General features: G+C 37.6%; 4 protein-coding genes, 2 long non-coding RNA genes and 3 pseudogenes across 13 annotated transcripts; 5 read left to right on the top strand and 4 right to left on the bottom strand.

Moving 5' to 3' along the window:
* Positions 1 to 721: 721 nt before the first annotated feature.
* LOC110194362 (uncharacterized) lies at positions 722 to 3,613 on the top strand. Its single transcript, XR_013487139.1, has 3 exons — positions 722 to 1,332; positions 2,237 to 2,427; positions 3,268 to 3,613. It is a non-coding gene; the product is annotated as an uncharacterized LOC110194362 (long non-coding RNA).
* A 9,216-nt stretch (positions 3,614 to 12,829) lies between these two features.
* Positions 12,830 to 49,868, top strand: TRIM16 (tripartite motif containing 16). Its single transcript, XM_020966611.2, is given in 7 exon segments — positions 12,830 to 13,540; positions 16,862 to 16,957; positions 27,323 to 27,515; positions 27,518 to 27,555; positions 41,295 to 41,463; positions 43,544 to 43,639; positions 47,861 to 49,868. Coding segments are annotated over 7 exon segments (1,755 nt in total). The 5' UTR covers positions 12,830 to 12,982; the 3' UTR covers positions 48,466 to 49,868.
* Positions 20,731 to 21,325, top strand: LOC110194359 (ras-related protein Rab-6A pseudogene; annotated as a pseudogene).
* On the bottom strand, positions 26,767 to 203,007 carry LOC110194357 (uncharacterized). 3 transcript variants are annotated; one of them, XR_013487137.1, is made up of 4 exons: positions 202,812 to 203,007; positions 200,646 to 200,744; positions 153,747 to 153,946; positions 26,767 to 27,415 (listed from the first exon to the last, which is right to left on the bottom strand). It is a non-coding gene; the product is annotated as an uncharacterized LOC110194357 (long non-coding RNA). The 3 variants fall into 3 exon arrangements; XR_013487138.1 differs by lacking the exon at positions 26,767 to 27,415 and adding an exon at positions 88,128 to 91,825; XR_013487136.1 differs by lacking the exon at positions 26,767 to 27,415 and adding an exon at positions 149,834 to 150,501.
* Positions 58,240 to 60,526, bottom strand: LOC144454096 (olfactory receptor 10G3-like; annotated as a pseudogene).
* On the bottom strand, positions 73,436 to 75,019 carry LOC110194372 (olfactory receptor 10G2-like). The gene has a single exon (XM_020966654.2). The coding sequence runs from the start codon at positions 74,414 to 74,416 to the stop codon at positions 73,436 to 73,438; it is 981 nt and encodes a 326-aa protein (XP_020822313.2). The 5' UTR covers positions 74,417 to 75,019.
* On the top strand, positions 104,382 to 196,115 carry FBXW10B (F-box and WD repeat domain containing 10B). Of its 3 annotated transcripts, XM_020966600.2 has the most exons (13): positions 104,382 to 105,058; positions 121,051 to 121,218; positions 135,250 to 135,441; positions 135,546 to 135,673; positions 136,379 to 136,501; positions 140,782 to 140,891; positions 142,314 to 142,514; positions 144,154 to 144,275; positions 161,280 to 161,428; positions 164,060 to 164,202; positions 177,644 to 177,802; positions 180,944 to 181,137; positions 195,240 to 196,115. In XM_020966600.2, the coding sequence occupies exons 1-13, from the start codon at positions 104,554 to 104,556 to the stop codon at positions 196,067 to 196,069; spliced, it is 3,024 nt and encodes a 1,007-aa protein (XP_020822259.1). In that variant the 5' UTR covers positions 104,382 to 104,553; the 3' UTR covers positions 196,070 to 196,115. The 3 variants fall into 3 exon arrangements, 1 of the variants encoding a protein (XP_020822259.1); XR_002320693.1 differs by lacking the exons at positions 104,382 to 105,058; positions 121,051 to 121,218; positions 135,250 to 135,441; ... (7 more) ...; positions 177,644 to 177,802; positions 180,944 to 181,137 and adding an exon at positions 183,528 to 183,602 and having other exon boundaries at positions 195,240 to 195,317; XR_002320694.2 differs by lacking the exons at positions 104,382 to 105,058; positions 121,051 to 121,218; positions 135,250 to 135,441; ... (7 more) ...; positions 177,644 to 177,802; positions 180,944 to 181,137 and adding an exon at positions 183,623 to 183,697 and having other exon boundaries at positions 195,240 to 195,318.
* On the bottom strand, positions 173,269 to 173,369 carry LOC144458026 (U6 spliceosomal RNA; annotated as a pseudogene).
* Positions 203,008 to 203,020: 13 nt separating the features above from the next.
* TVP23C (trans-golgi network vesicle protein 23 homolog C) lies at positions 203,021 to 224,729 on the top strand. 4 transcript variants are annotated; one of them, XM_020966620.2, is made up of 7 exons: positions 203,024 to 203,113; positions 208,702 to 208,787; positions 216,835 to 216,979; positions 220,186 to 220,275; positions 220,882 to 221,013; positions 223,172 to 223,300; positions 224,327 to 224,729. In XM_020966620.2, exons 1-7 carry the CDS (start codon positions 203,102 to 203,104, stop codon positions 224,351 to 224,353), a joined length of 621 nt encoding a protein of 206 aa, XP_020822279.1. In that variant the 5' UTR covers positions 203,024 to 203,101; the 3' UTR covers positions 224,354 to 224,729. The 4 variants fall into 4 exon arrangements, with proteins under 4 accessions (XP_078011859.1, XP_020822279.1, XP_020822280.1 ...); XM_078155733.1 differs by lacking the exon at positions 220,882 to 221,013 and having other exon boundaries at positions 203,021 to 203,113; XM_020966621.2 differs by lacking the exons at positions 203,024 to 203,113; positions 216,835 to 216,979 and adding an exon at positions 203,477 to 203,573.
* Positions 224,730 to 278,302: the final 53,573 nt, after the last annotated feature.

The raw sequence follows: 278,302 nt of genomic DNA on the forward strand, positions 1-278,302 counted from the left end.
CTAAATGCTGCATTCTTTTCACTGGACCATGATCCTGCCCCTAGAATTTCTTGGATTTACTAAAGAAAGCAGGATAATTATGAAATGTTGGGAGAAAAGGCTAAGTGAGAATTAGGGTTTCTGACCCCACCGTGGTGAGAGGACACCCCTTCTAGGACCCGTTCTGACGAGGGGGAGGGAGGGGTGGCTCTTGCACCTATAGGGATTTTTTTTTCCTGAGTTGGCTGAAAAGACTCGAGAGAAGACTCCCACGAGGAGGATGGACAAGAATGTGTTTTGGAGAGCCAGAACAGGGCTTAGGAAGATGAGGGTGGGATCATTCCGTGTGGAAAGCCGCCCTACTCCTGAACTAGAGTGGGCACCAATCCCAGCGAAGGGCCACGGCACAGGCGGACGCCTGAAGCCGACCTTACCACCGAGGTGGGGATTCCTAGAGAAAGCCGGAAGTGGCTCCTGCTCTCCCGGCCCGAAGGTCGGTTGACAGTCTTCCGCCCTGGCTTGTTTCCCCACCCCCCCACCCCACCCCACCCCCTTTGTGTGAGTGTCCGGATCCGAATTCCGAGAGTCCTTAACCGCGAGTCTCGGAGGACTCGCGGCGAGGGAGGCGGGAACAGCAGCGGCCTGGGCGGGGCGTGTGCAGGAACCTCCTCCCCTCCTGTCCCGTTCCGCCCCACCCCCCCTTGTTTGCCGGAAGTATCGCCTTCCCCGCCCCTGAGGCGGAGTGAAGCTGTTGGGCGAGGCTTTCTAGCCTCCCCTGGGTCGGGCCTCCGACAATTAAAAAACTTGTATGCTGTAATAATAATTTCCAAAAGTTTATATTGCCTCGGAGGCGGAGCCATTTATATCGATCACTCCCTTGTTAATTATTAACCCTCATTTGATTTCTAAGACATAAATAATCATTTTCTCCTTAAAGTTGTGTTTCACTTTTTGTATCAGGGCGAATGACCCGACTTTTCACTTTGAATTGACGTATTTATTTAGTATCATAGATTTAGAACCTCAGGCATCTAGTCCAATCTTTCTTTTTAAAGATGAAGAAACTGATGGCCAGAGAATTTGTACCATATCCGTAGTGGACCTGGAATTCAAAACCAGCTCCTCGGACTCTAAAGCAAGCACCTTTTCAAGAGTACACTTGCCTTTACTACCACTTTGGTGCTTTCTTTCTTCCCAACAGTTACTATTTTCAATGAGTGCAAGCCCTCATTTATGTGATAGCAGCCTTTGTCATTTCTGTAAGTTAACACTAATTTTTTTTATTCCCCAGGAGTGATCCTAAAAAAGAACTATTCCGTGGGGACATTATCACCCTGAAGTAGAGGCCTCCAGGTAGAGTGAAGCTTTTTCTGAGCTGTTTCAACTCAGTATGGTGGCAGCCTTAGCCATCAGGACTCACAAGAGCCAGAATGTCCCCTGAAAGTAAAAGAAGACTTTACCTGGGGGCAGGAATATGGACTACAATGGAAAAACCCTTATAATCAGGAGATCTCCCATCAGCACTTCAGACAGCGTGAGGCTCAGAGCCAATTCATGCTGTCAGTGGCTAAAGCCAGAGTTGCACACAAAGGAGCAAATCCTACAGCTGCTAGTGATGGGGTGCTGGGTTGCTTGTACTGGGACCCCAGTTCTAAGAACATATTTCTCCCTAGCCTCAGAAACACTATCCTTGGCAGTTTCCCACCACCCCAAGGACACTGTGCCTAGCAATTACTCATGAGTGGGCCCCAGCAAGACCCTTATTTCTCCCTGGTGCAGTAACACAAAGCTGGGTGAGAGAGTGATAGAGATGCTCAGGCCCCAGACCTAAGCTCATGTCTGTGGACGCCTCCCAATTTCTTAGTAGGCTCCTGTCCTGTGAGAAAATTTTCTCTTGTTGCAGAGCATTCTCTAATCAGGACAGAGAGAGGGGTAACTGGCCCAAGGATTTTTGTCCCTGGCTGACCCAAAGACTCTTCCTCCTGCCAGATCCCCAAAGTCCATGCCTCTGACAATTCCCTCAATGTCTAGTATACTCCCTACACTTTCCCATCCATAGCTCCCAAAGACACCTGGACCTTTAGATGACCTAATTAGTATCCCTAGCATTCCTTTCCTATGCCCTTTTCCATATAAACCCCAGAACCATCCTCAGTCTCTCGCAGGTTCCTTAAAAATCCTTGCCCACTGAAAAGCATAACAATAAATCTTTGCCAACTTGACTTAAAGAATGTTTGAGTCTGTAAATTCATTCCAGACAACCCCATCCTGTATTCCGGTCTTTGAGGGTCTCAACCTCTCAGAGGGCAACACTAATTAGAGCAATTCCTGACCATTCGGCGTGAGGAGCTCCAGACCTGGGTTCTAGAGTATCATCCAGAGAGTGGAGAAGAGGCAGTGACTATTTTGGAAGATTTGGAAAGAAAACTTGATGAACCAAGACAGCAGGTGGAAAGGGGGGAGATGTGATAAATAGTGGGAAAATAGAAGTAGATACCTCCCAGGCTAAGTAACAAACAGTAACACAACAATGGGAGCTTCTGTCTCCTTGTGGCCATGAAGAGGTCTAGAGGTTTGGGGGTGCTACTGGGAACCCCCGAGATTTCAACACTGGGCCCTGTCTGAAAGAATTTAACTCAAATCGTCTTCCAGCCAGAGGAAAAGTTTATTAGTGATAAAACACATAGGCCAGGTGACACCCGTAAGGACGAGCAGGCATGAGAAAGTCTCAGCCTTTTGGGCATGAGAGATTCTCAGCGTCTGAATGGGGGCCAGGGTGGATTTTTTATACACTGAAGTATCTTTGGCTGGCCAGAGAAGGAGGCTGGGAAAAGAGTCTAGGTGAGAATTCAGATTGGAAGGTCTGAGAGATTGAATAGACAATGGGAACAGATAATGAAGGGGACTGGAAGGAAGAGGTTTGAAAGGCATCTGCATAAGATCAAAAGGTGAGGCTAGGGCTTTCAAAGGGAGATAAGGGGAATCAATAAGGAACCTAAAGGTTTAAGGGTTTTCTGGGGCCTGTAGACAAATGGGAACCAGATTCTTTTTAGTTCAAGGGGCTAAGATCTTGGCTTGGGCCCACCCCATCAGCCAGACCTGATATGTCTTTGATTTTAGTTCTCTCTTCCCCTCTGGCCTTTACCTTGGGCAGTGAATGAGACTGACACATTTTTCCTCTTTCCTGTGACCCTAAGAGATGTTCCCTAAGTTGTCTCTTCTGAGGTGTTAACTCTGGTTCCCACAGTTGCTTATTCACAAGCCCAATCATAACCTAATTGTTTCCAGGTCTCATCCTGTGTATGTGGAAATGAATCAAGCTCAGAAGTGCCTTTTGGAGCAGCACCAGAGTTATTGAATAACCCACTTGAGCCCATGAGGAGCCTACTAAAGCATGAATCTTCAGAGTCCAAGCTCATTCAAGAGAGAGGTGAGTATGGAAACTTTATCTCAAGAGAAAGGGAAGAAATTTAACTGTTAGATAGGGCCATACAAAAATCACTGATGCATTTGTCAGTTCAGCATAAGAAGTCAGAAATGCCATATGGAATCAGTTTAATCGTTCATCTTCACCACTGTATCCTATCTCTGACAGTAGTTGTTGTCGTTCATTTGTTCAGTCATGTCCAACTCTTCGTGACCCCGTGGACTATAGAGCATGCCAAGCCCTTCTGTCCTCTGCTATCTCTCGAAGTCTGTCCAAATTCATGTTTGTTGTTTTTATGACACTATCTATCCATCTCATCCTCTGCCATCCTCTTTACTTTTGCCTTCAGTCTTTCCCAATATCAGGGTCTTTTCTAATGAATCCCATCTTCCCATTATGTGGCCAAAGTATTTAAGCTTCAGCTTCAGTATTTGACCTTCCAGTACATACTAAGAGACATTTTGTGTGAGGGCATAATTGTGTCCACATCAGAATATTAGAAATGTGCACCAACTATCTGTAGCTTACTTTAAAAAACTGATGGGTGTGAAGCAGTACCTCAGAGTTGTTTTAATTTATATTTCTCTAATTAATAGTGATTGAGAGCATTTATTCATATGATATCCTTTGAACATTTATCAGTTGGGGAATGATTTGTATCCTTTTTTTTTTGTGAGGCAATCAGGGTTTAACAGTGACTTTCCCAGGGTCACACAGCTAGTAAGTGTTAAGTGTCCAAGGCTGGATTTGAACTCAGGTCTTCCTGACTCCAAGGCCAGAGCTCTATCCACTGTGCCAAATAGCTACCCTGATTTGTATTCTTATAAATTTGTCCCAACTCTCTATATATTTGAGAAATTTGATTTAGTTTTCTACATATTTGAGAAATGAGTCCTTTATCAGAGAAACTCCCAGTTTTCTGCTTTCCTTCTAATTTTGACTGCATTGGTTTTGTTCCTGCAAAACTTTTTAATTGAATATAATTTGGATGCAATCCCATTTGGTGTATATATGTTTAGTACTGATAGTCAACTCATACCATACCCTCTGTCTATGTATACTCCTTCTAACTGTCCTAATAATGATAAAGGTCTTAGTAGTTACAAGGATCTTCCCATGTAGGAATGTAAACAGTTTAACCTTATTGAATTACTTAGAATTTTTTTTTCCTGTTTACTTTTTTTATGCTTCTCTTGTATTTGAAGATCAGATTTTCTATTCAGCTCTGGTCTTTTCATCAGGAATGCTTGAATGTCCTCTATTTCATTAAATGTCCATTCCTTCTACCCCTGACCCCCTCCCCCAAAGGATTATTCTTAGTTTTGCTGGGTAGGTGATTCTTGATTGTAATCCTAGCTCCTTTGCCCTCCAGAATATTACAGACTTTTCCTGCTGACCTCCTAGGTTGTCTTTTATTTTCCATTGCCTCCCTCAATCTGCCCTCCTTTCTATCTGCCCCTTGCCTTTTCTTTCTCTTTTCCCTTACTACTTCTTCCTTCCCTCCTATCTCCCCCCTCTTTTCTTTCCCCTTTCCCTTCCTGCTGCCTATAGGGCAAGTTAGAATTCTATACCTGAGTATGTTATTCCCTCCTTGAGCCAAATCTGATGAGAGTAAGGTTCAAACAATGCTCATCTTCTTTCCTTCTTTCCCTTGACTGTAATAGGTCTTTGTGTCTCTACAATTCGGTAATCAATAATTTTTCCCACATACCTAATTACATACAGGACATTACACATACATATCCATAATACACAGAAATTGATTAAAGTAACAAGCATGGCTAACTAACAAAGCAAAGCTTGTTAGCTGCAACAATACCACTATCAATAGGTCTGTGTACTAAATACGATTTAGCTATAAGCAACAGTACATACGCAAAACAACCAGGACACGCTATAGCATCAACATAGTACACGAACATAGTCAAATGAACATAATAGCAAAATAAAGAAATAAGTATATTCAAACATGCAGTACATGTACAGAAGTAAACATTCAATTACATGCAAGGCCCTCTTCACATGGGCTATCTTTAATATTATCACCTAGATACATGAGCAGCTATGTCTTCAGCTTTACCTGTAATACTCAAACAGCCTGGTCTGATGGACCTAGTCTCCTGTCACTGACTGGTATGTCAGCTCCTATACAACTTAGTATATGGGATGGCTGTCCGGATCACTATGGACTTGTTTGTTTACATCTGGCTTTACAACCATATTAGGTAGGCTATCAGTGTGTTACAGACCTGTGGGTAAATCTGTACCCTAAGAGTCTTTATTATAGTTTTGGGCAAGGTAAGAATGGCCTCTTAGTTTATTTCTTCTGCACCATAATAATACACACAATCTCCTTCACTGATGCATCACTTTTGACATCCTTATCTGCATTGGAAAGTCTTTGTATAGCTAATGGACAGCCTCTTTTCTTCAACCTTTGCATTGAAAGTCCATTAGTTCTCTCTAACTGTTCTTTATAAAGTCCAACTAACTCTCCCTTGGGCAAAAAGTGGGTACAGCAAATAGTCCTAATAGGGCCCTTTGCATTCTCTGGGACTATTTTGTAAACAGGCAATTTGCCCAGTTTCTCAGTAACTTTATATGGGTTAGCTTTCCATTACTCAGCTAACTCATGAGCCCCTGAATAAATGAAAGTAGTATTTTCTTTGTTTCCTCAGACATAGGAATCTGGTAGTATTCATTATGTAAGTCCAAGACTGAAAAAGACTGGCTGCTGAACAGATAATCCAGGGCATTTTGCACTTATGCTATAGCATGTGGGTCTACTTTAGTTCTTTTGTTCACTCTTTAATCTATACACATCTCTTTATCTTTTTGTTTTTCCTAGGCACCACCACTATGGGTGATGTGCAAGGGCCACTGAATTCTATGATGATGCCATTAATCAACATTTTTAAAAAAATGGTTTCTGAGATCCTCCATCATAGAAAGAGAAATCCTCATAGATATTTCTTTGAATGATTGACAATCAGGGAGCTAGATTGTGTGGGTTGTACCTCAAGCACCTCCCACATCTCACTTGTGCAATGAAAACACACTTGTTCTCTTGCTGAGTTCCAGCCTAAACCTATCCTTTCACTTTTATGGTACTGGAAATTTCTCAAAGTCAAATACCTCAAGATCCATATAAGAGAGTTAACAGGCAGGACTCCTGTCGTGTTCAGTAGAACCTATCTCTATCCTCTTGTAAGTCTCTGCATAGCCAGCATGGATGGTCAAAGTATGCAAGTATTGTGTCCTAGCATATTGCCTACATTATTCTGCTAGAATTTTGAAAAGACTAGAATTAGTTCTAATCAATGCTGACACTCTAGTGAGTTTAAGAGGGTCAGACATACAAGAGCCACAATATTTACTTTTTTGTTGATCCAGCAACTTCCTTGAGAAATCCCAAGCTCACCTAGATGTATCCTAAATCTGGATCATCTTTATCACTCAAACCACCAGTTATTTTAAATGGAATTTCTCATTCCGTTTCTTCCTGGTGGGTTTTGTTGGCAGTATATAGAAATGCTGATGATTTATGTGGCTTGATTTTATATCCTGAAACTTTGTTAAAGTTGTTCATCATTTCAACTATTTTTTTTTTAGTTGATTCTAGGGTATACTATCACATACTATATAGTATACTGTACTATCGCATTTGGAAAATATACCATCATATCATCTGAAAAGAGTGATAAAAACTATCGTTGCCTGTTTATATTTCTTCAATTTCTTTTTCTTGTCTTAGTAGCATAGCTATTTGGTTTTAGTATAATACTGAATAATAATTGTAATGATGGACATCCTTGCTTAACCTCTGATCAAGTTTCAAGTTTATCCATATTACAGATAATGCTTGCTCTTGATTTTAGATAGATACTACTTATCATTTTAAGAAAGGCTCCATTTATTTCTATGTTCTAGAGTTTTTAATAGGAATGGATGTTATGTTTTGTCAAGATTTTTCTGCATCTATTGATATAATCATATGATTTAAAATTTTTTGTTATTGATATGATCAATTATGTTTATGGTTTCCTAATATTGAGTCAGCCCTGAAATTCTGATATAACCATCAGCTGGTCATCATGCATGATCTTTGTGATATATTGCTGTCATCTTCTAGCTAGTATTTTAATTAAAATTTTTTATTGATATTAAGGAAATTGGGCTATATTTTTCTTTCTCTGTTTTTGTTCTTCCTGGTTTAAGTATCAAAAACATATTTGTGTGATAGAAAATTGGTACAATTCCTTCTCTGCCTATTTTTTCAAATAGTTTATGTAGTTTGTGATTAATTGTTCCTTACATGTTTGGTAGAATTCACTTGTAAATCCATCTGATCCTGGGGATTTTTTCTTAGGGATCTATGAGATGGATTGTTCAATTTCTTTTTCTAAGATAAGATTATTTAAATATTCTATTTCTTATGTTAATCTGGACAACTTATATTTTTGCAAATATTCATCCATTTCAATTAGATTGTAAGTTTTACTGGCATATATTTGGGCAAAATGACTCCTAATAATTATTAAATTTCATCTTCATTGGTGGAACATTCACCTTTTTCATTGTCAAGACTTGTAATTTTGTTTTCGTTCTTTTCAAATATCAAATTAACCAATTGTTTATTTTATTTTTTTCATAACCAGCTCCTATTTTTATTTATTTATTAGTTTATTATCATTTTTTTACTTTCAATTTTATTAATTTCTCCTTTGAGTTTCAGGATTTCCAGTTTGGTGTTTAATTGGGAATTTTAATTTGTTCTTTTTCTAGTTTGTTTTTTAGTTGCATACCCAATTCATTGATCTGCTTTTTCTTTCTTTTACTGATGTATTTGTTTAGAGATATAAAATTTCCCTTAAATACTGCTTTGGCTTCAATGCACAAATTTTGGTATCTTGTCTCATGGTTGTCATTCTCTTGAATGAAATTGTTGATTGTTTCTATGATTTGTTCTTTGACTCACTCATTCTTTAGGATTAAATTATTCAGTTTCCAATTAATTTTTAACCTATGCTTCCAAGGTCTTTAATTGAATGGAATTTTAATTGCACTATGTTCTGAAAAGGGTGCATTTAATATTTCTAGTTTTTTTACATTTGATTGTGAGATTTTTTATGCCTTAATATATGGTTAATTTTTTTAAAGGTGCCATATACAGCAGAGAAAAAATTATACCCCTTTCTATTCCCATTTAGTTTTCTCCAGAGACCTATCATGCCTAACTTTTTAAAGATTCTATTCATCTCCTTAACTTCTTTCTTGTTTATTTTATGGTTACATTTATCTAACTCTGAGAAGGGAAAATTGAGTTCCCTCATTGGTATTGTTTTACTATCTTTTTTCTCCTGTAACTCATTTAATTTTTCCTTTAAGAATTTGGATGCTGTGCCATTTGGTGCATATATGTTTAGTACTGATATTACTTCATTGTCTACGATCTATCTTTTAGCAAAATGTAGTGTCCCTGCTTATTCCTTTTAACAAAATCTATTTTTGCTTTACTTTGTCTGAAATCAGGATTGCTACCTCTGCCTTTTTTATATCAAATGAAGCATAATAGATTCTACTCAGCCCCTTATTTCAACTCTGTGTGTGTGTCTCTGTTTCAAGTGTGTTTCTTGCAAACAACATATTATTGGATTCTGGTTTCTAATCTATTCTTTTATCTGCTTCCCTTTTATGGGTAATTTTGATGGGGTGTGGGCCCAAGCCAAGATCTTTGCCCCTTGCCCCAAAGGGAATCTGGCTTCCATTTGTCAACAGGCCCCAGCTCCTTATCTCCCTTTAAAAGCCCTAACCCGACCTTTTGATCTTATTCAGATGCCTTTCAAACTTCTTCCTTCCAGTTCCCTTCATTATCCATTCCCATTGTCTATTCAATCTCTTAGACATTCCAATCTGAATTCTCACCCAGACTCTTTTCCCAGCCCCTTCCCTGGTTACCCAAAGTTACTTTAGTGTATATAAGATCCACCCTGGCCCTCATTCAGACGCTGAGAATCACTCATGCCCAAAAGGCTGAGCTTTTTCTCATGTCTGCTCGTCCTTATGGGTGTCACCTGTTCTATATGATTTATCTCTAATAAACCTTTCCTCTGGCTGAAAGAAGATTTGGGTTGAATTCATTGAGACAGGGCCCACGTCATGATCTCAGGGGTCCCAGCACCCCAAACCTCTAGACCTCATCATATCGTTAGGATTTGGTGTTCTCACAGCGGTGGCCCGGGTTCGATCCCCAGTCAGGGAACCATATGGCCACATCTTTTTCAGTGAAATATCTCATTATTTAAGCCCTTTTTCTGTGACTAGGTAAGGCTTTCAAGAATCATTCCCATATGTGTGTGTGTGTACACATATGTGTGTATGTGTATATGTGTGTACATATGTATGCATATATTCTTTTAAAGACCCCAAGATTTCCCTGAACAAAAGCCCATCTTTTGAATACCAATGTTTTTGCAGTGACATTGGATGAGTCATGGAATCCTTCCCTTTTCAAAAAACTGAAATTGACAATCACTGAAAGGGCCATGGAGAGGTACATGGAGCGTGTCTCCAAGCTGCAACACATTACAAACCAGGTGTTGTGTAAAAAAAGTGGTATACAGGCTGTCATTGGAGAGGCAAATCACCAGAAAAAGAGATGGATGTGTTATATCCAGAGCCAGGGGCAACCATAGATATCCACATGGCTTCTGGATCTTCATGCAACATCACAAGAATTTAGGGAATGACATCAGCATGTACCCCTGTGGCAGATTCATGGGAGGGTGTGGACAAGGGTTACCCAGGATGGCTAGAGGGAGCACCCACATGGATAGGATCATGAATTTATTATGGAAGAATAGGCTGGTCTACATTTCAAGTTTTTTAAAAGTTTGCCTTTGACAAGATTTTGTTGTCCATAATTTTTATTTGCTTCCCCACCTACTTTGTATATGCTATTTCAGCTGGTTCACTTACGCTAATGTCAACAGCCCCAGAGACACCCATCCATTATACACTGCATAGATATTAACAACTAGCTGTGTGTGTTTATCTATGGTCGTTGTGCCTCTCTGCACACTTACATCTCTAACATAAAGCAGAAGAAGCCTGAATAGACTGGTGACTGTGACCTTTCTCATCCACAGCCTTTCCTGCTCTAAACAGGAGCATGATCTCCAGAGTGGCCAAGAGCCATAGGGTTTCCATCCACTGGAGTAAGCTCTGGCATACTTCTGTGGCCAGGAAGGAGGCAGAGCCCGGAATCCTGGCAAGGGCCTGCTTGGAGAGAGTGGAGTGGGGGACAGCTCTCTAGTCACAAAATAAGCAGAGTTTGGCCATCACCAGGATTCCTGTTTTTAGACAGCTTAGAATCATTCTAGTTTCTGGAAGTTTTCAGAGGTACATCACTTCCCATCACTGTTGGTTTTTTTTTTAATCAATTAATTAATTATTTAATTCCTCCCCCCTCCCGATTACACATAAAAACTGTTTTTAACATTCCTTTCTTTAAAATGTTGAGTTCCAAATTCTCTCACTCTCCTCTCCACTAATTGAGAAGGCAAGCCATCAAGCTGTTAGCTGAGAAGTTACATTCTGCAAACAAGAGATAGACATATTCATTGGCTGACACATTCAGAAATGAATTCAGAGGGGATTCCACAAAGGGAGAAAAAGACTGCTAAAGCCTGGGAGTACTCCCCCTTTGGTGGGAAAGGAGTGTTTTGTAGCAATTACTTTGGATTTGAGTCAACTTTCCCTAAGGATGGAAATGTATAGAGGGGAGAGTGACTGGCTGTAGTTTTTTCAGTAAATATCCTTTTGTAAAAACTAATTGATACTAATTTGTTAAATGATACTGGATGATATTAATTGACAATAGATACTGAGGAAAACACTCCAGATTGGTAGCTTGTGAGCAATACATTGTCCTAAAAAGTAGCCTTGCTCTGGTGAGCTGAACGGCTAGTTTAAGTAGGCTTTTGAGAGTGAGCCCGCAGCATCTATCCTGCATGGTTTGTTTAGTCATTTACTAAACAATATGCATTTACTTTGTTTCCAGTTCTTAGCTACCACAAAAATTGCTGCTATAAATATTTTGGTGTATATGAGTCCTTTCTTTTTGTCATTATAATCTTCTTTAAGGATACTATATTTCACCACATAATCATTGCAAATTTTATGACAATTTTTTGCAAAAAGTGGAGTGCGACCATTACGTGAAGCTTTAAAAAAATTTTGGCCAGCATTATTTGTCTTTTAGTTTTCATCAATCTCACACCAACTTTTCACTCACTGAAAACTATCTTTATGTAACTCTGTTTCCATGCTGTTCAGTGAACACAATCACTTTCAGCTTGAAGCCCACAGAATAGTTTTTGTAGTTTTACTCATAATCAGAAAGAAATACTTTGCATGTTAATGTATCACTGGCAGATGAACTGTACAGTTTAGCTAGGGCGGGAAGATGCAAGTCTTACCATATTACGTGACTTGTTCATGGCAACTTTGCCTGCCAGCCAGCTCTCCTTGAGCCTACGGTTCTTCACTGGGTTGAGTGATAATACCATTAGTACTGAAGCATTCTAAACAAGCCATGCAAGTTGGCTTTCAAAAATATACTGATGAAAATATATGCTGAGAATTCTAGGCTCTTGGCTAGCAATGTGCAAGCGATAAATGCGTATCCATATGCCACTGGTGAATACATTGCTGCTCTGCTTACATTTTAAGCGGCGTGACAAACAGAATTATACCATCTGATGATTACACAATGAAAGGTTATAAACCAATTTTTGGACTGAAAAAAAAAGGGTGCAACGATTATGCAGTGCCAATGATTATGTAGTGAAATACGGTATGCCTGCTTCCTAATTTATTCTTTATGTTTATTTGGAAAAGGGTTATGTTTGAAGACTTCTCAGGTTCCTTGAACCTCCAGGATTTTGATGTGGTATATCCTGGGATATATATGGGATATATATCCTGGGACATACATACATATATACACATATGGGTGTATGGGGGAAAAAAATCACACACACACACACACACACACACACACACACACACACACACACACAATGAGAACATGTTTCCTCAATCTCCCTGTGTTTGGTACAGGACAACTGAAATCCAGAGGGTGGCTTGTACATGGTGGAACAGTGGAAACTTAGATAAGAACGGAGGATTCTTGAGTCCTGACCAGGGTGACTTTAGGTACTAGAAAACACACTATCTTTGGCAAAGCATCTGGAAAAAAAAAAGAAAAAGAAAGATTACTCTAAAAGTCCTTGAAGTTCCAGCCTGCAGGAGATCTGGCAGGGTTTCAGGGAGGAACACAGGAGAGGCTTGAAACTGAAGAGGAGTGGTTCTGAGCTGCCTTTGACCTATATGCTAAGTAACTTAACCCAAGCAACATATCACTGGCTGTTGGCTCTTGTCCTGGCTAAGAATAATATAATTAGTAAACCGGTTTTCTAGAGGACAGGAAACAGTTAAAGCCCCAGTAGCAGCTGCAATCATCTAGGCGTGGTTTATTTCCTTGATTTCTTGTTCTTCAGTTCCTTCACTGATATGCCGTACAGGGAGATTTCTGTACTGAGACCCTCTCAAATGGCTGAATTAGACACAATACCTCCAGTAGTTCAGTCCACTCCTCAGATACCAGCACTGCGCGATCCTGATATTGAGACAGAAAGCCACGAAGAGAAAGAGGAAAATGAGAACACACGCAGTTCTGGAAGTGAGCCTAGGGGAAGGCTGGAGAAGACAGTGACTGGATCTAAAAGGGAAGGAAGGATTCCAGAGCAGGGGGCTCTTAGTAGTGGGGAGAATGAGATCACTTGTGACTTCTGCCTTGAGGGAAAAGTGAGGGCAGTGAAGTCCTGCTTGACCTGTATGGTGAATTATTGTGAGGATCATGTTCGGCCCCATCAGGAGAACAGCAAGCTGCATAGTCACCAGCTGACCAAGCCAGTAAGGGATACAGACCCACGCAACTGCTCAGCTCACCAGCGCCAACTTACTTGGTTTTGCTGCTTGGAGCAGCAATGCATCTGTGAAGAATGTACCCAGGAAGACCACAGGGGCCACCCTACTCTCTCCCTAGAGGCAGTCAGGAGGGAAAAGCAGGTGAGTTGCTCAGGGCTCTTGGGGTGGGGTCATTTTATATACATAGGGAGGATCAAGAGTAGGGCATGTACTAGGCATCTAGGGCTTTCCACACAGTTCATTTTTGTTCTTGCTTGATTTAAAAAAAAATTTTGTTTTAATTATCTGGGTATTTATCATTTCCTCTACCCTCAGCTATTCTGAAAAAAGGCTTTCTTTATCTATTACCAAGAGCCCTCTTCCATCCCATTTCTCTCATCCGTCATTCATTCAGACTCCAAATGGAAGCCATTTAAATATATCACTAGACTACAATGTGTATCTTTCCTGTAGGATTTGTATCTAACAGTCTGTTATCTTTTTTTATGTATTTTTCTATAAAATGTAGATATATGTGTTAGTAAACAATTCAGAAAGCATGCACTATATAGAGATCACATATATGATAATAGCTCACATTTTTATAGTACTTTAAGGTTTTCAAAGTATTTTTCTCATAACTAATAATAGAAATATTATCCTCATTTTATTGAGGAAATTGAAGCCCAGAGGAATTATATTACTTACCCAAGGTAATAAAACTAGTAAGTGTGGATACCAGGATTCAAACATAGGTTTGACTTTCCTGTATATTATAGAAGAAATATCTCCTTTCTGAGTTCATATGTTAAGCAAGTAACTGCTGATGACATTTATGTACCACAACACAGAAATTATAGAGATAAGTAAAACCTGGATTTTATTATGATGAAGCATAGATTTAAATTCCAGACAAAAAATAAATCTGAAATAAAATTTGGATTTGAATAAGTCATGAGAGAAATGCAGATCAAAACAACTCTGAGGTACCACATCACACCTCTCAGATTGGCTAACATGACAGAACAGGAAAATGATAAATGTTGGAGAAGATGTGGGAAAATTGGAACACTAATGCATTGTTGGTGGAGTTGTGAACTGATCCAATCATTCTGGAGATCAATTTGGAACTATGCCCAAAGGGCTATGAAACTGTGCAATTTTGACCCAGCAATACCACTTCTAGGTCTGTATCCCAAAGAGATCATAAAAATGGCAAAAGGACCCACATGTACAAAAATATTTATAGTAGCTCTTTTTGTGGTGGCCAAGAATTGGAAATTGAAGGGATGCCCATCAATTGGGGAATGGCTGAACAAGTTGTGGTATGTGAATATAATGGAATACTTTTGTGTTATAAGAAATGATGAGCAGGCAGACTTCAGAAAAACCTGGAAAGACTTGTATGAACTGAGGAAATGAGCAGAACCATGAGAATATTGTACACAGTAACAGCCACATTGTGCAATGATTAACTTTCATAGACTTAGCCTTCTCAGCAATGCAAGGATCTAAAACAGCTCCAAAAGACTCATGATAGAAAATGCTGTCCACATCCAGAGAAAGAATCTGGAGTCTGAATGCAAATGGAAGCATACTAGTTGCTCTCTTTTTTTGTTGTTTTGTTTTGTTTCTCATTTCTCATAGTTCCTCCCATTGGTTCTAATTCTTCTTTACATTACATGAGTAATGTGAAAATATGTTTAATATGAGTGTATATGTAGAGCCTGTATCAGATTGCATAACATCTTGGGGAGAGGGGAAGAGAGAGGGGAAGAGAAAATTTAAAACTCAAAAGCTTATGAAAGTGAATGTTGAAACTAAAAAAAAACAAATTAATTTTTAAAAAAAGAAAGGTCCTTGTCCTTGGCATCAAACCTCTAATGACAGGGATTCCAAGTGTTAATGGGAGAAATATCTTGTTTTTGAATACCAATAAATCTATCCCAACACAGAAATAATAGATGTAAAAATCTACCTTTTATTATGTTTAAACAGAGTGTCAGGACATAGAAAAGTAACCTTGAGCCAAAATTTGAGTTTCTGACAAGTCTTTATAGATAAAATTGCACCAGAGAAATAATTTTTTAAACATATAACAATATGGCCTCTTAAAGGTTACACCAGTCTAGTCAAACAGATTCATTATCACATGCTTCCTTCAATTAAGGGTGAACAAATTAAGTGAGAAGAAATTAGTAAACAGACTAATTTACAGATTTAAACACTGATTTTGTAAAAGCCTACATTTATAGAGCTACAAGGCTACATTTTAAAGAAATCACAATGGGCTAATTGATAGGGAAAGATTTTCATGTCACAAAGATAGCCATCGCACAAATTATTTGTGAGTTATGGGAGAGAAGATGGAGGTGACACAGTGGATGTAGGTGAGAAGAAGTAGGAAATATTTTGGGAAATGTAGGCTTTTTTCCCTCTCTCCCTCTCTCAATCTCCTTTGTATACATATAAGGCTAACCATTTCCATACAACATGCGTCCTTCTGACCTCAATGAGGCCTAAAGTATGAAGCTGAGGAAACTGTGTCATTTTCTTCTGTCAATCACTGAGGCTGTTGGTTTTCTCCTAAAGTTCAATGCCTTTGGAAATGATAAGGCATTCCACTCTGAGACTTTCCTGTTTGACTTGCTAGACTTTATAACTCTGCTTGCATATAGTGTCTTTGACAACATTTTCTGGATATAATGGTAGAAAAAAGTTACTTAATTCATTGCCTTTGAATTTCATTAGCACATAATGACCTATAGCAGCTATTAAAAGCTTCTAGGATTATTTTGCTTTTCATCCTCATAGCCCAATGTGATTAAGTTTATTTCAGTTTTTAAGAGCATTTATTACATGTCTACTTATTTTGGGGGGGCATTTCGGGTTAAGTGACTTGCCCAGGGTCACACAGCTAGTAAGTGTCAAGTGTTTGGTCTGAGGCCGGATTTGAACTCAGGTCCTCCTGACTTCAGGGCCCATGCTCTATCCACTGCACTACTTAGCTGCCCCACATGTCTATTATTTGAAAGAAACAGTGGAAGATACAAGTTCAAAACAAAAAAAAGTGGTGAATTTTAAAAGCATTTATCTCTTTCAAATAGCTCAATCCTCTCAATAAGTGATTAATTAACCCTAAGCATGAGATGAAATTGGATGAGGGTCTCCTTTTCAGAAATGCCAAAAAAAGCTTGAGATTCCTTTATGAGTCATTAGACCCAGCTGGGAAATAAAAAAAGGAAAGCTCAGCTCTACCTGATACATTTATTTCTGAACCCTTCTGAATTTGTTCAATTCAGAATTCCAGGTTGTTGGGTCTCAACAAATTCTTTCCACATTTAATTTATAGGAGGGCAACTTACTCAGCTGTGTGACCTTGGTTATTTCCCAGAAATTAAGTTGAGGTTGTTCTTTTCGTGTGAAAAGAGCAGAGTCCACATATTCACCTTTCTTTTCAATAGTCTCTTTATCTTCTAACAGGCTGAACTTCAGCAGATCCAGCTGGACTTTGACAGAAAAATCAAAGCAACTGAAAATGTCATTGCCAGACTACAAGCTAACAACAAATCAATTTTGGTAAGAATGGTTTAAGTGAGCTTGGGTGATAGCTCTGTATAGCAAACTTCTTAAAAGAAGTCCCACTCATATGAGGTCTCAAATAACAGATCACCTCCTTGAGGATGTTGGCAAAGTCCCTAATGGGTAATTTCCATATCCAAGAAAGATTCACTCATTATTCTTAGTATTTCAGGATTATACTAAGTATTACTCAGCTGACAAAAGCAATGGTCTTCAAAGTGGAAGCCAGAGTTCCCTACAGGGATCCCAATCGAGCTCTGACTTGACCCTAAGGAGTGTATGATCAGCCAATCACATTGTGTGAATCAATCAGCCAATCAAAAAATGTGGCAAAAAGTGTTTATTATGATCTTACCATATGCCAGACACTGCTATAGAGTTTAAAATGTTACAAAGAATGAAATAATCCCTAGGTTTCAGGAGTTTATATTGTAACAAGTATGCATACAAATATGCACTGAATAAATATAAAGAAGGATAGGGATGGGATCTGTAACTTTATTAGAAGAAGGAAATGCAGGGTAAAGAAACTCCCGCTACCAATGCAAACCAGAATGTTGCAATTTGTCCAGAGTTACTCAGCCAGCATGGGTCAGGCAAGATTGAACCCAAGTCTTCTTAGTTTCATGGCTGACTTTATGCCATACAAATAACACAAAGTAGTTTAGGAGTGAGGGCACTAGCAATAGGGAATATCAGGGGGGAATGCTTCATGTAGAAGGTGGTACTAGAAAGCATTTTAAAGGAAGAGATGAATTCTGCAAGGTAGAGGTGATGAAGAAGTGTATTCCAAGCATGGAGGAAGCCAGTACAAAGGCAGAGAGAGAGAAAGATGTGGTGTCATGCATGAGGAATAGAGAGAAGGCTAGTTTGGCTGAATTGTAGAGTTTGAAAAGGGAAGTTTTATATGATAAGAGTTCAAATACAGGTTAAGGCCAGGTTGCAAAGGGCTTTAAAAGCCAAACATAAGATTTTCTATTTTATCCTTAGAGGCAATAAAGAACTAATAAAGTTTATTAAGTAAGAGAGTGCTGTGATCAGATCAGTGTTTAAGGAAAATGACTTTGGTAGCAGTGTGAAGAATAGATTGGAGTAGAGAGACACCTGAGGCAGGGACACCAGTTAGGAGGCTATTGCAATAATCTAGGCAGGAGGTTATGAGGCATGAAATAATGTGGTAGCTCTGCAAGTAGAGAGAAAGGATTGGATTAGAGAGATCTTATAAAAGTAGAAATGGTAAGATTGGGCAACTGGATATGTAGAGTAAGGGAGAATGGGGAACCACGGATAATGCCAAGGTTATAAACTTGGGAGACTGGAATGAGAATGATGCCTTCAAGAGACATAGAGAAATGTAGAAGAGGGGAGGGTTTAGGGGCAAAAATTTGGACATGTTGAATTTGAGATATTTATAGGACATGCAGTTTGAAATTTTTGATAGCCAGTTAATGATATGTAACTGAAATTCAATTAAGAAGGAGCTATGAATCTTCTGCATAGGTTCTGCATAGAGTTATTTTGAGGACAAAATAAAGTGACATAAGTAAAGGGCATTGCAAACCTATTGTTAGAGGTGACAATTAAACCTATTAGCTCACCAAGCTAATAGGGTCACCAAGAGAATATAAAGAAAAGAAAGCCTAGGACAGAGCCTTGGGGAATATCTGTGGTTGGTGACATCATCATGATGATGAGTCAGCAAAAAAAAAGTGCCAAGCAGCAATTATTCAGGTAGGAGAATAAAGAGAGAAGTATCACAAAACCACAAAAAGGAGAGAGTAAATAACCAGGAAGAGAGGGTGGTCAGCAGAGTAAAATGCAGCAGATTGGTTGACAAAGGTAAGAACTGAGAAAAGACTATCACATTTGGCAATTGAAAGATCATTAATAATTTTGGAGAGAGTAGTTTTAGTTGAGTGAAGAGGTCAGAAGTTAGTTTGGAAAGGGTTGAGGAGTGAATGAGAGGTTAGGAAGTGGAAGCAATGAGTGCAGACAAGTTTTTATCCATTTATTTATTTACTCATTCATTCATTCATTTATTTTCTAGAAGTCTAAGAATTGGAAGGGAAGTTATGGGAAGTTAGATTGTGTTCCTGCTGTTGTCTTCAGTAGCTTCCCTAGTATAGACCCTTCAAGGTAGTTATAAACCAGCCTAAACCAGACACTTGCAGCAACTACACAAAATCCCTCTTGCCTTCTACCCCACCTCCTCCATATCCTCTGCCATGGTTCACTTCTGGCTCAGGTTTCACTCAGAGGACAGGTTTTGTACTTCTAGTTGGTGGCTGATGTAAGTTTCCACTCCTTTTCCCCACACCACCCCTCTATATACATTTTTCATTAGTCAATGGGTTTTTGTATCCAAATCCATCCTTTTTTCTGATGAGGGTACCACCATTATTCTAACCTCCTAGGTTATCAACCTCCTTATTATCCTTCTCACTCAGTTAAAACTGTTCTCTAATTGTCAAATCATAAGGCCTTTTCTCAATCCTTATTTTTTTGATGAGCATCTGACAAGCTGACCATCCTCTTCTGGATACTTTCTGTTTTCTTTTCCTACATGTTTGACCTCTTATTTTCACTCTTTATTACCTACCCCCTAACTGTGGTTATTTTTCAAGGCTTGTCCTGGGCACCCCCTCTATGTATACTCTCTCACTTGGTGACTTCATCAGTTCCCATCATCTCTATACAAATAACTCACAGATCTATATATCCAGCCCTTTATCTCTCTCCTGAATTTCAGGCCTGTTATCACCAATTGGCTATTGAACATTACAAACTTAATGTTGTATGGCATCGCAAATTCAACGTGTCTAAATCAGAATGTATCTTTCCAACCCATTCTTTTTCTGAATTTCTTGAGTTCTATTGATAGCATCGCCACCCAGACTTCCAACCTAAGCATTATTTTTGACTCTTCACTTTCCATCACCCTACATTTGTCAGTTGACGAGTTTCTTCTTCCATATCTCTCACACCTCCGTTTCCTTCTGGTTACATATTTGGAATCAAAGAAGCATACCAAGAAGGGAGCTTAGAGATTACCTTGTCTAGCCCTATAGTTCCAGGTTTTGTTCTTTTTAAAGAACTGTGATTCATGTCTTTTGTTTTTAATACCACGGTAATTTCCCAGTTTATGTCCCTACTCATTGAACCCTCCCTTTTAACTAAGAAAAATAATTAAATTCTAAGTAACAAATTTGAAAGGCAAATTAAAAGGAATCTAAAGTTCCACCTCATACCCCTCAGACTGACAAAGTTGACAAAAAAGAAAAGTGGCAAGTGCTGAAAGTCTTGTGGGAAAACATATTATGAACTGGTCCAGCCATTCTAGAAAGCGATTTGGAACTGTGCTTAGAAAGTTGTTAAATTTATTCTCCCTTGCCTCAGCTGAGAGGCTCTAGCACTTGAATAATGCCGCCTGCCCGTTCCCTCACCCCCATCAGTCTCCTCTGTAGTCTTTGCAGGAGTGCCCCCTCCTCCTCTCCTCACCCCGACCTCGGGTTTCCTGCAGCAACTCTGTCCTCAGTGTCTGGGGCAGGGGTGGGGAACCTGCAGACTCAAGGCCACGTGTGGCCTCGAAGTCACAGGTTACCCACCCCCTTTAGAAAGCCTGCAGGGCCAGAAGAGAGCCCTGGGCTGAGGTGGTGGCTCCAGCTCCATCCTGTCTGCTGCAGGAGACTTCGAAAACCCCCTGAAGAATTCAGGCTGGCATGGGGTGGGGGAGGGAAGAGCATGCAAAGATATCTTTGATTGCCATATTCATGTACGACAGTTTTGATAACACCTATCTAGTAACAATTGGCATTGCCTTTTTTTTTTTAGTCAAAAACAATGTATTTGGAAGCTAGAACAATCAGGCTGCAGCTGTGGGATCCTGTGAGTCAGGAATGTTTCCATAGCCTCATTCTCAGTAACAGCCAGGATTCCAGTGTACTCATGGTAGTTTATGATATCACGAATGTAAACATTCCAGCAAACCACAAAATGGATTGATAATGTCAGAATGGAAAGGGGCAGTGATGTCATCATTATGCTAGGGGAAAATAATATAGATCTTGCTGGCAAGAGGCAAGTGTTATTGAGGAAAAGGAAAGGAAAGCCAAAGAGCTCAGTGTAATGTTTATTGAAACCAGTGCAAAAGCAGGGTACAGTGTAAAACAGCTTTTCCTACATGTGGCAGCAGCCTTGCCTGGAATAGAGAGCATATTAAGATAAAAGCAGAGAAGATATGATTGACATAAAATTGGAAAAGCTTCAGGAACAGCAAGTTAAGGAAGGAGGCTGTTTCTGCTAATACCAGATGGCTCCTTGAATCCTTACCCAGAATCACTGTTTTTCCTCCCTTATTCTTTATTGATTGCACTATGAATATTGACTTGAACCTTCACCCTTCAGTAATAACGTATTGTAATTCATCATTGCTGGCTGTCTTGTGGAGATGATCTATTAATTTCACAAGCACATACATACAAAGAATGTGTCAGTGTCTTCATTATTTATATAAAAAAGGCAACATATTCCAGCATATTCCAGTGATAACTTTAATTTTCTTAATATTTCTTAATTTTTCAATTAATATTTGTTCTTTTTTAAAAAATATGATAGTATACCTTGAAATCCTGGATACCTGAAAGGTCCGAGTTTGACTTGGTTAAGGAGCAATATGTTTAGAACTTAGCATTTACCTCTCTAGAATTGATCTTTCCCTCTCTCTCCCATTATCGGCTTCCAAAGCAACCTGCCCCTGGTACTTTTACCCTTACCTCGAAAAGCAAATTATAAATAACCCATTAGCAAGCAGTCAAGAATATCTGAGTCGGCCTTTAGCATTAGGGATAACCCAAGCCTCTGTCCTTGGACAAAGATAGATACCATGAACCTTTTTCTAGCTTACTCATGTAATTCCCTTGAGACAAAGCCAACTGGCATTATGGAAAGGACAATGTTTTGTTGAGGGATAGGCTTAGAGGATGATTTTCTTTTTTTTATGAGTCAGTTTAAACAAACGGAAGGGAGGCAGTTAATAGTGACTGCCAAGAATGTTACTTTCTGGCCAAGAGAGATGATTCTCTTCATGTGTGCATACCCAAACACTGCAAACAGCAGCATGTTGCATTTTAAAAAATAATTCTACCCACTCCTTGGAAAGACTTTATGGACACTCCCCTATCAAGGTTTTAAGACTGTGAAGTGGGAGCTGTTACATTATTGATAAACTTTTAATAAACAACAGATCTTTTCCCCCTCTTTTTCTGTCTTTAATACAATTCAGACAAGGCACAACATAAGTATAATACCCCAAAGAAGGCGTAGAGGGATTTCAGGTTTGGCTCTGGTGTAACTGACAGAAAAGGTTGTGGACAGAAAAACAAAAACCCTTGCAAGAATAGCACATTTGTGGGACAGCTAGGTGACTCAGTGGATAGAGCACCGGCCCTGAAGTCAGGAGGACCTGAGTTCAAATGCGGCCTCAGACCAAACACTTGATACTTACTAGCTGTGTGACCCTGGGCAAGTCACTTAACCCCAATTGCCTAAAAGCAAAAAAAAAAAAAAAGAATGGCACGTTTGTGGTCAAGTTGGAGAGGGTAGCACTTTAGAGAGAAGAAGAGAGAAGGAGAGAGAAAGAAAGGAAAGGCAAGATTACACAGGCTTATGTCATTAATTTCTGGCCTTTTTATGTTGGCTCTTCCAAGTTGGTTTGTTGGTTTTTTTTCCCCATTAGATCTGTATAGTTTGGTTAATTAACCAGGAATTTAGTTTTGTATTTAGCTAAACTACAATAATTATACAATTAACAATTTTTTCTTCAGTGATGTTTATTTTCTTGTCTTTGTGCCTTTAAAAAAAGTACTTCCAATCTTTTTGGCTGTTGTGTTAAGGAATTTGTCCAGAGCTTAGTGAGTGTGGTGATATGTAGTACCTCCCCCAACCTCAAACCACCATTTGCCTCCCACCTAGGCCCCAGAAAAATCCAAAAACAAATAAATACTACAAAGAATACATTAGGAGTATGCCATTTTACCCTTTACTAGTTATTGTGAGATTGTTGTGTAAGTCAATAAACATTTGTAAATACATCATTTTTAGAAAGAGAACTGTGGTGTTTGTTATAGTGCAGAATGGCCATTCTGGAATCTGTTGTAAACATTATGTAGTATAATAGAGGTGAAATTTCAATGAAACCCCCTCTGTCCTTTGCCCTTCCAAACTAACTGGGAAAATCCCTACCCACTTCCTTTCCTCCCCAGGCCCTCTTTGTCACCAGGAAATATTCTTCAAGCTCTTGTATCTGAACTAAATGGAAGAGTCCATCTATGGGTTTCAGGACTAGCATTAGTCTACATACCAAATAACTTATGTTAAAATAGCAAATTGGTATAGAAAGTGCTTTTATAATGCAATATTGCTGTGAAAGGTAAGGTTTTTTTGACAAGGCGTGTCCTAAATAAATATTGATTAAATATGAAAAAATTATTAAATTATGCATACCTTTTGACTTAGCAATACTAAATAATACAAATATCTATACCCAAATAGGCAAAAGAAGAAGAGCACTCATATGTACAAATATTTATAGCAGCTTTGTTTGTGTGTTTGCAAAGAACTGGAAACTCAGGGGGTGCTCATCAACTGGGGAATGGCTGAACAAGCTATGGTATGTGAATATAATGGAATACTATTTTGCTGTAAGAAATGATGAAGATGATAGTTTCAGAGAAAATTAGGAAGACTTTGTCGACCTGAAAGTTGGTTAAAGAGGCAACAAGCTGGGTAATAAGTAAATTCGTATTGTTTATTCCCTTAAGTTAGCAGCATGTACATGGAGCCAGAGCTTTAACTCTGACTGACTTAAGCCATTTCAAATAGATTATTTATATTCTTAGAGCAATCCTGATTCAGGATGTCTGTGTCATTCAAAAACATATAACCTCTATATGTTTTTAACATATAGCTGGAGAAAGGAAGTTTCTTAGTTGAATAGGTTGTATATATAATAAGACAAGAGAAGTAACAAAGTGTCAATTGAAATTATAATCCCAGGATATCTGTGTTTCCCCTACATAGCATATGTCCGCAGGATACCAAGATAAGAAAAGTCCCACTATTCAAGATAGTGTCTGGTCCCAGGCATCCTATCCTTAGTGATCATAAACAGGAAGTATGCTGGTCAGTTTCATCTGTTCCTGTAGTTGCTGACACAGAAAGGGCATTTTTAGTTTACTCAGAGAGCAGAGCATGCAAAGCATTATGGTAGATTAAGTCCCAAATTGGCCAAAATTTCTCTCCCTGATTGGCCAATTCAGGTTTTAGGCCTTTCTCAGGTGCTGGGGTTCAAAATGATTTGGAGAGGGGTCTACAACTTAGATGAACTGATACAGAGTGAAGTGAGCAAAACCAGGTGAACAATTTATACAATAACATTATTCTAAAAGCAAACAACTCTGAAAGACTTTAGAACTCTGACCAAAGCAATGCTTAACCATGATTCTATAGTACTCTCGATGAAACATACTATACTTCCCAACCGAGAAGTGATGGACACACAGGGCAGATTGAGAGAATTCTTTTGATGGCCAATTGGAGATTTTGTTTTGTTTGACTATATGTGTTTGTTACAAGAGATTTGTTTTTCTTTCTTTCACAATGGGAAGGAGGGGAGATAGAGTAGGAAGGCAGATTTCCATTAAAAATATAATTAAAAAAGAAAAATAATAAACAACTAATTGGCAAATATATATATATGTGTATATATACACACATTTATATATAATATGCATGTGTAGCATCTCATTCCTGTAAGTTTATTACAGAGGTAGACACTACTAAGACAAAGGAATGTGTTTTATCATTTGTTTTCCTGGACTGAGGTTAATCATTACAATTAATTTACATTTGTATGCTTTTTAGTTTTGTTTTCATTTCGATTTTATGGTCATTGTGTATATTGTCCTCCTGATTCTGTAAATTATACTATACAAAAACTCATATGTCTTCCCTTAGTTCTCTGAATTCCTTGGACTCAATTTTGTAATTGTACAATAATATTCCATCCCATTCCATACTATATTTTATTCCCCAATCAATGAGGAACTTTTTTCTTCCATTTTTGATACCATTATAAAAAACTGCCTTGAATATTTACATCTACCAATAAGGAACTGATGGTGAGGCCAAGACCTTGGGCATTTGTACTGTTTTCCTCTCCCTATGGGCCTCTCTCAACTCTGGACAGAAGCATTTAGTCCAGACAAGGTTTAGTTCTGGGGAGTCTGTCCTTGACAATAGACCCCCTTTTCTCACACTCTTCTGACAGTCACTTCCAAGTCTGCATACATCTACCTCAAGAGTGATGTCTGATCACATATTCATATGCTTATTTGTTTGAGCCTATTCTCCATATCAGAGAGAGAGAGAGAGAGTTCGGAGGAATATCATAGCCTATCCCTCCATGCTAGAAGTAGGAAAATAGGGAATAGAATGGGAAAGATTAGGGACTTGGAAGGAATCACATGGAACCTGAGCCTTGAGAGATGAATGGTGTGGGAGGAGTAGGGACACAGGGAACACTGGCTGCTACAAATCAGATGCCAGACTTCTGTTTGTTTTCAAGCGAATAAGTATTAGTGTGTAGCTGATAAAGATTAAACTATATACAATATTGGGCAACTAGGTGGTGCAGTAGATAGAGTGCCAGGCCTGGAGTCAGGAAGACTCATCCTCCTGAGTTCGAATCTGGCCTCAGCCACTTACTAGCTGTGTGACCTTGGGTGAGTCAGATAACCCTGTTTGCCTTAATTTCTTCATCTATAAAATGAGCTGGAGAAGGAAATGGCAGACCATGCCAGTATCTTTGCCAAGAAAACCCCAAATGGGGTCACAGAGAGTCAGACATGACTAAAAACAACTGAACAACAAGCAACAGAAATTTATCATCACCTAAGGGCAGGAGAAAAGTAGAAAGTTGCTTTGACTGTATAAATGTATAAAGCTAATCCTAATTACAGTCATTCATGACAATTGCTGATCATTTATTTCTTATTATAGTCTGAACAATACCTTTTTTGTGGCGATAAGGAGAAATGGAGTGTCAGGGAAACAGATCTATGATTTCACCAGTGAGGGAAGTTATGAAAAATCCCTCTGCTTATGTAGATAGGCAACTCCTCTCTAATAGTCTTAGAGAAGCCTAAAGCAGTGAAAGGTTAAATGATTAACTCATTGTCACTTAGTATGTGTCAGAGGATAGATTTAAGCACAGGTCTTTTTAAAAGTATTAAACAGTATTAAACTCTGTTCATATCTCATTTAGTCAACTAATTAATTAAATGCCTCCTATGTGACAGACACTATGCTAAGCACTGCTGATACAAAATGAGGCAAAACACAGTCCCTGCCTTCAAGGACCTCACAATATAATGGGGGTGATAATAAGCAAACAAATATGTAAGAACAAGCTATATATAAGATGAAAAGGAAATAGCAGAGGGAATTGGGAGAAGCTAAGAAAGCCTTCCTAATTTTGTTCTTGTTTGTTTATGTTACATGTAGCATGGTTGTTTGCTCATGAAACATGGTTACCTGCTCATACTTTAAAATATTAAAAAGGATATTGTACTATAACTTTTATATTTTTTCTGTTTTTTTCTTATAAATGTAACAATTATCAACAAACACAAAATTCATATCTACAAATTAGAAGAGAAAATAGTAAAAATGTAAATTTCTGTCATATAGTTTGTTTTTAAAAGTATATATTAAATTTAACAAAGTAGGAACAAAAATACTGAAGACAATTAATGTTCAGTTGTATCATTTATTACCAGTTTTTCTATGTGAATCCATCCATTTCCTCAGACCTCTAAACTAACCCCTGAAGGTCAGGCAGTTTTTCTGAAGGGCATAATAGAATATAGTAATTACTCTCAGCCTCCAAAGCTTTAGTTTTTAGTTTTTAGTTCCTTAACTAGTTTGGGTCCTTTGTTCTTGAAGAGGACCAGACATCACAAGAGTGTCTTGTGTATGAATTGAATTTAAGTGAGGCAGAGCTGTGCAAAATCATCAGCCTCACTCTCTCCTCCAACAAGCAGAGTCCAAGTGGCAAAACAAAAGTCAATATGACTGGCAATGGCCTAGCCCATTGATAATGGTCTGTATAGAAATACCTAAATGCATTAAGAAATCTCAATTTTTAAAGGGATTCTGCAAAAAATCCTTGTATAATTCAGACTCCATTTGTATTGCACAAAAAAATAATTCTCAATTGTATTGTTTTGGTGAATTTGCAGTTTTGTTTGTCAAATTTTCTTAAAGGGCAATCTTAAAATGGTTACTTTGTTCTGGTCTCTCCAGGAATCAGTCTCTGAGATGAAAGCTGTGGCAGAAGAGCAATTTGGGGAGCTTCATGTAGCAGTCAGGAAGGCCCAGGAAGATGTACTTCTATTTCTAGAAGAGAAGCAACAGGTTTCCCTGAGTCAGGCCAGTGGCATCAAGAAACACCTGGAAAGCAAGTATGCAGAGTTGGAAAACAGCAGGCATGTGCTGGAAAGATGGCCAACATCACCAATAATGTCCTTTTCTTGGAGGTATTACAGTATGGATGAGACAAAAGGATGAGCAAGTTATTAACCTGCCTTCTTCCCTGTGGGCAATTATGAAAGGCTACGATTAGAGTCCTCTGTTCCTCTATTGAGACAATCATATGATTTCTATTGGTTTTGTTATTAATATGGTAGATCCTACTGATAGTTTTCCAAATATTGAACCAGCCTGCATTCCTGACATAAATACCACCTAATCATAGTATATGACACCTATATTGCTGTAATCTGCTTGCTAATATTTTATTTAAAATTTTTGCATCAATATTCATTAGGGAAGTTAGACTATAATTTTCTTTCTCTGTTTTGGCTCTTTGTGGTTTAGGTATCAGCACCATATTTGTGTCATAAAAGGAACTTGATATAACTCCTTTGCCTATTTTTTCCAAATAGTTTATATATTATTGGAATTAATTGTTCTTTAACTCTTTGGTAGAATTCACTTGTGAATCCATCTGGCCCTAGGGATTTTTTTTTAGGGATTTCCTTGATGGCTTGTTCAATTTCTTTTTCTAAGATAGGGTTATTTAAATATTCTATTTCCTCTTCTGTTAATCTGAGCAATTTATATTTTAAAATTTTTTATCCATTTCACTTAGATTGTCAGATTTACTGGCATACAATTGGGCAAAACAGCTCCTAAAAATTGCTATAATTTCCTCTCCATTGTTGGTGAATTCATCTTTTTCATTTTGGATAGTAATTTGCTTTTCCTCTTTTTAAAAAATCAAATTAGCCAATGTTTTATCTATTTTATTGGTTTTTTTCATAAAACTAGCTCTTAGTTTTATTTATTAATTCAATTTTATTAATTTTTCCTTTGATTTTTAGGATTTCCAATTTGGTGTTTAATTAGGGATTTTTAATTTGTTCTTTTTCTAGGTTTTTTTAAAAGTTGCATGCCCAATTCAAGCGTTTAGAGATATACATTTTCCCCTAAGTACTGCCTTGGCTGCATCACATAAATTTTGGTATGTTGTCTCATGGATGTCATTTTCTATAATGAACTTATTGATTGTTTCTATAGTTTATTCTTTGATCTCATTCTTTAGATTTATTTAGTTTCCAATTAATTGTTAGTCTATGTTTTCATGACCCTTTATTGAATGTAATTTTTGTTGCACTATGATTTGAAAAGGATGCATCTAATATTTCTGCTTTTCTAGATTTGGTTGTGAAGATTTTATCCCCTAATACGTGGTCAATTTTTGTGTAGGTGCCATGTACCACTGAGAAAGAGATATATTCCTTTCTGTTCCAATTCATTTTTCTGCAGAGGTCTATCATATCTAACTTTTTAAAAGTTCTATTCATCTCCTCAACTTCTTTCTTGTTTTTTTTTTGTTAGATTATTTAGTTCTGAGAGGGGAAAGTTGAGGTCTCCCACTAGTTTTACTGTCCATTTCCTACTTTGAGTCATTTAACTTTTCTTTTAAGAATTTGGATGCTGTATCATTTGGTGCATATAGGTTTAGTATTGATATTACTTCATTGTCTATGATACCTTTTAGCAAGATGTAGTTTCCTTACTCATCTCTTTTAATTAGATCTACTTTTGCTTTGTCTGAGATCATGACTGTTGCCCTTGCTTTTTTTTTTAACATGAGCTGAAGCATAATAGATTCTGCTCTAGTCCCTTATTTTAACTTTGTGTGTGTCCATCTGTTTCAAGTGTGTTTCTTATAACCAACATATTGTTGGATTTTGGATTTTAGTCCATTCTCCTCTTTGTTTTTGTTTTATGGGTGAGTTCATCCCATTGACATTAACAGTTATGATTACTAACTATGTATTTCCCTCCATTTTATTTCCCCCTTCTTTATCCTTTTCCTTCTCTCTTCTTTTACCCTGTCCCTCCTCAGAAGTCTGTTTTGCTTCTGACAACCACCTCCCCTAATCTGTCTTCCTTTCTATCACCCTCCCCTCTTATTTAATCCTACTTCCCAGTAGGGGAAGATAGATTTCTTTTTTTTAAATTTTTTTAAACATTTCCCCCCCTTTTTTTAGGCAATTGGGGTTAAGTGACTTGCCCAGGGTCACACAGCTAGTAAGTGTCAAGTGTTTGTCTGAGGCCAGATTTGAACTCAGGTCCTCCTGACTTCAGGGCCGGTGCTCTATCCACTGTTCCACCTAGCTGCCCCTGGGAAGATAGATTTCTGCACCCAACTGAGTATATATATTATTCCCTCTTTGAGTTAATTCCGATGAGAGTAAATTTATTATTATTACCCACCACCTCTCCCCATCTTCCTTTACATTCTAAAAACTCTTCCTTTCATGCCTCTTTTATATGAGATAATTTACCCCATTCTACTTCTCCCTTCCCCTTTATCCCAGTGCTTCCCTCTTTCTCACACCTGTGCCCTCTGTCTATGTATACTCCTTCTGTTTTTATAATGAGAAAGTTCTTAGGAGTTACAAGTATCATCTTACCAGTAGGAAATGTATACAATTTAACCTTTTTTCCCCTAATTTCTAAAATGTATATACATAATAAAAAAGAAAAAGAAACATATTATAAATTTAAATATTAAATAAGAAAAGAAAAAATGTCATGTGCACAACAGAACATAGGAGAGGATTCAGAATATATAGCAGTAACTTTCCATTTTAAGAAAGGGTATATGTTTAAAGTGGATGTATTTATATATAGATATTGATATGTACATGCTCATATACACACATACATACATACACACATACACATACACATATACATATACATATATACTTTCTCTAACAGAGTCTACTCCTAATTGTTGTTTAATGTTTGCGTGTATCTCTTTTTTTTCTATCTCTCCTAACTCCTCTACTTTACTTATACTGCTACCTTGCCCTCCTACTACTTAATCTACCCCCCCAAACAATCCCTCCTTTATCCTCCCCTTCCCATAAATCAGAACACCCTTTTGTATATCCCTGTGACCTATTCCTTTACCCTCCTCTTTAAAGATCCCTTCCTTATTCTCCCCCAAATCCCTCCCTTATCCTCCCATTCCCATAAATTGGAACACCCTTCTATATCCCCTTTTTAACCTATTCTCTCACCCTCCCCTCCTTTATCCTCTTCCCCTTCCCTATCCCCTTAGAGTTTCATTCTTTCTAAATTTAAAAGACTTTTATACTCTTCTAGATGTATATGTATTTTTCCCTCTTGAACCCCATTCCCAATGAAAGTAGGTTTCCAGAACTAACAGTCCCCCTCACCCATCTAATTCCTCTATCTTGGTTCTTCCTCTTGAACCTCATTTGTATAAGATAATTACTTTTAGCTGTTCTTGAATGTTTTACTTTTTGAAATCATCATACTCGGGTCTACCCCAATCTTTCTTATAAGCTACCTAATTACTAATAATAATCTTAGACATATGTTTTACATTTTATATACATAAAAGGTAAATAGTCTATCCTTATTGAGTCCCTTGTAATTAGTCATTGGTATGTACCTTATATTTCTCTGGGCTCTTGCATGTCAAATCTTCTATTAAGATTTTTTTAAAACAAAGTCCTGAAAGCCTGACAGTTCATTAAAAATCCATTTTTTCTTTCATCAGAATTTTGCTTAGCTTTGCTAAGTATGATATTTTTGGCCAGAAGCCAAGTTTTTTTGCTCTTTGATAAATAGTGTTCCAAAACCTGTGATATTTTAATGTCACCACTGCTAGGTCTTGTGTGATTCTAATTGTGGTACTGCTATACATAAATTGTTTTTTTTCTTGTTGATCATAATATTTTGTCCTTGAACTGGGGGTTTTGGAATTTGACTATAATATTTCTGTGGGTTTTCCTTGTAGGATCTCTTTCAGGTGATGATTGGTGGATTTTTTCTATTCCTATTTTCCTCTCTTGTTCTAATGCTTCAGGACAATTTTCTTTAATTATTTCTTGTATTGTTGTATAAAGATTCATTTTTTGATAATAGCTTTCAGGTAGTCCAATTATTCTTATATTTTTCTCTTCTTGATCTGTTCTCCAGATCAGTTGCTTTCTCATGAGGGGTTTCACATTCTCTTCTATTTTTTCATTCTTTATATTTTGCTTTTTTATTTCTTGATCTCTTATAACTTTGCTTCCCCTTGCCCAATTCTGATTTTCAAAGAGTCATTTTCTTTCTTAAGATTCTGGATCTCCTTTTCTAATTAGTTGACTTTCTTTTTATAATCTTTTTGTTTTTCTTGTATTGTTCTTATTTTTCTTTTTAGTTTTTCCTCAGTCTCTCTCATTTGATTTTTAAAGTCTTTTTAAAGTTCTTCAGTGAATTATTTTTGGGCAGGTGACCATTTCACATTACCCTTTGGGGTAGAAGAAGGTTTATTTGTTTCAGTATCCTCCTCTGAAGATGAACCCCAGTATTCTCTGTTCCCATAATAGCTCTCTATGGTTGAATTCTTTCTCCTTTGCCTGTGTATGTATTTTTTGGTAGTAGTTTAATTTTTATAATCACCTCTAGTCCTGTGGTATGGGGAATGGTGCCTCTGGCCTCAGATCCTCTTCAGTTCTCCCCTCTCACCTTGAACTCAAACCAAGACCCCCACCCCCTGTAAGTGTCCACAGCCAGCAGCATTGCACCCCACTGCTTCTGCATTCATTGGGAGTGTGCTGGTTCCTTCTCGCCCCCACTGCATCTCCACAGCAAAGCTGGGTCTGGCATTCTTTGTCAGCAGGGGTTCTCTAAATCTTCCCCAGCTCAGATGCCCAACTCTCCTCACTGTCCAGGGGGTAAAAATTCCTGTGGCTGGGGCTGAGGCAGCCTTCCAGCCCCGCTAACCCTAGGGCTTGATGCTTGTTGTTTAAGTGGTCCCTAGCAAAACCTTGTCCTAGGATTTTTCTTTAGATCTTCTCCAATTGTCCCAGGAGGACCCCTGTTCTACCCCTACTCTTATTTATTTTTACCACTCTATATTCACTCTGAGGTGTTGTTTTATCTATTTTGTGGAGGAAAATCTTGAGAGCTTGAAATTTTCTGATCTACTTTGCCATCTTCCCAGAATCCTCAGTTTAACCTTTTTGAATTCCTTATTAATTCTATTTCATGTTTACCTTTTTATGCTTTTCTTGAATTTTGTATTTGAAAGTCAGATTTTCTATTCAACTATGGTCTCTTCATCAGGAACGCTTGAAAACCCTCTATTTCACTGAATATCCAGTTTTTTCCTCTGCAGCATTATACTCAGTTTTGCTGGGTAGGTGATTCTTGGTTGTAATACTAGCTCCTTTGCCCTCTGGAATATCACATTCTAAGCCCTCTGATCCTACAATGAGGAAGCTGCTAAATCTTGTATTATCCTGACTATGGCTCCATGATATTAGAATTGTTTCTTTGTGGCTGCTTGCAGTATTTTCTCCTTGATCTGGGTGCTCTAGAATTTGGCTATAATATTCGTATTAGTTTTCATTTTGGGATTTCTTTTAGAAGATATTGAGTAGATTCTTTCAATTTCTATTTTATCCGCTGGTTCTAGGATATCAGGGCAGTTTTCTTTGGTATTTTCTTGAAGTATGATGTCTAAGTTCTTTTTTTTTTTTTTATAAATCATGACTTTGTTTTTCCAATGACATATTTCACATTTTCTTTTTCTTCTTATTCTTTTGACTTTGTTTTATTATTTCTTGATGTCTCATGGAGTCATTAGCTTCCCCTTGCCCAATTCCAATTTTTAAGGAGTTATTTTCTTTAATAAGCTTTTGCATCACCTTTTCCATTTGATCAACTCTGATTTTTAAGGAGTTTTTCTTTTCATTGGATTTTTGTGCCTCTTTTACCATTTGGCGAACTCTGTTTTTTTAAGGTGTTATTTTCTCCAGTATTTTTTGTGCCTCCTCCATGAAGCTGTTGACTTTCTTTCCATAATTTTCTTACATCACTCTCATTTCTTTTCTCATTTTTTTCCTACTTCTTATTTGATGTTTAAAATCCTTTTTGAGGTCTTCCAGGATTTTTTTTTAAAACTATGACCAATTCCCATTTTCCTTTGTAGCTTTCTTATAGCTGTTTTGACTTCATTGTCTTCTGAGTTTGTCTTGCTATTCCTTGTAACCACAGTAACTTTCTATGGTCAGATTCTTCTTTTGTTTTTTGCTCAATTTTCCATCCTATTTCTTGATTTATAACTTTATGTTAAAGTTGGGCTCTGCTCCCAGGTTGGATCACTATCCCAAGCTTCAGGTCTTTCTTGTTGCTATTTTCAGTGCTACCTCTGGAGGTCTGTAAGGTTTTTGGTTCTTCTAAGGAGGTATGATTTAAGGAAAGGTGTGGTTACTGCTTTCTTGGCCTGTGCCCTGGTCTGTGAGTGACCACAAGCACTTTTCCCTACCCTAGAAGTGTAACCAGGTCCCCTGCACTCATGGCCTCAGGCACTAGTGAGTAAGTATGCCTCTTAGCTCTAGAATCAGGCAATGTGACAAGGTCCTGCACCCAGGACCAGCAAAGAGTCCCTTGTAATCCTTCTGACCAGTTGTCCTATCCACTTACCATCTGTGAGTTGAGAGCTCCTGAAGCTGCTGCTGCCACTGATGAACTGCCTCCCAAGTCTGTTGCCAGTGGCTTGGCTGCACTGGGCTCCAGGTCTGACCACTACCCTGCTGAGTCAGCCTCTTCCTGCTGACTGGAAAATTGTTTCACTCTGACCTTTTATTGGTTCTGCTGCTCCAGAATTCAATTTCAGGTGGTATTTTGAAGCTTTTTGGAGGGGAGCTTGGGAGAGCTCAGTTGAATCCCTGCCTTTACTCTGCCATCTTGGCTCTTCCTCCTCTACTTTGTATTCTCAACTGAGCCTACTCTCTACTTTCCTTTTTTCTCTTCCAATGTTTGTCTCATTTAGGTCCCTAACACACTGTCATGACACACCTATTATCCACCATATTGTTTCATACAGTCTAAGAGTTTAAAGGTCATGTATTCTAACCCATATTGAAGAAGAAATCATCTCTGTAGTATCTCTCCACCCACTGTAAGTGTCCACAACCAGTAGCATCCCACCCCACTGCTTCTGCACTCATTGGGAGTGTGCTGGTTCCTTCTTGCCCCCACTGCATCTCCACAGCACAGCTGGGTCTGGCCTTCTTTGTCTACTCTACCAAGTAGTTAAGGGAAACTTCAAGGTTTCCCTTAAAGTTTTCCAGTGGTGTTTCCTTTTTAAGTCCCAACTAAAATCCATGTCTACAGGCAGCCTTTCCCAACCCCTCTTGATTTCAATGCCTTCCCTCTGTAATTATTTTCTATTTATCCTGTATATACCTTTTTTGTAGTTATTTGTTTGCATGTTGTCTCCCCCATTACATTGTAAGCTGCTTGAGGGCAGTGACAGTCTTTTGCCTCTTTTTGTATGTCTATCCCTTAGCATCATATCTAGCACATAGTAGGCACTTAATAAATGCTTATTGATTGATTGGTAGGAAACTTGTGCAGTGGAGAGAGTGCTGGTCCTGGAGTCAGTAAGACTTGAGCTCAAATTTGGTCTCAAATACTTACCATCTGTGTGACTCTAGATAAGTCATTAACCTCTGTCTGCCTCAGTTTCCTATAAAATGGGGATCATAATAACACCTACCTCTCAGGGTTGTTGTGAGGATCAAATGAAGTAGTATTTGTAAAGCACAATGCCTGTCATTTAGTAGATGTTTAAGAAATCCTTGCTGCCTTCCCTTTGCCCTTTCCCTCACATCTTAGTTTCCCTCCTCTATATGTAATGCTTACGTCATCCCTAGAACCAGCACCATATACTATCCTCCCCTTTTTCTTGCAGTCCTGTGACACTGGCCTCCTTGTTTTTCTTCCAACAAGGCACTCCATTTCCTGACTGGGCATTTTTACTGGCTGCCTACATGCCCGGAATTCTGTCTTCTCATTTCTGCCTCCTGGTTTTGTTAAATCTCAACTAAAATCCCACTTTCTACATGAAGCCTTTCCTGATTCCCCTTAATTCTAGTGTCCTCCCTCTATTAATTATTTACAATTTATCATGTGTATAGCTTGCTTGTACATAGTTATTTGTATATTGTCTGTGAGTTTCTTGAGAGCAGGAGACTTTTGTCTTTTTTTTTTTTAAATATCCCTAGCATGTAGGTCAGGGCCTGGCACATAGTAGGCACTTAATGTTCATTTATTGACTCACTGGGCACTGTGCTAGGATCTGGGGATTCAAGAATAGAAATGAAGCAGTCTCTTCCTTCAAGGAACTTACATTCTATTGGGGGAGGCAACTTGTAAAAAAAAAAGTATATAAATAAAAAAAATTTTCTCATGGAGAGGGCACTAGCAACTGGAGAAATCAGGAAGGGTTTTATGCAGAAAGTATTGCTTGAATGAATTTTAAAGCAAACAAAGGATTCTCAAAGGTAATGGTGAGATAGGAATGTTGCAGGCATATGGACTGGGGGGAGATCCAAACAAAATACACATAGATTTAAGATCTGTCACGGGTAAGAAACAGCAAAAAATCCACTTGGCTGAATCATGGAATATGGGAAGAAGAGTAATGGAAAGGTATATGGGGCCAGGTTACAAATGACTTTAAAACTAAGCAGAAGAGTTTATATTTGATCCTTGAGGCACTAGTGAATCATTGAGTCTCCATTGATTGGATGTCAGGTGAAGGCAAAGAATAGCTTCAGGAAAGGTAAGACATCTGATGATGCCATGCCTCAGCTTTGTATCACTCCCACCACCTGATGACTTCATTCCTACCAAGTGCTACTGAACCAAGGTAGAAAATTCATGTTAACTGTTCTTATTGAGTCCACTACAGATTTATGTTACACAACTTCAACTGGGCCCTCATTGATTCCAGGCAATTCTTCTACACCTTTCTTATCAACTCTGTATCCCACTCTCCAAAGTGGCTCTTGCAAACCTTTTCATCTCTCTCCAAACTCTCTATAGCTCTTCCTCCCTCTCTCCTCTCAGCTGAGACTCTTGTCTCATACTTTGCTTTAAAAATTGAGGCCATTTATCAAGAGCTCCTTCTTCTTTCTTCCTTCTTTCATATCACTCAGATGTTTTTTGTCACTAATCCCTCTTTTGCTCTTGTCTTACTTGAAGAAATGGCTTACTTCTTGCCAAGGCAAACCCTTCTGCCTACACAAACAAATCTATTCCATCCCATCTCTTCCAACAGATTACCCACTCTGTAATTCCCACTCTCTCACTGATCTTCAATGTCTCCTTTTCTACTGATTGCTCTCCTACTTCCTAAAAACATGCCCAGGTCTTATCCATCCTCAAAAAACTCTTACTTGATCCTTCCATCCCCATTAACTATCATTTTATATCTCTTTATATCTTCGTGGCTAAATTCTTTGAGAAGGTTGTCTACTGTTGGTTGTCTACTATTGTCTACTTTGAGAAGGTTGTCTTTACTTCCTCTCCACTCATTCTCTTCTTAACTTTGCTTCCCTCCTAATCTTGGTTGCATTTATTTTGTTTGTGCAAAACCTTTTCAACTTAATGTAATCAAAATTATCCATTCTACATTTCATAATGTTCTCTGTCTCTTGTTTGATCATAAATTCTTCCATTGCCCATAACTCTGACAGGTAAACTATTCCTTGCTCTCCTGTTTGCTTGTCCAGTGATGATTCTTATCCCAGAAGCTGGGGTCTTTGGGTTTATCAAACAGTAGATTACTGTAGTCATTGACTGCTGTGTCTTGTGTACCTAACCTATTCCACTGATCCACCACTCTATTTCTTAGCCAGTACCAAATAGTTTAGATTGCTGCTTTATAATACAATTCATGATTTGAGATGACTAGGCCACTTTCCCTTGTATTTCTTTTCATTAATTCCCTTGATATTCTGAAGCTTTTTTTCTTCCAGATGAATTTTGTCATTATTTTTTCTAGCTCCATAAATTTTTTTTTGTTAGTTTGATTGGTATGGCCCTGAATAATAAATTAATTTAGGTAAAAGTGTAATTTTTATTATATTAGCTTAGCCTAGCCAGTTATTTAGATCTGACTTTATTTGTGTGAAAAGTGTTTTATAATTGTGTTCATGGGTTTTTTTGGGTTCATATAGTTCCTGGGTTTTTTTTTTGACAGGTAGACTCCCAAATATTTTATAATGTCTACAGTAACTTTAAATGGAATTCCTCTTTCTATCTCTTGATGTTGTCTTTGTTAGTAATACATAGAAATGCTAGTGATTTATGTGAGTTTATTTTATAGCCTCCAACTTTGCTAAAGTTGTTTATTATTTCAAGTAGTTTTTTACTTGATTCTCTAGGATTCTTTAAGTATATCATCATATCATCTGTAAAGAATGATAACTAAGTTTTTTCTTTGCCTGTTCTAATTCCTTCAATTTCTTTTTCTTCTCTTACTGCTTAAAGCTAACATTTCTAGTACAATATTGAATAACAGTGGTGATAATTGACATCCTTGTTTCACCCCTGATCTTATTGGAAATGCTTCTAGCTTATCCCTATTACATATAATGCTTGCTGATGGTTTTAGGTAGATGCTACTTAATCATTTTAAGGAAGGCTCCTTTTATTCCCAAACACTCTTTTTTTTTTAAAGAATATTTTATTTTTAATTTATGGAATAAAACAAGCATTTCTATAACATAGTATAATTTTTAAAAAGATGATTGCATTTGAAACTGCAAGTCTATTATATATAACTTGCTATTCCTTTTAAATATATAATAAAATTATCATGTAAATTTCTTTTTTTTCCCCTTCTCTCCCCCCCATCCCACCCTAGAGATGGCTACCATTAGACACAAATAGGTACACATATGTAAAATTATTCTATAATACTTCTATTTATCAGTTCTTTCTCCGGATGCAGATAGTGTCTTTCTTCATATGTCCTTAATTTTTCATTTATGTATTTATAACAGTCAAAATGACTTAGTCACTCAAAGTGGTTTTTAAAACAATATTGCTGTTACCTTATACAATATTCTTTTGGTTTTGCTCATTTCACTCTTCACTATTTTGTGCAAGTCTTTCCATGCCTTTCTAAGATCGTTGAGCTCATTATTTCTTATAGAACAGTATTATACCATCACAACCATACACCACAACTTATTCAGCCATTCCCCAATTGATGGCGACCCTTGCAATTTCCAGTTCTTTGCCACCACAAAGAGAGCTGCTATAAACATCCCACTTACATTCAACATTATAATTACTATTTGTGAATTTCCCTCCATCTTATTTTTACTATTTTCTTTCTCAGCCTCTCTTTTTACTCTATCTCTGTTACCTTATCTTCTCCCCCCACTTTCCCAATCCCAATCCACATATCCTCCAAAAGTCCCTCCCTCATCCTCTCCCCCCACCACCCTTCCAAATCCCAATCTATACACCCCTCTAAAAGTCCCTTCCCCCATTCTCCCTAGTTTTCTTACCTCTCTGACATGTTCAGAAGACTTCTGCACCCTTCCAGATGTACACACTATTTCTTCTTTGACCCAGATGAAAGTAAGGTTCAAATATTACCAGCCCTCTACCCCTACCTGCTTCCTCTGTATTAGTTCTTCCTTTCACGCCCCATTTTTATAATATAATTGCTCCCTTTTATCTTTTCCTACCCAGTTTTGTTTTTTAGAATCACCCCATCATACACAACTTAGCCCCAATCTTTCTTTCAAACTATAGTGATGACTGTTTTAAGAATACTGATAACATTTTCATATATATATAATAAGTGAACAGTTTGACCTTAATGAGTGCCTTATAATTAGTCTTTAATGTTTTCTTTTTATTTCATGTATCAAATGTTTCACTGAGTTCTGGTCTTTTTGTTGTAAATACCTTAAAGTCTTTCAGTTTGTCAAATGTCCATTTTTCCCCTATTCAGGATTATACTCAACTGGGTAAGTTGGATGCAACTCCAACTCTTTTGCTCTTCGAAATGTAATGTTCCAACACCTACAGTCTTTTAGAGTAGAAGCTGCTAGGTCTTGTGAATCCTGACTGTATTTCTGCAGTATTTAAATTTTGTTGTTGTTGTTGCTTGCAATATTTTCTCCTTAACCTTAGAGTTTTGAAACTTGGCTGTGACATTCTTGTAAGTTTTCCTTCTGAGATCTCTTTCAGGTGGTGAATGGTAGATTTTTTTTTCTATTTCTACTCTACCCTCTTTTTCTAGAACTTCAGGCAATTTTACTTAATAATTTATGGTAACATTGTATCCAGATTCTTTCTATTCCTAATTCTAGTGCTTTTCCTCTAGTATTTCCTATTTATCCTATATATAGCTTGTTGTGCATATTTGCTTGCTTGTTGTTGCCTCCATTAGATTGTGAGCTCCTCACGGGCAGGGACTGTCTTTATTTGTCTTATTTGGTTGGGTTTTTTTTGCAACGTGGCTAATATGACATATATTTTGCATGTCTTCACATACATAATTGATATATTGCTTGCCTTTTCAGTGGGTGGAGGAAGGGCAGGAAGGAGAGAATTTGGACCTCAACATTTAAAAAAAGTCATGTTAATTTTTTAAAAAATGTAATTGAGAAATATTTTAAAAATAAAAAATGTAAATAAGTAAAGTAACTCCAATATTCAAATTTTAAAAAAAAGAGATTGCCCATGAGCATGTCCATTATATGACTGATGCTTGCTCACTCCCATGATGGTCAATATAAATCCTAGAGTGAATCCTGGATATTGAAACTTTTGGTGGTAATTTGATCAAGTAATATGGTATATAACATTTCATTTTGGCAGCTTCAGTAATGTCCGACATTTGACTTTCCTCTGGGAATGCAGTTATGCAAAATGTTTGCTCCAATGTACCTTTGTAACTTAAATGTAATATGGTTTTTTAGAAGTGCTAAACTGATGTAGTAGAAATTTGGAAGGACCGAAGAGGATCAGTACTCACCAAATTGGGTTCTTGAGGGTCAGATGATAGCAGTAAGGAGTCAATTAAAGAGTGAAGCAAGAAGCCTTTATTCTGGCCAGTCAGGGTAGATACCAAGACAGAAGGCTTATACAATGAGCTGGGAGTAAGGGGCTCCTTTTACACAAATTTTTAGGGTAGCATTCATTGTCCATAAAACATAGATGGCCATTCTTTTTTTATGCCAGAAAGAGTAGTGTACTTGTTGAAGAAAAATATATGTTATTAGTTACAGGAGATATATAAGGGCGTTATCATCTTAGCTAGTTTTACTAAATCAAAGAAAACTGCCTGTCAGATTAGACAGGAAGAACTTTCCCAGGGCTCTGGGATCCTCTACCTTTAGCAGCTGAGTTTTTTTGTACTGATAAAAAGAAAAAAGGATACATTGTAGAACACTAGAAGTTGCTGCTGGCCTTGCAGTTCAGTAGGGGTCATTTATTGCAAAATGGTTAATACAGAACAAGATGGAGGTATCATGCCTAAAGCAGGGCTGTTTCTAAGGAACAGAGGGTCTGTGTGTTAGAAACATGTCAGGGAAGTTCATGGTGCAGTCACTGGGTTCGGTAAGACAAGGGCAGCAAGGAGGTTCACCAGAAGCTGTCTTCAGAATATTTGCTGAAGTCAATCTCTGGGGGGTTATCTGGGGAGGGTAATTTTATTTACTTCTCCTACATTTACTACCTGTAGAGGAGTAATAACAGTTGGAAGAGGCTCATAACTATGTAACCAAGTAAAAGTCATTTAACCTTTTTGAGCCTTTATTGCTTCATGTAGATCAACTCTATCCAACTTCTAGAAGTTAAATTCAAGAGGTAATTGAGCCAACACATATTTTGCTTGATCTTTCTTTTGTCCCATCTGTAGGAATATTGTAAATTTAAGAAGAATATTGAGGATAGTCCTTTCCCCATTGTTCATATTGGATTAAAGGAAAAACTTTCTGGCATACAAAAGGCGATCATGGACTGCACAGGACATTTAATCCAACTTCTGCAGAACTACAAGGAAAAACTTGAAGAGTTTGCCAAGGAAGGTAAAATCCCTCCTGACTATGGAGCAATTTAAATGCCATGGACACAACTACAGAGAGAGAGAGAGAGAGAGAGAGAGAGAGAGAGAGAGAGAGAGAGAGAGAGAGAGAGAGAGAGCGCAACAGTGACAGAGGGGGGAAGGGAACAACTAGGAGGAAAAAGGAGAAAGTGGAAAGAGAAAAAGGGAAAGAGGGGTACTAGTCAAGTTATGTCTTTGTCTATAGCACTTCTTAGTCTTCCTGGTATTGTTTTTTGGCCTAGATCAATGATTCTCCCTATAGGGAGAACTCCCAATGTAGAGATAATAGGAAACTCCCTTCACTAATGCAGCTCAGCAACTAGCCTATAATTTACAGCCTTAGAGAATTGCCAGGGCACTGGGATGTTAAATGACTTGCTCATGTTCACATAAGTAACAGTGAAAGTCAGCACATGTTCACAGATTTATATAATTTCGAAACTGAAAGTAACCCTAGAGATCATCCATCTACTCTGACCTTATTTTAATAGAAAAAGAATTATAATGCTTAGCCAACAGTTTTGATTTTCTCGTCACTAATCTAACATTAGATACTACCTCCTCCTCCTCTTACCCTTAAAATAGCAACTTATTAATTAAAGGAATGTTTTCTATGTTGTCTGTTAGCCTAACTAGACTGTACAATCACCCAGATTCAGTTTCCTTGCCAGTTGTGGCTTCCTTACTGAAGTTTCCATTGTATAGGCATTGTATATATTTGTGGGATCAGCACATAATCTTTTTCTTCAAGCTGGCTAGCAACAAAGCATATCACCTGCATAAAAATGTAAATGAAGCCAAAAACAACCACAAAAATATTGTCAGGGGCAGCTAAGTGGTACAGTGGATAGAGCTCCAGCCTTGGAGTCAGGAAGACTAGAGTTCAAATCCAGCCTCAGACACTTGACACTTGCTAGCTGTGTGACCCGGGGCAAGTCACTTAACCCCGGTTGCCTCACCAAAAAGCAAAAAAAAAAAATGTAAATGGAGCAAGAAGAGGTTCAAACCATATTAAGTGTCCTAGTTCCTTCTCCATCTACCTTCTAGGAATTACATTGTTGATATCTCAAGCAAAGCAAAGTATATTTTAATTTACTTATCCTTATAGTTAACTTCAGAGAAAATGCCATATCATTAAAAAATATTGTTCCCATGGCTTGTTATGCCTGATTTTCCTGCTGGGCAATGTGAGACAGAGTTTGATTATCCTATCCCCAAGCACCAGCACCATTTATTGCTATGGTTCTGAACTAAGGCCTTTGACCCACTCCAGCGAAGTCTTGCTTACAGAGAGTGAGTGTGATATATATGCAACAGTGGAAAAATAATCACACACACACACACACACTCACACACACCCCTGTACAAACATCCATTAGGAATTTCAACATGTTTATACAAACCTGATCTTACTGTTACAAGGAAAGGAATCAAACCTACGGACAGCATTCATTTAACATGCCTCAATTCTTCCAAGAAATTTCAAGGATCATTGATATATTAAAAATAGGACCACTTAAATATCAAGATTCCTTTTTTCTTTTAACAAGATGAGGCCCCGGAGAGAAAGGGTTAATCAGTCAAATTCTTGATTCATTGATATTCCTCTTTTTGTTCAGTTCTCCTATTTCCAAAGTGTGGGGAACTCCTACTATGTAATTTTACCAAAGGAGATCTATTATTCATATCAAAATTATAGCTTTATAGAATGGTCCAGGGTTCCTGAGAGGTTAAGTGACTTGCCCTCCATTGCCCAACACTTGCTAAAGCTAACTTCTTAGTTTTCTGATGCCCACCTAATGATATATACCTCAAACAAACTAACCCTCTACTTCATCCAAATCTAAAAACAAAACCCAAAACCCTTTAGGATATTTAGCAAATCACTTTGCTTTGGAGAAAAATATCTCCCCTAAAAGTTACCCACTCAGCCTGCTGGGACATTTGTCCCATTCCATTAAAATATGAGTCATTAGCAGTAGAGGGAAAATAACTGCCCAGGGGGATTAGATTTCTTAGGCTCCCCTGACAATCCAACTAACAGGCCTATATTCATTTTTCAGAAGAGTATGAGATCAGTACTCAAATGTCTGCAGTTGTGCCCCACAAATACTGGACTTCAATACCTGAACCTAGCTGCAGAGTTGATTTTCTCAAATGTAAGTTGTATTGAATAACATGCTTCTCAAATTGTTTAAATCTATAGTTATAATATTGTAAATTAGAACTAGACTGGAAGAATCACATGTAACAGGTGACTTGGCAGAAAAAGGGAACTACAAAAGAGGGGTGGGTTTGAGAAGAAAGATAGTAAGTTCTATAATGTGTATCACAACACATTCATGCCTACTCATCCTGTGAAACTTACTCCATTCGTATCAAAAGCAAAAGGGAGGGGAGTGAGGCTCTTATTCACTGTAAATTGCCTGGGTGTTCAGAGCCAGCCAAGGAGTGCTTGCTATGGCCAAAAGGTCATCAGAATACCAGGCTGTGAGCATGCTGGGGGACGGAGATGATTTTTCAAATAGCAGTTGTGGAGTCCTGAGTCATTATAATCTTCCCAGTGTTGACAACATAAGGGAAGGGGTTGGGAGTTTGGGGAGTAGTATTAGGAGATGACAAAGTGGGGGAATATTGGGTGCTTGTAGCTGAGGTTAGTGAGAGTGTGTTGATCTCACAGTTCTTAGTGCATAATACAGCACTTGGGTATAGAACCTCCTCTTTGGATACCCCTATTCCACCTCACATATTTACCTCAAGAACAGCATGAGATACTTTATGAAAAGCTTCACTTAAATCTGATTAAATTATATATACAACACAAACCTGAACTACCAGTTTAGTAAGTCTGTAAAGGATTTTAAAGTGCCTTCCAGTTCCAAATCCTATGAAGAACTTTTTAACAATTTGAACTGTCTGCTGAGTGAAGTGAGCAGAACCAAGAGGACTTTGTACACAATAACAGCCACGTTATATGATGACTAATATTGTTAAACTGAACACTTCTCGGCATTACAAGGATCTAAGACATCTCCAGAGGCCTCGGGATGGAAAATGCTGTCCACATCCAAAGAAAGAACTATGGAAGTCGAATCACTATCACTTATTTTTATATTCTGTTGAGTTTTGTTTCATCTTTCTGATGGTTCCTCCTATTGGTTTTCATTTTTACTTACAACTTCACTAATGTGAAAATATGTTTAATAGGAATGTAAATGTAAAGCCTATATCAGATTGTGCGCTGTCTTGGGAAGGGGGGGAGAGGAAGGGGGAGAAAAATTTTCAATTCAAAAGCATATGGAAGTGATTGTTGATAAATCAAAATAAATTAATAAAATTTAAAAAAAAAAAGAAGCTTGGAGAAGGAAAATATGAAGGGAGATAGCAAGACACCAAATAGAAATTTCATATAATTTAAAAAAAACCCAACAATTTGAACTGTCAGAAAATGTAATAGACTGTATTATTAGAAAATGAGTTCCTTGTTACTGGGGTAAAGGGAATGTAACCTATACTGCAAAAGGGATTTGTGTTTTGGGCAGTGAGGTATAACTAGGTGACCTTATAGGTCCCTTCTAATTCTGAGGTCATATGGTATTTTTTTTTTAAGAATGAAAGCTAGTCTCTGTGACTTTCACTATGTACAAATGTCATTCTTAGTATCTCTTTATATGTCTGTGTGACTGTGTGTGTCATTTTCTTTGTTCCCCTGTCTTTCCTTCTTCATTTCCTCTGGCTTCTGTAGGTTTATCTTTTTTTCTTTTCTTTTTTTTCTCTTTCTCTTCCCATTCTTTTTACTTCTTTCTTTTCTTCCTCTTTCTTTGTCTTTCCCTAACTGGGACATAATGCTTGAGAGTAGATAAATTTGCTTATTCTCAGTAGTCGTGAGGCAAGTATATTCAGGCAAACAGTAAGTTCTGTCCAGGTAGATCATTCCTTAAGTGAGCCAGACAAGGCTAAAACTGCTTATAATTATATTCATTTCTGGCTATAGGGATCTTCACTTGCAATCAGCTCCCATTGTTGTCTGATATCCAGCCAGGGCCTACTCCTCACCACCGAACTGCAAAGTTCTGAAATTTCCTATGTTCCTTATGATCCTTTAATCTCTTTCCAGATAGGAAAAACTATAAATCCCAGCAGCACTCATTATTGATATGGAGTTACACACATAAAAGTATATATAAAACATATGCAAGGTAATTTCAGAGAGAATAAGAACTGGGGGTGGGGATTGGGTAACATTTGAACTGAGCTTTAAAGGAGAATAGGAATTCTAAAAGGTGAAGATAAGGAGAGGAATGCATTTCAGGCTAGAGGGACAGCTAGTGCAAAGCCTGGAAATTATGTTAGAGGCTGATTGTGAAGGGCTTTAAATGTTAAACAGAAGTGTTTGTATTGATCTTAGGGGTAATAGGGAATCACTAAAGAAAGGGAGCCACCATGTGGCCAACATGTTCATGAGCTTGTCTACACTTAGGCCAGCTCTTAGAGGACTGCCATATTAACCCAAACTCAAAACTTTTAGTTAAGTTTTACCAGAATGTGGAAATAATTTAGGTACTCAGAGATTGGCGAATACCTAAGGAAATTGCACTATATCAATTTAATTGGTTTTTACTGTGCTATAAGAAGTGACAAATGAGCAATGGGATGTGTATTCTAGTCCAAGGTGTAGAGACACTGGAATTTTCAGATGAAGGGTTCACCATGACAGCTTTGACTTGCCAGTGGGGAAGTGGGGTCCACGAACATAGATTGTAGCAAAAAGAATTATTTCAGTGTTATCCAGGAAAGCCTGCTCAGGATGAGGAAGGTGAAATTAAAACTATGCTACATCAGCAAACTTTTAGGAGAGTTTCAACAACTTGTTTTAACTAGAACTTGATGTGGTTGAACCTTAAATGTACTAGCATTGTAAAATAGGAACTATGCCTAGGAGAGTAAGGCTATAGATTCCTCTGGCTGTTCACAGCAGTAAGCAGAAAGAGCAAGAAAAAGGAAACTGAATGTATGACATTGTAATGACCAGATTTGACTCTGGAGGAGAGTTGAAAAAATGTACCCTACCTCCTTCATTACAGAGGTGGAGGACTTTGGATGTGGAATAGTGTGTTTACTGCCAGATATGGTAGATGTATTGCCTGTTTTGCTGATTTTCCCCAAAATTCTTTTAAAATCTTTGTAACAAAATCATGCCTGTAAAGTAGGGGTAAGGAAAAGATATATATATCTGGAATTAATGTGATGTGAAGACAAAAGGAATTATTACAAATAGATGATTTTTTAAACTTAAAGACAGCTAGAGCTTGAACTCTGTTAACTTAGTATTTGAAGAACACTAGTATCAGCTCCATACCATGATAAGGCTTTGGAATCAGATATTAGTAGTACCAACTGTCATATGGAACATATGCACATACAAACATGATTTTATTTATAAAATGAAAAATTTTGCCCCATTCTTAATTTTATTGGATAAATTGCATTTGGTAGTTTTTGCCTTCCAAAGTTAACAAATTATATTTTTTCTTGTATGGCGTCCCTCAATTGATATTTTTTCCAATCTGTGATCAGACCAACATTACTTTTTAATAATGAACCTGTCCAGCCCACTCAGACTTATTAATTGCTTAGTTCTGGGGTTTGCACTCCTGAATTGTTTCCGTTCCAACAAATTAAATCTGTTCCCCCTCTTTTTGCTTTTTTCTCCCTCTCCCTCCCTTTCTTTTTCCTCCCTCCATCTAGTATAAGTTGTGAAGCTTATTTAATAAGGTTATGTCAAGCAATAAGAAAAAAGATTAATTTCTTGTACCTTTTGTAGAAAAAGATTAATTTTTTTCTGAGTAGTGATTGAAATTGATTTAATATAAATACAACCTATTTTGCTAAATATGGTGAATTTCAGGTGTGTTGACTTGAGTCTTAGCAAGCTCTTGGGAAAGGTTTGGCCAATTACTTAATCCTTAAAGTTGATTACTCTCACTGCTCAAAGTCTATTAACTATGGGACTTTTGGGGTACTTGACTCTGTCTCAAAGTTTTAGTAGGGGTCATTCCCATAGCCATCTTTCTTTAAACAAAGGTGACTTGCAGAGTGAAGTCTTTTCCAAGCTTTTCATCAACAAACAGCTGCCAAGCCACTATTCATATTTAACGAATGGCTTAACTGTCAAAAACCTAGAGATTAGGAAGCAAATGAATACTTTTTCATCTTCTACTTTTTCCCTATCCTGTTTGGTGAAACCATAACCTGAGTATGGGCCTGACTAGAGAACAGGGGGGACTTTGTGTTTTATTTATTCCAGCTGTTCTGGAAGATGTATTCCCTTGATTGTTGATGTCTTCTTCATCACTCTCCTTTTTCTTGTGTTTCTTTAGATGCCTACCCCATCACGTTTGATCCTGACACAGCTCATAGGTATCTCAGGCTCCAGGAGGACAACCACAAAGTCACGAATACCTCTCCCTGGCAACACCCATACCCAGACCATCCTAGCAGATTTGAGCACTGGAGACAAGTGCTATCCAAACAGAGTCTGTACTTAAACCAATATTATTTTGAACTGGAGATCAAAGGAGCAGGTGTTTATGTTGGTGTGACTAATAAGAATATAGACCGGAAGGGCTCAGAGAGCAATAGTTGTATCTCAGGGAATAGCTTTTCTTGGAGTATCCACTGGAATGGGAAGGAGTTTAGCGCCTGGCACAGTGGCTCTGAGACTCCACTGGGGGTTGGTCAATTCCAGAGGCTTGGGATTTACCTGAACTATGTAGGGAACATTCTCTCTTTCTATGGGATTGACTTTGATACTATGGTTCTGATTCATAGGTTTAATTGTGATTTTGCTGAGCCAGTCTACCTTGCATTCTGGCTTTCAAAGAAAGATAGTTCAATCCAGATCATAGAATTGAGTGAAAAAGCAGAGATCTTACTTTCTTTCCCAGTAGTTTCTCCTGCTTCCTCAGCAGAAGCTACTTCATAGAATTTAAAGGTCCAAGTCAAATTCCTCTACCAAACAGACTAGAGACAGTGACTTACACTTGAAGAATTATTATGGGACAAATGTTATTGGGGCTGTCCAACATTAGAAATCCTAGAAGTCAGAGAAGAAAAAAAAAAGGGGATATTGGTCTGTTCTACCCTATGCCATGCTGTGTTGTTCTGTACAGCATGTTCTAAGACATTTTCTTAATTTCCCCTTTTGGCATTCTAAAATAGTATTTCCTGAGGGCTCAGTCATATTGCGCTAGGCACTCTGAATGGTTACTAAAACATATGTTAGATTTTGACCTCCAGAAGTCAGTACTTGCTAAAATAGTTCATACAATATAATTGATATGCCTAATATATTATTTCAGACTCTGAAAGGGACCATAAAAGTTTCACATTACACAAAAATCTTCCCTATAGTATCTATGACAGAGATTTTGCTGTCTCACAAGATAGGCCTTGGTTGTTGGATGGCTTTGATTGCTAGAAAGTTCTTCCTTATGTTGAGCCAAAAATCTACCTCCTTGTTAACAAAAGTGGAAACCCATAGACTATATGGAGCTCAAAAAATTCTTCTACCAAACAGCCTTTGAGACCTCTAGAAAGGTTATAGTCAAGTGTGCTTTCTCTGAGACACTCCAGCAAAACTGAAAAAGAAAAAATGCTGGTAAGATCCTTCTTACATCCAAGACTGCACAAGAAATCAGTCAGGAGACTGTGGGTATATTGATAAGGGAGTTTTTCAGTGAAGTCTGAAGCCAGTGTGATAATATTATCGATAAATCCTCTGTTGAAGTCAATGAGATCTGTGATTCTGGCCTAAGTCATAGCAGGAGACAAAGCCAACTTCCAGTAGTTGACTAACCAAGGATATGTACATGGGCCAGAGGCAGTGGAAGACATAGGGCCCTCACAGTACCCTGAAGCAGCAAGATTTCTGATATATAGACTCAAACCAGGGAACAAAGCTAATCCTGATAGGTAACAGTAGAGAATGGAGGTGGAGATAAGGTTGAGGGCAGTGTACTCATGGAACCTCTAGGAAGTTGAGGCAGAGAATAGGGAAAGGGATTGAGGCAGAAGGCAGCCTTGTCAATTCCTAAGCAAGCTTTCTTCCCCAGGCTGGAAAAAAAGCAGGAGGTACTAGGACTCAGCCACTTTATCAAGAATTGTGGCAGGATAGTGGCAGCATCATCCAGAATGCACCAGAGATAGGATCAGGACCCATACCTCTCATCCAAGAGTGTAGGATGGGGCAGAACTTGGCTCTGGCACAAAGTCTTCACTCAGGAACTTAGACTTTCTTTACCAGCTTCATTTCATCTAATAAATTTTTTGTTTGTGCTATGTATTTATTCTAAATCTTTAATAAAAAGAATATGTCATGTCCAAGTATAGAGCCTTGTGACGTGTTATAGTAAAATTCCTTCTAGGTTAATATCAATCCGTTAACTCATGTTCTGTGTACAATGCAAACAGTTATGTATTCATCTAACATGTTTCTTTTCCCTTTAAATCATTCAGACTACAATTCTCTGTCTTATTCCAAGGGTTAATTTTGTTGACTTTTTCTTCTCCCTTTTGTATTCTTTGTTACAGGGGATGGTATTCTGGGTAGGGAAAGTGACTTAGTATTCAAGAAGCAATAGTGATCACATTTGTAGCTATCCTAAGACTTTCCTCACTTGTCTTCCTAAGCATTATGTTTTATTTACACCACAGATTAAATATATTTAACAAAAGAGAAAAAGGTGGCTAAAATATGAGAGAAGCTTGCAATGTGAATCTTTGACAATCAGCACAACTGACAATAATGTGCAATGTGTAACACCTATGATTCTCCCACATTCAGCACTTCAGCTATCAACATTATTGCATTTTATTTTAAATTTACTGGTAGGAAATTCCATTTAACCTATAAGCCAAATGTGTGCATATTTTGGGACGAGAAGGGAAGCAAGTCAAGGACTGCAAGTGGATGGGGACAACATGAACCAAAAGACCCATGAGCTTTGTGAGAAAATGAAGCTATATCCTTAAATTCAAAACACAGAACCCAGTACCTACTAGGTAAAAAGCTGGAGACTGTACAGACTTAGCTGAATGAACAGTTGTGGCTTAAACTTCAAAGTACCACCCAGTAGTTTTCATAGATATAGTAACATGACGCAGCTGCTTCAAGACACTTTGAAAAAAAAAGAAAAACTGTCCACATAGAATGCATTATTGAGTATATACTATGTATTTGGTCTTAGGAGAACAAAAGAGTTATTAGACATAGTTTCAACCCTAGGGGGACAAGGTCAGTTGAGATGGAAAGACAGATCATATGCATAAAAAGGTAAAAAGTAATACAAGCATAAGGGAAGGATTCATAAAATATGCTATTCACAGATGTATTCAAAGAGAGGCAGTGTGGGCTAGTGAACTCAGACATTTATTTACTTGCAGCATGACCCTGAGTAGGTCATTTAACCTTTCTGAGTCTCAGTTTCCTCATCTGTAGAAGAAGATGTTTGGTCTCAATGACTCTTAAGGTCTTTTCCTGTTCTAAATCTATGATTCCCATGAGTCTATGAAGATTTAATGTGTTAAAAAAAAAGTTAGCATCCTGCTATTTGTTTTTGTTTTTGTTTTTTTGGCTAGGCAATAATAGGGTTAAGTAACTTGCCTAGGGTCACACAGCTAGTTAAGTGTCTGAGGCCGGATTTGAACTCGGGTCCTCCTGGCTCTAGGGCTGGTGTTCCATCCACCTAGCTGCCCCCCTGCTATTTGTTTTTAAACACAGTATAAATACCTCTCTGAGTCAAAGGGGAGCAGTGGGAGCAAAAAAATGATCCATGGCCTAGGAGAGCTTCCTAGGGGGTTCATCATCCTGTTCCTAGATCCACAGTGTACCCTAGAACATAGAAGTAGCAGCTGTTCTTTGGAGACTCAAATCCTTTATCAGGAGCAACTCAGAAGGAGAGCTATACAAAGTGAAAAGGTGGTATGAATAATAAATAGTATTGCTATAGGGACTAGAAAGTTAAAGGCTGGTTCAGTAGGGGTACATTTCATGGAGCAAGAAGCAATTGAACTAGACCATAAAGAAAGAATAGGACACTTTTAGATAAACAGAAGAGCAGAAATGATGGGAATGGTTGGGGAGTAGAAGAGGAAAGAATTTCAGGAAGAAAGTATGATGAAAGTATAAATTTATCTGATTCTGTCCTTTAATTATGCTTAACAAGTACTTGTCCATGCTTTTATTGAATTTGAATGTTTCCTAGTTTTCCAAGAAGAAAAAATGGTTCTGTAGCCCTCAGTTAATTTCTTTTCTCCCAATGCATCAGAGGCCCTTAATAGTAAAGTAATTATAGGATCACAGATCTAGAGTTGAAAGGGATCTCAGAGACCATCTAACCCAACACCCTCATATTACAAATTTTGAGAAAACTGAAGACCAAAGATCAGTGACTTGGCTATGGGAGCCATATGGGTAATGTGTCAGATGTAGAATTTGAATCCACGTCCTCTGACTCCAAAGGTACTGTGCTATCCTACTTCCCTAGGCTTTCCCAAACTTGGCTTAAAGTTTCTCAGCCCTCCCAAGCCTATCAAACAGTTGATCATCTATAAAAGAAAGGGAGGAAACCTCTGAAAACACTTTAATGTTTACCAGAGATGCTCAGTATTTAAAAGAACTGAAGATTCTGGGAATCCTGTCAATTTAAGAATTCTTTTATGATATGGCTAAATAATTTCCTAATTATTCCTTTAAAAGTCAGACCTTTTTATGCCCTGGAATTTCATATATTTTTATTTGAAGAACTATATTTAACATTTGATATTTGAAGAATTATAATTTAATATTTGAAGAACTATAGAATATAGCTGAGAATTGGCCATCAGGCAGTGAATTATGTGGCCAAAACAAATAGTCTTCTAAGGGATAAGTTTATGATCTGCATTGTTAGTTGGAAGAATGGTGACTTGAAATATTAAAGTATATAACACAGACTTTTACCTGTGATATTTCTAAGGATCACCATATTATTTCTAGTTTCTTGTCTTTCTCCTGCCCTGTGATCATTTACTGTTTTTATAGTTTTCTTCCTTCTCTACTTTCCCATTAAAGTTTCTCTTTCCCCCTTTCTTTATGCTCTTCTTTCACTTACCTTTCATCTCTCTCTGTATGCTTCTTCTGTATGCTTCCCTACTGCCTACAAACATGCCCATGTCTCCCCTGTCCTCAAAAAAGTCTCATTTGATCCATCCATTCCAGCTAGCTATTGTCTATAAGACAATTTAAATATTGCCTCCTATTTAGATCTTAAAAAAATTTAAAATCTTAAACTACTTAAGATCTCCCACATATCCTTTTCTCTAACTCTCTTTTAGATTGTCTCTAGTCTGGCTTCCATTCGACTGAAACTTCTACCTCCAAAGTTACTAATGCTCTCAACTGCCAAATCTAATGGCCTATTCTCATTTCTCATACTTCTTGACCTCCTGCAGCGTTTGATACTGTCAATCACCCTCTTCTTGATATTCTATTCTCTCTAGGCTCTCCTCCTGCCTGTAGGACACATCCTTATAAGTTTCTTTTGCTGGATCTTCGTCGAGGTCATCACCTTGTGTATACCCCTTAGGATCTGTCCTGGATCCTTTTTTCTTCTTCTCTCTATTTCACTTTTTGATCTCATCAGCTCTTATAGCTTTATCATCTTTATACAGATTCTCAGATCTACCTGTCCAACCCTAACATCTTTTCTGACTTCCAGTCTTATTTCCACCTACTTGTTGGACATGTAGAAATGAATGTCCTGTAGACATCTTAAACTCACTGTGTCCAAAACTGAGCCCATTGTCTTTCCATAAAAGCTTATGCATTTTGCCAAGTTCCCTGTTACTATCAAGGGTACCACCATCCTTCCAGTCAACCAGGCTCATAATCCAGGGGTCATCTTTTATTCTTTGCTTTCTCTCATCACTATCCCCTCCCTCTTATCTGATCAGTGATCAAGTCTTGTCATTTCTACCCTTGTAACATTTCTCATAAATGTTCCTTTCTGTCCTCTGACACTGCAACCATCCTAGTGCAGGCCATCATCGTCTCACACCTGAACTATTGCAATAATCTGCTGATGGTCTCCCTGATTCTAAGAATCTGATTTTTATTATTTAAATTAATCATACTAGAACTCTTTAGCCAATTTGGTCCCCTCACTGTCCCTGGAACCCAATATTTCTAACTTCCCTAAGACTGTTGACAATACCACCATCTTCCTAAGCACATCAATCAAAACCATGCTCCCTCTACTTCCTGCGTATCCTGGAACATCCATCTTTGCCTAGGGCCTCCTCATCCTGGAACAACTACCACAATTTCAAACCACTCACCTCAGACTGTCCCTTTATAAAGACTTACCCAGCTTCTCCCATCCTCAAGAATTTCCATTTTATTGAGGGACTGAAGCTAGAGTGTCATTTTTGTCCTTTCTACCCTGTTCCTTACTTTCTCTGGACTTCATGATCATGCCCACTTCCTTGTCTGCCCCCCCCCACACTTTCCAATTTCTTCTCTGTGTTGTATTCCCCCATTAGAATGTAAGCTACTTGAGGGGAGAGATTTGTTTTTCTCTTTGCTTGTATTTTTATCTTCAGTGCCTGGCACATTTTAAGCACTTGATAAGTTGTTCCTTCCCTCCTTTCTTTTCCTTCTTTCTTGCCTGACTGCCTTACATAGAAATACACTAAAGAAATCTGGTCTTGATTCCTAATTTATTTTTCCTGTTATTATAGATGAGTCATTTAACCTATTTAAGAACTATATCTACAAAATAGGGACACTATCACATCACTCTCTCATAAAGTTGTTTTGAAAAAATCAGTGCTGTTTTACTTGACTGAATTGTCCTCTCTTAGCCTCTCATGCGATCAGAATCTTATTTTTTCCTTCAAGATCCAGCTCAAATCATATCTCTCTCTGAAGCTTGCCCTGGTGTAGTAGAAAGAACACTGAACTTGGAATCCTCTGATTCCTAAATTCGAATCCCATCTCTGCTACTTTCTAGTACCTGTGTGACCGTCAGTAATGACCTACTTCTGGGTTTCTGTTTCTTAATCTGTAACTTAAGAAAGCTTGACCAGATTCTTCTAGCTTATAATGACTAATCAGTTTGAAGTGAGTGACCTGTTATGTGCCTATTATTGTGCTAGGTGATATAAAATGAGACATGAACGTGCCTTTAAGGCATATATCCTGTGAGGCAGGTAAAGTGGAAGAAATACTGGTTATAGGATCATATAAAAATATCTTTAATAAAAGTCATAAAGAGAGGATTAACACAGTTTGAAAACAGTCAATAGGTAATTAGTAAAAAGATATGAACAGATTTTAAAATTACTACAAACTATCAACGATCATCTAAAAAGTGCTCAAAATTGCTAAAAATTAGAGAAAGGTAAATTAAGACTCTGAGATCTCACTTCACACCCTTCAAATTGATTAAAATTGTAAAAGATAGGAAAAAATCAATGTTGGCAGGGACATGGGGAAAAACATGCACACAGATTGATGACTGAAAGAGTTGAAAAATTGTCCTATTTTTTTCCCCTCTTACTCTGAAAACCTCTGAATTTTGGTTTCTGACATTATCACTCAATTGAAATTATCTCCCAAAATTACCAATAACCTCATAATTGCCAAAGTTAATGGTCCTTTATTAGTATTTATCATTTCTCAGCCTTTCTGAAGCATCTGACGGTGTTGGATACCCTCTTCTCCTGGATACTTTTTCCTCTGGGTTTTTATGTTCTCTGTTGGTTCTCCTCCTATCTATATAACTGCTCCTAATTTTCCTTTGTTGGGATTATCCATGCCACACTCTTAACTGTGGGTGTATCCCCCTTTTTGGGAAATCTCATTAAATCCCATGATTTCTTTTATCATCCCTATGCAGATTACTCCCAGATCTCCATAATTGGACCTAGTCTCTCTCTTGAGTTCCAGTCCAGTGTTACCCAATTGCCTTTTGGACATTTTAAATTTGGTGTTTGAATTGCATCTGACACTCAACATGTCCAGAATAGTAGTGTTATATCTTTCCCTTAAAACCTACCCTTCTTCCTAATTTCTCAATTACTGTTGAGTGCCCATTGATCCAGTCACAACTTCAGTGCTATTCTTGACTCCTCACTCACCCACATATCCAATTAATTGCCAGATCTTGTCATCTCTCTTTCCATAACATTTCTTTTCTACTCTGTGCCCCCTCTTCATTCTACCCATACAACCACCACCCTAGTCCTTCATTATTTCTCATCTGGCCTCTTCTTCTACCTTCTGGCTTCCCTGGCTTCCTTCACTTCTCAGCTAAAATCTCATCTTCTTCAGGAAACCTTTCCTAACCTCTTTTAATTCTAGTTCCTTTTCTCTTAATTATTTCCTAATAAACCTATGTATATATATATATATATATATATAGATAGATTGTTTGTACCTATTTGTTTGTTTGTTGTCACCTCCACTAGATTGTGAGATACTTGAGGATGGAGACTTTCTTTTGCTTCTTTTTAGTATCTCCAGTGCTTAGCACAGTGTCTGGCCTATAGCAGGCACTTAATAAATTCTGACTGACTGATTGTACTAGTATTACAAGAGCATGCCAAGTGGTCTCCTACTCCCAAGTCTCTTTCCACTCCAATCCAACCTCCACTTTGCTGCCAAAGCAGTTTTCTTAAAGTTCAATTCTCATCATATTACTCCTATATTGAATAAACTCCAGTAATTTCCTATTATTGGGACAGCTAGGTGATACAGTGGATGGAATGCTGGAATTGAAGTCAGGAAAACTCATCTTCCTGAGTTCAAATCTGCCTTCAAACACTTAATAGCTGTGTGACCCTGGGAAAATCACTTGACCCTGTTTGCCTCAGTTTCCTCATGTGTACAATGAGCTGGAGAAGGAAATGGTAAACCGCTTCACTATCTTTGCCAAGAAAACCCTAAATGTGTCTAAAAAGTCTCTCTAGTGCTAATGTTATTCTCACTTTACATCCCAAGCCAAATTAAATAAAAATATTAAAGTTTCTAATTAGTTCACAAGATTTATTTCTTATGGTACAAAGCATGCTGCACAAATGCCATAATGAAATAGTATTACGGGAAAGGAAAATTGAGAGGGGGAGAGATAAAAAAGAAATAGAAGAAATGTTCCATGACCTTTGGGAACACAAGAAAGACCACAGCCACAATAAAGGGGACATATTTGAAGTAAATGGGGTGGCTATGACCAAGCCAAGAATGTTTATGTGCCCCTTTAAAAAATTATTGATATCTTTTGGTTTTATGTCACCAATGTATCCTTCCCCTACTCCTCAATCCCCAAAGAGCCATTTCTTATAACAAAAAAAAAATTAAAAAGAGAAGGAAAAAACCAGTTCTACAAAATTAACCAACATATTAAAAAAATTGGACATTATATGTGGTGTTCATATTCCCACATCTCTACCTAGAAGGGAGGTGCCATTTCATATTTCCTTTTTGGGGCCAAGCTTGGTTATTATGATTTCACAGCATTTAGTTTTGATCTTTAAAAAAAACACACATTTTCTCCATTTACATTGTTGTGGTTGTGTATGTTTTCTTGGTTCTGATTACCTCATTTTGTATCACTACACATAATTCTTCTTCATGTTTCTGGTTTCATTATTTGTCATTTCTTACAACATAGTAATATTCCATCATATTTATGTATAATGATGAGTCCTCAAAACATGAAGCAGTAACCCTTAATTCCTATTATGTCCTCCCAGTAGGTCAAAACTAAAACTATTAAAATATGGCACATTTTCTGAAACTGTTGAATGGAAATTTAATTTTCACCCAGGCTCTGCACTGCCTGAGCAACTCACTTGAAGTCCATATCTTTTGGCTTGTAGCTCATAGCTTGAACTCATGCTTTTACATGTGATTGTCTTCTTCCAGAAGCTGTTTCAGTGGTCACCTCCTTCTCAGTAACCAGCACCCAGATACAAGAGCTCCTGATTTCTCAAACACATAATGCTGACACCAAGGCTAATCATCACCATCTCAGATCCCTGGGATCTGGGAAAGAAACAGAGCAAGAGAGGCAGCCAGACTTACATCTAATGATGCTAAGTGAAGTGAGCAGAACCAGAAGAACGTTGTACACAGTAACAGCAATATTGCATGATGAAGAACTGTGAATGGCTTAAATCATCATATATATGAGCTGGCCGTGTAACAATAATGAAAGATAATTGATGGATAGCTTAGGTGACCCCAAAATGTTAAATTTGTCTACAAAATATTAAAATATCTAGAGGAAAGTTTCAAGTACATTGGGTGGATTGTCTATGCAGGATTTATGGGAGGGTATAGATAAGAAGACTTGGATGGATTAATTGCAGGAGATAGTAGGGACCATGGAAGGACAGATGTGGAAGTATTTTACAAGACAGAGTCCTAAACAGGAAATTTTCAGCTTCTAACTCTCTGCCAAGTATTACATGAAATTTAAAAGCAAGAGCAAGGTTTATACATTGCACACTTTGTAGATGGTCCCCTGCTAGTAAGTAGACTGCATTAGCAAGAGAGCTCTTTATAAATGATTTATTAAAGAACTTTTTTTTTTCACGGATCATTACATTTTGAACAACATTTAAACCAAAACCACAACAAGGGTTTTAAAATGAACAATTTATATTGCTTCATCATACTGAAAAAAAGCAGTTATAGCATGGTTGTTAAATTGGCTATTAAGTACACTGACCAAACACTATATTTTAATGCCACTTATTGAGCAATATGAAAACTTAACAGAAGGAGAGGCAATTTTGCTTAAAGCTGAAAATGTTTATTTCGTTCCTTTTAGGCTGAAATGTGTATCATAGGTCTCTGATTTTGTATTGGTATGCTTGTCTTCAATAAATTCACTAACACTTAATATTCAAATCTTTGAAATGTGAGTGAGTCTCAAGGAGGACAGAATCATTCAGTTCTTACTCATACCCCTTCCGTCTCCTACCATTCGCTTCAGGGCTAACTTTTTACCTCCTGGTTTCTCAGAGTATAGATTAGGGGATTAAGAAAAGGAGTGATAGCTGTGGGGACCAGAGCAGCTGCTCCATCTAGGGGGCTATTGGCTTCCGGTCTCAGGTAGATAAAAGCACGGGGTACATAGTAAATTGTAACCATAGTCACATGGGCTCCACAGGTGGAGAATGCATGACGTCTCGCATCAGCTGTGTGGATATTTAAGATAGCTCGGATTATATGTATGTAGGAGAGCAGGATTAGAGAGAAGCAACAGGCAACTACCACTCCAATGTCCACAAAAGTCACCAGCTCATTAATGGTTGTGTTAGCACAGGCCAGCCTCAGCACTGCAGGGATCTCATAGAAAAAATAATCTACCTGGTTGGGACCACCGTATGGTAAGCAGAAAATGAGTGTGGTCTGGATAGCACCCTGAATAAAGCCAGCTACCCATGCTCCAGTTACCATCGAGGAACATATCTTCAAGGTCATTTGTACAGGGTAGTGCAGGGGTCGACATATGGCCAACTATTTATCATGGGCCATCAGAGTGTAAAGATAGCATTGGGTGCTGCCCAAGAAGCAGTAGAAATAAAGCTGAGCTACACACCCACCAAATGGGATAGGCTTAATCTCAGCAGTGAAGTTCAATATAAGCCGTGGAACAATGATGGAGCTGATTCCCATGTCAACGATGGACAGGACACCAAGGAAGATATACATAGGGCAGGTGTGGAGTTGGGGGTCCATACAGCCTGTGAGGAAGATGAGTAGATTGCCCATTTGTGTCAGAATGTAGATGACAAGGAAGAATCAAAAGAGGAACATCCTTAGCTTGGGTGGGTAAGGGATCCCTGTCAGGATGAACTCTGCCAATTGAGTGCTGTTAGTTCTCTCCATCCCCTGGAGTAGTCTCACCTGGAGAATGACCAAGACATATAGCAAAGCTGGAGGTGAAGAAGAGTTAGAGAAAGGCGGCAATCGATTCCAACATCAAATCACTGGTTTGGAGGTGAGGCGGAACTAGAGAAAGAAACCATAATGTAAGGATGGGAACTTTAAGGGGAAAGTTTATGTCTTCTCTTAGGCAGGAAGAAAACGATATTCTTTAGGGAGTATTTTTAGAATTACTTTGTCTGAGAGTAGGGTTGTTCCTTACTTCAATTCAATACTTCAAGAACTTGATTTTGTTAGTGCTTGCTCCATTCAAGCACACCACATGCCCCTTCCACTCCACAGGAGATTTTCACTGTGAGTTTCTGTAGCTGAAAACATTCATCACCTGGTGGACAGCTTTCTGATGATATGCCTCTCCAAATTGAGTCAGGTTGGTTCCTCAGAGGAGAGAGAAGCAGTCTGTTGCTGAAGGAATGGAATACACTTGAGACCCTTAGTCTTTGGTTCATTATGACACGAGTGATGGATTGCTAAAACTAAAAATGTCAATTTACTCATTTGCAATGAGGCATATGACTTTCTGGTGACCAGAATATGTGGTGTAGTGGAAAGGTCAGTGATCTTGGAGACTGAAACACCAAGGTTCAAGTCCTAGCTCCTACCCTTACTGTGTGACCCTGGGCAACTCTCCTCAAACATTCTGAGTCACAGTTTTATTATCTGTAAAATGAGAATAATAATACTAACATTAAGTGGCTCCCAAGGTTGTCGTGAGGAAAGCATTATGTAAAACATCCAGTGCTTTGCCCAGTGCTTAACACATTTATTAGGCATTTTATAAATATTCATTGACTGATTGACATTAAAGACTATGTAAATGAGAGTGGGTGCTATTTTTCTTCCAAAAAACCCTATCCTAATAACTTATATTGTGGAGGAGAGACTGGGTTCTTGAAGGTTGTGTTAACAGAACATAAGTTCTGGCAAACTCTATGATGCTAGAAAGGATTTGTATATATTTCTGAATGACCGAGTCTGCTGTCCAAGGCCCAAACTGACTAAATTTGGAGGTGCTCACCATTAGTAGGTTGAGCACTAAATGATGAATTGTTTGGCAATGTCAACCCACTGAAAAAAATATCCCCAGTGCTGTGTGATCTCCCTTTTAAGCTTCCACAGTGATGGTGATACAGCGATGACAAAAGGGGGGCAGAAGGCATTTAGACCATCTGTAAATAGTAATTTAATTTTTGATATTTTATAAGTGAATGAGATCTTTGTGCTCTGACAAAGAAAATGACAATGTCCAATGACATACTATGAACATCAAAATTGCCATTCCCATGATAAATGAAATCAGAAGACAAATACAAGTTTTGTAAAGAGAGCAAATTAAAGGGTGGTTCACAGACTGGAAGTATGAACAAAGGTCTTGGTTTATTATGTCCTTAAAAGGAGTAACAAAAATTGCTTCACGGGACAATCTTGTGCTTATGGTAAGTATAAGCAAAAATAACACCTAACAATAATGATGATAACGATAGCTAGCATCATATAATGCTTTAAGATTTGCACAGCGCTTTGCAAATGTTATCTCATATTAACTTCCCAACTATCCTGAGAGGTAGGTACTATTATGATCATCATGTTACATGTGAGGAAACTCAGAGGTTAAATGACTTGCCCAGGATCGCACAGCTATCTGGTAAATGTCAGAGGCTGTATTTGAACTTAGCTTTTCCTGACTGAAGGTCCAGCACTGCACCACTTAGTTGCAACTTAGATACCAACATCTATTGTAGATGATGGAGCAGTAGAGAAAATCTTTGAAGAACTAGATATGATCTTTCCAATTACATAAAAATAAGCTTTGATACTCAGTGACTTTAATGTGCAGGTGAGCACAGGGGAGAAAGAAAAAAAGCACATTGGAAAACATTGTTCAGGTTTGACAAATAAAAAAGGACAAATGTTTATAGATTAATCAGAAGGCTCATGCTTAAATATCATGAATATTTTCTTTTAGCAGAGAGTCAGAAATGCTAGACTCAGTGAACGCCAATCAACCTCACAAATAAAAGAAATAAAATTGGCTATATCTTGGTTGACACAAGTTACAGTTGTAGCAGATATAGCAGGATTATCTGGTTTTTTTTTTAAAGGCAATGGGGTTAAGTGACTTGCCCAGGGTCACACAGCTAGTAATGTCAAGTATCTGAGTCTGGATTTGAACTCAGGTCCTCCTGACTCCAGGGCTGGTGCTCTGTCCACTGTGCCATCTAGCTGCCCCTGGATTATCTCTTAAAGTAAGGTCAAACCATCAACTGGTTAGATCAAAGCTCAAAATCAACATCAAATTAGAAGAAAGAATAACGACAAAAAGAAGACTCTGGATGTAACTGCAGCAAACAATGTCCTTGCTAAGCCAGGGACAATATTGGTTTATAACACAAATGTCTATACAAAATGGTATGGAGAAGGATGATGGAAGATTACAAACAGTATGGGATTATAAAACAGCAAACAGTATTGAGAGCAAAAACAGGTGTATAGAAATCTTGGCTTACGACTCAGCTGAGCCACATCATCTCAATAATAATAATAATAACTAATATTTTTATAGAGCCTACTATGTGCTAGGTAGTGTGCCAACTTCTTTACAAATGTTACGCCAATTGATCCTCACAAAACACTGGGAGGCACATACTCTTATTATCTCCATTTAGCAGAGGAGGAAAGTGAGGCAAATAGAAGTTGAGTGATGTGCCTGGAGTCACAAAGTTGATAAGTATCTGAGGCTGGATTTGAACTGAAGCCATTCTGACTCTTCTACCCACTGAACTACCTAGCTGTCCTGGTGTTCTAAAGATGAAAATGGCAGAAGGAAAAGTAGATGGAAAATGGAACAGATTTAACCACATTTTTTAATGATCTTTTATCATGAATGAGTGTGGAACCACTTCATTTGAACCATATCACTTAAAAGTAGAAATGTCATCCTAGAATTTAAAATTGAGAAGTAGATCTGTACTAGACCAAGTACAAACAAAGAAAATCCATACAAAATCTTTCACATGGCTTTTGGTAATCACCTGGAAGTGATAACAACTTTGAAAGCATGCAAGGATGGTTTTATAAAATAGGTCGAGGAGAGGAAGGCAACAGATAGCAAAAACGATATTATTATTATTCAACAAAGGCAATCCAAAAGACAGCTATAACAATGTACCATTTATGCTCTCACATCTTCATGCTGATGGTCTCTGTATTTATCAAGTGTGTTATTGATGAAAAAGGAAGTGGCAGGATTTTGCAAAGAATTTTCTGTAGCAAACTATGTTTTCAATTATATAGTTGTCTGAAAGGCATAAAGAATACAAGATCTTGCTGTGTTTATTGCATAGTGATTCTCCAATCACATTTAGCTTGTAGAGCAAAACTCAGTTTAAAAAGACATTCCCCTGACAAAAAAGTCTCTTGTGCATATGTTAAGATCATTCTCTACACTCCATGAAGGTCTCTGCCCGTCTCCCCCTGATTGCATTTTTTTTCAATATTTTAAAATTCACAAGTTTAAGGATTGGATTTCCCCAACTATAACTGAAGTTGGCTGCCTCCTGATGTCAGATAGAAAGACACCTTAATATTATCATGAAACCATCTCTAAACCACATTGTAGGAAACGTTACTTCTGGGAAGATTTTCGGAGAGAGCTAATCCCATACAATCCATCATATGCTGACTTCAGTCATAGGAGGTGGCATTTCCTGACTTTATTCTTCCTCAGTTTGGGAGGGCCTGCAGCCATCTACCCACTGACTGTGGTACTGATTTTATGTGCTAGTGGAAACTCAAATTGACAAGCATTTTAAAAGCATCTACTATGTGTTAGGCACTGTGCTATATGCTGGTGATACAAAGACAAAAATGAGAACGCTCTCTGGCCCTCACAAAACTTATATTCTGCTGCGATGGAAGGAACATGCACACAGATAACTAAATACAAAAACTTTGCATTTATATACGTACAATTTCAGTTTGGGGGAAGGGCATCAAGAAGAGCAGCACTTGAGTTGTTTTGAAAGCACATTGAATTTGGAGTCAGAGGATGTGGATTGAATCATATTTGCCAGCGATGTGACCTTGGGCAAAAACACTTCATCTTTCTGGGCCTCAATTTCCTCATTTTTAAAATAATGTGTTTGGACAATCTGATCTCTAAGGTTCTATATATTATTTAAAACTTGCACCAGCCACGTGGGGTTCTACTCTGTTTAAGCTTTTCTCTCTCTTTTTTTCTTTTTCCTTATTTAATTTCACCCTCCCCAATTAGTTATAAAGACTAACATGAACTTCTTCTATGTACCTATGGAGCTAGTTTTTGTGATAAAGGCACTTTATAAGTAGGATTGAGGATACCTATCCAGAGTAATGTTGGGGATTCCTGGAGGGGACTCAGGCAAAGCAGTGGGGAAGTTAAATGTGAATGGTGAACTCTGTCTTCTAGTATCATCTCCATTGCTGGTCAGGGATTCCATTTTTCTGTATGATAAAAGCTTTATAGAAGTGATGGCCCCTAAAAAATACCTGTTGGGAATCCCTCTTCATGGCAAAAGTGTATAATATCAGCTAGATAAGGCATGGTGTCTTAGCTCTTTCTTGCTCCTTGCCTTCCCAAATGGAAAGAACAAATAATTTGTTTATTGTTGTTCACTCATTTCCACCTCTTTGTGACCCTGTTTGGGGCTGGGTTTTTTGGGTTTTTTTTGGCAAAGATACTACAGTGGTTTGCCATTTCTTTCTCATTTTACGATGAAGAAACTGAGGCAAACAAGGTTAAGTGACTTGCCCAGAGTCACACAGCTAGTAAGTGTCTGAGATTGGATTTGAACTCATGAAGATACATCTTCCTGACTTCAGGCCCAGCACTCTATCCACTATGCCACCTAACTGCCCAATAATTTGTTTACCACCCCCAAACACTTAATAATAAAACACATATTAATATCTAGGTCTTTCCCTGGGAAGTTGGGAGCTCTAGGCCACTCTTTTTTTTTTTTTTGGCTAGGCAATGGAGTTAAGTGACTTGCCCAGGGTCACACAGCTAGTAAGTGTTACGTGTCTGAGGCCGGATTTGAACTCAGGTCCTCCTGAATCCAGGGCCGGTGCTCTATCCACTGTGCCATCTAGCTGCCCCTGCCCTAGGCCACTCTTAAAGGAATGGGGGAAATAAGATAAATTATACTGAATGATCCATGTCCTCAATATTTTTGTACAAATGGAATCACAGATATTAAGTGAATGCTAGAGCTTAGAGAATATTTGTAAACAAGTTTAGGAGGTGTTGGTCAGACTAATGTCCAACACCTTAATTTAAGAGATGGGGAAACTGAGGTCCAGAGAAGGGAAATATTTGTCCAAGGTCAAGCAGGTAGTTTGTGAAACAGCCAAGACCTGATGCAAAATTCAGTATTCTTTTCACTAAGACAAGGGATTCAGGTTAAAATATCTATTTGGAGCCTTGAAGGGAGGAAAGAAATTACAGAAAGGTAATATATAGCCTGAGGAGTGTGTGTGTGTGTGTGTGTGTGTGTGTGTGCGCGTGTGTGTGTAAGGGAGTTAGGAATCTTGGCTCTGCCTCAGTGATAGGGGGTGGTTGGTGAGCTGATTGATGACAGCCTCAGGTTCTTACTAGCACTACGTGGCTTTTAGCTGTGAGAACTGGTCATGGTTGATCTAGACTGTCTGAGTGCCCTCCTTCCCTGATGCTTCTGCCTCCTTTAGTCACTGACCAGTGCCAGTAGCATGGAGCCCCTCAAAGCAGAGTGCCTTAGTTGATTGCCTCATTTTGTATTACCTATGAATGGTGCAGCTTATACCATAGTGAATAAATTCACAAAAGAAAAACACCAGTACTAATAATTAGCATTTAATATAAAAATATGTTATTAAGGTTTGCAAAGAAACTTATAAGTATCATCTCATTTTATCCTATTTATGCTATTAATACCCTTATTTTATAGATGAGGAAACTGAGGCTGACAGAGGTTAAATGACTTGTCTAGGGTCACACAGTATCTGAGTCTGGAGTTACGTAGAAAATGTAGTATTACACAATACTTCAAGTCATTGGTTTTCAAAGTGTGGTCTGAGGACCTCTGGGGGTGCTCAAGACCCTTTCAGGGGATCCATGAGGTCAAAACAATTTTCATAATACCAGTAAAACATTTTTATTTCTCATATGATAAATATTAATAGATATAACCCACATAAACAAAATTCTTTGAAATCCTAAATAATTTTTTAAGCATATAAAGGAATCTTGAGACCCAAATGTTTGAGAATCACTGTTTTAAGTTAGAACTGTTTTAAATCACTGTTTTAAGTTAGAACTTTTGTTGCTCACTGGTAGGCTGGTCAGATTCCAAGAAGTAACATAGCGGGCAGTGTGGGGCCCAGAAGAATGAATTTGACATGAGAAGACCTGGGTTCATCTGCCAGTTGGACATTTACTAGTCATCTGACCATAGGCCAGTCCATCAATGGAAACTAGCTCTTTTCCAGTTAACTATGGAGCAGAAATGTTGGAAGGTGTAACCTGCCACCATTGAAAGACATAGGCTTGGGCAATTCATTTAATCTTTCTGGATCTCAGTTTCTAGATTTGTAAAATGGATATAACACTTAAATAATGTGGGATGAGATAGGTATAGTACTTGTAAAATGTAAAGTGTTATTTATATGTGAGCAATGATGAGGAAGAGGATTAGAAAAAAAACTTTCAACAAGTCTTTCATATTAGATATTAAAATAACCCAAATCTATTTATGGGTTTAGTCCAAGGTCCCTGTTTTTAAAATGGAAGAAAGAACCAGGAAGTGGATTTACCTAGGACAAAATGTTGAATGATCATTTATTCAATTTTACACATTTATGAAACACCTATCATGTTAGAATAGAAGCTCTTTGTGCGTGTTAGAATATAAGCTCTTTCTTGGTATTTGAATCCTCAGTGCCTAAATGTTGATTTATGCTTGTCAATTGATATGTGCAGGGTACTTTGCTAGGGGTTTGGAAAGCAAGAAAATCAGTCGTTGTCTTGAATTTGAATGACTACAGAGCTCCCACTTGCTGGGTTTCCAGCCAGTGGTTAGTGATAGAGCATGCTGGACACCAACCCTGAAGACACCATCACCAAGAAAAGATGGAACCAATGAAGAACATGGGGAAATATAACCCATTATTATTCTAGCCTAAGAAGATTTTGGTAACCTACACTGATGAACTAAGTAGAATGTAGTTGAAAGACATTTTGCTGTGGTACTGGGAGAGTGATACCTAGAAATGGGGAAAATATAGAGGGAGATATTGAGCTATGGAAATGTAGACAGTTATGAGGATGTTTGTAGACATCTGCCTATCTCCTGGAAACTTACTGTGTGATTATCAGTGGCTGTTGTTGAATTCAAGGAGCTTTTCCTTTCTTCTCAGTCCCTCTGATTCATAAGCAAGTCCCTAATCAAAGTTCAGTTCTGGTCATGGGACAGGATGATGGCAGGTAATTCAGGATTCTGAGGATATCAATACAATGAGTTCATAGTAGGATCCCTAATATGCTGTGTTCCTGGAGGGATTTAAAATTATTTTTGGATTCCATGGGGCCAGTGAAGACCCAATTAGTTAACTCTAGAGGGATCACAGTGCAGGAAGTAAAGGACCAAATCAGTGAAGTTATTTACCAGTTCACTTGTAGGTGCTACCTTCCAGCATCTGTGCTCCACAGTAAACTGGGGAACAGTTATGGCTTCTGTTGATGGTATTGTTGAAGGTCTTTACCTTGTTGTATTATTTGCCCCATTATCTTGAAGGCCAATTAGGAAGCTTCAAATCACCAGTTTGGGGATTTTGGCGATTGTCCCACCTGATTGGTTAGAAAATTGGAAGAAACTAAGGGAGTTTTCTAGAAAGTAGGCTGTGGGGAATATTTATGTCCTATACCCAGGGTAGTAGGTGTCAGGGACTTAACAGGGCTTGTTTATCTTTCCTTTTGGTGGTTACTTTTCTTAAACACGATTGATTTGAAAAAGGAAGAGGGGAAAAATCTAATATACCTATTGTTACTCAGCAGGTATATTTCATGACAGAATTTTCCCATTTCTTAAGATGGTTGAAATGACAATAATGCAAGGTCATGAGGATTGATTTTTCTCCTTTGGCTAGGGAATATTTGAAGTTAACCTGAATCTTGAAGGGGTCCCCAAGGGCGGTTCCAGGGAGTGGTGGGGCTATCTAAGCATGGCCAAGTCTGATTTTAACTGCTATGATGATTTTAGGGATTACCTAAAGCCACTGTGATGAAGAGGTAAGTAGAGTAGGCCATCTTGTGAACACAATGTGGCTGCCAAGTGTCTTTCCCATGCTTCTGTTTTACTTCAGCACATAACCAACTGGACTAGAAATAGGAAAGTCTTCCTCCAGTCCATTCTGAGGGTGACTTGTTCCATTAGACTAAGTTCACCAAGAGCAGGAACAATTTTTGTCTTTCTTTGTGTCCCCAGCACTTAGTATTGTGCCAGGTATATAGCAGGCACTTAACAAATACTTGCTGACTTAACTTGATGTTATGTTAACCATTGATGAGCAGAGCCATGCTCTCTTCCTGGGGTATGGAGAATAAGAAGAAATCTGAACTGTACCTACAGCTGATTATAATTACAGTAACTATATTTTCTGAGGCCCAAATCAGGATATATGGGTCAAAGGATATTCCTTTTCCACAGCCTTGTCAAAAGTGTATCTTTCTTAAACTTGAGATGGTCCTAGAATATTTGGGAATACCAATTAATCAACAAGAATTTTTTAAAAATTATTTATTTATTTTTAGTTTTCAACATTCACTTTTATAAGGTTTTGAGATCAATTTCCCCCCCTTCATTCTTCTCCCTCTCCCCAAGATGGCATGCAATCTGACATAGGCTATTTATGTACAATCATATTAAACATATTTCCACATTAGTCACGTTGTGAAAGAAGAATCAGAACCAAAGGGAAAAACCATGAGAAAGAGAAAAAAAAAGAAAATAGTATGCTTTGATCTGCATTTGGACTCCATAGTTTTTTCTCTGGATATGGATAGCATTTTCCTTCATGAGTCTTTTTCAATTAGCTTAGATCATTGTATTGCTGAGAAGAGCAAAGTCTATATAAGTTGATCATCACACAATGTTACTGTTACTGTGTACAATGGTCTCCTGGTTCTGGCTCACTTCACTCAGCATCAGTTCATGTAAGTTTTTCCAGGTTTTTCTGAAATCTGCCTGCTCATCATTTTTTATAGAATAATAGTATTCCATTATATTCATATACCACAGCTCAACAAGAATTTGTTAAGTGCTTACTATGTGCCTGTATTAGGCCCTGGTAAAACAAAAACAAAAACAAAAACAAAGGAGTCCCTGCCTTTAAGAGCCTTATATTCTACAAGAGGAAACACTGTTGTAGTACCTATTTTTTCTGGGCACTAATTTTTTCTGTGCAGTACCATTGAATGAGTTAGGAAAAGAAAGTGAGAAGGGAGTAAAGAAATGGAAATGCCCAGAAAAGAGAGGATATGTCTAGTCATTGAGCATTTTATGATGTCAGTGTACATACTACAATCTTGACACTCTGTATATCACTGTCAGAGGCTCTTATGTGACAGAAAGGGCCAGGACACCCTTTTAAGGGGGGTGTTTCTCATATTTCTTACTAATTCCTCTCACCCAGAAAATATGGAAATTTCACTATATTATACCCTTCATTATTTTCACCAACTTCCCTTGCAAGCGCAGTTCACAGAGCCCAAGGGGAAACAAAACACAGTTCAGAGAAAACAAATAGTGCTTATGAAAAATATCAATATCTGTCAGTGAATAATCTTTCCACAAGACTTATATAGACAGGTAGAGGACAGGCTTCCCAATAGATGTTGCTTCTCCTAGTTCATCAACGTGTGGAATTTGCTTCAGTTCTCAGCCCTCAGTAGAGGACCTCTATTATTTTTCCACCTGCATCTCTCTGCAACCTTCAACAAGTGGTGTCAGCCATTACTTCTACATCCAAATAGATGCCCTATTTTCTCCTGCTGTGTAGCTCCACACTCAAAACTCTGCAGTTTTGCACAGCTACCCAGTAGGTAGCATCACTGACCTTTCTTTCTTCCTCTTTCTAGGGGAAAAGCCTTCCTGCTGCAGCTTCATTGTCACGACATGAGACAGAAGTAATCTCTCTATATAGTTCAAATGCAGCTTTTGATTAGGTTGTCTCTACTCTGAAGCCTCTCCTTCTTGCTATGGTTCTGGCAAAACTTTGGCTTTAAAAAAGGTTATTTAGAAACCAGGAACACAAAACCTATTTCTTTCTTCTTCAAAGAGTTCTCAGGTTGGGTAAGGGTGTGTCTGTCTTGATCTCTCCTTTTTTTCTGGACATTGTGTTTCTCACTTAAGTGAGTCCTTCCTGTGTATCTAGAAGCTTGATGAGATGCCTTAATTTCTCCCCCAAATCTCTCAAGTCTTGAGTATTCTTCTGGGGCCATGTGGCAGGGTCGTTATGTCAAATGGGATTCCTTCCCCAACCTCTCTGGTGGGTTAGAGTAACTAAGTCCTTACTGGGCCAAGACAGTGGATGGGAGGAAAATCTGAAGTCCCCAATATATTTGATTCAGTACTTCAAGTATATATAATTTCATTGCTATGGGTTAAACCCTTCACTGACATAGATAGCAATAATAGCTAAAATTCATATAGTACTTTAAGGTTTATAAAATACTTATCATGTGCAATAATAATGATGAGATTATTTATTAAATTAATTAATGAGTTAATATTATATGTCAACCAGTTTGATCCTTACCAAAACCTTTTGATAGAGGTACTATGTGAAAGACAGCTTGGTATAGCAGATAGAGAATGGGACTAGAAAGCAGGAAGACCTATGTTTAAACACTGAATTTCACAAGTATTAGCTATGTTATTATCGACTTATTATTTAACCTGTCTGTGACCCAGGCAACTTTCTAAGGGTACAAGTTGCTGAGAAGGTACCAACCTACATTGATAAAAAGAGTTTCCTCATCTGGACATTCCCTATATGAATGAAAATTTAGGTTAATATATCTTATAGGCATTATAAGTATTATTATTCTCACTCTATAGATGAGGAAACAGACTCAGGTTAAGATAGAGCTGTGGTCACATAACTAGAGAGTGGCAGAATTAGGATCTGAACACAGGTACTTATTAACTCCAAGTCCAGCACTTGTTTCATTGTAACACAACCCATGGATGTCTTTAGTAAATGGTATATATTAATTGTTTTAGCCAAAAGAAAAAAAAAACTCAAACCCATCATCACTTGGTGACTAGTCTTGCAGTGATGAGTTATTGTGAATTTAGCTTGGCTGGTCTTCAGACAATAGATATAGAGTCCATTACTGGCCTACACTCAGAGTCTTTTCAACTTGTTAGGACATGCCAGAGCTTGTGCTTCATTGCTGTGACTTTGAAGATCCTGAATCATCTCTGAGGCATCAAAGTAGGATTACTGGAGGTTCTATATATTATTTTACTTTATTTAACTTTTCTCCTTAAATTCCTTAAAGGAAGAAAAATTAGATGTTATCCCACCAGGAGACTCAGGGTGGGGATTCTATTTCTTTCAGGGCTTAGTCCTGGTGGTGGCAGGACCAATGAGAAAAAGAAACTCTTTATTAGCAAATAGCAATAAAAATTCAAATTTCTGTAGTTCTTCATGGTTTACAAGTGCTTTGCTCACAACAATCCTATAAGGTAGGGAATAAAAGCATTACTATGCCCATTTAAAATAAGAGAAAACTGAGGCTCAGAGAAGTGAAGTGACATGTCCAAGGTCAAAGTTTGCAAATGGTGAAGTTTGGATAGGAACCCAGAGATAATTTTGTCTCGTTTCTGCCTTATATTTATAACTTTAATCTTTTATTGAAATGGCGAGCAATTCTATGATTGTAAAATAATAGAGAGGTGAGAGGGCATCCTTATTTTACCCCTGTTTGGAGTAGGAAAACTTTCTAGTATTTATTTGTTACAAATGTAGTAGCCCCTTTGGAATATTCCACCAGCTGGCACTCACATTTTACATGTGATTAGCTTGTTCTGCTAGGCCCACGGAAGAGAGGGCACTGTGTCCATTTCCTCTCTCTAAGGTGATCCTCTGCTCTGGACCCATGAATATATCTAAACTGAGTTCACTCCTAGGGGACCCTGGAATCCAATAAGAGGATCATTCTGAAGCTAGGCTCCATTTTCTTAAATGTTTCAGCTAGTTAAATCCCCATCCTGGTGCACTGGGGAACAATTATTTGAAGCTTAGTTTTTGGCTCATGTTTATGTCTTCCAAAAATGGCGGTGTAGAAAAGTTCTTGATGTATAATATGAATTAGCTATGGGAAAGGTATTTATTTATTCCCTCTATACAAAAGAAATGCTAATGGACACAAAAGACCCATAGCACACATTTACAGGACAATTTAAAACAGGATTCAATAACAACTTATAATTACAGTACTATTACACTTTTATGGGAGGCTGGTACTTAAACTACTTGCTCCTTTAGTATTCAAACAATTCCATGTTGGCCTCATTCATCTTTGATGAAGAAACTTATGGCAACCGGTCAGCTATACCCTATGGACCTCTGGAAATCACAAGGTTGCTTCCAAGATGGATGTATCCATCTGGAGAACAATATCTTATCTATCCAGAATAGGAAGTACAAAGCAGAAAAAGCATCTGGGGTCTAGGTGCAAGCTCTCCTAGTTGACTCCATGATCTATGTTGGAGAAATGGTGAGGTAAGGACTATAGTACAGGCTATTCACTCCCCCACTTCTCTTTCTTTCTCCCAAACTCTTCATCATTTCAAAGGCCCACATTTTTCAGCCCTAAAACAACCACATGCCTGGAACAGTTAAGGAATTTATCATCTCCTTCTCACTCAAGGGCTGAGATAACACAGGATTTCAGTTAGACTCAGGAAGGGCAACTTAGTACAAGTTCCATGGAATAGCCTCTGTTACATACATATTGTTATCATCATCATTATGTTTAACAACTTATCCTGAACCTATTGATTACTTTGTTTCTCTTTTCCTCTGGCCTGTACCCTCTCTAATTATTATTGTCATTCTGGGTTACATTTATTCAATTATCCTGTCTTTCGAAGGACTATGTCATTTTTTTATCTTTGATCCCTTCCCCTAGCATCTAGCACAGTGCTTGACATGTAGTAGGCCTTTAATAAATGTTTGTTGATTGATTCAATAGCTATTAAGCACCTACTATGTGCAGAGTGATGTACTTTGCATTGGGGAACATATAAATATTAAACAAGATATATATTCCTGTCTTCATGGAACTACATGTGTTTTAAGTAAAGAACAGAGGGCTTTGGTATGGGTAGGGGTAGGCATGATATCTGTCTTCAGGCATTTAAAAGGCTATCATGGGAATGAGGGATTAGCAATGATCTCCTAGGGCAGAATGTAGGTGAATATGTGCAAACTACAGAGAAATATTTAAACTCGATAAAAAGAAAAAAATGTCTTGACAATTAGAGCTCTTCTGAAATTGAATGGGTTTCTTGGTGAGGCAATGACATAATCTGTTACTGAGAATATTCAAGCTAAGGCTGGATGACCACTTGTCACAGATACTTCAGATTAGGGTTGGACTCTATCAATCTTTCAACAGGCATTTATTAAGTGCATACTATATGCTAGGTATTTGGAATATAAAGAAAGGGAAACATATAGTCCATGCCCTCAAGGAGTTTATATTTTAATAGAAGAGATAACATGTCAATAGCTATGTACATATAAGATAATTACAGTGTAAATGGGAACTCTAAAGATTGAGATTCTCTGAGAAAAAAACTAACCCACAGTTGAAAATTTTCTCATGAATAGAAAAGTTAGAGAGTTGTATGGATAGGATAGTTATCTGTTCCTATTTAATGGCCCATCCACCCCCTGCTAGCTTTCTCAAGGCTGACTTCACTTCTTTGTTCCTTGGTATGTAAATTAGGGGGTTCAACAATGGAGTGACAACTGTGTAAAACAGAGCCAATTCGCCATCCAAGGGGCTTTTGGAGTCAGGTAGGAGGTAGATGAATATGCAAGGAACATAATATATAGTAACCACAGTGAGGTGTGAGCCACAGGTGGAGAAGGCCTTACACCTACCATCTGCTGTATGGATCTGTAGGATAGCATAGACAATGTTTGTATAGGAAGGCAGGATCAGCAGGAAATAGCTGGCAGCCACCACTCTAATGTCTACAAAGGTCACTGGCTCATTGATAGTGGTGTTAGCACAAGCCAACCTCAGTATTGCAGGGATGTCACAGAAAAAGTAATCTACCTGATTGGGACCACAGTATGATAACCAGAAAGTCAGGGTAGCTTGAATAGTACCATGGATAGAAGCAGCCCCCCATGCTCCAGCCACAAGCATTGTGTACAGACATCCATTCATTGGCACAGGGTAGTGCAGAGGTTGGCACGTTGCCAGATATCTGTCATATGCCGTCAAAGTATAGAGGAAACACTGAGTACTTTCCAAGAAGTGAAAAGAATCGAGCTGGGCCACCCATCCTCCAAAGTGAATAGCTTTACTGATGGGAACGAAGCTCAGGATGATCCGTGGAACAATGACTATAGAAAGCCACATGTCTAGGAAGGAGAGGACACCCAGAAGTATATACATGGGGCGAACATGGAACTGTGGGTCAGCCCAGACTGTGAGTAGGATGAGCATGTTTCCCAGTTGTGTCAAGATGTAAATAACTAAGAAGACTAGGAAGAGGAAGATCCTCAAATTTGGTGGGTGAGATAATCCCAAGAGAATGAAGTCAGTCACGTGGGTCTCCATTGAGTTATTTTGGGCCTTTTCCATGTTCTGTATTCTTATGAAGAGGAATAGCACCATAATTCACAGGCAGTGAGGGGCAGGGCCCAAGCCAAGATCTTCACCCTTTGCCCCAAAAGGGAATCTGACTCACAGGCCCCAGACCCTCACCTCCCTTTGAAAGCCTTAGGTTCCCTCTTGTCTATAGGCCCCAGAAAGGCCTTCCTTTATCTCCTTTTGAAAGTCCTAGCCCCACCTTGATTTTGTGCAGATGCCTTTCAAGCTTCTGCCTTCCTGTTTCCTCCATTGTCTGTTCCCATTGTCTATTCAATCTCTCTGACCTCCCCAATTAGGGTTCTTACCTAGACCCTTTCCCCAACCCCCTTCTCTGGCCACCCAAAGTCACTTTAGTATTTAAGATCCACCTTGGCCCTCATTCAGAGGCTGAGAATCTCATGCTCAAAAGGCTGAGAACCTCTCATGCCCGCTCGTCTTTACGGGCATCACCTGATCAATGTGATTTATCACTAATAAACTTTTCCTCTGGCTGAAGAAGATTTGAGTTGAATTCATTCAGCAGGGCCCAGTACCGTGATCTTGGGGTCCCAGCACCCCAAAACTCCTAGACCTCTTCATATATGGTTCCCTGACCGGGAAACACTGATAAACTTCAAACTTTTCTTCAGCCATGACTGGTAAGCCTCCCCCTCCCCAATTCCTTTGTTGTCTTGTGGCTGGGAGGGGGATTTCCAAGCAGCTAGCTAAGCTTGCCTTGGAAGGGTTTTCGGGCCTGATCTCTCAGGTCCCTGTAAGTCAGACAGCTACGAGGCTGTCTCGAACTCCGCCTGATGCTCCCAGGCTTTTCGGTCCAGTGCCTCTACCTGAGCACTTGGACCTGGGTAATACCTTCCTTAGCATAGAGGATGGACTCCCTATCAGGAAGTGTAGGTCCAAACCTCTCAGTTCTCTCAGTGCTAGGGAATTGTGAAACTGTTGGATATATATATATATATATATATATATATATATATATATATATATATTTTTTTTCTTTCCCCTAAGCCCGCAATGGGTCAATCCTCTTCAGTTCCCAAGAATTCACCTTTGGGCTGTCTTTTACAAAATTGGAAAAGTTTTAGCTTCTGTAAAGAACTTAAAAAGAAAAAGCTGGTGCATTTTTGCAACACCGTTTGGCCTCAGTATCACCTGGAAAATTATGAGGCATGGCCCCTTTTTGGGACATTACGGGTAAAGACCTCTCAGAGTTAGAAAAATATTGTCACAGAGAAAGAAAATGGGTGGAGATTTTTTACTTAATGGCTTTTGTTGAGCTTTCTAGAGATCCCATTCTCAGAAAGGATTGTAAGATGCTCATAGCTAGAGCCACCCCACTAGTGGAGAGTGGGGATCAAATAGACCTTTTGGATGATCCTCTTCTTATGCCTCCCGGGGTTCTGACAACCCCATCTTCCCAACCTCCATCAGCACCACCTCCCCAGCACCTATCTCCACCCCATTCTCCTCCGGCCTCCCCGGCTGTTCCCCATTCCCCCCCGACCCCTCCTTCTGCTCCCCATCCTTCCCCAACCCTTCCTTCTGCTCCCCATCCTTCCCCAACCCTTCCTTCTGCTCCCCATTCTCCCCAGACCCCTCCTTCTCCCTATTCTCCCTTGACCCCCCCTGCGCTTCCCTAGTCTCCCCACCCCTCCCTGTTTCCCATGCCCCCACCTCCTTGCCCATTCCCCCTTTTCCTTGGTTCTCCTTCCCTTTTCCTCTGGCTCCTGCATTTCCTCCCCAAGCCTCTATTCTAGAGGCTGCTCCTACTCAGGCCTTGAGCAAGGGTCTCCACCCAGCCTCTACTTCCAAAGAGACCCCAGCTCAAACTCTGGATGAGGTTCTCAACTCAATGCCTCCTCCCCAGACCTCTACTTTGGATGGGACCCCTCTTCAGGCTCCAGACAAGGGTATCGCAGTGGCATCTTCTCCCCTGATCCCTTCCCCAACTCCAGTGTCAGGTAATCTTTCCCCTTGTCAGCCGGATTCCTCGGCCTTGCCAGTTCAGCCAGCACTTTCCAGTCCCTCACTCACGAGAAGTGGGACTTCCTATCTCCCTCCCTTGCAAGCCCCTGCTCCTTCAGGGCCTTCAGGGCTTTTTCCTTTAAGGGAAGTACCTGCCTCTCCTAATGGGACACTTAGGGTGCATGTTCCATTCTCCATTTCAGACCTCACCCAGATTAAGGAAAGGCTGGGTCGGTACTCCGAAGATCCCACTAAATTTACTGAGGGCTTCAGAGATGTGTCCCTACAATTCGAACTTTCTTGGGGTGATTTGCATGTCCTTTTCTCCACCTGTTGTACCACTGAGGAGAGGAAGACAATCTGGGAACAAGCCCAAAAATTGGGGACACCTTTACTAGCAATGACCCCACAAGATACCCCCCAGGAATAGCTGCGGTTCCCTCCAGTGACCCAGGGTGGGATTATCAGAGAAGTGAGAATAGGGGAAAGCGAGATCACATGATATTTTGCCTGTTAGAGGCCTGAAAACGGCCTTTTGAAAACAGGTAAATTTTCAGAAGATTAAAGAAATTACTCAGGGGGAGAAGGAAAACCCTGCCCTTTTCCAAGATAGGCTCATAGAAGCCATTAAAAAGTATACGAATTTAGACCCTGATTCTGCAGAAGGGGCGGCAATCCTTAGCATGTATTTCATTAACCAATCTGCCCCAGACATTAGGAGAAAACTACAGAAATTGGCAATGGGACCCCAAACACCTCAGGCCCAGTTATTGGAGACTGCCTTTGCAGTCTTTAACAACAGAGACCTAGTTGCAGTAGAGGAGAAAGAACGCAGGGAGAGGGCTAGAGACAAAGAACATGCCCAATTTTCTGGCCGCTGCCATGGCCAGAAACAGACCCGGGGTTTCTTCTGGTGACTCGGGCACCGGGGAAACCTGCTTTCGATGCCACCAGAAGGGCCACTGGTCCAAGGAGTGCCCCTCCAGGGCGCCCCCCCAGAGGAAACCGCCAGGACCGTGCCCCATATGTGACCAGGAGGGACATTGGAAGAAGGATTGTCCCCAAGGGAGGAGAAGTGGTGGAGCTGCCCCCCAGTACCCAGTCTTCCAGTCCTCACAAGACTCGGAATGACGGGAGGGCCTGGGGCTCGGTAATGCTCCCACTTTCCCCATCTCTCTCACTGAGCCCTGGGTCGAAATCGAGGTTCAAGGTAAGGTTATCCGGTTTATCTTGGACACGGGGGCTACTTACTCCGTTTTAACTAATTACTCTGGCCCCACTCCCCCCTCAAACCATCGGGTCATGGGCATTGACGGTAGAATTAAGGGATGTCGAGAGACACACCCCCTGCCCTGCTTATTTGAGGATCTGTTGTTTGAACACTCCTTTCTCATTATCTTCACTTGTCCAGCCCCCTTGTTGGGAAGGGACCTGATGGTGAAATTGAGAAGCCAATTTTCTCTAGTAAAATCTCCAATGTCTCTTTTTCCTATGTTCACGAGACCACCCCCCCATGTTCCCCCGGAGGTGTGGGAGACAGTTGAGCCAATTGTCTGGGATCAGGGAGTCCCTGGGCGGGCTTCCCATGCCATCCCAGCTATTGTTCGCCTTCGGGATCCTAATGTTTTTCCCCAATCGCGTCAATATCCAATTAAGCCTGAGGCCTGGGAGGGGCTGCAACCATTGATTGAAAAATTCCTTAAGTATAAACTCCTGATTCCTTGTGAATCCCCATGTAATACCCCTATTCTTCCAGTAAAAAAGCCTAATGGGGAGTATCGAATGGTTCAGGATCTCAGAGCTGTCAATGAAGCCGTTATTCCTATACACCCCATAGTCCCCAACCCATACAACTATACTCACTCAGATCCCTGGAGGTACCCAATGGTTTTCCACTCTGGACCTCAAAGATGCCTTTTTTTGTATACCCCTTCACTCAGATTCACAATTTATTTTTGCCTCTGAATGGTCCCTACCTGGGAAACCACGTCCATGTCAACTTACATGGACAGTCCTACCCCAGGGGTTTCGGGATAGCCCTCATTTATTTGGCCAAGCTTTGGGGAGGGATTTAAGGGACCTGGAACTAGGGGATAGTACTTTGATCCAGTATGTGGATGATATTCTTATTTGTAGCCCCACCCGGGAGGCTTCTCTGGCTGCTGTCACAGAAACTCTTAATTTCTTGGGCACTAGGGGCTACAGAGTCTCTTTGAGGAAAGTCCAGATAGCATGTCAGTCTGTCAAGTACCTGGGACATGAATTAACACCCACCTCTCGCTCCCTAACCTCAGAGAGGAAGAGGACAATTCTGTCCATCCCTGTCCCAGCCACAAAAAAACAACTCCGAACCTTTCTAGGCATGGCTGGATTTTGTAGACTCTGGATCCCAAATTTTGGACTGATCGCTAAGCCGCTCTATGATTCAACTCATGGCCCTGATTCTCTCCCACTAGAATGGGGCCCTGACCAGACCAAAGCTTTTGAGATTTTAAAATCTAAACTGACCACCACACCAGCTTTAGCTCTCCCTAATCTAGAGAAACCCTTTACTCTGTTTATGGATGAGAGGAGAGGGCAGGCTTTGGGAGTCTTGACCCAGCTCTTAGGACCTGACCCCAGACCAGTAGCCTATTTTTCAAAACAACTGGACTCAGTATCGGCTGGGTGGCCTGCATGCCTCTGGGCAGTGGCTGCCACAGCCATTCTGATTGGGGAAGCCTCTAAACTCACACTCGCCAGCCTCTAGAAGTCCTGACTCCCCACCGAGTTCAAAGCATCCTAGAGGCAAAAGGCCACCAGTGGCTAGCTAGCCGCAGGCTCACTGAATACCACACCTTGCTTTTAGATACCCCTGACCTAATCCTTCGAGTGTGCCTTACACTCAACCCAGCAACCCTTCTTCCAGACAGTACCCACTCAGATGCTCTGGTCCATGATTGTGAGGGGACTTTAGACAGAGTTTTTGCTAGTCGACCTGATCTAAAAGATTCTCCTCTTCCGAATCCTGAGTTGGTACGGTACACGGATGGTTCATGTTTTGTTGAACAAGGGGTGAGGAAAGCTGGATACGCAGTGGTTAGCCTCCACCAAACTATAGAAGCTAAACCCCTGCCCCCTGGGACCTCTGCTCAAAAGGCAGAATTAATAGCACTCACTAGAGCCCTAGAACTAGGGGAAAATAAGTGGGTGAATATTTATACTGACTCAAAATACGCTTTCCATGTACTACATGCCCATGGAGCAATTTGGAAAGAAAGGGGATATTTGACAGCAAAAAATTCACCTATTAAACATGCCCAGGAGATTTCACGTCTCCTTCAAGCTGTTCAAAAGCCATCTGAGACAGCTGTTATCTTTTGTAAAGGCCACCAGAAAGGGGAAAGGGATCAGGCTGTAGGTAATCGCCTAGCAGGATACTGCAGCAAAGAATGCTGCTCGACAAGTGACTGTACTGGCTCCTTTATTCCCACAGCTCCCAGACTCTTTCACACCTTCCTACAGCCCCCAGGAACATGCCCTTGCTAAAGAAAGAGGTTATTCTCTTTCATCCTCGGGGTGGTTTCAGACACCCTCTGGTCAACTCCTTGTCCCAGAGGCAAACCAATGGAAACCTCTTTTTAGCGTACACCATGCCACACACCTGGGGAAAAATGCCCTTCAGTCTCTGATAAGGCCTATTTTTACTGGCACTAAGTTAGGAGAAACCATCCGACAAGTCTGTCGGGCTTGCCCAACCTGTGCCCAGGTAAATCCTGAAGGGGCAGTCAGATACCCCCCCCCCCGCTTTTAAAACCTATTCAGAGGAGGGGTACCTACCCCGGTGAAGATTGGCAAATAGACTTTACACATATGCCCCCATGTAAGGGTTTTAAATTTCTTTTGGTTTTTGTTGACACCTTTACTAATTGGGTAGAGGCTTCTCCTTGCAGGACCGAAAAGGCCGGAGAGGTATCGAAGTTCCTATTAAAAGAAATTATACCTCGCTTTGGGTTGCCTAGCTCCTTACAGAGTGACAATGGCCCAGCTTTCATTTCACAAATAACCCAGTCTGTGGCAAAGACACTTAAAATCACTTACCATCTCCACTCAGCCTGGAATCCAAAGTCCTCTGGTAAAGTAGAAAAAAATGAATCACACCCTAAAGCGAGTCCTTACTAAGCTATGCATAGAAACCAGAGAAGATTGGATCAAAAACCTCCCTGTTGGGTTACTCAGAGTCCATATCACACCTCGGGAAAATATCAAGCTTAGCCCCTTTGAACTCTTGTATGGGAGGCCTTTTTTAACCTCAGACATTCTGTTAGACCCTGAACAACACCTGATCACTCAATTTGCAACCCATTTAGGAACTGTCAGGAATGCCCTAACAGAATATGCCAACAAGCATCTTCCAAAGCCCCTTGAGTGTAGAAAAGGGGGTCATACTCCAGTGCAACCGGGGGACTGGGTTTATTTAAAATCGTGGAAAATTCATAAGGGTGAACAATTGGATGTCAACTGGAAGGGACCCTACCGAGTCATACTCACCACTCCAATGGCAGTAAAACTCGAGGGCCTTCCCAGCTGGACTCATAATTCTAGGATTAAACCGGTGTCACCTCTTGCTTCCCCCTCAGAGATTCCAGAATATACCTGTGAGCCCTTGGAGGATCTCAAGCTACTATTTAGAAAGACCCCAACTCTCACCACAGGACAGGTGGATGGAAAAAGGTGAAAACTATCCATGTTCTTTTCCTTCCTCTTGAAATTTAGAATGATGATGTTAATTTTTTACCTCCTCCTCCTCCCTGACACCTCCAACACACTCTGCCTCCGTAAGTGGGAAGAAAATTCTCTAGTTAAGCTGGGAAACTCATTAGGCCGGGGTGGAGTTCAGGATTGCTGGGTATGCCACTCACACCCACATGGCAATTCCCATCTCCCACCATGTGCCATCTTTGCAAAAGCCCCCCTCCCCAATATGACTTTCTCAGAAGTCTATGCCACCCCATTTATGCTTGCCACTCCTCTGTGGACTACTCTCTCTATATCTACACCTTGCTTCTCTGTCGGGGAATATTCCTTCACTTGGGGGACAAGCTCCAAGGCCACTGGACAAGTTCATACCCCTGTGAAGGGAAGGCTCGTAAGAATTTCTGCTGGCCTCCTGACCTGTACTATTTGCACAGATACCACTAGTGACAGATGTCTTCGGAATTTCACATCAGCTAGCTGTACCAATTGTACGAGGGGACATTTCCTACTTGCACCTATGACCGCATCCCTCTTCCTACACTCCTAGTAGGTTCCCCCTTTTTAAGTTTTCCTTCCAAGTTAATTCGAAATGTTACAGCCCTTCTAGTTACAACACTCTTATTGATCTCCTAAGGACACCCCTCTCAACTGGGAGTTAATTTGTAACCAATCTGATCCTTGGGGCATCCACACTAGAAACCTCCTATAACTCAGACTATCTGTGCCCCCAAAGGCTATACTTTTCTCTGTGGTATTGGTGAACCAAAAGACAAGAATTCTGGGGAAGAAGTGAGACGAAATGCCAACACATGGCAAGACCCCAGGACCACTGTCTTGACAACCCAATGTTTGACACCCTATAAGGAATTTGGGGTGTGCACTCTTGGATTTTTAGCACCCCCTTTCTCCATTTTCAATGCCACAGAGCCCACAATTTCTACCTTAAAAAGGGTAAAGCATGGATTTTGGGGGAATGTCCTCTGGCTCTTAAAAAGGGAGCAGAGTACCTCATGCCCTGGTACAGTCATCTACAACATGAACACATTCTCTCTAACCTTACAGAGACTATTCATCAGCTGGCAAATGAGACAGCTTATGGTCCCCCGGAAATCCAGCAATCTCTGGATTCCTTAGCAAAAGTAATTCTAGACAACAGAATAGCCCTAAACTACTTGCTTGCCTCCAGTGCGGGTGTATGTGCTTTAGCAAACACATTTTGTTGCACATATAACAACTCTGGACAGATAGAGTTCTGCACTGTCATATTTTAGAAAACGCTAGTTGGATGCAAGAAACTCACAATAACTTTAGTGCTCCAAAATCTTCTTCATGGGAGTCCTGGCTTCTTCCTATACTGGCCCCTATTCTCATTCCACTAATGATTATACTTCTCTTGTGTTTGTTTGGTCCATGTTTACTAAATATTCTTGCCAGATTCCTTTCTTCTAGGGTCGGAGCCATCAACTTCCAGATGACTGTATACCAACCCAAGGTCTCTAGTCCACTGAACCTGGCATCAGCCAGGTTTTGAAGTCTGACCCATCGAAAAGGGAGCCAGAGAGGCAGGGACAGTTCTACGCCCCTTGCCAGCAGGAAGCAGTTTCAGAAGCAGAGACCTTCGCCCCTTTCACCAAAAGAATTTGGTTCCGATTTGTTTGAGGGGGGAATGATGGGGGCGGGGCCCAAGCCAAGATCTTCACCCTTTGCCCCAAAAGGGAATCTGACTCACAGGCCCCAGACCCTCATCTCCCTTTGAAAGCCTTAGGTTCCCTCTTGTCTATAGGCCCCAGAAAGGCCTTCCTTTATCTCCTTTTGAAAGTCCTAGCCCCACCTTGATTTTGTGCAGATGCCTTTCAAGCTTCTGCCTTCCTGTTTCCTCCATTGTCTGTTCCCATTGTCTATTCAATCTCTCTGACCTCCCCAATTAGGGTTCTTACCTAGACCCTTTCCCCAACCCCCTTCTCTGGCCACCCAAAGTCACTTTAGTATTTAAGATCCACTTTGGCCCTCATTCAGAGGCTGAGAATCTCATGCTCAAAAGGCTGAGAACCTCTCATGCCCGCTCGTCTTTACGGGCATCACCTGATCAATGTGATTTATCACTAATAAACTTTTCCTCTGGCTGAAGAAGATTTGAGTTGAATTCATTCAGCAGGGCCCAGTACCTGATCTTGGGGTCCCAGCACCCCAAAACCCCTAGACCTCTTCAGGTCAATGAAGTGGGGAGATCATCTTGGGGGAGGGGGAATGACAATGAGGGAGAAGCTGTTTTAGGAGGCATATGATAGAGAGACCCATGTTCTCTTCTAAATTGGTGTGACAAAATAATAGAATATTTGAATTGGAAAGTACCAGAGACTATCTAATTCAGTCCTTTGCAGTTGAGGAAACAGTTTCAGGGAGTTTAAATGGCTTTACCCTTCTTCTTATCATCATAGACTTAGGGTTGGAATAGGCCATAGAGGCTATTCATCTAGTTCAGTCTCCTCATTCAAAAGGAAACTGAAGTCTAAAGAGGTTTCTGTGACTTGCCCAAGGACATAAATATGAAGTGATGGAGTCAGGATGAGAATGCAGGTTTTCTGATTCCTAGTTTATTATTTCCTTTCCTCTCCCACACTACATCACACTGAACCTTTGTGTCAGTCATCATACAACAAGGGCAATTTTACAGGGCATCCCCTCCAGAGGATGGTTAGTTCTAGTAGGTACAAGTGGACTAAATATCCTTAGCAATGGAAGCTATGTAACAGGAGAGGAGGGGTGGAGATCATGGAATAAAAACACACCTGAATGACAGAATAAGAAACAGTGAGTCAGAGGGTAAAAGGGAAACCAGTAGAGGTTGTTGAGTTGATATCTATCAAGCAGAGAATACTTCCATCTCAACCTTAGTTGTAATCTTATGACTGCCATCTATATTTTGTAAATGTGAAGTCAAAGCTGGACAAAGGACACTGTATGAATAAATATGAGAGAGGGCTAACCTTACCCTTAATTACAAGTTGGAAAGTCAGTTTTATAATAAAATTGAAGAGATGTTTCCAATTATTTTATTACTAGAATTTAACCTCACTTAGTATAGCTGAAACTAAAAAAATCATTGACTCAGGTCTAGAAATCTTAATGCCCAGGATTTTGCTTATAATGATTTTTGTAATAGAACTTAACCTTTTGTATATTTTATATAACAATAATCTGCTTTTCTGAGAGCATGCTTTTTAAACATTTGAACATGGAGATTCCCAGGTTCAATTCTAGATGAATCAAAATTTGGATTTTACCAACTTAAATTTCAATCTAGTTAACCAGTTTTGTAGTTAAGTCTTGTAAGGTCAAGAATCTTATGACAAAGTCCTACTAAACTGATATCTGATTTATCCCTGTAAATCTTCATATACCTTTCTCGTTTATGGCAAGGCACATCTGCATTTGCTTTGTCAGAAGTTATGCTGAGAGAAGGTTTCTTTTTACTATTCTCTGGCTTGTAAGTGCTTCTCTAGGTGGGAAACAAGTGGAGCTATAGTAGTGAATAGAGGGTAAGTACTTTGGGTTTTTTTTTTGTGAGACAATTGGGGTTAAGTGACTTGCCCAGAGTCACACAGCTAGTGAGTGTTATGTGTCTGAGGCTGGATTTGAACTCAGGTCCTCCTGACTCCAGGGCCGGTACTGTGTCCACAGGGCCACTTAGCTGCCCCGAGGGTAAGTACTTTGGCAGAAGCAGGATTTGGTGGTTGGGGTAGTATGTGTGTGGGGAACTGGGTGTCTGAAGGAAGACTGTTAAGGCTAGTGCAGAAAAGGATAGAAGGATTTCAAATAGTAGAGTACCCATGGGATAGGGATTATAATTACAGGAAATCTAGTAGATTTCAAGAGAAAGAATTTAAAGAGAATGCTTAAATACAGCTCAAAAGAAACCAAGAAAAATTTACTCCCACTCTTATGTTGGCTATTGAACTTCCAGGCTTTTCGAGGTGAGAAAGGAAAACTCAAAGTAGGTTCATAAGCTTAAAAATAATTTTAAACAGGGCTACCTAGGATAATTATAGGCATGGGGGATAGGGACTAGGCCTGTGATTTCATTGGTACAAGGAACTCTCATGTGAAGAAAATTTGTCTACCAGTGAAAATTGATAGCTTATTTGTACATTATAGCTTAGAGGGTTACCTAGCACTGAGAGGTCAAAAGACTTGTGCAGTCACATAGTCAGTCTGTATGAGAGGCAAGACTTGAACCTAGATCTTTCTGTTTTCAAGGCCAGCTCTCTATCTATTATACTATACAGAGTTTTCATTAGCTTGGAATTATATTGGGTTTTGCTCAGATCAACTTGTGAATGGGATAGAATTAAACATATAATCAAAATTGGGAAGAAATGGAAAATCCATACATATTACTAAAGACTACCAGCATTTAAATGAAAACCAGTAGTATTTGTTCCAGATGCCATTGTAAGTGACTCCATAGGGATCAGAATTTAGGAAATGAAATGATGCTGAAAGGGCAAGGAAAGTAAAGAAAAGGATTGCTTGACAAGATTGAACAATGTAATACATCGTAATATATTGTTTCCTCTAGTCACAAGAGGCAAGTCCAAATTTAGCTCAACCCTGCATTGGGGTCCATGTTTGCCTCATTTTGTTTCTGAGGGAAATATGCTCTCGCCTGCAATTCTTTTTTTTTTTCCTCCTGGTTAGGCAATGGGGTTAAGTGACTTGCCCAAGGTCACACAGCTAGTAAGTGTTATGTGTCTGAGGTCGGATTTGAACTCAGGTCCTCCTGAATCCAGGGCCAGTGCTCTATCCACTGAGCCACCTAGTTGCCCCTCTTAGCTGCAATTCTGACATAAATAGGGGAACTCAGATGTACTCTAGTTTCTGGGCCATCAGGAAGTAGTTCTGAATTCTTGATAGGAATGCCAGGTTGGGTCAGATGAACTAGGTTACTATGTAGAATCCTTCGTCAGGACTGATGCATGTTATGATATAACCTCATCTGAGAGTGGTTCAAGGTCAGGGAGAGTGAATCATCATTCACTTCCATCTGTCAGTCTTCAGGTTCATAAGAGAGTAGAGAAAGGGAGACAGAGTGATCAGTGTGGGTGGAACACATTACTATATTTGTTCCAATAAAAATGGTGTTCTATGCCTTCCATACAAATGGTAGGTTATGGAATGACATTTGGTAAGGATAGTGCTTGCAACCTATCAATGAAGTAATAGAATTATGCAAGGAGTCCTGGACCTTTAAACAGATCTGACTTCATCCTAGCTTTGCCACTTACCAGCTCTATGATCTTGTACAAGTCATTTAAACTCCTGGAGCCTCAGTTTCTTTATCTGCAGGAGAGGGACAATACAGCATTGTTGTGAGGATCAATTGCCCTACACATTTAAGTTTTATTTTTTTAAATATAGTGCTCATCACTAAAGAAAGGATCTTAGTGGCCCTTAGCATTTTTGTGTTTATTTAATTTTTAGCATACTTTCTTCATTAAATAAAAATGACATATTAGTAATCTACCTATTGTTTGATATTTTAGCCTTCCCTCACTTCTCCCAGTCAAGTCACAGTAAGTACTTTTCTTTATTAAGCTTTTTTTAATTCTTTTCATCAGTATAAAGAAAAGTTTAAATTTTAGAGGTTTTTTTTTTAGTTAAAAGCAAGAGTGACAAATTCAGCAGAGACAGAGACAGAAGAATACAGATTGACTGACTAAATGGACAATTGCACACATCATTAAAAAAGCTTGATGTCTGTAACTTAACTCTGATCTCTTTTTATGAATGTAACTGATTCTGGAAACACTTTTTCATCCCCTCAGACTCACACAGAAATTGCAGCAGAATTCTCAGACAGGCTGACCTGATTTCTAGACAAATGGCCCAACAATAGACAGAGCTGTTCTTCAGGGAATCATTCCCGCCAGTGGTGGCAAAATCCAGGTTTAGGCTTTTTAAAAGTAATTAGCTGATGGACTGAGTTCCTGAAAATGTCCTAAGATTTTATAAACCTATTAGAACATATCCCCTATGACATGGTTTTTGAGCCAGTTGGAAGAAAGTATCTTCAGCTCTTGGATGGTGTAGCTGAGCTTCACTTGCTCATGTCAAACTCTCTGAATAGAGGTCCTTCTATACTTATTGACTCGTGGTTTACAAAGATTTACAAAACTTTCCCTTGATATGATTGGCTAGTTTCTTTTGCTCTTATTTTTCTAATACCGTCAAGGGACTTGCTGTGGATACCTAGGGGGTTCTTAGTTGATCTTGAAATCTTTATCTCTAGAGATTTATATTCCCTAAGTTCTCATTACTTTGTTTGGAAAGAGAGGAGAGAACCTTTCTAGAACTCTGAAAAAGTGGGCTACAGGGAATAATTGAGGTTGAGCAATGGCTTACTTGGGGTGACATCTAATTTCTATGAATTCTATCCTTAGACCACTTTGAGTAAGGCAAAAGAAGTGAAAATTGCATTCCCTTCAATGTCTATGATATCTATCTCACAAAAAATATTTGATCTTGCCAATAAAGAGACATAGAAGCCAAGAACAGCATCTATTCAGAAAATACACTCATTCGCAAAATGCGACAGAGGATTATGGCAGATGATTATGACCAGTATTGCCTTTATTGGGATAGGGCATACACTTGTAATTTCACTAGTAAAGGAAACTACCTTATGAGCAAACTCCATCTACTAATACAGGTCAAGACCTTTTCTACATTTAGTTTTGGAGAGGTGCCTAGAGCTCTGAAAAGTTAAGTGACTTGACTGGAGTCACATAGCCCATATGGATCAAAAGCAGGATTTGAACTTGATCCTGGATCTAAGGCCAGCTTTCAACCACATCATACTGTTTCTCTTATCACTGTCATAAAACAGTAAAAGGTAGCAGAAGCAAAAGCAAATCTATGGAAAGTTTGGCAGGATACCCAGGGGCTCAGCAGCATCATATCCTATTCATATTCATATTCACATTCAGAGACAAAATTGACAATAAGACAACAAACAGATGGAAAATGGAACAGATCATTTATATAATCAATATTTATTATCAGTGAAAATGAAATCATTATGTTTGTACATTCATACCTCAATCCCCATGTATATACGGAAAAGCAGAAATGTATCATAAGAAGATAAAATTGGTACAAGGAGTTGGGCCAGACTGTGTATACACAAAATGAATCATTGCTGGAGGCAACACAATCTTGAGAACATTGACAGAACATCTTTCACAGATGGGAAGTTATTTTAAAAAAGGGAGAAAATTACAGATGACATAATTATTAGCAATAAGCTATTGAAAAGACATCAATAACTACCTACTTTTTAATTTGGATACCTTTCACATCCTTATAAAATCTTTATGATGATGTTTAATGTATTTATCAAGATACCCTTCATAAAAATATGAAAAGGGAATAGACTTTCATAAATTATTCTGCGAGGCATATCATGTTTTTACCATCATACAGTTGGCTGACAGATGCAGAGATTTCAGGACTCTGCAGTGTTTATTATGTGTTGGATATAAAAAAGTATTGTTCTTGGTAGAGCAAATGCAGCCTTCAAAGCTCTCCTTTGACCAGGTATTTCTCATATATATGTTAAAGGGATACATAATTTCTTGATTTAGCCTTCCAGGGTGCCAGTCTGAACCTTTTTAGCAATAAGAACAAGGCCCTAAGCAACCAATCCTACCTCTCACCCAGGTAATTATACATTGTACTCCGTGCCAGGAGATGCTCAGAGAAAACACTAAACTGTGGTTCTAAGAGAGAGGTTACATCTGTCTCCTGGTCTTTTTGTGCAAGTCAGTGCTTATTATCTTAATTTAGGATAAAGATTCTTAACCTGGGGTCCATTGACCCTTAAAGGGTCTATGCAGGGGTATGCTGGAGCCAGCTCAATCAATTGTTAAATTTTCAGTGTGAGCATTATACCTCGGAAATCAGCAAATGCCACAGATCAGGATTTGATTTATTGTTCTGTTGATTGTTTAGAATTAAGGCAGTGATGGAGAAAATGCTAATAATGCAGATAAAACTTAAAAGAGTGGGGTGTGCTTTTTTTAAATTTTCAGAGAGCTGGTTATTAAACATTTACCAATACACCATTGGGTTTGTGAATAGCTTTCAGGTTGATGAACTTGGATTGGAAAGCATTTCATCTTTATCAACCATTGATTTAACTTATAATCCAATGCCTTTTATTTTATGTACTTAACAACATTATTCTAAGACCTTCATAGGCATCAGACCATCAAAGAGGTCCATGACACAAAAAGACTGAGAATTCTTGGGTCTAGGGGTAAACTTTTGGCCTCAGTCTCCTCTCACTGGGAAATTTCTGCCTTTGTTTCTACCTATATTTCAGAGGATCCAAATCAAGTGAGTTGGTGAAATGGAGTCAATCACAAAAGCATGACTTGACTGTATATAGTTTCTTTGATCATGAACAAAGAAGTAAAAGAAAAGGGATAAAAATCAATATACTTTAAAACAAACACGAGCTATGTGCTCCTGTTTCCTCTTAGAGGTTAGGCATTCCTTATGAGTCTTTAGGTATATGATAACAATAATGATGATGATGATGATGATGATGATGATGATGATGATATAGCAACTATAGCAATTTCCTATTTATCAAATAATAAATCCTCTATCAGTCACTTAAAGCTCCCTGCAACCTGAACCCATCATAGTTTATACATTATTCTAATCCACACATTTTATGGCACAGCCAAACTAGCCTCTGTTCTGTTTCTCAGACAAAATAGTTTATCTCCTATCTCCCATCTCCTTTCCTATGCCTGTCCTCTTTTCCTAGAATGCTCTTCCTCCTCTCTTTTACCTCTTGGAATCCCTAAGTTCCTTCAAAACTCAACTCAAGCTCTACTTTCTTCCAGCGTGAGACCTTTCATGCCACTCACTCCACCAGTTGATAACTTCCTTCAAAGGTTACCTTGTATCTGATTTTATGTATTTTGTATATACTGTTTTGTTACTTTATATGTCCCTATATCCTATGTATATACTTTGTCTTCCCTGTTAGAATGAATGCCCCTTGAGGGAAGGGACTATTTCTTCGTTTTTGTATCCTGAGAACATACCACAGCGCAGGCCAAAAAAAAAAAGGCACTTAATAAATGCCTAAATAATTGATAATGTCAAGAAGGTTATGAAAAACCGAAGAGCTATCTTATAAGAAAATATCCAACAGTATTTGTAATACAAAAAAAACCCATAGAAAACACATGCTTAATAATTGAGAAATGACTTAACAAGTTGTGATAATACTTACACTTTTGGTTTACTATACCATAGGACACAATGAATATGAAGAATTCAAGAAAATATGGGAATATTTGTATGGAATGCATCAGCTGAATGAACAAAACAGAACAAAAAGAAGAGTATAAACCACTACAACTATGGAAATGGAAACAATTTTGACAACAAAACTCACATCAAAAACATTAGGGACCATTAACATTTGTTAACTTTTAACAAAGTGAGGCCTTATTAAACACTAAAGTATAAACTTCACATACTGTCAAGCTTAAACATTCATATTATTTTACATAACTGTTTTCAAGGATTATACAATGTAGGGGATTCATTTGGGAAGATACTGGGGGTTGGTATGTATTAAAAATATTTATCAATGGAAATTTAAAACTTTTCGGAACATGTGTGGTAGAGAAAGGAAAATAATAATAATAACATTAGTGCCATGATTGCTAAACTTAAGATAAGCTGAGGATGGTAACGGAAGCCAACAATGACCAAACAGGGTTTCTTTTCAGCTTTATTGGGGCAAAACAGATACTCAAAGAAGGGAGAGGAACACTGCTTTGGATGGATTGAAAAAAAAAAGCTTTTATTTTGCTTTTCTGTTCTCTCTAGGTGATACAGTAGGTGAAGTGCTGGACTTTAGTCAAGAAGACTTAAAAAGTTCATATCCTTCCTCAGACATTTACTTAGCCCTGTGACCCTGAGAAAGTCACTTAACATCTCTCAGCCTCAGTTTCTTCAACTGTAAAATGGGGATAATAATACCATCTACCTCACAGATTTGTTAAAAGAATCAAATAAAACAAAGTGTTTTGCAAACCCCAAAGCATTATATAAAGCCTAGCATCATCATCATTAATTATTCTCTCCAAAAGTGAATAATCTTTGGACTGTAAAGATCAGAACAGAAATGGTTAATAGAGGAGATGATAACCAAGATAAAGATGGAAATAGTAAGACAGTACTTTGTTGCTCTTGATGAATTCAAATCACCAGGCCAAAATAAATTATATCTGAGGGTAGAAGATAGAAAACTAGCCATTTTCTCCAGTCCCCACTAATTCTCAAAAAGACTTTGTTGGATGTGTGGCTCTACTGCCAACACATTCTTGTTTCAGGCTGAATTTGTGGGGAAAATGAGCTAGTCATAAGTCATTGAATACCCAAACTGAAAGCAAGGATACAGTGGCACTTATATTCAGTTTTGATACTGATTTGGCCTTTCTCACCTCCTCACAGAAACTCATCTGATCTTTATATATGGCGACTTTACTATATGGAGACTGTAGTCATACACCTACCATGCCTGAGAGACCCAGATCCAAATGTCTGTGACTTTTTATGCCCCTAGATAATCAGGAATCTGTGTCAAGGAAGTTATGGCCAATCCAGTCCCAGAAGCAGCTTTGTCTTGGGCATGCTCCACATTGCCTAGTGGGAGGGAGAGAAAGTGGAATGTGAGGAAGCTGCATTAGGGAAGCTGCAGGCACTCAGGTTTGAGAAATAGCTTTGTCTGGGTTTAATCTATGTTGACAGTGGGGGGTTGGGTGGATGGGGAGAGGTGAGGGAGAAGCTGTCAGAAAAATGCTGGTCCTATCACAAACCTCAGAAAATAAATTATATGCCAGAAGAAGAACAATTACACCAGCTGAATTCACACTAAAAGCAAGAAACTCAACAAAGTAATGGCTTTATTCATTAGTAGGAGAGATTAATCCTTAACTGTCTCACTCCACACTTCTCCCCTACTAGGATCCTGCCACACAAGGTGCACAAACTGACCCTTTGCTTTGACCTACAGTTTTGACAGACTGTGATTTGGGACCCATCTGTCAAGACAGATCTAAGTAAAGCTTATAAAATGTAAATTGCACACAATTTTTTAAAAAAAAATGTAAATAGGACACAAGCCCAATAAAAATCCCTGGAATACCTAAAAAAATGTTTTTCAAAATTAAATGAATGGTAGAGGGAAAATTGGGGAAAGAAATGAGAGAGTGATACAAAAAAAATTATGAAAAGAGAATTAGTAAAAGAGGCACAAGAATACTAAAGAAACTAGCACCTTAAAAAATAGAACTGGCCAAGTGGTAAAAGTACAAAAATTCACTGAAGAAAATAATTCCTTAAAAATTAGTATTGGGCAAGTGGAAGCTAATGACTCCATGAGACATCAAGAAACAATTATACAATATCAAAAGAAAAAATAAAATAGAAGAAAATGTGAAATATCTCATTGGAAAAACAATTGACTTAAAAAATAGAGTGAGAAGAGATAACTTGAAAATTATTGGACTATGAAAGAAAGACCCTTCAAAGGGTGGGAACTTGCAGCCTCAACGCCATATGTGCTCATATGTCATAGGTCCTCAAGTGTGGCCCTTGGAATCCAAACTTCATAGAACAGATCCCTTTAATAAAAGGATTTGTTCTGTAAAACTTGGACTCAGTCAAAAGGCTACACCCAAGTACCTAGAAGCCTATATGTGGCCTTGAGGCCACAGATTTCCCCACCCCTGGCCCTAGACATTATATTTCAATAAATTATAAAGGAAACTGCCCCAATATCCTTGAGCCAGAGAGTAAAATAGTAATTGAAAAGAATAAACTGATCATCTCCTGAAAGAGATCCCCAAATAACCACCCCTTCCCCCCAGTATTATAGCCAAATTCCAGACCTCCTGGGTTAAAGAGAAAATACTTCAAGAAGCCAGAAAGAAACCATTCAAATACCATGGAGCCACAGTCAACATCATGCAAAATATAGCAGTTATCACATTAAAAGAATGAAGGGCTTGGAATATGACATTCCATAAGGCAAAGGAGGTAGGATTACAATCCCAAAATAACCTATCCAGCAAGACTGCGTAGAATTCTTGGGTTTTTTTGTTTGTTTTGTTGAGGCAATCGAGATAAGTGACTTGCCCAGGGTCACACAGGTAGGAATTGTCAAGTGTCTGAGGTAACATTTGAACTCAGGTCCTCCTGACTCCAGGGCCAGTATCCACTGCGCCACCTAGCCACCCCACTGAGTAGAATTCTTAAGGGGAAAATGGATATTTAATGAAATTTAGGACTTGCAAACATTCCTGATGGAAAGACCAGAGCTGAATAGAAAATTTATCTTTCAAATATATGACTCAATAAAAGCATAAAAAAAGTAATTTGAAAGAGAAATCATAAAGGACTCAATAAGGTTATACTGTTTATATTCCTATATGGGAAGATAATACATGTAATTATTAAGATCTTTATCATTAGTAGGGCAGTTAAAAAGATTCTAAATAGACAGAGAGCACAAGAGTGAACTGATTATGTTGAGATGTTCTAAAAAATGTGGATGGACAATAAAGAGGGATGCACTAGGAGAAGAAGAAAGGAAGAGGAAGAATGGGAGAATTACCTCACATAAAAGAGGCATGCAAGGAAGAGTTTTTACAATGCAGGGGGGAATTCAAGGGAGTGAGCAACACTTGAATCTCATTCTTATCTTAATTGGTTCAAAGAAAGAAGAAAAAAAATATATATATATATATGCTCAAATGAATATAGAAATCTATCTTACTCAACAAGGAAGTAGGAGGGGAAGAGAATAAAAGAAAGAGGGGTAGTAGGGTGGTAAAAGGGAAGGCAGATTAAAGAAGGTAGTGGTCAGAAGCAAAGAAGATTTTAAGGAGGAAAAAGGTTAAAAGACAGAAAAAAAGGTAAACAGAAGAAAACAATATGAAGGAAAATGCACAGTTCACAATCATAACATGGACTATGAATGAACTCACTCATGAAACAGAAGCAGGTAGCACAATGGTACCAGAATCCAATAATATGTTCATAGTAACATTCAAATGGAACTTGCTAAAATTCAATGTAACACAGTGAGAAAAGAAATGTATAACAAAGTCAGTGTTCCAGAATTTTATTCTTATTTATCAAGACATTTTGTTGAAATGTATGTGAAAAAACTTAGAAATATTTGATAGTATATACCTATGTGAACAGTTATTTTCACATGAATGCTATTAAAAACCACATAGGGTAAGATTTAACAAATGAACATTTATCACCTATACTAAAAACTGAATTATCACAAAAGCTAATACCCAATATTAATAAAAATAGTTTCTGGCAAAAGATGCCAAGGTTTTAGCAAACAATATTAATTAATTTTGAATCACCTTGCAGTTAAATGTTTTGTAATGATTTTGAATCTAGTCAATTTGTATATGTATATAATGTAATTATATAATATAATTTTTGTAACATATGTATGTAAAACAAATATTTTAAAATACTCATAAATATTGAAATCAAGTTATTAAATTCTTACTATTTCTTTTTATACATTAGTTGTATCTATTTCTCCTCTGATTATGGAATGGCTTGCTCAATTTCTTTTTCTAAGACAGGGATATTTAAGTATTGTATTTCCTCTTCTGTTAATCTGGGCAATTTTATTTTTATTTTTGTAAATATCCATCTATTTCACTTAGATTATCAGTTTTACTGGCAAATAATTGGGAAAAATAATTCACAGTTGAAACAGAAAGACACATACAGGGTTAAACTAAGGTGCTGGAACAGAATCTATTTAAGTTTCAGCTGAAATAAAAAAAAAAGGCAAGGGTAGCATTTATGATCTCAGGTTAAGCATAAATAAATATATAATCATAATCAAAAGATATAAACTGGGAACCTTGTTCAGTCATGTCTGATTCTATGTGACCCCATGGACTTTTGTCTGTGGAGTTTTCTTGGGAAAGATCCTGGAGTGGGTGTGCCATTTCTTTCTCCAGTGTGTCCCCATTTTACAGATGTGGAACTGAGGCAAAGAGGGGTTAAGTGACTTGCTCGGGGTCACACAGCTAGTATGTGTCTGAGTCCACATTTGAACTCAGATTTTCCTGAGTTCAGGCCTGGTCCTCTCTCTACTGCACCACCTAACTGCAGGGAAACTACATCTTGCTAAAAGGTACCACAGAGAATGAAATTTATCAGTACTAAACACAAATGAACCAAATGACATAACATCCAAATTCTGAAAGGAAAAATTAAATGTTACAAAAAGAAATGGTAAAACAATACTAGTGGGTTACCTCAACTTTCCCATCTCAGGGCTAGATGAATCTTACCATAAAATAAATGAGAAAGAAGTTAAGGAAATGAAAATAATTTTTTTTTTTAAAGTTAGACATGGGGCAGCTAGATGGTGCAGTAGGTAGAGAGAGCTCCAGCCTTGGAGCCAGGAGGACCTGAGTTCAAATCCAGACTCGGACACATGACACTTATTAGCTGTGTGACCCTGGGCAAGTCACTTAACCCTGATTGCCTCACCAAAAAACAAAAAAAAAGTTAGATATGATAAGAACTGTGGAATAGTGAACGTGAATAGAAAGGAATATACCTTTTTCTTAGTTGTACATGTAATCTTCACAAAAATTGACCATGTATTAGGGCATAAAAATCTCACAAACAAATGTAGAAAAGTTGAAATATTAAATGCACCCTTTTTTGGACAATAACAAAATAAAAATAACATTCAATAATGTAATTGCCTTGGTAGCATAAATTAAAAATTAATTGGAAACTAAATAATCTAATCCTAAAGAATGAATGGGTCAAAGAATAAATCAGAGAAACAATCAGTAATTTCATTAAAAAGAATGACAACAATGTGACAACATGCCAAAATTTGTGGGATATGGCCAAAACAGGAAAAAGCAGATCAATGAATTGGGCATGCAACTAAAAAAATTAGAGAAAGAACAAATTAATAATTCTTAATTAAGCTGTAAAATGGAAATCCTGAAAATAAAAGGAGGGATTAATAAAATTGACAGTAAAAAACTCATTGAATGAACAAAGAAGAGTTGTTTTTTAGGAAAAAAATATAACAACAACAATAAAATAGACAAATCATTGTTTAATTTGATCAAGAAAGAGAAAGAATATTAAATTATCAGTATCAAAAATTAAAAATAAGTGTACCACCAATGAAGATGACATTAAAACAATTATTAGGAATTATTTTTCCCAATTATTTACCAGTAAAACTGATAATCTAAGTGAAATAGATGGATATTTACAAAAATAAAAATAAAATTGCCCAGATTAACAGAAGAGGAAATACAATACTTAAATATCCCTATCTTAGAAAAAGAAATTGAGCAAGCCATTCCATAATCAGATGGGAAATAGATACAACTGATATATAAAAAGAAACATTATTATTAAGAATTTAATAATTTGATTTCAACATTTATGAGCATTTTAAATATTTGTTTTACATACATATATTACAAAAATTACATTACATAATTACATATAATTACATTACATACACATACAAATTGACTAGATTCAAAATCATTACAAAACATTTAAATTCAAAATTAATTTAATATTGTTTGCTAAAAACTTGGCATCTTTTGCCAGAAACTATTTTTATTAATATTGGGTATTAGCTTTTGTGATAATGTAGTTTTCAGTATAGGTGATTAATGTTCATTTGTTAAATCTTACCCTACGTGGTTTTTAATAGTATTTATGTGAAAATAACTGTTCACATAGGTATATACTACCAAATATTTCTAAGTTTTTTTCACACACATTTCAACATGTCTTGAGAAATAAGAATAAAATTCTGGAACATTAGCTCTGTCATACATTTCTTTTCTCACTGTGTTACACTGAATTTCAGCAAGTTCCATTTGGATGTTACTTTTTGCTGTCTCAATATCAAAAGAAAATGGAGCACTGAATAGTAACAAATTACTTTCACACATTTTAATCCTTTAAATCACCTTTCAAATTAAAATAGAAATTCTTGAATATTTGAGACATACTTGCAGAAATTACAAAAGTCAAATGACTTCATAATTTTTCATATAGGAAAATGAGTTTAGTTTTTTAGTTGTCTTTCCCAAAGACCAAGTTTTATTTTAAATGCTTTCATGCCATAGTATATAAACATCATAACCAGATATTAACCTGGAAGTCTTAAATCCAATTTATTTAAATGCTCTGTAATATCTACAATGAAAACAAAATCCTAAAATCCGTTTTTTGTAGTTTCTGTGACTCTCATTTCTAAAAACAATTTGATTTCATGGCAAAGTTGCCAAAATTGCTATTCTCTTCCTGTAACAGAAAGTGTCCTGGAAAAATCTGGATATCAGCTCACATTAGGTGATTCTGTGGTAGGAATAATGTCCTAAATCCTGTCCCATACAATTTAGGTTTCCTTAAAAGATATTGAGACTACTTCTAGGTAACATTACCAACAAGATGGAAAATTAGATACTTTCTCTGATTCTCAAAACACGTCAAATCTCTCGCAAATAGGAATACATTGAAATCTATAGCTCTCCACCAGAGATAAAACAATTTTAGCAATTTAAAAGTCAGTGGAACAGTGGCAGAGAAGTATTATAAGACCAAGGAAACTGAACCATCAACTCATGATGCAAAGAATCCTGTAGATGCCCAAAAGAACATGGAACCACAGAACAGTCCCTGAATGATTTAAAAGAGAAATAAGAATTGTGAAAATAGAACTAACCAAGGACATAGCAGAAATAATAGACAGGAATAGAAAAGCTTGAATCTACTGTGCCAGGTCTCACCAAAGAAACACAAAAGGACAACAGATTGGGAATGCAAATACACGGGAGTGAGGGAGAATTTGGAAGAGAAACAAAAAGCAATAACATTAAAAGAAAGCATGACATAGAAACAAAACATTCCTCCCATCTATGAACTTCTAAGACAATTTTCTTTCCCCTTTCCCCAATAAATTCGATAAGGGTTCCCAGTCTTTCCCACCCCAGCTCCCACATACATCAAACACACTAGCCTTCCAGTTCCTAACTTTCCTCAATTTCTACAAACCCTGTTTCCAACTTACCTCAACCATCCTCTGCCTACAAGCACAATGCCTAGGAAAAATGTTTTCCATTGGTTTCTTTCAAACTAAAATTTGGAGGGTAAGCTTCATCAGGATTCCCTGAAGGATGTTCATCAGGTAATAACTATTTTCTTATTAATTTAAATTATTCCTAATGAGAAGTTAAGCACTTAAAACCTTCAATAATTGTGAATGAATGAATAAATGAAACTTGATGGCATAACTTGTAAAAGATATATGAAAGGCCTTAAGAACTATAACTATGAATTTCAATGCATAGGGAAAATTCAATAAGGGGATGGTGGAGTCTAAAATATGACCACTCCTGTGCATATTTAAGGTAGGTTACAGGCAGATATCATAGTAATGGAATGGGTGTTTGAAGGGGACAAGTACTAGATCTCAGAAGACTATTAAGTCTGGTCAGTCCTGAACTTATTAGGTGAAAAGAGACTGACTTGAAAGTCAATAGATGGAAGAAGTCTCAATTAAAATTTATCTGAAAAGATAAACTGAGGCAATTCTCCTTTAAGACATCTTAAGCAGCATGTAACCTGACAATTAAGGATGGGTCTAAAGACCCTGCCTTTGGCTAAGAGACTCCAAATTGAGCTTGCAATATGTTTTTATAAGCATAGAATGAAGAACAGAGCAGAAATCATCTAGCTAGTATCATAGAGATGGAAGATCATTACCGGTTACATTAAAGGAAGCTGCCATAGTCCCCATATGTCATGAGGACTACCTCTCTTTACCTCTAAGCCTTTGTAATTTTGTGGGGCCTAGCCACATCCTGAGGTCCCTGATAATGGCAGACTTACTTATTAAAGATGGGACAAGGTCGAGTTGTCCTGGCTTCTCAGGGATACCCCACAAACCTTGCAGGAAATGCTGAGACAATGTTTTATAAGAGTATGAAGATTTGAGTTTTTCTTTAACCAGCAGCAGTTGCATCCTTGTATCACTCTTCAGAGAGTCAGAGGCTGAACTTTAGCACACATAAATTTCTCCACTCAAACCTCAGAGAAGAGGCTTCAGGTTTGGTAGAATATTGTTATAGTATAAAATCAAATATAAAATACAGGATCAAAAATTCATTTCTTCACAACAAAGATCTGGACAGGATGGGAAATACTTTAAAGTAGGTTATTAAGTGATGATGGCAGAGGGAGGTCTGAAAGTGTCATTGAAGAACAAAGGTCACATATGCCAACTTCTTCTGTCTCTCTGTGTTAAAGTGTCAGGGTGTGAGAGAGAAGCAGCCAACATCAACCTTGTATGTAGAGGTCACTCTTTCTGGTAGTGAGTATAATAGTGAGGATTCAAACTCAGGTCCTCTCACCATAAATAAAGCAATTTTGCCACAGTACAACTATAGGAGGTGTTAGGCAGAAGAAGACAGGGTCTGACAAGCACTGAATTCACAATGAAGCAGAGGAACTAAGAGAGAGAATCACAACGTGCCTGCTCCATAAGAAGATGGTAAGAAGATGGCCTTGATGGAATCCCTTGTGTCAGGGTATATAGTAAGGTAGATGCTAGCAGATCTGGGCCAGGGTGGGAAGCAGTCTATCAATAAACATTTATTAAGTGACTACTATGTATTGGGGACTGTGCTAAGTACTGGGGATACAAAGAAAGACAAAAGATAATCCCTGCTCTCAAGAAGATCATAGTCAAATGAGAGAGGCAATATGTAAAGAATTTTGTACAAACAAGCAGTATACAGAATAAACTAGAGAAAATCAACAGAGATAAAGCACTAGAAAGCAGGGGAGCTGGGAATGGCTTCTTGTGGAAGATAGTATTTTAGCTGAGATTTCAAGGCAGCCAAAGAAGCTAGGAGACAGAGATGAAGAGGCAGAGAATTTCATGCATGCGGGACAGCCAGTGAAAATGCCTGGAGTTGTGAGATGGAATGTCTGGTTAGCTGCGTCACTGGATTGCAGGATACTTTAGAGGGCATAAGGTGTAAGAAGACTGGAAAGGAGGGAGAAAGGTAATGAAGGGCTTTGAAGGACTAGGGAATTTTATATTTGGTCTTGAGGGTGAGAGGGAATCAGTAAAGTTTATTAAGTGGGGGGTGACATGGTCAGACCTGTGTTACTTTGGCAGCTGAGTGGAGGATGGATTGGAATGGGGAAAGACTTAAGGCAGGTAAACCAACCAGCAGGTTATTTCAGTAGTCCAGGAGTAAGGTGATGAAGGCACTCCCCAGAGTGGTGGCAGTATTAGAGACAAGAAGGGGATGCTGTGAGTGAAATTTAACAAAAAGGTAAACTGAAGCATGCTTTTCCAAGCAAGATATCACCTTATTAAGGGGCAGACTACTTGTCAATAAAATGGTCAATGGAGGGCCTCCAAAAGGCCAAAAGACCCAGAAATGAAGATGCATCTTATTTTTTATAAGCATATACAAAGAACAGAATAAAAATCATATAATTGGCTGGCATCACAGGGGTGAGGGTGGGAATCATGATTGGATACATTAAGGAAAGAGGACATACACACACATGGGCTGAAGACCACCTTTCTCTATTTCAAAGGAATGTTTTATGAATTTATGGGACCCAAATGCATCCCTGGGTCATTGATAGTGGACTGGGAGTAGCAGACTTAGATAATTAGACTAAGATAAGACCATGGATGAGGTAAAGATGGGACAAGGTCAGCTTGCTTGCTCTCAAAGATGGCCCATAGATATCCTGGAGTTTCTCAGGATAACAAACTTCCTTTGCACGAGTGATGTGCAGGTGGTGTTGAGATACCAACTGCCTTAGAGTGTTGTATTGAACCTCTAAACTTAGTTCAGAGTTTTTTTTTAAACAGTGATTGTAGGAAAATTTAAACCTTTGCATCTAATTAGAGAGAAAGAGGCCGAATATTTGAACTCATGTGCTTCTATACTCATAGGGAAAAGTGCTGAGGTTTGTTATAATTTTATATAGAAGGCTACAGAATGAGATTAATTACAGAGCAGAATCAAAGGTAAAATATAAGGTCAATAATTAACTTTCATAACGGGCATATGGAGAGATGTAATGAAATCAAAATCAACAGCTTTGGAAACAGAGTGGTTATGGGGGACAGAGGGGTAAGAGAGTGTGAGGAGTTGAGGATGACACCTAGATTGGGAGTCTGGGTGACTAGAATAATGGTGGTGCTCTTCATGTTGAGGTTTAGAGGTTGGGACCCCAAAATCACAATATGCAGGTCCTTCCCAAATGAATTCGACCCAAGCCTTCTTTCAGCCAAAGACAAGGTTTATTATTAAAGATCTGTCATATTGGCCAGACTCTTAAGGAATGTAAGCATTTGTATTGCTTAATGCAAGAGGGCCAGATTTTAAGAAGCGAGAGCCCTTGTTTCACACAAATAAAGTCAGATCTAAATAACTGGAAAAACATCAGTTGCTCATGGGTAGGCTCAGCTAATATAATAAAAATGACAATTCTACCCAAGCTAATTTACTTATTCAGTGCCATAACAATGAAACTATCAAAAATTATTTTATAGAGCTAGAAAAAAAAATAACAAGATTCATTTAGAATAAGAAAAAGTCCAAAATATCAAGGAAACTAATTAAAAGTAAGACAGGGGAAGGTGGCCTAGCTGTTCCAGATCTTAAATTGTATTATAAAGCAGCAATCATCAAAACTGCTTGGTACTGGCTAAGAAATAGAGTGGTGGATCAGTGGAACAGGTTAGGTATCCAAGACAATAGTCAATGACTATAGTAATCTACTATTTGATAAACCCAAAGACGCCAGCTTCTAGGATAAGAACTCACTATTGGGACAAAAACTGCTGGAAAACTGGAAAAGAGCAAGGCAGAAACTAGGAATAGACCAAAATCTCAAACAATTATACTGAAATAAAGTCAAGATGGGTTCATGATTTGGATATAAAGGCTGATACTATAAGCAAACTGGGAGAGCAAGGAATAGTTTACCTGTCAGATTTATGGAGAACAGAAGAATTCATGACCAAACAGGAGATAGAGACCATTACTAAATACAAAATGGATAACTTTGATTACATTAAATTGAAAAGTTTTTGCACAAACAAAGCCAATGCAACCAAGATTAGGAGGGAAGTAGAAAACTGGGAAAGAATTTTTACAATCAGTCTCTCTGATAAGGGCCTCATCTCTAAAATACATAGAGAATTAAGTCAAATTTAAAAGAATACAAGAATACAATACAACCCAATTGACAAATGGTCAAAGGATATGAACAGGCAGTTCTTAGATAAAGGGATCTAGGAGTGGCCAAGTGGTCTGAGGTGACTGGAGGAGGGTCTAGGGAAGATCTTGATGCGAGTAACTGGGAGGTAGAATGGGGTCTAGATAGAATCAAGGGTGGGTAGTGGCTGGGGCCACCAGGGAGGTAATAGACAAAGGAGGACTGGCCTAGGTTAAACGTAACAGAGAATTGGGAGATTGGGTGTGAAAGGCCAGTTGATAGGATTATAGCCTCAGGCAAATGTTAGAGACTTCCTCGATCAAGTAAGAGAATTCAAGGACAATCCAAAGGTTTTCTAGGGACAACAGACAAATCTTTTTGGGGTGAGGGGCAAAGGTCTTGGCTTGGGCCCAGAACCCATCATTCACAGTAATAGAGAACTTAGGTAGGAGGGAGGTTTTGGGGGAAAAGATAACTAATTTAGTTTTGGACATTTGAGTTGAAGAAGTCTACAGGATATCCAGTTCCATATTTGAATAGGCAGTTAGAAATGCAAGATTGGAGGTCAGCAGAGAGATTAGGGCTGGATAAGTAGATTTGAAAATTATAAGTATGGTGATGATAATTGAATCTATGGAAATTGATGAGATCACCAAGTGAAACAATATAGGGGAAGGAGTAAAGAGAGTCCAAGATAGAGCCTTGTGGAAGCTCACTCACTGTTAGCAAATGTTGGATAATGAGCCAGCAAAGGAGACTAAGAATGAACAGCCAGATAGGTAGGAGAGCCAAGTTTCAGAACAGTGTCCTGAAAACCTAGACAGAGGAGAATGAGAATATCAAGAAGAAGAGGGTGACTGACAATGTCAAAGACTGCAGAGAGGTCAGGAAGGATGAGGATTGAGAAAAGACCATTAAATTTGGTAATTAAGTCATCATTAATAACTTTGGAGATTAAAATTAATAATTTTGGTTGAAATGATGTGGCCAAAAGTAGACTATAGAAAGTTAAGAAGAGAGGGAGAGAAATAGAGGCACCTATTGTAGATAACCTTCTTCAGAAGTTTAGCTACAAAAGGTAGGAGAAATATGGGACTATAGCTAATGGGAATGGTGGATCAAATGAGGTTTTTATTGAGGATTGGGGGAGACTTAATTGTGTTTGTAAGTAGCAGAGAAGTGGACAAGAAGATTGAAGATTAGTGAGATATTTGGGACACTAGAAGGGGTGATCTGCTTGGGTTGACAGTCTGGAATGGGATCACTTCTGCATGAAGAGAGTTTTGACATGGTAAGGATAAAGGGCCATCTCTGAGGTGAAGCAGAATTCCCCAATTGGAGGACTCAATCTTTCAGGCCAGTTCTAATTTATCTAGTTAATTTCAAAAGGGACTTTAAAGGTCATTTAGTAGAACCTCTTCCTTTTCATGATAAAAGGGAGGGAGTTGTTTCCTGAACAATGGATATCTCTTGAGAGGTTGAGATAACATGATAAAGTGTAAATTGAGGCTGATAGGACTTAAATGATTTTAAAGAGCATTAATTCTGAGTTTGTGAGGCCAGAATGTTCTAGGTCCTAAGATACAAATCCACTGTATCTTGTTTCCTGTTTAGCCTCGTTTTGGGCAGTTATCAGTAGTGACATAAGATTGATTGCAAGCTCTCTTTTTGCAGCTTAGCTATTGACTTCTAAATATAAAACCTTCAAGCAGGAGAATGTACATGTGTTTGACCTCATTTAAGAATAGATGAATCTTACTTGCCTTGCGTCAAAGGCCAGAATATGTTCAATCTTGCCTGCCTATAACAGAAAATACAGCATCAAAAGCAGTTTAGGACTTCTAGGAGGTTTACGGTAAAGCCAAGTCTCCTAGGTGTTCAATACAACAAAGAGACTTCTGAACTTGTACAGAGAGATGTGGCTTCCACCTGGCTTAGTCTGACTATTTCTCTGGGATAGGCTTATAATGGAAAAAAATCTATTGGGACATTTATCAAAGGCTTCTCTTCCACGGAGTTTGTCATGTAGTATCGCTGAACCAGAAAGAATAAAATGAAAGTACCCGACGCAAGTCATGGAGAAACTGGAGTTTAGGCTTGACTGTGCCCCAGATCTACGATGTGAGCAGAAGACCGAGTACCTCCCAATGTGCCAAAAATGTGAAACTTGTGTTTTGGCTTGGAAAATTTTCTCCACCAGGGAGTGGTTTTGTAGGATTAGCGAGAGGTCCCAGCAGAAATTTCTTGTAAGGATTCTGAAGCGGCTGAAAAGTTTGGAATTACTGGACTATTTCGAGAAAGTACTCAGCACCTCTCAGGGGAAGGAGTTCACTTATTTCAGGTGCCGGGCCATTATCGACAGGAAAACTGATAAAAAAATAACATGCTCCAAAATAAAGAAAGTGGATGAAAAGGCGAAAGACGCGATGCTGGACACTCTGCGATGGTTTGGAAATAGTTCCTACCGAACGAAAGTCCACTACACTCTGCTACTTCTGCAATTATGCGACAGCTCATTACTGTTCAATGCTGCCAGTGTGATCCGATTTCTCATTGTGAGGCAGCAGAGGACAGGTGGAGGTAAACAAGACAGTGAAACGCACAATGGGTGGGGAACAGGGTCAGAAGGATATCTTGGGACCCCAGGCTTCTGAAAAAGCGCCAGTATCATGTAGGGCTTTCCAGGAGCACTTAGTATTCTTTCTGTTCCCTTCTACCTACTTGATTCTGAATAGGCAGGGAATAGAAAACTGGGATTATTACCACTCTTACCAGCCTTCTCTTGGAGAAATAGGAATAGTTTTCTTTTGCCTAACACTCTGCTGTTAGAAAACAATCTCATATCCATTCCCTTTCATTCCCACAACAGAACTATGCAAATTTCACATAGTACTTGATGGAGAAGGAAACAAAAGCTTAGAGAGGGCTTGAGTTTTCCAGATTCATATGATGTCAGAACCAGGATGTGTAACCAGATCTCCAGTAATCTTAGCACTATTGCCTTGTACTACCTCCCAGGGGTTGTAATGAGGATCAGAAAAGATAATCAGGCAGTCAACCTGCATTTATTAAGTGCCTACGGTGTTAAGGGCTGGGTATAAAAGACAAAAATGAAACAGTCTTTGCCCTCAAGAAACTTATATTCTCCCAGGAATTATATGAACATAATTACAAAACACTTTTCACACAAATAAAGTCAGATCTAAACACTGGAAAAATATCAATTGCTCATAGGCCAGGTTGAGCTAATACAAGAAAAATGAGAATTCTAGCTAAATTAATTTACTTATTCAGTGCCATACCAAACTACCAACAAGTTATTTTATAAAACTAGAAAAAATAATAACAAAATTCAATGGGAAGAACAAAAGATTAAGAAGATCAAGGGAACTAATGAAAAAAAACAATACAAAGGAAGACAGAGTAGGTGTACCAGATCAAAAACTATATTACAATGCAGCAGTCATCAAAACTATTTGGTACTGGCTAAGAAATAGAGCGGTGGATCAGCAGAATAGATTAGGTAAACAAGACACTGTAGTAAATGACTATAGTAATCTACTGTTTGATAATCCCCCAAACTCCAGTTTCTGAGATAAGAACTCACTAGTTGACAAAAACTGCTGGGAAATCTGGAAAACAGTATACCAGAAACTAGGCACAAACCAAAATCTCACACCCTACCAAGATAAGGTCAAATTGGGTACATGATTTAGACATAAAAGGTGATACCATAAGCAAATTAGAAATAGTTTACCTGTCAGATCTATGGGGAATGTAAGAATTTATGATCAAATGAGATAGAGAACATTATGAAATACAAAATGGATAATTTTGATTGCATTAAATTTCCAAGCCTTTGCACAAACAAAGCCAATGCAAGCAAGATTAGAAGGAAAGTAGAAAGCTGGGAAACAATTTTTATAGCCAGTGTTTCTGATAAAGGCCTCATTTCTAAAATATATAGAGAACTAAGTCAAATTTATAAGAATACAAGTGATTCCCCACTTGATAAATGGTCAAAGGATATGAACAGGAAGTTTTCAGATGAAGAAATTAAAGCTATCTATAGTCATATGAAAAAAATGCTCTAAATCACTATTGATTAGACAGATGCAAATTAAAACGACTCTGAGGTAGTACCTCACACCTATAAGATTAACTAATATGACAGAAAAGGAAAATGATAAATGTTGGAGAAGATGTGAGAAAATTGGAACACTAATTCATGGAGTTGTGAACTGATCCAACCATTCTGGAGAGCGATTTGGAACTATGCCCAAAGGTCTATAAAACCATGCTGAATGAGATAATGATAATATAAGCTCACATTTGTCTAATACTTTCCTCATAAGTATGGCAAGCATCTCCATTTGACTGCTGAGGAAACTGAGGCTCAGAGAGGTTAAGTGACTTGCCCAAGCACACAAAACTAATGCCAGCACTCTTTTAATTATGCCATATTAATAAAGCTAAAACCTACCTTTAAAAATCTACTTTGCTGAAGTATTACTATTATTATTTCTTACTAAACTAGTAATAGCTAATGCTGTACTCATTAAAACTAAAACTAGTTACTTTTGCAGTAGTGGGGAACCTGTGGCCTCTAGGCCACATCTAGGTCCTTGGGTGGGGCCTTTTGACTGAGTCCAAGTTTTACAGAACAAATTAAGGGGATAAGTCATTTCTCTAGCCTCAGTTTCTTTATCTGTAAAATGGTGGTGACAATGCTTGAGCTACCTACCTTCTAGGTTTGTTGAGAGGAAAGTGCTTTGTATCCCTTAAGGTACTACATATATATGAGTTTTAAATTTTTTATTTTATTTTTTCAGTTAACAAGAATTTATTTTCTTTCTCCAACTGCTCTTCATTAAAAAAAAAAAAAAAGAAAAAGAAAGCCCTTATAACATATATGCAGAGTGAAGCAAAAGAAATCCTAATATTTGCCAAGTAAAATGTATTTTTCATTTTGAATCTATCACTGTTCTGCCAGGAAGTGGATAGCATTCTTCATTATCAATCTTCCAGACTGGTCTTCGTGGTTGGTAATTGCAGTGATCAGAGAGTTATTTAGTCTTTCAAAGCTATTGGTTTTTTGTTTTGTTTTGTTTTTTATAATGTTATGTAAATTGTTCTCCTGGTTCTGCTCACTTTGCTTTACATTAGTTCATAAATATCTTTCCAGGTTTTTCTGAAACCACTCCATTTGTTCTTTCTTCTGGTGTAATAATGTTTTATAACAGTTATGTAATGTAATTTGTTCAGGAATTCCTCAATTGATGGGCATCTCGTGAATTTCTGGTTCTTAGTGGCTATAAAAAGTGACCCTATAAATATTTTGTACATAGAGAACCTTTCCTATTTTTTTGATCTCTTTGGGATATAGGCCTATGTGTTAAAATTGTATTTTGTTCTAGTCCCCCTGACCACTCCCCTCCCTTCTGGTCAGTATAGTGACCAGTATAAACAGTATAAAGGGGCAACAGCAGGAAATAAGATTACTAAGGGGAACTTGGAAGTTGTGTACAAACCATATCAAAGATCAAAGAGCATCATTTACAAATTACATCATATATTAACCAAAATTCATATCCTATTAGCATGTGCTGAATCAGTGGAAGCCATCTAGGCATGGTTGTCAAGGTTTTTGATCCTATAATATAAATCTCAGACAAGTTCTAGACCAGTGAGATACCAAAGGGCTGATAATTTTGAGATGATGTGAACATGTTAACTTTAAAGTTTTACCAACAACTTTGAGATGATTTGGATATGATAACAAACTAACCCAAGGTGGCACTGATAATGTTCCTCCCCAAAATGATAAAAATGAGATCTCAAAAAACCCGTCACCCCCATCTCCAGAGGGTCCATGCTACCTAGTGCTCCCAACTCTAATCTATGTTTAGGTGAGTGATTATCTGTCTCTCTCCATCTCTATCCTCTTCCCCCCACTGCCTTCCTTCCTTCACCATTCCATCCCATTCCTATACCATCTATCTCTGTATCCCTTTTGCCACTTGTCTTTGTATTCTTTGTGCCTTATTAAAGTATGATTGAAGCTCCATTTCCCACTTCCCCAGCAAGTACCCAAAGAACTATGTGTGCCTGCCCCCATTTCATAATTTCATAAATTAATTATCATTTCAGCCCAGTAGTGACATAGCTGCGTCAATGTTCCAAATTGCTTTCCAGAATGGCTAGACCAATTCACAGCTATACCAACAATGAATTAATGTGTTTTTTCCCACAGCCCCTTAAACATTCCTTACTTTCTTTTTTTGTCAACTTTGCCAGTTTGAGGGATATAAGGTAGAACCTCTGAGTTGCTTTAATTTACATTTCTTTATTCATTATTGATTTGGGGCATTTTGTTGTTTGGCTATTAATAACTTAGATTTCATCCTTTGAAAACTGCTAATTCATAGCCTTTGGCCATTTATCAGTTGGGGAATGGCTCTTATTTGTATACATTTTAATTAGTTCTTTATGTATCTTAGAAATAAGACATTGATCACAGAAAACTGCTGCAAAAAAGTTTCCCAGTTAATGTAGACACATTCAACCTTCACCCTTTTTTCCCTCCCAGTTTCATTTTGTTGAATCAATAGATATCCATTTTCTCTACTTTTAATTTACCAACCCCACTCTCCACCCCAACTGAGAAAGTATGACAAACAAAACCTTTTTTTTAATAAATGTATAGTCAAGCAAAATAAATTCCTTCATTAGCTTATGTCCAAAAAAATAATATCTTAATCTACACTCTGATTCTTTCACCTCAGTCAGGAAGTGGGCTTCATGTATCATCTTGAGCACTCTGGAATCTTGACTGGTCATTATGTTAATCAGAGTTTCTAGCCCCTTCTTTATTTATTTTTTAAAATTAAATTTAGACCGAGCAATAGCACTTCTAGGGCTGTATCACAAAGAGATGATATTGAACAATACTGGTGATAATGGACATCCTTGTTTCACTCTCAGTCGTACTGGAAATGTTTCTAGCTTGTCCCCATTACATATGATGCTGGCCAATTGTATTTTTTAAGGACTTATTTTCTACAGTTAATTTTTGTCCTTCCTTTTCCAAGCTATTGACTCTCTCTTGCATACCTCTCATTTCTTTTCCATTTTTTCTTCTACCTCTCTCATTTGTCTTTTAAAATCCTTCTTGAGCTCTTCTAAGAAGGCTTTTTGGGCTTCAGACCAGTCCATATTTCCTTTTGAGGTTCCAGATGTGGGTTTGTTGACAGTGTTGTCCTCTTCAGAATTTCTGCCTTGATCTTCACTGCTACCATAATAAGAATCTATCATACATTTCTTTTTGCTCATAGTGTTTGCTTATTTCTTGGCCTTTAAAGAGATTGAGCTCTCCTGGTGGTGAGTGGAGGGCACTGACCCAAGCTTCTTGTCTTGGGAGCCTAGGGCCTGGTCACTGGCTTTGTGTGCTGGGGCCTCTGATGCTGGCAGTTGGAAGCTGTAAGGTTCTGGCAGTTTACCTGGTGCTGGGTTGGAATCAGCAACACTGGAACCCTGGGTTATGATTGGGTAGTGTGGCCCCTGGAGGTTGCCTGTTCACCCAGGCCTTTCTTTCCTTTTGCTTTCTTCAGCATGGATGTTGCAGGATGTTTATCTACCTGGGGCCCCTTGGAGTGCTGCTTCCCAGAGTTTTGCTGAGGCACTGGGAAGAGACCTGGTTGCTGTAGAATGCTGAGGCACCTGGTGGTTTTCCAAGCTGGTTTCCACTGGTTCTCCTGCCCTCACTGAGGCACTAGGGGGTCCTGGTGTTGGCATTTGCCTGTTCCACCACCTACGTTTCAGGATCTCCTCCTGGTATGCTGAAGTGGGGTTTTCCGCTAGCTTGCTTGGACGCCTCTGGTTCTGTGCTGCTCCCATTCCCCCGGGGCAAGAGGGGCCTTTCCAGTTAATCTCTCAAGCTATCTGGGCTACCAGACTGCTGCACCCCTGTTCCAAGGTTTTTCCTGGGGTGATATTTTCTGGGCTTTCAGAGGTTAATAAGGGAGGGTAAGAGTGACTTAGTTCTTATTCTGCCATCTTGGCTCCCGGAAGGGGCCAAACTTTTAATAAAGAGTTAGTCCCATACTTCACAAATTATTCTCAAATTGAGAAAGAAAGCATTCTACCAGAATCTTTTTACAAAACAAATACCTAAGCTAGGGAAAGATAACACACACAGAAAACTCACTAATGAACAATAACAAAAATTTTAAACAAAACACTATCAAATAGGCTACAGTGATTTATCCAGGAAATCATTCATTATGATCAGATTATACCAGGGATGCAATTATGGTTGAATACTAGTAAAATGATAAATGTAATTATATTAAAAACCAAAACATATAAAACCACATGATCATCTCAATAGATGCAGAAAAAGTCTTTGACAAAGTGCAACACTATTTTATGCTAAAAAAAAATCTACTAAGTATTGGCATGGATGGAGCTTTTAAAAAAAATCATTAAAAAATTATCTAAAACCAAAAGCAAGCATCATATGCAATGGGGCTACACTATGCCCTTTTTCCATAAATATGGGAGTGAAGTAAGGGTGCTCACTTTACTAACTGATATAGTTCTGGAAGTGCTAGTAATAGCAGTAAGACAAGAGAAAGGAAATAAAGGAATAAAGATTGATAAAGAAGAGATAAAATTATTCCTATTTGCTGATGTTTACTTGGAATCAACAAAGGGAATACTTCTGGGAATCAATAAAGATACTAACTGAGACAACTAATAGCTTCAGCAATGTTGCAGGCTACAAAATAAATCCTCAGAAATTTACAGTATTTTAAATCACAAAACATAAGAAGCAATAATAAAAAGGGAAATACCACTCCAAATAACTACAATATGTATATTATATCTGATGATCAACCTCCTAAAGTACACAACAGACTTGTAGAAATTCAATTACAAATACTCATTAAATAAAGAACAACTTAAATAGCTGAAGAAACATTCAGTACTTATGGGTAAGCCGTGCAAACATAATAAAAATTACAATACTAACCAAATTAATTTATGTTTTAATGTTATACCAGTCAAATTGCCAAGGGGATACTTTTCATAACTTGAACAATAACACATATAACAAAATTCATATGGAAAAATATGGGATCTATAATATCAAAGCAAATGATAAAAAGGACAAACAGTTCTCTCCTTTGGTCTAGGCACTTTCAGACCTCAGACTGTATTGTTTATTTTGTTGTTGTTGTTTTTTTTAGCTTTTTGGTGAGGCAATCAGGGTTAAATGATTTGCTTAGGGTCACACAGCTAGTAAGTGTCAAGTGCCTGAGGTCACATTTGAACTCAGATCCTTCTGATTCCAAGGCTGGAGCTCTATCCACTGTGCCACCTAGCTGTTCCTCTCAAACTGTATTATAAAGCAAGTCATCTGATAATGGTTAAAGAACAAAAAGAGATCAATGGAATAGATTAGACAAGAGAGATCCAGAAACACCAGAATTCTATAACTCCGTGTTTAATAAAGTGAAAAACATAAATTATCTAGGGAAAAACTCCTTATTTGATAAAAAAAAAACTACTCAGAAAACTAGGAAGCAGTCTGGCAGAAATTAGGCTTCAACCCATAGCTTACACCAAATTCCACAATACATTCTAAGTGACCTTAATATTAAAAATTATACTATTAAAAATGAGAAGTGAAACATCATATTCTTCTCACAAGTATAGGTAGGAGATCTATTCTTAACTGAATAAGAGAGAGGAAATTATCAAAGATAATATATATAAAACTTTGATTACTTGAAGCTGAAAAGCTTCTGTATAGATGACATTATAGATCTAGGATAAGGAAGGAAATGTTTGAATGGGAAAAAATCCTTGTATCAAATTTATCTGAAATAATTTTGCATCCTATACATGTACATATATATATATATATATATATATATATATTACATATAAACATTTATATATATATATGAGTTATAGCTATTACCCAATAGATAAATGGCCAAAAGATATGAGCAAACAGTTTTCAAAAGAACTGCAAAGTATTCACAACTACATGAAAAAATTCTCAAAATCACTAATAATAAGAAAAATACAAATTAAAACAACCTGAAATTTCACCTCACCCCCTGCATTTTGGCAAAAATTATAAAAAATGGCTATAGCCAATATTGGTGGCGTTATGGAAGAAATAGGCATTCTCAGCCATTGTTGATAAAGCTCTGAAACGGTATAACTATTTTGGAAAACAATTTGGAATTATGTAAATAAGGTGTTTAAAATGTCCATACACTTTTTATCAGAGACTCCATTATACTTCAAGAAAGACATTGATTAAAAAAAAAGTCCTCACGTATCCAAAATATTTATAGCAACACCTTTTGTGATAGCAAAGAATTGGAAACAAAGTAGATACTCATCAGTTGAGAATGGCTAAACAAATTGTGGAATGTGAATATAATGGAATACTTCTGTGTTATAAGAAATGTTTGGGATGAATACAAAGAAGCATCTATATGATTTACATGAAATGATACAGAGTGAAGTAAGCAGAGCCAAGAAAACAATATACACAGTAACTATAACAATGTAAATTGAAAGAATGACACAACAAAAAGTGAAAAGTAATTATAATAAAACTATGAAGATCAAATAGGACCCAAAGAGATATGAAAAGCTGCCTCCAATCTAACCCTTCATGGAGGCAGAAAGTGCACAGATACATTTACTTGTTTTTTCAACCTTTTCAATGTATTAATTTGTTCTGCTGATTTCCTCTCTTTTTCTTTTTTATCTTTAAAAATGCTTTTTAAGATGATTCTTTGGAAGAAGGGGAAGGAATACCAGGGAAAACTGTGATGATATGAAAAACAAACCAAAAAATTAATGAAATCTTATTTAAAAAAAAAAAGAAAACTGGTCATAATGTAATGCAGAACATTATTTTACCATTTTAGGTAGTAGGGCCCTTTAAGCCATGGAAAGCAGAAATTACTGCTTAATCTTGCCCCAGACCTCTCTCCTCCTAAATCTAAACAATAGTGAAATGTACTCTTGCACAGCTCAGCACAGCCCGTACCTCCAACGCAAATGGATAAGAAAGCTTGCAATATAATTGCTTTAGATAATTATGTTTATACCAGAGACCAAGACACCTGGTCTGGTTTGTGTGATCTCTGACCTGTAATGATGGGGTGCTCGGGTGCTTGTGCTTGTACTTGTGCCCCAATTTCTCCCTAGTCTCAGAAACACTGTCTCTGACAACCACTCCCCAGCCCAAGGACACTGTGCCTAGCAGTTATTCATGCATGGGCCTCAGCATGACCCTTATCTCTCTCCCTGGTACAGTTACCCAGAGCTGGGCTGCTCAGGCCCCAGCCCTCAGATCATGTCTCTGGAAGCCTCCCAATTCCTTAGTAAGTTCCTGTCTTGTGAGAAAGCTTTCTCATGTTGCAGAGCATTCTGTCTTCAAGACAGAGGGAGAGGGGTGTCCTTGGCCAGCCCAAGGACTCTTCCTCCTGCCAGACTCCAAAGATCCATCTCCCCCCCCGTCAGGTATACTCCCTGTACTTTCCCATCCATAGCCCCTAAAGACACCTGCACCTTTGGATTACCTCATCAGTGTTCCTGGCATTTCTTTCCCATGCTCTTTTCCATATAAACAGTAGCTCAAACCCTGATCGGGGCTACTTGATTTGGGTGTGCATACCCCTTGCAGCCGCACACTAATAAATCCACATTTTAAATTATGTCTGGGTCTCACTCGCTGATTTCTCAGTACAACAATATTTCCTAGAACCAGAGTGCTAAGTGGAAAAAGAAACACCCCAATGAAAAGTCCCAAGAACATTACAGCCCCTGGTTGCCACTGTTCAAACCTCATTGTATATTTGCCACTGATGTTTCCTTATTTCCATCTTTCCCAACCCAGCATCCCAACCTCCCATTATAAAGCTACCTCACCGTTCCACTGTGTCAGGAATGCCTGCTCCACAGGTTACAAACTGGATTTCATCTTAAACTTTTTCATTATCACTTTCCATTACCACCAATTCCATCCTTCCATCTTCTTGCTGAGACCTGGCTCCATCATGATGATACAGCTTCTTCTATTACCCCTTCCAGCACTGGTTGCACTTTAACTCATAATACCTCTCTTCCCCGCAATTCACTGTTCTTGTTCTCTATCATCATCATTCAGTAACCTCTCTCTTCCTTTGAGGTTTATTCAATCCATATTTATCACTCTATCAAGATTTTGGTACCTTTTTTTTTTTAAATAGACCTCTAGGATACTCTTCTTCCTTCCTCAATGACTTCAGTGCCTGGTTCATAGTCTTTCCTCTTCATCTCTTGTTCCCATACTAGGACTTCAACATGCATATTGATACTCCCTCAAATATTCTAATTTCACAATTCCTCAGTTTATTGATTTCTCTCTACCTTACCTCACCCACACATAGATCTTATCATTCATAAGTGTTCCACATCCATGTTCATGAAATTTATAATTCCTTTATCTAATCATAATGTTTTCATTCCAAGTCTCTCTCTGCCTTACAACTCCAAACCCTGTTCTTTGTCCTCACTGTGACCTCCAATCCTTCCACTCCTCAGTCCTTTCCCAGGTCATCACCTCTGCACTAGATATACTCTCTTCCCTTCCCCATCTTGACCCCATGATGAGCTAGTTCATTTCTACACTGTCCTCCTCTTCGAGTCCCTTACCCCTTTATCTTATCTTGTCCTTCCAAATAAGCTTTCCATCAATCCTAAGATCTTTAGCCTTTGCAGACCTGCCTCATGAGCTGCTAAATGAAGCTGGAGAAAATCACAAAATCATGTAGACTGAGTCCACTACAATTTATGTTACATTATCTTAGCTGGGCCCTCACTGTGGCAAGTCAATCCTTTATATTGATTCACTATCCCAAATCACCACAGCAGTTTTTTCAAAACTTTTCATCCCTTCTCAGGTCTGCCCCTTTCCCACATTCTCAGCTGAGAATCTTGCCTCATGTTTCACTGAAAAAATTGAGGCCTTTTTCCTCTTCTCCTCTGTTCCTCATCTCACATCATTTCGATGCTTTCCGCTATTTCCTTTTTCATCTTTGTTTCACAAGAAGAGGTGGCTTATCTCCTTGCCAAAGCTAACTCTTTTGATATGTACAAGTGATCCCACTCTTCCTGTCTTCTCCTGAAGACTGCCCCCACCATTATCCCTAATCTCCAAACAATCTTCAATTGCTCCTTGTCTACTTGGCTGTTTCCTTGCTGCCTAAAAAAAAAATACCTATGTCTCCTCATTCTCATGAAAACTCTCATATGATCCATCCTTCCCCACTTCTCTTTTATAGCTAAATAGAGAAGACTGTCTATAACAGCTTTCATTCTCAACTCCTTGCAATCTGGCTTCTGAGCTCATTATTCAAACAAAACTATTCTCTCTAGGGGCAGCTAGGTGGCACAGTGGATAGAGCAGTGGCCCTGAAGTCAGGAGGACCTGAGTTCAAATACAATCTCAGACCAAACATTTGACACTTACTAGCTGTGTGATCCTGGGCAAGTCACTTAACCTCAATTGCCTAAAAATAAAAAGTAAAAACTGTTCTCTCTAAACTTACTAATGCTCTCTTTATTGATACATCTAGTGGCCTTTTCTTCAGTTCTCTTCAGTTCTTATCTTTCTCGAACTTTTTCCATCCTTTAACATTATAGATCACTTCCTCTTCTTTTCTCCATCCCATTCACTAAACAGCGAGGATCCCTCAAAACTCTGTCTTAGACCCTTTTCTCTTCCCTTTCTGCATTATTTTATTTAGTGATCTCATAAGCTGTCATGGTATTATCAGTCATTTTTATGTGAATGACTCTTGGATTTACTCTCCAGTCTTAATCTCTCTCCTGACCTCCAGTCTTGAATATCCAACTTGCCTTTTAGATATCTTGAACTGGCTTAAAACATATATGTCTTAAATTCAACATATCTAAACAGAACTCATTGTTTTTCTCCTTATATTCTTTCTTCTTCTGAACTTCCTTATTACTGCAGAGGATATTATCATTCTCCCAATTATCTAGGCTTACATCCTAAGTGTCATTTTTGACTCCTCATTCTATCTCAACTCCCATATGCAATCCATTGTCAAATCCTATTGTTTCTATCCTTATAACATCTTTCACACACATCCCCTTCTCTACATTGACTCTGCTACCATCTTGGTCCCCCCTGAACTATTGTAATAGTCTGCTGATTGTCTCACCCCTCACCTGAACTATTGCCTGCTGGTTAGTCTCCCTGCGTCATATCTCCTGTCTATCATCCACTCATAGACCAAAGTGATTTTATTATACCACAGATCTGATCATATCATTTCCTTACTCAATAAACTCCAAAGGCTTCCTATTACCTCCATGGTCAAATATGAAATTTTCTTTTTGGCTTTTAAATTTATCATAACCTAACCCCACTGACACTAGCCTCCTTGCTGTTCCTAGCACACTACTCTTCACCTTCAAGTTTTGTCTTATTTTCAATAGTGAAGTGCCTTCCTTCACCATCTTAGCCTTCTGGCTTCCCTGTCATAAGTCTTGGCTAAAATGTCACCTTTCTTCTCCCCTTAACACTAATACCTCACCTCTGATATTGCCTCCAATTAACCCTATGCATATCATTTATGTACATAGTTGTTTCCTTGTTTTCTATTAGAGTGTGAGTTCTTTGAGGGCAGGGGCAATTTTTACCTTTCTTTGTGTCCCTAACACTTAGCCCAAGTGCCTGGCACAGAGTAAGTACTTAATAAATTGACTGGTATAGGAATGTAAATGAATATTATTTTACAGTAATAAATAATAGCATAGATGGTTTCAGAGAAACCTGGAAAGGTCTTTATTAACCAGTTCAGAGTGAAGTCAGTAAAACCAGGAAAATAATTTCTATAACAACATCAATATCTTAAGGACTTCGAGAGACTTAAGAACTTCGATCAATGCAATAACCAACCATGATTCTAGAGAACTGATAATGAAATGTGCTACTCTCTGCCTGAGAGAGAAATGTCAGACTTAGGGTGTTGAATGAGATACATATTTTGGGACATGGCCAATGTCAGAATACTTTGATTTGTTATTTTGCTTTTTTTTTTTAAACTGGGATGGAGGAGAGTGTTGGAGGAAGAGAAATAGATTTTTGTTAACAAACTTAAATAAAAAGCAATACTGAATTCATAATAGCCTTTTGTCATCTTTTTTTCCCCTCAATCAACAGGTACTAAAAACATAATTCCTTTCATGTAGGGGTGGTCTGTGAAATTTTTCATGATCTAGAGGTTAAAAAAAGTCTTCTGGTTACCATCCTCCAAACTACAGAATAACTTGAATGCTTTATGTCATAAATAATTCATGGTTGGGTAATGGTTCAACAAGTTATGGTATATGAATATGATGGAATATCATTGTAATATAAGAAACAATGATTTGGGATGGTTTCAGAGAACCTTGAAGGACCTGTATGAATTCAAGCAGAGTGTAGTGAGCAAACCCAGGAGAACAATTCATATAATAACAACAGTCTTGTAAAGACAAACAACTTTGAAGGACTTAGGAACTCTGATTAACAGAAGGACCAAAACAATTTTAGAAGACTCATGATGAAAGATGCTACGCACCTCCAGATAGAGAGGTGATGGACTTAGAATGCATCAGGCATATTTTTTTTGGACATAGCTGATGGGAGATTTGTTTTGCTTGACTATATACTATTTCTAACAGTTTCTTTTTCTTGCTTTCTCATGTGGGGAGAAGATGGGAGGGAGAGAATTTAGAGCTGAAATCAAAATAAAATTGAATTAAAAATAATTTTGATGGTAACTCATTTTTCTCAAGATGTGCGTCTCTCTGATGAGAGTGACTCAACACAACTCTAAGCCCAATTTATCTCTATTGATCCTTGTACAGACCTATAAGTACATGCAGGAGCCAGTGAGACTGGCAATATTTCTTTTATAATAGAGATTTAAAGTATATTTTCTCTATTGTTTGCTTGAAAATCCTGGGTTAGACCTTATGTAATTAATAATAATTGACATTTAGGATTTGCAAAATACTCTACATAGATTGTTTCAATTGATCTTCTTAAAAGTGGTATGAAATAGATGCTACAAGTATTATTATCCTTTTTTTTTACAAAATTGAAAGTCAGAAATGCTAAAGATATTGCCAAGGTTTCACAGTAAATGTTACAAGTAAGCTTTAAACCTAAGAGTTCTCCTGACTCTCAGGTCTAATGCTCTTCATCTGGAGTATACAAAAACTTAAAATTAAATATAAAACAAACTTCTTCCTTTTATGCTTTGAAAATATTTTGACAAGAGAACTTTGATTCTTCTTTTTAAACTTGTAGTTGGTTAAGCATATGTAAATTCATAAGGGCAAGTCTCACACTATCTTAATTAGTACTAGGAAGAAGCTCATTTTAAAAAATAATTAATTTATTTTTAGTTTTAAACATTCACTTCCATAAGATTTTGAGTTTTAAATTTTCTCCCCCCTCCTCCTCCCCACCCAAGATGGTGTACAATCTAATATAGGCTCTACTTACACATTCATATTAAGCATGTTTTCACATTGGTCATGATGTATAGACAAATTACAACTAATGGGAAGAATCACAAGAAAGAAGAAATAAAACAAAACAATAAAAGAAAAGGAGAGTAAATAGTATGCTTTCATCTGTATGCAGACTCCATAGAACTTTCTCTGGATGTGGATAGCATTTTCCATTGTAAGTCTTTTGGAGTTGTCTTAGATCCTTGCATTGCTGAGAAGAGCTATGTGTGTCAAAGTCAGTCATCACACAATGTGGCTGTTAGTGTGTACAATGTTCTCCTGGTTCTGTTCATTTCACTCAGCATCAGTTCATATAAATATTTCCAGGTTTTGAAGAAGCTCATTTTTGAGGCAACACAGGTCTGGGCCAGTCTGAACAAACAGCTTTGAAATATTAGAAAGTTACTAACCCCCAGGCTGTACTCCTTAGCTAGCCCTGTCAATCAGCATGCCCCTCCTCCCAATCTTGCTCACACACCATTTTCATAGAGATAAAAGAGTCATGTGATTTTATATTGATATACCAAGAACCATCAAGTTCATTTACATTATTTATTCATTCAATAAGGATTTATTAAGTATCTTATTAGAATTGGCAAGAAAAAAAATGAAAGCCTTTGCCTTTGAGGAGCTCATATTTTATAGAGGGTAAGTGACATATATACAGAAAAGAAAATACAAAACATATACAATATAGGTATAAAGTAATTTCTAGCGATTGATTGGACATCAGGATAGATTTCCTGTAGGACATGATATTTGAGCTGAGTTTTGAAGAAAGGGATTCTATAAGGTAGGGGTGAGGAGAGAGTGAATTTGAAACATGGAGAAACAGAACTAGCAAAACATCAACTAGTTTGCTGTAAGATATTAGGAAAAGGGTAGAAGAGGGAAGGCACTAAGGCTGAGAATCTTGGTGACTGGAAGGACAGTTGTGGCCTCAACAAAACTATGGATGTTAGGGTTTGAGTAAGGTTTGGGGGGGGAGAGAATATAATGAGTTTTTTTGGACATGTTTAGTTTGGGATATCTATGGCAACATTAAGTTGGAGGTTATCCACTAAACAGTTGGTGAGGGAGGACTAGAATTTAGGAGAGTTACAGGTTGTATATAAAGATCTAGAAGTCATCTTCATAGAAACAATAGCTTAACACATGGCAACTGGTGAAATCACTGGGAATACAGAAAGAGAATAGGCTTACACGTATACTCATGTACATGGATGATGATCCAGCAGAGGAAACTGAGAAGGAATGACCAGACAGGGAGGAAGTAAACCAGGAGAGAAGAGCTCTAGGAGTGCCAAGAAATCCAAGCAGGAGAGAATGTCTAAGATGAGATGATTATCGACAGAATCAAATGCTTCAGAGGAATCAAGAAGAATAAAGACTAAGAAAGGGCCATTGGATATGGCAATTAAATTATTGGCAACCTTGGAAAGAACAAGTTCAGTTGAGTGATGAGGTCAGAGATAAGTTGTGGGGGACTGTGAAGGAACTAGGTGATAAAAAGGAGGCAGTTAAGTATAAATAGCTTTTTCTAGGAGCTTGGCTGTGCAAAAAAGGTGAGACAGAGAACAACTTGAAATTATAAGATTTTTTTTTGAGGATGGTAGAAAATCAAACTTGTTTGTAACCAGCAGTGAAGGAGACAATGGATTAGAAGAGAGAACTAGGTAAAACATATATTGTGTGCCAGATAATATTCTAGGTGCTAGCGACAGAAATAGAAAAGTGGGACAGTTCTCTTTTCAAAACATTTGCCTATGAGTTGGACACTCATCTGACTCAGGTGACTTAAGTGAAAGTGTGAAGAGTAGAGCTGAAACTACTTTATTACAGTGGCATCTCTGTGGTACGAGAAAAGCTGCAGAGGCCCAGGCAAGTAGCAGAATTCAAGGAAACTATTCACTGTTATAATGTGACAGTAACCTAGCTTTTATTCTCTTTTTTTTTTTCTCCAGTGGACTTAGAAGAGGACTCAGATGTTTCATCACCAGACAGCCTCAATGAATCTCATCACAATTGTGAGATCGCCTCCTCTAGGTCTCACACCTCTTCTTTTTCTAGAACCTCAAAAAGTCAAGTCATCTTTGTTGGCAAGGGCCAGACAGAAGACTTCAACTTCAGTGGTGAGATGAATATTTCAGAGAAAATGAACACACAGTACTTATGGGAAAGTCGCTGGAGCTTAGGAGAGTTCAGATGGCATGAACTTCCCAGGAAGTAGACTTCTCAGGGTGGGAGGTGAGAGGAGGTTTTGGATAGAAACAGAGAAACTAAGGAAATTTATATCATAATGGAAATACTGAAGGAAACAATAATCTAGAGGGGCCCATTTTCACCACTATCACCACTCTCACAGGACATTCTTTCTATTTCTTTATATGAGACACTGTATCTATGACTAGATTTTAATTATTCAGTGGGAATTTACTGACCACCTACTATGTGCTCAGCAATCTGAACTATGGGAATACAAAAGAAGTATGAAACAGTGTTCTGACTTCTAAAGAAGTTACAGTCTAGTTGGAGAGATAAGACTAATTAGCACATGTGTCAATCAACGATGAAACAGTAATTATATACCACAGATTGTGAATGTTCTTTAGGGGTTTCTTAGAGGTAGAATTGGCTGAGGCATAATTTACAAACTTGGTTCACTCTTTTTATCTAGAGGAGAAATGGATTGAAAATTAGTGCAGTCTTCAGAAATTAGTATAACCACTGTTGCTATATAAAGTATGAGTACTATGGTAGTTAATCCCATTTGATCCTTAGGAGCTAGGAATCTCCCTAGAAAAAAATCCAAGTGTAGATGTTTCTCTTTAAGTGAATATCTAGTCATCAGAGCTTGAGAATTTTAGTCGCTGAGTTACTGCTTATGATTAAAACTTATTAGGCATGATGGATAAGAAGCAGCAGGACAGGGAGACTTGGCTTAAAAGTCCAGTTTCAGAAACATACTGCTATATGATCAAGTACTTAACCTCTGTTTTCCAGGCAACTCTATAAGATTATAAATTATTGATGAATCGCCTGTCTTTTCAGCAACAGAGGAAATTTCTACACTAATAGTTCCTTACAATGCAGAACTTGTAATTATCAATAAACAAATTAGCCAATTAGAACAAGAAATAAGCTCATGCTTGTAGCTTGGTGTGATTATGAATAAAAAGAATGAATGAGTATAGCTAAGGAAATTAATACCTGATGGTCTTGGGAAGGTGGCTACATTTTTTTTTTCCAAGAAGATATCAGGCTAGTTGCCTCTCTCTTATCATGTTCCTATGTACTTTTGCATTGACCTGAAGTTTTTGTAGTACCTCAAGCCTGTCTGATAGAAACTTTTGCAAGAACACTTACATGGCTTTAAATTTGTGCTATTTACAGAAATTATATTTTTTCACCATTCACTGATTCATTCAATTAGCAAACACTATTAGGTACCTGCTGTGTTCAAAGCACTTCATTAGATACTTGAAAAGACAAAATTTAGATAAGATGTGGTGCCTGTCTTCATGGTTCTTATAGTCTAATAAAGGGATAAGAACCAATTACAGATAATTATAATACATAATGTTACATGACAAATACATTTGATAAGCTCAAAATAAAGTGCTATGGGAAGTTCAAGTGAAAAAGATCATTTCTGACATGTAGATGAAGAAAGTTTCATGGAGGAAATGGTATTTAAGTTGTGATTTAAAGGACAGACAGGAATTCAACAGGTGAAGCAGGAAAGAGAGGAAATTACATCAACAGGGAACAATGTGAGCAAAGACACAGGATATGTTTTGTGGACAGAATAGTATGGTTTAGCCAAAGCAGATATGGAATAGAGCAATATGAATTAAGTCTGGAAAGGTAAGATTGTCAGAGACTGTGGAGGGCTTCAAATGCCAGACAAACACATCTGAAGGAAAGAAGTGAAAATAAATGCTTGTTAATTGAAAAAAATAAAAATTTAAAAACAGCATTTAAACCTTACTCAACAGACAAGTAACCACTGAAGATTTCTCAACAGAGGAGCTATGTGACCAGATAAAGATTAGGTTAGCATTGATATGAAGGATGGAGTGTAAGAAAGAAAGAATAGTGAGGATAAGACCTATTGCAATAGCCTAGGCAAATGGTAATAAAGGGATCTACTAAGTTTGGGGCTATTGAAAATGAAGGAGATAGATATTTTGCCCTCTGGAATATTATATTCCAAGCCCTCAGATCCCTTAATGTAGAAGCTGCTAAATCTGGTGTTATCCTGATTGCATTTCCACAATACTCAATCTGTTTCTTTCTGGCTGCTTGCAATATTTTCTCCTTGACCTAGGAACTTTGGAATTTGGCTACAATATTCCCAGGAGTTTTCCTTTGGAGATCTCTTTCAGGAGGTGAGCAGTGGATTCTTTCAATTTCTATTTTGTCACCTGGTTCTAAAATATCAGGGCAGTTTTCCTTGATAATTTCTTGAAAGATGATATCTAGGCTCTTTTTTTTGATCATGGCTTTCAGATAGTCTAATAATTTTAAAATTCTCTCTCCTGGATCTATTTTCTAGGTCAGTTGTTTTTCCAATGAGATATTTCACATTGTTTTCTATTTTTTCATTCTTTTGGATTTGTTTTACAGTGTTTGATTTCTCATAAAGTCACTAGCTTCCAATTGCTTTATTCTAATTTTTAAGGAAGTATTTTCTTCAGTAAGCTTTTGGACTTCCTTTTCCATTTGGCCAATTTTGCTGTTTAGGGCATTCTTCTCCTCATTGGCTTTTTGGACCTCTTTTGCCATTTGGGTTGGGCTATTTTTTTAAGGTGTTATTTTCTTCAGTATTTTTTGGATCTCCTTTAGCAAGCTGTTGACTTGCTTTTCATGATTTTCTTGCATTACTCTCAGTTTTTCCTCTACTTTTCTTACCTGCTTCTCAAAATCCTTTTTGAGCTCTTCCATGGCCTAGGACCAATTCATATTTTTCTTGGAGGCTTTGGATATAGGAGCTTTGACTGTGTTTTCTTCTGGTTGTATGTTCTGATCTTCTTTGTTACGAAAGAAAGATTCTATGGTCTGATTCTTTTTGTGCTGCTTGCTCATGATCCCAGCCAATTACCTGAGTTACAAACTCTTAGTTAAGGTGGGAGTCTGCTTCCAGTGTGGAGAATGTACTGTAACAAGCTTCAGGCATTTTGTGCAGCTGTTTTCAGAGATACTTCTAGGGACCTGTAAATTTTCAGTTCTTCCAAGGTGGTATGATAAGGGGTGAGGTGTTTACTCCTTTCCTGGCCTGTCCTCTGGTCTATGAGTGAACACAAGCACTCTTTTCTGTCTTGGAACTGTGAGGAGGATTTACTCTTCACCACCACTACAAGCTCCACCATGCCAGCACTCCTCTTTGCCCCAGGACCCCCACCAGAACTGTGACCCAGATCCAAGCACTGGCAAAGCAAGAGAATCCTGCATCAGCAAAGAGATTCCTGCAATTCCCCTCTGATCAGCCACTCAATTCCCCTTCAGTCTGTGGGCCAGAAGCTCAGGAGGCAGCTGCTGTGCTGGGGCCATGCTCCAGGAATAGGGCTAGGACCAGGACCCCATGCTTTTCTCTCTCACCATAGACACTTTTCTCACTGACCTTCTAAGTTGTCTTTGGCGTTTGTGGATTGAGAAGTCTGGAAACTGCCACAGCTGCTTGAGATTCAGTCCTCTGAGGCCTACTCCAGGTTCACTGAGGCCTGCCTTGCCTGCACATCCATGCCAAACTGTGCTCCTCTCCCAGCCCTGTGTGATATACCTTTCTGATCAACCATCCAGACTCTCTTGGGCTTTAAATTTGTTTCACTCTGTCTTTTTCTGGGTTCTGCTGCTTTAGAATTTGTTTAGAGCCATTTTTTATAGGTATTTGGAGGGGTGTGAGGGAGAGCTCAAGCAAGTCACTGTTTTTACTCTGCCATCTTGGCTCTGCCCCCCTCCCCCCATTTACATTGTTGAAGTCATTATATATATATTGTTTTCTTGCCTCTGCTTACTTCACTCTGCATCAATTCATATAGATCTTTCCTTGCTTCTCTGTAATATTCCATTGTATCGATGTATCACAATTTCTTTAGCTCTGAAGAGCTCCACAATTTGTTTATGCTTCAATCAATGGGCATCTATTTTGTTTCCAATTCTTTGCTATCACAAAAAGTATTGTTGTAAATATTTAGGTGTATATGGGGACTTTGTTATTATCAATTGCTACACTGTGGTGTAAGTATAATAATGGAATGTTAAGTATATACCAAACTCTCCACTACCCATTTCTCATTAGTCTTAAGACCAATATTTTGTACGACCTTCAGTTACAATAAGTATAAGTGAGTAAATATTCAAAGAATCAACAAATGCAAAAGTCTGAAAAAAAAACCTTCTCAAACCATGTCAAAATGAGCTGATTTATAAATAAAACACAATGCAGAACACATGACTGTATAATTACAGTCTAAAACAAGGAGAAAGAAAAAAATGCCAAATTTTATTTTAAGATCTCACAAAGTAGAGTACCTACTAATGAAAAGGCCCAGGAGAGAATCTCTCCAGTAGTCCCTACAAATGCAAAGGCCCAATTTTATCCCACACTAGGCTCCATAGGCAGCAAGTACTCTGATCTGTCTCCCTGGGTGTTAATCATATTGGTACCCCACTTTGTGCAGACACCCAGTCAGCTTTGGATCTACTGCAGCTCAGAAGTACTAAGCTAGATTCTCAGCCTCCCTAGTAGCAGAAAGGTACAACTATGCCCAGCCATTGTTCTCTTAGAACAAAGCTGGCTATATTTCTCTAACCTCTGAGTATTCTAGGGATATGTCTGAGATATTATAGGTGTCTTTAGATATAAAATAGATATTCCTGATCCTAGGAAGGATCAGGTCATCATACACTGTATTTGTACCTTTGTCCCTAACCACTCATCTACATAAGATTCACCTAAACTTCCTTGATATATCCCTCCTCTTTCCAGTGAGTCATGCCATATAACAAAAGTTATTTTTTAAAAGAAAAAGTAGAAACAACCAGCAAAACTGATCAATAAATTGAAAAAAATCTGAAAGGGATTCAGACTACATAATTTTCATCATCACTTGTGTACAAAGCAGCAACCAAAAGCTAGATGGACTTTCAGATGCTTGGCTGGTGGACTGAGTGGGAGGTAGAGAGAGTGCAGTGTCAAGCCTGCGATGGTGCAGTAGAGTCAGGCCCCAGAAGTGGTAGCGCTCCATGCTTAGGCCTATAGCAACACTCTCTTCCAAAATAGGGCAGAAGACTTTATGCCTTAGTAGTGACAATTTCCTGGACCAACACAGGGGGTAGGAGAGTCGGCAGAAATGTAGACTCCACTGTTAGTGGAGAGGGATAAAGCATTCCAGTAGCAACAGATAGCAGCAAGCGATGGGCAGAGATGCAAATCTTATGGATAGATGACAATAATGGGCAGAGTTATGGACCCCAGTAGTAGCAGGCAACATTGGGAATTGTTCAGATATGCAGAGGAGTGGGCATTGGCATATGTAGTAGCAAAAGGAAGGCCCACTGTAAAAAAAATACTTAACTGTAATGTAAAACTGATAGATCCTTCCACATTGCTGGTCCACATTTCTGGGCTTAGAAGATCAAGGGTTGGCATCGTTGGGAGGGTATTTGCTTTCTGGTAACAAGGATGAAGTGAAAGTATCTAATCAATCCCACAGAAAAAGGAGTTTTTCACTCTCATGGGGCAAAGACTGTGCATCTCCCTCATATCTCCATTGTTCTCTAAGGGTAGGAGGTTCTGTCTGATGTGCCAGGGAATAGTAAGTGGTGGTAAGAATAAGCATAATAATAATAATAATAATAATGGAGTAAAATAATCTTTTTGTGGTGAGGATTATTGACTATGTAAGGAGTGTTATCATCTTTGCTACAGTCCTTTGTTTTCCTGGTGCTGCTTTCACTTAGGACCATCATTTTTCATTATGAAACCCACTGTGAACTGCAGAATTTTGGCATCACCCAAAACATGGACCTGGTCTTTTTAGACTTGGGACTTCATCTTTTTTGGGACTCTCCCAGATTTAGTCACTCTTTAAGGAAACTGTTAGAATGTTTTGGTTTTTGTTTTAGTTTTTTCTTTAGTGCTGCCTCTGTTAGGCTTCTTGAATGCCAGAAGATTATAATACAAAAATCACTTAAGTGGTGGTAGGTCTTTCAGAATATTTTAAGAACCTAGACACCAAAGGATGGAGTATGATAGGAACCTAACTCTTTCCCCATGCAGGTTAATCTGTATTTTCCTTCAAAGGTATTGACTTTTCTAAAAAATTGGCTGACTCAGAGTCTAAGGGCTCAGACTGTATCACTTTCTCATCGCTTGAGTATGGGGCTCTCAGATGACTAGTTGTGAATCATAATGAGAGCTTCACTGAGCTGAATCAGCTCAAGGGGATTCTCCATGCCTATCCTTGTTGAATATCCTTCTCCTGCTATGGCTAAGTAAATCTCTTTTTTAAACTATTGAATATCCTATGAGTATCTCATTTTGTTCCAGTATCGAACTTAAACTACTGGGACATTGAGCTGAGTCAGCCTCAACTCAGAAGAGAAGAGGCATATTTTCATATCTTTTCTTTGGGGTCATGTTCATCATTTGTGATTTCGCAACATTCACTTTCATTTGTTTTGGGGTTATTTTCTTTCTATTTATATTGCTGTAGTCATTGTGAATAATGTTTTCTTAGCTTGGCTTACTTCACTATGCATCAGTTCATGTAAGTCTTTCCATATTTGCAGTTTCTTATAGTTTCTTAAAGCACAGTAATATTCCATTACATTAATGCACCAAAATTTGTTTAATTATTCCCCAACTGAGGGTATCTGCTTTGTTTCTAGTTGTTTACAATCACAAAAAGTGCTATTACAAATATTTTGGTATATATGTGGCCTTTTTTCATTGACATCATTATAATATGTTTAGCATTGGAATCAAAAGATAAGGACATTTTAGTCATTTATATTTGTATAAATCCAAATTGGTTTTCCAAATGGTTGCACTAATTCATAGCTCCCCTAATAATGCACTCTAGTATATTTTCCCAAAATTCTTCCAATATATACTTTTCATATCTTTTGTAATCTTTGCTAATTTGCTGTATGTAAGGTGAAACTTCAGGGTAATTTGATTTGCATTTTTTAATTAATGAATTTGAGTATTTTTTTTCATATGGTTGTTAATGGTTATAGTTTTTTTTGAGAACTATTTGTTCATATCCTTTAAACATTTAACTACTGGGAAATAGTCTTTTTTAATCTATTATTCGTCTATAGCTCTTTGATATTAACCCTTTGCCTGAGAAATCTGAAACAACTTCTACACATACACACATCCTATCCCCATTTGACCATTTCCTTTCTTATCATAGAGGGATTAATTTGTTTCTGCAGAAGTTTTTCAACTTCATGTAAGCTTTTCAAGTAATCAAAGTTACTTATTTTATCTAATGTTATTGCCTCTATCTCTTGTTTGGTTAAGAATATATCTTCTACCTATAGCTGTGAGAGGTGTATGATGTTTCTCTTCTAAATTTTAACTAGTATGATATTTTAATATTAAGGTTGTATATACATTTAGAATGTATTGTGGCACATGGTATTTGGTATAAGCTTAACTTCTGCCAAATTGCTTTCCAGATTTCCCAGTAGATTTTTTATCAAAGAATTTTTTCCTAGGTAATGCATTTTTTCTTTTCTTTCTTTTTTCCCCCAACAAACACTGGTTTATTGAGTTCCTTTGTTCTGCTAATCTCTCCCATTTAGTCTTCCATTGATCTGTTTCTCTATATTTTAACCAATACCAGATGGTTTTGATGACTATTACTTTATAATATAGACAGGCTATTTCCCCTTTTTCTATGTCTTTTTCTCATTTCTCTTGACATTTTAGATCTTTCACTTTTCCAAATGAAATTTGTTATTACTTTATCAAGTTCTACAACATAATCTGTTGGTTATTTGGTTGGTCTAGCATTAAAAGTGTAAATCAACTTTGTTAGCATTATAACTTTTATTATATTAGCATGGCCTCACATGATTTTTTTATTATTATTATATCTTTAGGGAATATCTTGCAGTTGAATCTATACAAGCCCATCTTTGTGTGTTTGGGGATTGATTTTTGGATGTTTTATGCATTTATGCCCTTATTACTTCTTTCCTTGACTTCTGCAATAGCCTGCTACTTGTCCTTGGCCTTTCCCTTCTCTACTACTTCATCTCCTGTACAGTTGCCAAAGTGCTATTCCTAAAGCATAAGTCTGATCATGTCATATTTTGTTCAATAAACTCCAATGGCTCTCTAATATTTTAGAATAAAAAACAAACTCCTTAGTCGGTTACAGCCTTTGACAGTTTGCCTGTAATTTTTCTGACCCTGTTATATATTACTCTTGTTCACACAATGTTACAGTCTAGGCATATTTGTGTTCTTCTTGTTCTTCAGGTATGACACAATCTCCTCTGTGCTTTTGCACAGGCTGTTCCTCATGCCTTTTCTATTCATCTGTGCTTGTTGGACTTCCCAGTTTCCTTCACAGCTTAGCTCAGGTTCTATACAAGGCTTTTCCAGATCCCTTCAGATGCTAGGGCCTTCCCTGAAAAATCGCCCAATATTACATGTTATTTTTTTAAAAAAGTTTTATTGATATGTTTTGTTTTTACGTTACAAATCACTCTGACTCTTTGAAGGGTATCTTGTAACAAACTAAAATGACTGATAATACAATACCCTTATATTAAAGTATGTGTAATGCAAAACATTCCACATCAGTGGCATCTTCTCCCAACCTCTCTATTAAAAAAAAAAAAAGAGAAGTCTATTTTTTCTCCCAACCACACCCTACCCATTGGGAAAAAAATGGAAAAACAGATTTCTTTTGAAAATATGTCAAAAGCAAAACAAATTCCCTCAATTGTATACAAAAATATATATGCCTTATTCTGTACCCTAAAGCTATCACCTCTCTGTCATGGGTAGCACATTTCATCATTGACGTTTATTTCATTCTTCATCAGTTTATAAAACTCTTCAAAATTGTTCACTCTTAGAAGACAGCTGTTGTAGTATGCAACACTGCAGTATGCAGTGTTCTAGATCTGCTTTTCTTTCCATATCTTTTAAAATCATCTTACAATAGAATTCCATCACAACTGTATACCACAACTATTCAGCCATTTCTCAATCAATAGTTTCCAGTGTTTTGAGCCTCCATAAAAACTGCTATAAATATTTTTAAACATAGAAGACCTCTTTTTCTTTGGTTTCTTTTGGATATAGACTTAGCTGAAAGTACTAATTAGCTTTTTGTTTATAATTCCAAATTGTTTTCCAGAATACATTCACAGGTTCATCGATAGTACATCAATGTCCTTATTTCTCCATTTTCTCAATTTATTAATCAATCTGTTTCTACTTTTTGTTAATAAAGTATTTAGAGAGTTCTTCTAAGTAATGTAAGGATTGTTTTGGCTACATCCCAAAAATTCTGGGATTATTTTCCCCTCAGAGTCATTGTTACCTTTAATGAAACAATCTATTGTTTCTATGGTTTGTTCTTTGGCCCACAAGTTTTTTAAGATTAAGTTATTTAGTCAGTTGATTTTTAAATATTTTTTCCAGTTCTTTTTTATTTAATATAATTTTTATTGCATTGTGATCAGTAAAGGATGTGTATTATATTTTGGCTTTATTGCATTTGTGAGCTTTTTATATCCTAAGCCATGACCATTTTTGTAAAAGTGCCATGCACAGCTGAGAAATACACGTTCTCCTTTGTTTCTATTAAATAACCACTAGATGTCTAAGAAATCTATTTTTTCTAAAATGCTATTCAGATCCTTAACTTCTTATTTTTATTTATTTATTTAGAGCTGATATGGATAAACTGAAGTCCCCCTCCCCCCACTATTAAATTTTATTATTTATTTCTCTTTGTACTTCATTTAATTTTTTCTTTAAGTATTTAGATATTATGCCATTAGGTGTATGTGTTAGGTATTTAAATCAATTTATTGTCTATGCATCTTCTTTTTGTTGTTCATTCTTTTTTAGCTGTATCCCATTCTTTGTGATCACATTTGGGGTTTTAATGGCAAAGACACTGGAATGATTTGTCATTTTCATCTCCAGCTCATTTTATAGATGGAGAACTGAGGCAAATGGCTAAACTTGCCCAGGTTCACACAGCTACTAAGTGTCTGAGGCCAGATTTAACTCAAGAAGACGACTCTTCCTGACTCCAGGCCCAGCCCTCTATCCACTGTACCACCTAACTGCCCTAATTGGCTATATTACCTTTCAACAAAATGCAGTTTCCCTTTTCATCTTTTGGAATTTATGCCTATTTTTGCTGTTGCCTTGTCTGAAATAAAAATTGCTACCCTTGCTCTTTTGTTCTTGACTGAGGCATGACAGATTTTGTGCCAACAGCTTATTTTAATTCTGTGTGAGTCTTTGTTTCAAGTGTGTTTCTTATAAACAACATATTTTTGGATTTTTCTTTATATAGATAGATAGATAGATAGATAGATAGATAGATAGACAGATAGATATAGATATAGATACAGATATATATGAGGCAATTGGGGTTAAGTGACTTGCCTGGGGTCACACAGCTAGTAAGTATCAAGTGCCTGGTCTGAGACCAGATTTGAACTCAGGTCCTCCTGATTCCAGAGCCGGTGTTCTATCCACTGAGCCCATTTTTAGATTTTTCTAATTCATTCTGCTGAGCTCTTCCATTTTATAGCTGTTTTCATTCATATTGTGATGGCTAATTGTCTATTTCCTTGCAATCTATTCTGTTATACTTTTTCTTCTCTATGCTCCTCGGTTCCTGTTTATTTCAAGTTATTTCCCTTTCTTTCCCCACTGCCTTTTGACTTTCTTTTCACTATCTCCTCTTCAAGCTTAAGGTTTGTTTTGCTTATGATTAATCTCTCATTGAATCTTATATCCCTCTTGTGTTCCCTTTCCCCCTCTTCCTGTTCCTGTATGTATCCCTATTAAGTTGAATATATTTCTACACCAAACTCTGCATGTGTATATGTGTGTGTTAACTGAATGCTTTCTTCCCACCTCCTTTTTTTTATTTATAAAAACATTTTCAAAACATAATGAAATTATTTATACCTCTTCTATCTCGATTGACTACCTCTATGACCCCTTGTGACATTAGGATTATGGAAGAACTCTTTTAATATCCCTCCTCCATTAGAATATAAACAGTTCATCCTTATAAGAATCTTTTCTGATTGTTCACTTGTGGTTACCCTTTTTCTCCTCTGGATTCCCATATGTGTGTTTCTTTTCTTTTCTTTCTTTTTTTTTTTTGGTTAGGCAATGGGGTTAAGTGACTTGCCCAGGGTCACACAGCTAGTAAGTGTTATGTGTCTGAGGCCGGATTTGAACTCAGGTCCTCCTGAATCTAGGGCCAGTGCTTTATCCACTGTGCCACCTAACTGCCTCCTGTATGCGTGTTTCAAAATAAATATGTACCCACATGTTGTCTTCCCGATAGAGTGTGTGCCCCTTGAGAGCAAGGACTGTTTCATCTTTGTCCATAGCCTTACACTCTAGTGGGCACTTAATAAATGCTCTTTGATTTCCTCTTATGATATTTCTTCTTTTTTTCTTTAATGCTTTTATTCATTATCCATTCTATTCTGTTTGGAAATAATTCTATAAATTATTTCAGGTGCTTCTATATTCATTTGAATATATATTTTCTTCTAGCATTTCTGTATCCTTTCCTTAAGCAATATAATTTTTTCATTATTCTTATTTTCTTTGTTCATTTCTTTGAATCTTTATAAAAAACATTTTTCAAAGGATTTTTTTGATTTTGCTTTTCATTTTTTATTCTATTTTCATTAGGGATATTGAGAAAGAAGGCTCCCTTTTGACCTTGCCTTCCTCTCTCTTCCTGGAAATCCCTTTTTTTTTCCTTTTTGTGAGGCAACTGGGGTTAAGTGACTTGCCCAGGATCACACAGCTAGTAAGTATCAAGTGTCTGTTCTGAGACAGGATTTGAACTCAGGTCCTCCTGACTCCAGGGCTGGTGCTCTATGTACTGCACTACCTAGCTGCCCCTGGAAGTCCTTTTCTTATTGAATTACTGTTTCTAATTACTGCTTCTCTTACAATTATTTTCTAGTTTCTACTGTCTATGGTATATATTTTGACAAAGATACACACACATATACACACATACAGATATACATACACACATACAGATATACATACACATGTATATGTGTGTGTGTATCTCTTTCTCCCTTCCATTTTCATTTAAAGATCTCTTGACCAATTGTCATTAATGACTCCATTCTTGAATAAGAGCCTGTATTTTACACCATAATGTAAAAATCTATACCTCCTTCTGAGGCACCATTTTCTTAAATAGCTGTTCATTGCCAAAGTCAACTTTCTTTCCTTCAATTGCTCTAGTGATGAAATTACCACATATGACCTTATTAACTTTGTTTTCTTGCCTATAATTTCATAATCCCTAAAATGTTCCCTAGGCTTCTTCTGGTGGTATCATTTGTCCTCAAATGACTAACAAGACATGTATAGTGATTGTCAGATTGTATTATATTCAGAAAGTTGCTAGATCCTCGCTATATACCCTTGGAAGACAGAATGCTTTTCTATTGCTAATCTAGACTCTTTCTGCTTTGAACTTAATAGATGACCTCTCTTATAATGCTACCTGTGGAGACATATTCCTTTAGGAATGAGAACAGTTTGGACTTTGGGTTCACATAACAGCTACTTGGCATTGGCAAAAAAAAGAAACATCAGACATTCTCTCCAGGCCACTCCAAAATTTCCTCTGCCCTCTATACTTGGTGGAATTGAAGTCCTCTGTTCTATATCACTTTTTTTTGTGGTAGCTTTCATGACCAATTCTCAAGATAAGCTGTAACTTCCTGTCAAAGCCCAAATATAAAAAGAAGCTTAGCACAGTTATTGTCTGTGTAAAGGTCTAAAATAGAATTTGATTCTCAGGCACTTTGTACCTCTTCTTATCTGTTCTACTGATAGATTTTAGAAACCTTTCTTCTGCTACTTCTGTTGCTATGGGCACCCTGATAAGCCTTCTTAACTTTCTAAGATGACACTAGTTGGACCAATTATTTGTGATTGACATTTTTTCTGCCAAAACACCAATGAAAAGGTACTTAATGTCATGTGGGCTGTTGTAGGTATAGATCTGTTGCTCAGAAAAGAAGTCAGGTCTGGAAAGATAGATTTGGTAGTAATCTGCATTAAGTTTGTAGTTGAAGCCATGGAAGTGAATGATATTAAAGTCACAGAATTTTATATTTGAATCAGATTTTAGCAATCTCTCTATCTGGTCCAACTCCCTCATTTTACAGATGAGAAAACTGAATCTTAGAGTGAGAAAGAATTGAATTACCCAAGATAGCTAGGAGAAGAGGAAAAAAGGCAAAGGACAGAATCTTACAGAAGACTCGTATTTAGAGATTAGGAAAAGGATGAGGAACTAATGAAGAAGATCAAGAAGGAATAGATAAGAACTAGTAGAATGTGGTGTCTCTAAGAATTTATTAAGCCTCTAGTTTTACACAGTACTTTTAGATATATTATATGTGGAGAAATATATATGGACAGAGACTAATCTAAGCTGGACAGGCTGACATGAATGTACACATATAAGACATACATGTAATGGAATAATGACATTAAGATGACATAAATAAAAAAAGAAATACATACAGGATTTGTAGATCATTGTATATTAAGTACTGGGTAACAATGTTAAATCCACAATTGGGTTCATATTGGAGAGTAACTATTAGAGTTATGTATTTTCCTTAATTGCAGTTATGAGTCAATATATGTTAGAAGTCAAAATGGAGTTTCAGAAACTATTCATATCATGATATACTTCTAATAAGAAGTCCTTATTATAAAGCATTTGACCTTCCAAAAGACACTTCCTCCACATCTTCATTTTCCCCCCTTCTCCTTCAGACACAAGACACCTATAAGCTTTGGCAAAACTTGGTAACAAAATTCTGTTGGCATTGTCCCACAGAATAGAAAACAATGGCTTTTTCTTCTGGCTTACTTCTAGATGGAAGATCACATGCTCCACCTCCTCTGCATGGAGAGATGTTCTCTGACGGAACAGATGGTGCCATGGAAGATGAAGATTTTACTGTCCACTTGCCTTCCCCTCCTGACTACAGGAAGCAGTTACCTGAGATTAGCAAGGGCAAAGACTTCATCCGATACTTTCCTGTCCACATCTCCAAATACATTTTAGGTAGGTCTATGACCTGCTTTGTAGATATAGTAATCAAGCAAACTCCTCCACAATTAGCCTAACTTGATCCAGTTTGGGATTAATGCATCTATCCTATCTTTCAGGGCTTCTAGACAAAAAAACCCTGAACAAGTGTGTTCTTGTAAGCCGGCACTGGTCTTTGGTGGTGGAGGAGGTCAAGAAGGATCAAGCAGCACAACAGCATGTTGAGAATGAGATCACACTACTTCGGGTACTTCAAGCTTTGTCAGGAAAGAATTGGATTCATGCTTAATATTCCTAACTATAAGTCAATTCTCAGGGAGGAGACGTGGTGGGATTTCTATCTTCACATCTACCATCTGGTAGATGTTACTATCTAGTATTATGGCCAACAAGGAGGGTCAGAAGTACATTAAAAATGATCTCTCTCTTTTTTAAAAAACTCAATTCTCTCATCATAACCATCAACCTCTCAGAGTGACGAGCCTCCATCAGGAAGTCTTGATAATTGGTGGACCAGGTTCTTTAGCTCTCAGAAACCTCATAGAAATTATTTTTCCCCTAAGACAGGAGAAAAAATACAGTATAGACTGTGTAATAAGAGGATGATAAATGCTCAACTATATCAGTTTTATATGATATGTATTTGATCTTTATAGGCCACAGTCTATTTAGAAGTTAAAATGTTTATTCTCCCCTGATGATTGTCATTTCTTTGTTTTTGTTTGTTTACTTTTTAACTGTTTATCCTAATGTCCTTTAAAATAACTAAGTATGAAAAGGTAGCCCTGGATTTGGGTGAGGTTCCCATATAGATGGCCATCAGGAGTCTTTTCTAGGCCAGTTTTGAAAACACTATTCCAGGCAATTGACTGCTATGTTCTGGCTGTTGCCTTTGCTATGCCATAAAGGAGAATAAGATACTAAAGACAATGTTATTTTGTTCTCATTTCAGGAGACCTATTCTAAAGGGCTGTACCCTAACTATGCCAGCAGACCCGGAATACCAGTTCCCAAGATAGATGAAGATGATAAAACTACTCACTCAAAAAATTCAAAATGGAAACTGAAATCAAAGGTGTGTGACATTAGGTTCAGGTGTTTGTTTTGTATTTCATTTTGTCACCAAAAACTGGATTAAAAATTTCTATGGGGAGGCAATGGAGTGAATTGGAAAATCATTATAATTAGTTAGTATACCTTTGATAATTGTTATTGCCACTAGCCAGCTTTCTGAACTCAAACTTCACTTCCATAGACTTGATTCCTCATTTGTAAAATGAATTAAACTACAATATTCGATACATGTTTAGAAAACAAGTATATGATAATAAGTGACATTTATATAGAAATTTATATATACATATATATATATATATATATATATATATATAAAATCTCATTTGAACCACACAATAACCCTTTTTGTGAGACAAACATTATTGTTGCCATTTTATAGATGAGGAAACTCGGGCTCAGCAAGGTTAAAGGATTTAAAGCAGCAAAAGAGATCCAAAACAAGAAGCAATGCTAACATAAAATTAAGATTATTCTTAATTTCCAAAACAGAAGCCCAGTGGTTGGTAAGTCCACAAGAAGTTGCTTGTCTGCACAAGTGTAAGGAGTCATTTGTTTATTAGTTAATTTATTTAATAAATATTTATTATTTACTACATATGCAATGCACTAGAGTTGACACTAGCGGTAAGTACAAATATAAATAAGAAATAATTCCTGTCTTCAAGGAGAGAAAAAACATATATATATATGTATGTATGTATGTGTGTATATATATATATATGTATATATAAAAATAACTGAATATAGTATGTATATAGGAAAGATACAGATATAAAGGATAAAGACTTGAACTACACCAAAATTATAGGTTTTGTGTGAGCTTTGTGGCAGGTGCCACAGTGGATAGAGTCTGGATTTTCTGGACTTGGAATCAAGATTAGTTTACATATAGTCTCGTATATTTACTAACTATATGACCTTGGGCAAGTCATTTAACCTACATGTGCCTCAGTTTTCTTATCTGTAAAATGAGGATGTTAATCATAGCATTTATTTCACAAGGTTGTTGGGATCGAATATAGTATGATATATAAGAAATGTAAAAGTTTTACAGACTTTAGGGAGCTATATAAATGTTATCTATTATTATTGTTAATGTGAAGCCACCCTATATACCTGACGTTGTGTTTAGTGTGTCAAATTTTAAACTGGAAAAATAGCAAAATTCATGTTGACATGGGAAATAGAGGAGAGACAACAGCAGAGACAGTCAGTAAACAGGATAACTAGTAGATGGAAACAGCAGCAGCAGATATGAGAGTGATGACCAAATAGGAAAAAGATGCTATACACAGACCTGGTATGGCATTCCTGGACTCCCAACATCCTTTATAGAACTTAATGGTGACTTTGGATCATAGTCAAAGGCTTCAGTATGCTAACATGAAGTGATCTTTACCATGCTGAGTCAAGAATGAAAGGCAGGTAGCTGTCTAGTGTAGTTCAGACTTCATGTTGAAGCACTAATCCATTACTTTGAACTTATGTGTCCTTCTCCCACTGTATAAACAACAGAGGAGAACTGAAATGAGATTTGCCTCAGAGTCTCCCCTGGAATCATATGGGGATGGTTGGTGAAAACATCTAAAATCTGTTCAACTTCTGGAATATTATCATGTTATTAAATTATCATTAAATGCTCTTTTGCTTTAAATTCATGTCATCTGCCATCGTCTAGCAGAATATTTGGATGAGTCATTATAGGTTCAAGAGAGGGAAAAGTGACTCTCTAGCAATCTTAAGTTTTCCCCTACTTTGTGGGTATTGAGAGTGATAATAATACCAGGATGGTGTTGTACAAGTTTAAAATAGTGCCATGGAAAGAGCAATGGGTTTGGAGTCAGAAGAACTGAATTTAAGTCCTGATTTTTCCACTTAATAATATAATGTGTATTCTGGGACAACACAAAGGTGTTTCTGTTTTCTTCTCTGTAAAATATAAATCAGGCATGGTGATGCATGTCTGTAATCTCTGATACCAGGCAAACTGATGCTACTGGTTAACTCTCACTTGAAATTTCTGAGCTGAAGTGGACTAAATGGATCAGATATCTGCACTAAGTCCAGCACCAAAGTTCTGAACCTCTGGGAGTGAAGGGCCCACCAGGCTGCCTAAGAAAGAGTAAATTGGCCCAGGTCAGAAACAAAGCAGGTCAGGGTTCCCATGCTGATCAACAGTAGGATTGGGCCCATGCTGCTCTATTTCCAGCCTGAGTGAGATAGGGAGATCTAGCTAAGGAAAAAAAAAAGGTGGAGGAGAAGAGGAGTACACTAAATAACCTCTAAATTCCATTCCTGTTCTAAAGCTATGATCCTATGATTCTGCCTTTTGTAATGCATAATAGGCATCATATGATGACTAATATAATTAATATCTAGTTGGGTAAAGAAAAGTTAGATTCAATCCTGGCAATTTATCAATAATTACATCTCTATGGCTCTTTTTGCCCCCTCAGAGCATCAGAATTTTGTTCTTTTCTAGCTCTTCAGTGGATAAGCATTAGGGAGCAGTGAATTTGGATTAGGGAAGGAGGTTTGTACAATCCCATTGGGGGTTAAAATCAATGGGAAGGGGTGCATATAAAATTATAGGAATGTGCTAGTCATTGAGGAATGAGGCCAGGCAGAATATAATTTGATTTGAGGGAGGTTTTTTTGAGGGAGGCATGAGATTAAACTCTACAGGTTCTATCCTGAAGTTCTGAAATATGGTGAAAGATGGTGAATTTTCACCCTGTGAAATCCCAGGAAGCTTGCTTCAGAATAGGCAAGAGCAGGATGGAAACTTGGTCAGGATGCCAGTGTGTCTTGCTTCATCTGGAGAGGACCTTGGGAGGCAGAAAGTAGAGTTGGTCTTGTCTTCAAAGGGTGTTTGGGTGTGGTGCTGGAAACAGTCCAGGGCAGTACCCCACCAAAGCAGATGGTAGACAGTAGAGAGGAATTGATAGAAATCCAGTGTGTGGACATGTGGGGATGAGCAGGGGATGCCTTTTTTAAAAAAATATTTTTTTCCCAATTACATGTAAAAATCTTTAGCATTCATTTTTTAAAATTTTGAGTTCCAAATTCTCTCTTCTCCTCCTCTCCACCCTGAGATGGCAAGCACTTTGATACAGGTTATACATGTGCCATCATGCAAAACATTTCCATGTTAGTCATGTTGTAAAAGAAAACAAAGACCAAAAAAAAAAAACCCAAACCCCAAATCGAAATCCAACAATCCAAGAAAAATAAAGTAAATACTTATAGCAGCTCTTTTTGTGGTGTCAAAGAATTGGAAATTGAGAGCATGCTCATCAATTGAGGAAAAGCTGAACAAATTGTAGTATGAGATTGTGATAGAATAATGTTATAAAAAATAATGAGCAAGATGGTTTCAGAAAAACCTGGAAAGATTTACATGCACTGATTGATGCAAAGTGAAGTGAGCAGAACCAGGAGAATATTGTACATAGTAACAGCACTATTGTGCTTTATTAACAACCAACTGTGAATGAGTTAGTTATTCTCAGCAATACAGTGATCCAAGAAAATTCCAAAGGACTCATGATGAAAAATGTTATCTACTTCCAGAGAAAGCACTGAAGTCTGAATGCAGGTTGAAGCATACTTATTTGCTATATGTCAACCAAGGGTCAAGAGCAAGAAAGGAGGTAGCTTGGAGTGGTAATTTCAGTGGGTAGAAGCTCTGAGCACTATTGTAAATATTTTTGAAACCTAAAATGGGTAGGTTCTCAAGATAGAACTTTGGAGTACTATTACACAAAAAGTTAGAAAATACTATCATACTATCATAATACTATCTTATTACTGTAATACTATCTTATTATTGTAATAATAGTATCTTATTGTCACAAATACTATCTTACTATTGTAAGATAAATCCCATTAGTTTTCTAGCCAGGGACATTCCAAATAGAAGTTTGTGATTTTTTTTGTAAAATTCTTTGAGTACCACTTGTTTATGTAAATTCATGGTGATAGCTCCAGATGAAATCATTAAAGGAGAAACTAGGTGAGCCGGTTAATAATAGTTTATATATAGTCTGTAAGGACATTCTGTGGCTCTTTGTTTAGGAGGAGCCTTAGTTTTTGATTCTGATCTCATTTAGGAGATCAGTAGGCCTTTACTGACTTACTAGCTAAAGTCCAACAAGTCCTTCCTAATTCAGTCAATATGGACCATCAGTGTGGTATGTTCTTGTAACAGCAAAGACTTTGCGAAAAGGGACCTAAAAGTCTTAACCTTCTTTTAACCTTTAGTTTTTCCTTTGTTAGGTTGAATACAGTATATGGGCAGCATACCAGGGTCAGGAGACTGTAACAGTCCAAATGGAAGAGAGAAATGTCTTTTGTGGCAACTATAGCACCCGAATCCTTTCTGACAGGTATGTACTGAGGCAAAACATATTCCTTCAATATCCTTTGAATCCAAGCAACTCCAAACACTATCACTTCTTCTGAAACATAAAGTAGAAAATATACATACATGCAAGCCTTGGGCATGAAACATTTTAGGAATGAGGGTAAGAAAAAAACATTGTAACAAAAGGTTAAAGAAGGGAAACCAACAATAAAAGTATAAAATTCAAATATAGATACAAACAAGCCTTGAGTGAGAAGAATTTAAGTAGTTTCCTCCTCAAACCCAGGACTTTTTGAAAACAAATGTATGCACATCAGCTGAAAAAAAATGCATTTTCCTGGGGAAGGTGTCCATATATTTACAATGGTCATAAATTTATATTTTGGACAAGAATGTATCATAAGAGCTAGTGATAGTGTTTGGATTTATAAGCTTCTCAGGGGCAGGGACAGCTTTATTTTTGTCTTTGTATCTCCAGAGTCTAGTGTGGTATCTGGCACACAGAAGGAACTTCATAAATGCTTGTTGATTGATTTAGAGAACTCTCCCTTTTCCTCCTCAGAATTTTCTCTTAGTCTTCAGAATTTCATTCTTGAGAACTTCTTACTCTTCTTGGGCTGTCTTTAAAACCTTCTTTGTCTTTCCATTTAATCCTTTCTTCTATTTTTCAGGTAATACTTTATTGTCCCTAATAACTGGAGAGTGGAGAGAAGTTCCTCAAACCTCTTAAACTTTTCTTCTAGGAGGGAAACAGGCGGTAACTGGAGCATTTAGCATTGACTTGACCGTGGCATAAAGACAAACCTGGAACGCTCTATACACAATTGTCCCTAAATTTTCTTGTTAGTAGTTTTCACAGCCAACTTCCCTGGAGAACTTCTGAGACAAACCATAGGCTAGATGACCAATTTTTGGGAAGTGCTGAAAAGGGTCTTCCTGTATCAGTAAGTGGGGTGGATGACTCTTTAGGTGCCTTTCAATTTACTTTTTATTACATCTTGGGATCTACAGGATACTTGTGTCCTTTTTCAGATGTATAAACATAATTATTTCCCTTGTAGACTTTGTGACACTGCAGAGGAGAGATAGTAGCAATAGAGAGGACTAATGGTGGAAAGGTAGGAGGCAGATGGCATACTTGAAATATGGAAATGAAACTCTTTCTACTTCCACCAGATTTTAGAGGCTGCTTTTATGCTTTATGCTGTTTGCTTCTGATGGGTAAGGCCACAGCACTTCTAGTTAGACAATTATCAACACACATTGGCATGTCCTCTCTCTTGTGATCGCTAATCTTATGGAAGGCATAGATTTTCCCAATCAAATTCTTTGCATTGAAGTCATTATTCTCAAGTATTTCCCTTCTCCTTGACAACCTTTGCAGTGCTATAAAATCACTGTTCTCCTTTGCAAATAATGTTTTTTTCCCCCTCTTTAAATCAAGGTGGGACAATTCCAGGGTCATTCACTTCTGTGGGGGAAAATTTGTCGCAATCACTGCCAACCGAAAGATATTGCTGCTGGACATTAATCAAATTCACAATGTGCCCACTTATTTTCGAGGAAATGCAGGGAATGTTCAAGCACTCATACTCTGTGAGAAAGAATCTTTTGTACTGAGTGGAAGTTATGATTTGAGCATCAGGTAAGTGGTCCCAGTGATAATAAAAACCTACAACCTTTCTGTGTCCAAATCATTCTCTGATGGCAAATTTGGTGCTGAGATAGATATTTATTCTTTCAGAATACTAGAGTGACTTGAAGTATACTATAGTAGATGCTAAGGAAATGCAGCTAACTAGTTGATACATTGTGAGATAGCTAAATAGGGAGACTTTTGAAAACATCAGATAGGAAAAACTGGATTTCCATCTTAAAGCTGAATAATAATAGCTTCCATTTATGTAGTGCTTAATAGCTAAACTGCACTTTCCTATGCATCATCTCATTTGATGAGTCCCAGTGAATACTTACAGTAAATGACAAAAATGTTATTATAACTATTTTACAAATGAGGGAACTGAGTCCCAGAGAGATTTGTCCAAGCACATGTAGCCAGTTAGTGGAAGATGTGAGACTATAAACTAGGTCTTCTACTTACGTGAACTGATACAAAGTGAAATGAGCAGAACCAGGAGAACATTGTACACAATAACAGCACTATTGTATGATGATCAACTATGAATGACTTAGCTAATCTCAGCAATGCAATGATCCAAGACAATTCCAAAGGACTCATGATAAAAAACACTATTCACCCCTAGAGAAAGGACTGATGGAGTCTGAATGTAGATTGAAGTGTACTTTTTTTTTACCTTTATTATTCTTGTTTTTAGGGTCCGTGTTTTCTTTTGCAACTTGGCTAATATGGAAATGTTTTACATAACTGCACATGAGTAATCTATATTAACTTATTTGCCTTCTCATTGGGGGAAAGAAAGGAAGGGACTTAAAACTGAAAAAAAAATTACTAAAAATTTTGTTTACATATAATTGAGAAAAAATAAAAATGAAGTCCTCCCCCCCCAAAAAAAATCCAGGTCTTTTGATTCCAAGTTGAATACCCTTTCCATTTCAGCATGAGAGGACAATACTGCTGAACTCAAATTCTGTCAGGGGCAAGTGAAAGGACATAAGATCATAGAGCTAAGAGTGATAAGGGATGTAGGGGATCATCTCATCTAAACTTCTCTTTTTACAAATGAGCAAACTGAGATCCAGGGAGGTTAAGCAACTTGCCAAAGACTATCTAGGGTAGTAGCAGCAGGTTTTTCTGACTTCACATTGAGTGTTATTTGTTTCTATACCATGGTTGACTCAATCGATGAGGCCATTCATTTTCTTTCAAGAATGAAGTTACTAATACTTGCCCTTACCTACCTTTCTAAAATATTGTAAGAGTTTACATGAAGCTTTTGGAGCTTCCTCTTCCTTTTTTTTTTTTTTTTGGTTAGGCAATTGAGGTCAAGTGACTTTCCCAGGGTCACACAGCTAGTAAGTGTCATGTGTCTGAGACTGGATTTGAACTCAGGTCCTTCTGACTTGAAGGCCAGAGCTCTATCCACTGCACCACCTAGCTGCTCCCTTATTTGGAGCTTCTTAAGGGAAAAATCTGTAGTGCTGCAGTTATTGTCTGAGGATCAGATTCTTCTCAAGCCAAGACCTTAAACATTAAACTTATTATTGATAATTCAAGGGCTCTGCCAAATTATCAGCCTAAAGAAACCGAATGAATATTCTCTTGTAAAATCTTTAAAATGTTCTTTTTGGCTTGATTTCTGCAGATACTGGAACACTGAGACTGGGCTTTGTACAAAAATCTTTAATGGTCATATGGGCACTATCACTTGCTTGGATTCACACGAGAACAAACTTGTGTCAGGATCAAAGGATTGCCAGGTGAAAGGTTAGAAATACATATTTTGAATTGGTCTTTCAAAAAAATGTCTAAATCTTGTGTTGTCATAATACTTTTAGGCCTGTCAAATTTGTACAGATCCTTCCTAAATTATAATCTTTCATTCTCTCATTGATTGATTGATTCAACAAATATCAATTAAGCAATGATTTTGTGCAGCATTCTGTGGGAAGACTGAGAGAGGTACAAAGTTTGTATAAAACACAGTCCTTACTCTCATGGAGTTTACATTTTAGTAGGGAGAGAAGTCAGACACAGATAACTATAACATATAATATTATTTGCTACATGAATAATAACATTGCAAAACAAGGTGCTATAGATTCAAAGAATCTTAAAATTTTAGAGTTGGATTTTGGAGTTACTTATCATCCCCCATGGTTTGCGTCATAACTGGTATAGGCATGTACATGTCATACATAATTAGGAATACATCTTATGATGTGCAGGTTCACTTCTAATTTTTCCTTTCCCCAAACTTGCTTACTGGGCCATAGCTATGACCATTTTGGAGGGTAAAATGGAAAAGACTGCAGGATCAGGGTAAAGTCATAGACCCAGGGAGGATAGGACAGGACTTGGGAACTGAACAGGGAATGGCAGAGGCATGTGCATTAGCATTAGGCTTCTGAGGTTGGGACATGTGGCACAAATTGAGAAGATAATTATAGAGTTTTAGTTCTGGAAGAGATATTAGAGTCTACTTCCCCCCTTTTAGGGGGTGAGGAAACTGAACACCAGAGAGGCTAAGTTATTTGCCCAAGGTCACACAGTTAATAAACACTTGAATGAGACTTGAAATAGAGTCTCCTGATTCAGAACTCAGTTTTTGTTCAACTAACTCTCACTGTCTTTCTGAAGTCCCTACTGTTCAGCTATAAAATAGAGTATAAATTTTAATTTAAAGCCCAAGAATTATGGTTTTTGTGGGTGTTGCTTTAGTCCAGGGTCCTTTTTATAGGAAAGAAATTAATTTGATCTTTGTTTTTAAAATATTTATTGACATCTCTTGGCTTTCTGTCACCTTAACTTTCATATTTATTCTTTTCCCATACCCTGGGAGGCATTCCTTGTAACAAATATTTTTTAAAATAAAGAGAGAAAAAAGTAGCTCAGGAAAATCAATGAACACATTAACACATAATTAAATCTGAGAGGACATGCAATATTCTTCACTCACAATCAGCAAAGAAGAGAGAGAGATGCATTTTTTCAGCTCTTCTTCAGTGAAGCTTAGTCATTATAATTACAAAAATTCAGTTTTATTGTTGCTGTTGTTGTTTTCCTTTCCATTTGCATTGTCATAGTCATTGTGAGTATTGTTTTCCTGTTTCTGCTTCCTTCATTTTGTACATCTTCTGATATGCATTTCAGTGGACATCATACTCATTATTTCTTAGATTACAGTAATATTCCATTATATGTATGTATAGGTATTCAGTCAGTTAGTCAATAAACATTTGTTATGCTCCTGCTATGTACCAGGACCTGTAAAAAATGGGATTTTAGTTCGGACGTGAAGGAAGCCAGGGAAGCCAGTAGGCAGAAATGAGGAGGGAGAGCATTCCAGGCACGTGGGACAATCAGAGAAAATGTCCAGAGCTGAGAAATAGAGTGTCTCGTTCAAACAACTGCAAAAAGAACAGTGTCACTGGATCAAAGAGTGTGGAGTAAAGTGGAAAAAGACTAGAAAAGTGGAGAAGGTGGGAAGGCTAAAGTAGTTTGTATTTGATCTTGGAGAGACAAGGAGCTATGGGAGTTTATTGGCTGGCGAAATGGGGAGGGAGAGTGTAACAAGGTCAGACCACAGCTTTAGGAAAATCACTTTGGCAGTGGAATGGAAAATAGATTGAAGTGGGGAGAAACTCAAGGCAGGCAAACCAATCAGTAGTCTATCGCAGCAATGAAGCAATGAGGGCCTACAACAGGAGAGGAGGCATATTCAAGAGATGTGGCAAAGTTGATATCAACAGGCATTATGGGGGATGAGAGATAATGAGGAGTCAAGGATGACACCTAGGTTGCAAAGCTAAGGGATTGGAAGGATGGTATTCCTTTTGATAATAATAGGAAAGTTTAGAAGGGCAGAGTGGTTAGGAGAAACACGAATTCAGTACTGGACATATTGAGTTTAAGATTGGTCATTCAATTTGAGAAAGGTTAGGGCAGAATAGATAGATATGAAATCATCAACACAGATATGGTAATTAAATCCACGGAAGCTGGTGAGATCACCAAGTGAATTAGTATAGAGGAAGAATAGAAGAGGGCCCAGGATAGAACCATGTAGGACACCTATGATAAGAGGCATGACTTGGATGAGGATCCAGAAAAGGAGACCAAGAAGGGTCTTGAACCTGAAGGTCAGAGCTGAATGGTCTGATAAAATGAAGAACCAGGAGAAAGAGGTGTTCCAAAAAACTAGAGAGTGGTGTAGCAAGGAGAAGGGAGTGAACAATAATGTCAAAGACCACAGTATTTTTTTATTTTGACTGTTAATACTCAGCTCATGTGTCCATTTTGAGAATACTGTGATGTAAAATGTTGATCTGAACCTGATTTCTGCTTTCCAATTTTTTCAGAGATGTTGTGAAATAAGAAGTTTTTCCTCAAGTAATTTAGGTTCTTTATTGAACACTTAATTATTGAGTTCAATTTCTGATTTTTTTTCAACTGATGTACTTTTCTCTTTTATATCTAATACCAAATAATTTTAATGATGGCTACTTTGCAATACAATATGAAGTCTAGAAGTGTTATTACCTCTTCATTCTTGTTTTTTAAAAAATTATGTTTAATATGATTGTATATGTATAGCCTCTATCAGATTGCTTGCTGTCTTGGGGAGGGGGGAGAAGGGAAGGGTCAGGAGAAAAAAATTTGGAACTCAAAATCTTATAAAAATGAATGTTGAAAACTATCTTTACATATAATTGGGAAAAAATGCTATTAAATGGAATAAAAAATTATTTTTCCTTTGAGATTCTAGACCTTTTGTTCCTCAAAGTGAATTTCATTATTAACATTTATATAGTACTTTCAGGTTTGCAAAGCACTTCATATACATATATACACATATATGTATATGTGTATATATATATGTATATATACACACACACACACACACGCACACATATATATATGTATACACACACACACACACACATGCACATGCACACACATAAATATTTCATTTAATCCTCACAGAAACCCTGTGAGGTTATCCACATTTTACAGATGAGGAAACTGAGGCTTGGAAAGGTTGTGACATTCAGACGTAACAACATACTACCTGTTACACAGACAGTAAATGTCTGAGGAAAGATGTGATCTTTCAAGTCAAGTCTTCCTGACTCCAAGTTTGAAACTCTATTCCTTCTACTGAGTGCTTATTATTTTATCCAACTCTGTAAAGTAGGTAGGTACATAAAGTAGGTATAAAATTATTCTGAGAAAAAGAATAATGTTGCCATGAAGGCAAACCATGTTACTGTCTAGTTCTTGACATTTTTTAGCTTTATGAACACACAGATGTGTTTTGTATTAAATATTTTGTTTAAATATTATATTTAATATATTTCTAAATCTATGAATTATTTTAGGTTGTAACATCATTTTTATTATATTGGCATGGCTTAACCATGGGCATTGAACATCTTTCCAACTGTTTAAGTGTTTATTTCTTCAAGGGTATTCAAGGGTTGAACAATCAATCTTCTGGTTTCAGTCCCCTAACCCCCATTCTCACAGGTAGATTGAGTTCCCTGAGGTTGGCTGGCTACTTCTCCCTTTGAGACTCTAGTGTCTAGTAGTATAGCTCATGAACCTTCATCAAGCTAATTGATTACCAGCCAGTCAGACTTATTTAGATTTTAGAAAAGGGCATTTACTGAGATGGTATAGTAAGAACAGTTGATACTGCTGCCAGCATTCAAATAGTGCACTGAACGGAAGAGCGCGAAATAAACTTGAGACATGGGCCAGGCAGAGCAGCATTACTGACTCAGTTTATTCATCTGAGGGTACAGGATATACAGAGAAAATCTAGCCTAACTTCAAAGAGTCCTCCCTGTGAGATACTCCCCAAAACATCTGCTGAGGACGTGACAACATACATTTCCTCGTTATCAGGGTTCCTAGATTGGGTCGTATTTTCCAAGGTTTTCCCAGGTGCCTTGGTGCCACCTGCATAGAGGAGTGAATGTGTAAATCTAAGGTTCAAAGAGTGAGAAGGAATGTCTCAGGAGCCTCCCTTGCAGGGGGAGATTTGGAGAGCCCTGCTTCCTAAATGATTGAGTCCTGTGGGTTAAGTCTAGGCAAGAGTCAAACTCTGTCCTGGATCTTAAACCCAGATTGGACTCTTAGAGCCGGCCCTCAACATTGGTACAAAAAATTGTCAAAAGTCTGTAACACTTCCCTTTGCACATACAAAGGTCTCTGTGAACCTTAGAAAATATATGTGGTTAAGGAATCCTGATTATTGGATGTCTTATTCTCCCTTCATGGAAGCATCATGAAGTTCCCCCCTTTGGCAGGTCTCTGCTGGACTCCCAAGGTCGGTGACCTTACAGAGTTTGGGGCTTGGAGGAGGAGACAGAAATTCTCTTTCCCTCCTCCTTCCCAAGTGATTTTTTTTTTTTGATCAGGAGTTTAGCTGAAGTGCTTTACTAGGCTGGTCTTTATTGGAATGATGGATTCTAAACTGGCTTGCTTTTTTATGCAGAAGCCATTTTCTCAGTGGAATCATTTGTTTTCGTTTAGTTCATACCTACTTGACAGCTTTGATTCATTGACTGAATCTGTACTTCCATCAAAGAAGTAATTTTACCTGATAATGACATCAGAAATTATAATCTTTGTAAGTTATATTAATTAGGATTGGAGGGTATGGGATATACATCTGTCTTAAGTATGTCTTGGTAGAGCAACTACCAGGTACTTTATATATTCTGTAGTCATTTTGAATGGATCTTTCCTTTCTATTATGTCATCCTAGATTTTGTTCTTGCTATTTAGAAATGATGATGATTTTTGTGGTGTTACTTTATTTTTCCTTCCATTTTACTGATATTATTAATAGAATCAATTCATTTTCTTCTAGGTGCTCTGAAATTTCTAAATAAATTTTCGTATTATTAAGTGGGAATAGCTTTTCTTCACTTAGCCCATATCTATGCTTTTAATTTTTTTTTCTCTAGTGAGTGCTAGAATATTTAGAACTATGTCAAATTATGAGGAAAGGGAACCTCTTGCTATATCCCTATATTTATTGGGAAAGCATCTAATGTTTCCCTACAGCAAATAATAATGTTCAGTCTTGCTGGATATTATTCTTGATTATAAGCCTTTTTTTGTTCTTGCTTTTTGATATATTTTATTTGAAGATTTCCTTTCCTTTCTCCTGTAGTTACAGCATAGTCTTATATAATCCTGATTGTGGTTCCTTGTATTTAAACTCTTTCTTTCAGGATTTCGCAGTATTTTTTCATTAACCTGGGAGTTCTGTATTTGGGCTATAGCATTTCTGCTCCCCCCTGTCACTCCCCCCAGGATTTTTTTCCAGACATCTACTTGCGGATTCTTTTGTAATATCTAATTGTTATAGAATTATATGACCTGGGCTCATAGGAATTCTGCACTTGGAAGTATAGTTATAAAACGGCTTGTTCTTATGCCACCAATTAGAAAGCAAAATTCTCTAATAACGGGTTAAAGATTAAGCTCTCAGCCCTGCACTAAGAAAGGTCACAACCTCCTGCATGGTTCCCATTGCCCTCATGCTGCAGAAAAAAAAAGGGGGGGGACAATGAACACAAGGATGGATAACTACAGGTGTTTATAAGAAATATTATTAATTTTTTTTTTTTGCTTTTTAGTGAGGCAAACAGGGTTAAGTGACTTGCCTGCCAGAGTCACATAGCTAGTAAGTATCAAGTGTCTGAGGCTGGATTTGAACTCAGGTTCTCCTGACTCCAAGGCTGGAGCTCCATCCACTGTGCCACCGAGCTGCCCCTATTAAATGCATTTGTAACAGAATTTTTTAAAACACAAAAGTGAAAGTAAGGCTGGAGTTGGGTAGAGCCTACCTTTTCTACATAGCTGCTTTTTTTTTCTTCTTCTTAGCATTCTTGTTTCTGGAGTAAGCACCAACAATTAAAAAAAAACCAGTCACACACCTCTCCAATTGTCCATTTAGGGGTCATCTCTCATAGTCCTGAAGAGGAAAAAATACATACATAGCAGAAACTATCTGCTGCTATGATTGTAGGCTGCTGCCATTGGATAACAACCACTTTTCACTTCTCTTTTCCTCATTCTCAAGGAACTGGTTCTTAAAACTTACAAATAGTGAAATAAATGAGTTAATAGCTAACTTGATTTATAAAAAGAAAGAAAAACCAAATTACCAGTGTCAAAAAATATAAATGGTAAATTCACAGCCAGTAAGAAAAAATAAATTACTAAGAGCTATTTTGCCCAACTATATGCCAATAAAAGTGACAATCTAAATGAAATAGTTGAATATTTACCAAAAATCAATTGCTCAGATTAACAACAGGAAATAAAATACATAGATAACCCTATCTTAGAAAAACAAATTGAAGTGACCATAAATAAATAAACTACTCCCCTCCCCTCCAAAAGCTCCCCCCCTCCGGACCAGATGGATTTATAAGAAAATTCTACCAAACATTTAAAGAACAATCAATTGTGATACCCCATAAATTGTTTGAAAAGATAGGTAAAGAAGAGGTCTGACCAAATTCCTCCTATGATACAAATAAGATATTATTTAACACCTAAATCATAGAAAGTCAAAACAGAGGCAGAAAACTGTAGACCAGGGGTGGGGAATAAGGGGATTTGTTCTGTCAAGTTTGGGGTTAAAAGGCCACACTTGAGAACCTAGAGGGCCACATGTGGCCTCGAGGCCGCAGGTTCGCCACCCCTGCTATTTACCAATATCTCTAGTGAATATGGATGAAAACTTTTAAATAAAATATTAGCAAGGAGGCAAATCACAAAGAATATATAGTATGACCAGGCTGGATTTATATCAAGAATGCCAAGCTAATTCCATATTAGGAAAACTATAAATATAATTGACCATATTAATTACAAAAACAATAAAAATAATATTTTTGATACATGTAGAAAAAGCTTTTGAAAACTACAGTGCTCATTCCTGTTAAAAAAAACACACCAGAAAACATAGAAATAAATAGAGCTTTCCTTAGAATAATAAGTAAAAATAAGAGCCAACATCAGTGATATGGAAAAGCTAGAAGCATTTTCTAGTAAGATCAAGGTAAAGGTGTCCATTATCACCATTACTATTTAACATAGTGCTAGAAATACTAACTATAGTATTAAGACAAGAAAGAGAAATTGAAAGAATAAGCATAGACAAAAAGGAAACAAAATTATCACTTTTTGCATATGATGGTTTACCCTAGAACCCTAGAGAGTCATCTAAAAAATCAATTGAAACAACTTCAGCAAAGTTGTAAGATATAAAATAAACCTACACAGATCATCAGCATTTCTGTATATTACCAATAAAATCCAGCAGGAAAAGACTGAAAAAGAAATTCCATTTAAATCAGCTATAAAAAAATATAAAACTATTTGGGAGAATATCTGCCAAGATGTACATAACAACCATATGACACTCTTTACATAAAGACAGATCTAAATAATTGGAGAAGTATTAATTGTTCATAGGTGGCCAGGCCAATATAATAAAGTATATAATATATATAATAAATATATAATATAAAGATAGTATTAAAATATAATAAAAATGACAGTACTACCTAAATTAATTTACTTATTCAGTGTCAGACCAATCAAGCTACCAAAGTCTTACTAGAGCTAGGAAAACTACCAAAGACTTACTAGAGCTAGCAAAAAAATTCAAATAGAGAAACGAAAGGTCAAGACTATCAAGAGAATTAATGAAAACAAATAGGATGGAAGGAGGATTAGGAGTACTAGATCTCAAACCATGCCACAAAGTCATACTCATCAAAACAGTTTGGCACTGGGTAAGACATAGAGAGGCTGATCAGTGAAACAGATCAGGTAAACAATATAAATAAACTAATGAGCACTGTAGCCTAGTGTTTGACAAACACAAAGATCCAAGCTATTGGGACAAGAGAACACTTTTTGACACAAGCTGTTGGGAAAACAGGAGTAGTCTGGTAGAAACTAATTATAAACCAATATCTCACTGTATATAAAAATAAGCTCTAAATGGGTACATGATTTAGATATAAAGTATAATATCATAAATAAATTCAAGGAGTGTAGAAGAAATATCTGTCAGATCTATGAGTAGGGGAAAAGTTTATGACCAAATAAGAGACAGGTTCACAGTAGGTAAAATGGACAACTTTGATTACATAAAATTAAAAATATTTTGCATTACAAAACAAATACAGCTAAAATTAGAGGAAAAGCAGGGAAATTGAGGGAAAAATCTTTGTAGCAAGTTTCTCTGGTAAAGGTCTCATTTCTAAGATATATTGGGAACTGATTCAAATGTATAAGAATAAGAGCCATTTCCCAGTTGATACACAGTCAAAAGACATGAATAGACAGTTTTCAGAAGAAGAAATCAAGCTATCAATAGCCATATGAAAAGATGCTCTAAATTGTTAATAACTGGGTAAAAGCAAATTAAAACAACTCTGAGGTACCACCTCAGTCCTCTCTTATTGGTAAGATGACAGAAAAAGGAAAGTGAAAAATGCTTGAGGGTCTGTGGGAAAAAATACATTAAAATTCATGCTGGGGGAGCTGTGAATTGGTCCAGCCATTCTGGAAAGCAATTTGGAATTATGCCCCAAAAGCCATAAAATGTGCATACCCTTTGACCAAATAATACCACCCACAGTAAGACTGAAGAAAGAGGATGGGTTTTATGCACAAAAATATTTATAATAGCTCTTTTTTTTGTGGTGGCAAAGAATTAGAAACTGAGGAGGTGCCCATCAATTAAGGAACGGCTGAACAAATTATGGTATATAAATGATCAAATTCTAAGTGATTGAATTCTATTGTGTTGTAAGAAATGATGAAGGAGATGGTTTCAGAGAAACTTGGGAAGATCTGTATGAACTGATACAATGTGAAGTGAGTAGAACCAGGATAAGCCACTTTGGAAGACTTAAGAACTGTGATCAACACAATCATCAACTACACTTACAGAAAACTCATGATGAAACATATTATCCACCTCCAGATAGAGAAGTAAAAGACTAAAGTTGCAGACTGAGTAACTTTTTTTTTTTTTTTTGCGGCATGGCTAATGTGGGAATTCATTTTGTTTGACTAACATGTTTGTAATAGGTTTTGTTTTTCTTGCTTTCTCAATGGGGATAGGGAGAAGTAAGAGGGAGAATTCAGAGATGAAAATAAAATAAAATTGAATTAAACAAACCAGTAACGTACCATTAGAAGACTGGCACTTGAGTCCTTTTGTCATCTCCATGTTGCTATTTGGCTTGTATTACATCATGCAGCCCTTCATCAGCCATCTGTTTTCTTCAGCAGTCATCATGGACAACTGAGGCAAAGAAAGTTGGTTCATGGAAGTGAGATTCATGTATGCTACTGGCATGCAGTTTGGTGAAAGTCCTAGACTTCCCAATCTATCAGAACCAGAAAACAAAATGAAAATAGAAGCTAGTTAGGAATGTGTAGGAGAGTGCCACAAGAAAGCATTAGGACAATGTACTGTGGATGTACTATGTGAACTGTCAGTCACATGAGCATAAATTACCAGAAAAAATTCAGGTAGGAAAAAGTTACTGGATTTTGATTTGTGAAATTTCCCCTTCCACCAATGTGAGATGGTAGAAGCCTTTAATAAAAATGGTGACTTTACACAATCAGTAAACAATTATTTATTAAAAGCCAGTTCTTGTGCTAAGCAAAGTGGGTACAGCAATGGGGAATCAAACTTGAAAACACATTGGGGCTTTCACCTGTTCAAAATGTTAAGGAAAAACTTTGATCACATGCAACAGACAACAAATGTTGATGTACATTGAGTGATGTACATTGTTCAGGGTATACACTACTTGGGTCATGTTTTCTACTTTCTGTTATAAGTTATTTATTCATCTACTTTTTTTCCTTAAGAGATCCAATTTCAGTTTTTACCTCTCGCTTCATTTCTTCCACCCATTTTTAGACCACCCTGTAGTCTAGCTATTTTTTTTCCTGAGATTATACTTGTACTGATTGGAGAGTTATTATCTTTTGGGTTGCATTCTTGGGCCATAGAGTGTTTCTTCATTGCATTAGGCATTTTCTTCAGTTCACTTATGTCTCCAAACTCAGCTCCTAAATTGGACTTTGTTCCAGGCCAGGCTCTACACTTTCCTGTACTTTTGAATGGAATGACTAGGTCTTGGTTCTGTCCCTACTGCAGTCTCAATGATGGTACCATTGCCCTGCTATGGTTATGGATAGGGCCTAGTTCTAACCTTTTTCTTCTGCCATGAGCTTCTGCTTCTCTTTCCTGCTGGCTCATTGATGGTGCTGACCTCAGCCTCATCTCCCGTCTCGTTTCCTTTGAGGACCAGCTTTGCTGTCTGATGTGATCTTCTCAGGCCCCAAATGGATAATGAAGATTGTGCTAGCTTTAGTCCTCCTAGAGGACACTGAGGCACATTACTTCCTCTTGCCCCTTCTTTAGGTTCTTGGTCCCACTTACCGGGAGTTGGCTCTTGCTCCTGGCATAGTACTGCCAGGATAGCAGAAATCAAATTGACTTTAAACCTCCTGGAGAATCCTGAAGCATCACCTAGCTGAGTGCTTCTGCTGTCTCTGTCTCTTAGGGTAGTACCCCAGTGGTAGTTGGCTTTGTCCCTTGTTTTGGACTCCAACCGTATGTTAGAGATCACACATGCTTCAAACTACTTGAAGGTTCCCTAGATATGGGTTGCCTGAGCACCTCTGCCCTGCCTCTCTCTTCTTACATAATCATCCACCAGTAGCTGACTTTATACCACTCTACATCTCTACCGAGCCAGGACTGAGATCCTCTGGTTTCTGGTCAAGTCTACCAGAATTCTTTCTGGCTTCTGGCTCCCCTACTGCACCTCTGACCAGAGTACCAGAAGGTTTCTGCATCTTTGTTTGTGTAGTCCTACCATACCCACTAACTATTTCTTGTCCTAAATCTCTAATTCCCTTTGTGGCTTAATTCCTTGAGAAGACTATCTACAATATATGCCTTCATTGCCTCTCCTCTCACTCTCTTCTCAACTCCTTACAATCTGGCTTCTGATATCGTGATTTGACCAAAACTGCTTTCTCCAAAGGTACCAATAAAGTCCTACTTGCCAAATCCAATGCCTTTTCTCAATTCTTATTCTTCTTGACCTCTCTGTTGCCTTTGACACTGTCAGTTACCCTTGATACTCTCTCCTGCTTTTCCTCCTCCTATTTGACTGCTCCTCATTTTCCTTAGCTGGATCCTCATCTAGGTCACACCCACTAACCACAGATGTCCCACAGGGGCTCTGTCCTGGTTCCTCTTCTCTTCTTCCTCTGTACTACACTCCCATGGATTCAATTATCATCACTATGCTGATGATTCTTATCCAGCCCCAACCTCTCTGCTGATCTCCTGCTACCTTTCAGATATCTCAAACTGGAAGTCCAGTAGACATCTTGAACTCAACATGTCCAGAATTGAACTCATTATCTTTCCCTATTATTGTTTGAGGTACCACCATCTTCCCAGTAACCCAGGCTTGATACTTAGGTGTCATCTTTGACTCTTCATTATCACTCATGCCACTTCCCCCTCCCCCACGCACACACAAAATTTGCTGCCAAAGCCTATTGATTTCACCTTTGCAACATCTCTCAATTATTCCTTCTCTCCTCTGGTACTGTCACCACCCTTATGAAGGCCCTTATTACCACATTTGGACTCTTACAAAGGCCTGCTGATTGGTTTGTCTGCCACAAGTCTTTATTCCTATTCCACCAAACATAATTTTCCTAATGGGCCAGTCCAACCACCCAGTGGTTACCAATCACTTTCAGTATCAAATTAAAAATACTCTGGTATTCAAAGCCTTTCACAACTTATACCTTTCAAGTCTTCCTACACTTTAACATCCCTCCAACAGCACCCCCCCCCATTAATCTTTCATCCAGTAACACTATCCTGACTGTTCCACAAATAAGACACAAGATACTCCATCTGTGGACTCTGGAGCATTTTCACTGGCTGTCCCCCCATGCATGGAATGCTCTTCCTTCTCATTTCTGCCTCCTGGCTGCTCTGGCTTCTATCAGTTCTCAACTAAAATCTCACCTTCTATAGGAAGCTTTTCACAATCTTTATTAATTCCCTCTTAATACCTCCCTTTTGTTAATTATTTCCTATGTACCCTGTGTATAGCTCATTTGCACATATTTGTTTGCATATTATCTCCCCATTAGACTGTGAACTCCCTGACAGCAGAGATTATCTTTTGTCTTTTTTGTATCCCCCTGTTGGGGGACAGCACAGCACATATAGTAGGTACTTTGCCATTGCTGTTTGACTCTTCATGATCCCATTTCAGGTTTTCTTAGCAAAGACAGGAATGATTTGCCATTTCCTTCTCTGGCTCATTTTACAGGTGAGGAAACTGAAGGAAACAGGGTTAAGTGACTTGCCCAGCGTCACATAGCTAGTGTCTGTGACTAGATTTGAACTCACAAAGATGAGTCTTTCTGATTCCAGACCTGGAATTCTATCCACTGTGATACCCAGCTGCCTAATGGTAAGCACTTAATAAATACTTATTGACTTACTGACTGACTGGAGGAGATTCATGGTGTTCCCCTTCAGTTTTATTACACCATTGTTTCATCTAGCTCTCTTTTTCATATTTATTAGGGTGTTTTCACAAGGGGTGGGCTGGGCTGGAATCTTTCACATCACTATCTTTGCTGAAAGTCCTTCCTAACTCTTAGAAATATCAGTTTACAAAAGAAATGATATTGGATGGAAGTAGCCTTGGATGTTAGGAGTTAATCTGTGCCCCAGATCATGTGGCATAGGCTCTTCCTCTGTCTTCACGATGATCAATATCTATCACCAAGGTCAGTCATTCTAATCACAGCTCTGTAGTTCCCTCTTCCCGCCCCAACCCCCCCCCCCATTCTGGGTATTAACAGCTTCTAGGAATTCAAACCACTTATCTTAGGATGCAGGCCTAAAAGGGATCTGAAATGAATCAGAATCTGATCACAGGTTACAAAAAATGTTTACTGTCTTAGAAGAGCTTGCTGGCAGAGCAGAGAGATCTCTCAGCTGCTTAAAAGGGAATGGAAAAAGGGTGAGGTATTTAGGTTTCCAGGCAGGGAGTCGGGGTTTAGGGGGAAGATGTCTGTAGACACAATAAGCCAGGGAGCAGGATTTTTGGAAAGTCCAGAATCTGCAACTGCTGCTCAAGGTTGTTTCTGAGCCTGTGGTTTCTAATAGCTGTAGGCTGTTGCCAGCAATCAAATAGTGCACTGAATGGGAGGGCATGAAATAATGAAAGACGTGGGCCAGGTGGATCAGTAAAGACTGACTCAGTTTATTCCTCTGAGGGTACAGGATATGTAGAAAAAATCTAGCCTAACTTCAAAGAGTCCTCCCTGTGAGACACTCCCCAAAACATCTGCTGAGGACGTGACAACATACATTTCCTCATTATCAGGGTTCCTAGACTGGGTTATATTTTCCAAGGTTTTCCCAGGCGCCTTGGCACCACCTGCATAGAGGAGTAGTATGTAAATCTAAGGTTCAAAGAGTGAGAAGGAATGTCTCAGAAAACCTCCCTTGCAGGGGGAGATTTGGAGAACCCTGCTTTCTAAATAATTGAGCCCTGTGGGTTAAGATTGGGCAAGAGTCAAATTCTGTCCTGGATCTTAAACCCAGATCGGACTCTTTAGAGCAGGCCCTCAACAGTAGGCATCTCCAATTTTAGCTAGAGTTCACTTGCAAAGGATCACTGGTATGCAGCTCTGAGACTCAGAAATCTTTCTAATTGGCTGGTTGTGTAACCCCATTGTCTTGCTCCCCTGTAAAGAATGGAAGTTCTAATATATCCAATAGGTTAGTATAGTCATTACAAAGCCCACATTCACATAGTGTAAAGGGACACCACTCTTTCAGAGAAGGTAGCCTCTCAATGGACAAACTCTCCCCAGATTAAACTTACCATAAAGTCCTTATCTCCCACAGTAGGCTCAGTGGGATCCTTGGCTCCCCAGCAGGAATATTTTTCATCAGTACCCTACCCTTCCCCTCAGGGATGAGATATGCCCTCTAATGTCTTAGTCTTAATCCTTCCCCCACCATCTCCATCTTCTATAGGTCCAGGTTTCCCTTTATGATAGATCACAGGAATTTTACTTTACTAATGAGCCATGAACTTGATAAGACATGTCCTCTATTCTGCCATTCTCTTCCATGGCAGAAATGATTCCCTTATTGGGACTCAGAAAATCTTGTCCATGGTGCATTAGTTCAACTTGCACCTTTACTTGCCCTGAGTCTTAAAGATCCCCTGAGATTTTTGTCTTCTTACAGTGTTTTTCATACTTTCGTGATTGCTTTTTTTCCCCTTTTACTTCATAGATCAATCATTTTAATTCCATAAAACAATCACCTGTAAACATAGGATAACTCATCTCATTATTTAGTCTTTTCTAGATAATTGTACTTATTTACCTTGTGCGTGCATCCTTGGGAACTGTAAATCAAATAATCTGCTCACCTCTATTTGTTTTCTTTCAAAGGAATGCCTCAATTTCCTCTTTTTTGTTAGATTTCCTCAGAATTGTAGAGTATGTAATTCTGGTTTGAAGGTTGAGGTCCACTGCTTTTTGTAATCTACTATTCCACTTTCCTCTCCAACTTCCCATAATGGTAAAATAATCCTGTGTTATTTGAACTGCCTTTCCTTTGTCGTTTAAGGTCTTTTTTCCTGGTTGCTTGCAATATTGTGTTATCATTAAAATGATACATTTTAACTACTACAAATCTTGGGATTTGAAATGTGGAGTCTATTTCCAGTGGTCATCTGCAGATTTTCTTAATAAAGCTTTGTTTCATGTATTCAGAAGTTTTGTATGGTTTTTTTCTTTTGGTATTATTTCCACTTTAGAGAATGCAGGGACTTTTTGATTGCCATATAGACCATGGATAATGTTATTTATGGGTTTTTTTTAAAGTCTGCAGGGTTCCATTTCTATTTGAGTTTGACACCACTGCCATGGAGGGCAGAAGAAACCATTGTCTATTACTTTCTGTTACCTGGAATGCCCTCCTGCTCTTTTCTCCATTTATCCATGTCTTATCCATCCTTTGAGGCCTAGTTCAGATTTTATCTCCATGCCTATCTCCCCTATGAAAACTTTCCAGGACTTTCTCATCCCACAGAGATCACTTTGTCCTTTTCGTTGCTGGAGTACTTTCTACTATCTGTTCCACTCATTCACAACAAGCATATACTGATTTATATTATTGTTTATATTGTTACATGTGGGCTTTATCTCTCAAATAAGAGTAAAAAGGTCATTTAGAGGAAGATGTTATCTCTAATTCTTTGTGTCCTTATAAGAGCCTAGCTGTGTTGGGGATAAATTTTTTTTTAAACTATCTAGATCTGTGACTTTATTGGTATAAGGAACTTGCTGTGAGGAAACTCACCCTATCAATTCAGTTTGGCAACTTAAAGAGCCAGTAAATATCAGAAGCAAGACTTCAATTTCTGCCTCTAGTCATATCCACCATTTATATCTATAAATCTATATCTGTAGATACATACTAAGTACACTATATTCCAATTACAACTACTAAATGTCTGAGCTGGATTTGAATTTAGTTCTTCCTGATTCCAGGGCCAGCACTCTATCCACTGTGCGACCTACCTACTGCAAAAGGTACTGGAGTGGTTTGCCATTTCCTTCTCCAGCTCATTTTGCTGATGAGGAAACGGGGGCAAACAGGGTTAAGTGACTTACCCAGGGTCACACAGCTGGTAAGTCTCTGAGGCCAGATTTGAACTCAAGAAGATGAGTCTTCCTGACACTCTATTCACTGTGCCACCTATTTTCCCTAATATATATTATATAGTTATACTATAAAACATATTACTATTTATGTTATATTATATATGTATATATTACTATTTATAAATATATACACACAAATATATAACATATGATATGTGATATGTACACACATATAGTATATATCACTGATTATTTTATAATTTGTATTATAAAATATAATCAATGATATGTACTATACGTGTATATATCATGTCATATGTGCCATATATTTGTGTATACATACTTATAAATAGTAAAATATATAATACTATATAAATATGAAGTTATATTACTATATAAATATACAGTTACATATTACACATAATAATACTGTAGGAAGAGGGGAATAGAATTGAGATTACCAAATAAAAGAAGCCTATTCATAGCATCATAATTAGAACTGAAAGAGTCCTAATCATCTAATCCAAGTCCCTAATTTTAAAAGTTTAGAAACAGGCCCAGAGAGGCTAAGTGACTTGCTTAAAGTCACACTGGTAATAAGTAGCAGAGCCAGTATTCAAACTCAGGTCCTTTATCTCTAACCCACTGCTCTTTCAGTTGCTGAAAGAATGAGTCATTTCAACATGCTTTTGTGTGTACCACAATGTTGAATGGTAACATACTAGATTTAGGATGAAGTGAAATATAGAGATACATTTTTTCTTTGTAAGGATTTGAACTAGAGAGTCCATTGGATTTCTTCCAATTCCAAATCTTAGGATTCTATGGAAATTTTCTGGGACCAAATATACTTGTGGTTATACAGCATCTTGTATGGGAACTTCTGAGGATGCCCCCAACAGACCAGCACCAGTTGGTGTTTGATTTGACTCAATAATCCCTTTTCCTTTTTTTTTTTTCTTTCAGTGTGGGACATAAACACTGGGAGATGCCTAAAGACTTTCAAACATAAGGATCCTGTCATGACAGCAAAGATTAGTAGTACCTACATTGTGAGTGGCTGTGAGCAAGGCCTGGTGAAAGTGTGGCATTTAGCATCAGCCACACTTGTTAAGGTAATATGTGCCTGACTGGGACTATGGAGGAAATGGAAATGAAGCACAGGGAGGGTCTGGGTGAGGCTAGGGCCAAAGTAATCCAGGTTTTTTTTTTCTCACTTTCTTCTCACATTCGTCACAGAACTCCATTTGTACAGTACTGAGACCATTTTTCCTTCTCTGTCTAGAAATGCCATTTCTACAGGATACAAGGGCAGACCAAATTAAACTCTGTGGCTCCCCCTATTTTCATGAATAATTCAATGTAGATGAAGTCTACTTATTACAAATGTTTGGGGCAACTTTGCTGAAAAGTCACAAAAGGCAGCCTATGAGGAAGGAAGGTAAACTCACCCCATTTGGTTTGCTGAAGTCATAGAAGAATTAAGGTTCATAGGATAATTGTATTTATAATACAAGAACTTCAGCCCTGCCCCTTATCCCCTTTTAAAATTGGTAGAGCTCCCTCTGAGGATGGAGCAAAACTCAAATAATTACCCCTTATTTGTAATATCCAGTGGCCTAGTGAGGAGAAGAGGTAGGCAGCTTTAAATTTAAAGCAATGAAAAATGTAGTGTTTGCCAAGAATGAAATTGAACATTATAATAACCAATATTGGCCTTGGAGAAAAAAGAAGAAAATGCATATCTCTTCCATCTTTAGAGATGTGGTGGTTCATGGGTGTGAAACATTACATATACTGTCAGACTAGGTGGGTATTGGTTAATTTTACCAAACGGCTTTTCCCCACTATTTCATTTTTATTCTTTATTATAAGGAAGCTTCTCTGGATAGAGAAGTGGGAAGATATATTTGGAAATGAAGGTGATAAAGTAAAAGATTATTCATTTTTTAAATGTAGTGAAAACAAAGGTGATCCTAATCATCCATTGCCACTAGGGTACTTTGGTAGATGGAGGTCTATGGGCTGGAAGGACTGTTTTTTGTCTTTGCATTCCTAGGATAAATGCTAAAGCACAGTGCCTGAAACAGAGTAGGTCATTAATATATACTTGCTCACTTACTTGATTTAATCTCTGTGGGCACCATTGCAGATTCCAGCCTTTTTGACTTTTGCCTATGTTTTCCTACAAATCCTCTGCAGAGGATTTACTCACTATATAAGAGGCCATCCTCTTGTTCTTTCAGTATCTTAGGAGTGCTAGTGTTTGGGCTCTGTTGAATCTTCTTTCCTTAACTCTTGAGTGTCAGATTGGGGTGAAGGGGGGAGGGGTGAGAGGTTCTTGTGACCAGCACTTGTGTTTGTGAGACAACTGACAGGTTTAGTGGCTATTTAGTACAGGTAGCCTTATTGTTCCATATGAACAGTAAACCTCTGATCCTGATCTTATATACCATGTTCTAATAAATTGAACTGTTATTATATAATAAATATAATCTGTTGCAATCAGATTGGACTTCCTCCTATTGAACAGGTCCAGGATGGTACAAAATGAAAGGCCACAGAAAATATATTAGAAAGGTCCATGGACTTGGAATAAGAAGACCTGGGTTTAAGTTCTGGTCTTTTTTCAGATGAACTGTGAGATCTTGAGAACTTTATTTCTCTGGGCCTCTCTAGTCTTGTGTGTAAAATGAGGTTGGATTAAACCAACGGTTTTTAATCTGGAGTCCATGGACTCCTTTTCTTTTAACTTAAAAAAACCCTGAGTTTCAATAGAATTTTATTTCCTTTGCATTTTTATAAGTTTTATTTTATGCATTTAAAAACAGAATAATTATGAGAAGGAAGGGGCCCATAGGCCACAAGAATCCATTACATACAAAAATGTTAAGAACTTCTGAAGTCTAAATATTTTCTAGCTATCCCTAACTCTTACATCCATATGATTGTGTGGTACCATTAGAACATTTAACAACTAATATTGTGAACCATGGTGTAGTGAAAAGAGTGCAGGACTGGGAGAAGAGACGCGGGTTCTAATCCTAGCTCCCCCTCTAATTAACTGCGATCTTTGGCAAGTTATTTCCTTTCTCTGAGCTGTTCAATGTCATCTTCTGTCAAATAGGGGATTGGAACAGATGCTAGCTGAAGCTAAAGATCTGACATTTTGGGCTTGTATGACTTTCCCCTCTTCCTGGTAAAGTCCTATGCTCAAGGAATTTGTGTAAACTCAAAGAACTGGCATAATTCCAAGATAGGAAATGACTCAGTAGGCCCACCATGAATGAAACAGCAAGAACTCTCTCCTCTGACCACTTTCCTCAAGACATGGGACAAAAGGGCTGGTGAAAAATAGGGTACATAGACTTAGCTGCCTTCCAGAGTTCAAAGCCCCAATAAAATAGTAATTATTGTTATGGCTACGTAGCATTTTACAGGTTACAAATCATCTTCCTCAAAATCCTAGGAGGTAGGTAAAGTAAGTATTATTATCCCCATCTTCCAGATAAAAAAACTGAGACCTTAAGAAAACCTTATCCAAGGCCACATAGCTGAAAGGTAGTAGAAATGGGATTTTCACCTCAGGTTTCCTTGCTATTAGTCCTGAGCTTATGGTGATCGTGATGATTTTCATGAAGCATTTATTTGTGACACATTTAGTAGAAGCTACATGGTCATGGCCCTGTTTAGGTTTACAGTATGATCAGAGATAAAACTAAAAAAAGTGACATGTTTCATTACAGACTCTCAATGGCCATGAAGGACCAGTTAAGTGCCTGTGTTTTGATGAGTGGCATCTCCTAACAGGAAGCAACGATGGTTTTGTTATGGGCTGGAGCATGGTGGGGAAATATGAGCGATGTCTCATGGCGTTCAAACATCCAAGGTAGGTAGCAGGATTGCCCTTTGCACCCTTTAATTCAGACTGTGTGAAGAAAGCTACAACATGAATGAAAGGCCTTTTTCCAGAGCTGTTAAGTTCTAGGACAGTTCAGCCTTGTGGGGTCTGCTGAATGTTCACCCTATCTGAGCTGAACACTAAATAGCATTCTGGAGGTTTTAGTAGACTGTAGGCTCAATATGACATATAAGTGTGATATGTAAGCCATAAAAGCTAATGTGATCTTGGGCAATACTAAAAGAGTCATAATGTACAGGACTAGGGATATGATATTCCCACTGTATTCTGCCCTGGTCATACCATATCAGTAGTATCATATTCAGTTCCTGGTACCATCATTTAGGAAGAACATTGATTAGCTGGAAAGCATCTAGAAGACAGCATCCAGAAAGGTGAGGGTACTTGTTTCATATAGTATATAACATACCATATGAAGATTAGTTGGAGGTAATGGAAATGTTTAGCTTAAGGAAGAGAAGACTTGGCAGTGGGGAGGGAGAGGGACAGAATAGCTACTTATGAGCATTTAGAGTTGTTGTGCTTGGCCCCCAATAGGTGGATGACAATTGGAGAAAGTAAGACTTAGACTCTGTGTAAAAAGAAATTCCCCCTAAGTTAGAGATGTAGTAGGCTCCCCCTTACTAGAAGTATTCACTTAAAAACTGAATAACCACTTCTTGGGGATGGTGTAGTAGGTATTCTTACCTCAGGTATGTGTTGAATTATAGCCTCTTACGTCCTTTTCAACTCTGAGATTTTGTGATTCTATGACCTTTCTATTTGCCTACTATGTGCTTTCCCTCCTATTCCTTACCTTTTCTCCTCTATGCTTTCCTTCATTCCTAATTTTTGTCCATCTTCACATCAAGTCACTGATTTGGATTTTAGTATATCATTTGTGGTAATAACACAATCAATATCTTATAACTGGTACCTGCCAAATTTTAGAGCATGGGGAAACTCTCAAACTAACGCTATTTCATTATGGAGACAATTCTTTTAAATTTGCAATTGCCTTCTCTTCAAAGAATCTGAAATTGTCCAAGGGCATAAAAGGATTTATAAGGGCTTTACATAACTCTAAGATGGCTCTAGTTCTAAATCTGATTATCCTAAGATAATCATTATATATAATTATATTACGAACAACTAGTTTGGCCCAAACCAGGAAGGAAAGGTGTCTTGATTAAGATGAGTCATAGATAAACATGAATATACCCTTTATCATATTATATAGATTATTGTGCTTTTACCTCAAAGAACAGGTGAAGCTTATGAGGCAACTTCAAAATTATGACTGAAAACTATTTTAAAATTTCTTAAATATTAATCTTACTTTCTTAGATTTAGAAAATGGGAACCTCTCAGTCTTTCACCTATAGTATGTTCATCAATCCTCAGACACAATTGTTTTCCATCTATTATAGGTCTTTTCCATTTGTCCAAATCTTACAGTTCAATGTGAAAGTAAGAAGACGTGGTTCAAGTTTAGGCTGTCACATATATTAGTAGCTTGGGCAAATCACTTCACATTTCCACAGATCAGTTTCTTTATCTGTAAGAGAATAATATTTGCAATTCCCACCTCCTAGGGATGTTGTAAATAAAGCACTTTGTTTTATTTTCTCCCTTCCTTCCTTCCTTCCTTCCTTCCTTCCTTCCTTCCTTCCTTCCTTCCTTCCTTCCTTCCTTCCTTCCTTCCTTCCTTCCTTCCTTCCTTTCCTCCCTCCCTCCCTCCCTCCCTCCCTCCCCTCCCTCCCTCCCTCCCTCCCTCCCTTCCTCCCTTCCTTCCTTCCTCCTTCCTTCCTTCCTTCCTTCCTTCCTTCCTTCCTTCCTTCCTTCCTTCCTTCCTTCCTTCTTTCCTTCCCTTCCTTCTTCTCTTCCCTCCTTCCTTCTTCTTATCCCTCCTTCCTTCTCTGCCACAAGCATTTATAAAGCACCTATTATGTGCCAAGTATTGTGCTAGGATGCCCTCAAAGAATTTACATGCTATCAGGGGTAATTGTGGTGATGGAAAACAATACATATGTAGATAAGTAAACACAAAATATATACAAAAAAGGAATTTTTTTTTTAGTGGGAGTAGGCACTAGCAACTGAGGATAGCTCTCATGCATGAGATAGAAATTGAGCTGAATTTTGGTGGAAATTAGAGGCTTTAAGAGTCAAGGGTGAGAAGGGGAGAATATGCCAGGATTATTGGAGTACAATCTGTGCAAAGGGGTGGAAGATGAAAATGAAATGATATGTGTATGGAACAGGAAATAAGGATGATTTGGTTGGAACATACAATGGATCAAGGAAGGTAATGTACAATAAGCATTAAAGAGTTTTTTGGAGACAGATTTTGAAGGGCTTTAAAAGTCAGAGGATGTCTGGGTCACATGAGCAACAAGATGGAGTATTAAACATTTTCTCTGACTCCCCACATCTCAAACCTCTCTAAAACAGAAATTATTTACTCAAGATAAAGCAACTTCAGTAGTCTCCATGATCTCGGACACCCAAAATCTATAAGAAGATAAAAAATCCCATGAAATTGATGCTTGTTGACCTTGAGCTTACTTAGCACCCCTCCACAATCTCCCATGCTTCTAATAGTGAGACTGCTCTAGTAGACTTGGGCTTACAACAAAATATACCCTACACTCTAGTTTCCCCTCCCTCTTTCCAGTGCCTTGGAGATAACCAGCTCCAATCTGCCCTGGCTACAACAGATAGCCAGGCAGCCACAGCACCTTAGGAACCAAAGTTTGCCTGGAGCCACAACCCTCTAGCAGCACAGCTACAAAACTCTGAACTGCCAGGGCTGTAGCAAGTAGACCCAGTGCTGAGGCAGACAACCATGTAGTACTAACTCAACAAAGCTCCTAATTTCAGGTGCCAAGCCAAAGAACTAAGGAAGAGAGGGAAGAGGAGAGGACAATTGTGTGTGTATGAGGGGGGAGGGATAGGGTATTGTGTAGCTAAGGCTGAGGGGAACAGCAAAGCATTCAGGTAGGGTCAGTTCTGACCACTCAAAAGACACTTGGGGCAGAAACTTAAGCTAATGAAATGTGAATTGTCTCATGTAGAAGGAGGCTGAGACACTTTGAGATCCATCCCCCAATGAAACCACAAAGGGAAGGGAGTCAAAGTGATCAATAGAGAAAATGGGCAGGGATATTGAAATTACCAAAGATTTCAGGAAGGATAAAACTCAAAGACCTTGAACACAAATAGATAAATCAACACAAAAAGTAACAACAGAAGGAAATAAGGCCTCTAAATCTAGTAAATTAGTTTGGGTATTTATAAATAAATACTTCAAAATGAAGGGAAATGATCTAACATTTGATAAGACAGAGGACCCAGTGGAATTTGAGGAGAACATGGAATCACAACACATTCTTCCTGAGTGATCCAAAAGAAAAATGAGAAGTATGAGAGCATAGTATGGCTTGAATAGTAAAATTAATGGGCAGAATAGGAAAAATATGTACAATGGCAAGGCTCTTCACCAAAGAAACAAAAGAGAGAATAATAGATTGAGAATGCAAAGACACAGAAAGAATGAACAATCTAGAAGAGGAGCAAAAAACAATAACACTAAAAGAAAATCTGCTCCCTAGGCAAGTAAAATATACTGATGTCAAAGACAGGATGCATAGAGACAACCTAAGGATCATAGATCTCCTAGAAGAACACAACAGAACAAAAAAACCCTAACACTATAATGAAGGAAATAATAGACAAGACGTACCCAGAAACATGGAAGTTGCATTTGAAAGAATTCAGAGATAGTTTCTAGAAAAAAAAACCCAACTTGAAGGCTGCAAACTGCAAGACACATAGTGGTTAAACTTAACAATTTAATTCAGAAACAAGTTCTGTAAGCCATCAGGAGAAAAGACCTTTAAATACAAAGGACAGAACATTTAGATAATACATGACTATTTTGCACCCACTAGAAAACAGGAGGAAATGGAATAATGTGTTCGAAGAGCAATAGGGTCAGGACACTGACCAGGGTGACCTACCCTTCAAATCTGAGCTTGAAAATACATGAAATGCATGAAAATATATGAAAAAAAGATGGGTATCCAATAATAAAGAAGAGTTTGAAATACTGTTAAAAAGAAAACTAGAACAAAAGATTTCCTAAACAATGCCCTAAAAAAAAAAAGCAGAAAGAGTGAATAAAAGCAGCAGCCAGGGACAGCAACAGAGCAAAAACAGAGAGACCACTAAGAGAATTCTTTCTAAATGAACACAAGGAGACAGAAGTGAAGATGGAAATCTGGTAGAAGTAACAGTGAAAGGGTAGACAGGGGCATTATGGATGAACCTGGTGACAACCTGCCTACAGGTTAATTAATATTTTTTGTGGGACTACATTACAATGTGGGATGGAACATGACAATGGGATAGCGGAGCAGGGAAACAGAGAGGAGAGTGTGATGTGCCAGGGTCAAATCAATGGCTAGCAATGAAGGTAAGGTGGCCTCTATGGTCAGAAAGAGAATAACTTCTGGGAGAGTGGGTGAGGAGGGAGAAAGATTAAAGGAAGGGAGAAAGGAGGCCTTACTTTGATAGTGGAAAGGGGTTCATCTCATGAATGCTCCTATGGGTGAAGAGAGATGACCCCTAATCCCTACTCCTGATTTTTTAAAACCTTTCCATTTGGGATTTTATTGGTTCCTTTTTCTCTCCTGCCTTTATCAGGATATATAACTCTTCCCCTTCTTTTTTTCCTCTCAGTCAAGTAGATACCTCATTCTTCTCCTCCCTTTCAACTAGTTCCATTCATTAGTTTTCTAACTTTTTTTTGAACCCCTTTCCAAAAAGGTTTTTTCTCATTTTCTTCATTATCCCTCCTCTCTATTCCATTTTCTCTAAACCCTCATTTTCTGATTCTTGACTCTTATTTCTCTCTTTTCTATGTATTCTCCATGCTATCAAAGCCTTCTAAAGTATCTATTCTAGGCTTTTTCCTTTAGGTGTTTTCTGCCATTGCCTTGTAGGGCTTGCCCCATGGATTCACCTGTTCCCTTGTGCCTTAATTCTAGAACAATGCCAATTACTGCAGATGTCATTGAGAATACTGGCCCTTCCCCAATACGTCTTTGATTTTTCAGCCCAATCACTTGTCTCTACCCTCCTCTGGTTACCTTTTTACCCCCCACGTTTGCCTCAAAATTTTCTCCATGGGTCCATGCTCTCCCATTCCAATTGTCCCCAGGGGTTCCAACTCTTTACCCTCCCAAAATAGACTTTTCAAGCCCCAAATTCTCTAGGCCTCAACCAGTGTAAGGTTCTCCTGACTCCAGGGCTGGTGCTCTATCCACTGTGCCACCTAGCTGCCCCCTGCTCATCTTTTCTTATAACACAATAGTATTTCATTACATTAATATACCACAACTTGTTCAGCCATCCCCCAGTTGATGGGCATCCCCTCAATATCCAATTCTTTGCCACCACAAAAAGAGCTGCTATAAATATTTTTATAGATGTGGGTCCTTTTCCCATTTGTATCTCTTTGGGATATAGACCTAGAAGTGATATTGCTGGGTATGCAAAGTTTTATAGCCCTTTGTGCATAGTTCTAAACTGCTCTCCAGAATGTTTGGATCAGTTCATAACTCCACCAACAATGCATTAGTGCTCCAATTTTCCCACATCTTCTCTAGCATTTATCATTTTCCTGTTTTGTCATGTTAGTTAATCTGATAGGTGTGATGTGGTACCTCAGAGTTGTTTTGATTTGCATTTCTCTAATCTACAGTAATTTAGAGCATTTTTTTCATATGATTATAGGTAGCTTTAATTTCTTCATCTGAAAACTGCCTTTGACCATTTATCAATTGGGGAATGACATGTGTTTATAAATTTGACTAAGTTCTCTATATATTTTAGAAACGAGGCCTATATTACAGACATTGATTGTAAAAAGCCTTTCCCAGTTTTCTACTGGCCTCCTAATCTTGGCTGCATTGGCTTTGTTTGTGCAAAACTTTTTCAACTTAATGTAATCAAAATGATCGATTCTGCATTTTATAACGTTCTTTATATCTTGTTTTGTCACAAATTCTTCCATTCTCCATAAATCTAACATATTAAACTATTCCTTGCTCTCCCAGTTGGCTTATAGTATCAGCCTTTAAATCTAAATCATGTATCCATTTTGACTTTATTTTGCTATATAGTGTAAGATGTTGGTCTATGCCTAGTTTCTGCCACACTATTTTCCAGTTTTCCCAGCAGTTTTTGACAAATAGTGAGTTCTTATCCCAGAAGCTCAAGTCTTTGGGTTTATCAAACAGTAGATTATTATGATCACTGACTACTGTGTCTTATGTACCTAACCTATTCCACTGATCCACCACTCTATTTTTTAGCCAGTATGAACTAGTTCTGAGGACCGCTGCTTTATAATATAGTTTTAGATCTGGTATAACTAGGCTGTCTTCCCTTGCATTTCTTTTAATTCCCTTGATATTCTGGACTTCTTGTTCTTCCAGATGAATTTTATTATGATTTTTTCTAGCTCTACAAAATAATTTTTGGTAGTTTGATTGGTATGGCACTGAATAAGTAAATTAATTTAGGTAAAATTGTCATTTTTATTATATTATTAGCCCAGCCTACCTATGGGCAGCTGATGTTTTTTCCAATTATTTAGATCTGACTTTATTTGTGTGAAAAGTGTTTTGTAATTATGTTACTATAGTTCCTGGGTTTCTTTTGGCAAGTAGACTCCCAAATATTTTATAATAACTTTAAATGGAATTTCTCTTTCTATCTCTTGCTGTTGGGCATTGTTAGTAATACATAGAAATGCTGATGATTTACATGAGTTTATTTTACATCCTACAACTTGCTAAAGTTGAATAATAATTTCAAGTATTTTTTTTTACATGATTCTCTAGGATTCTCTAAGTATATCATCACATCATCTATAAAGAGTGATAGCGTTGTTTCTTCTCTGCCTATTCTAATTCCTTCAATTTCTTTTTCTTCTCTTATTGCTAAAGCTAACGTTTTTAGTACCATATTGAATAACAGCGGTGATAATGGACATCCTTGTTTCACTCCTGATCTTATTGGAAATGCTTCTAGCTTATCCCCATTACATATAATGCTTACTGATGGTTTTAGGTGGATGCTACTTATCATTTTAAAGAAGACTCCATTTATTCCTATGCTCTGTAGTGCTTTTAATAGGAATAAGTGCTGTATTTTGACACAAGCTTTTTCTACATCTATTGAGATTACCATATGGTTTCTGTTAGCTTTATTGTTGATACGGTCAATTATGCAGATTATTTTCCTAATTTTGAACCAGCCCTGCATTCCTGGTATAAATCCTACCTGCTCATATCCTTGTGATAAATTACTGTACTCTCTTTGCTAATATTTTATTTAAAAATTTTGCACCTATATTCATTAGGGAAATTGGTCTGTAGTTTTTTTTCCCCTCTATTTTGGATCTTCCTGGTTTAGGTATTAGTACCATATTTGTATCATAAAAAGAATTTGGTAGGACTCCTTCTTTGCCTGTTTTCCTAAATAGTCTGCGTAGTATTGGAATTGATTGTTCTTTAAATGTTTGATAGAATTCACTTGTAAATCCATCTGGACCTGGAGTTTTTTTTTCTGGAGAGTTCATTGATGGCTTTCTTTTTTCTGAAATGAGGTTATTTAAGTATTTTATTTCTCCTGTTAATCTGGGCAATTTATATTTTTGTAAATATTCATCCATTTCACTAAGATTGTCAAGTTTACTGGCATACAGCTGGGTAAAATAGCTCTTAATTATTGTTTTAATTTCCTCTTCATTGGTGGTGAATCCATTTTTGATTGTTTCATTTTTGATAATGGCAATTTGGTTTTCTTCTTTTTTTTAATCTAATTAACCAAAGGTTTACCTATTTTATTGATTTTTTCATAAAACCAGCTCTTAGTTTTATTTATTGATTCATTAGTTTTCTTAATTTCAATTTTATTAATCTCTCCCTTGGTTTTCAGTATTTCTAATTTGGTATTTCACTGGGAATTTTTAATTTGTTCTTTTTCTAGTTTTTTAGTTGCATGCCCAATTCATTGATCTTCTTTTTCTCTATTTTATTCACGTAAACATTTAGAGATATAAAACTTCCCCTAAGAACTGCTTTCGCTGTATCCCATAAGTTTTGGTATGTCGTCTCTTTATTATCATTCTCTTGAATGAAGTTATTGATTGTTTCTATGATTTGTTGTTAGACCCACTTACTCTTTAGGATTAGATTATTTAGTTTCCAATTAATTTTTAGTCTATCTTTCCATGGCTTTTTATTACATGGAATTTTTATTGCATCATGATGTGAAAAGGATGCATTTAATATTTCTGCATTGGATTGTGAGGTTTTTATGGCCTGATACATGGTCAATTGTTGTGTAGGTGCCATGTACTGCTCAGAAAAAGGTATATTCTTTTCTATCCTCCTTCAATTTTCTCCAGGGGTCAACCATATCTAACTTTTCTAAAATTCTATTCACCTCCCTTAATTTCTTTCTTGTTAATTTTGTATTTAGATTTATCTAGTTCAGAGAAGGGGAGATTGAGGTCCCCCACTAGTATAGTTTTACTGTCCATTTCTTCCTATAACTCCCTTAACTTCTCCTCTAGGAATCTGGATGCTGTACCACTTGGTGCGTATATGTTTAGTAATGATATTATTTCATTGTCTATGGGGCCTTTCCTTCCTTACCTCTTTTAATTAGATTTATTTTTGTCTTTGTTTTGTCTGAGATCAAGATTGCTACCCATGCTTTTTTTTAACCTCAGCTGAAGCATAATATATTCTAGTCCAGCTGTTTATCTTTACTCTGTGTGTATCCCTCAGTTTCAAATGGTTTTTAATCCATTCTGCTCTCCACTTCCATTTTATAAGAGAGTTCATCCCATTCATATTCACAGTTATGATTACTATCTCTGTCTTTCTTTCCATCTTATTCTCCCTTCCCCCACTGAAGATTTTATTTCTCCTTTTTCCCTTTTCCTCCTCACTTCAGTTTTGCTTTTGACCACCAAAAAATGTGAAATGCTTCAGAAATTTTCATGTCCTTGCACAGGGGCCATACTAATCTCTGTATTGTTCCAATTTTAGTATATGTGCTGCCCAAGCAAGCACAAGTTAATATATTCTTTACAGATATAATTCAATAAGAATAAAAATAGGTTCAGGGACCACAAAGAAAAATATAAGGGGCAGCTAGGTGGCACAGTGGATAGAGAACTGGCCCTGGAGTCAAGAGGACCTGAGTTCAAATCTGACCTCAGACACATAACACTCACTAGCTATGTGACTCTGAGCAAATCACTTAACCCCAACTGTCACGTGTATGTATATATATGTGTATGTGTGTGTGTGTGTGTATGTATATGAACTTAAAAATTAGAAAATTAACAAATAAATCTAAAATAAGCACAAAAGCCAAAATATTAAAAATTAGGGGGGAAATTGATAAATTGAAAACCAAAAACCCTATAGCAATGATAAATAAAACTAAAAGCCTGTCTTTCTAATGATGAAAAGAAGTAGGGATGAAGGGGGAACAGCACTTTTAGACCTCAAAATATAAACTATTACTCATCAAAACTCTCTAGTATTGGTTAAAGAATAAATAGATCAATAGAATAGACTTAGACAAGGGAGCTGCTATAAACATTTTTGTATTTCTAAACACACACACACACACACCCCAAAAAAACAAGCCCAACACAGGAGTTTACATCTTATCTAAAAGAAAACAGGGAGACAACTCAAGTTTTTTAATATCTCTTTTAAAGTCAGTGTCATTGGCATTCTCCAAAGAATTTTTGCTCTGGGCCATACTGGACCTCTGATACTAGTGTTCTTATTTCTCAGAATGGTGGCGTGCCTTTCTGGATACTCCAGGTTTTGATAACTACACCAACTCAGAAGCTCTCTGATTTGCTTTCTGTATTATATGGGGATCCAATCTAAAACGTCTCCCCATTTTTTTCACTTGTCTGATACAATCATTTGCATATCACTTTCATCATCACCACCCACCACTACCATCACCATCATCATCAAAGTCCAATTCATTATCTGTTGTCATTATAACGAAAGACAACAGAAAAATAAGGGAATGCCAGTCAGGGTGATATAAAGTAGTTAGCCTGTGCACTGAAACCACCATGGTAGCTATAGAGGCCTGGCAGGAACCCTGAATTGCTGGCCAAGTGAATTCTGGATTGGATTAGCCCCCTAGACTGTATAATAAAAATCCTTTTATGAATCCAAGAAATAAATGGAGTTGTAGTCTTGTCCTAAAGGAAACTTGACATTAATCAGCTTGCCATTAAGTGCAGTGGAGCGAATGGCAGTCCTTTGTTTTTCTGTAGCACAAGAAGGCAAAACATTTAGGAATAAATCAGAAATGCCAATTATTGAACTGCTGGAATGCTTCAGTACAAATGGCATTGAACCCCAAATTAGGCAAACCATGATTGTACATTAAATGTACTGAAGACATGAATACTTTCATTACGCACCAGTACTACATCAAAAACAATTTGATTCCTAAGACTACATTACATGAAACTGAAGAACTACTAAAATAAAAAGAAGGAAATTGGGAATATGTGTTACCATTTATAGGTAGGGGTGTGTGTGTGTGTGTGTGTGTGTGTGTGCGTATAATATATGTAGTCTCAGCTCCAACTTAAACATTAGTGTATTATTGACCAGTGTAGGGCAATTAAAAAATGATTTGATTCCTAAGCTTAGATGAAATCAAGGCACTACTAAAATCGAAAAAAGGAAGAGTTGAAGACTCTGAAATCACTGAAAATTCTCACATGATGCAAATTCTAGAAATTATACCTAAAAACAAAACAAATGACAAAAACAGTTACACTTAGACTAGATTTCAAAAAGCTCTTTTTAAATTTGGCTATGTGAATTCAAGTAGGAGAATAATCACAGTAAAACAGTAATTTTTTTTAAAGTTACAATTTGTTATAACCATCATGAAAAAATACATTCTCTGACAGTATTTGGCTGAAAGTGTAAAACATTTCAGTGCTTGCACTCAGCAATATTATGCAGCAGTCATTGCCATGGTAAAAACCACAGGAGAAAAACAGGAAGAATAAGGGAAGTCCCCTAAAGACAGACATCAAATACCAACATGTCAGAAGCAACTCAGGAGAGCTGTTGAAGAGTTTCAGAAAGGCATGTGAAAATCACATTAATATCTATACCTACACATGGTTGAAAACTTGAACTCTCAACTAAAGACAACAAAAAATAAGTATGTAGGGAAAGACCTGGAAATCAAATGCATATCAGAAATCCTAGATTTCCTTAATTGATATTTGAAAACAAATATTAAAAGCATAGTTAAAGGGGGAAGGCAATAGAGCAGCACAAATAATAAAATAAGCAATTCAAAATCAATAAAATTTACTATAGACTCTTGAGAAGTAAAGAATTCAGGAGTGAAAGGGAATCCCCAATGAAAAAGGATGTAGATAATTTTTGGTCAAGTTCAAGAAATCCAATACAAGAAAATATAAATTTTATCAAATAAGAAACAAAAAACTTGTGCATTGTTAATATAATGAATGATAGAACAGTTACAGCAAGTTAGGAGAATGAAACTTTAGTGTCTTTGTAAAACTGAAAAGTTGTGTAGCCAGATAAGATTAACAATTATTGACTCAAATGTTTCACACTGGAATATCAATTACTAATAGATCACTTTGCTATATTCTCAGCTACAAATCTGATTTTTTTTTAAACAGAGAACTCAGTAACCCTTCAAATACAGCACATATTTGTATTCTATACAAAGCAGTCACAACTTGTATCAACAAAAACATTTGTAAACACATAAAAGAAAATAATAACATTGGCTAAGGAGCAAAAAGATTTTGCCAACAAGTCCCAGGAGTATCAGGAGCAACTTATTATTGTTTAGTAATTATTGAACGAGTTGCTAAAAAAAAAGTCTTAATATTTATACTATCTTTGTTGATTATGGCAAAGCCTTTGGTTCTGTATTAATAGCTTATAATGCATTTCAGATATAAAAAATAGATGCAAGAATAATGAGAATGTTAGGAATACTTAATTCCACATGAAAACTATTTTCCATTAAAACATGCCAACAGCTATAATTCCAAGAGTCATTCATATGAAATATGGCATTTTTAAGGGAGGCAGTTTAATCTTAGTGTTAAATCCATTAAAATCCCTCCTAAATAGAATCTTAAGTTTGGCTTTCAAATTAAAGAGGGTGTTGAACCAAATATTTTATTAATTGATGGAAAAATATATAAAACAGCTCTTTCATCTCAAGGAATATTATTCCTGTGAAATCAAAATGTCATTTCAATGTGTTAAGTCTAAGTTATTTGTTGTTGGTGTTGTTCAGTCATTTTAGTCGTGTCCAACTTTTTCTGATCCCATTTAATGTTTTCTTGCCAAAGAGAATGGAGTGGTTTGCCATTTCTTTCTCCAGCTCACTTTATAAAAGATGAAGAAAATGAGGCAAACAGGATTAAGTGACTTGCCCAGGACCACAGAGCTAGTGTCTGAGACTAGATTTGATTTCAGGAAGACGAGCCTTCCTGAGTTTAATGAATATTGATTGATTGAGTGATTGAGTGATTTGGAAGATGACGAAATTGAGATCCAGAAGGATGTGTCCAAGGTCATGGTCAGTAAGTGGAAGAACCAGGACAGGATACAGACCTAAGTTTCCTGATTCCAAGCCTACTTTGAACAAGTCGCAGAATAACTTGCTCTTAACCTTAAGGAATCTTCAGAAGCAAAACAGCCACTCTTCAGTGTGGTTCCTTTGCTCTAGTCTTCCTTATTGTGATCCATATACATCCTGCACATACCTGCCTTCAGTTTATTCAGCTAATGTCCCCTTTCCCTCTAGGCTTAGCGTTTTCTTTAAATCTCTTTGACCTTGTATATTGGGTGGGGGTAAAGTTAATTTGCTAACCCCTCCACATATTCGTTTTAGCTTCTTCCCAACTAATAGGGGTTGTAGTGAGAAAAGAAGTCAGTGCATATCATTGCTATATATAGCCCATTGCTTAGTTGGGACACTGGGTACCTAATTTCCTGAAGGAATATTTGGCACCAGCAAACCTTGATCTCTTCTACTGCCACATTAATCAACCTGGAACACACCTAGGCACTGTATCTTAGTTGTAAGAGGTAAGAGGGTAGGAAACAAAAAAAGGGAAAAATAATTTCTTTACATCCTTCATTTTAAAATATTATATATATATATATATATATATATATATATATATATATATATATATATATATATATGTATGTATGTATGTATGTATGTATGTATATATCCGTCTGACCAGAGAATGGACTATTCTTATCGTTTCATTTATTTTTAGGGAGGTGCTCTGTGTGGCCTTCCTCTATCTCCGGGTAATCAGTGGCTGTGCTGATGGGAAGATACGCATATATAACTTCTTGAATGGGACCTGTCTGAAGGTGATGAAAGCCAATAGCAGAGGTGACCCAGTGCTGTCCTTCTTTATTGAGGGCAACAGGTGGGTGGTAGGTGTGGAGGTCAGAGCCATGAGCAATTCTATTTTGGATGATTCTACTCATCTCTTTTCAGATTTCTCATAGCACTTTGTCTGGACCTCTCCTTTGCACTCATCACATTCTGCTATGTATTATAGTTACTTTATTTACATGTTTTATCCCCTATTAGGCTGTAAGCTCCATGAGGGCAGGGAACATATCTTGTTTCATCTTTGTATACCCTCAGAGTCTAGCACAATGCTTTGGACATATTAAGTGCCTAATAAATTTGTTAAATATTTTTGAATTCTGGGAAACCTTCCCTCAATTTGCTAATAAGGGGATTGATGCAAGTGATACTGCAGTGGTAGAATTAATGAAACTTAGCAACTAATTGAATACAGGGAGTAAGGAAGAGGGAAGAATTAAAGAGACCTCTGGAGAATAAAATATAGACATTTGGGGAATGGTATCAATTTTTAAAAAGAGATCTTTGGAAGGAAAGGCAAGTTTGGATGGTGTAGGAAGGTGGTAAGTTTAAATCTGAGGTTCTGACAGTATGTTCAGTTGGAGATGTCTAACAGACTATTCTAGCTATGGGACTAGATTTCTGGGGAGAGATTGGAGCTATATACATAGATTTGGGGTTAATGTGTGTAGAGATTGAGGGGAATAAATAAGCGCACCAAAAGAGAGAGTATAAAGGGAGGAGAAAATGACCGAGGAGACTCTTTAGAATTATCTACATTTAGAGGGTGAGCTGGAACAGATTAGGATTAGAATTGTTCTCTTTGGGCCTAAAGAGTACAACTAGGAGCAATGGGTAGAATTTGGAAAGAAATACATTGGGGCCTGAAGTAGGGGGGAAAAAAACTTTCTAACAATTATATCTACCCAAAAGTGGAACAGGCAGGGGGCAGCTAGGTGGTGCAGTGGATAGAGCATTGGCCCCGGAGTCAGGAGAACCTGAGTTCAAATGCAGCCTCTGACACTTGACATTTACAAGCTGTGTGACTGTGGGCAAGTCACTTAACCCCGAGTGCCTTGCCAAAACTTAATGGGCAGCCTTGTGAAGTAGTGGGTTTCCCCTCATTTGAGGTCTCCAAGAAAGGCTGGATGGTTATTTTTCTGGTATCTTTAAGAAGGGATTGTTTTTCCAGTCTGGGTTGGAATAGACTATGAAGTCCTTTCAACTATGAAATTCTGTGATGCTCATTAAAAGTATGAGTTTATATGCCACCTGATAACAACTACTATGGGAGAATGGATTTGGGAGCCAGATGGGCTTCACAAAAGTCTTAGAAACCATTTGGGAGTCAAAAACATCACTTTGTTACTAAGCTTTTCTGCATATGGAGGAAAATCATTTAAGTTTTTTGAGCTGGAGTTCCCTTATCATAAAACAGGCTGCCACTGGGTTCCACACTATAGTTTTACTACTAAGAAGTTCTTTCTTTATCATCTTTCACACACTTACTTACCTGTTAGCCCTAACTTTCTATAATCTCATACTGCTAATCAGAAGAGAATTGAAGGAAAGAATATGTATATGTGGGTGTTACAGTGAGTAGAAATGCTGAGAGTTGAGTGTACAAAAACACTTAGTATCATTGAGTTCATTATTCATTACAATGTGTTTATCATATTCTGAACACAATATTAAAACAAGTGTATTACCTTACAGAGCAAAGTGGAATCAAGTTGATTCTACTGATTTTTCTATGTAATTTGAGAAAACTAACTTAATTTCCCTCAATTGCAAAATGGAACTTTGGGTAATACTCTTACTCTTTCTTAAAAGTAGGATAGTGAGTGCTTTATAAAGGTAAAATGAAAAATAACAATGTTGGCAAATGAAAAATGTTATAAAATTGTGACTTTTATGATTTATGAAGAGGAAGTTGTGTGGTACAGTGGAAAGAATGGTGGATCTGGAGTCAGAGGACCTAGGTCTGATACTCAGTCTCATTATTTACTATCTGTGTAGCTTTGGGCAAGACACTTAACCTCTCTGGGCCTCATTTACTTCTAAAATGAGCCTTTAAGGTGCCACCTAGTCCTGAATCTATGATCCTGAAACATGATTTGCTTTTAACTGATTAAACATTACTTTCCAATCAATATAATTCACAAACGGTTCCCAAGGCCTTTCCAGTTTTTCTAGGGGGAAAAATTATTTTTGTTCACAAGTCAAATAGAAAATATAGCTAAAGTTTTCTAGATATTTTGACCAACTGAAATTGGTTGATGGTACACTACAGTCAGCAACCTTTTAAAACAAAGTTCTAGAAACTCTCTCTAGAGTATAAAGCAAAGGGGACATTAGTGGTGCAATGTCTTACAAAAAAGATACTGCCCTTCTGCTAAAAAATACAGAATGCTTATCCTTGACAAGAAAGAGTGAAAAAGCAGAATAAGAAAAACAGATCTGCCATTAAAATTGCTAAGTCCAGCAATTTTCAGAGTCCCATTACATGTCAGTCTTGATTGAGTAATGTTAACACATACTTGAATTCATAAACATTTACTAGAAAGGCTGTATTCAGTCTGAAGCCACAAGGATATATTTCTGAGCCTCCTTCCCTTAGTACTCAGCACTTTCCAATCTGTAGTACTAGTTCCTATCTCAAGCATCTGACAGTCATTTGAAGACTTAGAGGCACTTAAAAATGTTGTGAACTAAGCACCTAAAAACTCAAAATATATTCTTACGTATAATACTCAGGATTCCTGAGTTAGAAAAATGACCAAGTCCAATGTAACACATACCCATTTTGGATGAAGACAAAAGCCATGCCTGCTTATTTTTGAGAAAGGACTAACAAGGTTGAATGCTGTATTTTGAATCAGAGGACTTGAGTTAAGAGACTCTATCTCTTAGTTACCTTGGGTACCAGTTTCTTTATGTGTAAAATGAGAGGATTAGACTAGACATCTAAGGTCACTTTTTTTCAAATTATAGCCTTGTGAATTATTCCAACTGGCCATATCTACTATATGGCCTCATTTGCTGCATCTATCAAATAGATGCTTTGGGAATTTTCATTCATGTTGTTTAGATAAAGTGGAACAAGTCCTGCGATTTTCCCTTCACGTGGCTACCGTTTTCTTTTGTTGGAAGCTCGATTAAATGTGTCTGTCTTGAGGTGTTATTTTGGTCCTAGGATGGTGATCAATACAGAGAGCAACGTTGTGACGTTCGAGTTTGAAGAGGTTAAATGGCAATATTACTCAGACAAGAATAAACTACTTACCAAGAAACCCAAGGAGAAGGAAAAGGAAAACAATGCTTCCTCTGCAAAGGAGTATAGAGCCAGTTATCCAAAGAAAAATCTTGAAACTGAAGCTAAGTATACTGGTAAATGACTTTGTGAATACAAAGGCAGAGAGGGTTGGGAGGAGCTAATCTTACAGGAAGGGGGTGATGGTGGTACTGTTGTAAAATTATTCTCACCAGATAATCTGTTGATTATCTAAAGTCCCTTTCTTCATTCCATTTGGAATGGAGTTGTCTGTTTTAGTGATTTATTTACCATGTGGTTAGAGACATAATCCATGCTGCTTTTTTTGTCTTCTTCCTAATGTACAACCTCAAACAATATTTTCTAAGGAAAGAACCATGAAAACAGCATATCTTGCTTACACATCTGAAAGATATCTTATTTATTTGAGGAATATGGAAGCCCCAGTAAAGTTTTTCCTCTAGGCACAAACATTATTACAAAGCTGATATTTTCTTAGGCACATTAAATCCTCCTCTAGAATTTACCAGTCCTCTGGGATTGGTATAGGATATTGCATCAGTTCATCACTCCACAGGAAAATTAATAGGCCAATCCTCTCTGTCTCCTCCTAGGTAATTAAATGAAGGCTAGATGGCTTAAACTTGTTAAGCAATGAGAGTAGTCCAAACCCAGATTTATATGATATTAAATATAATAGAGATCAATGGGTAAAGACCATATGAATTGTTAGTTGCCCTATCACTCTGACTCAGTTGAGGTATATCCCTATGAAAGTTTCCTGTCAAGACTTAACTCACTGTCTTCTACATTGGTAGAGTCAACAAAGAATCAAGAGAGGTTATCTTAAAGCCATGTTCAAACTGGTGTCAAGAAGCAGTCTTACTCTTTTTCTTTTTAAAACATCTTTTTCAATTTATTATTTTAAACACTCTTTTCTTCCTAAATTTTGAGTTCCAAATTCTCTCCCTCCTATTCCCTTCCCCACCCAATGAGAAGGCAAAGCAATATATTAAGTATATATGTGAAATCGTGTAAAACATGGTTCCACATTAGCCCATATTTTTAAAAAGCAAGAAAAGGAAAATAAGAAAATTATACTCCAATTTGCATTCATAATTCATCATTTCTCTCTCTGGAGGTGGGTAGCATTTTTTCATCATGAGTCCTTTGGAACTGTCTTGAATCATGCATTGATCAAAGAAGCCCAGCATTGCTTTTACTATGCACAATGATCTCCCAGTTCTTCTCACTTCATTTTGCCATCAGTTCATGCTATGTTTTTCTGAACACACCCCCTTCATCATTTTCCACAGCACAATAGTACTCCATTACAATCATATGCCACAACTTAAGCCATTCCCCAACTGACAAGCATCTTCTCGATTTCCAAATCTTTGCAACCACAAAAAGAACTGCTACAAATATTTTTTATGTGTAGGTCCTTTTCCTTTTCCTTTGATCTTTTTGGGATATAGATGTAGCAGTGGAATTGCTGGATCAAACAGTATGTATAATTTTACAGCCCTTTGGGCCATTCTTCCTTTTCCTAAGGAAGATAGCAACATAGATTTTTCCCTAGGAGATGCTGAGTCTAAAAGATACTCAGATAATTTCTCTGAAGCAGTAGAGAGTTGATACTTCTTGTTTTCTATTCAGGCATAGATGGACTTCTAATAGACTTTTTAAAATCTGAAATGGGTAATCATTTTGTTATCTTGCTATGAGCCTGTTAAAAATTAATGGACATAAGTTTTTCTTCAATGTACTTTCACTACCTCAAGGTCACAAAGGGCAAGAGACCCTGGTACAGGTCAGTGTAGGAAGTAGCTGCTGCATTTCAGTTCTCTCCAACTGTACTTATTTACCTTTCCTATCACATTCCTAGTTTTCCCTGAACTGTGCAGGATGGGAATACAAGATGAATGAATGGGAAAGGCATGCATTCAATCATCCAGAACCTCTTCATCCCACTTTTTCTTTTGTCTGCCTCCTACAACCAACCACCATTTCCCTGTCAAGTCACCAAAATTTGACAGCCCCCTTGGTTCCACATGGTTTATTTTAATTAACCTGGATTTATTAGATTCTTTTTTTTTTTTGGCAATTGAGGTTAAATGACTTGCCCAGCGTCACACAGTTAGTAAATGTCAAATGTTTGGTCTGAGGCCACACTTGAACTCAGGTCCTCCTGACTTCAGGGCCAGTGCTCTATCCACTGCGCCACCTAGCTACCCCTGATTTATTAGATTCTAACTGAAAAAGTTAATGACTAGAAATTATGAAAGGCAGAACCTGGTCCTGGGTCTGCTACTAGTCATATGCTCTTATGAGAGTCACTTCATCTCTTTTTGCATCTCAATTTTCCAACCTGTCAAATGAGGGGGGTTAGACTAGACGATTAAAAAAAAAACTCTTCCAGAATTTTATGGTTTATTAAAACAGTCACAGAATGATAGAACTGTTGCATGTTCTAGAAGTGTTGGTTACCAATTTTGAATTTGTGTCAGTTTCTGGTGAGTTGGTTGCTGCTACAATATTAGAAGATGAAGTGAAGCATCAGTCAGTTATTTTCCATACGGTAATGGGACAGATATTAGTGAGAATGTTTAAAAAAAAGAAAGAAGATAATGCTGAAACATCTTGAATTTACACCTTAACTATGGCTCACTTTCTGTGAGTACTTGGACATGTGACTTAACCTCTCTGTGACCATATTTTTCTGTCTGTAAAAAGGATGTCATACTTAACTGTCTTGGGATTGTTGTAGGGAAGAAATAATGTAATTGTACAAGGCAGTGGATATCAGAGAAATGCTGTTTCTGTCAGGACTGATTTAGAAAACAGTATTAGTAAATTTCAGTGGCAATAAAAAAGTGTAACCATTACAAGAACTAGTTAAAGATTAAATTCAAGATAAAGATTCTTTGAAAGTTGGCCTAGACTCTGTGGTGAATAGGCATGGGAATAAAAAACAGGAGGGGATCTTAGATATCATTTAAGACCTCTTAATTTACAGATGAGGTCCAAAGAGATGAATTAATTTGCCAAAGGTCACATGGTAGCAAGACAGAATTCAAATCTAGATCTTTTTTTTTCTTTCTTTTGTTTTTAGTGAAGCAATTCAGGTTAAGTGACTTGCCCAGAGTCAGACAGATAGTGAGTGTTTTGTGTCTGAGACCGGATCTGAACTCAGGTTCCTCCTGACTCCAGGGCTGGTGCTCTATCCACTGCGCCACCTAGCTGCCTCATAATCTAGATCTTCTTAATCAAAATCTAGCACTCTTTTTTGCTAAAACATGTTGACTTTTGTTATAAGCTAGTCAAAAACAATAGGAACATCAAAGACAAACTTCACAACTTTGCCTTAGGATGAGCTTGAGAAATTCAAGGGTAAGCATGAGAGTCCCAGACAGAGTATTCAGATGCTTCTCCTAGTCAACAGAGGAAGGGTAGTTTGGGATAGAGTGTGATGTTACTTTGTGTAGGGAAAATATATTCCCAGGAAGCACTTTCTGTTGGGCCGGTTCCTATAGGAGCAGACAGCAAAAAGATAATATGACAAATCGCTATCTACCACCTGGCCCTGTCCTGTACTTTTGTCCCACTCACTCTAAACCTTAGAAGTTTGGGCATCTTAGAGACTTAACTGTCTTCTGGGAAATTTCTAGAATACATTATTTTTGGGGGGGGGGTTAGGCAATGGGGTTAAGTGACTTGCCCAGGGTCACACAGCTAATAAGTGTTATGTGTCTGAGTCCACATTTGAACTCAGCTCCTCCTGAATCCAGGGCTGGTGCTCTATCCACTGTGCCACCTAGCTGCCCTAGAATATATTATTAAGGGATGGTTAAGTGAACATCACGAAAAGGAAGTGGTTATCCCAAAAAGCCAGCATGGACATTAAGGATAGGTCATTCCAGACTAACTTCACTTCTTTTTTTGGTCAGGTCAGTCAGTAAATAAACACTTGTTAAGTGCTTGCTGTGTTCCAGGCACTATACAAAGCACTGGGAATACAATGAAAGGTAAAAGACAGTCCCTGCTCTCAAGGAACTCATAGACTAGTGAAGGAATAAACATACAGACACATACAAACTAGATATGGGATGAATTTGAAATAATCAACAAAGGGAAGGCACTAGAATTAAGGGGAATCTGGAAAGGCTTCCTGTAGAAGCTGGGATTTCTTTTAGTTGAGACTCGAAGGAAGCAAGGAGGCAGAGATAAGAGAGCATTCCAGGCATGAGTGGCAGCCAGTGAAAATTCCTCGAGTCAAAAAACAGAGCATCTTGTTCAAGAAACAATAAGGAGATCAGTGTCACTGGATGTAAGAATCCACAGGGGGAAGGAGGTACCGTGTAGGGTATAAGAAAACTGAAAAGGTGGAGGGTGTAGGAAGCAATGGGCATGGTAGGTTATGAAGGACTTGAATACCAAACAGAAGGTTTTATATTTAATCTTGGAAGTGAGAGGGAGCCACTGGAGTTTATTAATTAGGATATGATAGATGAGAGACAGTGAGGAGTCAAGGATAACACTAGATTGCAAGCTTTGGTGACTGGAAGGATGATGGCACCCTCAAAAGTAATAGAGAAGTTAGGGAGAGGGAAAGGTTTGCAGGGAAAGATAAGTTTAGTTTTGGACATGTTGAGTTTAGGATATCTATATCATGGGCAACCAGTTTGAGATGTCTAATACACAGCTAGAGATGTGAGAATGGGGATCAGCACAGGGGTTTAGGCTGGATAAGTACATCTGAGAATCATAATCATAGAGATAATAATTAAAGCCCTGGGACTTGATGAAATCACCAAGTAAAGTAGTATGGAGGGAGAAGAGAAGAGGACACAGGAGAACCATGTGGAACAACCATGGTTACTGGACATGACCTGGATGAAGATCCAGCAAACGAGACTGAGAAGGATGGTCAGACAGGTAAAAGGAGCACCAAGAGAGAGTACTGCCCCAAAAACCCAGAGAAAAGAGAGTCTCAAGTAGAAGAGGCTGATCAACAGTGACTGGTCAAAGACTGCAGAGAGATCAAGAGGGATGAGGACTGAGGACTGAGAAAAAGCCATTAGATTTTTAAGTTAAGAAATCATCAGTAACTTTGGAAAGAGCAATTTCAGTTGAGTGAATAGGTCTGAAGTCAGACTGTGGAGAGTTAAGAAGAGGAAAAGAAGCAGAGGCACCTATTGGGAATATTCAGGTGTAGTTTACCTAGATCTCAGGAAAAGATGATGAAGTCTCCCTTATGGACATGATGGCAAGATACCCTATAGTACAGTTAGGCATATTCAGAACTTCTTGGATAACTGGATCCAAAAAGTAATCATTACTGGTTTGAGGTCAATTTGGAAGGAAGCCCCAGGAATATGTGTTTATCCCTGAGCTACTTAATATGTTTATAAGTGTCTTAGTTAAAGACCCCCACTGGTGTCTTTCTATTCAACACATCATAAGGAAAAACTCCCTAACAATTAGAGCTATCAAATGTAGAGTGGACTCCCCTATGAAAGAGCAGGTTTCACTTCACCAAAAATCTTCAAGTGAAGGGTGGATGACCTTGAATATTTTTGAAAGGATATGCTTGTTGAGGTACAGTTTGGACTAGATAGCCTCTGAGGTTGATTCCAACTCTGAGATTCCTCACTTACCATTAACACTTCTCTCCCTGGGTTTGGGGAAGGGAGAGTGCAACAGATCAGATCCTGATACATATCAGATATGCAGCAGCATGTTTTATGAACAAATTTTTGCACTTTTACATGAACAAGGACAATGATTACCAGCACCTTAATTACATTTTCAAAATGTTAAAATATAGTGATTACATCTTAAGTTGGCACTCTTGCTTTCTTACAGAAGTGATATGTAAGCATTCTTTGTTTGTGAAACTACATGCCAGTTTACCAGACTGACTGATCTGCCAGCAGAAAGCCATGGACATAGTATAACTGTATTTCAACAAGACATTTGATAATCTTAAGATATTCACATAAACAAGATGGTCTAACCTAGACTATTTTAATAGATTCCTAATGGATTTTCCTGGCTCCAATCTATCTCATCTGCAATCAGTTCTTCACACTGCTACTCAAGTAAAATTCTTTATTCACTTTTCTGAGCACTCTTTCATTCAAAAAAAACTTCAGTAGCTCCCCATTAGGTAATTGAATAAAATATAAATGCTCATTCCTGGAATTAAAGGAACACACAATCTCTGATTTTACCTCTATTCCAGGATTTTTCCATACTACTCCCCTTCACATATTCTCTTATAGCCAAATCAGACTCTTTTGTTTTCCTCTTGCCTTCTCCCATACCTGTACCTTTGATCACATTGTTTCCCTGTCTAGAATTTATTATTGCATTCTTTCTTTCAAAGCCTCCCTTCTTTCAAGGATGAACCAGATATACTCTCTCCATGAAGGCTTTCCTAACTGTCCCTCCCCTTGTCAAAAATGATTTCTCCCTTGTTTCAGAAAACTTTTGTTAGGAATTATCCTTTGCTTTTATCACATTCTCCTCCTGTACATACAGTGTTTATTTGTACTCATAGCATTCCCCTCATTCCCATTAGACTGTCAGCTCCTTGAGACCAAATCTGTGCCCATATTTATCTTTATAGAACAAAAAGAAATTCCCTGCAAAGTTTTATATATATCAAGTGCTTAATAAAGGGTGTTCTTAAAACACAGTGTCTCATACATAGCAGATGTTTAACACAGGATATTTAAAAGTCTTAGTGTAGTTTTAAGATTCAATAGTTTAAAACTTCAGTAAGACTTTTGGTACATACTGTATGTATTCATTGTTGGTCCTTTCTTCTCTTCCTATTCCCCTGACCTTGTATTCATTTGTTTCACTCTCTGTTGCTGCCTGGATTTGCAAAGTACCACTTGCAAAAAAGTCTATACTAGTATACCTGAATTCTAGGTATACTATGTCAAACATTTCCCTGACAATCTACTAAAAAAAAAAAAAAGGAAATGTGTTTAATGGGGCATGATTTGGCCTTGATAAATTTATGCTGGCTCTTAGACCCCACTGCCTCCCTTTTTAAGTGCTCACATTGCATCACTTTAATAAAATATCCTAGAATCTTTCCAAAAATTGATATCAAATTGAAGAATATAACTTCCTTTGAAAAATGTGGGCAATATCTGTCTACCTCCAATCCTTGATCCTTCCATTCCATGGGTTCACTAATGGTAGTTCAGTAACTCTACATTCTAGAAGGTAGTTCTTCTAGGCCTGGTGACAAACTTATTCAGAGCAGTTAAGATACTCTTACCATCTCATTTATTTTGTGTTTCAATTCCCTATTCATTATTTTTGTCTTGTATTTCCCAGTCTAGGGATAATTTTCCTTGGCAGAGAAATATTGCTAAAACTTTCTAATTAGCTCTCCTCCACAGAACCAGGACCAGGGAAATTTCTTCTCTCAGTATTGACTCCCTCTTTCTTAATCTTTAATAACAAAGTTATGGGCTTAGACAAGATCGCATGAATACGTAATGTGTTAGTAATATCAATAGCATAGTAAAAGCAGATATATATTAAAACAAGGTATTAAAAAGCAAGCTATTATGTGAATTATATCAGGAGTTTAACTTTTCTTTCAATCCAATTCTCCCACTCCTCTTCCCACTAGTCAGAGATGAAATGAGAAGTAGGCAGAAAGGGGTTTCCTCTAGACAATGCAACCATGCAGCTACTGGTTTCACTGATTTATTCTCCACATCTCTGACAGTCACAGTCCTCTCATGTGGTGTGAGTCCTCTCACACTCAACTGTGGTTCTGGTCTTATCAGTATCTCATTCCCCCTCCTGATGTGGTTGCTTTTGATGTTCCCTGCTTTCAGAGAAAGGGGAGTAGCATGCCCTTCATAAGCTCCCTGCTGGGATTGACAAGAGAAGCATTGAACTAGAGGTGGCTACACTTTCTCTTCTAGGAGCAATCATGTGGTTTCTCCAGGGAACCTGGGGAACTCTGGATAATACGGTCGAAGCCACCAAGATTCTATGGCAATGTCTTTGTGATAGGAACAATCTCAACCAGAGGTTACATTTTCTCTCCAATATAGTTGTGGCTCTGATTCACTTTATGAATCAGCATTTGGGTCTTTCCATATGTAACATCTCTTTGGGGCTCACTCCTTCAACCTGCACTCCCACTGGCAGGTTGGGTCTCCAGAATGCAATGATGGCTACTCCCCTCAAGATTCTAGGAGTAACCTTAAGGAACTGGGATTTCTGGTACTGTTTCTTATGACCTTCCATCAGTATGTTCCCCACTGAAAATCAGTCAAGTAATTAGTTTGTAGCAAGGATAGTTGTTACAAAGCGAATACCCCCAAATCAAGGTTCACTTTCCCCGTGCACATACAAAGTTCCCAGGGAGAATGGGATCACAATTATAGTAAAATGTTAGCTTGAGTACAGGAGGTAAGAGCTTGTTAACCACATTTACAGAAATTGAGATATAAGCTATATTTTAAGTTGTATTTGGCAACCTGTCTGGAGAAAACTAGGTGGAAACATAATGAGCAAAAGAAAAAACAAAACAAAACAAAACAAAACAAAAAAACACCCTTTTGCAATGAGACCTTAAGATGAGATCTGGTACATCTAAGCCTCAGGTGACTTCTGTATCTGGCACAGAGGTCTAGAAATCTTAACCTGTTGCTCACTTCCCAAGTCTACCTTTATCTTCTGCAATTCCTACTTTCAATCAGCAGCACTGATAACACGACACAATTCTCCAAAGCACTCCTAAGACTTCATAATTCCTAACAAGGCCTCTCAGATATTTTTTTTGTAAGTTATCAAATGATAACTGTCTCTATATGAATAGCTGAAAGTGAATAGTAGCCATTAGGTTCAACAAGTCTCTCTTTTGTGCTGTGTACATGCTCCTGAAAGACAATGTTGGGCAACAGGACCACCTTATTATTCCTCAGCAGGGAGCCACAAATCAACATGACTCGTCTTCTGATGACCAATACTGGACAATCTCACTCCTGGTAGTACTTGTGGATCCTCATCATTACTCTGGGGAACATGACAAGTTTTCTCCTCTTCAGAGCATATGGTTCCATTCTCTATGGGAAGACCCTTAAAGCGATCATCCTTTATTCCTTGTATTTCTCTGATTTCCCGACAAAAGTTTGATTATTTCTTTGGATTCTTTTTTCTCTTAAAGCACTTCTTTCATTCAATCAAAAAACTGTACATTCTCTGCAGATCACTGAAAGTTCTTCTTTTCCTTCTATACTGCTGAGATCCTTAGTTCTCAATCGTTCTTGCTATAGTTTTCTAACTGCTCTACAAACTTTTAGCCTGTTAGCTGTATCAGGCTTTGTCTTTTTTTTCCCCTTTTCTTCTGACTAGTTGGTATGAAATTAGCAGATTCTTGCAAATGTAATAACACCAAGGTAGATATTCAACTTCCAGTAACATTTATTATAATTCAACAAACATCTCTTAATAGCCTATTTATGCAGAGAACTGTCTTAGGTGGTAGGAAAAGACATAAAGTTTAGAGGAGAAACAACTCCTGATGTCATACCTCTCACTAGAAGGGAGTTGATAGGGCATCAGGGCAGTTAGGTAGCACAGTGTACAGAGCACTGGGCCCAAAATTAGGAAGATCACTTCCTCATTACCAGCTGGACGACCCTGGGCAATTAATTTAACTTCTGTTTGCCTCACTTTCCTTAACTGTAAAACAGGGGTAATAACAGCATCTACCTTGAAGGGTTGTTGTAAGGATCAAATTAGATAATATCTGTAAAGTGCTTAGCATAGTATCTGGCACATAGCAGGTACTATATAAAAGCTTATTCCCCTTCCCCCCAGAATGCTCTGAAGCTACTGTCCCAACTCACACTCCCATTCATCAGTTGCTCCTGAAGTATGGCAACAGGTTCTCCTCAGGGTACTAGGGGTATCCTCCTCATGCTATATATAAGACCCTACTTGTTATTAGTTCCATGATTTTCATTTATCAATTAGTCATTTAGACTTGATTAGCTTTAGTGGTACAGTAAGAACAGTTGCTACAAAGTATCCACTCCCAACCCCAAGTCTGTGACACATGCTTTCACAAATACATAGAGTCCGAGACAAAATGTGCCTAAGCTTAGAGATCACATGTCATAAAGGAGTAATTCACTCCTGAGTCTTGTATTTGAAAGTCAAATTTTCTATTCAGCTCTGGTCTTTTCACCAAGAATGCTTGGAAGTCCTCTATTTCACTGAATATCCATTTTCCCCCCAAAGGCTTATACTCAGTTTTGCTGGGTAGGTAACTTGATTGTAATCCTATCTCCTTTGACCTCTAGAATATTATATTCCAAGCCCTCAGGTCCCTTAATGTAGAAGCTGCTAAATCTTGTCTTATCCTGATTGTGTTTCCAGAATACTTGAATTGTTTCTTTCTGGCTGCTTGCAATATTTTCTCCTTGACCTAGGAACTCTGGAATTTGGCTATAATATTCCTAGTACTTTTCCTTTGGGGATCTCTTTCAGAAGGTGATCAGTGGACTCTTTTCATTTCTATTTTACCCTCTGGTTCTAGAATATCAGGGCAGCTTTCCTTGATAATTTCTTCAAAGATGATGTCTAGACTCTTTTCTTTTGATCATGGCTTTCAGATAGTCCAATAATTTTTAAATTTTCTCTCCTGGATCTATTTTCCAGGTCAGTTATTTTTCCAATGAGATATTTCACACTATCTTTTTCATTCTTTTGGTTTTGTTTTACAATGTCTTGATCTCTCATAAAGTCACTAGCTGCCATTTGCTCCATTCTAATTTTTAAGGCCTTATTTTTTTCAGTAAGCTTTTGGACTTCCTTTTCCATTTGGCCAATTCTGCTTCTTAACACATTCTTCTCCTCATTGGCTTTTTTAAACCTCTTTTGCCATTTGGGTTAGTCTATTTTTAAAGTGTTATTTTCTTCAGTATTTTTGGGGGGTCTCCTTCAGTAAGCTACTGCCTTGTTTTTCATGATTTTCTTTTTTTAAAAAATTTTTTCCTACTTTTTTTTATATTGAATTATTAATTTATTTATTTTTAGGTTTTAACATTCACTTCCATAAGATTTTAAGTTCCAAATTTTCTCCCCATCTAGTCCCTCCCATCATCCCAAGACAGCATGCATTCTTAATACTCTTTCCTCTATCTACTCACCCTTCTATCTGCCCCCCTCTTTTTTTATCCCCTTCCCTTATTTTCCTGTAGGGCAGGATAGATTTCTATATCCCATTGCCTGTATATCTTATTTCCCAGTTGCATGTAAAAACAATTTTTCACATTTGTTTTTAAAACTTTGGGTTCCAAATTTTCTCCCTTCCTCCCTCCCCACCCACCCTCATTGAGAGGGCAAGCAACTTGATACAGATTATACATATGTAGTCATGCAAAACATTTCCACAGTAGTCATGTTGTGGAAAACTAACTATATTTCCCTTCATCCTATCCCGCACCACCCCCACCTCCCCATTTATTCTATTTTCTTTTTTGGCCCTGTTCCTCCTCAGAAATGTTTACCTCTAATTATCCCTTCCCCTAAATCATCCCTCCACTCTCTTATCCCCTTCCCCTCTATTTTCCTGTAGGGTAAGATAGATTTCCATACCCAATTGAGTGTGTATGGTATTCCCTGCTTGAGCCAAATCCAATGAGAATAAGATTCACTCATTCTCTGTCACCTTCCCCCACTTCCCTTCCACTGTAAAAGCCTTTTTTTGTCTGTTTTATGTGAGATAGTTCTACCTCTCCCTTTCTCCTTCTCCCAATATAACCCTCCCTCACTCCTTAATTTTATTTTTTAGATATCATCCCTTCATCTTAAACTCACCTTGTGCCCTCTATCTATCTATATATACTTTTTCCCTCCAACTACCCTAATACTGACAAAGGTCTCATGAGTTACAAATATCATCTTTCCATGTAGGAATGTAAACAGTTCAACTTTACTAATTCCCTTATGATTTCTCTTTCCTGTTTACCTCTTCATGCTTCTCTTGAATCTTGTATTTGAAAGTCAATTTTTCTATTCAGCTCTGGTCTTTTCACCAAGAATGCTTGAAAGTCCTCTATTTCACTGAATATCCCTTTTCCCCTGAAGGATTATACTCATTTTGCTGGTAGGTGATTCTTGGCTGTAATCCTAGCTCCTTTACCCTCTGGAACGTTATATTCCAAGCCCTCAGGTCCCTTACTGTAGAAGCTGCTAAATCTTGTGTTATCCTGATTGTGTTTCCACAATACTTGGATTGTTTCTTTCTGGCTACTTGCAATATTTTCTCCTTGATTTAGGAACTCTGGAATTTGGCTACAATATTCCTAGGAGTTTTCTTTTTGGGTTCTCTTTCAGGAGGTGATCAGTGGATTCTTTCCATTTCTATTTTACACTCTGGTTCTAGAATATCAGGGCAGTTTTCTAAGAGTTTAGGCTCTTTTTTTGATCATGGCTTTCAGGTAATCCAATAATTTTTAAATTATCTCTCCTGGATCTATTTTCCAGGTCAGTTATTTTTCCAATGAGATATTTCATATTGTCTTCAATTTTTTCATTCTTTTGATTTTTTTTTCTTTTTACAATGTCTTGATTTACAAAGACTAGCTTCCATTTGCTCCATTCTAATTTTTAAAGAAGTATTTTCTTCAGTGAGTTTTTGGACTTCCTTTTCCATTTGGCCAATTCTGCTTTTTAAGGCAGTCTTCTTCTCATTGGCTTTTTGGACCTCTTTTGCCATTTGGGTTAGTCTATTTTTTAAGGTGTTATTTTCTTCAGTATTTTGTGGGGTCTCCTTTAGCAAGCTGTTGACTTCTTTTTCATGATTTTCTAGCATCACTGTCATTTCTCTTCCCAGTTTTCCCTCTACTTCGTTTACTTGCTTCTCAAAATCCTTTTTGAGCTCTTCCGTGGCCTGGCACTGATTCATATTTTTCTTGGAGGCTTTGGCTGTAGGAGCTTTGACTGTGTTGTCTTCTTCTGGTTGTATGTTTTGATCTTCTTTGTCACCAAGGTAAGATTCTGTGGTCTGACTCTTTTTGTGCTGTTTGCTCATGATCCCAGCTAATTACTTGACTATTAAACTCTTTGTTAAGGTAGGGCTCTGCTTCTGGTGTGGAGAATGTATCTCCTGCTCTTCCTAGAATTCTATTTTACAGATGATATTTCCATTAGGTAGTTTCCATTCAGGATAGGAGAAGTTTAACCATATGCCCAGCGTAAGGTTTGACCATAAGACAATTATACTGATCTTTAAATATACAACAAATTATTCACCTAAATGAGTGTGATCTTTTTTTTTAAGTAGTCATTCTGAAAGGCCACACACTTTTTCCAATGTTCCCTACTGCTCAAACCTCTTTTGAACTCCTATGTAGGAACAACTTTCAAAACCTGCAAAACATCTTTTGAGGATTTTTAATCCTCAAATACTTTGAGACAGGATCTGTTTTTTGGGAAAAGCCTGAAATCATAAGAAGGTAAACCAAGTGGGTAAGCCAGGTTGTTTTATTCCATTGTACTTTAAGGTAGTGGTATCAGATAAGGATATGCTGTTGCATACTGAATTAGGAAATCACTTAAGAATATTAACTATATTCCACTGTATTTTATTTTGTTAAATATCTCCCGATTACATTTTAATCTGGTTCAGGCTGCACTCAGTAGTATTTTAACAGTGTTTGACATCTAAGTTTAAGATATGAGATTGGTTTCCTTATGTGGCTCATAAAGCAGCTTTAAAGGCAATTCTTAAAGAGGTATTCCAGAAATGTAAGCCAATGGTTGGGATATTTATATTGCAATGACTGGAATAAGTTAATATTCTTAGTAATCCCAAGGGGATTATTTTAAGAGATATCTTTTATTTGGATACCTACCTAAAGTTTCATTGTTTTACTAGAGTAAGGAAGACTCCAGTTCAAAATTAGCCTCAGACCCTTACTGTGTGACCTTGGGAAAGTTAGTCACTTAACCTGTATACCTCAGCTTCCTCATCTGTAAAATGGGATAAAGGACAAAATGAGATATTTGTAAAGGGCTTTGCAAACCTTAAAGCACCACATGAATGCTAGCTATTGTTATATAATCTCATGACTGTACACAAACACAAATGACTTTCAAATATATGACTTTTTCATGTAATCATGAAGTTCTTTTTTCTTCATTTCACCTTTTGGGAAAACAGGTGACATCTTTGAAACCCATCGACCAGTAACTGTTGAAACTTCAGAAGCAGCTCTCCAGCGAATAAAGAAACAGGGCTTACAATTGCCTCTCTCACCTGATCAGCTCCTTCTGACTGTAAGCTCCCTGCAGCAGACTCACACAGCAAGTTATACTGACCACCTCCATATTCCAAAAGTCAATGTCCGTGATGCTTGGGGGCCTACAGTCCTACAACAGGAAACCTCAAATAACTTTCTGGACTTAAAAGATATGTCACTCCTACCAGGGAGGGCTGAACAGGCTGCTCAAATCAAGAAGTTGAAATCTGCTAGTATTGCTCCAGGTTTTAAAAGAAGTAGCACCCCATTTGAAATCCAAAAATTGCAGCCCAACCTAAAGAAGTCCTTACACAGCTCTAAGGTATGTTCTCACATCCCACAGCCCATGACTGTCCGTCCTAAGTCCTGTGAAACCTTGAAGGATGGAGAAGAAAGAGTGCACACAAAGAGAGGCAACCTGACTAGCGCCAATATCATCAAACCTAATCGTATGATGATTCGAAACACGGGAGAGTCCTCCTGTCCCCAGGTGAAGCCACCCACATACGCTGTGACAGCCAATCCCTATCGGGTCAATACTGGGTTCATGCTACTGACAGTGAAACAAAAGAAAGAATACAATGAAGCCCAAATGGGGGAGTACAAGAACATGCAACCCATTGGAACAGCCAATCCTGATAAAGCAAGCAAAGTAGCCTGGCTCAGGAAGATCAAAGGTCTGTCTATAGATGACTTCATGAAGAAAGGGAAAACAGCAGCCCCTGAATTTGGACGTAAATCATTTATCTGAATGTCAGCCACAAAAAAAAAAGTATATTATCTTTAAAATAAACATAAAATCAAATTGCTATCATTATTTGAGCTTTTTTTGTTTGGGCCTTTTACATGGTAATGGGTCTTTTGAGATGGAGAAATTCTAGCCATCTACACCCCCCCCCATTTCTCTAAGGGATCACAGCATCTTAAATTAAGAACTAAAAGAGATTTTAAGAGATCATCTGGTCCAACCCTGCCTTTTTACAGATGAAAAAACTGAGGCCTAGATGTAGGAATGGGGATTACCACTGTCACACATGGGAAATTTGGGATTCAAACCCAAGTCTTCTCACTCCAAATACAGTGATCATTTGGATCTGGTTCCTGAAATTTCTTTTATTAATCACTTCTTAACATGCAAAAATTAGACGTTACCTTTGGCCCCAGGGACTTATTCTCCCAAGGGGCTCTTGATCTACATGTATATGGACCAGGTATAAGTATAGGGAAAAAGCCTAGAACTCAAAGAGAACAGTTAGCCTCTTTCCTAAGTATGACAAGTCTCCATTCCAGGGCTCTAGGACTCTTAAAGTTAAGTTACGGTTCATAACTAAGGTTTTCCCCAAAATGACAGAAAGTGTCACTTTTCAGAAAAAGTATTCAATGTATAAAATGGTTACATATCAGGTAAAGGATTTATTTCCTCCAACACAAAAGAAATGATTAAAAGGGAGCCAATAAGAGTCCAACAAAGAAATGGAATCTTTTTCTTCAATCCTCTTATGGCCTATTAAGGAAGTAAACTGAAAGATGATGTCTAGGCTCTTTTTTTGATCAAGGCTTTCAAGTAGTCAAATAATTTTTAAATTACCTCTCCTGGATCTATTTTCCAGGTCAATTCTTTTTCTCCAACAATATATTTCACACTGTCTCCTATGTTTTCATTCTTTTGATTTTGTTTATTGTTTCTTGATTTCTCATAAAGTCATTACTTTCCATTTTCTCCATTCTAATTTTTAAGGACTTATTTTCTTCAGGGAGCTTTTGCATCTCCTTTTCCATTTGGCCAATTCTGCAAATTTGTCCTTCAAGTCATTCAATGGCTAATCTTCTACAAAGTTGCTGCCTCTCTTGTCAAAGCAAAATACAAACACATATCCTTAGCAAGATGCCAATGCTTACGTCCATCCCTATAGCTAGAATGAATGCTCAGCTCTATGGGAACACCTCTGTAACATTATCAGACATTAAAACCTTAGCTCAATTAGTGCTATTTTTTACCAGATGTCTGAAGGGAAGGCCTAAGGCACAATGCCCAGATTAGTGGGGCACTACACACTAGGCTGGGATAGCTAGGTGAAGTTTAGATTCAGTCAAATGGCCACACTTGAGGACCACACATGGCCTTGAGGTGACAGGGTACCCCGAGCACCCTCCCCTCCCCCGGTAAATACATAGGACAAGAAGGGGGCCCACAAGAAGGGAACACTAAAAGAAGAGAGGGCACAACAAGAAGGATGCTGAAGGTAAATTTTACTACATGAGAATTAGAAATTATCAAGGAAAACTGCCCTGATATTCTAGAACCAGAGGGTAAAACACAAATTGAAAGAATCCACTGGTCATCTTCTGAAAGAGATTCTAAAATAAAAACTGACAGGAATATTACAGCCAAATTCCAGAGTTCCTGGGTCAAGGAGAAAATATAACAAGGAGCCAGAAAAAAAACAATTCAAGAATTATGGAAACACAATCAGGATAACACAAGAGTTAGCAGCTTCTACATTAAATGACCTCAGGGCATGGAATATAATATTCCGGAGGGCAAAGGAGATAAGATTACAACCAAGAATCACCTACCCAGCAAAACTGAGTATAATCCTTCAGGGGAAAAAATGGTAATTCAGTGAAACAGAGGACTTTCAAGCATTCCTGATGAAAAGACCAGAGCTGAATAGAAAGTTTGACTTTCAAATACAAGACTCAAGAGAAGCATAAAAAGGTAAACAGGAAAGGGAAATCATAAGAGACTTTATAAGTTTAAACTGTTTACACTCCTACATGGGAAGATGATATTTGTAACTCATGAGAACTTTCTCATTATTAGGGCAGTCAGAAGGAGTATATACAGACAGAGGGTACAGGTATAAGTTGAATATGAAGGGATGATATCTAAAAAAATAAAATTAATGGGTGAAAGAAGAATGTACTAGGAGAAAGGGAGAGGTAGAATGGGGTAAATTATCTCACATAAAACGGCAAGAAAAAGCTTTTACTGTGGAGGTGAAGAGGGGACAGGTAAGGGGGAGTGAATGAACTTTAGTCTCATCAGAACTGGCTCAAAGAGGGAATAACATAACATACTCAATTGGGTACAGAAATCTATCTTACCCTACAGGAAAGCAGGAGTGGAAGGGAATAACAGAAGGGTGGGGGGATGATAGAAGGGAGGACAGATTGGGGGAGGGGTAGTCAGATGCAAAACTTTTTTGAGGAGGGATAGGGTGAAAGGAGAGAGAGAATGGAATAAATGGGGGGAATTAGGATGGAAAGAAAGTTTTACAGTTAGCAATTACAGTTAGTAATCATAACTGGAAAAAAATTGAAGCAAGTTTCTCTGATAAAGGCCTCATTTCTCAAATATATAGGGAAATGAGTCACATTTATAAAAATAAGAGCATTCCTCAATCAATAAGTGATCAAAAGACACAAACAGTTTTCAGATGAAGTAATCAAAGCTATCTATAGCCATATGAAAAAATGCTCTGACTCACTATTGACTGGAGAAATGCAAATTAAAACAATTTTGAGGTACTATCTCATACTTATTAGATTGTCTAATAACAACTGAAAAGGAAATCGAGAAATATTGGAGGGGATGTGGGAAAAATGAGACATTAATGCACTGTTGGTGGAGTTGTGATCTGATTTCAACTATTTTGTAGAACAATTTGGAACTATGTCTAAAAGGCTATAAAACTGCACATAGCCTTTGACCTAGCAATAACCACTATTAGGTCTTTATCCCAAAAAAGAAAAAACAAAAAGGAAAAGGAAAAGGAAAAGGATCTATCTATATGTACAAAAATATTTATAGCAGCTCTTTTGTGGTGGCAAAGAATTGGAAATTTAAGGGATAACCATCAGTTGTGGAATGGTTGTGGTATTATGATTATGATGGAATTCTATTTTGCTATGAGAAATGATGAACAGAATGCTCTCAGAAAAACCTGGAAAGACTTACACGAGCTGATGCAAAGTGAAATGTACTTTGTACAAAGTAACAGCAATATTATAAGATGATCAGCTGTGAATGACTTGGCTATTCCTAGGAGTACAATGATCCAAGACGATTCTGAAGGACTTATGATGAGAAATGTTACCCATTCTGAGAGGGGGAACTGATAGTGTCTGAATACAGATGAAGCATACTTTTAAACTTTATTTTTCTTGAGGTTTTTTTTGTTTTGGTCTATGTTTTTTTTTCACAACATGACCAACATGGAAATGTTTTATATGACTACACATGTATAACCTATATTGAATTGCTTGCCTTCACAATGAGGAGGGATAGAGAAGGGAGAGAATTCAGAATTCAAAGTTCTAAAAAATGAATGTTAAAAATCATTTTTACATGTAACTGGGGAAAAATAAAATACTAAATAAATTTTCAAAAAAAGGGAGAGAGAGAAGAGGTACCACATACCAGGCTCATTAAACTACTACCACCACCTAAACCTCTCAAACCCTGTATAGGCCAGCACCTGACACTTAACAATGCCGTGCCACTCCAGATAGGATCTACTTAGAGGCAGCGGTGGCAGCTAGGTGTTATAGCGAATAGAGCACCAGACCTGAAGTCAGGAAAACCTGAGTTCAAATTTGGCCTCAGACAATTACTAGCTTTGTGACTCTGGGCAAGTCATTTAACCTGTGTTTGTCCCAGTTTCTTCAAGTATAAAATAGGATAGGGATAACAGCAAGTATTTCAAAGGATTGTTGAGAGGATCAAATGAGATATTTGTTAAAAGTGCTTAGCACAGCAGCAGCTGGGTGGCACAATGGATAGAGCACTGGCCCTGAAGTCAGGAGGAGCTGAGTTGAAATCTGGCCTCAGACCAAACACTTGACACTTATTAGCTGTGTGACCCTGGGCAAGTCACTTAACCCCAGTTGCCTAATTAAAAAAAAAAAGCGCTTAGCACAGTGCCTGGTACATAGGTGCTACATAAATATTTATTCCATTCCATTCCTGGACCCCACAGCCCTAATCAAAAGAAGTAACCCCTGTGAAGAAGCTCACCATCCTTGTGGACTACTAACACAGATTACTGACCAACTTTTAGTGACAGGTTAAAAGCCAAGAGTCATCAGCCTCCACAACCAACACTAAGGAGGGGGGGCATCCTCAGTGGAAAAGGGGCTTACCATCCTCACCAACACTACTACCAACTGTTGACCAACTTTTACCAACCTAAATTCCCTCAATTGAGGGAAGACTAAGAAGCCTAGGAATAGCTGGTTATTTGCTTCCTTCTTTGCTTTCCTTTCTTTTTTTCTCCCTCTCCCTCTCTTCCTCTCCCCAGTTAGCTCTTAATCCCCAAACTCACCTTGCTTCCAGACTAGCCTCCTCAGCAACCCTTGTGGAGATGAAAAATGGCAACTGCTTTCGTAGGTGCTGCAGCTCGTCTCTTCAGCAGCCATGACTACTTTAGTTAAATACAAAAAACAAAAGTTCTTGACACTGACAAATGGCTCAACATCAGATAATAGATTTTTATCACTGGATATCACATTAAAAACATTCATTACCATATGCTTTGCCTCTGTTCACTAAGGACCATACAGTCTTTCTATCTGACTTGCAGCTAAACCATCTTATATTCTATTAGAATTTAAGCTCCTTGAGATCAGGGACTGTCTCCCATTTTCCACGTGTAAGATTGCAAAGAGGAACCTTGAAGTCACTTACAGACTGTCCTATAGATCAAAGGAACATAACAGTTACTTGTAAACTCTCATAAACTAACCCAAAACCACATTCTGTCCTAAATCAAGTATGCTAGTTCAGTCTCACCATAAAGGTGAAGTCCTGCTGATTGCCCATCTAAGGTCTGTAAGCCTTAGATGTGTTACATAAATCTGCAGGACACCAGCAAGACACCATAACTTTGAGATGATGCAGTTATGTTAAGTAACTAACCTCAAGTTGGCACAGATAAGAATTAGTCTGTCTTCTACCAAAACCCTAAAAAGTGAGACTCCACACTCCTACCCTGAGTACTCTTCCATTTTCCACGGGTTCATTCTATTCCAGCGCTCCCAACTCCAATCCCTGGTTACCAAACTGTGTGCATCCCCTGCTCATTCTCTTCCCCATGTTGCCTGTATCCCTCTACCCCTAAGCTCCACTATCTGGCTCTATATCCTGCCTCTCCCCTCCCCCCTCTGCCCCATCATTTCTCTTTGTACTTTTTGTGCCTTATAAGTGTGTGACTGAAACATTAATCCTTGGTGCCATCATGGTCTTTCTCAGGAAGTACTCAAAAAACTGGGCAAGCCCACCTCCACTTGACCCAGAGAAAATACCTTGTGATGCCACATCCTTATTCAACTAATAATTCTATAAATTAACTAGCAATTTAATAGTAAACTCTTAAATTTTTTTCATTCATTTATAGCACCTATTTTGGTCATTTTCAGTCAGGTCCCACTCTTTATGACTCCTTTCTGGGGTTTTCTTGGCAAAGATACTAGCGTGGTTTGCCTTCTCCAGTTCATTCTGCCATGAGGAAACTGAGGCAAACAGGGTTAAGTGACTTGTCCAGGGTCACACAGTTACTAAGTATCTGAGGGTGGACTTGTACTCAGGTCTTCCTGACACCAGGGTTGGCTCTCTATCCACTGTGCCACCTAGCTGCCCTGGGTACCATACAGCATGCATTCATGTATGTACACACACCACTTAGGCACACTCAAAAAATACCTGTTGAATAAAGAAGTAGCTTGCCCACTTTAAGTATCAACTCACTTTTAGTATTTTTCATTAGCTTCAAAATTTTGTTGCTTTTTTCCTTGTTTTTTTCATATTTTTTAAAATTGATTTTTATTTATATCTTTTGTTTTTTCACATCACCTTAGTTTTCCTCAATATCCCTTCTGTTCCCCCTTCTAGAAAGCCAGGTGGGGCCTGTCTTCTCATCTCTTCTTTTCAAGATATGTATGCCTCTTTATAATTTTGCTACATTCACTTTCTATTTGGTATGTGTGTTCTTTCCATTTACACTGTTGTAGTCATCATGTATATTGTTTTCTAGTTTTTGCTTACTTCACTCTGTATCATTTCATGTAGCTTTTTCCATACTTCTCTGTATTCACCACATTACTTCTTACAGCACAGTCCATTAAATTCTCGTCCCATAAATTCTAATTCTAAAACCAGCTCTACTCTGGGAACCTCTAATTCCTCCACCAAGGGGGTGTTTGTTATTTTTCAGTCCTGTCTGACTTTTCATGTAGGGTTTTCCTGGCACAGACGCTGGAGTGTTTTGCTATTTGCTATTTCCCTCTTCAGCTCATTTTACAGATGAGGAACTGAGGCAAACAGGGTTAAGTGACTCGCCCAGGGTCACCCAGCTAGTATGTGTCTAAGACCAGATTTGGACTCAAAAGGATGAATCTTCCTGACTCCGGGATTGGCACTCTCTCCACTGCACCCCAGACCTACCCTCATCTCAATCTCACCCCAGTGCCCAACCTTGCCCAGCTCGGCTCACCAGCCACGCCTTCCCAAGTCCCGCTTCTCCTCCGTGCTCCGCTTCTCTCAAGCCTTCCTACAGAGCTCTGCCCCGCCTCCTTCCCTTTCCCCCTTAGTCCCACCAGCTCTCTATCCCCGCGCACAGCTCTCACGCTTCCCCCTCCTCTTTCCTTTCTTCCACTCCCCTACGGTGCGCTGGGACGTGGCAGCTTGACGTGAGAGCGTGCGTGCGTACGCGGCCGGCAGTGAGGTAGCGCTCATGGTGACGTTATCCCTGTCCGGAAGTGGCTTAGCTAGGCGAAAGCGGCCATGTTGCGTCAGGTGAGACTTGTGCGAGTTATTCTGTAGAGTTGCTTATACGGTTAGAGTTAGGGCTGGGGTTACAAGCTATGGGCAAGTGGTGGCTACGGGGTTGTAGTGGTACTGTCTCAAGGAAGGAGAGGAAGTTCTGGGGACCTCGAAGTGAAGGTGTGCAGTGAGAGGACTAATTTCTACTTTTGTATTCAGTGAGGGCTCCTTGAAATCCAACTTTTTTTGGGGGGAGGGGGCAATCTTTTCCCAGTTTTGATGACAACGATGGCTTATTTTTTATATCTATATACCTTTAAAGCGCTTTCAGAAATTTATGGTTCGAACGGACTTTTTATTAAATCTATTACAACTTCATCTCACAGAGGAAGAAACGGGACTAGAGAGCTTTAGTGACTTGCTTGGGGTCAGAATTTGACCTCAGAGCCTAGTTCATTTGGCGAAGACGTTGCAGCGCTTTTGAAAAAACAAGGTAGTTCCAGCAGTTATACTTTAAAACACTGATACATTTTCATTAGCTAAAATAGGGATAGGTACTGGACCTGTGTTTTAATTGCGAAAGGTACCTTCACGATGAGGGAATGCCCACTGTACTATGTTGCTTCTCATATTTTTTAAATAGAGGTTTTAGTTTGCTGATCTGTAGAATTAGATTAGATTTAATTGAATTCTAAGAGCTACATAGTTCGGTTAATTTCAGCAAGCATTTATTAAGTAAGCACCTGTAAACCAAGGTACTGGGGATGGAGGGTGTAGAGATGGAGAAATGACAGAGCCTCTGTCCTTACAATCCAGTGGGAGGGGGAACAAATCACAGATAAATGTGATACAGAATACAGTATCATACTAGTAAAGGAGAGTTCCTGATACATTGCTCAGGAGGAAAATTGAAGTAGAAAGGTTTTTTAACTGGTATATTTGAGAGGGCTTCCGGGTGGACGTAGTCTTTTAGCTGGACTTTGTTGCAAATGGCTTTCATATGCAGGTTGAGGAGGGAGTAGGAAGATTATTTTGGTAGCTGGGTAAAGAGTAGTTTGGAGAGAGAAAAAAACAGGAAGGCAGTTACAGTAGTTCTGGTGAGAGAGGAGCCAGATACAGGAATTCTTAACCTTTTTTTCCTTCATGAATTTTTTGACAGAATGGTGAAGCCTAAGGACTCTTCTCAGAATAATGTTTTTAAATGCATAAGCTAGGATCACAAAGGAAACCAAGAAACCAATTATTAAAATTTGGTTGACGAAATATTTTGAAAGTCCATACCTCATGTTAAGAACCTCTGATCTAGAAGATTAGTAGTAAAGGGAGATACGGAGTGATAGTTTGAGGGGCCAGTAGTGTCAAAGGGATGGTTTTTAAGGATATGAAAGACCTAAGTTTATTGGTAACATACATATTACATGTAACATGGGGGAGGAATGGCTAGAGACACTTGTGAGAGACAGAGAGACAGAGAATAAACTTGAGAAGATGGAATTTAAGTTGTTTAGATACTAAACTATAGATATGCACAAAAATGCCAAGTACTTAAAAATTATTATTATCATTATTATTCGATTAGGCCTGTGACTTCCTTGACATAGGGAATTCCTTATGAGAGGATACCCTGTCAATGCAGAATTGACATCTACTCTTGGAATATAGAATTGCTTGAGCACTTTGCCTCTTCTACACGGTCACCTGTCTTCCTGACTGCCAGAGTACTTCTGTGCCAGTTATTTTAAAGCACGTTTAAGTGAAATAAAGACATAGTCTTATTCTTTGGGATTTTGAGATCCACCATTTTATCAATGTAGGCACATTTAAAAAGTTCATTCTTGATGGTTTGCTGAAGACTTTTTTTTATATCACTATTACTTCCCCAATTAAATACTTAATCTGCCATTCCTGAGAGCTTATATAATGATCTATACTAGCAGTCCACAATTTTTTTTTAATTTTTCTGAAAGGAGGGAAATATATTTAAACAATAGTCCTCTGTAACTGATGGGTCTTTACATTAATTTGAATACCAACTTTGTTTTCCTTTGATATTATTGTTCACATTGCACATCTTGTTTTCTCATTCTTAGAACGCTTCTCACATTTCTCTTAATTCCTCATATTTGTCATTTTTAATGGTGCAATAATAATCTTTTACATTCATATGCCAAATTTTTACTATGCTATTTACCAGTTAATAGGCACCTGCTTTCTTTTTAGTTTTTTCCTGCAATGTAGTCATTCCTCCATAGAGGCAGATGGTAATCCTTCCACATTTTAGTGCATGTTTTTCTAAATTTCTGTGGTCATTCTTCTTTTAACAAGTTACACTGTTCCTTGAATGGTAGTATTTCTGAGGCTATACTCATTAATTTTCCAGCTTGTTAGGACTTGTCATTGATTGTATTCTGAGAGCCTAGGGATCCCTCTGTATTGGAGTAGAATATTAATGGAGGGGTATAGACATATGTATGTTTATTCCAAATGTTTTGGAGTTGAGGAACCTCTTGAAGACAGCAGGTCTTTTTTATGCTATTTTTATTTGGATTATAGATATTTTGTCAAATGGTTAGGAAAGAGAGAAACTAAGAATTAAAGGGTATATTTGGTAAATTAGGCTTGGAGGCAACCAGTTCTGCTGACACATCTGCTTTATTGAATTATTATTTTATCTCTAAAAATCACTTTGGTCAGCTACATTCCTTTAAGAAACACTTAAGAGCCATTCTTGCATATGTATTGTACTAAGCTGTGAGAGGCATGTGGAAACATACTCTCCCAGTCCTTAAGCTTATAGAAAAGATAAATGAATTTATATGGATAAAAATTACAAAGCCCTATATAAGAAAATGAATTATCTAGCTTAATGCGTTTTATTCCTTTCTATAAATTGATTTTTCCTTTCATCCCTCCTCACTCTTATTAGGTGATTGTAATCAACACAAATGAGTTGATATTCAGGTCTTTTGCTATCATGCCTCTGTATGGTAAAGAAATTATGTGTTTACTGTATTTAGTCAATTTCTAAGCTCTTTCGGCCTCCCGATGATAATTACATTTTATGTGTTAAATTAACATAGGAAATGTTGGTGGTAGTCTATGTCAATCTTTTATCCATTTCCTACTTTCTGTTAATTTCTTGAATAACTTTTGATTATACAACATTCTAATTACGTGTTGATTTTAATTTTTTTTCTAACTAGTCTGTGGCAGGGCCAGCTTAACTTTGTGTCTATATTTTATAGTAATTACCTGGTTTGTAGTTGTTATACCCCTTTTCATAATGCCTGTAATGATATAACTGCTATTTAGGATTTTTGTAAAATACAAATTCCTTTGTGAATACTTTTTTTTAAAAAAAAGTATTATTTGTTTTCTAAAAAAAAAGTATCAAGGGAAAACTTAAGTGTCTTAAGCAAGGAGAGATTTGGTAATTGTGGCTAAGTTATTGAGAAATAAAGAAAACTTCTTACACCAGGGAGTTGTAGTCATTGTTTATTTTCATGCTTACATATACAATTTAATGTTTTCTGTTATTTTACTTTACTAGCCTTAAACTGCTGAGATCATTCCCCTAGCTCCAAAAATTATAATTACACCAATACTTCCATAACTATCATTCCATTTAGCCAATCACTGTTGAAGAACTTTTTGGAATTGGAACATTGGTACAAAGTTAACATGCATTAGAGAAAGGATCTTTTCTTGATACAAAGAAAAAACTGGTGAACCCTCTTTGGTACTACCATAAAGACATTTTGCCCATAAGATGTATTGATAGCATTGTAACCATCAGCCTTTTGGGGATCTGTCAGCTCCATACCCCTCATGAGTTGATCTAAGACCAAAGGCCCTGCCATATATCACAAATAACTAGTGAAGACCCAATTTGAGGTTCATCACTAGGAACCAAAGCATCCCTATCTTCAATCCCCTGAAACCTTACTCCCTATAAAGAGTATACTTTAGTGAATCTCAGTAAGATACATAAGCTTTGTGCATGATCTGTTCTTCCTTTCTGCTGTGGGGGCTAGTTTACCACAAAAATCACTTATTCAGAAAGCAGTTAGTTGGTCTTTAATGTAGGAAATAATAGGAGCAGGAAAATTTGATTACTCATAAATTATTCCTATGGACCCAAAAACAGTTCTAGTCTATCTATATTGGTGGGGAATCTGCAGCCTCAAGGCCACATGTGGCCCTCCAGGCTTTTCTGAGTGGCCTCCAGGCCACTGAATCCAAACTTCACAGAATAAATCCCCTTAACAAAAGCCTCAGGTTTACCACCCCAATATAGACAATTGACTTGGAAATGCTTTAAGATATAGTTAATTCCTTTTTTGTGTGATGTTATTTATTACTCCACATTTCTAGGATCTCTTGGTTTTGTCCTTGAAGAATATACTCATGATTTGTGGATTGGTACTTCTATGTAATCTACAACCCTTTGGTTTTTTTTCTTAGTTATGAGCAGTATCTTAGGACACTTTTTCACTTTTCACTGTTTTTTCGTGTGCGCACTCCTGCAGTGTGCCCATTCAGTGCAGTTAATACTATTAAAACAAATATTGATTTAATTTTGAGGATCTAATTGAGGGTCTTTGGAGGAGAGGTGGCAGCAATATTTCTCTGCTTTCTCATCCTTATAAGCTGAAATTGTCTCAGTGATTTACTTTTTGCTCATGCTCATCATGATTATTGCAATGTCAAATGACTAAGCAGCCTGTAACATAGTGTGCATTATTGCCTTTGAATGAAATATATTTTTCTAGAGGGAAAAAAACAACAACAATGCCGCTAAATTTGACTTGTTTCTTATTTTCTTTCTTGAAGGCAGGGAGACTGTTGACATGTTGACTGGGGTAATCTGATGGATCTTCCTTAACTCTTGGGATCACTAGGGATTGGACACATACCGTTCACTCTCTTTTATAGCTAGGTGTTGCAGTGGGTAGGGTACTGGACTTGGAGTCAGAAAAACCTGAGTTCAAATCCTGCCTCAGACCCAGCAGTGTGACCCTAGGCAAGTCACTTAACTTGCCTCAGTCTTATTTCTTCATCTGTGAAAGGAGGCTGACCTCCAGTGCTCTAAACCTATGATCCTGTGATAATCCATATCTTCCCTGTTCTCTCTGAGGCAGTGATATCAAGAGAAGGAGAACCAAAATATATCGTTGTTGTTGTTCAGTTCTTTTTCATTTGTGTCCAACTTTTTGCGACCCCATTTGCGGTTTTCTTGGCAAAGATACTGGAGTAGTTTGCCATTTCCTTCCCCAGCTCATTTTACAGATGAGGAAACTGAGGCAAACAGGATTAAGTGACTTATCCAGGGTCAAATAGTAAGTGTCTGAGGTCAGACTCCTGACTTCAGACCTGGCACTATATCCGTGGTGCCACCTAGCTACTCCGAAATATGTCATGGAGACTATAACAGCCATTTGAGAAATCCATACCCCCAAGGCTTTTCTTATTTGTCTTCCTAAAACTAATTGAGTGTGGTTCAATTGGTAGTTAACTTCATTTATTTATTTGGTCTCATCTGTATTAGTGTAATTGAGAAGGTTTAATTTTGATTCTGATCTTGTTGCATTGCATTTTGAATTAGACCATTTTCCTTTTAGGATAGTAATGATGACACTGAAGATGTTTCACTGTTTGATGCCAGTGATGATGAGTCAGCCAGGAAGCCAAGGAAGGTGAAAATCAGGTATGAATATACTTGTATGATATTGGTGTCTTGGGAAGTTCTGTCCTGTAGTGAAGGCCACTGTTGTATTGAGGTTGGGTAAGGATTATTGCATTATACTTCTTTGTAGGCCTCATAAGAATACAAGTCATTCCTCAATTCATAAATAGTCAAAGGATATGAACAGACAGTTTTCAGATGAAGAAATTAAACCATCTATAGTCATATGAAAAGCTCTAAATCACTATTAATTAGAGAAATGCAAATTAAAACTCTGAGGTACCACCTCCACCCTGTCAGATTGGCTAACATGACAAAACAGGAAAATGATAACTGTTGGAGAAGATATGGGAAAATTTAAACATTGTTGGTAGAGTTGTATACCGCTCCAACCATTCTGGAGAGCAATTTAGAACTGCATAGGCAGCTCTTTATGTGGTGGCTAAGAATTGGAAATTGAGGGGATACCCATTGACTGGGGAATGGCTGAGCAAGTTGTGGTATATGAATGTAATGGAATACTATTGTTGCATAAGAAATGTTGAGCAGACAGACTTCAGAAAAACCTGGAAAGACTTGCATGAACTGATGCTGAGTGAAATGATCAGAACCAGGAAAACATTGTACATAGTAACAGCAACATTGTATGATGACAAACTTTGATAGACTTAGCTCTTCTCAGCAGTGCAATGATCTAAGACACTTCTGAAAGACAGAAAATGCTATCCACATCCAGAGAAAGTACTATGGAATCTGAATGAAGATTGAAGCATACTATTTTCTCTCTCTTTTTAAATTTTTTTTTCTTTCTCACAGTTTTTCCCTTTGGTTATTATTCTTATTTACAATATGACTGATGTGGAAATATGTTTAATATGATTGTACATGTATAGCCTGTAACAGATTGCATGCCATCTTGGGGAGGAGGGTGGGAGAGTAAGGGGAGAAAATTTAAAACTCAAAATCTTATTAAAGTGAATGTTTAAATCTAAAAATAAATAAATGTTAAAAAGTAATGCACATTAAACTTTTAAAATATCCTTTGTATTACCTTTAGTTTGTAAATCTTTATATTGTGGGGTTGTGGGAAATGGCACTTTAAATTTGCTGAGCAAATCTGGTATATAAAAATCTCAATTTATAAACAAATTAGGAAATGATTTGACTGTATAAAAGAATAACAGGTTGCATTGGATGAGAAAGTATGGATGGATTTTGATCACCATTGATGAATGTGGAGGGAGTGCTCAAATCTGTCCCTGATTCATGGAATGATCAGTCAAGGTTCATTGTAGCATAAAACATACTTGACTAATAATCAGGAAGCCTTAGTTTCAGCCTTTACTAGCTGTGTGACCTTGGGCAAATCATTTTACTTTTCTGGCTCTCAGGATCTTAGAATCATAGAGCTGGAAAAACCTCTAGAGGCCATAGTTTTCTACATCTGTAAAATGAATTGGACTAAACAAATTTAAAGGTCTTTTCTAGCTCTAACATGCTATACTTTTATAATTCTCCTTACCAAATGCCAATTGTATGCTCAATATTTTTCCCCTTTAACAAATTACCATAGTGTTTTTTTAATTATTTAGTATTTTATTTTTCCCAATTACATGTAAAAACGGTTTTTAACATTTTGAGTTACAATCTCCTTTCCCTCCCCCTTCATTGAGAAGGTAAGTACTTTGATACAGGTTATATAGTGTAGTCTACAAACATTTTCACATTTGTCATGTTGCGAAAGATAACATAGACAAAAAAAAAAGGGAAAGGATAAATTAAGAAAGTTAGAAAAAAGTATGTTTCAACTTATATTCAGACTCCACCAGTTCTTTCTCTGGAGATCGATAGCATTTTTCATAAGTGCTTCAGAGTTGTCTTGGATTATTGTATTGCTGAGATTAGCTAGGTCATTCACAGTTGATTGTCATACAGTATTGCTGATACTGTATACAGTGTGCTCCTAGTTCTGCTCATTTCACTTTGTATCACTTCATGTACATTTTTCCAGATTTTTGTGAGAGCATCCTGCTCATCATTCCTTATAGCACTATAGTATCCCATCACAATCCAATACCACAACTTGTTCAGCCATTCCCCTATTGATGAGCATTCCCTCAATTTCCAATTCTTTGCCACCAGAAAAGAGCTTCTGTAAATATTTTTGTACATACAGAATCTTTTCCTCTTTGTTGTTCTTTTTTTTTTTAATCTCTTTGGGATGTAGACTTTGTAGTGGTATTGCTAGGTCAAAGGATATGCATAGTTTTATAGCCCTTTGGTCATAGTTCTAAATTGCTCTGCAGAATGGTTGAATCTCTTCAAAATTCCACCAACAGTGCATTAATATCCCAATTTTCCCACATCCTCTCCAGCATTTATCATTTTTTTTGTCATATTAGTCAAAGTGTGAGATTGTACCTCAGAATTATTTTAATTTACATTTCTCCAATCAGTAGTGATTCAGAGCATTTTTTCATATGGCTATAAATGGCTTTGATTTCTTCATCTGAAAATTGCCTGTTCATATCCTTTGACCATTTATCAATTGGAGAATGGCTCATATTTTTATAAATTTGACTCAGTTCTCTTTATATTTGAGAAATGAGGTCTTTATTAGAGAAACTTGCTGCATTTTTTCAGTTATTGCTAACTGTATTTACCTCCATCCTATTATCCCCGTTTATTTTATTCTCTCTCCTTTTATCCTATCCCTCCTCAAAAGTGGTTTTTAATTAATTTGCTTTAAACTTAAGTACAAAAACTTAAATACACAATAAGAAAAGAACAAGAAACATAAACTTAAATACCAAATAAGAGAAGAAAAGTATTGCTATGTGCCAGTAGAATATAAGAGGATTCAAAATATACAGCAATATATTTCCATTTCAAGAAAGTCTATATAATACTATGCCTTGTGTTCAGAGCTGTCCATCTTTTCTTTGCTTCCTGGTAAGTTTTCTTTTGTTCTCTACTGTATACTTTTTGTTTTGTCTTTCCCCCCTTTTCCTCCACCTCCCCAAGAAGGTATAATTAAGCAAGGATATATATTTTACATACACACACATATGTACACATATATACATACATATGTAACTTAGTGTTTTTTTAAAGTAAGTTCTAGTATTGCGTTTAAATAGGATTTGGTTTACAAAATTCAGGAACACAGCATTCACTTCCTATCAATCAGTAAGCATTTATTGAATGCCTACTATGTGCTAGATACTGGGGGTTCAAACACAAAGAATGAGCCATACTCTACTTTGAAGGAGATTACAGTATCTTGGGTAGATAACACGTACACATATGTGTAAGTACATACAGAATAATTATATACAAACTAAATGCAAAGTAGGGAGGGAGGGTGGGCAGACATTAGCAATTGGAGAAAAAATGAAAAGCTTCAGGTAAAGGTTGTGCTAGAGCTTTCTCTTGAAGGAAGAGAGAGGTAGTCTCTAAGGTAGAGTTGAAGAAATGCATTCCAGGCACAAGGAATAGCCAGTACAAAGGCATGGAGATGAGAGATGGAGGGCAGTGTTTGATGAACAGAGAGAAAGCCATCTGGCTAGACAATAGTGTGCAAAAATGTGGGAAATTTATAAATAGGCTGGAAAGGTAGGTATTGGCTAGGTTGTGAAGGGCTTTAAAAGCAGGAGAGTTTATATTTTATCCTAATGGTATAGGGAGCTCCTAGAATTTGAGTAGAGGACTAACATGCCTAGCTCTACACTTAAAGAAAATCACTTTGGACAGTTTGTGGAGGATGGAATAGATGTGATTTTAGTAGGGAGACCAATTAGAAGGCCATTGCAACAGTCTGGGTGATGGGTAATGAGGGCTTGAACTTAGGTGATGGCTGTATGACTAGAGAGAAGAGATGACAAGATTTGGCAAGAGAGGTTTTAAACTGGGAGACAGAAAAAAATTGTTGTGCCAGGTATAGTGGCAAACTATAGTCCCTGCTATGGGGAGGTTAAAGGTAGTTCAGGAGTTCTGAGCGTCAATAAGGCTAAAGCTGATTAGGTGTTCACACTGACTCTGGGAGCTACCAGACTGTCTGAGGAGGGGCTGGTGCTCCAGGTTGGAAATGGGAGCCCATCAAAGTTTCTGTGCCAGTCAGCACTGGGGTTAGGCCTGTGAGTAGCTGCTGAATTTCCAGGCACTTAGAGACTTAGTTTATTTTAAAAAAAAAACTGAAGAAAAAACTTGTGGTGTCTGAAGTTTGAGAGAGGGAAAGGGTTTTGGGGAAAAAATGAGTTCTGTGATTCTGTTTCCTTTGTTTGCAGTCTAGACTTACAGGCCTTCTCTGTCTTTCACACTCAGAACTTCATCTCTTGCTTCCATTCTTTTGGATGGGGTGTTCCTCATGCTTGGAAATATAATCCCTTCTCACTTCTACCTCATAGAATCCATCTCTTTTAAGATGCAGCACAAGCACTACCTTCCACGTGAAGTTTTGCCTGATTCCTTACAACTGCTGTTGCCTTTTTCCCATAAACACTTTGTATTTATTCTCTTTATAGTCTGTATGTTTATATATCTATTAATTCTATTCTATATTAAAGGCAGGTAAGTGGCATAGTGGATAGAACTCGACCTGGAATCAGGAACCCTGAGTTCACTTCTGGCCTTGTATACTTAATAGCTCTGTGACTCTGGGAAAATTATTTAACTGCAATGTACTTCAGTTTCCTCATCTATAGAATGGGAATAATAATAGCATCTGTTGTTCAGGTTTTTGTAAGGATAAAATATTTGTAAAGTGCTTGGTAAACCTTTAAAGCACTATTTAAATGTTACCTATTACTGTTATCAGAATTGCTATTTTGTATATACTTACACATGTACTTATTTCCCCATTGGAATGTCAGCTCCTTTGTAAGTAGGGATTTTTCATTTTTGGCATTTGTATTCCCAGAGCCTAACCTTATTTTCCTCATAACATATTTAATAAATGCTTATTAATTAGTTGATTTGGATCTGATGAGTTATGTCTCTGGGACATTCGGTTTGAAATGATTAATATGCAACAGTTGGTGATTTCAAAAATGAAAATCTGGAGAGAGTGAGACTAGGTATTTAGATTTGTGAGTTATCTACATAGATATGGTAATTAAACCCATGGGAGTTGATGAGGTAATCATGAGAAAGAGTGTATAGAGTATCATAAGGATTATGATGACGAGATCACAAAGGTAGGGAAAAAACCTAGAGAGGAGAGGCTTTCAAGGAGAAGAGTAATCAAATGTCAAATGCAGAAGATGAGTCAAGAAGGATAAGGACTGACAAAATGCCGTTAGATCTGGAAATTAGACAGAAATGAACAATTAAGACATTGAATTATTATTAAGACATAACTTTGGAGAGCAGTTTCAGTTTAGTGATTAGGTCAGAAGGTAAATTGCAAAGGGTTGCCGAGAGAAACTACAGAGAGTGAGTGTAAGTAGCTTTTTTTTTTTCCTGGAAGTTTGGCTGAGGAAGGGAGGAGAGATAAAGAATGATAGCTCGAAGCTGTATTAGAGTCAAAGAAGGTTTTTAAGGATGGGGCAGACTTGGGAAAAATATGTGAGACTTTCCAGCTATTATATTTTAGTCCCTTTCACTCACTTTTAGCCAAATTTAGCCTGTTTTTTGTTTCTTGTCGGTAGTATTTTAGCTCTCGCACTAGTTCCCCATTCCTGAGATGCTCTTTCTCTTCATTTTCTGGAACCTCTAGTTCCCTTCAAGGCTCATCCCAAGTGCTATCTCCTTCAAAAAGCATTTTCTACTTCCATCTAGTTGTTAGTGCCTTTTATTACTATATTTCAAAAATAACTTCTCCATGAATATGTTACATTCTCCCAATATTCCTTGTGGGCAGAGACTGCTTCATTTTCATATTTCTGTTTCCATTGCCTTGCACAGTTCCCAGTTAGGCACATGAAAACTTAATAAATGCTTGTTGATTGATTAAAGTAGAAAAGAATAGCTATATAGAAATTGGGTCAAAAAATCTTGTACTTGGAAATGTCAGTGCCTTAAAATGGTCTATTCTGTCTAATATTTTTAATGAAATAAAATGTTTCTGATAGACTTAGCTTAAAAGGACTTCTGAGGGCCTACAAAGTTGTTCTGTATGAGTTTATAGGGCCCAAATCTTAGGAATTATTTCTTCTTAGATAAGTAAATAGCATTCTTACTTCTTAGAGTTTTGTGGTAGTTTAGGTGAATATAAATAATAATTTATACAAAAAATTTTACATGACATATTTTCTGTGAAATTAGAGTTTTATCATATTGAGAGGTAGTGTGGCATAATAGATGGTCAGCCTTGGAGGTAAGAAGATGAAGTCCTGTCTCTGACAAATACTGTCTTTGTCATGGTAAGCAAATCAGTCTCTCAGTGCTCTACACCAAACTTTTCTGACCTTGCACCCTTATCAGTAAAAAAAAAAAATTGAACATACACTCCCTCAGTAAAACACAAAAATAATAATTAAAATATAGAGGTAAAAGTAGAGTAACATTTGATAATAGAACCAATAAGGGAAGGTCTGGAATTTATTTATGGCCAGGAAAATCAATTTGGCTGCTGTTATCCATGATGGAGAGGGAAGGAAAAGAGACTGGAGATAGTGAGAACAATTAGAAGGCTATTGGCATATTACTGCTAGGTCTGTATCACAAAGAGATGAAAGGAAAAAAATATGTCTGTGTGTGTTTGTGTATGTGTATATGTGTGTATATATACAAGCACAAACACAAATATTTATAGCAGCTCTTTTTTGTGGTGGCAGAGAATTGGAAATTGAGGAGATGCTCATCAATTGGGGAATTGCTGAACAAGTTGTGGTATGTGATTATTTTGGAATATTATTGTGCTATAAGAAATGATGAGCAGGATGGTTTCAGAAAAACTTGGGATGACATATATGAACTGATGCAAAGGGAAGTGAGCAGCATCAGGTGAACATTGTACACAGTAATAGCAATATTGTAATGATGATCAGCTGTGAAAGTCTTAGCTCCTCTGATCAATACCAGTGATCTAAGACAATTTCAAAGGACTCATGTTGAAAAATACTATTGACCTCCAAAGACAGAACTAATGAAGCCTGAGTGAAGATTGAAGCATAACCTTTTCACTGTCTATATTTTTCTTGCCTTTTTTTTGCATGACTAATACGAAAATGTTTTGCATGATTTCACAAGTATAATTGATATCACATTTCTTGCCTTTTTGGTGGGTGGAGGAGGGGCAGGAGGGAGAAAATTAGAACTCATATGTTTTTAAGGAATGCAGAATAAAGAAATAAACAAATTTATTTTTAAGAGAGGAAGACTATTAGCAGAGTACCTGGTGAGAGGTGATGAAGGTCTAAGCTAGGATGATGGCAGTGTGAATAGAGAGAAGATGGAGTTGTGGAAGTAAAAATAAGATTTGGCAACTGAGTGATATGTTGATGTAGGATAAAAGGAAAAAAGGAATCTAAATTGACACTGAGGATGTGAGAACCTGGGTGCCTGAGAGGATAATGGAATCCTCAGTAGTAACAGGGAAGTTTGGAAGAATGAGCAGTTGTCCTGAGGGACCAACATCTAGCTCAGACTGGAGAAGATTGGAAGAGTAGGTTAAAGACAAGCCCCATGATGATTGGCTGTTTCATCAGTGAGGGACAGAGAATGTGATCTGTCTTTTCACATTCTATGTGTTGATCACATAGTCATGTCCTAGCTTCATTTTGGAGACCACTGCCCTGGACAACTCTTTTAAGATTGTAATTTGCAGAACAATTATTCATGTGCATTGGTAGTTTCTTCATTCAGAATTCCTCATACCAATGAAATTACAGATCTAGTCCATGTATTGTGATACTGCTGAAAACAGATATTGTCACTCTATTTCAAAATGTTTGTCGAATTGTTTATTAAAACAGAAGCTAGCTACTTTGAGCCCAGAAAATTATGTCATATTGCTCTTTTTACTGATTGAAATAATTACTTCTGTTTTAAACTTTAGAATGTTCTTTTTCATCTTATTTTACAGGATAATGTAATTATAGTTTTTGCGTTATGCTTTTATTTACAGACATCCGGTGGCATCTTTTTTCCATTTGTTCTTTCGAATCGGTGCAATAATTGTCTATCTTCTGTGTGAATTGCTAAGCAGCAGCTTTATTGCCTGTATGGTGACAATTATCTTGTTATTATCGTGTGACTTTTGGACTGTGAAGGTATGCTTTATTTTTAAGTATTCAGCATTTAATCAGACACTACGCTAAGCATTGAGGATACAAAGAAAGTCATAAAACAGACCCTTGAGGAGCTTACAGTCTCAAAAGGACAAGCTGAAAAGGTTGGGGAAGAAGGAGGAGAATGAATGCTGATATTCTGTAGCCACTGTGAGAAATGATCTGAGGACGTGAGTGTTTCAGAGTTGATTTCATCTTGCAGAATAATGAGTTTCTGGTGATCATGAAGTCCAAGAAAGTAGCTCAGTGGAAAATGATGAGGTGAATTCTCTAGGTGCCCCCTTTAAATGGTGGAAGGCCTGAGAGGAGCTCTCCATTATCTACACTCCACCTTTCCAGTCAGAGGGAGGAATATCCTCAGGGGCTGGGAGTGCTGAGGAATTTCAGAGTTCATTTCATCTTGATAAAGCAGGATTGTTTTAAAATATCAAGGGACATGAGACTTTCCAGTTTTAGTATATATGTATTGCAAAAATGAATACAGTTTGAGACTTTTGTAGATATTTTTGGCAGGGGTTAATTGCTGGAGTTGTTCCATCCTGTTAAATTATACCAAAAAGCAGAAATAAAGTAGAACATTACCCCTGCATCTGTGATTCTCAGACTTTTCCATGGGAATGTGATGTTCCAGAATGATAGTTTTTCCATCTAAAATATTGTTACTGTTTCTTGATATAAAAATAGGCTTAATTTCCTCTTCTTTGTTCCAAAATTTTCCCCAAACCTTCTAAGTCTTCCAGATTAGAATTTATGGATCTCAATATATTTTGAGCCCCAAAGTGTTCCATGGTGAACCCTTCATTTTTGGTTGTACTATGAGTCACTTCCTAGCCTTAAAAAATAAAATAGTGATTTTCCCTGGAGATACAGACCTCATTTCCTGCTTCTAGGTAATTCTGTAAAATCTGTAAAACGAGCTGGAGAAAGAAATGGCAAACTAGTCCAATATTTTTGCCAAGAAAACCACAAATGAGGTCAAGAAGAGTCAGACATAACTGAAACAGCAGAACAAGAACAACATTGGTCTCTCCTAAATATTATTTCTTTTTTCGATTTTTGTGACATTTTTCTTTCTCTTGATTCTCCTTCCTGTCTGCCATTCCCTTCTTAGTCTTCTTTAATAGATCATCATGTGTTAATACAAGTCATTAAACCTTGCTGGGCCTCAGTTTTGTTATCCACAAAATGAGGAGAATTCGACTAGATGACCTTTGAGGTACCTTCTAGTTCTCAGTCTACGATACTATGTTCTCTAGTCCCCCTTAATTATCTTGGCTGCCAAGAATCTGTCCTGGGCCATCTTCTCTTATCAACATATGCTTTTCATTGGTGATCTTGGATATATTTGTAGGAGCAATTATTTTTATGTAGATGAATCCCTAATTTATATATACAGCCGTACCTATTCTGTGTCCTCTAGTTCCACATTTTTCAGCTCCATGATGGATATTTTTATCTAAATGTCACACCAGCACCTTAAGCTTAGTATGTCTATGCCTAGGTTCACTGTCTACCATCCTGGATCCTATCCCCTTCCCCAAGTGTCCAATCATTGTCTTTGTCACTCAGGTTTGAAACCTCAGATTCATTTTTCACTCTGTTCTCCCCCTTAATCATGTCTCAAGTCTTCTCTATACTGCCATCCTCTTAAGATTTGAGTCTCTTTACTACTCACTGATTTATTGTAGTAGCCTCCTCATTTGTTAATCTGCCCTTCAGCTGTGCCCTTCTTCAGTCAAACTTCCAGAATAATATTCTAGGGTACATGTCATTCCTCTGCTCAAAAACTTTTAGTTACTTCATGCTATTTCCAGGATAAAATACAAACATTTTAGCCTGGCCTTTAGGGCCCTCCACAGTATAGCTCCTGTGTACCCTTCCTGCCTGATTTCAGTTACTCATCACTTCATGCAGTCTGTGATCTTGCCAGATGTGAATACTAGCTGTAACCTGAACTATACCTGTTTAACTTGAGATAAAATATGTAAAAAGCTTTGTAAACCTTAAAGCTCCATATAAATTCTATCTGTTATTATTTCTTCTGCCTCTGCATTTGTACGAGCTTTCCCTCATGACTGGAATGCACTCCCTCCTCATCTATGCTTTTTTGAGTTTCTTTGTATTCGAGGTATCTCAGGTGTCATCTCCTTTTATCATCATCATAGCTAGCTTTATATAATTCATATAATGCAAGCTTTTTACAAATATTATCTCATTTTATCACAACATTCCTTCACAAAGACTTCCATTATTCGCCCTTTTATTAGTGTTCCCATCATCCTCAAATATTTCTAGACAGTCTGATCTCTTTGCTCCTTTTACTCATCTTGTATCACACTCAGTCTGTGTTTTTGTTGTATTTTCTCTTGCTCACTCCCCTATTTACTTTTTTTTTTGGTATGCCCAATGTCTAGTACAGTGCTTTGCACATAGTAAGCATTTAAGAAATATTTGCTGAATTAAGTTGTCATTGCTCTTTGAAAAACTGAGCGTATGCATAGTACTGAAACACATAAATCTAAGAGTACTGCCGTGTGCAAAAAGTCAGCATACGAAAGGGAGAATAGGACGACTAGGTTATTAGCTGTCTAAGAAGGGAGCTATTATATATGTATGGGATGTTGGAGTCGGCATAGATTAAGTGTTGTTATGGAAACTGGGCTTAGTGTAGCTATTTTAGAATGTATGCTTTATGTCTTAGGGAATCAGATTTGGATATCTTAGGAGTATGTGTCCTGAATGTCCCTATAAATTGATTTTCAGTTGCATTGGTAGGGGGTTAGGGTGCCCCCAAGAATAGAGATAGCTAAATAAAGGAAGAAAGGAAATAAGGAAGGGAAGGAAACAGAGGGGTGAGAAGAGGTCAGGTCAACAGAAGAACAAGGGTATTAGAGATAAAAGAGAAGAATGGAAGATGGGTCAAAGTGTTTAAGAGAGAAAGGAATTGTTGATTGTGGAAATTCTTACTCTTTTTTTTTGTCTGCTTATATTTTTCCTGCTGTTGCCCTCTATTATCCATTAACCTTTGACCAGACTTAATTCTTCCTAATTCCTCATTTATTTTCCTTACTACTAGATATGAAGGAAATGAAAGTGAATATTTATTGAGTATTCCTATTGAGGGTTGAAGTGTTTGTTAGTGGTATACGTGTGTGTGTATTTTTTAAATTATTTTCATTTTTTTACAGAATATAACAGGGAGGCTCATGGTTGGCTTGCGCTGGTGGAACCATATAGATGATGATGGAAAGAGTCACTGGGTGTTTGAGGCTCGAAAAGTAAACTTCTTCCATTATTATTTTTGTCATTTGGTTATGGTAGCTTTAAGAGTATTTTACAGGTGAACTATATAATATTAGAAACAATAGCTACTTAATAGAAACCCAAAATCACTTGCTAAAGCCAGTGATCTGACTGGGATGAATTTGTAAAATCTTTTAGATTGTTTAGCCCGTCATTTTTTTAATTCACAAAAAATAAAGCATATCCTGTTCTAATAAACAAATAAATTGATTACATTATAAATTAAGCTCAGTACTCTTTATATAATTTCTTATTGACCTCAGCTCAGCATTCCTCTGGTATCTTGGTATGGCTCCCTCTTTTCTTAGGATAAAAAAGTCAAGGGTTTAAGAAGAATTGTGGCTAAGGAGATATGAGTTTGAATAGCAAAGTACATTACATTGTACTTTGTACAACTGTCACCTAGGACTCTCCAAGCTATCCTTACCAAATGATCTTTCTATAGTGAAGATCCCTAGGTTATTGTCTGAATGTCTTTGTGTATATGATTGTATTTTTAGATAAGGTGTTTCTTACCAAGTTCTGGACTTGTTGATAATAAATAACACAAAATACACTATTGAATTCAAGTTCTTTCGTAGGAATTGAAACAAGAGAAAAGGACCTCTTCAGAAGCTGAGTCACGAATTTTTTGGTTAGGATTAATTACCTGTCCAATTATGTGGGTGATATTTGCCTTTAGTGCTCTCTTCTCCTTCAAATTGAAGTGGTTGGTAAGTACCAGTTTAGTGACCCACATTTTAAATGAGAAAGCTTCTGCCTTCTTTGTAGCTATTTAAATAAACAGGTTATTTAAATAAGCAAAAACATCCATCTATGTATTGTGTGGATGTTACCTGTTCCCACCTTATACCTCTATTCCTATTGGAAATAAGCAATCAAAAGGCTTGTCTCACCTAGTTTTAAGAACAGGGAGGTATGCAGAATTGTTTTAGCCTTTCTTCTAATAATTAAAGGTAATAGCTTGGGCTAGATTGTGTAGACTTGGAAAGGAAGAGCTAGGTTCAGATTCTGCCTTAGAACCTCACTAATTATATTCTCCTAGGTAAATCATTTAACTTCTTTATGTTTCAGAGAGCCCACCAGGACTGTTTACTACTGTGTATTGTCTACCTAAACTATTCCACTGATCCACCACTCTATTTCTTAGCCGGTAACAGATTGTTTTGATGATTTGAAGCAGATTTCTCTGATAAAGACCTCATTTCTCAAACATAGAGAACTGAGTCAAATTTATAAAAATAAGAACCATTCCTAATTACTAAGTGATCTAAAGATATGAACAGTTTTCAGATGAAGTAATCAAAGCTATCTATAGCCATATGAAAAAAAAATATTCTATCTCACTGTTGAATGGAGAAATACAAATTAAAATAATTCTGAGGTACTACCTCATACCTATTAGATCAGCTAATAGGACAGAAAAGGAAATTGAGAAATGTTAGAGGGGATGTGGGAAAAATGGAGTTGTGAACTGATTTAGCCATTCTGTAGAACAATTTGGAACTATGCCCAAAAGGCTATAAAACCATGCATACCCTTTGATCTAGCAATACCACTACTAGGTCTGTATCCCCAAAAAAGAGAAAACAAAAAGAAAAGGACCTATCTGTACAAAAATATTTGTAGCAGCTCTTTTCTGGTAGCAAAATGTGGAAATTTAGGGGATGCTCATCAATTGGGGAGTGGCTCAACAAGTTGTGGTATGTGATTATGATGGAATAATATTGTGCTATAAAAAATGATGAGCTGGATGCACTCAGAAAAACCTGGAAAGTCTTAGATGAGCTGATGCAAAGTGAAATGTACTATGTGCAAAGTAACAGCAATATTGTAAAATAATCAGCTGTGAATGACTTAGCTAATCTCAGCAATACAGTGATCCAGGACAACTCTGAAGGACTTATGAGAAATGCTATCCGTCCTCAGAGAAAGAACTGATGGTGTCTGAATACAGATTGAAACATACTTTTTTAAACGTTCCTTCATTTTTCTTGAAGTTTTTTATTTTGGTCTTATGTTTTTTTTCACAACATGGCCAACATGGAAATGTTTTACATGACTACACATATATAACCTGTAGCTAGTTGTTTGCTTTCTCAGTGGGGGGGGGGCTGTGTGAGTGGGGAGGGAGGAAGAGAGAGAATTTGGAACTCAAAAGTTTTTAAAATGAATGTTAAAAATTGTTTTTGCATGTACCTGGGGAAAAGTAAAATTAAAAAAAATGACCTTGAAATGACTGACTAATCCACTGTAAAACCAAACCAAACCACACAAAACAAAAACCAAAATTATTCTACCATTCAGTAGTCATACCCATCAATCTGCTCTTAGCTTCAAAGTATTGAATATTATGAATATTATGAATGCAGAAGCATTTATGAAGTGCTTACTGTGTACCAACTTCTGTGCTAATCATTGAGGTTGCTAGGAGACTGTCCTTTCTAGAAGCTTACATTCAATAGAAGAAGATAATACTTATGGGAGTTTTGTGTTTTGATCAGGGAAGTCAGAGAGAAACTAGAACTCAAATACATTTTTATTGAATCTAGTTGTTATAAATACTCAAAACAAAACAGTGACTCACCTATGCAGTCCTCATCTTAATTTGTTTACTTATTTGTAAAGTATAACTATCTCTGAAACACTTGAAAAGTTGTTTGCATAGAGGGTAACATCAGGACACGTAAGTCTGTAACTTAATTTTTCACATAATAACCTCATTCCTTTCACAATCATCTCTTGGGTAACTTTCTGTTTTGTGAGCAACCCACTTGTAATCATGAGATAAAGGTAAGATTTGTTTTTGGTTTTGTTTTTGTTTTAACATTATTTGAGAAGACTATCAAATGATTTTTCTCCCTTTTTCAGGCAGTAGTCACCATGGGTGTGGTACTACAAGGTGCTAACCTGTATGGCTACATCCGATGCAAAGTAGGCAACCGAAGCAATTTAACTAGTATGGCTACCACTTATCTTGGAAAGCAGTTCTTGAAACATGTAAGTAGTTTCTGGGTGGAAGAGCATTTAGAATAGGAACAAAAATCATAACCAATTTTGTGCCTGGTCAGCATTTAATGCAGTGATTTTTATTTTGAAGTTGTGACAACTTAGTTCTTTTAAGTAAAATTCCCCTGCATAAAAATGCTATAAATACATTTGTATTTAAAGTTATATAATATAGGTTAATTTTGATTTAAGAATTTAAGGGATTTTAGACGCACCTTTGAAGTAATTGGAAATGTTCTAGGGTTGTTTCAAATCAGTGAATGAGAAATGGTGACCTAATGCTTTGTCAGCTCTCTGGTTTGAAGATCAATAATAACACTAAATTTATCTTTTATGAAAATTGTGTTGTACATTATTTTAGCATGTTATGAAGGTACAGAATTAAACTATTTTGAAGAATTTTTACACTATAATAATATTTTGGGGGTCATAGTGAAGAATAAGCTGAAAAAAATAGGGTCATGTCATGAAATTTAAAGTTCAGTTTTATTGGAGATATTAAGAAAATTTTCAGAGGGCAATGTTTTCATATAGTTTCAGTATACTGTGAGTGATAACTTGTAATTTTTTTGGTGTCATCTTTCCCTTAAATAAAATTTCTAATTTTCCTTAAAGGAAAGTGACTTTGAGTGGCAAAAATTTGGTCAAAATTATATAATAGATAGTTTAGGTTATTGTAACTTTATGCTATCCACAGTAAATATTCTGATGAATGTTGATGAATGAATTCTTACGAATGTACCTAAAAAACAGCAGTCAGTATAGTATCAGTTAATGATAATTTCCAAACAACACACACACACGTTTTAACATAACCTTCATTGAAGTGAGGAGAATTTAATAGGGTAGCTTAGTCAGTAAGCATTTATTAAGCACCTACTCTATGCAAGACATTGTGCTAACTCACCTATTTCTGCTTATAGGTCTTTCCCTGTTTGTCCTTTGATACCTTTTAAGAGTATGAATCAAATAATTTTAAATTATAATTTAATATGAAAATTTTCCCGTTTTTTTCAGAACATTAAAGATGATCAGATATCTTGAAGATAAAGAGAAGAAATACATCTTGTATTGAGGAACAACTGAAGAGATTGTCTTGATCCTTTTGGAGTCGAGTAAATATCTCGGGGTGGGGGAAATCATTAGAGATTTTTCTCATTTAAATAATTTTTTTATAGGAAGATATTGCTTTTAGCATAAAATCTGTCTTAGGATTCTTTTTTTTTTTAAGGTTATTGCCTCAAAACTGAATAGGGTGTGCATATTCATAATTTTAGAAGAGGAGAAATTATCTAAAATAGGAGTTATGTTGAATATTAGCTTGCATTTCATAAATTATTTCCATTTGTACAAAACACTATATATCATGGTGAAATTTTTCACCTAAATTATAAATAAGCAAATAAAATTATATGCCATACCCAATTTGTCAGTACTGTTAAATTTAAGTAATTTTAATGGGAGGTGTTTTTATGGTTTATTCAGCAAACTGTTGATTCATGTGCTATTTATATATGTAACTTGTTATAGCAATCTGTATAGTTTATATTAGTATGCGTGTGTGTGTGTGTGTACATATATATGTGTATATATAGTTTTTATGCTTCTAATTAGTTGAGACATAGCTGTACATTTCACTTTAAATTCTTATTTTGGAAAATCATACCAAGCATAATGAAAATTTGAGTGACACAAAATGTACACATAATAATGAATTATTTTTTGTGTTAGGTTGAAAATATTTATTGGCATGGCAAATGCCTAAAGTCACATTTTGTTTTTAGAATTTCTTTTGTTATTGAGAGAATTGGAGTATTGGAAATTATAGGATTAAATTATAACATATTTTACTTAAGTAGTTCTGTAAATTTTACTTGTATATTTTGCCTGAAAAGATTGCTTTATGAATATATATATTGTAAAAAAAATTAAGATTTTATTTAATTGGGTAAATTACCTTTAGTGACAGTTGTGATGCACAATCATTTTAGTGTATTGTTTTTAGAAAATTTTCTTTTTGTTAAGTGGAAAATATCTTTGTTGTATTTGATTAATTAAATATTTCTGCCCTGCAGAGTAATTATACACACACTCACCTAGTACAAGAGGACACATTTAGTCAATCTGTCTTAAGTGCTGGGAGTACAATGAAAGGCAAAAACTAAAAATCAATCCCTGCCTTCAAGGGGCTGATATACTCTTTTGAAGCAAACATTTTATCCTCCCTCAGAACCCATTCAGTTAGGCTCTAGGCATTCTCTCTGGCAACCTATAACTTCTTAGTAATAGAAAGGGTGTTGGATTTGGAGTAGAAGGATTTGGAGTTGAATCTTGACTGATTTATCTGAACCTAAACAGTTAACCTCTCAGGACTTCTCAGGGTGCCTCTGAAGTTTAAAGCTGCAGTCATATGTATCTGAGTTTTGTTACCTTTTAATATGGGCTTTACTTATATTCTTGTATATTTTGTGCATATTTTTCTTCTGCCCCTACATTCTTCACTCTGTATCACTTCATCAAGTTCTTCCTACGTGGCTCTGAATTTTTATTATTGTTTTGTATGATGTAATAATATTCCACAGTTTATTCCACAATTACCCAACTGTTAAAAACATTTTGTTACTAATTTTCAAAATTATTGCCAATAGTACTGCTATGAATTTATTTGTGTATATGGTTTTCCTCTTGCTGAAATTAACCTCCTTTGTAGTATAAATACTATGTATATTTTATATATTATACATTTATATATAAATTCTGTATGTTGTCTCTGAGTCAAAGGGCATGAACCCTTACTAACTTTTCTTTATTAACAAATTTTTTCTAAATATGCCAGTTCTGTATTAAGGTGCCTTATTTCTCACAACTTCAATAACGTTGAATTTTCATATCTTAACCAATTTGATGGTATGAGATCTAGCTTGAAAATTTTTTAAATTTGTATTTCTTTGGTTACTAGTGATTTTGAGCAATTTTTTAGACCATTATAACTTGGATTTATTTTGAAATAAATAAAATAAATTGATAAAGTTGATAAAGCCATAGATTCAAGGTTGTCCTCTAGTCCAACCTTTTCATTTTACTTAAGATGAAATGAAGGCCCAGAAATGTTAATTGATTCACCCAAGATTAGATCCAAATAAGCAGAACCAGGATTCAAATTCTGATGATTTGACTCCATTCCCCTCTACTGCTACTCTATTGGAGGATGGCTCTTGATCTTACAGATTCATGTCCGTTCTCAGAATTTGAACTAAAGATTTTGTAACCTTGCTTGAATCATTTGATCTCATTAGGCCACAGTTTCTTCATTTGTAAGTTTAGGAGGTTGCACTGGATGGTTACGAAGGGCTCTTCTAATTCTGTAATTCTGTAACCCTGGGCAGTTAAGTGATGCAATAGATAAGAGTACTGGACCTGGAGTCAGGAAGACTCATCTTCCTGAATTCAAATCTGGCCACAAACACTTCTAGCTCTGTGACCCTAGACAAATCACTTAACCCTTTGTGCCTCAGTTTCCTCATCTGTAAAATGAGCTAGAGAAGGAAATGGCAAACCACTCTAGTGTCTTTGCCAATAAAACCCCAAATGGGGTAATGAAGAATCAGACACGACTGAAAAAATACTGAACAACATTAAAAACAATCTTGTAGTGGTAGAGTCTTACACTAAATGCTAATATTCCCATCTACCCTATCCCCTCCATTCATAATGTTTTGCTTATAGCTGTATTGGTTTTTGTGCAAGAGCTTTTAAATGTGTACAATTTCCTCTGTTCCTCTGCCTAAAACTATTCCTTACCTTTACTTGATCTTCCATTTCTCCACCCATCCCTGTCCCCCAAGTCCATCATCCTTGCTCTGGTTTCACTTCTTTTCCTCATTTCTCAACCGTCTTGTCCTAATGGTTGACCAGTAAAACTGTTCACTATTACTTACTCTTGAATCCTTTGTCTCCTTATTCTGTAACCAGTCATGCCTAATTTTGCATTAGCATCACCATTTGCCTTTTCTGCTTCTATTCACATTTTACTAAATGCTGCTAGATGAAAATACTCCCAAAGCTATGGATGAATTAGTGAATTATCGTTCTTAGTGCTGAATGAACTAAAAAAGTATTCACAATTCCATACACTTTGAGCCATTGACTCCATTACTGGGCTTATGTCCCAGGAAGAAAAAGCCCTCATATATTCCAAAGTATTTATAGCAGCACTTTTTGTGATAGCTAAGAATTGGACACAAAATAAATGCAAATCACTTGGGGATGGCTAAACAGATTGTGATTCATGAATATAATGGAATATTGCTGTGTTGTAAGAAATTATTTATGTAATGGTTATAGAGAAGCATGGTATCTATATGAGACGATACAGAGAAAAATAAGCAGAGCCAAGAAAACAAATATACACTAACTACAACAATGTACAAGGAACAGGGACACCAAAAAGTAAATAACCAAATTATTGAAGATCAAAAGGACTTGAAATAAGAGATATGAGAAGACATTCCCAACCTACACTTTTATGGAGGTGGGAGATCCACAAGTATTACATATTGCACACGTTTTCGGACTTATTCAATGTATTGATCAGTTGTGCTGATCTCTAAAAATAGTATTTGTCATATGCGATGGCTCTCTAGGAGAGGTAAGGGGAGAGATGTGGGATACTGTTGTGTTGCAGAAGAAGCAGAAAATATCAATAAAAACATTTTTAAAATGCTCTATAATATAAGCAGATAAAACAACACAAGGTACTGAAAGTAGAATGAGTACTAAAACATCATTGGTAATTGGGAACTGTTTAACAAAATAAAAATACAATAGAATATAGATAACATATGGTTTTCTAAGTCAGTATGTGGCCAGCAGTGATCCTTTGATCCTTTTTTTTTTCCTTTTGGGAGGCAACTGGGGTTAAGTGTCTTGGCCAGAGTCACACAGCTAGTGAGAGTTATGTGTCTGCGGCTGGATTTGAACTGGGATCCTCCTGACTCCAAGGCCAGTATCCTATCCACTGTACCACCTAGCTGCCCCGCTTTGATCATTTTTAGAGGCCCCATTTCTATTTGAGTTTGAATTGTTTGACATCTTATCTAAACAACCCAAACATAAGAAAAACAAATACTGAGGAAAGAAAAATTAATAGCATTAATTACTTGGTCTCTAGACACCATTAAAAAAAAGACTGAACTATAAGGTTAGAAAGGGAGGACTGTTACGAGATTTTTCTTAAAAAGTACACAAGGGACTAAAAATGAAATCAGAATTTAAAGAAAGAGAAATGATAGTGGAGAAGCAGGTGAATTGATGTGTTTTGTCAAACAATATGAGGGAGCAAAAATGCACTAGAGGAATGCTGGTCACAGGGGAATTGTGATATGCCCTAATAAGGAAAGATAGTCTTCAGCAAAACAGAGCTACTGGAGAATGAGATAATTGGCAGAAGGCAAGGGTTGAGGTAGGAGGAATGGAAAGGGGAGGTCTCAAACCAGGGTGAACATTGAAGAACATTCCTATGGGAGAAGACAAGTTGATAATCAAGCATTTATTACATGCCTACTATGACATTGTGCTAATGTCTAGGGATTAGGGATACAGAGAAAGCAAAAAAGACAGGTCCTGCTCTCAAGAGTTCACAGTGTAAAGGTGAGACAACATGTAAACTGCTATAAAAACTGCACACATGCAAGATAAGTTGGGCGTAGTCCTAGAGGGAAAGCACTAAGATTAAGGTGAATTAGGAAAGGTTTCCTGCAGAAGTGGCTCTTTAGTTGAGACTAAGAGAAGCGTTGGATAGCTTCAGAACCATAGGTTGGAGGGCTTAGGTTGAGGAGGATAGGAAAAGGAGTATTATGGAGAATAGAGAATATAGTAGAGAAAGGGATTTGAACAAAAGCAACTGGGTATTCAGAATCACTGGGATGGGGCGAGTCTGATGGGGAAGTGTGGTAAACATTGAAAAATGAGTTAATCTAGAGCTATGAAGGGGTAGTGATGGTGGTGGTGGTGGAGAATTGCCTGGAGGGTGCCAGGGGAGCACAGCAGACCTTGGGGAAATATAGGTAACTACAGATGGTGCCTGCCTGGAGCTTGATAGAAGAGCCAGGTGGGCTAGTAGATTCTGCTAGCCTAGAAGAGCAGTACAGAAGGACCTAGGATATAGGTGGTGATAGATGGTGCTTGCCTAGAACTCAATTGAAGAACAATGCAGGACCATGGATTTTTAGAGAATCCAGGCCAAAGGTGTTTATAATGGAAGAGAGGGACCCTACAGTGGTTTAATTTGGATGAAGTTGGAACATGTGGAGCATGGCATATTTTGTGATTTTTTTATGTATTGATTAGTTTTGCAGAATTTTTTTTCTCTTTTTGAAAAAAGTTCTAAGTAATGGCTGTTAAGGATATACAGGGAAATGTGAGTGATGCAGAACAAAAGTTGATAAGAAAAAAAAAATTTTTTTAAAGTCTAATATGCTGTATTTCACACCTGTGGACTACCCAGCTCTGAAAAGAAGTATTATCTTCTCATATCTATTCTTTGCTGCCAAGTTTGGTCTTTATTATTTCAGAACATTCATGTGCTTTTTTTGTTGTTACTGTTCTATTTACATTGTTGAACTCAATGAGCACATTTTTTATAATTCTCATTTCATTTTGCATTAGTTAATATAGCTTCTCTGTATTAATCATATTTGTTTTTTTCTTACTGCACTATGTAACATTACCCCATTTGGTAGGCATCTACTTTGCTTCCAGCTTCTTGGCTATTTGGGACCCTATATAGAGCCTTTTTTTTTTTTTGGCATTGATCTTCTTGATATGAATACCTAGCAGTAGATTCTCTGGATCAAAATGTCTGAACCTGTTAATCAATTCCTCACCCCCCCCTTCTTTTTTTTCTTTCTTTTTTAGGCAGTTGGAGTTAAGTGACTTGCCCAGGGTCACACAGCTAGTAAGTGTCTGAAGCCAGATTCGAACTCAGGTCTTCTGACTCCAGGGCTGGTGCTCTATCCACTGCGCTGTCTAGCTGCCCCCCCCTTTTTTGTTTTGCAAAATTCCAAATTGCTTTTCAGAATGATTGAACAACAACAATGCATTTGTGTGCCTGTTCTTCCAACACTATTCTTATCTTTTCCAATTTGCTGAATTTGATATGAAACCTAAGGGTTGCTTTGATTTGCATTCACTTTACTGGTGATTTGGAGTGTTCTTTATGTGGTGGTTAATGATTTGCAATTCTTCTTTGGAAAGTTGTTGCTTCATATCCTTTGACCACTTAAGTATTTGAGAATGGCTTTTAGTTTTACATATCTGTTTATTGTCCATAAATCTTGGATATCAGACACGTGTCTAATAATACAAACACAAAGATTGTTTCCTAATTGACTGCTTCCCTTCTTAATCTAGATGTGTTAATATCATTCATGCAAGAGTTTCATTTTGTGCAAACGAAATCATTTATCATAACTTTTTTGCTCACCTCTGTCCTTGAGTTAAGAATTCATCTCCTTCCCATGCTTGTGAAAGTATATGATAAATTTTTCTTTCCTTTTTTTTTTGGCACAACACTTTTCACTTTATTAATTGATCAATATGTGACACACTTGCAGTTTCATTGCACAAAAATATGCAGATACAAGAAAGATGTTAATATAAAAAATTCATGAGAACCACCTCCATCAACTAAGTATAAGGTAGTAGCCAGGAAACTATAGTTGGAGTTTCAGTGTCTTTCCGTGAGTCAAAGCTAATAAGTGTCAAAGCCTTATTTGAACGCAGGTCTTTCTAGCTTCCAGCCTTATACTATATCTACTATACTTATTGCTGCTACTTATTGAAGAAGACAATGCTTTTGGTCAACAAGTATTTATTAAAGTGTGTACTATGTGCCAAGAAGTCCACCTAGCCAGAGAAATGAATCCAGTGGATTAGTGGGTTTATCCAGAAGCCAAACAAATAGTTGGAAGGCTAAAGGGAAGAAGAGGGAGAAGATCTTTATTTTCTTTGCCTCTCAGTGTCAGAACTAGGACCAAATGGAGGAAGTTGCAGCAAGGCAGATTTTGTTTCAGTTAAAGATTGACAAACTGTGGTAGCTAGAGCTTTCTAATATTACCAGACAGTGAGTTGAAAACCCTTATATTCTAGGAACCTATATGACGTTCTTTCAAGGAGATGAATTCTTAACTCAGGGACAGAGGTGAGCAAAATAGTTTCAAGGAGTCTGGATACTTGGTTTCATTATTGCATGAGAGCTGTGTCTAGATGGCCTACAAGATCCCTTCTAACTTTTAAGATTTTGTGTTTCCATCATGTCTTCACATAATCTCTTTGTTTTTAAATTCTATTTTATTTTCAGCTCTGAATTCTCTTCCTCCCACCTCCCTGGCTCCTATTAAGTAAGCAAGAAAAATAAAACCCATTATAAACATGTATAATCATGCCAAAAAAATATCTGCATTAGTCATGTCCAAAAAAAAAATGTGCCTCAATCTTCACTCTGAGGCCATCAGTTGTCTTTCTGGAGGTGGGTAACATTTAATCATTAGTCCTCTGGAATTATGATTGGTCTGTGTGTTGATCAAATTTCCTAAATCTTTCAAGGTTGTTTGTCTTTACAGGGTCACTGATATTTTATCAGTTGTTCTTCTGGTTCTCCACCCTGTACTTTGCATCAGTTCATACACATCTTCCCAGGTTTCCCTGAAATTATTATTTATATCTTACAACACAATAAGTCTATCAAATTCATATACTAAACTTGTTCAGCTCTTAAATTGATTAGCACCTCAATTTCTGTTTCTTTGCAACTGCAGAAAGAGCTATTATGAGTATTTTTTATACAAGTAGGTCCTTTTCCTTTCTCTTTCTCTTTTTGTGATATACTTCTTGTAATAGAATCAGAGCATATACAGTTGAATAGCTTTTTTTTTTTTTGGTGGGTGTGGGGAGTAGGAGGGAAGAGTTCCAGATTGTTTTCCTGAAGCCAAAAGAAGCTTGAAAGAAGGTTTAAACAAATGAACTAATGCTTACTGAATGAGCTCACCCAACATCTTTAACCTACTCCAGTGCTACTGACCGTGAGGCTGCATGAGCAGACCCAAGGACACAGCATAGGCCTACAACAAAGCACACCCCCACAGCCTGGTCCCTTACCCTCTTTCAGTGCTGTGGAAACTCCAGCTCCAAGCTGTGGGAATTTCCCTTGGCTGTGACAGCCGGGTGGCTACAACTCCATAGGAGCAAAAAGCTTCTAGGGGCCAAAACCCCAGAACATCAGCACTGCAAAGCTCTGAGCTTTTAGGGTCAGGGCAAACAGTTCAGTAGCACCAGTAGAACCTATGGCCAAGCCAACAACCCTGCAATACCAGCAGAGCCTGGGGCTAGGTCAGAAAATCATGTAGCACCAGCACTGCAAAGCTCTGAACTGTAGGTACCAGGGCAAAGAACCAAGGAATAGAGGAAATGGGGTGTATGTGCAAGTACTGTACAGCACTTCACCAAGCCTTAAGAAAAGAGCACAACAGGGACCAATTCTGACCACCCAAAACTCAGTTGGGGCAGAGACCTAGGCTGGTGAACCATAAATTATCCAATGTGGGGGAGGCTGAGAAGTGTTGAGATCCATCCCCCGAGGAAACCACAACCAGAAAATGAGTGACAGTGGAAAGAGAGGAACAAGGTAAAAATTGCCAAAGATTTCAGGAAGAAATCTCAAAGACTTTAAATGTAAACAGATAAATCAACAGAAAAAACAGTGACAACAGAAGGAAACTTCCTGATCTGGTAACAGCAACAGAGTGGAAACAGATCTGTGGAAGTTATTTCTAAATGGACACAAGAAAAAAGGAGTGAAGGTGGAAGTCTGATAATAATAATGAAAAGATAGACGGGGCATTATGAATAGAACCTAGATGCACTCTGCCAGATGAATCAATATGTGTGTGGCTACAATGTGGGAGGATATATGAAAAGGATAGAAGTGTCTGGTGTTCTTGGGTCAAATCAAGGGCTACAAATGAGGGGAAAGTGATCTCTTTGGTCTCAAAAAGCAGAGACTACAGAGGAGCTGGTGAGAAGGAGAGGGAGGAGGAATTGAAAGGGAAGAAAGGAGGCCTTTGGCAGTGGGAGGGGTTACCATTGTTGTATGCTCCTATGGTTGAAGGGAGATGAGGACCTTTCACTTGGCAAGGCCTAGGGGATTTGGGCTTGGAAAGTCTACTTGTTCTGCATTGGAAAAGAGGGCAGTTGGAATCCCTAGGGGCCAATTGGCACCTGGAACATAGACACGGAGATTTCTAGGCAAATGTAGTTTAAAAAGTCAACAGGGTGGTGGACTATATAATCAGGGATGTGTTAGGGAAAGGTAGTGTCCTTACTGACATATGTAATAATTGGCATTGTTCTGGGAGTGAGGCACAGTGAAAAAGGGCAAACTGTGGGGCAATCCTTGCAAGGCAGTGGCAGAAAACATCTAGCGGGGAGAGCCTAGAATGGATACCTTGGAAATTTTGATAAGATAAATACAGAGGAAAGAGAGGTCAGATAACTGTAGGGGACATGAATCAGAAAATGAGGGTCTAGAATAGTCAGAAATAGAGGGGATAATGAAGAAAGTAAAATCTTTTGAAAAGGGATGCAAAAATTTAGAAAACTAATAAACAGGGTTAGTTGAAAGAGAGAAGAGAAAGTCTTGACAGAAAAAGCGAGGAGGGGAGAAGAATTATATAGCCAGATAAAAGGAGAAAAAAAGGAAAATGGGTGGAAGTGAGGAGTAAAGGGAAGGGAGCCAGTAAGAACAAGGCCACCTTAAAAAAGTAAAAGTAGAGTGGAGCCAAGATTAATGAACTGAATATGCTTTTAAAAAAATTAGAAAGCCAGGGCAGCTAGATATTGCAGTGAATAAAGCTCCAATCTTGGAGTCAGGGGGCCCTGAGTTCAAATCTGTCCTCAGACACTTGACACTTACTAGCTGTGTGACCCTGGGCAAGTCACTTAACCCCAGTTGCCTCACCCAAAAAAAAAAAATTGATCCTTCCAGACTAACTTCATTTAGATTAGGGGAAGTGGTATACAGAATACATGCCATCTTGGGGCGGGGGAGGGATGAGATGGGGAGAAAATTTGGAGCTCAAAATCTTGTGGAAGTGAATGTTGAGAACTAAAAATAAATTTTAAGAAATTTTAAAAATAATAAAAAAAATTAGCCAACAAATAATCCTAAAATAAGTGCAAAAGAAGAGATTAAAAATTAGAGTGGAAATACACAAATTAGAAACAAAATCTATAGAAATAAATGAAATTAAAAGCTGATTGTTTGAAAAGACTAATAAAATTGATAAACCCTTAGCTAATCTAATTTTTTAAAAGAGCAGAAAAATCAAATAAATAAAAAAGTATAAAATAGCCAAATTTTCAGAAGACCAGAAAGAGACCTTAAATTACTAAATCTCAGCAAAGCCATATCTATGTGTAAGGAACTACCAAAGAGCCATGTGGGGTGGAGTAGGGGTGAGGGACTCCTTGTCTTAATGATTTTGTGTGAGAATTCTATCAAACTTTTAAAGAGCAGTTAGTGCCTATGTTCAAAAATTCTCAAAAATTGAGAAAGAAAGCACACTGCTAGAATCTTTTGTGACAAATATATTTCCAATACTTGAACCAGGGAAAGTTAAACCCAAAAGACTAGGCCATACTATATTTCGTTATACATTCTAAAAGGATTTGTTTTTCAGTTGTGTCTGAATCTTTGTGACCCCGTTTGGGATTTTCTGGAGTGGTTTACCATTTCCTTCCCTAGCTCATTTTACAGATGAGGAACTAAGGCAAACAGGGTTAAGTGACTTGCCCAGGGTCATACAACTAGTAACTATCTGAGGCCAGATTTGATGGAAGATGAGTCTTCCTGATCCCAGACTGCCCTTCTAAAAGAATACATGACTTTAATAATAAAGATCACATTGGGGAATTTGTATTTTTATAAATACTCATCCATTTCATTCAGATTGTCAGTTTTATTGGCATATGGTGGGGTGAAATAGCTAATAGTTGCTTTTATTTCTTCTGTGGTTGCTAGTTCCCTTTTTTTCACTTTTAATACTAGTATATATTGCACATGTTTAGTTTTTCTTTCTTTTTAAGTTGTTAACTAATGATTTATCTTATTTTTGTTTTTCTTTAAAGAGCTCCTACTTTTGTTTATTAATTAATTTTTTATTTCGGTTTTATTATTCTCTCCTTTGGTGTTTGGAAATTTTATTTTGTTCTAGTTGAATTTGTGCCCAAACTGTTTCTCTTTGAAGCTTTGCTTATAGATGATTTTCTCTTTCTTGATGTGTATCTTGAGCATCTTTGTCACCATAATCGTTTTTTTTATGGTGGGATTTTCTTTTTTGCTTGCTCATTCTTCCAGCATACTATCTGACCTAAGACATTATGTTAGATCCTATCTCTGGGCCCTTTTAGGGGGAGTATGTTCTCTGGTCCTGCTGCTGTCTATTGGGGTATTAAATGTTGTGTTATTACAGATCTCATGAATGGTTCAGCTTGTGAACCTATAAGCTTTCTATACTCCCAAAGTGATCTGATCCAGGGCAGTATCTGATTGGTTCTTCCCTGATCTGGGCTAAGTTCTTTTTGTTGTGTTTTTGTGAGGTAATTAGGGTTAAGTGACTTGCTCAGAGTCACACAGCTAATAAATGTTAAGTGCCTGAAGCTGGATTTGAGCTCAGGTCCTCCTGACTCCAGAGCTGGTGCTCTATCCACTGTGCCATCTAGCTGCCCCCCCACCTTTTTATTTTTTTTGGAAGTCGCCCAGGGTCACATAACTAGTAAGTGTCTGAGGACTCTGTAAATTCTTGACCTGGGTTTAGGTCTGAGCAATCTCGTTGTGGTCTTTCTTTTATTGGAGTTTCAATAGATTGCTACTGTACTCAGCCACTTTTAGCCAGCTGGAAACCTCTACAAATTCAAAGTGGCATAACTCTAGGCTCCCTTTTGGCCTGAGATTCCTGCCCTGGTTATTCCTCTACAGGCTTCAGACTGGACTAGAAACTAGATCTGAAAACTCACTCAGCAACCAGGGTCAGAATCACATTACTGCTGCTTTCTTCCAAACTTGCTTCTTGCTTGGTACTCAGTTTTTCATTCTGGTATGCAATGCTTAGGCACATGTGCCTTCCTCAATCTATCCTACTTTTATGATCTAGAAGTGGGTAATAAGTGACAGAGTTGCAAGTTGGCATTTGTTACTGAAAGCCATGCAAATTTAGGCCTCTCTGTGCTGGATTTGGCCTCTCTTCCTAAGCTCCTGGACATTCCTCATCCCCAAGTGTCCACAAATTTCTCTGTTTCCCTATGCCAACGTGGGATGCAAAAATTACTCACTGCTTTTTTTTCCTTGGATTTCCTGATTTGTACTTGGTCTGGTACATTTTTCTGGATCTTGTCTGAAAGAGTTACTTCTTCCTACTACTCTTCATCTTCATTCCACCTCCTCCTACACATGGCCTTTTTCTAGAATGAAAGGAGACTGAAACCTTGAGGAAGAGAGATATAGGGTGATAGCTAGTGGGGATTAAGTGAGAGGTTTTTTTAAAATTAAATTTATTGTTTATTTTAAACATTCTTTTTTAATTTTGAGTTCAAATTCTCCCACTCCTCCCCTACCCACTAAGAAGGCAAGCAAAATGATATCAATTATACATGTGAAATCATGCAAAACAGTTTCATATTAGCCATGTCACACACACACACACACACACACACACACACACACACACACAAGCAAGAAAAAGAGAGCAAGAAAATTATACTTCAATTTCCACTCAGAATTCATCAATTCTCTCTCTGGAAGTGGATAGCATTTTTTTATTATGACTCCTTTGGAATTGTCTTGGATCATGGGATTGATCAGAGTAGCCAAGTCTTTCACAATTGGTCATCATTACAACATTGCACAATGATCTTCCATTTCTTCTAAACAAGAGTTTTTTGAAGATGGAAAAGATGAGAGAGTTGGGATTCTAGTGGAAGCAATTTGCTGGAAATGTAGAGGAAGAGTTGTAGGGAATCAAAGGTATATGTGAAGAAGATGAACCTCTTCTTCATCTGAGACTAAAGGAGAAGATATTAGAGCCACCTCTTCATCTGAGACTGGAGTAAAGGAAGAGATAGTGGAAGAAAACATCTTGAGTGATATGAGAAGGAGAAGAGAAGGGTAGCGCATGGCAAATGTCCCAATGTTTTGTTGACATGATATGAGGTCTCAGCTGAGTTGTGTGTGTGTGTGTGTGTGTGTGTGTGTGTGTGTAGAATGGATTCGTTAAAGGATTGAGAGATGGTTTTGAACAGTAGTTCTGGAGTGGGAGCTAGTGAATCAATAACGGAAGTATAGTCTAGTTGTTATGAGTGCCCAGTTAAGATAAAATTGCATAAATTTTTAGTGGTCCCAATCAATACTTTTTGTGACTTCCTCCAGCTCTGTGCAGCAGCATGTGAAGGTAGAAGATGGAAGTAATTCTAATTTGGAGGTTACAAGATGTGATTATTGATAAAACAAGGGTCAAGGGAATTGATCGTGAGTTAAGTTGGTTCACCAAAGGGTCAAGATAGGAGGAGAGTACAGCCAGTGTGTGGAATGATGGTCTGGAGTAAAAATTGAGGTTCAAGGGAATAGAGGTTACAATGAATAAAAGACGGGTTTGGGGATTGTAAGACATAAGGAAAGATGGAAGATTAAAGGAATTAGTAGATAAATTGAATTTCTGAGATTGTGATCTGAGAGTTGAGCTCTTCTCACTTACAGAAAACTTCCTGCCCTGCTAGGCTCTCTTTTTCTTTTTCTTTTTCTTTTTTATCCAAATTGAAGGCTATTGGCAGTAGGTGGAGCCATTCTTCCTTTCTTCTGGCTTCTCTTCTATCTGAAAAATGCCAGTGTATGTACTTTGTAAGATAAACTGTTGGAAGAACTTACTGAGTATGAACTAAGATTATTTCCTGGCATCTGGACTGTAGTAAAAGCAGAACTTCAATACAAATCTATTTTCTTAACAAAAAAGGGTGGGGGGGGGGTGGAGAAAGGAAACAGCCATCTATGACTCCCCGCCACCTTGCATCAGTACTGAAAAGGATGAAATCTTGGTGTAAGGCAACCAGCCTGGAGAGAAGAGATGAGCCAAAATAAATTGTATAAATAATGTTTCTGAATGACAGAATTTGAGCCTTGGCCCAGGAATTCATGTCCAAACTCCTTTCCTCCCATCCACAACATGGGGAGGCCCTTACCTAAAAGACAAAACTCCCTCTGGTACTTTATTGGCCACAGCTTCCTTAACACAGCTTTCTGGTCATCTATGGATATAAAAAGTCCCAGCCACATGAAATCTAAGCTCCTTGTTGAATTTATCAAGTCCACTTGCTAAAATAAATTCACCTTGCTCCAATGACCAGACACTTTTCCACATAGTGAGACAAGGAAGGCTGTGTACAGAGAAGCTGAGTGCCACTGTATCCTTATTTCATATACTTGCTGTGTTAGGGTAAAGTAAACTTCCTTGTGTTAAAGGTTCAATGATTTATGAGTGCATCATTTCGTCACAACGTGGAACTAAACTCTTAAAAATGCTGGCATTAGAGCCATATCTCTGACATGAGGAAAGATGGGGTGAAGCCTTTTAGGATAATGAATCAATAGACTCAAAGACTCACAGCTAGAGGGGACCTGAAATGTCATCTAGTCTAACCCCCTCATTTTACAGATGAGGAAACTGAGACCCAGAGAGGTGAAGTGACTTACCCAAGGTTACATAGTAATTGGTATAGTCAAAATTCAAACTCAGTTCTTGTAACTCCAAATTTATAAATACAAGTTCAGTGTATCTTTTTGTACCACAATCTTTCTTACTATGCCACTTTCACGCTTAACAAGGCCGTTCATATGTTTATAAAATGGTACAATGGCACATTTATAAAAATGATACCATCTCAGTCTCTATGGAGTGATTAATGATTTTGTAGATGGAAAATAAGATCATGGCCAGCTAATATTCTCCCCCTTACCTTTCCTCTTTTTGTTTTTCTTCCATTCGTGTCATGATACAAAGACAAATTTAATCTAGCAGTCCTCATGCTCAGCTGGCAAATCAATTCTAGATGGCAGTGGCAATGGGAAGGGAGATCAGAGGAAGAGGAAGTTGGGATAAGGATTGGAGGAAGATGGACAGGAAGCCAAGTCTGCTCAATGTACTTTGTAAATTCTGATTCTGTTTTAAAGAAGTTTCAGATTTCGGGAAGGAACCCTGACTTCCAGTAATGGGACACATTTAAGACTGAACTCTACATTCTACTTCCCTGTAAGTATACAGGGATACAGAAAGGCTTCGTTCCTGTGGGAGAGAACCTACTTTGAAAAATAAAGAGACTTTTCTAGATGATCCCTAAGGCTCCTTCTGGTTCTATATTCTATAATCCTGTTAAGATTGAAGTCAGGATTTAATAAGCCCATCAGTTTGTATAGATGTCCCCAAAAAATGTTTATTTGTTTTTTTTCTCCCTGTAAATGGCAACTTCCAATCTGATTCTCTTGAATGTTTTTAGTGAAATTACATAATTTTCAACAAAATTTTCTCAAAACATGTGGCTCAAATAACTCAGTAGCGCTAGCAAACTAATGTGACTTCCTAAAGCTTCTGGGCCACTGTATTATATATTCTCTGCATAAGCCTTCTATTTCTAAACAGTGGACTTCCTACTGTCCCATTTAAAATTCCTCCTACAAGGCATCTTTTCTTATCCCCCTTGATTCTAATGCCTTCTTTTTCTTATTTCCAATTAGATTTGTACATACTTGTTTGCATGTTGTCTCTCCCTTTAGACTGTGAACTTTTTGAGAGCCTTTCTTTGAATTCCCAAGAGTTAGCACAGTGCCTCATATAGTAGGCACTTTCACAAATATTTATTGACTGGATAACTGACTCAGCAAGGCTCTATTCCTGGGCAAATTTACCAAAAGCAGGAAGCCCTACCTCTTAGGTTCTAGTCTCAGGCAGTGTCCTGATGATGAGAGGCCTGAGATCTAGGTTTTCTGTGTTTATAAAAGACTGAGATATTGAAATTAATCTTAAATCTTAAAATGTTGAAGCATTTTGTTTTGGTACAGTCACTCCTCAATACCTATTCCCTACCCCACCCCTGTAGCCATATCTGTGGATATATAATCTGTTTCTGACTTTTTGCTACTATAAATAGTGTTCCTATGAATATTTTGGTATATATAAGACTTATTTTTTTTTTAATTCTCATTTACCTCTTTGGGTTATAAACCTACTAGTGGAATTTCTGTGACAAAGGGTATGAAAATTTTAATAATTTTCCTCAGATTCCAAATTGCTTTTCAGAATAGTTGTATCAGTTCATAACTCCACCAACCTGTCCTCTGAAGTCAACAAACTTTTATTAAGTATTTTTTATATACCAGGCACTGGGCTAAATTACTGAGGAGATTAAAAAAAAAAGCCAAAAATAAGGTCCTTGCTCTAAACTTCACATTCTAATGGGGGAGACAGCATGCAAATAACTATGTAATGTCAGAGGGAAATGATTAACAGTATATGGGGGGGTGAAGATGGGGAGTAAGATGTGTCTTTCCACAGCATCTCCAACATTGAACATATACATCTTTTACCATTGTTACCAAGATGGGTGTGCATGATACTTCAAAGTTGTTTTCATTTGCATTTATCTTATTTTTAGTAGAGGACCTATAATTCTTAGGTCATTTTTGCTCAAAATATCTTTGAAGTCAGTTTCCTTGTAGAGATTTGGGATGATCTTCCGAATTTATTTTTCTTTTAATTTTATTCTAACAATTTTTCTTTCTTTTTTGCATTTTTGATTGCCAAATATGTTATTATTGTTGTTTTCTTCAGAGAATTTCTTGTTTTGGAAAGATTATTTGGACCTTTGTCCTAAGTTAACTATTTTCTTGTCTTTTTTATTTTGTCTTTAAGAGCTTTAATGCATGTACTAATCTCCATCCCACTCACAGTGCTATGAAGAGATATTTTCTTATCCAAACAAGAGGTAGTGGTAATTAGAAAAGACAAAATAGACAACTTTGATCATATGAAACAAAAGTTTTTACACTGACAAAATTAATACATTTAGGATGAGAAGGGAAGCGATCAAATGGAGGGAAAAAGCTTTGTATACAATTTCTCTGGTAAAGGTTTGGTATCCAAGATATATAAACAATTTATTCCCCAAAAGAATGTATTGCAAAATATATGCAAAGTATTCACAACCACCTGAAAGAATAGTCCAAAGCCCTAATAGTAAAAGAAATGCAAATGAAAATAACACTGAGGTTTCACCTCACACTCTGCAAATTGTCACAGATGACAAAAAATGGCCATCATCAGTGTTATTGGGGCAGGTAAGTGACACAGTGGATAGAATGCTGGGCCTGGAATCAAGAAGACTTGAATTCAAATCCAACCTCAACTCCAGCTTACTAACTTTGTGGTCCTAGACAAGTCATTTAACCTCTTGCCTCATTTCGCTCATCTCTAAAATGAGGATAATAATAGCACCTATCTCCTAGGGTTTTTGTGAGGATTAATTAAGTAATTATAAAGCACCTAGCACAATAACTGGCAAATGTAAGCCTTATGTAAATGTTGTTGTTGTTGTTGTTGTTATTGTAGGAGTTGTGTAATGATAGGCACACAAATATATTGTTGGATCTGTCAAATGACATGTGAAATGAATACAAAGAAGTATGGATAGATTTATATAAATTGATGCAGAATGAATTAAACAGAGGCAAGAAAGCAATATTATGCCATAACTACAACAGTGTAAATTTAAAAAATATATAACAAAATTATGGAAATCAAATATGACTGGATTGAGGAAATGTAAGAGGACACTCCCAGTTTACCCCTTTGTGGAGGAGGAAAGTACGCAGGTATTACACATTGCACCTTTTCATACTTTTTTCAATGTATTTATCAATTGTGCTCATATTTCCTCTCTTCTTTTCTCTTGCCTTTAAAAAAAATTCTTTATCATATAGGATGACTTACTGTGAGGGGAAGGCGAGTGATACTGAAGATAACTATGATATAAAAAACGACATAAATAAAAACTTACTTAAAAAAAAGCACGAAGTCCATAGTAAAAAAAACAACTGACTTAGAAAACAAATCAGGATAAAAAAAAATTCAGTAACATTGGACTATCTGAAAGTCATGACTAAAAATAAAGCACAGAAATCATATTTCAATAAATCTTAAAAGAAAATTGTCTAGATCTTTTCTGAGGATGAAGTGGAAATGGAATCTAGCAATCACCAGTCACCTCCTGAAAAGAACCTTAAAATGAAAAATCCCAAGAACGTCATAGCCAAAATCCAGAGTTTCTAGGCCAAAGAGAAAATGTTTTAAGCAGTTAAACAGAAAGAACTTAAGTACCCAGGAGTCACAGTCAGGGTCATGCATGATTTACCAGCAACTGCTATAAAGGACCAGAGAATCTAGAATATGATATTCCAGAAGGCAAAGGATATCAGTTCATTGTCAGGTACAGCTGAGCAAAATAAATACTACAGGAGAAAAATAGACCTTTAATGAAATGTAGGACTTCTAAGCATTCTTGATGAAAAAAAGACTAGATTGTTGAGAAAATTTGTTGTTCAAACATTGGAATGTAGAGAAACAAAAAGGTAAACATGAATCAGCAATAATAAAAGATTAAACAATGATAAAGGCTTACATTCTAGTATGGGGAGGTGATACATGTGTCTCCTTTGAATTCTATCATTATCCAGGTTCTTAGAGGGAGTCCAATTAGACAAGGCATGGCAGTGGTTCTGTTACTATCTTTATGACCTTAAGAATGGAAAGAGTGAGGAAGATTATGGGGAAGTTGGAAAGGAAGGTTAGGGAAAATTACATCACATTATGAAAAGTGCAAAACTAGACATCTACGTAGATAAGCAGGAGGGGGTAGGAGGGTAGTGGCTGATATTTGAACATCGCAAGAGAGGCAAAGCCAAGATGGCAGAGTGAAGGCAGGGATTCAACTGAGCAAATTCCCCTTCAACTTTAAAATAGAGCCTCAGAATGAATTCCGGAGCGGCAGAACCAAAAAAAGGATGAGGCAAAACAATTTTCTAGTCTAAGACAACTTAGAAGGTTTGCAGAAAAAGTCAGTCTCACTGGGTGAGAGTGCAGTGCAGTCTGGCACAGGCTGGTCCCCAGAAAGCTAGCAACAGGACTTGGAGGAGGCTTCTGGAGTTCTCAACCTACAGATAGTAAGTGGGTCAGAAAACCATAAGAAGGAATTTACAGGGGACCTTTTGCTGGTACTGGGTACAGGACTCTTGAAATCATAAAGGCTGCAATAAGGTTAAACTGTTTATATTCATGGAAAGATGGGAAACATGGGAAGATGATACGTGTAATTCCTGAGAATTTTATGATTGTTAAGGCTGTTAGTATACATAGGCAGAAGGCATGGGGATAAGTTGACTGATGGGATGATTTGAAAAAAAAAATAAAACTGAGGGGTGAGAAAGAGGGGTGCACTAGGGAGAAGGGAGGAAAAGAAGTAGAATGGAGTAAATTATCTCATAAAAGAGGTGTGAAAAAGCTTTTGAAGTGGAAGGGAAGATGGGAAGTGGTGGTGATAGGCAATGTTTAGGCCTTGTTCTCATTGGAATTGGCTCAGAAAGAGAATAACAAACATTCAGTTGGCTATAAAAATTTATCTTACCCTAAAGCGAAGTAGGAAGGGAGGAAGATAAGAACAGAGCACAGATTGGGGGATGTGGTGGGTCAGAAGCAAATTACTTTTGAGAAGGGACAGCATGAGAGAGTGAAGGATAAAAAGGAGAAAAATAGGATGGAGGAAAATGCACAGTAATCGTAATTGTGGATGGAAGAACTCATCCATAAAATGGAAGTAGAATATGATGTTGATATATATATAGATATATATATAGATATATATATGTCAACAAATGTAAATATACATACATATATGTGTGTATATCTGTGTGTGTCTTTATATATATCACTCTCATCTGAAATGTTCAAAAAAAAAGGAACCTACACTTTAGTACAGAAATACATTTCAGCCAATAAGGAAATGAGAGGAAAAGGGGGAAAGGAGGGAGGGGTTAATACAAACAAAACAAAGTGTCATGGTGTAAAAAAAAATATGCTTCTTTTGAGATGACAAAGAATGAGAATCTAAGACAGTGCCCATTAATTGAGAACAAATTATGGCATATAAATGTGATGAAATACTATTGTGGTAAACTCTTGTTAGTGTGACAACCATCCAAAATTCCAGAGAACTAATGATGAAACATGCTATCCACCTCCTGACAGAGCTGAAGGACTCAAAATGCAGAACGAGAAAAAAAAATTTTTTTATATTGCCAATGTGGAAATTTGTTTTGATTGACTATACATGTCTGTAAAGGATTTTGTTTTGTTACTGTTCTCAATTAGGAATAGGGTGAGTGAGGAGGTGGATCTTGACTGATTAAAACGAATAACTTTTTAAAAGAAAGAAAACAATTCGAAACAAGCTCTGCAAAGTTTTAGGATAGAAAATAAAACCACACAAATCATCAGCATTTCTTTATGTTACCAGCAAAATTCATCAGGCAGAGATAGAAAGAAAAATTCTATTTAAAATAACTATAGAAGTATAAAACTTTAAAGTCTACTTGCCAATACACACACAGGTACTATATGAACACAATTACAAAACACTTTATACAACTAATTACACAGATCTAAATAATTTTTAAAATATGCTTTGCTCACAGAAAGGCTAAGTCAATAAAAATGACAGTATCACCTAAATTAATTTACTTATTCAGTGCCATAACCAATCAAAATGCAAAAGGATTACTTTATAGAATTTAAAAAAATAACAAATTTTAATTGGAGAAACATAATGTGGTCAAAAATATGATGGGAATAAAAGAAAAGGGAGAAACAACGAGGCCTAGTAATACCTGATTTCAAACTATCTAAAAAGCTGTATACATCAAAACAATTTGGTACTGGGTAAAAAATAGGTTGGTCAATAGAACATTATGTGCATACATAAATACATACATGCATGTATATACACACATACATATACACATATGTATAAACAAAGGAGTATAATAATGTAATTCTTTATAAACCCAAAGATTCCTCCTCCTTCCTTCCTTTTGCATCCTATTCACTAATGTTAATAGTTGTTTCCATAAAAGTGGATTTTGGAATATGCTTTTCCAACTTAATCTGGCTCATTGTACTCATCAGTGTTCCAGCTTATATAGATAATAGCTGTTGCTTTCAGGAAGCTTACTTTCTCATGGAGTTAAATTCACCAATTCAACAAAAATTTATTAAGGGCCTACTATGTATCATGCACTATTCTAGGTGCTAGGAAACCAAAAGCATTCTGTTGGAGACAGGTTACAATATCTAAACAGATAAATAAAAGAAAAATTTAAAGAGAAAGCACTAACAACTGGGAATATCAAGAAAGGCCTCACACAGGAAGTTGTATTTGATTTTTTAAAAAAATTTTATTTTAGGCAATTGGGGTTAAGTGACTTGCCCAGGGTCACATAGCTAGTAAGTGCCAAGTGTTTGGTCTGAGGCCAAGGAAGTTGTATTTGAACTGAGCCTTGAAGGTAGGTGGGGATTCCAAGAAGTAGAGGTGAGAAGGAAAACATTTCTGGTATGGGAGATTGCCTGTGTAAAGGCATGTATATAGAGAATGAGAAGTAGTCCAGTTGGCCCTAATACAGAGTATTTGAAGGAACATAATGTGAAATAAGTCTGAAAAGGTAGCAAGGAGCCAGATTGTGGAGGGGAGTCAAACTGTATTGTGTTTTATCCTAGAGGCAGTGGGAATTATAGAAATACTTGGGGTAATAGAATAATATTGTTGAACTTTTGCTTTAGGAGGATTATTTTGGTAACCCTAGAGAGGATGGATTGGAGCAGAATGGGAGGTCAATTGTCCACTGAGAGTTGATAAGAACCTGTACTATACTGGCTGCTGTGAAAATGGAGAGAAAGGAATGGATGTGAAAGCTGCTGTGGTAAAATTAACAAGATCTGAAAACTTATTTGATGTGGAAGGTGAGGAAGAGTTAGAATAGGAGATAACTCTGAAGTTGAAAACCTGGATGCCTATAGAAATAGGAAAGTTTGGAGTAAAAATGCATTTAGGAGAAAAGATAATTAGTTTCCTTTTGGACATGTTGAATTTGAAATGCTTATGGAACATGCCAATGGACATATCCAGCAGTCCATCAGTCATGTGCAACTAAATCTCATAAGAGACGGGTAAATTTGGGAGCCATCTGTACAGATATAGTTTTTTAACCCAAAAGAGCTAGTAAGATTACCAAGAGAAGGGGGGGGGGAGAAAGGCCAGGAGAGGACTCAGGGGTACATTCATGCCTAGGGGGTGGGACATGTAAGATGATCCAGTAAATAAGACTGAGGAGTGGCCATTCATGTAATGCATTGGGAACCTAAAAGTGCCATAAAAATATTAAGTTCTATTATTACTTATACCATTTACAGGGTTGTGAAGTCCTTAAGCCTTAAAATGGTATAAATGGAAATCAATATTATTTTTTTCTTTTTTTAAATTTTGTTAATTTATTTTGATTTATCAACGATCACTTGCACATGCTTTTGAGTTTAAAATTTTTCTCCCCCTTCCTCCCCACCACCTTCCCCAAGACAATCTGATATAGTCTGTACGTTTACATTCCTAGTAAACATATTTTCACATTAGTGAAGTTGTAAGTAAAAATTGAAACCAATAGGAGGAACCATCAGAAAGAGGAAACAAAACTCAACAGAAGAGAAAAAAAATGATGGCGATTCAACTTCCATAGTTCTTTCTTTGGATGTGGATACCATTTTCCATCACTAGGCATCTGGAGATGTCTTGTATTGCTGAGAAGGGTTAAGTTTATCAATATTAGTCATTGCACAATGTGGCTGTTATTATGTACAGTGTTCTCTTGGTTCTGCTCACTTCACTCAGCATCAGACCACACAAGTCTTTCCAGGTTTTTCTGAAGTCAGCTTGTTCATCATTTCTTATAGCCCTATTGTGCTATATTCCATTACATTCATATACTGCAACTTGCTCAGCCATTCCCCAATTTATGGGCATCCTCTCAGTTTCCAATTCTTTGCGACCACAGAAAGAGCTGCTATAAATATTTTTGTACATGTGGGTCCTTTTCCCATTTGTATGATCTCTTTGGGATACAGCCCTGGACGTGCTATTGCTGGGTCAAAGGGTATGCACATTTTTATAGCCCTTTGGCCATAGTTCCAAATTGTTCTCCAAAATGATTGGATCAGGAAATCAATATTATTATCCATATTCTGATTACTCAGAGATAGACAGGACAGCTGCTGCCTTTCATGTTGCTGCTATTGATTGCAACAGTAATTCCTTGCCATCACTGTGATGTGTGTGAGCTTCCAGGAGAAAGAGATAGAGCAAACTGGTAATTGAGGGACACTGGAACAGTCATCATGGAAAGTTAGCACAGGTCTGTGTTTACGTATTATGGGCATAAACAGATAAGTGTTTGTTATCTTTTCTTTAGACTCTCATTTAGTTTTATAGATCATATCTGCTGAATATTCTTTAAAAAAAAAACAAAACTACCACTGTTGTTCACCTCATTACATAGCAGCTTAATTCATCAGATACTTCCTCCTACCCAGGAGGTTTCTTTTAACTTCCAGGTTAGAGAAATTGTACTCTGGTGGGGCTTGGCTTAGATTATGTCACGAAAGTGGTGCATCCAAAGGCAGATTAAATAATTCAGCTAACATTTATCAAAAGCTTATTGTGTGCTGGTACTAAGGAAGACAACGTTTATATTATTAGCTAGTGTTATGTTTACATTAACTGGTTATCCAGATCTATGAATTGTCTGCATGTAGATGATATTTAACCCATAGGAGGTGATGAATTCACTTCTCTGAGTCTGTTTCCTAGTCTGTAATGAGGCTAATGTCTCCCTCACCTACTTCACATGTTTATTCTAAGAATCAAGTGAGATAATGAATATAATAAGAATAAGAATAGCTAACATTTATATAGCACCTACTAAGTTCCAGGTACTATGAAAGTCTTTTACAAATATTATCTCATTAAATGCTTACAACAACCCAGGGAGGAAGGTGCTATTATTACCTTCATTTTACGTATGAGCAAACTGAGGCAAATAGATTAAGTGACTTACCCAAGGTCACACAGCCAGTAAGTATCTGAGGCTGTATTTGAATTCTGGTCTCCCTGACTCCAGGCCCAGCACTCTATCCACAGCACCTTTAAAGCCTATTATAAGAACACAGAATGATAAATTGCAAGAGATTAATATTATTAGCATCACTGATCTAGCACTAGAAGGCAGATGGGGAAATTGGGACCTAAGAAAGTCAAATGATTTGACTAAGGTTAGATAATAAAAATCAGAGCATTGGTTTAAACTAGGTCCTCTGAATCCCATGACAGTAATCATTCCACTGTATCATACCACCACTTTTGATGGGATAATTATATAATAAACTGTAAGTTGCGAGGACTTGCGGGAAATTATGTCAACATTTGGTTGCCCAGAGAAGTTCATGAGTATTGTACATCAGTTTCACGATGGCATGCTTGCCTGGGTTCTGGATAACGGACAATCTCTCACTTTCCCAGTCACCAATGTAGTGAAACAAGGCAGTGTACTTGCTCCCATGCTTTTTTGCATATTTTCAGCCAGGTTGTCAAATGTCTTCAGTGAGGACAAACATGGCATCAAGGTCAGCTATAGCAGTGATGGTAAATTCTTCAACTTGAAAAGGCTACAAGCCAAGACTAGAGTGGAGGGAGTGTTGGTGCATGATTTTTTTGTTTGTGATGATTATGCACTCAAAGCAATCTCTGAAGTTGAGATGCAACAAAATATGAATCAATTCTCTGCTGATTATGCTAATTTTGGCCCAACAATTAACACCAAGAAAACACAGGTGTTCCATCAGCCAGCACCACACCATCCACATGTGGACCCATCAGTTACAGCAAATGGAGAAGCTTTGAAAACTGTGGATAAGTTCACTTACGTTGGCAGTATACTTTCTAGGGATGTACAGATTGATAATGAGGTTGACACACACATTGTCAGAGCTAGCTCAGTGTTTGGGAGGCTCCGAAGGAAAGTGTGGAAGAAAAAAGGTATTAGATTGACTTCTAAACTGAAGGTATATAGAGCTGTTGTGCTGACCTCATTGCTATGTGCCTGTGAAACCTGGACAATATACCAGCACCAAGCCAGGAAACTGAATCATTTCCATTTGAATTGTCTCAGGAAGATTCTGAAGATCACCTGTCAGGATAAGATATCAGACACTGAGGTCCTTTCTCAAACTAAACACCTGTGCAATGCACTAGTAGAGAAGCACATACTTAGGAACAGTATTGTTACCATGGCAACTCAGACTTCCAATGCTACAGTGTCCTGATGTTTTTTCTCTTCTCTTGGTGCAATTTTTTGATGGATAACTTCCAGAGCTTGCTCTTTTCCACAGTTCAACTCCCAACTCCCAGGACCAACTTTTGCTCAGAGAGCTCCACCTGCATGCTGCCTTGACTGAACCCTTAGAAAGTATAGGCAGTTTTTTTAAGACTTCCAGAGAATGTTGCTAATCTTTCAACCAGCCAGTGGAAAGCCATTCTGTAATTCCATCAAGTTTGAGTGAAGAGCTTTTCCATACCTTTTAAAAGGATAATAAGGTATTATTTACTTTACTTATTTGCATTCCTAAAGGAATTGGAATCTGAGTGGAAGTTTAGGGAAGTAACAAGATCAGATAATCCTGTATATAAAATGTAAATGATTCTAATGGAGATTTTGCTTTTTTTCTTTGTTTTCCCCCATTTTGACATCATTTTTACTCCTTCCTATATTTGAGCCCTACATATTGAACTAGCTTGTCAGATTTGCTTGGTAGATTTGTGTCTTCCAGACTACAGGCCACTCACCTACAGTTGGTAGCAAACAATGGCAGTCTATGTCCACCCATCATGCCTGAGATGCAGCCTATGCTCAGTTCCAGTCAACCTCCTCTCTGGGACCCCCTCCAGGCAGGGACAGCTCTACTCCCCTTGCCAGGAGGAAGCAATTTCAGAAGCTGAGACCTTTGCCCCTTACCCCAAAAGATTTTGGGTCCCATTTGTTTGAGGGGGGAATGATAGGGATGAGATTCACACTGGACCCCTAAAAGAAAAAGACTATGTCTTTGGGACCTGGACCCCAAAGTCCCTGAATCCAGCTTGAGGCACCTGGCCCATCCCAGTCAATAATCCTTTTAACTGCTCTTTCATTGTAGCCCTCATTGTCTGCACCTGACCTACCCCAGGCTACTTGCCATTCCTTAATCCCATCTAGATCTTCTCACAGTCTTTCTATATAAAAGTACCAATTTTATCCTCATCAAATGCACAGATTCTTAAAATCTGGCCCACTTGTATTGGCATGCTGAAGCATGATGGGGTGGTTACTGGCTGGCAGCTGCCTGTTTGCTTAGGCACAGGTAGGGTAAGTATTTACCTGTTTGCCCAGGTAAACAGGTAAAGCACTTGGAGGCCTGGCTGCTAGAGGCTGCCAGTATGCATGGGGCTATGCAGAAGAATGTGGTGGTTCTCCAAGCTGGAGTCTGTAGGTTTCCCTGGCTAAGCTAAGGCACTTGAGGGGTCTTTGCTTTAGCATTTACGTGCTCCACCACACTGCGGTTCAGGATCTCCTGCTAGTTTGCTAAGGTTGGGCTCATTCCTGGCTTGCTGGGATGCTTCCTGTCCAGGGTTATGTTCCCCTTTCACCCGAGTGAGATGGACCTTTTTTGCCAATCCTCCAAGTTTCTTGTGCTAAAAGATTGTTTCACTCCATCTTTTTGCCAGTTCTGCTGTTCCAAGATTTGTTTGGGGGCTCTATTTTATGGTTGTTTGGAGGTGAGTATGGGAGAGTTGCAGTGGTTTACTGCTTACTCTACCATCTTGGCTCCCAGAACCTGACCTCAACATTTGTTTTTAAAATTGAGTTCCAAATTCTCTCCCTCCCTTCCAACTCCCGTCATTGAGAAGGTAAGCAATTTGATATAGGTTATACATGTGTAGTCATGCAAAACATTTTCATATTAGTCATGTTGTAAAAGAAAACGTAGACCAAAATTTAAAAAAATATATATATAAAGTAAAAAAAAAAAAGTATGCTTCTATCTGTATTCAGACTCCATCAGTTCTTTCTCTAGGAATGGATAAAATTTTTCATCGTAAGTCCTTCAGAGTTATCTTGGATCATTGTATTGCTGAGAACAGCTAAGTCAATTCATAGTTGATCATCTTACAATATTGCTGTTACTGTGTCCAATTTTCTCCTGGTTCTACTCATTTATTTCACTCTACATCAGTTAATGTAAGTCTTTCTAGGTTTTTCTGAGAGCATCTAACTTATCATTTGCTATAGCCAACAGTATCCTATCACAATCATACACCACAATTTGTTCAGCCATTTGCCAATTGATGGGCATCCCTTCAATTTTCAATTCTCTTCCAGCAGAAAAGAGCTGCTATAAATATTTTTGTATGTATAGTTCCTTTTCCTTTTGGCTTTTTCTCTCTTTTGAGATACAGACCTAGTAACAGTATTGCTAAGTCAAAGAGCATGGATGGTAGTATAGGCATATATCTCTATCTATCTATCTATCTATCTATCTATCTATCTATGCATATTTCCCCATTGCTCTATATAATGGTTGAATCAGTTTACAACTCCACCACCAGTGTATTAGCATCTCAATTTTCTTCCATCCTCTCCAATACTTGTCAGTTTCTTTTTCTGTCCTATTAGCCAATCTAATAGTGTGAGATAGTACCTCATATAGTTTTAACTCACATTTGTCCAATCAATAGTGATTTAGAGCATTTTCTTATATAGCTATAGATAACTTTGATAACTTCATCTGAAAACTGACTATTCATATTTTATCAGAGAATGGCTCTTATCTTTATAAATTTGACTCATTTCCCTATATATTTGAGAGATGAGGATTTTATTAAAGAAACTTGCTTCAAACTTTTTTTCACAGTTAAGATTGCTAACCTTATTTCCCTCCATCCTATTTCCCCCATTTATTTTATTCTCTGTCTCCTTTCAATCTGTACCTTCTCAAAAGAGTTTTGCTTCTATCACCTCCCACAATCCACCATCCTTTCTATGAACACCCCCCCTTCTCTTATCCCTCTTCCTCCCAGCTTATGGATTTCTATATCCAATTGAGTGTATATGTTATTCCCTTTCTGAGCCAACTCCAATGAGAATAAGGTTCAAGAGTTTCCTGCCACCTCTCCCATTTCCCCCTCCACTGTAGCAACTTTTTCATTCTTTTATCTCAGATAATTTACCCCATTCTGTCTATCCCTTTCCTTTTCTTCCAGTGCATTTCTCTTTCTCACCCATTAATTTTGTTTTTTAAGATACAGTCCTATCGTATTCAACTTGAGCATGTGTCCTTTGTCTATATATACTCCTTCTAACTACCCTAATAATTAGATAGTTCTTATGAGTTACAAGTATCATTTTCCCATGTAGGAATGTAAATGGTTCAACCTTATTAAGTGTCTTATGATTTCCCTTTCCTGTTTGCCTTTTTATGTTTCTCTTGAATCTTGTATTTGAAAGTAAAATTTTCTACTCAGCTCTGGTCTTTTCATCAGGAATGCTTGAAAGTCCTCTATTTCAATGAATGTCCATTTCCCCCTAAAGGATTATACTCAGTTTTTCTGGGTAGGTGATTCTTGGTTGTAATCCTAGCTCCTTTGCCCTCTGGAATATCATATTTCAAGCCCTTCAATTATTTAACATAGAAGCTGATAAATCTTGAGTTATACTGACTGTGGCTCCATGATACTTGAATTGTTTCTTTCTGGCTACTTGCAATATTTTCTCCTTGACCTGGGAGCTCTGGAATTTGGCCATAATGTTCTTGGTAGTTTTCGTTTGGGGATCTTTTTTCAGGAGGTGATGGGTGGATTCATTCCATTTTTACTTTACCCTCTGGTTCTAGAATATCATGGCAGTTTTCCTTGATAATTTCTTGAAAGATGATGTCTAGGCTCTTTTTTTGATCATAGCTTGCAGGTAGTCCAATTATTCTTATATTATCTCCCCTCGATCTGTTTTCCAGGTCAGCTGTTTTTCCAATGAGATATTTCACATTGTCTTCTTTTTTCATTCTTTTGTTTTTGTTTTATTGTTTCTTGATTTCTCATAAAGTCATTAGCTTCCATTTGCTCCATTCTAATTTTTAAAGAATTATTTTCTTCAGTGAGCTTTTGTAACTCCTTTTCCATTTGGCCAGTTTTATTTTTTAATGAGTTCTTTTTGTCAGTGAATTTTTGTACCTCTTTTTCTATTTGGCCAATCCTTTTTTTTTTTTTAGGCAGTTGGGTTAAGTGGCTTGCCCAGGGTCACACAGCTAATAAGTGTCAAGTGTTTGGTCTGAGGCCAGATTTGAACTCAGGTACTCCTGACTTCAGGGCCGGTGCTCTATCCACTGTGCCACCTAGCTGCCCCTGGCCAATCCTTCTTTTTAAGGAGTTCTTCTCTTCAGAAAATTTTTATATTCTCTTTTTCCATTTGGCCAATTCTGCTTTTCAAGGCATTCTTTTTTTGTACCTCTTTTACCATTTGGCCTAGTCTATTCTTTAAGGTATTATTTTCTTCAGCATTTTTTTTTGTGCCTCGAAGCTGTTGACTCTTTTTTCATGATTTTCTTGGAATCACTCTCATTTCTCTTCCCAATTTTTCCTTTACCTCTCTTACTTGATTTTAAAAATCCTTTCTGAGCTCTTCTATGGCCTGAAACCAATTTGTACTTTTCTTTGAGGCTTTTGATGTAGGAGTTTTGACTTTGTTGGCTTCTTCTGAGTGTGTTTTGATCTTCCTTGTCACCATAGTAACTTTCTATAGTCAATTTTTTTTTCTGTTGTTTGCTGATTTCCCCACCTATTTCTTGACTTTTATCTCTTTGCTAAAGTGGGATCTGCTTCCAGGGTGAAGGGCACACTGTCCCAAGCTTCATGGGTTTTGTGTGGCTGTTTTCAGAGATACTTCTGGGGACCTGTAAGTTTTCAGTTCTTCCAAGGTGGTACGATCTAAGGAGAGATGTTTACTACTCTCCTGGCAAGTGCTATGGACTGTGAGCAATCACAAGCACTCTTTGATGCCCTGGAACTGTGGTGAGGTTACGCACTCCCCTGTGGCTGCAAGCTCTGGTGTACTACTTCCTGCTTGTCCTTGCTCTAGGACTGCCACTCAGGACTACAACCTGGATCCAAGTATGGGCAAAGCAACAGAGTCCTGCCCCCAGCAAAGAGACCCCTGTGATCTCCTTCTGACCAGTTGTTCAACCCCTTTACTGTCTGTCTGTAGGCTGAGAGCTTCAGAAGCAGCAGCATCTGCTGCTGATTCAGTGCCTCCCAAGGCCTACTCTTGATTTGCTGGGGCCTGCTCTACCCTGGTGCATTCTACCCTAGACTGCACTCCACTCTAGCGCCGGTACAATAGATCTTTCTTTCTTTCTTTCTTTCTTTCTTTCTTTCTTTCTTTCTTTCTTTCTTTCTTTCTTTTTGGCTAGGCAATGGGGTTAAGTGACTTGCCCAGGGTCACACAGCTAATAAGTGTTATGTGTCTAAGGCTGAATTTGAACTCAGGTCCTCCTGAATCCAAGGCCAGTAATCTATCCACTGTGCCACCTAGCTGCTCCTGCAATAGACCTTTCATGTTGAACTTCCAAGTTGGGCTGGAAAATTGTTTTACCATGTCCCTTTGTAGGTTCTGCCACTCCAGAATTTGTTCTAGAGTGTTTTTAAACATCTTCGGAGGGGTTGGGGGAGAGCTCAGGCAAGTTCTTGGCTCTGCCTCTAAATGATTTGTTTTTAAACTTATTTTATTTGTTGTTATAGTTCGTTCATTTCAATCATGTCCAACTCTTTGTGACCCCATTTTGGGGTTTTCTTGGCAAAGATCCACAGGGCAGCACATAGCTTCCAAAGATTGTCTTTTAAGATTCAGCCAAGACCACCTGGATAGGTTATTAAATTCTTAGTTGGTTTGGAAGAGTAAGCCCAGATTTTCACTACATTGACAAATGGGAAATATAGCAGCTCCCTACATCCTTGTTTGTATTGTTAATGTTAGAAGCAGACAGCAATTTGGGAAGAGGTCTTTAGACCTTTAAAGAGACAGGAGACAGATCAATTTCCAACATGAGGTGATGGATATGAGCAGAGGGGTCAAGAAGTCTGTTTGGATCTCTGTAAATAGGAGAATTTATAAACCCATTCCATAATTATGCCTCTAGACTGACACAAAGACAGAACAAATCTCAAGCAGAATGAGGGCCAGGAAATTTTCAGACAGTGGAATTGCTATTTTAAGCTATGTTACAGGTGTTGGGGCTTGCCTACAGCTGAAAGTTCTCCTAGTATATACCTTGTATAACTTAGCTCTATACCTCATTTACACAGTTTCTTCCTACCCATAGAACTTTACCCCAATTTTCTCAAACATAGAATTTTTATTCAAATATGCTATAAATACGAGAGGATTGGCAAAAATAGTTGGTAGAACTGTCTGAAGTTGTGAGATTGTGTCCATGTGATTAAGCAAGTTGCTTCCATTAAGTTTCTTCACAAGTAAAAGTGAAATGTTAACCCTTGCACAATGACACTTGGTAATTGGAAAGATCCCATTTTGTGTACTACAAAAATAAGCAGTGTTGTGTTTATATATTTGTATCAAAACTACATAAGTTTTGTACATCGGACCTTCATTGGAAATAATTGTCAGGAAGACTTTTCCCCAGTTAACTGCTCCTCTCCTTTATTCTAGCCACATTGGTTTGTTTATGTATTTTTTAAAAATCCTTTTCCAATATATGTAATAAAGAAGTTTATCTGTTATGATCATGTCTGTCACTTGATTAGTTAAGAATGCTTCCTCTAACAATCAGTCAGCAAGCATTTATTAAGCACCTACCAAGTGCAAGACACTGTGGGAAGTACCGGGGACCTTTGTATACTCATATAAGTCTACGTTCTGTAATATTGATAAAAGAGCAGGAACATCTCTTATCGTCTTGTTTGCCTCCCACTCTAGCTTGTGCTGAGGAAAATAATTTTCCCTTTTGGAATAATTTCTCTATCAATCTTGAACTCCACACTCAAGGACTTGGATAAGCATCACAGAAAATGTCCATATAGTTTTATAGCAACTTCATGATTCAACATAGACAGAGGAATTAGCATTTAAAGGAATAGGCCTCCAGTTGCAGACTGCAAAACATTGTGTATTTTGCTTTTCCCCTCATTTTTCACTCTTTCTTTCACTGGGCAGAAGAAAAGTGATCAAACAGGAAAAGAGGGAACATCTAGATGGTCACTTCCTAGAGCTTTACTCCCATGAAGGAGTTACAGAAAAGTTGTTGGACTAGCTTTTGAGTATCTCATCAACCATTCAGCTTTTGTTGCTGCCTGATCTTCCCTTAGAAAGCTCTGACCAGTCCTGATCTGCCTACTCTCACTTCAGAACATTAACTTTGCCCCCTGTTGTTAGGATGGGGTCAATCAGTGATATAGGGAAGATATGAATTATAGCGGATAATATCAGAATGCAGACATGAGTCAAAAGCATTAGAATCACCCCCCATTATCTCAGCTTCACTGCCCCTATTCATATCTCTCCCAGAAGTAATGGCATTACTCTGCTCCCTGCTTATGTGGCCAGTATGCAATGTGGAGCACTGCTCAGCCTTTTCTCTCTGTCTCTCCACACAGCTGCCTTGGGATTGTCTATACCCTTCTAGCCTTTCTGGTTTTCCCACATCTCTGTGACTGTGTCTCAGGGCATAATGAAAGGCAAATTGCACTTCTTCTGACCGCCAGTGGTTTTTCAGTCAATTGAAAAATGATGAGGTACACTTGACATCTACAAATGTATGCCAAGATGACCATAAGACACAAAATAATAAGGATGATTATCTCAACATTACAGATAATTAATTACCCCACAGAACTGTATACATAATATCCATATTAACATTGCATGTAGTGAGCATAGCATGGCATAAAACATTGCTTGTCAGGCTGCTGCAGTGACTAAATGTCAAAATTGCATGCAGAGTAATATATATATACATTGCAGTAGTACAAGCATATCAATAATACACAGCAAGTAATCATAAACAGCAAAAAATAACAAATATGTTAACACCAATACAGTAATAAATGTGTATAAAGTTAGCATACATGCAAATACACATCAAAACAACACAAAGCTAACAGGCAAATACGGCTACAGCATGTATTTCACAGCAATGCATAAAGGAACTAGACAAAAACAGAAAAATGATAAAATAGAAAGAAACAACTTAAGCATATATACTGCCCTCCAAATTAACATGTGTATCAACATACATTAAAATATGTAACAATATGTAATAAAATATGCAGAACTTCAATTTGATAGTGAGCTAAGTATTTGTGCTGTCATCTGGCTTCGTATGTGACCGTTACTCTTGTTTCTCTAGTAATATCAGGTTAGTATGGTAACAAGTCCATTGGCTTTAGTTCTTTCATGACCTGTACCTACGCTGGTTAATGGTAGGGTTTTCAGATCTTTCAGTCCACATGCCCCAACCTGAACTTGTTGAAGGCTCAGGCTGGCTATCAGCATTTCCAGACTCTATGAAATGTCTCTGTAGTCTAAGAATCTCTACAGCTGAAGTTCTAGGCAAGAAAGTTGCTGTTTCGGAGTTCTTCTACCACAAGTCAGGAGAGTTGGCCTCTGCCCATTCTTTCCACGAGGAACCTTTATAACCTCTTGCCCTGCTTCTTCAGCGCTATGCTTCTTTGACAAATGCCTTATTCACATATTAGAGGACCCATCCCTAGCTACTGTGAGCTGGAAGATGGCTACAGAATGAGCCTCCAGTTCCCACCAGGCTCTTGGAAGAGGGTTAAATTTCTCCTGGTGGTCAAAAATTTTGCAATCTTGGCTCAGTTTTTCTGTAACTGGGGTGGTCTCTTCTCAGAATCCAATGGGTTAGTTGTTTTTTTTTCTTAGCATGCTTTTTTTTTCAATTTTTTAACATTTTTATTTAAAGTTTTGAGTTTCAAATTCTGTATCTCCCTCCCTCCCTTCTCTTTCTGCCTCCCTGAGATGATAAGCAATCAGATATAGGTTATACATGTGTGATTATGTAAAACATTTCCATATTAGTCATTTTGTACAAGAAGACTTGAACAAAAGAAAGAAAGAAAGAAAGAAAGAAAGAAAGAGAAAGAAAGAAAGAAAGAAAGAAAGAAAAGAAAGAAAGAAAGAAAGAAAGAAAGAAAGAAAGAAAGAAAGAAAGAAAGAAAGAAAGTGAAAATAGCATGCTTTAGTCTGTATTAAAACAATATCATTTCTTTCTCTGGAGGCAGATCATAGGCTTCATCATTAATCCTTTGGGATTTCCTTGGATCATTGTATTGCTGAGAATAGCTAAGCAACTTTCAATCACTTCTTTTCTCTTTCTCCTTAGAGTCTGACAAACTCTCCTATGGACAAAAGTTGTTTGTGGCAATTTGCCTTCATGGTGCTCTAACCATTCTCTTAGGCTATTCTGTAAATAGGCAAGTGTTCCGGTTTCTTAACAACTTGACATGGAGTAACTGTTAACTGGTCTTCTAATTTGTGTATTTGCTGAACACCAAGCCTTCTCAGGAAAAATCTGTCATATTGTTGGAGATCATTCAACAGAATTTTAAAAAATCATCTTATCATAATTTGCTTCTGATAGAGCTTTTGTTTACTGAAGTCATGGTTAATTGGAAGGCTTCCTTCAGCTTCTCTCAGCCAAGAAATGTACTGATGTGAGTATTTGCATCCTCTTCCATCTTATGAGACTACAAAACAAGAGTAGCTGTCACTCAAGTATCAGCAGATATGTTGTAAAGTTTGTGGTATCATTCCTGGTGGAATTGTACAGGTGCACTAGGAATACTACATTTTTCACTCCATTGAGATAGTTTGTTCAAGTATCAGTATTCCTTACACTTTCACTGATGTGCAATTGAAATGCTCAGGTTGTAGGTCTCCTTGGTGATGTTAAGCAGTAGTTCTAGGCTTCTTGAGGATCTGCCAGTATCAGTATTTCTTAATAGTGGCTTATCTTAAAGTTTCTGTGTTGGTCAGAATAGATCTTAGTAAGGAATCCATTTAATGAGAACTACTTCTTTCAAAATACATTAGCAACCATGGAAGCTTTCTAGTTCTTTGTTGTTGTTGCTCAATTATTTTTCAATTGTGTCTAACTCTTTGTAATCCCATTTGGAGTTTTCTTGGCAAAGATACTGGAGTGGTGTAGTCAAAAGGATTACTTACTGCACAGTTTCAATTTAGGTTTGGATCTCAAGGTATAATGACACGTACTCAGTATAAACTTAACAAATAATCACATTTATTTTACAATGATTAATGATGATTAAGGCAAAACACACACGTAAAGATGAGAAAAACATTCAATATAATAAGTAATAATCAAAATAAAGAAAAGGGGGAATAATAAAAGAAAGGACACACACTCACTGACCAGGCGAGCTCATAGACCAGGGAGACTGAAGAACGGCCAAGAGGTCTTGGTCAAGGAGGCAACAGGGTGGCATCCGCTCCGACTCAATAGAAGCCATGCATGCATTCTGCTCCTGATCACAACAGAGATTCAGCCTCCCTATCTCTGACATCAAAGTACTCCAAAAATCCCTTTCCAAATGACCCCTTTTATATCTATGTAAACCAAGGAAAAACAAGCTTGATATTTTGTGTACGTATCCTTGGTGAGCTCATGTCCAGGACACACACACGTCTTAACAAAGATTGGGCTTGATTAGAGCTCCCAATATCTGTTTGTTGTGTAAGTCTCCAAGGAGTTATCAGTTCCTTGGACAGTTACACACCTTTCTCAAGAAAAATGTTCCTTGAGATTAATTGCTTTTGGGGCAGCTAGGTGGCTAAGTGGATAGAGCACTGGCCCTGGATTCAGGAGGACCTGAGTTCAAATCCGGCCTCAGACACATAACACTTACTAGTTGTGTGACCCTGGGCAAGTCACTTAACCCCACTGCCTAGCGCCCCCCCCCAAAAAAAGAGATTAATTGCTTTCCCAGGTAACATAGTTTGTTTGTTATTTAATGTTCCATCTCCATGGTCCCAGCCATTCATTGGTACAATTTATCTTTATGTCAGGTCATGAGGCAGTTACACTGTTAGGTCATGAGACAGTTACACAGGGGCTGGGGAGGATCTATTCTCCTCAGTTTGCCTTACAAGTGATTTGCTATTTCCTTTTCCAGCTCATTTTACATATAAGGAAACTGAGTCAAATAGGGTTAAGTGACTTGCCAAGGGTCACACAGCTTATATTCTCATTATCTCCTTCTAAGGATGGAAAATTAGTGAAAACAAATTCCAAAGGTTTCTTAGTGATTATATTATCTTACATATTATCTATACTTATATATTTCCTAACAGCACTAATTGGCAGCACTTTTCTTCAAATATATCAATCAATAAATCTCATACTTTTCAGTAATATCTGTTGCTATCTGGAGTCAATAAAATGTGATTCTTACTATTTCTAGGTATCTCTGAACCCAAAAGTCTTCATCATCATGCATAGCCATAGAACAAGATGTCTTAACCCTTTTTGTGGTATAGACACAAAAATCTGGTGAAACGAAGGACTATAGTTTGTGTATGAAGTATTAAATCTCACTGTCACTAAGTCCCCTTCTGGTGAGTAAAGTTGTTTTCTGGTGACCATTATTGTCTTGGTACAGGACAGCTCCCAATTTCTCCAGATTGATATACATAAAAAATTTGTTTGGGAATGCATAGGCCTGTACTGTTGCATGTATGAAGGAATAAATGCTTATAGACACACACACAGAGATAAATAAATATATATGTATATATATATGTTGCTACCCCAAAGTTATTTTAATGTGCATTTCTGTAATTATTAACAATTTGATTATTTTTATATAGCTATTAATAACTTGTGTTTTATTCCTTCAATAACTTCATGTTAATATTCTTTAGCTTTTCTGTTTTCATTCTTGTACTATTTTGTTCATCTCCCGTGGATCCAATTATCCTCTCTATCTATCTCTGTCATCTGATGATTCTCAGATGTATCCATCTAGCCCTAAGATCCAGTCAGGGACTGGTTTTTACTTTTCTTTGTATCCTCGGCTCCTAGCATAGTGCCTAAACACAGTAGGTCCTTAGTAATTGCTTGTTGTTGGTTCTTATTCTTATAAATTTGAATCTTGTGTGTGTGTTCAAACCATGGGCTTGCTTGGAACATGCCCAGATCACCTAACTTGGAGGCACAGTGCTTTCCTGCATTCTCTTATCATATGGATGAGAGTAGCCTCCTTCTTTTGTCTGTGTAGCCAGAACATGCTACATCTTTAAAACGATCGGATTGACTGCCAGTCTTGTTCTTTTTTCATGCATGCTGTTTCCTGATGCATCCAGAGGGTGAAGGTCACACATGATTCACCCATTGAACCAGGGAAGAATCAACGCGCCTCCTTTCCTTTTACCCCCATGGCTCTAAGAAATGGACCTAGGATGTTTGTTTTTTATTGTCTGTTCTGTTTCATTTGTCCTCAGCTTCTAGGTGCAGGTGGTAATCCTCACCAGACCAGGAGCTTGAGCCATGACAACTAGGATTCTGACAGCCAATCCAACAGACTTGAAAAGCCAGAGTGCCTGGGGACTTGAGCTCAAGGGAGTTTTTCACTTGGAACTTGGGACTGTGCTGTATAGAAACTGAACTAAACCATGAACCCAATCCCTTTTTCCTCCCCAGAGTTTGAGATATAGAGGAGGTAGTAGGGGACAGTATTATGCCTCCCAAATGTTGTATATCTTTGTGTATTTGTTAGTGTGCCTTTGAAGTAAATACTCCTTCATAAAAGCTAGTTAGTTAGTGGCTAAATAGAATTAGGAGGGGCAGCTAGGTGTCACTCCCTGGAGTCAGGAGGTCTTAGGTTCAAATCTAGCCTCAGACACTTACTAGCTAGCTGCGTGACCCTGGGCAAGTCACTTAACTCCTATTACCTCCAAAAAAACACCCTACAAAAAAACCCCACATGGATTAAATGGAATTAGGGTGCAGGGGACCCACTCCCTACAATCAAGACTGTGGGTGCTGGAGCCAATCACAGAGAGACTAGGTACTCCAAACCTCCTTAAAAGTATTAGAGAACTCTGGGGAAGGGGTGAAATGTAACATACCTGTCCTTTTTTCAGGCAGTGTTTTTTTTTTTTAGAGGAATAAGTGTTTATAGACAGAGGAGAGATCTTTTATAGATCTATCTATATCTGTGCCTCTCTACCTCTGTCCCTATCTATCTTGGAAAGGATATCAGAGAAACTTGTTGCAAAGATTTTTCCCAATAAACAAAATCGCTTCTAAATTTTGTTACATTGGTATTGTTTATACAAATACTTTTAATTGTATGTACTCTAAGTTATCCATTTCATCTTCTGTGATTCTCTCTCTTATTTTAGTCTTGTACTCTCCTTTCATCCATAGATGCAAAAGGCAATTATTTCCTTACTCCTTAATTTGTTTGTGATGTAAACTTTTATAGCTAAGTCATGTATCCTTTTGGAGCTTATTTTGATGTTGAACTAAACACAATTTCTACAGTATTGTTCTTCAGTTTTCCCAGTAGTTTTGGTGAAATAGTGAGTCCATAGTTCAGTAACTGGAGTTCTGAGGTTTGTTGAACGCTTGGGTATTAGGTTTGTTTGCTTCTATGTTTTATTCCTAAGCAATTCAACTGATTAACCAATCTTTTAACCAGTGCTCAATAATTTTTAATAATTATTGTTTTCTAGTATATTTTTAGATCTAGCAGTGCTAGGTTCTTAAGTATCCCAAATACTTTTAGAGACTTAATTCACTTGGCAGAGTTTGTAGGTGGACTCTATGTTCGTAGTTCTGTTTCTTCCTTTATTGTTTTACTAGCCTAGATGGCCCTCAAAAGTTTCAAATGAAATTATACCCCCACTGCTAAATTATAATTGTCTACATCTGTAGGGTGTGGGGATACCCCTGCAAATATAGGGTATTTTAAAATCTGAAGAGATAAAAAATTTCTCCTCTTCTTATTTGCTACTATGACCTCATTTTGTAGCTGAGAGCAGATGCAAATATTGCTCTCTAATAGAGAACTTTCTGCCCACTAAGGAACACAAAAATGTATTGCCATAAAGCCAACAATCAAAGGCCATGCAAGGCCTGTGGGAGGAAAATAACTCAAGCTATAGATTTCTATTGTGGGTCTAGCCATGGAAGCTGTAGAGAGCAGACACTATTAGCATTATGAGCTCCTGAAAGACAATCTGTTTGAACTGCCAGCCTCTCCTGACTCATTTCTTTTATGCAATCAAATGCCTAAACAGTCTGTCTCCCCAACAAGGCACAGAGAACACTTTATATACAAGGCTAAAGTGTAGAAAGAAAGAAAAGATCAGCTTCTAGTGGGAATCACTTCTATGAAGTGTTTTTGGGTTGATATCTGGGGAGAGTACAGTATGGAACCCTAATCATACCCCACACATAATTGGCAAATTCCTGCCTCCATGCTTTTGCCCATATCAACCTTATACCATATGAACTTTTTAATCCCCATTTCCTATCTCTCAACTGGCATTTATCAATCTCTTCAAGGTCTGATTCAAGACTTATCTTCTGCTAGGATGGTTTCCTGGAATAGCTCCAGTATAGCTAATACCTTCTGATTTGCATTCTTCCAACCCTTTATATATTGCTTTGGCCTTGAATCCCAGGCACTCTAAATTTTCCAGGTGTCCCTGCCAAGCTGGCTGGCTGCAATATCTCACATGCAATCCTAGCTCCAAGGATTGAACTCCCAGGTGCAGTGGGGATCATGAGAGGTACTAGCTTTCATTTCAGAAAGGATATCAAAAAAAAAAAATGACAGTGAACTGAAACAAATACCCACTGGCTAAGGGAAACCTCATAGCCAGGGTGTAAGAGGGAGAGCAGGGAAACAACTCCTTCCCCTCTTACTAGTTCAGTTCATAGTGATCTTGCTGGAGGTGAACTGTGATCTTCACCCTCTGGATGCAAGAGGAGAGATAATTGCCCTAGTATGGCCAGTTTTAAAGTCTTTCTAGCTTTCAAACTTTCTGGCTATGCAGCCAATAGCTGCTCCCACCCACATGGCGGGGGTTTCAGAGCACCTCCATGCTAGGTGACTGGAGCATGCCCAGAATAAGATTTCCTAAACCAATAATCTTGATTCCCCCACCTCTCTATTTCTCTGTCTCTTTGACTGATTCCATTACCTTCTTTTAGCACTTAGCTATAAGCGTTACTCAAAACCTTAAACCCTGCTCTTCTCTTTCTGTGCTATTTCCTTTAATATTGCTATTTCTTTTTTTTTACTCTTTCAACTGTAGCATGTGCTCTGGAGTTACTACCCCAAAATCCCATTTGTACTGGCATATTGGGTCCTCAGAGGGTGGTTAATATTTTTTTCTTCAGAGTTTTAGGGGACTCTGAAAGGATTGGGGAGAGTTTCCTTATACTACAACTTACAAGTATCCACTCATGTGATTCCCTCAATGCTTATTAATTGATATATTAATCAGTCAAACTTAATTCACTTTTAGAAGTGAGTATTAACTAAGGCAGTATAGTAAAAATAGTTGTTTCACAAATATATGCAGTGTTTAGGGAAGAGTAAACTCAAGCTTAGAGAATCCTTGTAATAAACAGGGTAAATTTATGGCTTGGGTTTGCTGCAAATCCTTTTCTAATTTTGTGGAATCTTCATGATGTTTCTCTTAAATATGGTGTAACTTTTTTCTAGACTCCTTGAAGAGATTTGAAGCTGCCTTTCATCTGTGAGTCTAATTTGTCAAGAGTTCACAAAACAGACACAGTTATCAGCTATTTCTAGGATGCTGATGATGTCCTACACTTTGAACTTCATAAGGTCTTCCTTTGGTCAGGGAAAAGAGAAAAAGAAGACAGAGAAAAGAGACAGAATGTCTTCTCCTTACTCTCCACCCCCACTAGTCTCCCCACCCCTAAGCAATTTCCTCTCAGGTATTTGGCTACAATGACTTCTGCCATTGAGCTGGCCTGGCTCTTGAATCCTGGATTCTGAACTGGCCTGCAGATTTGTTTGTTTGTTTGTTTTTGGTTTGTTTTTGTTGTTGGTTGGTGGTGGTGGTTTCTTTTTTGTTTGTTTGTTTGTTTATTTACTAAAATTACAGGGTATAACTGACTCTCTTCAGCCAATACTACATTTACTTCCTGTGTAGAGTCATCTCATTTTATCCATGAACTCTTTTCCAATTAGATTAACTGGTTTTTTAAAGCTTAATTCCATTGAATTGATTCAATGGAGATGTTATTCAATGACACAAGTATTAGAGCTAGAGCATTTTGATAGTTACTTTAAGTATGGTGGATGATTGCTTCAAGTGACATTTATACAATTATCATCCCTATGCTGATGGCTCCTCCAAATTGCAACTTCATCCTGACTTCTCACCCAGGTTCCAATACCCATGTCTCTAGTTGCCTGTTGGACATCTCCAGTTGTATATCTCCTTTTCACTTCATACTTTATGTGGTGAGTATGAGGAGGCAACATGGTATAGTGGAACAAGCACTAGACTGGGAATCAGTATACCTGATTCTAGTTTTAGTACAATGCCTGACATATAGTAAGCACTCAATAAATGATTTATCTAACCTAATCTAGTCCTAACTGATGGGGTGTGGGCCCAAGAAGAGATCTTTGCCCCTTGCCCCAAAGGGAATCTGGCTCCCATTTGTCTAGCTCCTTATCTCCCTTTGAAAGCCCTAGCCCCACCTTTTGATCTTATTCAGAGGCCTTTCAAACTTCCTCTGGGTTCCCTTCATTATCTATTCCCATTGTCTAGTCAGTCTCTCAGAACTTCCAATTGGAATTCTCACCCAGACCCTTTTCTCAGCCCCTTCCCTGTTCAGCCAAAGTTACTTTAGTGTATATAAGATCCACTCTGACCCTCATTTAAACACTCAGCTTTTCTCATGCCCACTCATCCTGATGGGCGTCACCTGGCCTATACGATTTATCTCTAATAAACTTTTTCTCTGGCTGGAAGAAGATTTGGGTTGAATTCATTCAGGCGGGGCCTGCATCGCAATCTTGGGGGTTCCCAGCACCCCCAAACCTCTAGACCTCATCACTAACCATTAACTATCTGTGTGATCTTGCACATGCCACTCTATCTGGGCCTCAGTTTCCTTATTTTTAGAATGAGAGGGTGAGATGAGAAGCTATAATATAAAATTATATGATTCTATAGTCATTCAGTAATCAATATCAATGAGTGCCTACAGTGTACCTGGCACTGTACTAAGCAGTGGAGATACAAAAACAAATACATCCTACTCTGAGGGGAGACCACAAAATAGATACATGTTCAAATATATATATATATTGTTATTATTCATTTATAACCAATATATATTTGTGTATACATATAAAATATGCATACACAAATGTAATATAAATATGTTTATGTGTATATGTCTGTACATGCATGCATATGTATGTGTATATACACATATGTAAAATGAGAGGTAGGTCATCCTATATGAGGAACAGTAAGAAGGTAAGTTTGACTGGGTCACAGAGGAGTATCAGGGAACAATGCATGAAGGAGGTAGTATTTGAGTTGGATCTTTAAAAATGCATAGGATTTTGCTAGGTGGAGATAGGGCAGTGGAGAGAGGGCATTTTTTTTTTTGCCAACTTTTGGGAGTGTGACCTGTGCAAACCACTTGGGCATTTGTGCACAAGATGGATTGGAAGGAGAGAGAACTGAGGCAGTTAGAAGTTAATGCCATCTAAATCCAAATGCACCATCTCCTTGGCAAAACCAGCTGTCTATCTTGACTTTTCTAAGTCAAGCTCATCCTTAGAGTTTCTTTGATTTTTCTATCCCATTTCTATCCCATATTCAATTAGTCACCAAATTCTGCCAATTTTTTCTTTGCATATGTCCCTTTCTTTCTATTTCCAGCTACTACTTCTATTTGCCTCAGTTCTTCATCTGGAAAAAGGAATGGCAAATCACTCCTGGATCTTTACCAAGAAAACCCCAAAGAAAAAGTTATGGGGTCATTCAGAGTCAGATACAACCGAACAACTAAACAACAATAGCAACAAATTTCTCTGCATATCTCTTTTAATTATGATTCATCATTTTTTAAAAAATCTGAGATAGTGATTTCTGCCTTTTTTTAAGTTCAGCTGAAGCATACTAGATTCTGCTCTAGCATCTGATTTTAATTCTGTATGTGTCTTTCTGTTTCAAGTGTGGTTTTTTGGTAAATAACATTTTATTTTTTTCCAATTATACGTAAAGATAGTTTTTAGCATTCATTTTTATAAAATTTAGAGTTCCAGATTTTTCTCCCTTCCTCCCTGCCTGCACTACCCCCTCTCCAAGATGGCAAGCAGTCTGATATAGGTTATGAATGTGTAATCATGTTGAACATATTTGTGCATTAGTCATGTTATGAAAGAAGAAGCAGAACAAAAAGGAAAAACCATGAAAAACAAAAGTGAAAATAATATGCTTTGATCTGCATTCAGACTACATAGTCCTTTCTCCGGATGTGGATAACATTTTCCATGATGAGTCTTTTTGAATTGTCTTGCATCATTGTTGTGCTGAGAAGAGCTAAGTCTGTTATAGCTGATCATCACAAAATGTTGCTGTTACTATGTACAATGTTCTCATGGTTCTGCTCACATCACTTAGCATCAGTTCATGTAAGTCTTTCCATGTTTTTTTGAATTCTGCCTGCTCATCATTTCTTATAGTGCAATAGTGTTCCATTACATTCATATACCACAGCCATTCCCCAATTGACGGGCGTCCCCTCAATTTCCAATTCTTGGCCACCACAAAAAAAAGCCACTATAAATATTTTCATACATATGGGTCCTTTTCCCTTTTTTATGATCTCTCTGGGATGTAGACTTAGTAATGGTACTGCTGAAGCAAAAGGTATGCATGGTTTTACAGTCCTTTAGACATAGTTTCAAATTGTTCTCCAGAATGTTTGGATCAATTCACAACTCCATCAACAATGCATTAGTGCTCTAATTTTCCTAGATCTTCTTCAACATTTATCATATTCTTGTTTTGTCATGTTAGTCAATCTGATCGGTGTGAAGTGGTACCTCAGAGTTGTTTTAATGTGCATTTCTCTAACTAATAGTGATTTAGAGCATTTTTTCATATGACTACAGATAGTTTTAATTTCTTCATCTGAACACTGCCTGCTCATATCCTTTGACCATTTATCAATCAATTGTATTCTTAGAAATTCGACTCAGTTCTCTATATATTTTAGAAATGAGGCACCATCATGTCATCTGCAAGAGTAATAGTTTTGTTTCCTAATTGCCTATTCTAATTCCTTTAATTTCTTTTTCTTCTCTTATTGCTAAAGCTAACATTTCCAGTACGATATTGAAAAATAGTAAAGATAATGGACATCCTTGTTTCACCCCTGATCTTATTAGGAAGGCTTCTAGCTTATTCCCATTATAGATAATGCTTGCTGATAGTTTTAGATAGATACTGCTTATCATTTTAAGGAAAGCTCCATTTATTCCTACACTCCAGTGTTTTTTAAAAAGGAATAGATTCTATATTTGTCAAAAAGCTTTTTCTGCATCTATTCGTATTTTTATACTTTTATTGAGTCTTCTATTTACCCATCAAATTTTCTATTTAGCTCTGGTCTCTTTCTTTGTTTGTTTGTTTGTTTCTTTTTTCTTTCTTTCTTTAGGCAATGGGGTTAAGTGACTTGCCTAGGGTTACACAACTAGTAAGTATCAAGTGTCTGAGGCTGGATTTGAACTCAGGTCCTCCTGACTCCAGGGCCAATGCTCTATCCACCGTGCCATATAGCTTTCCCTAGTTCTAATCTTTTCATCAAGAATGTTTGCAAGTTCTCCGTTTCATTAATTATCCATATTTCCCCCTTAAGGTTTATACTCAGTTTTGCTGAATTGACTATTTTGGGGTTGTAATCCTAGTTCCTTTGCCTTCTCAAATATCATATTCCAAGCTTTCTACCCCTTTAATATGGTAGCTGCTAAATCTTGTGCAATCTTAACTGTAGTTCCATGGCATTTGAATGATTTCTTTCTGGCTCTTTGACCTGGGAGCTCTGGAATTTGGCTGTTAATGGGTGGCCAGTTATTTGGGGAATCTCTTTCAGGAGGTGATCAATGGCTTCTTTCAAATGCTATTTTATCCTCTGGCTCTAGGATGTTGGAACAGTTTTCCTTCATAATTTCTTGAAATATGATGTCTCGGCTCTTTCTTTGGTCGTGAATTTTAGGTCTTCCAATAATACTTAAATTATCTCTCCTCATTCTATTTTTTAAGTCAATCATGTTTCTGATGGGATATTTCAATTTTTTCCTATTTTTCTTCTTTTTTCCACTGTTTTATTGTTTCTTGATGTCTCTTAGAGTCATTAGCTTCCACTTGCCCTATTCTAATTTTTAAAGAATTGAAGGAATTATTTTCTTTTGTACCTCTTTTTACCATTTAGTTTTTTTAAGGCGTTAGCTTTTAGTATTTTTTTTTTGGAACCTCTTTTACTAAGCTGTTAATTCTCTTCTTGTATTTTTTTTTATCACTCTCATTTATTTTACCAATTTCCCCCTAATTTGATTTTGAAAATCATTTTTTAGCTCTTCTAGAAATTCTTGATTTGTGTCTAATTTACATTTTTTTTAGTCTTTGCTTGTAGCTGTTTTGAGGTCTTTGTCTTCTGAATTTGTCTTGATCTTTCCTGTCACCATAGCAGCTTTTTATTGTCAGGTTCTCCCCACACACACACTTTTCCACCTTATTTCCTGACTTTGAACTTTATGTTAAAGTTGGGCAGGGGCAGCTAGGTGGCACAGAGGATAGAACACTGGCTCTGGATTCAGGAAAACCTGGGTTCAAATCCAGCTTCAGACACATAGCACTAACTAACTGTGTGACCCTGGGCAAGTCACTTAACCCTATTGCCTAGCCAAAAAAAAAAAAAGGTGGATTCTGTTCCTGGGGTGAAAGTCAGATACTGTACCAAGTTCTAGATTTTTTCATGCTACTGAGGAAGCTAGTTCTGGGGATTTCAAAGTTTTTGTTGCTTCCAAATTGGTGTGATCTGGGCAGAGTTAGGAAGGGCTTCTGATTGTTTGCAGCTATAAGCAATGCTGCTTTTTTGGGCTCCTAATCCTTTGTGAATGAAAGTGCTCCTCTTTGCCCTAGAACTGCAGCCCAGAAGTGGGTATAGGCAATGAAATTGCCAAACAGCACCTAGTTCTAGCACCAGAGTCCCCTGAAATCTCTGTCTGACCAGTTTCCTGATCCCCTTACTACCTTTGGCTTGAGAGCTCCCAAAACTTCTATTTGCTGTTGTCACCACATCCAAGACCTTCAGTTTGTGTTGCTGCCCTTTGGGCAACCCCCACCCCTATGTCACAGACTTCTCTTTCTCAACTCATAAATTTCTGTAGAAAATGTTTCACCCCAGCCTTTTGTTGGCTCTGACATTCCAGAATTCAATTTGAGGCATTATTTTAAAGTTCTCTGGAGGAAAATGTTGGGAGAGCTCATCTGTAGTATTTCCTCTGTTATGCCATCTTGGCTTCACTCCCACATTTTTTCTTGTAAAGAGATCATATGTTCTTTTTTTATTATTATTGTAAAATGTAGCTTTTATTTTTTTCCCCTCTTTTTTAAAATTTATTTTAAACTTAAATACACAAGAAAAGAAAAAGAAACATATTGTAAACTTAGATACAAAATAAGAAAAGAAATAAAAAGCATTCACTTGTGCACAGCAGAACATAAGAGAGGATTCAAAATATACAGCAATAAATTTCTATTTCAAGAAAACCTGTGTAATAGATATTTATGCATTGTGTTCAGAGCTGTTCATCTTTTCTTTTAACCTTTCTTTTGTTCTCCGCTGTGCACTTTTTACTTTGCTCTTTTTCCCTTTTCCTCCACCCCTTCCCCTAAGAAGGCTACAATTAAGTGGATACACACATACACACACACATGTGTATATACACACATATATGTGTATATACACATACACATGCATATACATACATATGCATCTATGTAAGACCATACTATACATACTTTTCTGTTTTTTTAAGGTTGGATAACCTCTTCCTTCATGAGTCCAAGTTTTTCCATGTTTTTCTAAGTCTGCCAACCTGTCACTTCTTACACCACAGCAATATTCCAACCTGACACTAGTCTAACATAATATTGATTAACATGACTGATGTGTATTGTAGTTTCCCTATATTTCTAAGATCATGATTACTACCTCTGCTTTTTTTTTCTCCTAATGAATTCTACTCCTGGCCTTTATTTTATGTCTCTGTATATATCTTATTTCCTATCCCTTCTGACTCCTCTACTTTACTTCTACCTGCTAATTGCCCTCCTATTACTTAACCAATTCCCCCTCCAAGGATCCCTCCCTTATCCTCCCATTCCTGTTAATCTAAACACCCTTGTATTAACCCCCCTTATCCTATTCCCTCACTCTCCCCCCTAAAACTCCTTCCCTTATCTTCTCCCTCTTTCCTAGCCCCTTAGCCTTTTATTTCTGAATTTAGATGACATATATAAAACACATATAGATATATGTATGTGTATATGTATTGCTTCTAAATATATATGTATTTCTCCCTCTTAAACTGATTCCTGATGAAAGCAGGATTCCAGAAATATCAGCCCTCCTCCCCCATCTAATTCCTCTGTGTCTCTGTGTTGGTTCTTCCTCTCATACCTCATTTGTATAAAATAATTACTCTTTTTACCTGTTCCTAAACAGTTATACTTTTTAAAGTCATATCATATTCAGGTGTACCCCAATCTTTCTTATGAACTACCCAATTACTAATAACAATCTTAGATATGTGTTTTATATTTCCTCATATAAAAGGTAAACAGTCTATCCTTATTGAGTCCCTTGTAATGAGTCTTTGATATGTATTTTATATTTCTTTTGGATCTTATATGTTAAATCTATTAAGTTCAGGGCTTTTTTAAAAACAATTCGACAATTCATTAAATGTCCTTTTTTTTCTGTTCAGAATTATGCTTAACTTTGCTGGTTATGGTATTTTCAGCCACAACCCCAGTTCTTTTGCTTTTTGATATATAGTGTTCCAAGATCTGTGGTCTTTTAGTGTTGCTGCCTCTAGGTCTTGTGTGATTCTAATTGTGGCACCACCATATTTAATTTTTTTTTCTTGTTGCTCATAATTATCCTTGATCTGGGGGTTTCAGAATTTGACAGTGGTATTCCTGTACATTTTCCTCATAGAATCTCAGGTGGTGATTGGTGTATTTTTTCTATTTCTACTTTACCCTCTTTTTCTAACACTTCAGGACAATTTTCTTTAATTATTTCTTGTATTGTTTCAAGATTCTTTTTTTGATCACAGCTTTCAGGTAGCCCAGTTATTCTGATGTTTTCTCTTCTTGATCTGTTCTCCAGATCATTTTTTATAAGATTTTTCATATTTTCTTATTTTTTTCATTCTTTATACTTTGTTTTATTATTTCTTGGTCTCGTACAACTTCGATGGCTTTCCCTTGCCCAGTTCTAATTTTCAAGAAGTCATTTTCTTCCTTAAGATTCTGGATCTCCTTTTCTAATTGGTTGACTTTCTTTTCTTGTTTTTCTTGGATGGTTTTTATTTTTCCTTTTAATTTTTTCTCAGTCTCTCTCACTTGATTTTTAAATTCTTTTTTAAGTCCTTCTGTGAATTCTTTTTTGGGCAAGTGACCATTTGACATTACTTTTTGGGGTAGGAGAGGCTTTTGTTTCAATATCCTCCTCTGAAGACAAACCTCGGTCTTCTCTATTTCCATAGTAACTTTCTATGGCTGGATTCTTTCTCCTTTGCTCATTTTTTTTTTTTTACTTTTAGTAGCTTATTTTTGTAATCACCTGTGGTCCTGGGTTATGGGGGATCTTGCCACAGATCCTCCTTCAGTTCTCCCCTGTAGCTTGGAACTGGAACCCAAGACCTCCACCCTCCTGTAAGTGCCCACAGCCAGTGGTGTCCCCACCCCACTGCTTCAGCACTCACAGACATGTGCAGCTTCCTTCTCACCCAGGGCAGCATCTAAGAAACACAGCTGGGTTTGGCATTCCTTATTAGCAGAGGTTCCCTCAATCTTCCTTAGCTCACCCCTCCACACTGTCCAGGAGACAAAAATTCCTGTAGATGGGGCTGACAATCTAGCTAGTCCCAGGGCTGCTGCTTGCTGTTTCAGTGGAACTAGCCTTAAGGTATTTATACTTCTCAGGGACCAAACCTCAGTCCTGTGATTTTTCTTCTGATTTTCTGTGATTGTCCTAAGAGGACCATTGTTCTGACCCCACTCTTATTTGTTTTTACTGCTCTATGTTTGCCTGGAGGCACTGTTTTATCTTGTTTGTGGGGGAAATCTGGAGAGCTTGGAATTTTCTTTCCTACTCCACCATCTTCCCAGAATCCTCTCCAAGTGTATTAACAAGTTTGTCTTCAAATGAATGTCAAAATTCTTCAAGGACACATCATTTTTCAGATATCCAATCTTAGTCTTACACAGGTTAAGATTCAAAGTAATGACTACAGAAGTTTTTTTCTCTAATGGGGCTGAAGTTAATAATTCATAGTATTGAATACTTTCTTCTTTGATAAATTAAGTAAAGCTTGTGTTTACTTGTTCAAAGTTACCAGTGCTACTGATGTAAAATAAAAACTAGCATAAACAAAACAAAAACAAAAATCTATTTTAAAAATCAGTCATTTGAGTAACACTGTATTGGAACTCAAGAGAGAGACTAGGTCCAGTTATAGAGATCTGGGAGTAATCTGCATAAGGATGATAACAGAAATCATGGAAGTTAATGAGGTCACCCAGAAAGAAGGGCGGGCCCACAGTTAGGAGTGTGGCATGGATAATTCAGCAAAGGAAATTGAAAAGAAGCACTTATACAGATAAAAGGATAATAACCAAGAGAGAACAGTGTCATTAAAAACCTAGAGGAAAAAATATCCAGGAGGAGAGGGTGTCCATCACTGTCAAATACTTCAGAAAGGTTGACAAATGATAATGACTAAGAAAAGACCATTAACTTTGGCAATTAAGAAGTTATTGGTAATTTTGGAGAGATCAATTTCAATTGAGTAATGATGTTAGCAGCCAGAATTCAGAGTTTTTCAAAGAGTGTGAGAAGAGATGAAATAGGACAGCTTTTTAAAATGACCAAGTCTTTCAGGTCTTTCAGCAGTCAGTTTGTGTGCATATTTTTCCCCATGCCCCTGCCAACACTTATCTTTTCTTTCATAATTTTAATCAATTTGAAGAGTATGAAGTAATTTACCTTTCTCTGTTTATTAGCAATTCTGAACATTTTTTAGATGATTGTTGATAGTTTAAAGTGATTTTAAGAACTGTTTATATCTTTTGGCTACTTGCCTGTTAACTGTCTCAAAAATATGTGTTAATTGCCTCCAAATTTTGGATGTGTGACTTTTATTAAAGAGATTTTTATATGATCCTGTAATAGTATTTTTCCACTTTACCTGCCTCAGAGGATGTCTTTTTTAAAATTCATTTATTTATTTTTAGTTTTCAACATTCACTTCCAGAAGACTTTGAGTTCTTAATTTTCTCCCCATCTCATTTCTCCCCCCACCCCAAGATGGCATGCATTCTGAATACCCCTTCCTCTAATCTGCCCTCCCTTCTATCCCTCCAGCTTTTCTTATCCCCTTCCCCTTCTATTTTCCTGTAGGGCAGGATAGATTTCTATACCCCATTGCCTGTATATCTTATTTCCCAGTTGCATGTGAAAACAATCTTTAACATCTGTTTTCAAAACATTGGGTTCCAAATTATCTCCCTTCCTCCCTCCCCATCCACCCTCATTGAGAAGGCAAGCAACTCGATGCAGGTTATACATGTGTAGTCACGCAAAACACTTCCATAGTAGTCATGTTGTGAAAAACTAACTCTATTTCCCTTCATCCTATCCTGCCCCCCGTTTATTCTATTCTCTCTTTTGACTCTGTCCCTCCTCAGAAGTGTTTGCTTCTGATTACCCCTTCCCCCAATTTGCTCTCCCTTCTATCATTCCCTCCCCCCGACTCCTGCTCTTTTATCCCCTTCTTCCTTATTTTCCTACAGGGCAAGATAGATTTCCAGAGGATATGTGAATTAAGGCATATTCCTGTCTTATTTTATATCACTTACAGTGCCTAGCACAATAATAGGCACGTAATACGCACTTCAGACTTGATAGTTATTATAAGCCAGAGGAGTCTGGCCCAGCTCTCTCTCTTTACAGATTAGGAAACAGAAGCCCAGAAGTAGGTCATTACCCATGGTCATATAGGTAGTAGTAAGTAGCATAGATAGGATTCAAATTTAGGTCTTGTGATTCCAAATTCACGTTCTTTCTACTACACTAGCGCAAACTTCAGGGAGAGATATGATTTGAGCAGGATCTTGAAGGAAAAAAATGGATTTTGATGGGAGAGAGACTAAGGGAGGGAAATTCAGTCAAGTAAAACAGCATTGATTTCCTCCAAACAACCTTATGAGATAGGAGAGTGATGTGATATTTATAAATGCATTTCTTAAAAAGGCTAAATGACTTATCTGTAATAAGAGCAAAATTCAGTTAGGAATCAAGACCAGTTTTCTTTGGTGAGGAAGGAAGGGAGGGAGGGAAAAAGGAAAAAATCTTTAAGGGCTTAAAATATGCCAGGCACTATGCTAAGCCCTGGGGTTAAAAATACAAATAAAAAGAAAGACAATCTCTGCTCTCAAGAGGTTTATTAGACAAGAAGTCTAATGGGGAAATACAGCACACAAAAGGGAGAAGGGGATGGGCAGGGAAGTGGGCATGGTTTTGAAATCCAGAGAAAATAAGAACAAGATGGGGAGGACAAAAATGACAGTCTAGCTTCAGCCCCTCAATAAAATGGAGATTCTTGAGGATGGGAGAAGTTGGACAGGCCTTGTAAAAGGACAGTCTGAGGTAAGTGGGTTGCAATGGTGATAGTCTGTTCCAGGATGAGGAGGCTCTAGGCACTGTTGGAAGTTCCAGGATATGCAGGAAGTAGAGGGGACATGGTTTTGACTGGTGTGCTTAGCAGGATGGTAGTGTTCTCAACAGTCTTAGGGAAGTTAGAAATAATGGGTTTCAGGGACAGTGAGGGAACCAGTCTGGCTAGAGGGTTCTAGTATGACTAGTTTAAATAATAAAAATCAGATTATTGGAATCAGGGAGACAACCCGCAGATTATTGCAATACTTCAGATGTGAGGTAACGATGGCCTGCACTAGGATGGTTGCAGTGTCAGGGGAGAGAAAAGAGTGTCTATGAGAGATGTTATAAAGATAGAAAGGAAAGGACTTGACTGGATAAGAGAGAATGAGAGTTTTTTGAGGATGAGAGAGACACAGACATGGTTGTAGGCAGTAGGGAAGCATACAGAAGAAGCATGTAGGGAGAGATGAAAGATAAATGAAAGAGTGGGAGTGATAGGGCTATCTGCTGTAGAAAATAGAATGGAATAGGATTACTTATGCATGTAACTGTTGGCCTTGGCAAAGAGAAGGGCCATATTTTCTTGTAAGACAGAATGAAGATAGTGGCATAAGATGTTTGAGTGATGTGAGAAGAGGAGTAGGGGAGAAGAGGGCACCCTTGGCAAATTATTTCTATTTTTTCAGTAATAATAATAGCTAATATTTATGTAGTGCTTACTATGTGCCAAACATTGTGCTAAGCACTTTATAATTATTAGGTACTATTATTATCCCCTTTTTATAGATGAAGAAACTGAGGTAAATGGGTTAAGTGACTTTCCCAGGGACATGTAGCTAGTAATCGTCTGAGGCAGAATTTGAATTTCAAATATGCTTGACTCCATGCCTGGCACTAGATGTGCCACCTAGCTGACCTAGTAAAATATGAGGGAATGTTCTCAGGTTAGAGAGTTGGGGAAGGGGGAGCCATAGGAGGTTTTAGGAAGGATGACAAGGTTTAGAAGAGCCAGTATGGTGAGTGAGAGAGTGAGTTAGTTAGGGAAGCATAAAGGATTGCCTTGCAGGAGTGAAGGCCCAGTTGAGGTTATATAACTTGAACTTGTAGTCAGAGGAGAAGAGGGAGTTTTTGGCAAATGGCTTAATTTTTTTCAGTGAAATATAAAACAAGGTTAGCAGCTGAGAGGTTAGGAAGAGCCTAGAGGCAAGAGGACTAACTCAGAGCTGTCACAGTAATGTCAGTAATCCAAGTGCAACGTGACATATTTAAGATAGAGAGGAGAAAAAAAAACATAAGAAGCTAATTTCAAAGGAATAATGAGTAAGGCTTGGTGACTAAATGTAGATGTGTGATTAATGTTCACATAGCAGTTAAGATCTTGTTTAATATTCAAGTTTGATCTAGATGATCCTCACTCCCAAATCTGCTGTTATGCCCACATCCTTAAAACTCATGAACATCTTCCTTCAGGAGAAGAACATGGAAGGAAGCTTTCTTTGGCTAATTGGGAGGAAGGTGGAAAAATGCTGACATTGAGTTCTTCATTGGAATAAAGAGTAGACTCCTTAATGGTAAATGTTGAGGACTACTTATTGCCCAATGGTTGAGCCCTGGTCTTGCTTTGTGATCAAAGGCA

The sequence above is a fragment of the Phascolarctos cinereus genome, unplaced genomic scaffold, assembly GCF_003287225.1.
Source record: "Phascolarctos cinereus isolate Bilbo 61053 unplaced genomic scaffold, phaCin_HiC Scaffold_5;HRSCAF=322, whole genome shotgun sequence".
NCBI lineage: Eukaryota > Metazoa > Chordata > Mammalia > Diprotodontia > Phascolarctidae > Phascolarctos > Phascolarctos cinereus.

Excerpts from the sequence above, each read along its gene's own strand:
- LOC110194372 (XM_020966654.2), bottom strand. The coding sequence starts at position 74,416 with ATGGTGCTATTCCTCTTCATAAGAATACAGAACATGGAAAAGGCCCAA.
- FBXW10B (XM_020966600.2), top strand. The coding sequence starts at position 104,554 with ATGGAGAAACTGGAGTTTAGGCTTGACTGTGCCCCAGATCTACGATGT. Across the intron at positions 144,276-161,279 it reads AAAGGATTGCCAGGTGAAAG|TGTGGGACATAAACACTGGG; the intron begins GTTAGAAATACA and ends TTTTTCTTTCAG. Across the intron at positions 181,138-195,239 it reads AACTGAAGCTAAGTATACTG|GTGACATCTTTGAAACCCAT; the intron begins GTAAATGACTTT and ends TTGGGAAAACAG.
- TVP23C (XM_020966620.2), top strand. Across the intron at positions 208,788-216,834 it reads CCAAGGAAGGTGAAAATCAG|ACATCCGGTGGCATCTTTTT; the intron begins GTATGAATATAC and ends TTTTATTTACAG. Across the intron at positions 216,980-220,185 it reads GTGACTTTTGGACTGTGAAG|AATATAACAGGGAGGCTCAT; the intron begins GTATGCTTTATT and ends ATTTTTTTACAG.